At 45.3% G+C, this 277792-nt stretch overlaps 4 protein-coding genes across 6 annotated transcripts in view; 1 reads left to right on the top strand and 3 right to left on the bottom strand.

The window, feature by feature from the left end:
• The window catches only part of LOC144597930 (potassium channel subfamily T member 2-like), a 475868-nt gene extending 387898 nt beyond the window's left edge, over window positions 1–87970 (bottom strand). Inside the window, exon 1 of the mRNA XM_078407745.1 lies at window positions 87876–87970. Within this exon, the coding sequence (XP_078263871.1) occupies window positions 87876–87970 (95 nt within the window). The remainder of the gene's footprint in view (window positions 1–87875) is intronic.
• Window positions 87971–108969: 20999 nt separating this feature from the next.
• LOC144597929 (complement factor H-like) lies at window positions 108970–162251 on the top strand. Of its 2 annotated transcripts, XM_078407743.1 has the most exons (17): window positions 108970–109117; window positions 116512–116688; window positions 121570–121675; window positions 124301–124377; window positions 131659–131856; window positions 132955–133125; window positions 133940–134107; window positions 135826–135984; window positions 137918–138094; window positions 140689–140862; window positions 141907–142083; window positions 142588–142773; window positions 146012–146200; window positions 149256–149363; window positions 151668–151882; window positions 156649–156731; window positions 161719–162251. In XM_078407743.1, exons 1-16 carry the CDS (start codon window positions 109036–109038, stop codon window positions 156712–156714), a joined length of 2430 nt encoding a protein of 809 aa, XP_078263869.1. In that variant the 5' UTR covers window positions 108970–109035; the 3' UTR covers window positions 156715–156731; window positions 161719–162251. The 2 variants fall into 2 exon arrangements, with proteins under 2 accessions (XP_078263869.1, XP_078263870.1); XM_078407744.1 differs by lacking the exons at window positions 151668–151882; window positions 156649–156731; window positions 161719–162251 and adding an exon at window positions 150535–151048.
• Window positions 162252–172998: 10747 nt separating this feature from the next.
• LOC144597928 (coagulation factor XIII B chain-like) lies at window positions 172999–210454 on the bottom strand. 2 transcript variants are annotated; one of them, XM_078407740.1, is made up of 14 exons: window positions 210297–210454; window positions 197265–197441; window positions 196225–196395; window positions 195244–195414; window positions 193369–193527; window positions 190494–190670; window positions 187713–187886; window positions 186492–186668; window positions 185802–185987; window positions 181189–181377; window positions 180345–180452; window positions 177793–177863; window positions 176542–176631; window positions 172999–173750 (listed from the first exon to the last, which is right to left on the bottom strand). In XM_078407740.1, exons 1-13 carry the CDS (start codon window positions 210352–210354, stop codon window positions 176545–176547), a joined length of 1905 nt encoding a protein of 634 aa, XP_078263866.1. In that variant the 5' UTR covers window positions 210355–210454; the 3' UTR covers window positions 172999–173750; window positions 176542–176544. The 2 variants fall into 2 exon arrangements, with proteins under 2 accessions (XP_078263866.1, XP_078263868.1); XM_078407742.1 differs by lacking the exon at window positions 197265–197441 and having other exon boundaries at window positions 210297–210452.
• A 13825-nt stretch (window positions 210455–224279) lies between these two features.
• On the bottom strand, window positions 224280–275419 carry LOC144597927 (complement factor H-like). Its single transcript, XM_078407739.1, has 22 exons — window positions 275283–275419; window positions 262876–263052; window positions 260094–260267; window positions 258873–259049; window positions 257765–257935; window positions 256784–256954; window positions 254908–255066; window positions 252053–252229; window positions 249272–249445; window positions 248051–248227; window positions 246948–247118; window positions 245967–246137; window positions 244091–244249; window positions 241237–241413; window positions 238456–238629; window positions 237235–237411; window positions 236546–236731; window positions 231945–232133; window positions 231101–231208; window positions 228549–228619; window positions 227320–227409; window positions 224280–224526 (listed from the first exon to the last, which is right to left on the bottom strand). Exons 1-21 carry the CDS (start codon window positions 275338–275340, stop codon window positions 227323–227325), a joined length of 3285 nt encoding a protein of 1094 aa, XP_078263865.1. The 5' UTR covers window positions 275341–275419; the 3' UTR covers window positions 224280–224526; window positions 227320–227322.
• Between the last annotated feature and the right edge of the window lie 2373 nt (window positions 275420–277792).

Raw genomic sequence — 277792 nt, 5'->3', positions numbered from 1 at the left:
GTTGTCTCGTCTGTATAAATTAGGCCACCTCAGGAGCAACAAATGTGGTGGATGATGTTGAAAGAGGTGCACGTGAGCTCCCTTCCATTGACCCCCATCTACACTTGACGCTGCCTCAGCAAGGCCACCAGTATAATCAAGGTCCGGTCTCAACCCAGTCACTCCCTCTTCCCCCATCAGGCAAGAGGCATAGAAGTGTGAAAACACGCACTTCCAGATTTAGGGACAGTTTCTTGCCAGGTGTTAGCAGGCAACTGAACCATCTAATCACCAATCAGAGAGCAGTCCTGAACTAATATCTACCTCATTGAAGACCCTCAGACTATTTTTAATCGGTCTATTTACTTACCTTGTGCTAAACGTTGTTCCCTTCATCCTGTATCTGTACACTGTGGACGGCTCCATTGTAATCATGTATAGTCTTTCCACTGACTGGTTAGCACGCAACAAAAACCTTTCCACTGTACTTCGGCACATGTGGCAATAGACTACACTAAACTAAACCCAGAGGATCCGGGGCGAGAGGCTCATGTCCGAGACCACAGGCCGAGCTGAGGAGTTAAATCAGTGAGCTGAATCATCGCCCTGAAGCCGATGAAGTAAATGCAGACACAAGGAATTGCAGATGCTGGTTTACAACAACAAAAAAGACAAAGTACTAGAGTAACTCCACCAGTCAGATAGCATCTCAGTTTTTAGTTTAGTTTAGAGATACAGCGTGGAAACAGGCCCTTCGGCCCACCGAGGCCCCACCGACCATCGATCACCCCGAACACAAGCGCCATCCTACACACTGCAAGTCTCTGGAAGGTGGGAGGAAACCGGAGCACCTGGAGAAAACCCACGCGGGGTCACTGGAAGAACATGCAAACTCCACACAGACAGCAGCCGGAGTCAGAATCAAACTCGGGTCTCTGACGCTGTGAGGCAGCAATTCTGACTTGGTGGGCCGAAAGGCTTGTTAAACTAAAGTAATCAGGAGGAGAAGGAGGGTAGAGGTCCTTCCCAGCCTTGCGCAATGCCTTACCATTTTGCCTGGGATAATGCCTCGCCTATCCTTGTCCATGAGACTTGTCTAAGACCCAGTTTAATTCATTTGAAGGACAAAGTCTTTCGAGACAAAGCGAAAGGCAATGTGCTATTTTCAGGGTATTTTACTTCACTTTCATGTTATTATTTGTGGTTCTATTTAGTTATTTTTAAAAAATCATTAACATTTGTCACTGGTTTTTAAATGTCTCTGAATGTCACAGGCTTTCAAAGATCGTGAAAATCAATGAGTGCTTCTCCAGCATGCATCGACCTCCGCCAGCTCTGGAACTACTAACTGCAGTGTTTCGTTTCGTTTCGTTTATTGTCACGTGCACCGAGGTACAGTGAAAAGCTTTTGTTCAGTAGCATGACAGATCAGCACGGAGTACCCCTTGCACTACCACGGACAGGTTTCATTTTTCTCCTTGTATTTTGCAAAAAATGTGTTGTTTTGTGGTTCAATTTGGAGTCAGAGTCAGACAGCGTGGAAGCAGGCCCTTCGGCCCAGCTTGCCGACATCCTCGTAAATCTCTGCACCCTTTCCCGCTTGACAACATCGTTCATATAACATGGTGCCCAAAACTGAACACAATGCTCTAAATGTAGCCTCACCAACATCTTATATCTCTACCTCGCAACTTCTATACTCAATACCAATTGTTTTTTAATGCTGACTTGCAGAATCTATGTGCAATTTATGTATTTTTTTATTTTTTTTTGTGTGTGAAGAACCAGACCACATAGGTTTAAGGTGAGAGGGGAAAGATTAAACAGGAACCTGAGGCGCAACTGAGTGAGGGTGGCGGGTGTATGGAACGAGCTGCCAGAGGAGGTAGTTGAGGCAGGTACTATGACAGCACTTTAAAAGATTTCTGGACAGGTAAATGGATAGGGAAGGTTTTGGGGAATATCGGCCAAATGCAGGCAGGTAGGACTAGTGTCGATGGGGCATCTTGGTTGGCGTGGGCGAGTAGAACTGACGGGCCTGCTTCCTTGTTATATGACTCTGTGGTGCATGGATGAAATGCATCCTGTGTTGAGGCAATTTACAAGCTACAAGTTGTCAATAGACAATAGACAATAGGTGCAGGAGGAGGCCATTCGGCCCTTCGAGCCAGCACCGCCATTCAATGTGATCATGGCTGATCATTCTCAATCAGTACCCCGTTCCTGCCTTCTCCCCATACCCCCTGACTCCGCTATCCTTGAGAGCTCTATCTAGCTCTCTCTTGAAAGCAAGGAAAGGCAAGAGTCAAGAGTAATCTATTGTCACATATGTCCCGAAACAGAACAACGGAATGCTTACTTGCGGCAGCACAGCAGGTACAGAAAAACAATACTCTGTAAAACCCGTAGTAAACAAAAAAGGTTCAGCATACATGAAAGAAAACAAACAGAAACATAATACTGGAAAATGGGCGGTAAATGTGGAATTCCCTGGATAACAGAACATAGAACAGTACAGCACAGGAACAGGCTCTTCGGCCCACAATGTCCATGCCGAATATGATGCCAAGGTTAACTAATCTCTGCTGCCTGCCCGTGATACATATCCCAACATTCCCTCTATATCCACGTGCTTATCTAAAAGCCCCTAAAACACCATTTAATGTATCTGCTTCCAGCAGCTCATTCCAGGCACCCACCACTCTGTGTAAAAAGCTTTCCCTTTACATCTTGTTTAAACATCGCCCCTCTCACCTTAAAGCTGAGCCCTGTAGTCTGACACTTCCACTCAGGGAAGAAGGTTCTGACTGCCTGCTCTATCTATGTCTGTCATCATTTTATATTCCCCTCTTCAGGGTTCCTTTCACCCTTCATCCCTCTTACTTTGAACCTTGGCAGAAATGTTGCTTGAGGAATTATAGGCAATAATCAATGGGACATTCTGTTCTGCCAAAGCTAGTTAAAGCTGCATAGGAATAAAATACAGAGTTTGTAAAACAGTCACGGCAAAGAGACCTCGTTCACTACTGTGTATATCGAAATATAATCCAGTGAGGGTGGAGGGAGAAGAATGCAGTAAACAATCATTGCACTTCAAAGTTAGACCTTCTAAACCTTTCCCCTTGCCCAAATGGCCTAATTTTGCTCTTATGTCTTAGGATTCTCCAGAGATGCTGCCTGATCCGCTGAGTTACTTCGGCATTTAGGGTTGTACGCAAGATTCCTCTGGCAGTCGTGCCTCATATCCACATCTTACGAGGATGTTACCAGGCCTGGAAGGTCTGAATGATAAGGAGAGGCTTATAAAAAAAGAATGTATCTTTAGTAAGGAGAAGAATTTCTTTAGTCAGAGGTTGGAGAATCTGCGGAATTCGTTGCCACGGAAGCCTGTGGAGGCCGTCATTGGGTCATTTTAAAGCAGGGATTGACAGGTTCTTGATGAGTAAAGGTTACAGGGCAGGAGAATGGGGTTGAGAAGGAAAGGTAGGTGTGCCATGATTGAAGGGCAGAGTGGTATCGTTGGGCTGAATGGCCTCTTTCTACTCCTATGACATATGAACTAATGAAGGCTGGATGGACTGGGACTTTTTTCTCTGGAGCCTAGAAGGCCGAGGGTGATCTCAGTGGTGTATAAAATGACTAATGACTAATATGAATATTCACCTACTTTTTCCAGGCGTAGGGAAGTCTGAAGCCCCTGTCCCACTTAGGAGATTATTTAGGTGACTACAGGCGACTAGGCTGTCACCACATGGTCGTCTGTACGGTCGTGAGTAGCCTCCAAAGAGTCGTAGCGTTTTTCTGGTCGCCGCTGAATTTTCAAATGTTTAAAATTTTTTGGCGACTATTGGTTTGGCGCCAATGATCGTAGCTTGACGTCTCCTGACGTGGGCGCTGTCGTAGATTGTCGCCAGGTTGTCACCAGGTGACGTAGGTTGTCGCCGGTGCTGACTTCAATGAATTCCTTTGGCGACTACCTACGTCAATTTACGTCAACCGGCGACAGGTACTAGCGACAAAACCGGAGGCCAAAATGACATGAATTGTCTTCAGTTGTCACCCACAGGGTCGTAGCTTGCCGCGGGTAGACATAGGTTCACTTCAGTTGTCGCAGGCTGTCGTAGGCGCGGTCGTAGGTGGACGTCCTAAGTCGCGACGATTGGGTCGCCGGTTGTCGGTAGCTTGACGTCGACTAGGTGGTAGGTTGTTGTAGCTTGTCATAGACATTGTCGTGGGGGGGGGGTCCAGTCGCCGGTTTTTCGGCAACCTGCCACGACTATGACAGTCGGCGGCAGTCGCCTAAAAAAATCGCCTAAGTGGGACAGGCCCTTGAAACTAAGGGGCACAGGTTTCAGGTGAGAGGAGAAAGATTTAACTTGAAGTGCAGGGATTGTTTGCTGTTTTTTTCACCCTCTCCCCTCACCAGATTAGTTTGAGTTTGAGTTTAGTTTATTGTCACATGTGCTGGGGTACAGTGAAAAACTTTTGTTGAGTGCTAACCAGTCAGCGGAAAGACAATTGATGATTACAATCAAGCCATCCACAGTGTACAGATACAGGATAAAGCTCAATACAATTACCTTGGATCCATGTTCTCCAGAGATGCTGCCTGACCCGTTGAGTTACTCCAGCACTTTGTGACCACGTCCGCCATTCCCCGGCCCATTTGCCCGATTGATCAATGGGCGGCACGGTGGCGCAGCGGTAGAGTTGCTGCCTTACAGCGAATGCAGCGCCGGAGACTCAGGTTCGATCCTGACTACAGGCGCCGTCTGTATGGAGTTGGTACGTTCTCCCCTGCGTGGGTTTTCTCAGAGATCTTCGGTTTCCTCCCACACTCCAAAGACGTACAGGTATGTAGGTTAATTGACTGGGTAATATGTAAAAATTGTCCCTAGTATGTGTAGGATAGTGTTAATGTGCGGGGATCGCTGGGCGGAGCAGACTCGGTGGGCCGAAGGGCCTGTTTCCGCGCTGTATCTCTAAATCTAAAATCTAAATCAAGATCATGTTATACTCGTAGATGATCCTCTTCACTGTCAGCCATATCACCAATTTTAGTGTCATCTGCAACCTTACTAATCATACTATCTCCATCCTCATTAAAAGGATACAAAGTGCTGGATAACTCAGCGGGTCAAGCAGCATCTCTGGAGAACATGAAATAGCTGACGTTTTTGATGGGGACCCTTCTTAACACAGATTGTAGTGGGAGGGAGAAAGCTGGAAAAGAGGTGCTTTAATTTAATGTTTAATTTTTTCTCTCTGTCCTCTCTTAAGAAGGAGAGTTATGTTTGCTATCAAAACCCCCCTCACCTGTACCTACCTATTACTTGCCAGGCTCAGCCCCCACTTCTCTTGCAGCTTTCTCTTCCCCCCCCCCCCCTACCTAATTAATCTAAAGAAGGGCCCCAACCCAAATCCTCACCTATCTAAGCTCTCCAGAGATGCTGGCTGACCAGCTGAGTTACTCCAGCACTTTGTATCCTTTTGCGTAAACTAACATCTGCAGTTCCTTGTTTCTACATTCTCATCAAAATGGTTTACAGAAGTAATGAACAGCAGGCCAAGGCACGTTTTGCTCTTTTACTCAATAAATTGAAGTTGGGAAGTTAGCAAAAACTGGACATTTACTTCAGAGAAAACATTGTAATCATTGAGTGAAGTCTTGCCGCTGAAGAGAGATAATGGAAATTCTCAGTCTGACTGCGTGACTTGTCATTCATTGAGTGCAATAGTTTCCACTGCGTTCCCAACTTCCAAAGTGTTCCTCGATTCAGATGCTTGGGCATCAGATGCTCCTGATGAATGGTGCATGGAAACTGAGAGAATCTTCTACAGTTTGATGAAGCTCACAGACACTTAGCAGACACTACTTCCACAGAAGGCTTAGGAAGTTCGGCATAACCCCAACACCTCTCACCAACTTCTGCAGATAGAAAGCATTTTATTGGGATGGATCACAGCATGGTTTGGGAACAGCTCCATCCAAGACCGCAAGAAGTTGCACTTGAGCTTGACGATTGCATTTATGTACAGTATTATCTGATCGGTTTGGATAGCACGCAAAACAAAGTTACTCACAGTACCCCCGGTACATGTGACAATAATAAAACTAAACTTAAATGTAAAGCCAAGATAAATTTCATTACTATTTGCAACATATATCATTTTTGAGGACATTGTGGACGCAGCCCAGACCATCTCACAAACCAACCTCCCTTCCATTGATAGGCACAAAATGTTGGAGTAACTCAGCAGGACAGGCAACATCTCTGGAGAGAATGGGTGACATTTTGGGTCGAGACCCTTCTTCAGACTGGTCTCAACACGAAACATCACCCATTCCTTCTCTCCAGAGATGCTTCCTGTCCCGTTGAGCTACTCCGGCATTTTGTGTCTATCTTCGGTGTAAACCAGCATCTGCAGTTCCTTCCTACACCCTTCTGTTGACACTTTTTACAGTTTACGCTGCCCCAGCAAGGTCAATCAAGGACGAGTTGCACCCCGGTCAATCCCTCTTCTCCCCTCTCCCATCAGGCAAGAGGTACAGAAGTGTGAAAACGCACACCCCCAGATTCAGGGAGAGTTTCTTCCTAGTTGTTATCAGGCAACTGAACCGTCCTATCAACAACTAGGGAGTACCCCATTGGAGACCCTCACACTATCTTTAATCAGACTTTACCTGACTTTATATTGCACTAAACATTATTCCCTTTACTTGTACACTGTGGATACCTTGATTGTAATGTATTGTCTTTCCACTGACTGGATAGCACGCAACAAAGGCTTTTCACTGTATCTTGTTTTGCATGACAATAAACTAAACTGGACTGAACTAAACGTAATTGAATATTGTTGGTGGCCCCACAATAGCAATGCAAGGTGGGATGTAAATCTAACCCACCTAGCTTTCTTAATCAGGTAAATAAAAACAAAACTGCTAAACTTACTCAACAGGTCAGGCAGCATTGACAGAGAGAGAAACAGAAAATATTTCATATTGATGACCCGTGTTATTATCGTGATGGCGTTTACAAAGTGCTATGTTTACATATCTGTTGTGCTGCTGTAAGTAAGAATTTTATTGTTCCATTTCAGGACAAATGACAATAAAACACTCTTGACTTGTGACTCTTGTACGCCCCGGCACCTTCAAAGGGTTAAACATCATGACTTTGTTTCCTAGCACGTGATACATAACTTTATTAAAAGTGCACATCAGCACCTTTTCATCTATAAAAGCAGCACAGCCAATAGTTACCGAGTCTACACTGACCATCATCGATCGATCACCCCTTCACACCAGTCTTATGTTATCCTACTTTCCCATCCACTCCCCACACACTTGGTGAAATTTACAGAGAGCCAATTAAACTACATACCCGAACGTCTTTGGGGATGTGGGAGGAAACCGGAGCGCTCGGAGGAAACCCACGCGATCACAGGGAGAACGAACGAACTCCGTACAGACAGCACCCGTGGTCAGGATCGAACCCGGGTCTCTGGTGCTGTGAGGCGGCAAATCTACCAGCTGCGTCACCATGCTGCCCTTTATCACCCTGTCCGCAGGAGATGCCTGACTAAGTGAGTAATGCAGTAATTTCTGCTTCTATTTCAGTTCCAGTTCCATTGTTCAATGTCTTTTAGCAGGGGTCATTTCCTACTTAATGACGCTGTGCAATGCTTGCTACTGCTCTCTGCTAGCTGAGTTAGAGCTTGATTTATGCAAAGGCAGATGGAGCTTCCTGCTCCCCATGCAGTTTAGGTTTGAAAAGCACTGCTGCGTTCTATTCATTCTCCACTGAGATTCAAATTAAGCTCCAAATTAAATTGTTAACTACGCTTCATGCTGGAACAACATTACAAAATGGCTCTTGAAAGAAAGGAGGGGAGATAATTTCAAATGAAGCTTTGTCCGTGCAGGTTTATATCATCTGTTTGTATCAGCTCTGGCCCACTGAGTTCCTCCAGCACTTTGTGTTTTGCTCAAGATACCCCAGCATCTGTAGTCACCTGTCTCTCTGTGATCATAATCTCTGTTTAGTTTGGAGATACAGCATGGAAATAGGCCCTTGTCTCAAGGGGTATCGCCATGAGGCGATGTTGGAGTGGCATATCATCAGGGGCGGCATCGTGGCGCAGCGGTAGAGTTAGTGCCTTACACCACAAGGGACCCAGGTTCAATGCTGACTGTGGGTGCTCTCTGTACGGAATTTGTGTGTTCTCCCTGTGACTGAGTGGGTTTTCTCCAGGTGCTCTGGTTTCCTCCAAGAATCCAAAGACGTGCACACTGTATCTCTAAAGTCTAAAGTCTAAAATCATAGATTGGGCTGGATAGTAGAGAGCCTTTGGGTTGTAGCTGTTTAGCAGAAGAAGCATCCTCTCTACGATGGCTTGGAGCTCATCTCATTACCCATTTGTTACAGCCAGCCAATTCAACAATGATTCCCAGAATAAAATGTCCCACAACAAGGTCAGTGTAGACTATTGCACCTCCTCCTCTGTGATAAAGTATTTCCCGACTTACATATCTTACAATTTCTTTTGACAACCTTCCATTCATGTCTGTTGAGAGTTTGCACGTTCTCCCTGTGACCACGTGGGTTTTCTCCGGGTACTCCGGTTTCCTCCCGCATCCCAAAGACGTGCAGGTTTGTAGGTCAATTGTCCCTCTGTAAATTGCCCCGAGTGCGCAGGGAGTGGACGAGAAAGTGGGATAACATAAAACCAGCGCGAATGGGTGATCAATGGTTGGCATCTTGGTGGGCTGAAAGGCTTATCTCTAAACTATAACAGTAACAATTTGGCTTCCAACTCAGTCAAACGGAAATCATCACCTTTTACATATTAATGTCACATGTACCGAGTTGTGTGCTAACCAGTCAGCAAAAAGACGGCACATGATTACAATCAAGCCGTGTATAGATACAGGGTAAAGGGAATAGATTTTTAGATTTTGATACAGCACGGAAACAGGCCCTTCGGCCCACCGGGTCCGTGCCGCCCAGCGATCCCCGCACACTAACACTATCCTACACACACTAGGGACAATTTTTACATATTACCCAGTCAATTAACCTACATACCTGTACGTCTTTGGAGTGTGGGAGGAAACCGAAGATCTCGGAGAAAACCCACGCAGGTCACGGGGAGAACGTACAAACTCCGTACAGTACAGTACCCGTAGTCAGGATCGAACCTGAGTCTCTGGCGCTGCATTCGCTGTAAGGCAGCAACTCTACCGCTACGCCACCGTGCCGTTTAATGTTTAATGCAAGATAAAGTCCAGTAAAGTCTGATCAAAGATATTTCAAAAATCTCCAATGAGGTAGAAGGGAGGTCAGGACCACTATCTAGTTGGTGATGGAATGGTTGCCTGATCACATCTGGGAACAAACTCTCCCTGAATCTGGAGTCATGCATTTTCAATTTTTCGCACCTCTTGCCTGATGGGAGTGGGGAGAAGAAAGAGTGACTGGGGTGAAATTGTTCCAAGATAATACTGGTGGCATTGCTGTGGCAATGTGAAGTGTAGATGGAGTCAATGGAAGGGAGGTTGGTTTGTATGATGGTCTGGGCTGCGTCCACAAAAAATATATCTGTTACAAATGGTACTATATAATTTATCTGTAAGAAAATAACTGCAGATGCTGGTACAAATCGAAGGTATTTATTCACAAAATGCTGGAGTAACTCAGCAGGTCAGGCAGCATCTCAGGAGAGAAGGAATGGGTGACGTTTTGGGAAGGGTCTGAAGAAGGGTCTCGACCCGAAACGTCACCCATTCCTTCTCTCCTGAGATGCTGCCTGACCTGCTGAGTTACTCCAGCATTTTGTGAATATAATTTATTTGAATGGCTTAAATATAGATTTGAGTTTAGATTTATTATTGTTATGAGTACCGAGGTACAGTGAGCAACTTGGTTTTGCATGCTATCCCAACAGATCAGATATACCTTTCATAGATACAATCAGGTCAAACTCAAGTGCAATAGATAGAGCAAAGGAGACGATACTGGCTCACATGTGCTTTACACTTGCTCGTTTTAATTAATTAAAAACATTAACACTTGCACAACACTGCCCGCTATTTCACAGCATACTCTGCAGAAACATTTTACGATCGCCATGTATTCCACATCTGTGCTGGTCCTTTCAAGTTCGATCATTCACAGATTGAAGCCTGCGTTTGTTGTCGGCAGTGAAAATGATCTGCGATGAGTTTGATGATTTTTGACACTCAAAGCCATTCTCAAGAGTCTCTTAAAAAGATGGAACATTTGTTTTTTTTCTTTGTTTTTTTTACACACACACACACACACACACACACACACACACACACACACAGTGTAATCACTCTGTTCCACAGAATAACATATTCTGTGTGGCAAATAAAATTCCACTAAAGAATCATAATTTCACTGCCACGATCGATGCCTTTATTGTGGCATCAAATAAAATTGATGAGGTTCCCCCCCCCCTCCACGTATAATCAAGTGAACACAATTAACCCCCTTGGGCTCACATCAAAAATCCTTAGTGTACCTCCCAAAATCTAGAAGGTATCTGACAAATTGTATCCTCATTGCCAAAAGAATCTGAAACTGCTAGAAATGCACATTGATACTTCAGCCAAAAAGTTTTGTTTTTTTCCCCCCACAGAGAAATTACAATTCTACAATTATTTGCATCTTATTTGGAGCAAGTTTGAAATACGTGAGATTTGGCCAAATGACTGGGGAATATTCACAGTACCAGGTGCAAATCAGGGATGGATAATTAGATCTCAAAGGAAGCGAATGAATGGACAGTGATATCAAGTGGGACCGAGTCCCATTCTCCCCCACAGGATAATCATCATTCAGATATTGCTGCCTGTGACTTACATGACAGAATAATGCCCGACAACTCTTCTGCTTTCAATCAGGCAATGCAGCAAAAAAGCAAAGCGGTGAATTGTTGAATGCACTGAAAGTGGAAATCTGACCACTTTGAAGCTTCGAGTCATGGAGTGATACAGTGTGGAGACAGGCCCTTATGCCCAATTTATCCACACTGGCCAATATGTCCCAGCTGCACTAGTCCCACCTGCTCGTGCTTGGGACTAGTGCCAAACCTGTCCTATCCCTCCAAACCTGTCCTATCCATGTACCTGTCTAACTGTTTCTTAAACGTTGGGATGGTCCCAGCCTCAACTACAATAGACAATAGACAATAGACAATAGGTGCAGGAGTACCTCCTCTGGCAGCTTGTTCCATACACCCACCACCCTTTGTGTGGAAAAAGATACCCCTCAGATTACAACTAAATCTTTTCCCCTTCACCTGAAACATATGTCTTCTGGTCCTCGATTCACCTACTCTGGGCAGGAGACTATGTGCATCTATCCGATCTATTCCCCTCATGATTTTATACACCTTGCGGTTATACTTTTGCAGAAAAAAATAAGAAAGCTTATATATTCTTGATAATTGGCAAGACTGGGGAATGTTGGAATGTCAGGGAATCTGGGAAGATAGACAGACAATCTGCAAACATTCGAGACTCAAGAGTGTTTTATTGTCACATGTTCCGACAATGGAACAATTAAATTCTTAACCTGCAGCAGCATATCAGGCCAGTAAACACACAGATAAATATAATAATCACAAATTCAATAAATGACGACACAAAGCGTTGGAGTTACTCAACAGGTCCAGCAGCATCGCTGGAGAACATGAACAGGTGTTGGGACTCTTCTTCACCAAGAGGTGATATTTTGGGACGGGACCCTTCTTCAAACAGAAGAAGTGTTTCTGATCCGCCGAGTTACTCCAGCACCTTGTGTCTTTTTTTGTAAAGCACCATCTGCAATTCCTTGTGGTTCCATTCAATAGATTAATGGGTTTGGTTTGATATCTTTTGGCTTATTATTGTCACGTGCACCGAGGTACAGTGAAAAGCTTTTGCGTTCATGCTATTCCATCCAATCAGATAATTGTCTACCTGAACACAATCAAACCATACACAGGGAACATCGAGAGGGACATTTTGGGTCAGCATCCTTCTTCAGACTGATATAAAAAGCATGAACCATGAGCACATGCTTTCATTTCTATCATTCCTGCGTGTCCATAGAGAGTAATAGAATCATACAGCACATAAACAGTGCCCAACCCGCCCATGCCCATCTAATGTAGTCCCACTTGCCCAGATTTGGGCCAAAGCCATCTGAACCTATCCTATCCATGTACCTGGCCAAGTGGTAGGTTCACACGTAGAAACAAGCAACTGCAGATCTTGGAATCCTGAGCAAAATACAAGGAACTCAGTGGGTCAGATCGCATCCGCGGAGAGAATGGACAGACGGAACCCTTCTTCAGACTCCAGCCAGAAGAAGGGTCCCATCTTAAAGCGTCACCTGTCAATGTTCTCCAGAGATGCTGCCTGACCCCCTGAGTTACTCCAGCACTCCGTGAAACGTCACCATTCCATGTCCTCCAGAGATGCTGCCTGACCCCCTGAGTTACTCCAGCACTATGTGAAACGTCACCTATCCATGTTCTCCAGAGGTGCTGCCTGACCCGCTGAGTTACTCCAGCACTGCATGTTTTCTTCTTGGTATGTTAACACCTTAGGTCTTAAAACTATGAGATACCCCTTTTAAAAAAAGAATTGCATGCTTACTCACTTCACCAAAAGCAAAGTGGTCTCAGTCCTACATCTATACAAACTACCCTGACAAGGAACCACAATCTGAAATATTAGCTGGTTCCTCTTTGCACACGCACTGCTCAACGGGTTGAGCTCTTCCAGCATTATCTGTTTTTATAGACAATAGTCAACAGGTGCAGGAGGAGGCCATTCAGCCCTTTGAGCCAGCACCGCCATTCACCGTGATCATGGCTGATCATCCACAATCAGTAATCTGTTCCTGCCTTCTCCCCATATCCTTTGACTCTGCTATCTTTAAGAGCTCTATCTAAATCTCTCTTGAAAGCATCCAGAGAATTGGCCTCCACTGCCTTCTGAGGCAGAGAATTCCACAGGTTCACCCCTCTCAACTTTGTTTCATTCAGAGTGCGTTTCTAAGTATCAAGCACAACTGATCGTTCCTCGTTTGTGGCGCACTTTCGGTAGTTGTTCCCAGTTTCTGGGAGAGACTGCCCTGACCACATATGTGCAGGTTCGGTAAAGGTACTTGATTACAAGTTGCAAGAGAAGCAACTGCAATCTTTTGCTTTTATCCCATTGGATTCAGTCTATTCAAATACACCACAAATACCTTGAATGTCGATACCCTGACGATAATTAGACAGCGCAGAGTGGAACCATTGGAAGACAGTCCCACCTAGCAAGCCAGCACACAGCTTGGGTCAGAGTATGATGGCGTAGTCGTAGAGCCATACAGCACCGAAACAGGCCCTTTGGCCCAAATCATCCATGCTGGCAAAGATGCCCCATCCAAGCCAGTCCATTTGCCCACATTTGGCCTATATCCTAACCTTTACTAACCATGTATCTGTCCAAGTGTCTTTTAGATGTGATTTTTTTTTACACAATGTTAAAAGAGGAGTCATGAAAGGAGATGCACTTTCACGTTGTGAGAAAACAATGACCAGTAAATAATTCACAACATTGTTTTTCATATATTGGGTGGCACGGTGGTGCAGCGGTAGAGTGCAGCACCAGAGACCCGGGTTCGACCCTGACCACGGGTGCTGTCTGTACGGAGTTTGTACGTTCTCCCCGTAACCTCCCACAGGTTTCCTCTCACGCACCAAAAGGCATACGGGTTTATAGGTTAATTAGCTTTGGTTAAAAAATTGTAAATTGTCCCTAGTGTGTGTAGGATAGTGTTAGTGTGTGAGGATCGTTGGTCAGTGTGGACTCGGTAGGCCGAAGGGTCTGTTTCCGCGCTGTATCTCTAAACTAACAAAAGACGAAACGAAACTATAACATCTGCTGTAACTCTTACTCTATCTGCAAGATGCAAAACATGCCTTTTGTTTCCCAATGACTCCATAGAGGTGGCAATCTATTCACCATGAGGATCAGAGAGAAGAGTAACAAACCAGAAACATAATTTACATAGTGCAATGTGTGGCTTAAAATTATGGTTTTTCTATTTTTAGTCAGGACATTTCCACTCTTTTCCCCAGCGTCAAATACATCCCAATTAAAGCTGCCAGAGGGAGGTAACCAGATTATCTTTAATTGAACATTATTCCCATTATCCTGTATCAATACACTGCGGACAGCTCGATTGCAATCATGTATAGTCTTTCCACAGACTAGATAGCATGCAACAAAAAAGTTGTTCACTGCCCCTCGCTCGATGTGGCAATAAACTAAACTAAACTAACTAATAGCATTTAAAAGACACTTGGACAGGTCTATAGAAAAGAAAGGTTTAGAGGGATTTGGGCCAAACATAGATATTAGTATAGATGAGGCATCTTGGTTGGCACGGACCAGTTTGGCCAAAGGGCCTGTTTCTGTGCTGTATGATTTTATGACTCTGAAGCAGATTTTGTATCCTAATATTCATTTACCTTTTATCTTCTCCTCTAAACAGCTTGCACCTTCTCTTAAATTTGCACTAAATCTACTATTTAATCTGAACTATTTAATTTCAGCCAATGGAAATTTTTTACCCAACACCAACCAAGTGTTATTATTACTACAAAATGATTTCGCTCAGTCCGCCTTAACCAACCTGATCTCCCGGTGGCTGAGCACTTCAACTCCCCCTCCCACTCCCAGTCTGACCTTTCTGTCATGGGCCTCCTCCAGTGCCATAGTGAGTGAAGTGTGCGCCTGTGGAATCAGTGATAATTTACAGGCGTTTCGAAGAGATGTATTAATGAAATGAGTTACTTAAAGCTTAAATAAAGTTTAAGTAAATCGGAATTCTCATTTGTCTCACAACAGTGAGGCCCACCGGAAATTGGAGGAACATCACCTCATATTCCGCTTGGGCAGCTTGCAGCCCAGCGGTATGAACATCGACCTCCAACTTTAGATAGTTCCTCTGTCCCTCTCTTCCCCTCCCCCTTCCCAGTTTTCCCTCTATCTTCCTGTCTCCACCTATATCCTTCCTTTGTCCCGCCCCCCTGACATCAGTCTGAAGAAGGGTCTCGACCCGAAACGTCACCCATTCCTTCTCTCCTGAGATGCTGCCTGACCTGCTGAGTTACTCCAGCATTTTGTGAATAAATACCTTCGATTTGTACCAGCATCTGCAGTTATTTTCTTACACAAGATAAAAAACAGATGTTCCTTCCATCTCCGCTGGACACAAGTCATTAAGTGATAGAGTTACGCAGCATGGAAACCGGCTCTTCAGCTAAAGTGGTTCATGCTGACCAAATTGTCCAACCAAAATAGTCCCACTATAATAGTCCCACTATTTTGGTGGGTACGCCTGAAACCATTCCCTCCAAACCTGTTCTATCCATGAACCTGTCCAATGGCAGGTTTCAATGGAAGACATGAAGTGCTAAAGTAACTCAGCGAGTCAGGCAACATCTCTGGTGAACATGGATAGGTGATGTTTCGGGTCAGGACCCTTCATGGGTTGCACTAATTAACTGAGAGTTTGTTTGTTTTGGGAGGCAAAGTCCAAACACCCAGGAATGAAAGAGGTTACAGAGAGTGGTGGACACTGCCCAGTCCATCACAGATACTGACCTCCCCACCATCAAATGGATCTATATGAGGTGCTGAAACAAAATAGGGGCCAAATTAATCATCAAACCACCCTGGCCACCCACTCATCTCACTGCTACCATTGGGAAGAAGGTACAGGAGTCTGTAAACCATGACTACCAGGTTCAAGAACAGCTTCTTCCCAACAACCATCATGTTCTTGAACACCGCACAACACTAACCTTGACTATGAATTTCTATGGACTGTCTTTGGTTGCACTAAGGACTGGGATTTCTTTGGCACTAGTATTATAGCTATTAACGTGCTTTTTTGTTTATTATATATTATCTGTGTGTATTGTGTTTGCAGGTCTGTTATGCTGCTGCAAGAATGAGTGCGCAATTGTTACATTGAAGGAGTATTTACTCTACGATTAACTGTACACTATTGCAACATTTAAGAAGCTTTTAGACAGGTGCACAGATAGGACAGCTTTGGAGGGATATGGGCTGAACACGGACAGGTGGGACTAGTGTAGATGGGGCATGTAGGTTGGCGTGGGCAAGTTGGCCTGAAAGGCCGGTTTCTGTGCTGTATGACTCTAAGACTGTACAGCAATTGAACATTCTTGACTCTCCTGCTGGAAAAAGTCAAGTCAAGTCAAGTCAATTTTATTTGTATAGCACATTTAAAAACAACCCACGTGGACCAAAGTGCTGTACATCAGTTCAGGTACTAAGAACAAACATACAATGGCACACAAACATAACAGCACATACATAAACAGTTCACAGCGCCCCCTCAGAGGGCCTCAAACGCTAGGGAGTAGAAATAGGTTTTGAGCCTGGACTTAAAGGAGTCGATGGAGGGGGCAGTTCTGATGGGGAGAGGGATGGTGTTCCACAGTCTCGGAGCTGCAACCGCAAAAGCGCGGTCACCCCTGAGCTTAAGCCTAGACCACGGGATAGTCAGTAGCCCCAAATCGGCCGACCTGAGGGACCTGGAGATAGAGTGGTGGGTTAGAAGATTTTTGATATGGGGGGGTAAGCCCGTTTAGGGCTTTGTATGTGAATAGGAGGAGCTTGAAGTTGATTCTGTACCGTACTGGGAGCCAGTGGAGAGAGGCCAGAATCGGGGTGATGTGGTCCCTTTTACAGGTACCCGTCAGGAGTCTCGCTGCGGCGTTTTGGACCAATTGCAGGCGGGACAGGGATGATTGGCTGATCCCAGTGTATGGGGAGTTGCAGTAGTCTAGGCGGGAGGAAATGAATGCGTGGATGATTTTTTCAATGTCGTCAAATTGGAGGAATGGTTTGATTTTAGCTATGGTACGAAGCTGGAAGAAGCTGGCTTTTACCACAGCGTTGACTTGCTTGTCAAACTTTAATGCAGAGTCAAATATCAGACTCTGCAGACTTGAGCTGGGAAGCTTCCACTTGGATTTGACCCCATGAGATCATTACCCTCATCCACATCTAATTACAGTTCGCCCTCAGATCTCTTCTTTGTCTTGGCTTTTGTTCTCATGGAGATTTTGTTCTGGGTTTGGAGCCATGCTTACTGCAGGACTCGATGGGTTAGCATTTCTTCAATTATTTGGTCACGGTTCTTACAATTCAGATTTACGTCTTGAGACATCAGACTTCGGAGATACAGTTTGGAAACAGGCCCTTCGGCCCACAATGTCCGGGTCGACCAGCAATCACCCCATTTGCTGGCACTAGTGCCACTAGGGATAATTTACATTTGCCAATTAACCTACAAGCCTGTGCAATGAAATCATTGGAAATAGTGGCTGGAGTACTAATAGCATCCATCAATTTATCTGAAAAAATTCCATGAAATCTCACCAACCTTCCTGAGAAAGAAGTCAGGCCAGAGGCATCATCTGTTGCAGAATAAAGGGAATAATGTTTAGTGCAAGATAAAGTCTGGTAAAGTCTGATTAAAGATAGTCCAAGTTTCTCCAGTGAAGTAGATGGGAGGTCAGGACCGCTCTCTAGTTGGTGATAGGATGGGTCAGTTGCGTGATAGCAGCTGGGAAGAAACAGTCCCTGAATCTGGAGGTGTGCGTTTTCACACTTCTGTACCTCTTGCCTGGTAGGAGAGGGGAGAAGAGGGAGTGACCGGAGTGAGACTGGTCCTTGATTATGCTGCTGGCCTTGCCAAGGCAGTGTGAAGTGTAGATCTTCATCTCCATCCTCATCGATATGTCCAATATTAGTGTAAGAAACTAATTGCAGATGCTGGTACAAATCGAAGGTATTTATTTCGCAAAATGTAATTCAGCAGGTCAGGCAGCATCTCAGGAGAGAAGGAATGGGTGACGTTTCGGGTCGAGACCCTTCTTCAGACTGATGTCAGGGGGGGCGGGACAAAGGAAGGATATAGGTGGAGACAGGAAGATAGAGGGAGAACTGGGAAGTAGGAGGGGACGGGAGGGACAGAGGAACTATCTAAAGTTGGAGAAGTCGATGTTCATACCGCTGGGCTGCAAGCTGCCCAAGCGAAATTTGAGGTGCTGTTCCTCCAATTTCCGGTGGGCCCCTCACTATGGCACTGGAGGAGGCCCATGACAGAAAGGTCAGACTGGGAGTGGGAGAGGGAGTTGAAGTGCTCAGCCACTGGGAAATCGCGTTGGTTAAGGCGGACTGAGTGAAGATGTTGATACTCCAATATTAATAGACATATACTGTGGATGTGATGATCCAAAGAGTCACATTTCAAAGTTTGCATTACCAGGATGTCTATCTATCTCAATGTGCACTTGCTCACAAAGCAGCTAGCTGGTATTTAGCAGCTTCTCAAAGCAATATTATTACCCGTGTATGTGCAAGTGCTCCCAACTTCCCTTGATTATATCTGTAGCCACTCACTATGAAGCAGAATCCATTGTCAAAGCTGACTGACGGTTGATAATCTCTTTTGCAAATATCACAGACTCCACTGGGTTCCTCCACATGGGGAGAAGGCAGGAGAATGGGGTTGGGGGGGAGAAATTGATCAGTCATGATTGAATGGCAGAGTAGACTTGATGGGCCAAATAGTCTAATTCCACTGCGATCATTTATGACCTTGTGAAAACGCCCAATCAGTAAAGAGAATAATTGGACACACAAACATGACTGCAAACAAATACAAAATTTGAGATTAGTCATTTTTATTCCCTGCAGAGTACGAGGTCATAAAATACGAACTCTTGCCATATTGATGAAATACTTCTGAGAAACGCTGGATAAATATTTGATAGTAATGCAACTGGCCATAGTGGAGTTGACCCAGGCTTAAATAATAGCACATTGATAGCGTTCAGTGCAAAGGGGAATTTTGTTTGAGTCAAAAGTGTTTAATTGTCAAATGTACCAACATTGGAACAATAAAACTCTTACTTGCTGCAGCTTAACATACCCATAAGCACAATAACACACAGATAAATATATGTTGTATGTCAACAATACAATAAATTACTTACAGTAATACTAGGTAACCTCATTGCAGACATTGGAGTTTTTTTCCCTGGAACTGTTCAGCTACAAAAGCTGGGGAACTATATTCTGCATTTTGGTATTTCTACCTGGCTGGGCTACATGCTAACCTCTCTCAGTCTCTGCAGATCTAAACGCTGAATCAGCAACTTCAGTTTTGTTGTACGCACTACACTCCCCTTAAAAGTAATCCTCATGGAATGAAGTGCAACAAGACTTGAAGAACCAAATTACTCATAAATAAATAACCACTGTCTTCATGGTAGAGTGTTGGCCCTTCCAATCATGATACAACTTCAATGGCTTTACTGTTTTAATCATAAGTGGTGCAATGGGTAGAGCTCACAATGCCAGAGATCTGGGTTTAATCGTGTCCACAGGTGTGGAGTCTGCATGTTCTCCCTGTGACTGCGTGGGTTTCCACCAGCTGCTTCGGTTTCCACCCACATCTCAAAGATGTGTAGGTTTTTTTTTAGATTTAGAGATACAGCGCGGAAACAGGCCCTTCGGTCCACCGAGTCCGCGCCGCCCAGCGATCCCCGCACACTAACACTATCCTACACACACTAGGGACATTTTTTACATCTACCCAGTCCATTAACCTACATACCTGTACGTCTTTGGAGTGTGGGAGGAAACCGAAGATCTCGGAGAAAACCCACACAGGTCACGGGGAGAACGTACAAACTCCGTACAGACGGCGCCCGTAGTCGGGATCGAACCTGAGTCTCCGGCGCTGCATTCGCTGTAAGGCAGCAACTCTACCGCTGCGCCACCGTGCCGCCCTCAATATTGGTCTCAATAAATGGCCCCTGGTGGAGTGCAGGGAGTGGATAGAAAAAGTGGGATAATATGGAACTATTATGGAACAGGCGATCGATGGCCGGTGCGGACTCAGTGGACCAAAGGGCCTGTGTCCATGTTGAATCGTTAAATCAATCAATTGAGACATGGAACAGGGCAGCACAGGAACAGACCCTTCAGCCTACATTGTCTTACCTAACATGATGCCAAGTTAAATTAATCTCCTTTGCCCGCACATGCTGAGTATGATTCTAATTTGCAATAACATTAAGAAAATATACATTTATATTTTAATTTTATCTTTCACCTTGATCTTGTGTGCATATCCAAGCCTTTATTTTGTTTCCTATGAAATGATTAAAAAGTGAAATACAATCCTACTTCCTGGCTGGAATCTTTCAATCGGACTCAGAATTCAGCCTTTGTGTCGCTACATAGCTCTTTTGATGGCACCAAAGTTAATTTATTAAAAATCATAATGCAGCTGAAAATAAACATAATGCTCTGGCGCCTTTGCTGAAGCCAGTATCTGGTGCCATTTCTTCACCACTGATCACAATATCAGCTTAATGTCATTACTAATGTTTCTTGTTACATCTACATTATTAAAGCTCACTGAAAATTGAGCCTGGAAGTCGTGGAAAAACAATGGCTGAGAACATGGATTTCATTGCAGAGCTTCAATGGATAAAACCTGGCAAAGAACATGAAATAATCCACAAAGATTAACTTTGTGTGCAGAAAGGAACTGCAGGTGCAGGTTGAGATCGAAGATAGACACAAAAGGCTGGAGTAACCCAGAGTGTTAGGCAGTATCTAGAGTGAAAGGATGGGCGATTTTTCGGGTCGGAACACTTCTTCAGACTGAAAGTCGGGCAGTGTCCCATCCCCATCCCCCCCCCCCCCCCCCCCCTCTACTTTCAGAGTCAAGAAGGGTTCCGACCCAAAATATCCCACCCATCCTTTTTCTCCAGATACTGCCTGACCAATCTTCAGATCCGTGTCTATCTTCAGAATACTTTGTGTGGTGTCCATGTCCCATCCATTATAATAATACCGGTATAAGTGGCATTTCGGGTTAGGGACCCTTCTTCGGACTGCACAAGTGTCCCGATCTGAAATATCACCTGTCCATGTTCTCAAGGCCCGCTGAGTTACTCCGGCACTTTGTGTCCTGTCCAGTCCTATGCTTTCTACAACTGCTAAACGTTACGCCACACCAAGTGAGTTAACACAATCCTGAAGCAGTCTATCCAATGGGCAGCTGTTCATCCAAGAAAACATTTCCAAAAATAAACCAATGTTAAACATAATTAAGATGTTTAGTGGGGAAGCGCAGATGAGCAATACAAGTACACCATGATACTGTGCTGATCGGCCCAGGAAAGAGGACCTTATAATTACCACACGAGCTGATTACATTCTCAACGGTTCAAAGCCAATGACTCTTCAAACATAATTATTATTATCTGACCAAGAACTGCAGTTAATTTGCGCACCAGAAAATTCTACAAAGTTCACGTTAGATGAATGACTAAATCTGCCTGATTTGGAACTATGTGCATCCATTCAACACATGAAGGAAGACGCAAAGTGCTGGAGTAACTCAGCAGGTCAGGCAGCATCACTGGAGAACGTGAATAGGTGACATTTCAGGTCGGGCCCTTCTTCCAAGTTAAACACCTCCTATCCATGTCCTCCAGAGATGCTGCCTGACCTGCTGACATACTCTAGAACTTTGTGTCTTTCTTTTATAAACCAGTATTTGCTGTTGCTGGTGTAAAGTTTCAGGTTTAGATTTATTATTGTCACGTGTTCCGTGGTACAATGTAAAGCTTTGTTTTGCATGCTATACAAACAGATCAGATATACCATACATGAATACAATCAAATCAAACTCAAGGACAAAAGGTAGAGCAGAAGGGAAGATGCAGAGTGCAGAATAGAGTTCTCAGCTTTGTAGACAATAGACAATAGGTGCAGGAGGAGGCCATTCGGCCCTTCGAGCCAGCACCGCCATTCAATGTGATCATGGCTGATCATTCTCAATCAGTACCCCGTTCCTGCCCTCTCCCCATACCCCCTGACTCCGCTATCCTTAAGAGCTCTATCTAGCTCACTCTTGAATGCATTCAGAGAATTGGCCTCCACTGCCTTCTGAGGCAGAGAATTCCACAGATTCACAACTCTCTGACTGAAAAGGTTTTTCCTCATCTCAGTTCTAAATGGCCTACCTCTTATTCTTAAACTGTGGCCCCTGGTCCTGGACTCCCCCAACATTGGGAACATGTTTCCTGCCTCTAACGTGTCCAACCCCTTAATAATCTTATACGTTTCGATAAGATCCCCTCTCATCCTTCTAAATTCTAAATTTGTAGTGCATCAGTTCCACAGACAAAGTCCGATATCTGCAATGGGGTAGAGGTGAATTGGACAGTACCCTAGCTTATGGAAGGACTGTTCAAAAGCTTGATAACAGACGGGAAGAAGCTTTTCCTGAGACAGGTGGTGCGTGCTTTCAAGCTTCTGTACCTTCAGCCCGACGGGAGAAAAAGGAAAGACCGACTGCTTTTCTCAGGCAGAGTGAAGTGTGGATGGAGTCGATGGGTGGGAAGTCTGGTCTGTGTGATGGACTGAGGTACATCCACAACTCTCTGCAATTTCTTGGGGTGTTGGGCAGAGCTGTTTCCAAACCGAGCTTTGATGCAACCCGACAGTATGCTTTCTATGGTGCTTCTGTAGAAGTTTCTAAGAGTCACTGAAGACATGCCCGAATTCCTCTGTCTCCCCAGGAAGTAAACTGAGGCTTTGCATTCTTTTTGAAAACCAGCATCTGCATAGTTATTGAGCGTGGAAACTGGCCCCTCAACCTAACTTCAGCCGACCAACATGCCCCATCTACACTAGTCCCACCTGCCTGTGTTTGGCCCAGATCCCTCTAAACCTATCCTATCCATGTACCTGTCCACATCCTACCTGCCATAAATACCTCCTCTGGTAGCTGGTTCCACACATCCACCACCCTTTGTGTAAAAAGGTTGCCCCTGAGGTTCCTATTAAATCTTCCCCCCCCCTTCCCCCTCCAGTTCCTTGTGTCAACAATTAAAGCAGACCTGTATTTAACATGAAGATAGACACAAAATGCTGGAGTAACTCAGCGGGTCAGACAGCATTTCTGGAGAGAAGGAATGGGTGATGTTTCGGGTCGAGACCCTTCCTCAGACCCGAAATGTCCCTTTTCTCCAGAGATGCTGTCTGACCCGCTGAGTTGCTCTAGCTTTTTGTGTCGATCTTTGTGTCGATCTTTTTGTGTCGATCTTGGAAAAGGGATAGGTGACATTTGTAAGAATACAAATTCTTACACTTGTATTTAATATGTTTGTTGAAGCACCTTCAAAAATTCAGCACACTTGTGACCACTCAACGGAAAAATCACCCTAGGTCATGTGCACAATATCTGCAGGGAACTTTGCAATCACCATCTTCTGGCTGAAGAAGGGTCACGACCCGAAACGCCACCCATTCCTTCTCTCCCGAGATGCTGCCTGACCCGCTGAGTTACTCCAGCATTTTGTGCCTGCCTTCTTCTGTCGCAGGGAAAGACAAATTCTAACCGCAGCAAATAGCTTTTTATCTGTTTCAAGATTACCTCGACTTGACTTCAGCGAGAGAAAAAAAAACGATCTGAAATTTAATGCACAATTGACAACCAGGCTACTTTGGTTATGTGGGAACGAGATTGACGTTAATGTTTGCCATATTAAACAGCAATGACTAGATTAATGGTTCAATGGTTATTTATTATCACATGTACAGTGAAATATTTTTCCTGCGTGCATTTCAGTAAAATTATTGCCATGCGTGGGTACAATCAAATATAGAGCGTATGACCCAATTAAGTATAGAGCGTATGAGAACAGCCCACTAAGTCTCTCTACAAGAGTCTCTGGGTTTTGGCGCCATTTTACAGTCCTAGCTGCAGCTGACTACAAAGGCCCATTGCAGCCTTCGACTCCATTTGGATCGTCCACCGAACAGTCGTCCCTCTCCTCGCCCAGCACCTTCAGCTTTGGTGCCCAGGGACGTCTCCCACAGCTATTTTAGCATTTTAAAGTATAAGGTCTTAAGTGATAGGAGCAGAATTAGGCCATTCGGCCCATCAAGTCCACTCCGCCATTCAATCATTCATGGCTGATCTATCTCTCCCTCCTGACCCCATTCTCCTGGCCTTCTCCCCATAACCCCTGACACCCGAACTAATCAAGAATCTATCTATCTCTGCCTTAACAATATCCACTGACTTGGCCTCCGCAGCCTTCTGTGGCAAAGAATTCCACAGATTCACCACCCTCTGACTAAATAGATTTCTCCTCATCTCCTTCCCAAAAAGGAACGTCCTTTAATTCTAATTAACGGTTTAATTCTCATGCCTGATTGATGTTGACATTCTGGTCCCTATCCCAGCCATTGTCGCTGTCCCTGGGAAGGCAGAAGGAGCGGGAATGGAAGAAACGTGCGTATTCCCAATCGTTTGAAGTACACAATGCTTCTCCGGGAAGCATCGCAGCTGAAATGACAGCTTTTGTCTTAAGCATTGTTCACAAAGTAATCTCCTGTTGTTTGTGCAGTAATTAACACAATTACCCTATCACTCCAACAGGGAAACAATATCAATTTGTGATGAGATAAGAAAAATAAATCTTAAATAACACACTGACCCTCGTCAATGCTTAAATAAGATTGGCAAGGTTCAGAAGGAAAATCAAATAACTGCAGATGCTGCTTAATTACATAAAAGGACACAAGGTGCTGGAGTAACTCTGCCGGTCAGACAGCATCTCTGGAGAACATGGATAGGTGATGTTTTGGGTCTCGTTAGTATAGTGTGCATAGCGAGAAAGGCTCATATAGGATGCATTAGGATAAAGATCGATTGGAAAGTTCAATGATAATTATACACTCTTGACTTGTGACGCACTTTCGACAATCACACTTAATGTGAAACCAGTCAAAATCCAGTCATAATCATTCTAGTTATAATCACACTGGTGATCATCACACACTTTTATTGTGACACCGATGACAATTACTGACACTTGCCACCCACCTATGACAATGACACACTCCTGACCTGATCCTTGACCATTGCATATCTAGAGTGGTTTGGAAAAGCACTGAGGCAGTGCTGGAAACTTAGCATTGGTTCTTTCTTCCCTGAGCAGGCTGAATAATGGACGCTTTTCTTTAAATTAACAGGAACAAGGGTGTTAGAGGCCTACATGGTCATTCCTTCTTCATCCTGATCCTGTCCGGCAAAAAATACAGAAACTTGAAAGCGTGCACCACCAGACTCAGGAACAGCTACTTCCCCTCTGTTGTCATACTTCTGAACGGTCCTTCCACAAGCTAGGGTGCTGTCCGATTCACCTCTAACCCATTTCAGACATTGGACTTTGTCTATGGAACTGGTGCGCTACAATGCTGAGAACTGTATTCTGCACTCTGTATCTTCCCCTTCGCTCAACCTATCGAGTTTGGCTTTATTTCATTTATGTGTTGGCTTGTCCGATCTGATTGGATACCATGCAAAACAAATCTTTTCACTGTACCTCAGTATACGCGACATTCATAAACCTAAAGCTAACCTTTATGTGGAGTAGTAGCTTCACATTGGAAATAAGTACTCCTGTTTAAGTACTGTTGGGGGGAACAGCCTACCTGGGGGCAGCGACGGTGCCCGGGCCTCTGGCAAGGAGTCCGGCCCTGTTGCTCAGAAGGGTAGGGGAAAGGAAGAGGAGAGCGATAGTAATAGGGGACTCTATAGTGAGGGGGTCAGATAGGCGATTCTGTGGACGCAGTCGGGAGACCCGGATGGTGGTTTGCCTCCCAGGTGCCGGTGTCCAGGATGTGTCTGAGCGTGTCCAGGATATCCTGAAAGGGGAGGGAGAGGAGCCAGAGGTCGTGCTACATATAGGTACCAACAATATAGGTAGGATAAGGGAAGAGGTCCTGAAAGGAGAATTTAGGGGGCTAGGAAGAGAGTTAAAAAAAAGGACTTCCAAAGCAATAATCTCAGGCTTACTGCCTGTGCCACGCGATAGTGAGAATAGGAATGGAGTGAGGTGGAGGATAAATACGTGGCTGAGGAACTGGTGCAGGGAGCAGGGATTCAAGTTTCTGGATCATTGGGACCTCTTCTGGGGGAAGTATGACCTGTACAAAAAGGACGGGTTGCATCTGAACCTGAGAGGAACCAATATCCTGGCGGGGAGATTTGCTAAGGTAATTGCGGAGACTTTAAACTAGTACGGTTGGGGGGAGGGACTCAAACACAGATAGCTAATGGGCAGTGTGTGAGGCAGGAGGCAGAAAAGGGAAACACTCAGACCCAATATGTAGGAGAGAAAGAAGTGAAAAGAAATAAACTGAGAATAAGAAATGATGGGTCCCTTAAATGTGTATATTTTAATGCTAGGAGCATTGTAAGAAAGGTGGATGAGCTTAGAGCCTGGATTGACATCTGGAAGTATGATGTTGTGGCGATCAGTGAAACGTGGTTGCAGGAGGGTTGCGATTGGCAATTAAATATTCCAGGATTTCATTGTTTCAGATGTGATAGAATAGGAGGGGCAAGAGGTGGGGGTGTTGCATTGCTTGTCAGGGAGGATATCACAGCAGTGCTTTGGCAGGACAGATTAGAAGGCTCGATTAGGGAGGCTGTTTGGGTGGAACTCAGAAATGAGAAAGGTTTAGCAACACTTATAGGGGTGTATTATAGACCGCCAAATAGGGAACGAGAATTGGAAGAGCAAATATGTAAGGAGATAGCAGATATTAGTAGTAAGCACAGAGTAGTGATTGTGGGTGATTTCAATTTTCCATATATAGACTGGGAATCACATTCTGTTAAAGGGCTGGATGGTTTGGAGTTTGTAAAATGTGTGCAGGATAGTTTTTTGCAGCAATACGTAGAGGTGCCTACCAGAGAAGGGGCAGTGTTAGACCTCCTGTTAGGAAATGAGACGGGTCAGGTGACGGAGGAGGTATGTGTTGAGGAGCACTTTGGGTCTAGTGATCACAATGCCATTAGTTTCAATATAATTATGGAGAAGGTCAAATCTGGACCAAGGGTTGAGATTTTGGATTGGAGAAAGGCTAATTTTGAGGAGATGAGAAAGGATTTAAAAGGAGTGAAATGGAACTTTTTGTTTTATGAAAAGGATATAATAGAGAAATGGAGGATATTTAAAGGTGAAATTTTGAGAGTACAGAGTCTTTATGTCCCCGTTCGGTGGAAAGGAAAGAATAATAATTTGAAAGAGCCGTGGATTTCCAGGGAAATTGGACACGGTTCGGAAAAAGAGGGAGATATACAATAAAAATATAAGCAGCAGGGAGTAAATGAGGTTCTTGAGGAATATAAAGAATGTAAAAGGAATCTTAAGAAGGAAATTAGAAAAGCGAAAAAAAGATATGAGGCTGCTTTGGCAAGTAATGTAAAAGTAAACCCCAAGGGGTTCTATAGATATGTCAATAGCAAAAGGATAGCGAGGGATAAAATTGGTCCATTAGAGAGTCAGAGTGGACAGCTATGTGCTGAGCCGGAAGAAATGGGGGAGATATTAAACAATTTCTTTTCTTCGGTATTCACCGAGGAGAAGGATATTGGATTATGTGAGGTAAGCGAAACAAGTAGAGTAGTGATGGAAATTATGAGGATTAAAGAAGAGGAGGTACGGACACTTTTGAAAAATATAAAAGTGGATAAGTCTCCAGGTCCTGATAGGATATTCCCAAGGACATTGAGGGAAGTTAATGCAGAAATAGCAGGGGCTATGACGGAAATATTTCAAACGTCATTAGAAACGGGGATGGTGCCGGAAGATTGGCGCATTGCGCATGTTGTGCCTTTGTTTAAAAAAGGTTCTAAAAGTAAACCTAGCAATTATAGACCTGTTAGTTTGACGTCTGTGGTGGGGAAATTAATGGAAAAGATACTTAGGGACAATATATATAATTATTTGGATAAACAAGGCCTGATTAGAAACAGTCAACATGGATTTGTGCCTGGAAGGTCATGTTTGACTAATCTTCTTGAATTTTTTGAAGAGGTTACTAGGGAAATTGATAAGGGCAAGGCTGTGGATGTTGTCTATATGGACTTCAGTAAGGCATTTGACAAGGTTCCACATGGAAGGTTGATTAAGAAGGTTAAATCGTTGGGTATTAATAGTGAGGTTGCAAGATGGATTCAACAGTGGCTGAATGGGAGATACCAGAGGGTAATGGTTGACAATTGTATGTCAGGTTGGAGGCCAGTGTCTAGTGGAGTACCCCAAGGATCTGTGTTGGGTCCACTGTTGTTTGTCATTTACATTAATGATCTGGATGATGGTGTGGCAAATTGGATTAGTAAATATGCAGATGATACTAAGATAGGTGGTGTAGTTAATAATGAAGTAGAGTTTCAAAGTCTACAGAGAGACTTGGGCCTTTTGGAAGGGTGGGCTGAAAGATGGCAGATGGAGTTTAATGCTGATAAGTGTGAGGTGCATTTTGGTAGGACAAATCAAAATAGGACGTACAGGGTAAATGGTAGGGAATTGAGGAATGCAGTGGAACAGAGGGATCTGGGAATAACTGTGCATTGTTCCCTGAAGGTGGAATCTCATGTGGATAGGGTGGTGAAGAAGGCGTTTGGTATGCTTGCCTTTATAAATCAGAGCATCGAGTATAGAAGTTGGGATGTAATGTTAAAATTGTACAGGGCATTGGTGAGGCCGAATCTAGAGTATGGTGTGCAGTTCTGGTCGCCAAATTATAGGAAGGATGTCGACAAAATGGAGAGGGTACAGAGGAGATTTACTAGAATGTTGCCTGGGTTTCAGCACTTAAGCTACAGAGAGAGGTTGAGCAGGTTGGGTCTTTATTCTTTGGAGCGTAGAAGGTTGAGGGGGGACTTGATAGAGGTTTTTTAAATTTTGAGAGGGACGGACAGAGTTGACGTGGGTAGGCTTTTCCCTTTGAGAGTGGGGAAGATTCCAACAAGGGGACATAGCTTCAGAATTGAGGGACAAAAGTTTAGGGGTAACATGAGGGGTAACTTCTTTACTCAGAGGGTGGTGGCTGTATGGAATGGGCTTCCGGTGGAAGTGGTGGAGGCAGGCTTGATTTTATTATTTAAGAGTAAATTGGATAGGTATATGGATAAGAGGGGATTAGAGGGTTATGGTCTGAGTGCAGGTAGATGAGACTAGGTCAGGGAGAGTGGTCGGCGTGGACTGGTAGGGCCGAACGGGCCTGTTTCCGTGCTGTAGTTGTTATATGGTTATATGGTTATTAATCCTGTTTAATCCAGGTGCTGCATTTTTGGCGATCAAATGCAAGGGGAAAGCATACAGTAAATGGCAGAAGCCTTCGGGGCATTCTGGTACAGAGAGATTTTGGGGTGCATGTCCAAAGTGGAGAGGGTGATACAGAATCCGTACTGCAGGCTTGCCTTTATCGGTTGAGGCATTGAGTATAAAGGCCTGGTCGTCATATTACAGCTGTATAACACTTTAGTTAGGCCACATTTGGAGTTATGGAGTACAACCCTGTGGTACATCCCAACTCGACCCAACAAAATTTCCAACTTGTTTAAACACTACTCCCTGTTGCTGTTGTCAGAAGGCATGATTTCACTTGATTAACACTTAATGTGAATTAGATTGGTGATAACAAGGGAAAGTGGAAGTAGCAACTGAAATTAAATTCATTTTTCATGGGATGCGATTTACAGCTGATTGGTTTTAGTGCTACACGGTCCCAGCTGCTCTGCAATTAGCACAGAGAGGAAATCAAATCCAATTCCTACATATGCTTCAAAAGAAATTGAGGAACATTACATGGAAACAATTAGACTGGAGTCTGATCAACAGTGGAATATAACAAAGTGAGACTTTATCGAGGAGAACACTCCATATCATCAGGCCATCTACACTTGTCCTGACCAACTTGTAATGGGACTAAATTTGAACTGTCAATGCGCTGTAAACTAAAATGCGCGGATAAGATATATTCTGATGGGTCAGTCAATGTTTGAGATTTTCCACCGCTTTGCGCTGATCTAGATTGTTGCTCTTTGAAGTTCAATGCACAAGTTGAAGCTTCATATATAGATGGGTTGAAACATGATGTATATAGAATTCCAATTCAGTTGAATCCACCTTGCATTCAGTATTGTCCATAAGTCCCCATATATGAACCATAGGGATAACCCATATAATAACTGTAGCTTCGTGTCACCTGCAAGAAGTCCCCAATAACCATCTGTTTGATCTTCCACCCACTGCACAATTTGTGGCAGGCGTTGGTCCAGTTTTTAAGCATGTCATTCTTGTTTGCTACATTAGTGTATTTATTACAAAGGCATTCATTCACTTGGAAAATGCCTCATGTTGGCTCACAAAAGGTCCGACGAACTACATCCCATCAGATCCTTTCCCTCGGCTCTGATCCCACCCACAACAGATGATGACTAATCAAGAACCAGTCTCACCCTGGTCACTCCCTCTTCTCCCCTCTGCCATCGGGCAAGAGGTACAGAAGTGTGAAAACCCACACCTCCAGATTCAGGGACAGTTTCTTCCCAGCTGCTATCATGCAACTGAATCATCCTATCGCCAACTAGAGAGCGGTCCTGACCTCCCATGTAATCATGTATAGTCTTTCCACTGACGAGATAGCAGGTGACAAAAAGCTTTGCACTTTACCTCGGTGCACATAACAGCAATAATCTAAGCTAAACTAGACTTGACCAACCCACCCTCATTGCTTGCTGACGCTTGATATTTAAAGATAAGCTGCTGATAAACAGGCGAGCTGCAACCATTGTGCTTTTATTTATTCCAGGCAATTTGCTTTTGCATTCATATTTGTAGCTGAAATATGCACATATTTGACTCGACTGTAAACAAGGATTTCAACTACAAGCAAATTGTTGAGAAAATACATTTTACGAGCTCTAATAGAATTGCATAAAGATATCAGTCAGTGTGCAGAAAGGAACTGCAGATGCTGGTTTAGACTGAAGGTAGATACAAAGTGCTGCAGTAACTCAGCAAGTCAGGCAGCATCTCTAGAGAGAAAGGACGGGTGACATTTCGGGCCGGACCTGTTCTTCAGTCTGAAGAAGGGTTCCCACCCGAAACGTCACCCCCATCCTATTTCTTCAGAGATGCCGCCTGACCCGCTGAGTTACTCCAGCATTTTATGTCTATCAGGGGTCAACACCCTGACTCGAACAGGTCACAAGAACAGAGAGAACCACAGACACATCTGCCAATCACCCCCACCCCTGCTCTCTTTTACAGCTTTATCCAGCCACCCCTCCTCCATGCCATCGGTCTGAAGAAGGGTCCCCACCCAAGATGTTGCCTATCCATTCCCTCCGTAGATGCTGCCTGTCCCGCTGAGTTCCTCCAGCACATATTGTGGTCAGGACTGTTTGTATTTAGAAAAACAGATTTTTTTTTTTAACTTGTTACGGCAAAACCTACCAAGAAAATCTTGCATCGGAATTGCATTGTTTAACATTTATAGTCAGAACAGGCCCACGAAGAGTAAATCTTCCTAGAAATCGTAATGATTTCCAGCAGTGATTCTCCATCAGCACAGGAAACACTTTATAAAAAAGGCGGTTCATGAATGCTCATAGTCATCTATGATTAACAGCCATTTATAGAACTCAGAACAGTAAAGCACTGGAGGAGGCCCTTCGGCCCTCAATGTCCATGCCAGACATGATGCCAAGTTCAATTCATTTTGTCTGTTCTCACGTGATCCATTCCCCTCCATTCCCTGCTTCTCCATGTGCCTATCCAAAAGCCTCTTAAACGCCACAATCGGATCTACTCCAACACCTCCTGGCAGCGCGTTCCAGGCACCCACCGCCTCAGGGTATTCATTCAATATCAAACATTTAAAATCGACCACCACGCCACGATTAATTCAGATAAAAAGGTGAATTTCAAGTATTTATTGCCCGACAATGAGGAAGCGGTAACATTTCTGCATCGTACTACATTAATCCTCACCTTGCTTCATTTCTCCCACGATCCAGCTTTCGACTTTTGATTTTATCTCCCAAGAGGCTAAAATGCTGCTATTGTACAAGAGCCTGGGAGCTCTTTAACTCAACCATCCATCACTAAAATACAAGATAATAAGCGGTTCAGAAAATCGTCCCTCACCTTAAACTCGATTCCAAATCGAGTTAGCACTTCCAGGAAACAGGGAACAAGATGACACTTTAAAATTAGCGTAGGAAGAAGTAGAATTCTAAGGATGGTTGCTGTGTCAAAACCAGTCGTAATTTTGTAAATTAAATCTCATTTTAGCACAGGGGGTGAGGAGGTGATATTATAGAGGTGTATAAGATCATGAGTGGAATGGATAGGGAGAATGCACAGTCTTTTACCCAGAGTTATGGAATCAGTTTAGTTTAGATTAGTTTATTTATACATATACTGAGGTACAGTGAAAAGCTTTTGTTGCGTGCTATCCAGTCGGCAGAAAGACAATGCATGATTACAATCTATCCATTTACTGTGTACAGATGCCAATCAAAAACCAGAGGACAATTTAAGGCGAGAGGGGGAAAGATTTAATGGGATCTTGAGGGGCTACTTTCTCACACATAGGGTGGTGGGTATATGGAAAGGACCTCTTCGGATCGTTCACCTTGTTGTGGTGAAGAGGCTTGCGTGCTCCAATGATTCCGAGAGCGATGCCGTCGGAAGCACTAGCTTCTGGTAGGGCCGCCCATGGCGGTAAGGTCGAGGATGAGGGTCCAGACTAAGAACGATCCAACGTACAAGACCTCAACGGCAGACCAGGCGGACAAAGATTAGATTTTTTTTTTTTTTAGATTTAGAGATACAGCGCAGAAACAGGCCCTTCGGCCCACCGAGTCCGTGCCGCCCAGCGATCCCCGCACATTAACACTATCCTACACACACTAGGGACAATTTTTACATTTACCCAGTCCCTACAAACCTGTACGTCTTTGGAGTGTGGGAGGAAACCGAAGATCTCGGAGAAAACCCACGAAGGTCACGGGGAGAACGTACAAACTCTGTACAGACGGCGCCCGTAGTCAGGATCGAATCCGAGTCTCCGGCGCTGCATTCGCCGTAAGGCAGCAACTCTAGAATTATCTAGAACTCAACGGCTGTGAAGGCGGATGAAGGCGGCAACCGATCTATCAGCTCCAATCGTCTTGGTTCCCTTGCCATTGGAATTAGTTGATTGATTTGTGAAGGACCGTGTGCCTCTTGGAGTGCAACATCAAGTACACGTTAAACAAACGCACGCACAGGCGGCTTCGTTCTGACATCGCAACGTAGACCATCATCCTCGACCTCGAGGGATAGCCTCGACAACGACGGCGATATGGAACGAGCTGTCAGAGGAGGTAGTTGAGGCAGGGACTATAACAGCATTTAAAAGACATTTGGACAGGTATTGGATAGGAAAGGTTTAGGGGGGTATTGCCCAAAGGTGGGCAGGTGGGACAAGTGTAGATGGAGCATCATGCTTGGCACAGACATTGTGGGCCGAAGGGCCTGATCTTGTGCTGTACTGTTGCACCTGCTATGTTCTAAAAGTAGCCCTTTAAACAAAGAGATTGCTTGAAGTTTATAATGAAGAGTAAAATGAAAAGGATTGCAAGAAAGTCACGATTTTTTTCCTTAATTAAAACTGATGCAAAATGATGGCAAATCATTTTGATTGCAATCAAGAACCGCCTTCTAATAACAATGGTACAAGCTTCACTCTGCATTAAACATGGAATCGATATGAAAATTATTACCTTGAAATGAGCAAATTCACATGCTGATTAGAAAAAGTTATACTTCACCTGTTTAATAATTCCCCTTCCGCCGATCTGTAACCTTCTTGAAAGTATTTTATTGATAAAAAGAAGAACATTTTATTTGCCTGTCAGATTGCAGTGATTTTTTTAAAATGTACAGGTGAAAACTTGATAAAATAAATTATCCATAAAGTTTTAGGTTATTTTGCGCCCTAATAGGTTTTACAGAATGACAATTCCCATAAAATGAAAAGCAAGGAAATCAAAGTAATTAATTTGTCCTGTACTCCAGGAGCAATTGTTGCACTGGAGAACCAATTGGAAGGAATAATTGAACTACTGTTCCCAGTTAAAAATCGATAGTTCAAGCTCCTTAATTAATCAAATAAATAAATTAAATGCATTAAATATTCAAGATCGAGGGGCAGGCGAAACAAGATTTATGGATAATGGTGGCTGCAAAGCAAAGATATGGGTTGACAGTCTCCCAGAATGGAAATAGCAAACACGAGAGGGCATAGCTTTAAGGTGAGAGGGGCAAAGTTTAAAGGATCAAGTGAACCCGTTGGGCCCAAACCTCTCCTGCATTGGTGCAGCACCCTCTCCTCCCCCCCTCTCCTCCTCCCCCCCAACCCCCTTCCCCTCCCCCCAACTCCATCCCTCCCAACCCCCCTTATCCTCCCTCCTCCCCCCTCCCCCCTCCTCCTCCTCCCATCCTCTCCCTCCCATCCTCCCCCCCAACCCCCTTCCCCTCCCCCCCACCATCCCTCCCAACCCCCCTTATCCTCCCCCCTCCCCCCTCTCTCCCCCCCTCTCAACCCCCTCCCTTAAGGTTAGAAGATTAGATTAGCTTGGCATCATGTTCGGCAGAGATATTGTGGGCCAAAGGGCATGTTCCTGTGCTGAACAGTTCTTCGTTTTATGAAAGTCAATAAATATTTAGACTGGAGTAGAAAAAGAGAGGGAATAATTGCCACAGTTGGGAGTTAACCCAAACTTACTGCCACACAAGTGTAAATGTCAGCAGCTGCCTGCAAGAAAACCCACTGGAATCCATGGCATTCGAGTCTGGAACTGAAGTGCATCTCTCCGATATTGATGCATAGCCACTCAATGTGGACATTCAACAAATACACATGTGGAATCCATTCAGTATGAATGGGTCTAAAGATAAATCAGTGTTAAAATAGGTATGCCAAGACGATTGCTATCAGTGAGCTTCCTGTGAACGCAAATATTATATTATCAGCACTTTACCTGTGATACGGTACAATCTAATGATTCTTAGGTTTGCATCATTGCCCAGACTAAACTAGAATTAAGATTATTTGCTCATGGATATGCAGGAAATGGAGGGAAAAGGATCCCACGAAGGGAGAGATTAGTTTATCGTGGCATCATGTTCAGCACGGACATTATGGGCCAAAGGGCCTGTTCTATGTTTTATGAAATTTTAAAATTATTTAGACTGAAGTAAAAATGAGGAGGGAATATGATTTACTTTCATCTGGTCAAATGTTTCCACTGTAGAATACAGTATACACAGTGTACGCTATGTAAAAATCTGCTTTGAGCTGGCAATGTGGTCTACCAGGACACACTATAAATAATTGAGCAGTCAGTATTTCCTGCCCATTGCCACAAGAGTCGGTGGAGGAAGGCGCATTTGCTTAATTTTGAATTCTGCAGTCAATAACAGGGAGTGCAATAAGTTTGAGGTTTCACCCCCCTGGCAGAACTCAACACCATACCGACCCGAGACGTCACCTATCCATGTTCTCCAAGGGATGCTGCCTGACCCATGGAATTACTCCAGCACTTTGTGTCTTTTCTTGGTAATTATTATTTTTAAAAATAGATTTAGAGATACAGCGCGGAAACAGGCCCTTCGGCCCACCGAGTCCGCGCCGCTCAGCGATCCCCGCACATTAACACTATCCTACACACACTAGGGACAATTTTTACATTTACCCAGTCAATTAACCTACAAACCTGTACGTCTTTGGAGTGTGGGAGGAAACCGAAGATCTCAGCGAAAACCCACGCAGGTCACGGGGAGAACGTACAAACTCCGTACAGACGGTGCCCTTAGTCAGGACCGAACCTGAGTCTCCGGCGCTGCATTCGCTGTAAGGCAGCAACTCTACCGCTGCGCCACCGTGCCGCCGCGCATCTGCAGTTCCTCGTTGGTAACATCCAAGACAGAGCAGGCCTCTTGATTGGTTTCACATTCACCATCATTGCCATTTATTCACAAAACCACTGAGAATACTTGGCTGTGGAGGCCAACTCATTGGGTAATTTTACCACGCACATTGACAGATTCTTGATTAGTAAAGGTGTCAAGGATTATTGAGAGAAGGCAGGAGAATGGGGTTGAGAGGGATAGATAGATCAGCCATGATTGAATGGCGGAGTAGACTTGATGGGCCGAATGGCCTAATTCTGCTCCTTTGACTTACTAATTTATGAAAGTCAGTAACTTTAAATTAATGATATATTGAAGCTCCACTGAAATTGTTAATAACATACTCTAACTAAACCCATAGCCACGTTAAAAAGTTCAAGTAAAATGAATCTTCCTTTGATAAACATCACTGCAAAATGAGCCACTGTCAAAATATAACATCATTGACATTCATGCATAGAGATACATTACAGAAGAGAACATTTCAATTTCTCGACAGCTCACCCGCGTTCAAAATAGCAGCCCCAAACAAGTCAAAACTGCATCATTTTCTCTCCTTTAAAATGGTAAAAATAAGGTTCACAATCGTGACTGAATAAACCTTATTTTTAATGCATGAGGGAAACAAGTGAGAAAAGAGACATTGCTTCCATTGACAGGGTCGTGCCTAATGTAAATTCCATCTCTTCCAAATGTTCTTTCAATAAAAATGGTGTCGGAGAGGAACAGTGCTATAATCAAGAAATAATTGAGATTAGAAAACACTCCAACGTTTTTCACTGCGACAAATAAGCAACTAATATTTAGCCATTGAACAATCATTTCGACTGAAATGATAAGAATAGTTTGTTCTGCTGAGCAGTCATGTTAATACATTCCAAAAATGTTACCCATGCATGTCCACAAAATGGCTTCTTGTGAAATATTCACCAGATTTATTCCTTTTGAAATTGTCAGTGTGAACTTTTCTCCCTGTCTGATTCAGCTGCAGATCAAATGAGAGCTAAAGTGAATTTTTGAACATGCCATCATGCAGCTGCAGAGAAAGCCAACTAAGGCAAGCAGGGGGGCGTTCTGAGCCCTGCCGTTTCCCGACAGGACTGATGGCACAATTTAGAAAGTCAAAATTCTTAAGGAGTTGGACAGGCTAGATGCAGGAAGATCGTTCCCGATGTTGGGGAAGTCCAGAACAAGGGGTCACAGTTTAAGGATAAGGGGGAAATCTTTTAGGACCGAGATGAGAAAGTTTTTTTTCACACAGAGAGTGGTGAATCTGTGGAATTCTCTGCCACAGAAGGTAGTTGAGGCCAGTTCATTAGCTATATTTAAGAGGGAGTTAGATGTGGCCCTCGTGGCTAAAGGGATCAGGGGGTATGGAGAGAAGGCAGATACGGGATACTGAGTTGGATGATCAGCCATGATCATATTGAATGGCGGTGCAGGCTCGAAGGGCCAAATGGCCTACTCCTGCACCTATTTTCTATGTTTCTACTATGTTTCTATGTCAACGAGAACGAATCCTATTTTTAAAAACAATTATCATATCATATCATCATATCATATATATACAGCCGGAAACAGGCCTTTTCGGCCCTCCAAGTCTGTGCCGCCCAGCGATCCCCGCACATTAACACTATCCTACACCCACTAGGGACAATTTTTACATTTACCCAGCCAATTAACCTACATACCTGTACGTCTTTGGAGTGTGGGAGGAAACCGAAGATCTCGGAGAAAACCCACGCAGGTCACGGGGAGAACGTACAAACTCCTTACAGTGCAGCACCCGTAGTCAGGATCGAACCTGAGTCTCCGGCGCTGCATTCGCTGTAAAGCAGCAACTCTACCGCTGCGCTACCGTACCGTATCCTCAGGACATCTCACCTCTGGATATCAATAATGAGCAACTTATGAATGGAGGTCAAAATGGGTAAGTATACAACTCCCCCAAATAGTCTCTCTTAATGATGACACCTCGTTACGGCCAGAATGTACCGAAAAGACGTTTCTGAATTTCTACACCACATTTGCCTGGATTTCTTCTGCTGGGAAATAAATGCTACACTGATGCAACGTTGTGTGGCTGCAAGGCTCCATCCACATCATTGTACAAAATTGCCAAAATGAAAAGCCCTAACTGGTGTGCTTGTTTATGAGATTGACAGTTCCAAACTACATTCCCCCTCCCCCAGTTGTCATTGCCCTTTCCAAAGAGCGACACAGTGGCGCAGCGGGTAAAGCTGCTGCCTCACAGGGCCTGACACCCAGGTTTAATCCTGACCTCAGCTGCTGTCTGTGCGTGTGTGTGTGTCTGGAGTTCGCACGTTCTCCCTGTGACTGTGTGGGTTACCCCCGGGTGCTCCAGTTTTCTCCCACACCCCAAAGACGTGTGGATTTCTAGGCTAATCGTCCTCTGTAAATTGCCCCTAGTGTGTCGGAAGTGGATGAGAAAGTGGGAAAACATAGAACTAGTGTGAACTGGTGATCGGAGGTTGGCATGGACTCGGTGGGCCGAAGGGCCTGTTTCCATGCTGTATCTCCAAACTAAACTAAACCTAAATGGGATCATTTTCTCTTTACACTGACAAAACAAAAAAGCTATCTATACAGAGAAAATGCTTTTAAGATAAAATTATAGATATTTCATAAAGGACTTTAATGTTTCTGCCGGTGAATATCCATCCATTTCTCAGTTCCTAACTCCCATTTGTTCCATTAGATTCTATCAATGGAAATTAACATAAAGAGTAATATTGCAGGAATCAAACTGCATGCACATTTATTAACAGATTCTGTTCACCTCTGAGTAACAGAGATCATAGAAATAACATAGAACACAGGACCTGGCCGTTCAGCCCACAATGTTTGTGCTAAACATGATGCCGTTAATCTGATCTCATCTGCCTGCACATGATTCGTGTCCTTCTATTCCCTGCACTTGCATGTGCCCATTAAACACCACTATTGTATCTGCCTCCACCACCATCCCTTTGTATAAAAACCAGCCCAACACATCTACTTTAAAACTTGCCCCTCTCACCATTTTCCAACTTTGATCATCAAAACCACACATAACGGTATCTGCAGTCAAACCAAAATAAAATTAGGAGCACTGCATTACCATTTAGATTTAGATTTTTAGATTTAGAGATACAGCGCGGAAACAGGCCCTTCGGCCCACCGGGTCCGCGCCGCCCAGCGATCCCCGCACATTAACACTATCCTACACACACTAGGGACAATTTTTACATTTACCCAGTCAATTAACCTACATACCTGTACGTCTTTGGAGTGTGGGAGGAAACCGAAGATCTCGGAGAAAACCCACGCAGGTCACGGGGAGAACGTACAAACTCCGCCCAGACGGCGCCCGTAGTCAGGATCGAACCCGAGTCTCCGGCGCTACATTCGCTGTAAGGCAGCAACTCTACCGCTGCGCCACCGTGCCACCCATTATATTATCTTATAATTGGCCTAGGTTGGCAATGAGGAGGAATTTCTTTAGCCGGAGGGTGATGAATCTGCGGAATACATTGCCACAGGTGGCTGTGGAGGCCAAGACATGGGGTATTTTTAAATGGGGAGATTGACAAGTTCTTGATTACGAAGGGTGTCACAGGTTATGGGGCGAAGGCAGGAGAATGGAGGGAAAAATAGATTTGCCATGATCAAATGACAGAGTAGACTCAATGGGCCAAATGGCCGAATTCTGCCCCGATGTCTTATGATCTTATTCGGTTGGTATTTTGCATTCCAGAGAAATTTTGCAATCATTTCAATTGATTGTCCACCAGAGCATCTAACTCGCTTTCATCTTCTCCAAACACTTTATGTAAAGTATTTGATGTTTTTTTGTCTCCACATGAAACACTGTGCATTTCTCTACATTTCATTTGCCATCTGTCAACTCACAGTAAGATTAATATCCTCTTGCAGCTTAGCCCGTTCAGCACTAGTCACCCCTTTCATCATTTCACTTGGCATCTGCAAGTTTGCTTCTATAGTGTACAAAGATATTCAACAAGATCTCAAACAAAGGGTTGAAGATGCTGGTATCTGGAACCAGAAACCACCTGCTGGTGCAATTCATAAAAGTCAAGAGTCCACAGTGTTCAAATGTCACACGTGCCGACGAGGGAACAATGAGATTCTTCAATGAAATTCTCAACAGGCCGAGCAGCATCTGTGGGGGGAAATGGGCAGTTGACGTTTTAGCTCTGGACCCTTCGCATGGACTGAAAGAATAGAATGAAGATAGCCGGTGTTAAGAGATGAGTGGGGAGGGAGGAAGAAATGGCCAAAAAGCTGATGTGATAGGTGGACACATATGAGGAAGGATTGGTTGGCAGAATAAATCTGTGCAAAAGAAGCAGGTGGAGGGTGGTAGACAATGGGTGGGCACAGGAAGGAGAGATTTAAATTACCTATTGCATTCCATCCCCTTATCTCTCTCCCCTCCCCACCCTAGTCATCCTACCAGTTCTATTGATGCATCCTTGTATCCCTCGTTGTCACACCTTCCCAAGCCAACAGTGGACCATTGTGGGCTCCACTCTTCCGGAGGTCATCCATGGCTGGCCCTAATTTGTTCTGGCCTTTTCTTGCCTCCAGTTTGTTACATCCCCCCCCCCCCCCATCCATCTTCAGTATAAGCCAGCATCTGCAGTTCCTTCCTACATAGGGGAGTATTGTAGCAGGGCTGCCTGGGTGAATGAATTGAGATGAGCCTAAATGGTTTGGCTCACCTGTAAGCAACTTGTGATTGTAAGGAGGTTAGACAAAAGAAGCTTTGCAGGCTTATATGCAGAGGGAGACCCGAAGTGCTAATGCAATTGCACTAGCAATAGAAGTTAAAGTTAAGTACATTTGGAATAAAAAGCTAGCTTTAGTAATAGTGACTACTGAACCTCTGAATTGACATTAATAACAAATTATTTCTCAAATCTCCTTTACTTCAAGACCTCATTGAAACATACAGAATAGTGAAAGGCTTAGATAGAGTGGATGTGGAGAGGATGTTTCCACAAGTGGGAGAGTCTAGGACTAGTCATAGCCTCAGAATTAGAGGACGTTCTTTAAGGAAGGAGATGAGGAGAAATTTATTTAGTCAGGTGGTGGTGAATCTGCGGATTTCTTTGCCACAGAAGGCTGCAAAGAGCAAGTCAGTGGATATTTTTAAGGTGGAGTTAGAGAGATTTTTCATTAGTATAGGTGTTAGAGGTTGTGGGGAGAAGGCAGGAGAATGGGGTTAGGATGGTGAGATAGATCATCCATGATTGATTGGCGGAGTAGATTTGATAGGCCAAATGGCCTAATTCTACTCCTATCCTTAATGACCTTACACAACCTGCCATTCGAAGTGCGAGGTATGATCGACCCGCTCGCAGGCCCTTCATCGCCCTGCGTGGCTCGGCCGCAGCACTTTCCATCGCCCGGTGGGGGCTCAGGACCTTCATCGGCCTGCTTGGCTCGGCCCTGGGACTTTCCATCGCCCGGTGGGGGCTCAGGACTTTCATCGGCCTGCTTGGCTCGGCCCTGGGACTTTCCATCGCCCGGTGGGGGCTCAGGACCTTCATCGGCCTGCTCGGCTCGGCCCTGGGACTTTCCATCTCCCAGTGGGGGCTCAGGACTTTCATCGGCCTGCTCGGCTCGGCCCTGGGACTTTCCATCGCCCGGTGGGGGCTTCAAAAAGTTGGGAGCCTCGATCACCTCGTGGCACCACGGGAGAAGAAATCAGGAGGAGATAAGACTTTGCCTTCCATCACAGTGAGGGTGTGCCTAGAGCAATCACTGTGATGGCTGTTTGTGTAAAAATTGTGTAAAACTTGTGTAAAAATTGTATCTGTGTGTCCTGTGCTTTTTGCTGTCTACTGCCGGACCCTGACGTGAGAGGACGCTGGCGTTGTTTATTCGCCGCTTCTCCGTTAGGATAGTTTGTCTGTTTGTTTTTATGTTTGATTGTTTATGTAAAGCGCTTTGAGCACCTGATAAGGCGCTATATAAAATAAATGCTTATTATTATTATTATTATTATTGTTACCCAAAGATAGACACAGAGTGCTGGAGTAACTCAGCACGTCAGGCAACATCTTTGGAGAAAAAGGATGCGTGACGTTTCGGGTTGGGACCCTTCTTCAGACTCATTGTCCCCCATCCTTTTTCTCCAGAGCAGTCTGAAGAAAGGTCCCAACCTGAAACATCACCAATCCTTTTACTCCAAAATCTCAACAAGAGTCCTGACCCAAAACGTCACCCATCCTTTTTCTCCAAGAGACGCTGCACGACCCGCTGAGTTACCCCAGGACTCTGTGTCTATCTTCAGTATACTCCAGCATCTGCAGACAATCTGCCATTGTTCCCCACCCTGATTGAAGAGGAACCCAAGGCACATGGATGTGTCAACTCTATCTGCCATTACCCTCATTACCCAGTTTTGGAGTCAATAAAGAATCAATAATAAATGTCCTGCAAGCAAATAAATCCAGAAATTGCTGTATGTTATGTTTTATCCACCAAAAGCTTTGTTAATATTACCTATTAACGTATAAAAGCTTCCATATACCCACCACCCTCTTTGTGAAAAATTTGTCCCCAATGTTCCCATTAAATCTACCCCCCCTTCACCATAACCCGATGTCCTCTGGTTCTTGATTCCCCTACTCTGGGTAAACGACTATGCATTCACCCTATCTATTCTCTGATCTTCTCCATATACAGCATAAATGTCAATATTGTATAAATATCCTCTTAGACCGAACATTAAATTAATCTTCTGTGATATATTTGTAATTAGATCAAGTTCATCCTGTTTTGTACAAAGTATTCTGTCCCTTAAATATTTCCCCTCTCTCCTTAAACCTCTCCGCTGTAGTTCGTGGCCTCGTCTCTAATTTAACACTGTGTTTAATTCCAACTACGATTTCATGCTCCAGACTTTGCTTGGTCATTAAAAGCTCTTTCATCTAATCAGTTTAGGAAACAGTTTGTTCCTCAGCTTCCTTGTACAGAGAGGATCCAGCTGCCCTGTTGAAATTAGCGTAGATTTTATTGCTGCCTACTTTACTGGCAGGGACTTGCCGTACAAAAGTCCACAGACAGGTGACATTTTAGCAGTGGGCGCTGTCCACTGATTTTAGTTCAGTTTAGTTTAAAGATGCAGTGCAAAAGCAGGCCTCCCCCCCCACCGAGTCCACGTCGACCAGCGATCACCCGTGCACTAGTTCTATCCTAGACACTAGGATAACAATTTACAGAAGCCAGTTAATCTACAAGCCTGGATGTCTTTGGGAAGCGGGAGGAAACCGGAGCACCCGGGCAAATCCCACGTGGTCACAGGGAGTACGCACAAACTTCGTACGGACAGCACCGTGGTCAGGATCGAACCCGGGTCTCTCACGCTGTGATGCAGCAACTTTACCGCTGCGCCACCGTGCTGGCCCCTGGTTTTTGAACATTAAACCCGGTCTTTGGAACACGGTGCAAGAATAGAGACTCATGTCTGTCTCATGCACAGACAGACATGAATGATCTGGAATCCAACCCCAGTTAAATGAACTCGGGCCATTTTTAACAGTTACAGCACGCTCCTTTTTTTTAATATATAACAAAAACGATTGCAGAATTAAACCATCAGTACTGCAGGACATCATTTGATTACATCAATCGCTCTTCACATCATCATTTACTGACTGGCAAGCAACTGGTGGCAGAATCGACAGTGAGAAAAATAAAGCGTAGAACATAGTAACAGCATTGCACAAGAACAGGCCCTTTGGCCCACAATGTCTGTGCTGAACATGATGCCATTACGTATCTACCTGCACGTAACCCATAGCCCTCCATGTCCATGTGCCAATCCCAAAGCCTCTTAAACACCACTTCCATCACCACCCCCGGCAGCTCCTTCCCGGCACTCACCACCCTGTGTAAAAAAAACTCCGTCCGTCCGTCCGTCCGTCCGTCCGTCCGTCCGTCCGTCCGTCCGTCCGTCCGTCCGTCCGTCCGTCCATCCATCCATCCATCCATCCATCCATCCATCCATCCATCTCTCTCTCTATCTCTCTATCTATCTCTCTATCTCTATAGCTATCTATCTCTATATCTATCTATCTATCTATTTATCTATTTATCTATTTATCTATTTATCTATTTATCTATTTATCTATTTATCTATTTATCTATTTATCTATTTATCTATCTATCTATCTATCTCTATATCTATCTATCTCTATATCTATCTCTATATCTATCTATCTCTATATCTATCTATCTCTATATCTATCTCTATATCTATCTATCTCTATATCTATCTATCTATCTCTATATCTATCTCTATATCTATCTATCTCTATATCTATCTATCTCTATATCTATCTATCTATCTATCTATCTATTACTAAAACTCTCATCTTGTTTGTTTGTTTGTCAGTTTGTTAGTTTGATTGTACGTACCCGAAATACAGCCAAAAGGGTACATGATAGTGCATCAATTTTAGGCCCACCCTACTCACCATTCGCCTGCGGTCTCGATTGATCAAGTTTTCTTACATTTTAAAAGCAATTAACTTAATAAACTTTAATAAATGCGCTCCCCCCCCCCCGCCGCCGGGAGGACCGGCGCCCATTCCAACGTGCCCCGTGCCTGACCTTCCTCCGTTCCTCCCATGGCGCAACGCGGCGGCAGAAGGTCAAACAAGATGGCCGTCGCCGCCGAGCTGCAGGAGAGGTTTGCACCCAACGGGTCCGCGGCTCGCTCTGGCTGCAGCACTGGCCACCCGGGGCCGGGGTGAGTGGCTCCCTCTTCCCTTTCCTCTCCCCCCTCGCCCCCCCACAGCCCCGGGGGAGACTCCCTGGCCAGCAACGGATTCACGGGTCGTCAGTTGGGGCAGGGTTGCCGGGCCCACAGGAGAGGTTTGCACCCAATGGGTCCACGCCAGTCTAGTCCCCTTTAAACTTTTCCCCTCTCACCTTAAAGCTATGCCCACTAGTATTTGTCTTTTCCATCCTGGTTAAAAAGGCACTGACTGTCTGCCCTATTATAATTTTATAATGTAAAATGTTTCCTCTCCCAAATAAACACAAGAACAGAAAAATTACAAGAGAAAATCTCTTAGTTTCAGATTGGTTGAGCCATTTAATAATTTAAAACCATATTAACAGTAAACAACATCTGTAACCCTCTGAGCCAAACTGCTGCTGGGAACAGAATATTTTGTATAAACAGATGAACTTGATCTAATTATTAATATACAGCAAAGGCGTGTATTTAATGTTCAGTGCAAGAGGATATTTGGCTGTACAATAATGGGATTGACAATAGACAATAGACAATAGACAATAGGTGCAGGAGTAGGCCATTCAGCCCTTCGAGCCAGCACCGCCATTCAATGCGATCATGGCTGATCACTATCAATCAGTACCCCGTTCCTGCTTTCTCCCCATACCCCCTCACTCCGCTATCCTTAAGAGCTCTATCCAGCTCTCTCTTGAAAGCATCCAACGAACTGGCCTCCACTGCCTTCTGAGGCAGAGAATTCCACACCTTCACCACCCTCTGACTGAAAAAGTTCTTCCTCATCTCCGTTCTAAATGGCCTACCCCTTATTCTCAAACTGTGGCCCCTTGTTCTGGACTCCCCCAACATTGGGAACATGTTATCTGCCTCTAATGTGTCCAATCCCCTAATTATCTTATATGTTTCAATAAGATCCCCCCTCATCCTTCTAAATTCCAGTGTATACAAGCCCAATCGCTCCAGCCTTTCAACATACGACAGTCCCGCCATTCCGGGAATTAATCTAGTGAACCTACGCTGCACGCCCTCCATAGCAAGAATATCCTTCCTCAAATTTGGAGACCAAAACTGCACACAGTACTCCAGGTGCGGTCTCACCAGGGCCCGGTACAACTGTAGAAGGACCTCTTTGCTCCTATACTCAACTCCTCTTGTTACGAAGGCCAACATTCCATTGGCTTTCTTCACTGCCTGCTGAACCTGCATGCTTCCTTTCATTGACTGATGCACTAGGACACCCAGATCTCGTTGAACTCCCCCTCCTCCTAACTTGACACCATTCAGATAATAATCTGCCTTTCTATTCTTACTTCCAAAGTGAATAACCTCACACTTATCTACATTAAACTGCATCTGCCATGTATCCGCCCACTCACACAACCTGTCCAGGTCACCCTGCAGCCTTATTGCATCTTCCTCACAATTCACACTACCCCCCAACTTAGTATCATCTGCAAATTTGCTAATGGTACTTTTAATCCCTTCGTCTAAGTCATTAATGTATATCGTAAATAGCTGGGGTCCCAGCACCGAACCTTGCGGTACCCCACTGGTCACTGCCTGCCATTCCGAAAGGGACCCATTTATCCCCACTCTTTGCTTTCTGTCTGTTAACCAATTTTCTATCCATGTCAGTACCCTACCCCCAATACCATGTGCCCTAATTTTGCCCACTAATCTCCTATGTGGGACCTTGTCGAAGGCTTTCTGAAAGTCGAGGTACACCACATCCACTGACTCTCCCTTGTCAATTTTCCTAGTTACATCCTCAAAAAATTCCAGTAGATTTGTCAAGCATGATTTCCCCTTCGTAAATCCATGCTGACTCGGAACGATCCCGTTACTGCTATCCAAATGCTCAGCAATTTCGTCTTTTATAATTGACTCCAGCATTTTCCCCACCACTGATGTCAGACTAACTGGTCTATAATTACCCGTTTTCTCTCTCCCTCCTTTCTTAAAAAGTGGGATAACATTTGCTATTCTCCAATCCACAGGAACTGATCCTGAATCTATAGAACATTGAAAAATGATCTCCAATGCTTCCACTATTTCTAGAGCCACCTCCTTAAGTACTCTGGGATGCAGACCATCAGGCCCTGGGGATTTATCAGCCTTCAGTCCCATCAGTCTACCCAAAACCATTTCCTGCCTAATGTGGATTTCCTTCAGTTCCTCCATCACCCTAGGTTCTCCAGCCCCTAGAACATTTGGGAGATTGTGTGTATCTTCCTCAGTGAAGACAGATCCAAAGTAACGGTTTAACTCGTCTGCCATTTCTTTGTTCCCCATAATAAATTCCCCTGCTTCTGTCTTCAAGGGACCCACATTTGCCTTGACTATTTTTTTCCTCTTCACGTACCTAAAAAAACTTTTGCTATCCTCCTTTATATTATTGGCTAGTTTACCCTCGTACCTCATCTTTTCTCCCCGTATTGCCTTTTTAGTTAACTTTTGTTGCTCTTTAAAAGAGTCCCAATCCTCTGTCTTCCCACTCTTCTTTGCTATGTTATACTTCCTCTCCTTAATTTTTATGCTGTCCCTGACTTCCCTTGTCAGCCACAGGTGTCTCTTACTCCCCTTAGAGTCTTTCCACCTCTTTGGAATAAATTGATCCTGCAACCTCTGCATTATTCCCAGGAATACCTGCCATTGCTGTTCTACCGTCTTCCCTGCTAGGGCCTCCTTCCAATCAATTTTGGCCAGCTCCCGCCTCATGCCTCTGTAATCCCCTTTGCTATACTGCAATACCGACACTTCCGATTTTCCCTTCTGCCTTTCCATTTGCAGAGTAAAACTTATCATGTTGTGATCACTGCCTCCTAATGGCTCTTTTACCTCTAGTCCCCTTACCAGATCAGGATCATTACACAACACTAAATCCAGAATTGCCTTCTCCCTGGTAGGCTCCAGTACAAGCTGTTCTAAGAATCCATCTCGAAGGCACTCTACAAACTCTCTTTCCTGGGGTCCATTTCCAACCTGATTTTCCCAGTCTACCTGCATGTTGAAATCTCCCATAACCACCGTAGCATTACATTTTTGACACGCCAATTTTATCTCCTGATTTAACTTGCACCCTAAGTCGAGGCTACTGTTTGGGGGCCTATAGATAACTCCCATTAGGGTCTTTTTACCCTTACAATTTCTCATTTCTATCCATACTGATTCAACATCTCCTGATTCTATGTCACCCCTTGCAAGGGAATGAATATCATTCCTTACCATCAGAGCAACCCCACCCCCTCTGCCCACCTGTCTGTCTTTTCTATACGTTGTGTACCCCTGAATATTCAGTTCCCAGCCCTGGTCCTCTTGTAGCCATGTCTCAGTGATCCCTACAACATCATACTTGCCCATGACTAACTGAGCCTCAAGCTCATCCACTTTATTTTTTATACTACGCGCATTTAAGTACAACACTTTAACTTCTGTATTTACCTCCCCTCTCACATCGTTCACAATTGGCCCTGCCCTTAATTTCTTTTCCGCTCTGGAACTTCTGTTCCCATTCTTCCTAGAGTCTTTTGCAATATCTCCTGTATTCCCTTTTACCTCATCTTCATATTCACAATTTGTTAACCCCTCCCCCCCACTACTTAGTTTAAAGCCACAGGTGTCACACTAGCAAACCTGCCTGCCAGAATGTTTGTCCCCCTGCTGTTAAGATGCAACCCGTCCCTTTTGTACAAGTCACCCCTTACTATATACAGGGAGCATCAAAGAATGGATAGGAGTGAATGTACTATCTTTTACCCAGGGTAAGGGAATCAAGAACCAGAGGACATAGGTTTAAGTTGAGAGGGGAAATATTTAATAGGAACAAAAAAGGCCAACTTTTTCACACAGGATGGTGGGTATATGGAACAAGCTGCCAGTGGAGATAGTTGAGGCAGATACTATAACAATGTTTAAAAGACTCTTGGATAGGTACATGAATAGGAAAGGTTTAGAGAGATTGCAGCCAAATATGGGCAAATGGGGACTAGCTTAGATAGTTGGCATCTTGGTTGGCATGGACAAGTTGGGCTGAAGGGCCTATTTCCTCTATGACTTTGTGACTCTATGACTCTGCAATACAAGGTCCAAATAACTAATTCTATTTATTTTAAATCCATATTTCTGTACATTATATAAAAAAGAATGCTTTCTTCCCTTAAAGTAAATATAACCAAATATGCATCAGCTGTAAAGAGAAATCAAAGATTCAAGAGCCTTCGGGACTTGGGGAGGTGGAGGGGTTTCCTGTTCTGGGCCCACCATGACTTAGATTCATGCATAGTAGAGTCCAGAGTCAATGGTCAAGGAACAAGAGTCAACAGTGTTTAATTATCATATGTATTGAGTTGAACAGGTACTTCGGATCTGTCTTCACTAAGGAAGACACAAACAATCTCCCAGATGTACTGGAGGACAAAGGATCTAGGGGGGTAGAGGAACTGAAAGAAATTTTCATTCGGTGAGAAATAGTATTGGGTAGACTAATGGGACTGAAGGATGATAAATCCCCTGGGCCTGATGGTCTGCATCCCAGGGTCCTCAGGGAGGTGGCTCTAGAAACAGTGGATGCATTGGTGATCATTTTCCAATGTTCAATAGATTCAGGATCAGTTCCTGTGGATTGGAGGATAGCTAATGTTATCCCACTTTTCAAGAAAGGAGCGAGAGAGAAAATGGAGAATTACGGACCAGTTAGCCTGACTTCGGTGGTGGGGAAGATGCTGGAGTCAATTATTAAAAAGGTAATAACAGTGCATTTGGATAGCAGTAAAAGAATAAGTCCAAGTCAGCATGGATTTATGAAAGGGAAATCATGCTTGACTAATCTTCTGGAATTTTGAGAGGACGTGACAAGTAAAATGGATGAAGGGGAGCCAGTGGATGCAGTGTATCTAGACTTCCAGAAAGCCTTGATAAGGTCCCGCACGGGAGATTGGTGACTAAAATTAGAGCACATGGTATTGGGGGTAGGGTGTTGACATGGATAGAAAATTGGTTGGCAGACAGGAAGCAACGAGTAGGAGTAAACGGGTCCTTTTCAGAATGGCAGGCAATGGCGAGTGGAGTGCTGCAAGGCTCGGTGTTGGGGCCGCAACTGTTTACCATATATATTAATGATTTGAAAGAGGGAATTAGAAGCAACACTAGCAAGCTGGGTGGCAGTGTAAACTATGAAGAGGATGTAAGGAGGTTGCAGGGTGACCTTGACAGGTTGAGTGAGCGGGCAGATGCGTGGCAGATGCAGTATAAAATAGATAAATGTGAGGTTATCCACTTTGGCGGCAGAAACAAGGAGGCAGATTATTATCTCAATGGAGTTAGGTTAGGTAAGGGGGAGGTGCAGCGAGACCTAGGTGTCCTTGTACACCAGTCACTGAAAGTTGGCGTGCAGATACAGCAGGCAGTGAAGAAAGCTAATGGAATGTTGGCCTTCATAACAAGAGGATTTCAGTATAGGAGTAAAGAGGTTCTTCTGCAGTTGTATAGGGCCCTGGTAAGACCACATCTGGAGTATTGTGTGCAGTTTTGGTCTCCTAATTTGAGGAAGGACATCCTTGTAATTGAGGCAGTGCAGCGTACGTTCACGAGATTGATCCCTGGGATGGCGGGACTGTCATATGAGGAAAGATTGAAAAGACTAGGCTTGCGTTCACTGAGTTTAGAAGGATGAGAGGGGATCTTATAGAAACATATAAAATTATAAAAGGACTGGACCAGCTTGATGCAGGAAACATTTTCCCAATGTTGGGCGAGTCCAGAACCAGGGGCCACAGTCATAGAATAAAGGGGAGGCCATTTAAAACTGAGGAGAGAAGAAACTTTTTCATGCAGAGAGTTGTGAATTTGTGGAATTCTCTGCCACAGAGGGCAGTGGAAGCCAAATCACTGGATGGATTTAAGAGAGAGTTAGATAGAGCTCTAGGGGCTAGTGGAATCAAGGGATATGGGGAGAAGGCAGGCACGGGATATTGATTGGGGACGATCAGTCATGATCACAATGAATGGCAGTGCTGGCTCGAAGGGCCGAATGGCCTCCTCCTGCACCTATTTTCTATGTTTCTATGTATTGGCAATGGAAACATAAAATCCTTACATTTTCCAGCTTTGCAGGCCCATTACAGCAACAACACACCATAAATAAACAATAATCAATAATCAATCAATCAAAAATAAACAATAATCAATGACACAATAAATTAATAATCTGTAAGTCGAAGACAGTCGAAGACAGTGAGATCAAAAGTCGAAGACAGTGAGATCAAAGCTTGCAAACATCACTGGTGGTTCAATGACGAATGAATGCTTTTCTTTGCAGGATTGCAAACATTATAACTTTATTAAATTCACGAGAATCTTCAATGTTCTCATGAGCAGAAAGGCTTTCCTTTCTACAAGGTTCTACAAATGGTGGAAGAAAACCCTGTACGTCAAAGTTGCCTTCCCAGGGAGTTGCCATGACGCATTCCCTCTGCAGCAGTCACCAAGACACAACTGTGCAGGTCAAAAGGTTTGTCTTTTCATCAGATCATAGCCATTGGAGGCCTGCGGCAAGACAGCTCACATCAGGAAAGAAAAAACAGAAAGCGAGTCCTGATGCAGTGAGATATACAGTCCATGGGCAGGTGCATGGATAGGAAAGGTTTAGAGAGATATGGACCGAATCCAGGCCGGTGGGACTAGCGTAGACGGTGCATCTTGGTCGGCATGGATGAGTTGGACAGAAGGGCCTGTTTCTGTGCTGAATGACTCTCTGACTATACAACACAATGGGAATTAATGCTGGCCACATTAATGCCAGGCTACAGAACTGTATCTAAGTGACGGTAGTGAACAACACTATCCGTAGGGGATGGCTCTGTCTCCCTCCCTGTTCACCATCTACACCTCGGAATTCAGATACAACTCGGACTCCTGCCACCTGCAGAAGTTCTCAGATGACTCTGCAATTGTGGACCGCATCAGTGAGGGGAGGGAAAAGGTGTAGTCAACGACTTTGTTGCGTGGCGGGGGCTGAATCACCTGCAGCTCAACACCGACAAGACTAAGGAGTTGGTGGTGGACTTTGGGAGGAGAGGAACACCCCTGTCCCCTGTCTCCATCAATGGTGTGGATGTGCAGTTTACCAGCGAGTACAAATACCTTGTAGTGTAACTGGACAGTAAACTGGACTGGCCCAGGAATGCTGAGGCCCTGTACAAGAAGGGACAGAGCCAGCTGTACTTTCTGAGGAGGCTCCGCTCCTTCAACGTCTGCAGTGAGATGCTACAGATGTTCCACCAATCTGTGGTAGCCAGTGCCATCTACTTCCGCTGTCGTGTGCTGGGGCAGGAGGGCAAAGGCTGCGGACTTCAACAGAATTAACAAACTGATCAGGAAGGCTGGCTCCGTCCTGGGGGTAGAGTGGGATTCATGGGAGGTGGTCTTGGAGGGGAGGATGCTCCTCAAACTGCGGAGCATCCTGGACAATACCCCTTCCATGACACACTGGGCAACCTGAGGAGCACCTTCAGCAACAGACTGGTTCCACCAAGATGCAGCACAGAACGCCACAGGAGATCCTTCTTCTCTGTGGCTGTCAAAGTGCACAGTTCCTCCCCCTTCTGTACAGTTCCTCCCCCTTATGACTCCCCTTCTAACCCCCCCCCCCCCCACCCCCAATCTTTGCACATCTCCAATCCTAGACTTTCCACTTGTTACTTTAATTTCATGTTTCACGTATCTTGTTGTTTTTTTAATGACTGTTGGCAGACCAATTTCCCTCCTGGGATAAATAAAGTTCTGTCATATCATATTGTATTGTACGGAGTTGATTGAGTGAGCCAGACAGCATGTAAACAGGCCCTTCAGCCCACCGGGTCCACACTGACCATCGATCACCTGTTCACACTAGTTCTATGTTATTCCGCTTACTCACTCACCCACACCCTACAAACTCGGGGCAATTTGCAGAGAGCCAATTAACCTACAAGCCAACACACCAGTGGAATGTGGGAGTAAACCGGAGCACCCGGAGGAAACCTATGCCATCATAAGGAGAATGTGCAAACTCACACACAGATACGGTGGCACGGTAGCGCAGCGGTAGAGTTGCTGCTTTACAGCGAATGCAGCGCCGGAGACTCAGGTTCGATCCTGACTACGGGTGCTGCACTGTAAGGAGTTTGTACGTTCTCCCCGTGACCTGCGTGGGTTTTCTCCGAGATCTTCGGTTTCCTCCCACACTCCAAAGACGTACAGGTATGTAGGTTAATTGGCTGGGTAAAGGTAAAAATTCTCCCTAGTGGGTGTAGGATAGTGTGAATGTGCGGGGATCGCTGGGCGGCACGGACTTGGTGGGCCGAAAAGGCCTGTTTCCGGCTGTATATATATGATATGATATGATGATAACACTCGAGGTCACGATCGAAAAAGGCCCCTGAGAGGCAACGGCTCTACCCACTGCGCTGCCTTTTATATCCCAGCTGCCTGATCCAATGTTTCTATGGGCCATCAGGAATAAGGGAAAGGTGCGTTCCCATTGCCTCTTTCACGATTCAGAGCGACAGGCAGCCAATACATTTTAGACACGGCCAATAACGTAACGTAAGAAGCATGGCACCAAAATTGCCCGCCATGTGATAGCTTTGACAATAACCAGATAATCTGTCCAGGTGACCTTTATTGAGAGACAATCATTAACACATTCACAAGAGGATTTCCCAATTGCCTCTCTCAAATATTTCCTTCGGAATGTCTATATCCACCTGAAAGGCCGTAACATTTTAGTTAAAAGGATGAGCCTTCAACAGAGAAGGTAGAACAGTACAATGTCCATGCTGAACATGATGCCACGATAAACTAATCTCCTCTGCCGAAATGTGACCCATCCCTTCACCCATTTGCTCATCCATGTGCCCATCTAAAAGCCTCTTAAAACACCACCATCGTATATCTCCCTCCACCACCACACCTGGCAGCACGTTCCAGGCCCCCACCCTGTGTAAAATATACTTGCCCGCACATCTCCATTAAAATTTGCCCCTCTCACCTGTTGACAATGGTCCTGTCACGTGAACTGGGCAGAACAGTGAAAGATTCATTCTCCAAGTACCCATTTGGTCCGGATTCAAGATGATTCGGACTCTTGGTGTGCTTGTTTGAAACACTCTGTCATAACATTAAGTAACTCAAAGTTTGAGATACAGCATGGAAACCGGTCCTTTGACCCACTGAGTCCACGCTGACCGTCAATCACCCGTTCACACTAGTTCTATGTTATCCCCATGCCTCATCCACTCCCTCCACACTGGAGGCAATTTGCAAAGGCGGATTAACCTTCAAACCCCACACGTCTTGGGATGTGGGAGGAAACCGAAGTGCCCGGAGGAAACCCACGCAGTCACAGGGAGAACCAGTAAACCCTCAGTCTAGACAGCACCCGAGGTCAGGATCGAACTTGGGTCTCTGGCGCTGTGGGGAAGCAGCTCTGCCAGCTGTGACAATAGACAATAGGTGCAGGAGGAGGCCATTCGGCCCTTCGAGCCAGCACCGCCATTCAATGTGATCATGGCTGATCATTCTCAATCAGCACCCCGTTCCTGCCTTCTCCCCATACCCCCTGACTCCACTATCCTTAAGAGCTCTATCTAGCTCCCTCTTGAATGCATTCAGAGAATTGGCCTCCACTGCCTTCTGAGGCAGAGAATTCCACAGATTCTGTAGCTTGTGTAGATTGTGCATCTGTATGGCCTTTTTTATAGAATACTAGACCAAGTGGACCCGTTGGGCCCAAACCTCTCCTGCATTGGTGCAGCACCCTGTCCTCCCCCCCTCCCCTCTTCCCCCCCATCCCCCCCTCCCTCCACCCTCCCTCCCTCCACCCTCCCCTTCCCCCCCCTCCACTCCATCCCCCTCAACCTCCCTTATCCTCCCTCCCTCCCCCCTCCCTCCCTAGGAGATAGATTTAAACTCTAAAATGTGAATAACTTTAAAAATACAACACCGATTTCAATGAAACTTCTCCCATTAGCACCAAAGGGACGACAGTCAGTAAGGTGGGCCTAAAATTGTCGCGATATCGAGTACCGTTTTGGCTGTAGTTCAGGAACAAACAAACAAACAAGAGTTTTAGTATATAGATATTATCCTTGAAGAATATTTATCATTGGTCCTAAATTAAGACTCTCCCAATTTGAGCCAGAATCATTAACAATTCATTAGTCACCAATTAGTCAAACATTTGAAAGAGGCCAAAAGGCAACCATTAAAAGTCTGAAGGAGGGTCTCGACTCGAAACGTCACCCATTCCTTCTCTCCAGAGATGCTGCCTGACCCGCTGAGTTACTCCAGCTTTTTGTGTCTTCCATTAAAACTCCTGTTTACTGATGGAAGCCAACTGGTGTGTGTTTGATGGGAGCGGTGGTTGGGATGAACCAGTGTTAGCATCTCGATATTTCTCATACAGGCTCCCTGGTAATATTCCCTGGGTGGAGGGGGGGGGGGGGGGGGATATCAGGCAACCCCCATTAAGTGACCTCAATGGAGCAGTGCTGAGATCTGAGTGCGGCACAGTGACGGAGCAGCAGAGTTGCTTCCTTACAACGCCAGAGACCCGGGTTCAATCATGACTAAGGGTGCTGTCTGCGCGGAGTTTGTACGTTCTCCGTCTGACAGCATGGGATTTCCCTGGGTTCCACCAACACTCCAAAGGCCACAGGCTTGTAGGTTAATTGGCTTCTGCAAAAAATTGTAAATTGTCCCTGGTGTGTAGGATACAGGGTAATCACTAGTCACTGTGGTGTTCGTGGGTCGATTTCTAAAGCCCAGAAGTCTATATTCTGCACTTTGCTCGACCTATTGCACCAGCGATTGACTTGATTGTATTTATGTGTGGTATATGATAAATGATATACTCCATATTCTTAAGCCTGGGCTACTTGTTCTAGATTATCCCACAAGGAGAAATAGCCTCTCCACAACCATCCTTCAAGGCACCTTATGGCCTTTAAGTTTCAATTAAATCCCCTTTCAGAAAAGAAGACTTCCAACATAATCAAAGATTTGTCCCACCCTGGTCATTCCTGCTTCTCCCTGCTCAGGCAGAAGTTACAGAAGCTTGAAATCGCCCTCCACCAGACTCAGGAACAGTTTCTTCCCCTTTGCTATCAGGCTTCTGAACGGTCCTTCCATAAGCTAGGGTACTGTCCGATTCACCTCTACCTCATTGCGGACATTGGACGTTGTCTTTGGAACTGATGCGCTACGATGCTGAGAACTATATTCTGCACTCTGTATCTTCCCCTTTTGCTGTATCTATTGTACTTGAGTTTGACTTGACTGTATTTATGTATAGTATACCTGATCTGAAGAAGGGTCTCGACCTGAAACGTCACCCATTCCTTCTCTCCTGAGATGCTGCCTGACCTGCTGAGTTACTCCAGCATTTTGTGAATAAATACCTTCGATTTGTACCAGCATCTGCAGTTATTTTCTTATATTATGTATAGTATACCTGATCTGTTTGGATGGCATGCAAAACAAGCACTGTCCCTCGCTACATGTGACAATAATAAACCTTACCCTAATCTAGCCCAAAGGTAGACACAAAGAGCTGGATATCCCCCCCCCCCCCCTCCCCCCACCCCCCCCCACCCCCTCCCTCCCCTCCCCCCAGGCACAGTGGGTCAGGCAGCATCTCTGGAGAACATGGATAGGTGTTTTGGGTCGGGACTAAATTAACCTAAAAAACTCGCACACATTCAAACTCAAGTCTGAGGAACTCAAGCCTGACAGGAAATGTCACCTATACATTTTCTCCAGAGATCTTTGGTATAAACAGCCCCAGCAGTTCCTTGTTATGACACAGAATCTAACCCAGGCAAATTCCAACGCTATCAGGTCTGTGGAGTCTTCCTAATCAAGACTTTTAATCGGACTTTGTCTTGCACCAAACGTTATTCCCTTTATCCTGTGTTTGTACACTGTGGACAGCTTGATTGTAATCATGTGTAGCCTTTTGACCGACTGGATAGCGCGCAACAACAAAACTTTTCACTGTAGTTGAAACTTGCACGTGAGAATATTAAACTAAACTAATCTAAGATGATGAATGGGTTTCCTTTGAGGAGCATAAAACATTTAATAAAAAAATGAAACAGAAACAGCTCATTACATCTCTACCTTCTCTCAAACGATTGTACTCAAAGCATTTTCTCAAAACCCTCAAACAAATATTTTCCAAAAATCTTTCTTTTGCACTGTTAATAGTTATTATACAATGCCGTTCCATTGTTTTGTTTGATCGGTTCCTTTCCTGGGCAAACATTTTTTTTCAAACCTTTGTTCTTTTTCCAAAAACCTTTTGCAGCTGCTTAACTTTAACAATGGCAATTACTCGTTCAAAATACCATGACTTCCGCTTGGGATGCCAAGAACAGGAGTCCCAAAGCATTCAAGACATAATTTCCTCTGCTTCTACTCTGTAAAAGTCTCAGATTCAGGTGCAGCATCAATTAATATTCCATTTAGCAAACAAACTTCTCCAGGAGTTAGACTCAAAAAAGCTGGAGTAACTCAGTGGGACGGGCAGCATCTCTGGAGAGAAGGAATTGGTGATGTTTTGGGTCCAGGCCCTTCTGAAGGATCTCGACCCGAAACGTCACCCATTCCTTCTGTTCAGAGATGCTGCCTGCCCCGCTGAGTTACTCCAGCATTTTGTGCCCATCTTCGGTTTAAACCAGCATCTGCAGTTCCTTCCTACACAAGCAGTTCTGCAGGGAAACAGGTTATAGTTTTAAAAGATAAACTGCCAACATTGCTACCAAATATATATATATATAAACTGATTCGGGTGGCACAGTGGTTGTGTTGCTGTTTCAGAGCGCCAGAGCCCCAGGTTCTCTCCTGACTACGGGTACTGTCTGTGCAGAGTTTGTACGTTCTCCCTGCGACTGTGCGGGTTTTCACATCCACAACCCAGAGATATACAGGTTTGTGGGCTAATTGGCTTTGGCTAGTGTGTAGGATAGTGTCAATGTACAGAGCGATTGCTCGTTGGCGTGGTCTTGCTGGGCCAAAGGAGCCTGTTCTACGCTCTATAACGCATGGAATTCCACACGTGGAATATATGTGAATCTTGTCACAACAAAGTGCTGGAGGAACTCAGCAGGTCAGGCAGCATCTGTGCAGGGAATGGATAGGACATTTGGTTTGGGACCCTTCTTCAGACCGATGAAGTGATATAGTAGGTGGGGAGAAAGCTGGAAGAGAGAAGGTGGATGCAGGTGTGGTGGGGGAGGTTTATTGGAGGATGGGTGGATTAAGTGACAAAGATAAGGAGAGAATGTAAAGCCAGATGGGGGAAGATGGATGGAAGGGGATGGAAGGAGGGTGGAAGAGTGGCGGGATAGTGGGAGAAATGGGTGCACACTGGGATTGGGGGGGGGGGGCACAGAAAAGAGAGAGGGCTCTTCCTTATTATCTGTTTTTGCTGCGTGCAACATTCCTTTTCACTTTCTCCCATTTCTCAGTTAATTCCTTTGTTTCTCTTTTCTGCCTATCGCTCCTCTGAATTCCCTTGCTAACTACTTGCACACAATATTTATCTTCGCATCCGGTTTTAATACTTAGGTTTTAAAAGGATTTAAAGTGTTGTACTGCAGCGTCAAATCTACATTTGGTGAAGAGTTCTCTTGGTGAGAGATAATGTGCGTAAAAAGACTCACCCATAGTCATGAACCCAGCAGGACGGACATTTACAGAATTACTGACGAGAGTATAAATTACAGAGGAAATGAACTGTGGTTTCATCAAGGTTTATCATTTATCAATTCCATTGAATATTTATTTTTAGACTGTCATCTGTCCATATTTTCTCATCTCAGCTCCCTGATCTCTGAATTCCCTCATTGTCTTCTGTAGTTTAAATCTCTTCCTGCACACAAGTGCAATTGATACTTGATGCTCCTGAACACATCGTGAGTGATTTTTTAGGTTTAGAGATACAACGCAGAAACAGGCCCTTCGGCCCACCGGGTCCGCGCCACCCAGCGATCCCCGCACATTAACACTATCCTACACACACTAGGGACAATTTTTACATTTTACCCAGCCAATTAACCTACATACCTGTACGTCTTTGGAGTGTGGGAGGAAACCGAAGATCTCGGATAAAACCCACGCAGGTCATGGGGAGAACGTACAAACTCCGTACAGACGGCTGAAACCTCATCCTTGCCCATCCAAATCAGTTCCTCCAACCCTTGCAGGCCTGTGGCCATTTGACTCAATCCTTCCCCAGAGGTCTGTTCTGAGGGACTAGTTGCAGCACTTGGGGCTTAGACAATAGACAATAGGTGCAGGAGGAGGTCATTCGGCCCTTCGAGCCAGCACCGCCATTCAATGTGATCATGGCTGATCATTCTCAATCAGTACCCCGTTCCTGCCTTCTCCCCATACCCCCTGACTCCGCTATCCTTAAGAGCTCTATCCAGCTCTCTCTTGAATGCATTCAGAGAATTGGCCTCCACTGCCTTCTGAGGCAGAGAATTCCACAGATTTATAACTCTGTGACTGAAAAAGTTTTTCCTCATCTCAGTTCGAAATGGTCTACCCCTTATTCTTAAACTGTGACCCTTTGTTCTGAACTCCCCCAACATTGGGAACATGTTTCCTGCCTTTAACGTGTCCAATCCCTTAATAATCTCATACGTTTCGATAAGATCCCCTCTCTTCCTTCTAAATTCCAGTGTATACAAGCCTAGTCGCTCCAGTCTTTCAACATATGACAGTCCCGCCATTCCGGGAATTAACCTAGTAAACCTACACTGCACACCCTCAATAGCTTCTGGCTCTATGGGGTGCTTCCAGGCCTGGCTGCTCCTGCGTCTCACCAGGTAAGGTACCTGTGCGTTGTGACGCTCCCTCTCCTCCCAAACACTTCATCCGGGCCTGGTGAATCTTCAGGCCTCAGCTGTTCTTGCAGACCTTTCCACATCTGTATTTCATACTCATGGTCGGTTGTCCTTTGCCATTAGTCATTAGGCTTTGGTCCGCAAATTGGGGTGCTCATCCTCCCCCCCCCCCCCCTCTCGGGCACCCTTGGGGGTATTTCTCCAAGAGTTGATCTGTAGCTGAGTTGGGTTTCCTCCTCACAGAGGATGCAGTTTGAGCTGCCAACCCGCCCCGCCCCGGTTGCCGTCTTTCCGAGCTGTCCACTGTCCCTCCAGTATTTATTCACAAAATGCTGGAGTAACTCAGCAGGTCAAGCAGCATCTCAGTCTCCAAGATGGCGCCGGTGGAAGATGTAGGGCAGGGGTCAGCAGCCTACGGCACGCGGGCCAAATCCGGCCCGCCGCCCGTTTTAGTACGGCCCGTGAGTTAAGAAGTGTCTTTGCAGTTTTAAAAAGGTTTAGAAAAAAAATCGAAAGAAGAATAATATATCATGAGATGTTAAAATGATATGAAATTCAAATTTCAGTGTCGATAGATATTGGAACACAGGCACGCTCATCCATTTCTGTATTGTCTACGTATCGTCTACCTATCAATAGACAATAGACAATAGGTGCAGGAGTAGGCCATTCGGCCCCTCGAGCCAGCACCACCATTCAATATGATCATGGCTGATCATTCTCAATCAGTACCCCTTTCCTGCCTTCTCCCCCGAGTCCACTATCCTTAAGAGCTCTATCTAGCTCTCTCTTGAAAGCATTAAGAGAACTGGCCTCCACTGCCCTCTGAGGCAGAGAATTCTACTATTTCAAAATCCACTATCAAAACGTATTTCTACTCCCGAGCGTTTGAGGCCTTCTGAGGGGGCGCTGTGAACTGTTTATGTATGTGCTGTTATGTTTGTGTGCCATTGTATGTTCGTTCTTAGTACCTGAACTGATGTACAGCACTTTGGTCAACGTGGGTTGTTTTTAAATGTGCTATACAAATAAAATTGACTTGATTTGACTATCGTTCACGTATTGTACATGCTGCTCAGCGCAACACAAAACCGAGACTGACATTTTCCTGAACGAGAAGAACCTCTCTCAACAATACAATACAATATCTTTTAATGTCATTGTACAAGTACAACGAGATTGAGAATGTCACCTCCATATCAATGCTATAAAATATATAAACAAATCACGGTGAAACCACTACTATCAGTCACTGGATGGCTTTGGAAATTAACTTGTGCTGCAGACTTGATAATGTATCTTAATGAGTTCAATGTAAAACTACATGGCAACATGGTGCTTATATGCGAAACCTATGCTGCAGTAAAGTAATTTCGACGACAACTAAGGTTGAATGAATCGCAAGTAATGCCAAGCTGATTTATACACTTCCCCATGCTGTCAAAAGCTATCACAAGAAGCGAGATCACATTTGCAGCAGCTATATTTTCCGAACTCAAACTACAGTTTCAGCAGTGCTTTTCGGACATCGATGCAAGACCAAATTTTTTTTCTCCATATTTCAAAATCCATTAATTGTGCCATTGGGGAGCTTCCACCGAACATTCAATTAGAGGCGATTCATCTGCAATGTAATGACATGATAAAAGGCAAATATCAAGAGAAGAATCCAATGGAATTTTATAAGTGTCTTCCAAGTGATGAATATGCTCAATTAAAATCATATTCTCGTGGACTTGTATCAGTATTTGGCAGTACATATCTGTGTGATAAGACATTTTCAAAGATGAAAAACGTAAAATCTCACTACAGATGAACATTTGAAATCGATTTTGATGATGGGGAACACAAACTTTCAACCCCAATTAAGTGAAATATTATCACAAAAAAAGGATTTCCATTCTTTTCATCAGTAGATCAATGTTACAAAAAATTGTACTCATTATCACTGTATTTTGAATTTCATCAATAAAGAATTTGAGAGAAAATGTTTTTCCTTGTTATACAAGCACCCACATAATATCTTCGATTTTGCCTCTCGACACGCAAAGCCGAAGATTATGTAATATCTGGCCCTTTACAAAGAAAGGTTGCTGGCCCCTGGGGTAAGGGAATGTCCGGTGGCTGTGAATGGTCCGTGGGTGGCGCAGTGCTGGAGACCCGGGTTCAATCCTGACCTCGGGTGCTGTCTGCGTTGCGTTTGCACGATCTCCCTGTGACCGCGTGGGTTTCCTCCAGGTGCTCTGGTTTCCCCCCACGTTCCAAAGACGTGCAGGTTTAAAGGTCGATTGGCTTCTGTAAATCCTTCCTCGTGTGCAGGATAGAACCAGGGCAGGGGGTGATCACGAGCTAGCTAGCGCGGGCTTGGTGTATCTCTACATTAAACTAAACTACCCTCCTGCACCCTCTGTAAGCACCCTAAAGTTCCGCGATCTGCTCGGGAACTAGGACGCGGTGCCCTTGGGCACAGGGGAGGGGCGTCTGCTGGAGGGTTTGCGGTGGTCGTGGGCGGTGGTGTTGGCGGGAGGGGGCCGCGGGAGGCCCTACAGCAGCTGGGCGAGCGAGCGGATCGAGCGCAGCCCGCGGCAGCTGCACGGGGCGGCGATGGAAGGAGCCGACGGCATCGCACTGGGCTGGGCCCACGCCTACTTCACCAACCCAGTGCCACCCGGACACCGGGCCTTAACGTGAGAAGGTAAGAAGCTGGTCATCTCCTTGGGCCAAGATCGGACTTTACAGAGACTTGGGAGTTGCAAGATGGCGGCAGGACTTGGCGAGTCTCCGCGTGCTGTTCCAGAAGAGGATATATTGTACTCATGTACAGTGTGATGTGACTTGATAGCGTGCATAACAAGCTTTTCACGGTATCTCTGCACATAGGACAATAAATAAACCATTGATCTGAAATGTTTCAGTTCGAGTTTTAGAGAGACAGCAGGAAAACAGCCTGAAGAAGGGTTTCGACCCAAAACGTCACCTGTTCATGTTCTCCAGAGATGCTGCCTGGCCCGTTGAGTTACTCCAGCACTTTGTGTCTTGATCAGAGGTGTTGTCAAACCAAGCGTTGGTGCATTCTGAATTTAAGTGACTTCATCTACAAGAGTGGAAAGATGTGGCCAAAACATATCAAACAATCCTGGTGCCAGGTTCCAACCAGAAACCGGCCATTTCTGTCCAGCCTTTCCACCGCCGGTGGACGTGCCGAGCTCCTCCAGCAGATTGATGGTTGGGAGTGGATCTCGTCCATCCCCCAACCAAGAACCGCCGGCTATTGAGAATTAATCAAAATGCTCAAACAGCAGTTTCCCAGGTTTGTTTTGCTGCAGAGTTTTTGTCAACGCCTGCCAAATGCAAGCTTACAAATCTGAATAAGAGTACTATAATTATAGAATGTATTCACAAAAAAAGTATTTAAACAAACGTCTCAAAATCGCACATGGTCGACGGAAAGCTTTCCATACATTGTGTTATCAGGTAACTGAGCCATCCTAACGCCAACTAGAGAGTGGTCCTGAGCTACCATCTACCTCACAGAAGACCAATGGACCATCTTTAATTGGACTTTACCTGGCACTGAACGTTATTCCCTTTATCCTGTATTTGTACACTGTGGACGGCTCGAATGTAATTGCGTACGGTATTTTCGCTGACTGGAAAGCACGACAAAAGGCTTTCCACTGTACGCGTGACAATAAACTACTAAATACCTAAACATGGTGACTCCATACATTTGCTTTCCCAGATGCTCGAGACATAACTCGGTTCTCTCCCACATTTTAGACTCACTCATGTTTCCGTACACTATAGGCAGAGGCCATTCAGCCCGTCTACGCCAGTTCTCAGAGTGATCCCGTCTACGCTTTTTTTGTGATGTACAAAAATAAGCACAGCTGCATCTCACAAATTTCCCAAACCTCATTGTTAATAGTCTGCTGCTTAAACAATTATGCACGAGGCTTAATGTATTTGACTCCATTTAACTACATCTTCATATATCTCTTCATTAGAATCATTTGCCTTAACATCTGCTGCTTCGAGCCACGATTGTGATAAAGCATGGAGAATTAGGAAGCAGTTCAGAAACAGCAATGAGCCGACTGTATATTCACTGAGTAACAACAGAGACAGAAACAGTAAACGTAACGAGTTTCTTCCCAGCTGTTATCAGGCAACAGAATGATCTTACAACAACTAGAAGGTAGACACAAAATGCTGGAGTAACTCAGCGGGTCAGGCAGCATCTCGGTAGAGAAGGAATGGGTGACGTTTCGGGTCGAGACCCTTCTTCAGACTGTTGTCAGGGGAGGTGGCAGGCCAAAGATAGGATGTAGCCAGAGACAGGAAGACTAGTGGGAGAACTGGGAAGGGGGAGGGGATAGAGAGAGGAAGCAGGAAGGAACCTGAAGTGGAAGAAGTCAATGTTCATACCGCTGGGCTGTAAGTTGCCCGTGAAATATGAGGTGCTGTTCCTCCAATTTGCACTGGGCCTCACTATGACAATGGAGGAGGCCCATGACAGAAAGGTCAGACTGGGAGTGGGAGGGGGAGTTGAAGTGTTGAGCCACTGGGAGATCAGGTTGGTTAAGGCGGACTGAGCGAAGGTGGAGCAGCTTTTTTCCTACACTTCTTACAACAACTAGAGATCGGTCCTGAACTACTAGCTACCTCATTGGTGACCCTCAGACTCTCTTTGATAGGACCTTACTGGCTTTACCTTGCACTGAACGTTATTCCCTTATGTCACGTATCTATGCACTGTAAATGGCTCAATTGTAATCATGTATTGTCTTTCCGCTGACTGGCTAGCACGCATCAAAAGCAACAAAAGCTTTTCACTGTACACATGACAATAAAATGAACTAAACTCACCACAGACTCAAAGTGCCGAAGTAACTCAGTGAAGGGTCCTGACCCGAAACGTCACCAATCCATGTCTTCCAGAGATGCTGCCTGACCCGCTGAGTTACTCCAGCACTTTGTAACTAATTTCATTTTTACAGCAAATTTAAAGTTGTTCACTCTGTTCACAAATGTCCCCAGCAGCAGAACTTTCGTTTACTATTCAACATTATGGATTCTAAAAGGCACCCTGCTAATTTTTAAAGTGTTTAATATTACAAAAAGACTATTAAGGCTAGAATTAAATCAGACGCTGAGAAGTGACAGATGGAATACAGCGTGGCAAAGTGTGCGGTCATGCAGTTTGGAAATCGGAATAAATTATTTCCAAAAGGGGATATGGTTCAGAAATCGGAGTTGCAAAGGGACTTGGGAGTGCTGGTGCGGGATTCCCACAAAGTTAATTTGCAAGTCAAATCGGTAGTAAAGAAGGCAAATTCATTGCCACAGACATCTGTGGAGGCCAAGTCATTGGGTATTTTTAATTGACAGGTACTTGATTAGTAAGAGCGTCAAAGGTTATGGGGTGAAGGCAGGAGAATGGGATTGGGGGGGAAAGATAGATTAGCCATGATTGAATGGCGGAATAGACTCGATGGGCTGAATGGCCTAATAATGTTCCCATGACCTATGAACTTGCAAACTCCACTCAGACAGCACCCACCCGAGGACACGATCGAACCCATGCCCCAGTAGTTGAGGGGCACCAGTAATTCTCGCTGTGCAGCTCATTCTCAGACCGTTTGTATCGACACCTTATCCCTTGATATATTTACAGGAATCAACACAATATGCTTTCAATCTCCAGAAATCTTGTTGGAGCTACAACAATTTCTAATCCAACGAAGAAAAATCACTTCAACTACATTCCAAATTATTACTATCCCACAATTTTCCACTTTTACCGTTCGCGGTTTACACACCGGTTAATATTTGGGTGGATTCTTGAGCGCAGCTGGAAGTTAAAGTTTGAGAAAGGAACATTACAGGTCCAGGAGTCTGAAGAAGGGTCCCGACCCAAAATGTCACCCATCCTTTTTCTCCAGAGATGTTGCCCGACTGGCAGAGTTACTCCAGTACCTTGTGTCTATCTTCAGTGTTTACCTCCATCTGCAGATCCCTTCTGCTGATTGGAGAGCACGCTGTGTGACATTAAACAAAATTGAATTTTCTACACAAAATTAAAGCCTTGTTACTTTGGAATCTGCAGAGCTCATATCTTCAGCCTCCTTGGCTGCTGTCTAATTCCTTCATGGAATGACTCAGACCAGAGCACTTTAAAGCTACCAACAACTTCACTTTGTGTGACCACATTATTATGCAGTGGTACAAACAAAGCTTTCACCACCAATTAAAATACCATTACTTGCACTGATCACGTTCCCTGCATTTCCTGGATAAGAATCTCGATCAATTAGAACTTGTTGGAGGATGTTAGGATACTATTCAAAGCACGTTGTGACGGAATCACTGCAATTAGCTGCTCTTCAATTGTTAAACAGGATTCCAGTTGTTCGAGCAAAACACAAAGTTGTTGAAGTAACTCAGCAGGCCAGCCACACCTGTCGAGAGAATAGACAGGCAACGTTTCAGGTCGAGAGCCTTCATCAGACTGAAGAAGGGTCCTGACCCAAAATGTCATCTAGATATCTTCAGTAATCTAAAATGTCTCCCGGAGAAGTACAACGCTGGAACAGGCTCTTCGGCCCACGACACCTGTGCCGAACACGATACCAAGACCATCACGTATCTACCTGCATGTAACCAATTTCCCTCGATTCCCTGCATATCCATAAGCCCCTCTAAAGGTCTTTTAAATACCACTATCATATTGGCCTCCACACAACCGCAGTTCTAGGCACTCACCACCCTCCAGGTAAAATACTCGCCTTTAAACTTGCCCCTCTCACCTTAAAACTATGCCCTCTAAAATTAGATTTTTTCCATTCTGGGAAAAGGTTTCTGAGTCTCTATCCTATCAATGTATCTCGCGATCTATGAATGGAACAGGACACAAAGTGCTGGAGTAACTCAGCATTTTATGCACCTCCATCCGGTCTCCCCACAATCTCTGGTGTTCCAGAGAAAACAATCTAAGCCTGCCCAACCTCTCCCTGCAGTCAATATCCCGTAATCCAGGCATCATTCTGGTAATTGTCACCCACACTTTCAGAGGGTCGTGGATCCTTGCTGCCATAGGATTGGCAACCAGCTCTGAGGTTTTGGTCAGAGACTTTTCCATGAGCAGTTGAAGGCTCTACATCATCAACAATATCTGCTCCCATTGAGAACTTGCTCCCAATATACAGAAAGTGACCTTTGTTTCAACAGAGATCTTCATTGTGCAGATGGGGCAAACGAGGGAGGAGTCTTGTGTACAAGGCCAGGTATTCTACGCAAGGCCCATCTTTGCGTGTGCATAACTGCAAGCATGATCTGTATACTGCAGCTCAATGGAAAAGCTTAGTAGACCTGGAAGGAGGACATCTTGTGCCAAATAGCCTCTGACTCGATGTTGTACCAAGATCACATGCCCCAGACAAAGCATGCCTTGGAATTATCAGTGGAAAACTCAGATCCACCATTAATCAAGTACCTGTCAATCTACACTTTAGAAATAACCAAATGACTTGGCCTCCACGGCCGTCTGCAGCAATGAGTTCCACAGATTCACCACCCTCTGACTACAGAAACTCCTCCTCATCTCCATTTCCCTATTAGAATCCTTAACGTTAAACCGTAAATTAAAGTTCACCTGAAGAATGTAATTTGGATTTAGGTTTAGCTTTATTATTTTCACGTGTACTGAGGTACAGTGAAAAGCTTTCTTTTGCATGCTATCTAAACAGATATTACTGTAATGGACACAAAGTGCTGGAGAAACTCAGCGGGTCAGGCAGCATCTCTGGAGAACATGGATTGGTGATGTTACAGGTTGGGACCCTTCTTCAGGTGAGAGGGAGGGAAGAGAGAAGGGTCACGACCCGATACATCACTTATCCCTGTTCCCCAGAGGTGCTGCCTGACCCGCTGAATTACTCCAGCACTCTTTAGACTTTAGAGATGCAGCATGAAAACAGGTCCTTCGGCCCATCGAGTCCATGCCAACCAGTGATCACCCCATACACGAGCACTATCTTAGAAACTAGGGACAAATTACAACCTACAAATCTGTACGTCTTTGGAGTGTGGGAGGAAACCGGAGCACCCAGAGAAAACCCAGGCGGTCACAGGTAGAATGTACAAACTCCACACAGACAGCACCCGTGGTCAGGATCGAACCTGGGACTCTCGCGCTGCAAGGCAGCAACTCTATCGCTGCCACAGTGCAACTCTGTGACTGTTGTTTTGTGAAGCAGCATCTGCAGTTCCTTGTGTCTCCAGGTAATACTTTAGTTAATTCCCTGAAATAGTGACTCTAGCCTCTCGTTCTAACACCAATGCAAGAAATAAAAATACTTGAGTGATGAGCAAATTTCCCAAACTGCATTATCAGTAGACCGCTGCTTAAACAATTATGTAGGAGACATAATGTATCTGACTCCACTTACCTCCACACTTATATCTCCCTTCACCGTAATCATTTGTTTGTATGGCTGATGCTTTGAGTTACATTGGGGATAATTGTGATAAAGGATAGAGAATTAGAAAGCAGTTAAGGAATAGCCAATGTGTCATAATAAGCCAACTATATATTCGCTAAGTAACAACGGAGGCAGAGACAGCAAATCTACAGCAAATTTAAAGTTGTTCACTCCGTTCCCAAATGTCCCCAGCTAGCTGCAGAACTTTAATTTACTATTAAACGTTAAAGAGAAATAGGGGAAAGGAGATAAGGAGGAACTTCTTCAGCCAGAGGTGAAGAATAAATCTGGAATTCATTGGCACTGACGGCTGTGGAGGCCAAGACATTGGTAATTTTAAAGCAGAGGTTGATAGGTTCTTGACGAGTAAGGGCGTGAAAGGTTATGGGGAGAAGGCAGGAGAATGGGGTTGAGAGGGAAAGATAGATCAGCCATGACTGAATGGCAGAGCAGACTAGATGGGCTGAAAGGCCTAAGTCTGCTCCTATGTCTTACATTTTTTTAAAACTAAAACTTAACAAACGATACAACTTATGATAGACTGATTTTTCCAAAACCATGCTCATAACAGAATGAGAGTGGTGAATCTGTGGAATTCTCAGCCACAGAAGGTAGTTGAGGCCAGTTCATTGGCTATATTTAAGAGGGAGTTAGATGTGGCCCTTGTGGCTAAAGGGATCAGGGGGTATGGAGAGAAGGCAGGTACAGGATACTGAGTTGGATGATCAGCCATGACCATATTGAATGGCGGTGCAGGCTCGAAGGGCCGAATGGCCTACTCCTGCACCTATTTTCTATGTTTCTACGTTTCTATGAAAGAAAATTTGCATATTTTCCAGAATGGTAAGTAACTTAAATTTGTGAGGAATGATTTTATCTTTCTATGAGCTAAAGTGGCTCAACAGGTCAGGTAGTATTTCTGGAGAACATGGATAAGTGATGTTTCGGGTCGGGGCCCATGCAGTTCAATCTCTTCTATGTATGGCCTCAATATCTCTGCCGTACATTCGTTGCTTTCTTCCACTCCTCTGGAGTACAGAACTGGACAGTTACCAGAGGACAACCCCACTGAGGGACGAGGAGGTAGAGAAGAGGGGAGTGTGGGGCCAATGGAGAGTAGGAATAGGAATAGGAATACTTTACTGTCACATGTGACTAGGCACAGTGAGATTCTTTGCTTGCATTCACAATGTATACAAATACCAGCCACCTACGGCACTGACAAAGTTACAAAGCACGCCGGCTCCTCCTTTTGCCTCCCCCCTCCAACAGTCCCCCCTCGCCAGGTCCCCATTGTTCTTCCCCTCCCCCCTCACGGTGGTCCTCCGCGCTCTCATCGACAGTCGGTCGACCTGCAAGGCATCGCTGCCACCGCGAGGCTCCGCCGCTGCCGAGGCCTCGCCGCTGTCGACGCCCCATTTAACACCTCCGCGGTGCCGACCCCGGCCCCAGTCACGGGCTCCGCCGGCTGCTTCGCCCGACCCGGTCTTCTACCCGCGAGGCCCTGACCTGGGCTGCTACGCGGCGATCCGGGAGGAGTCGAGACCGCAGCGCAGTACCTCGATAAAGGCCTCCGGCCGCGTTCCCAGTCCACAGCCGTGCCCCGTCGGGAAGCCTTCCGGCCGCGCGGCCCATCGGGAAGTTGTGACAAGGTGCGGTACATGGTGAAACGTTACAAGGAAGAGGAGAATGGAGATGCAACATGACCTAAGGGTGGCACAGTGGTGCAGCGGTAAAGCTGCTGCCTCACAGCGGATTCGACCTTGACTATGGCTGCTATCCGTACAGAGTTTGTACGTTCTCCCTGTGACCACATGGGTTTTCTCCCGGTGATCCGGATTTCTCCTGCACTCCAAATCCCAATATAGGTTTGTAGGTGAATAGGTTTTGGTAAAAATTGTAAATTATCCCTGGAGTGTAGGGCAGGACTAGAGTACGGAGATAATCACAGGACAGTGCGAACTCGGTACTTCTGCGCTGAATCTCTAAAGGCTCAAGTCTAAGGGAAGGTGGCAAAGGACAAGAGGAAGTGTACGCACGAATGGCGTCTTGATCACAACATTTCATTCACCCTCAACTAAATGTTCTTATGTCTTTTGGTCATTTTCGCCTTATTCTACCTAGTGTATAATTATGAAGTCATTCACCCTTCATGCACCCCTCTAGTTTCATTCACTCTTGGGTGAACCATTCACCAGTTTAGGAAGCGCTGCTGCAGACTATGTTTTAAGAGGTTGACTCTTGAAACAGAAGCAAGAAACCTTCATCCTCGGCAGCATCTCCACCACTGTGACTCATTCAGGAAGCTGATTGGCAACATGAATCAGGACAACTATTATCTGAATGGTGTCAAGTTAGGAAAAGGGGACGTACAACGTGATCTGGGTGTCCTAGTGCATCAGTCACTGAAAGGAAGCATGCAGGTACAGCAGGCAGTGAAGAAAGCCAATGGAATGTTGGCCTTCATAACAAGAGGAGTTGAGTATAGGAGCAAAGAGGTCCTTCTGCAGATGTACAGGGCCCTAGTGAGACCGAACCTGGAGTACTGTGTGCAGTTTTGGTCTCCAAATTTGAGGAAGGATATTCTTGCTATTGAGGGCGTGCAGCTTAGGTTTACTAGGTTAATTCCCGGAATGGCGGGACTGTCATATGTTGAAAGACTGGAGCGACTAGGCTTGTATACACTGGAATTTAGAAGGATGAGAGGGGATCTTATCGAAACGTATAAGATTATTAAGGGGTTGGACACATTAGAGGCAGGAAACATGTTCCCAATGTTGGGGGAGTCCAGAACCAGGGGCCACAGTTTAAGAATAAGGGGTAGTCTTCAGAGTACCATAGTTAACGCTTTGCTGCAAGTTTTGCCAATTCCGTAGAGCTACCCAGGGTGGACGACGAGGACGTACAGCAGCTCCCCCACCCCCACCCCCCTACCCCCACCCCCACCCCCCTCCCCTCCCCCTTGGTAGGTAACCACGTGGGTTTTTTTCCCCCGGGTGCAGCAGTTTCCTCCAACGTCCAAAAGACGTGCAGGTTTTGTAGGGTAGTTGGCCTCTACAAATTCCCCCTAGGGTGTAGGCAATAGATGGGATAACAGAGAACTAGTGCGAATCGTTGATCGATGGTCGGCAAGGGCTTAATGGGCTGAAGGGACCGTTTCCATGTTGTGTCTCTAAACTCATGATCACTGTCTCATGGAAAATATGTGCGGCCTGTATAAATTTCTGAGTATGAAAACCTTCCTTCCCAGTAAAATCACTTCCATTCAACAATTCTGCTCGCATTAAACATCATCTCTCACATTTATCTTCACAGGCCCAGCTAAATTATTGAACTGTCACTTAAGTTGCGGTATAATCACGATGAAATAACCATGTTTCATTGCCAGGGCAGCAATAATCTGGGCTGCGCTGCATTAAATGGTTTACTGGCTGCCAAATTGCAAAAGTCCCTGAGTAACTGAGAGAAGGTGGATATAAAAAAACTGAAAGCACTCTTTGATGGTTCCGCACTGTACTGTGTGGTCAGGCCAGCGCACTGTACAAAGCCACGGGCAATGGAATTCAGTCAGTTGATGTTAAATTGGAAAGCATTGATACCCCAAAACGAAGCATTTAGCACAAATGACCAGGGACAAATCTCCTGTTTGTGTCTCCGTCTGGGCGGTGCAGTGGTAGAGCTGCTGCCTTACAGCGCCAGAGGTACAGGTTCCATCTCCAACTCCAGTGCCGTCTGTGCAGAGCTTGTACATTCTCCCTAGGACCACGTGGGAATCCAGTTTCTCCAGGTCCACCAGTTTCCTCCCACATCTCAAAGACATGCGGGTTTGTAAGTTGATTGGCCCTCTGTAAATTGTTCCTAGTGTGTAGGATTGTGCTAGCGTATGGGGTGATTGCTGATGGAAAAGTCTGTCTCCTTTAGCTAGACAGGATAGATGTTGGCGGCATGATCTCAAGATAACGGGCAAGCTATTTAGGACTGGCAAAAGCAGTTTCTTTATCCAGATGGTTATCCGCTTTCAAAATTCTCTCTCTCACATAGCTATGAACGCTTGGTCACAGAGTCATACAGCACAGAAGCAGGCCCTTCAGCCAAATGGCCATCTTACAAACCTGCAGCATTGTCAGAGCATCTTCACCAGGAGAGCAGTGGTCCAAGAAGACCTTCATAACTCTAGTCCCATCTGCCCACATTTGGAACATATCCTTCTAAACCTTTCCTATCCATGTACCCATTCGATTGTCTTTTAAATTTTGTTATAGTGCCTGCCTCAACTACCTCCTCTGGCAGCTCACGGTTATTACTCCGTGAAACCAGCGCTCCAGGTTCTGAGGAGTAAATATCATCAGTAACTTGTACTGGACCACCGATATCGAAGCAATGGTCAAGAAAGCACACCGACGCCTCTACTTCCTTAGAAGGCCTGGGAAGTTCAGCATGACCCCAACAACTCTCACCAACGTCTACAGATACGCTGCAGAAAGCGTTTTAAAATCGGGATTCATCACGGCATGGTTTGGGAACATTCCATCCAAGGCCGCAAGAATGTGCAGAGTTGTGGACGTAGCCCAGACCGTCACGCAAACCGACCTCCCTTCCATTGACTCCATCTAACACCTTGCCATGCCTCGACAAGATCACCAGCATAACCAAGGGCCGTTCTCACCCCAGTCACTCCCTCGTCCCCCCTCTCCCATCAGGCAAGAGGTACAGAAGTGTGAAAACGCACACCTCTATCCAAGACCGCAACAAATTGCAAAGAATTGTGGGCGCAGCCCAGACCATTGTGCAATCCAACCTCAATTCCATTGCCTCCATCTGCACATCACACTGCCTCGGCAAGGCCACCAGCATAATCAAGGATGAGTCACACACCGGCCACTCCCTCTTCTCCCCTCTCCCATCAGGCAAGAGGTATAGAAGTGTGAAAACACACACCTCCTGATTCAGGGACAATTTCTTCCCAGCTGTTATCAACCAAGTGAACCATCCTCTCACCAACTAGAGAGCGGTCCTGATCTTCCATGTACCTCAGTGGTGACCCTCGGACTTTCTTTAACCTGCATCTGAATACTGCGGACAGCTCGATTGTAATCACGTAGAGACTTTCCGCTGACCGGCTAACACACAACAAAAAGCTTTTCACTCTACCTCAGTGCGCATGACAATAAACTAAACTGAACAAAACTAAACCTTCAAAACTTTACCCTTGTGTAGTTTAACGTGAAAATTCAGGAGTTGCAGTCAGAAATTCAACGCATCTCTAAAAGAAAACCAGGGGGGAAAAAATACACAAAACTGCTTTGATGCATCAAACTGTAAGCTATTTACAAATTGGTCCCATTGTAAATTATTCTGAAGATGCCACAAGTTGTGAAAAGGAAATTTGAATGAGTCCCTGGACAGATAATCTGCCACAACTATATTATCTATGGAATTCTGTGATTGCAAAACCATTGCATTGTTGCTGCAAGTAAGAGTTTCATTGCTCCATTTTGGGACACATGACACTAAAACACTTATTGGGCACACAATGCTGGAGTGACTCAGTGTGCCAGGCCACATTTATAGAGAGTATGGATAGGTTATGTTTTGGGTCGGACTGCTAAAGGATCCAGACCCGAAATGTCACCAATCCACGTTCTCCAGAAAATCTGTCTGATCCCCTTTGGGCCTTTTTTGGGAAACCAACATCTGGGTGGTGTCTCCGTTCCTGCTGCGGCCTACCATCGGCCCAACTCCTGGAGCTGGCAGCCTCCAGGGCTCTGGTTCGCAGAGCCCGCGGACCGGACTCACCATCAGCGGAGCCGGCCGTCCTCGGAGGCTGCGGGAGCGGCTGCGACTCGCCTTCGGAGGCTTCGGCTCGGGCTGCATGGATGCCGACATCGGGAGCTCCGGCAGCGGCAGCGTGTTCGCCCGCCCCGGATCGCGGGGGCTTGGGTCGGCCCGCTGCGGACCTTTCACCGTCCGCTGAGGCCTGGAACGTGGCAACTACAACAGCCTGACCGTGGGAGAAGACGGCCGGGGAAAAGAAAAGACATTCTGGCCTTCCATCACAGTGAGGAGGTGACTGGAGGAGACTCACTGTGATGGATGTTTCTTTTTTTTGTGTTTTGTGTTGGTTGGCGTTGTGTAATTCGCTTATTTTATTGCTCTTATTGTTGGACTGTGGGTGACGAAATCTCGTCCAAAAGACTTGTTTTTTGAATGACAAATAAAGATATCCTGAATCCTGAATCCTGAATCCAGTTTCTTGTATCCAGCTGAAAAACTAGCTTGCTGAGCAGTAACTGTATCACGCAAACTTCCTAAAGACATGTAATGTCATTTGCCCGTGTGAATAATTGAATGCAGCACAGTGGCACAGCAGTAGAGCACAGCGCCAGAGACCCGGGTGCTTTCCACATGGAGATTGCACGTTCTCCCAGTGACTGCGTGGGTTTTCTCCGGGTGCTCCGGTTTCCTTCCACATTCCAAAGACCTGCAAGTTTGTAGGTTAATTGGTTTCTGTAAATTGCTCCCTAGTGTTGTAGGATGCGAAACTGGGATAACATGGAACTGGTGTACGGGTGATCAATGGTTGGCACGGACTTGACGGGCCAAAGGGTGGGCCCGTTTCTATGCTTTATCTCTAAACTCTAAACAAAGGATTTAAAAAATAAAATCTTTACCGTATTTATAATTTTCATCTTCCACGCCAATCAAGTGTTCATGCTGAACTTATTACAAACGTTATAGACAATTAATTGACTTTGCTTCTTCCTTTCTGGTTTGGTGTTTGTGGAATTGTCGAATGTAACTGTCTGTTCAATTATCGTGTGAGCACAGTGGTGGCTGGGCAGCTCACAACCACTGAACTGTTGCCTATAACAGCAAGTGTTTGAAAAACATCTGCTCTCACAGCAGATAAGCTGGGTAAACCCAAAACGGTGCAGACTTGTAGGTACATCTAATAATTTGCACTTAAAGGCAAGAAAAACCCCCACACATTGCTCTTTTATAATCAAATTCAGGAGCTATTTCAGCATTAATTCATCACTGCACCACTATGTAACAGCATGCCTTAATGTATCTGATGAGGCTCCACATTATATCTTGGTTGTTATCTTCTTTCATCTATATACTGAAACTCTCGTTTGTTTGTTTGTTTGTTTGTTTGTTTGTTTGTTTGTTCCTGAACTACAGCCAAAACGGTACACGATAGCGCGACAATTTTGGGCCCACCTTACTCACCGTCGTCCCTTTGGTGCTATTGGAAGAAGTTTCATTGAAATCGGTGTTATATTTTTTAAGTTATTCACATTTTAAAGTTTAAATCTATCTCCTGGGGAGGGAGGGAGGGAAGATGGAGGCTAAGAGGGGTTGGGGAGAGGGGGAGAGGGGGAGAGGGGGGAGAGGGGGAGAGGGGGAGAGGGGGAGAGGGGGAGAGGGGGAGAGGGGGAGAGGGGGGGGAGGGGGGGGAGGGGGGGAGGGGGGGGAGGGGGGGGAGGGGGGGAGGGGGGGGAGGGGGGTGTGCTGCACCAATGCAGGAGATGTTTGGGCCCAATGGGTCCACTTGGTCTAGTACACTTTAATACCAGCTAACTCAAAATGGAAAATGCAAGAACATAATATAGAAAGATTTAATAGAAAGGAACTTGAAGGGCAACCTTTTCCACACAGAGGGTGGTGGGTGTGTAGAGCGAGTTGCCAGAGGCGGTAGTTGAGGCAGGTGCTATAATAACATTTCAAAGAAATTTGGACAGATACACGGATAGGATAGGATAGGATAGGATAGGATAGGAGAGGTTGAGAGGGACACACATAGAAATGCAAATGCTGGTTGTGGGTCGGGACCTTTTCATCAAACAGGGGTCTGTGCCAAACGCAGGCAAATGGGACAATGTAGATGGGGCATCTTGGTCGGCACAGACGAGTTGGGCCGAAGGGCCTTTTTCTGTGCTGCATGACTTCACAACTCCATTTTCCACCAATACTCTTTTCAGAAGGGAAGATTATAAAGTGAGCAGTATCTTGCCTCCAGGGACTCTTTTGTAATAAAACTAAATATACAAAAGCAAGCAGTAATATAGTTTGTACAAACCTAAATGAATGTTCAATTGCCACTTCAGATTTGGGTCCTGTGCTTCAGTAAAAACAATGGCAACATTATTTTCTCAGCTTATATTTCTAACATAGAAACATAGAAAATAGGTGCAGGAGGAGGCCATTCGGCCCTTCGAGCCAACACCGCCATTCATTGTGATCATGGCTGATCGTCCCAAATCAATACCCCGATTGGAGAAGCCTGCCTTTTCCCCATATCCCTTGATTCTACTAGCCCCTAGAGCTCTATCTAACTCTCTCTTAAATCCATCCAGTGATTTGGCTTCCACTGCCCTCTGTGGCAGATAATTCCACAAATTCACAACTCTCTGGGTAAAAAAGTTTTTTCTCACCTCAGTTTTAAATGGCCTCCCCTTTATTCTAAGACTGTGGCCCCTGGTTCTGGACTCGCCCAACATTGGGAACATTTTTCCTGCATCTAGCTTGCCCAGCTTTTTAAATGAAGAGATGAAAACTGCTTTATTTTGGTCAAGGTGAACGTTATTTTTCACTGGTTCAGCAAAGTTACTGCTCTTACAAAGTCATTAATATCTGTATCAGCATAAAATACCGTTGGATGTTGTAAAAAATTGTTGTATTACTGAATAGGTATTCCAGAAATCTGGATTAATGATCCAGAAACAATAGTTCAAATCTAATAAACAAGCTGTGGAATTTAAATGTGACTAATTACATATATCTGGAATAGAAATCTAGTGGCAATAATGGTAATTATAAAACTACCAGATTGACATTAAATGTCCTTTCACATTTCACTCCTATCTACTCTCCTTATCTGACACCCATTTGTCTTCTTTTCATCTCCAGCCTTTATCCACCCATCTGCTAATCACCTCCCCCCCCCCCCACTCACCTGTGTCCACCTATCACTTGCCAAGCTGTGCCCCCCCCCCTCACCTGTATCCACCTATCACTTGCCAGGCTTTGTCCTAACCCACACCCCATCAGTCTTAAGAAGAGTCACACCCCTAAATGTCATCTGTCCTTTCCCTCCACAGATACCGCCTGACCCAATGAGTTCTTCCAGCACTTTGTGCTTTGCTCAGGATTCCAGCATCTGCAGCTCCTTGGTCCAGCATTAAATCCTACCTGGTGCATTGGTCTCATTCAGGCAAAGGTCTCACCTCACCTGGTTTTGTCAATGTGCGTCTCCAGACCACCATCTTGGATCTTAAGCAAAACACAAAGTGCTGGAGGAACTCAGCGGGTCAGGCGGCATCTGTGGAGGGAATGCAGAGGCAACATTTTGGGATTGGCCCCTTCTTCTGACTGATGGAGTTGGTAAAAGAAAGCTGGAAAATTGGTTTGATTCTCACCTGCCGCTAAATTATCCCATTAGCCAGCCTATGAAAGGGACAATTCAAGATCAGTAAAAAAAATGCCAGTCATAATAAAGGTATCAATATTTTGTGAATGATTAAAAATACTCGAGTCTAAACTTCTGTTTCCACAGAATTTGGCACAATATTGTTCGTACAAAGTAGGAAAGAGTGTTATTGACATCCCAACCTGACTGTACTGGCAGTACATTTCCCACTAGGAGGTCGTTGAGCCAGGTACAATAACCACTTTGGAAAGACATTTGGACAGGTACATGAATGGGAAAGGAATTGCAGATGCTGGTTTATTTTTAAAAAGTGCTGGAGTAACTCAACAGGTCAGACAGCATCACTGGAGAACATGAATAGGTGACATTTCATGTCAGGACCCATCTTCAGACTAGAGAAGGATCTCACTCTGAGGAAGGGTCCTGACCAGAATCATCGCCTGTGCATTCCCTCCACAGATGCTACCTGACTTGCTGAGTTCCACCAGCACTTTGGGACAGTGGCGTAGCGGTAGAGCAACTGCCTTACAGCGCCAGAGACCCGGGTTCGAGACCCTGATTACGGGTGTTTGTCTGTACGGAGTTTGTACGTTCTCCAAGTGACCTGCGTAGGTTTTCTCGGAGATCTTTGGTTTCTTCCCACACTCCAAAGACGTACAAGTTTGTAGGTTAATTGGCTTAGTATAAATGTAAAATTGTCCTTGGTGTGTGTAGGGTAGTGTTAATGCTGGGCAATCGCTGGTCGGCGCGGACTCGGTGGGCCGAAGGGCCCCATTTGTGCTTGTTAATAGCAGGATACAGCACTATGATAAATCTCAACCCTCAGTCATGGCAGATTCAACCTCAGAGTATAAATAACATGACTAAAACATGTGCAATCCTCCTCAGCCAAAAGGGGACATCTCTCTCCCTCAATGGTCCCCACCTGCATGGAAACAATCTGATTAATTCTGTACACTTTCAATAGACAATAGACAATAGACAATAGGTGCAGGAGTAGGCCATTCAGCCCTTCGAGCCAGCACCGCCATTCAACGAGAGATGTGTGATGGTATGGCAACGGGTTCCAACAGCATTGTAGCTCACGACTGGACATTTATGCTTTGGATCTAACAATACCTTGAGTCAAGCTTTTCTAGACAGCAACCATGCTGTGAACGATGTACAGAGGAGATCACAAACAAAGGTCATTTTATTGTCATGCGCACAGTGATATGCGAATTACCATACAGCCATACGAAAATAAAAGCAACAAAACATACTACATAAAAGTTAATATAAACATCCACCACAGTGGATTCCCCACATTCCTCACTGTGATGGAAGGCAAAAAACTCCATCTTCTTCCTCTTTATTCTCCCGCGGTCGGGACAGTCGAACCATCCGTCGGGGCGATCGAAGCTCCTGCAGCCGGCGGTCGAAGCTACCGCGTCGGGGCGGTCGAAGCTCCTGCGGCTTGGAGCTCCCAAAGACGGTCTCTGACCAGAGACCGCGAGCTCTGTGATGTTAAGTCCGCACGCACCCATGGTTGGAGCTTCGAGGTCGATCCCTGGCAAAGGTATCGCGAGCTCCGTGATGGTAAACCCTGCAGACGACCGTGGTGTAGCTCTCAAAATCGGTCTCCAGCAAAGGCCGCCAACTCCTCAATGTTAGGCCGCAGTGCGACGGAGATACGATACAGAAAAAATATATTTAAAAAATAATAATTAATTTTTTTTAATTAAAAAAAAATCGCATCTCCGTCAAGGTAAGAGATTAGAAGAAAGTTTCCCCCAACCCCCACCCCACATAAAACAAGCTTAAGAACACTAAAAACATACATTTAACACATACTATTAATACACAAAGAAGGGACAGACAGACTGTTGGCGAGGCAGCCTTTGCTTTTCTAGGTTGCCAGAGAAAGCAGAACTAACATAATCTAGCCAATTATGATCCTGAACTACTTTTATCGACCATCAACAAATGATGGAATGGTTTGTACCAGCGCTATAATAAAACAGGAGTTACTCACCAGGTTCATTTTGATTTCTGCTAGAAATCTCCACTTTCAGACCACATAACAGCCTTTGTCAATGTTTGGATAAAGTAGCTGAATTCTAAAGATAAGATGAGAGTGATTGTTGGCCATGAACACAGCTGCCTTTCACAATGTGTGATATCGAGGAGCTCGCGTGACGCTGAAATATCAAAGGAAAGCTCCCCGCAGACCGGAGCCCATGGCACAAAAGGAAAAGGCAGTCTGAAGAAAGGTCCCGACCCAAAACCTCACCTGTCCATGTCCTCCAGAGATGCTGACTGACCCATTGTGTGTTCAACGCAAGATTCCAGCATCTGCAACTCCTTGTGTCTCTGGCACAAAAGGATGGTGGTTTTGACTATTCCCAGGCCAATAAATCACACCTGAGGGCAGTGGTGGGAACGTTAGTCAGATGCGGTGTCCTAGCCCCAACTATCTCCAGCTGCTCTTTTCTTTGTCATTCAGTTTTCACAATACAGCTGTCCATGGTAAGGCCAGCATTTAATACCTATCTTAATCGCCCTTAGACTGCCAGTGTGGACGGGGCCTCCAGACTATGGAACATCTCCTGAGCTGTGACATGCTGCATGACACACGCACTGTAAAGGATCTTGCAGAGGCTAACGACATGGCACTAAAATTTGCTCGCTTTTGGCAAACAGTTGTGTGATGACACGGATAAAAAACGCCCTTAAGAAGATGGTGTTGAGTCACCTTCTGACATCAAAGTTGCTCTCCTGTTAAAGGACCTTCGGTGCTTGGACAGAGAGCTCTCGGGCAGCTTATAACCCAGCCATATGAATATGAATTGTAGGAAAAAAACTGCAGATGCTGGTTTACATCGAAGGTAGACACAAAATGCTGGAGTAACTCAGCGAGTCAGGCAGCATCTCGGGAGAGAAGGAATGGGTGACGTTTCAGGTTGAGACCCTTCTTCAGACTCTGAAGAAGGGTCTCGACCTGAAACATCACCCATTCCTTCTCTCCCGAGATGCTGCCTGACCCACTGAGTTACTCCAGCATTTTGTGTCTACCTTCGATATGAATATTAACTTTTCTAATTTCAAGTAACCTCTGCATTCCCTCTCTCATTGTCCTTTCCCCACCCTAGTCGTTCTGCTAGTTCCACTGATCACATCCCTTCATTATAACCACTTCCACAGCAAACAATGAACCATTGTGGGCTCCAACTTTCCTTGGCCATCGGTGCCAGCTCGGATTTGTTCTGTCCCTTTTCATACCCCTAGCTTTCCTCTCCCCTGACTCTCAGTCTGAAGAAGGTTCTCAATCCGAAACGTCACCTATTCCTTTTCTCCAGAGATGGTGCCCGACTCTGATTTTGTGTTTATCTTTAGTTCTCGGATTGATGCCCACATGGAATGATTGGCAATATATTTCCACATAAGATGGTGTTTTGAATTGAAGAGGAATATGCAAACTGTGGTCAGACACAAAACGCTGGAGTAACTCAGCGAGTCGAGCATCATCTCTGGAGAAAAGGAATAGGTGACATTTCGGGTCAGGACCCTTCTTCAAACCGAAAGTTTGAGAGGGCCAGAACAAAACAGGGCCGGCAACAGATGACATCAGGAAGGCTGGGGTCCACAATGGTCCATTGTTGGCTGGGGAAGAAGTGCTAATGACAGGGATACGAACAGTGGAACTAGTAGGACATCTAGAATAGGCGATGGGGGGGGGGTGGGGGGGGGGGGGGGGGGGAAGAAATCCTGGAGTTACTTGTAATTGGAGAAATCAATGTTCATAACCCAGGGTTGTAAGCTGCCCAAACGAAACATGAGGTACTGTTTCATATCGCTGGGTTGTAAAGAGTGGTGTTCCAACTCTCCTAGTCCTTCATGGTGGTGGGGGCCTACAGGTCAGTATGTTGCAATCCAAGGAGCCTGGGCAAGAGGCAGCAGTGTACTTAAGCAATGGCACACACTGAACGTTTAAGATGATGAAGGAGCGATTCACAGGGGAATGTGGACATCATTCAACGTTCAAGGGAAAAGGTGAAATAAATTGGACAAGGGTAACCCATCACATCACACCAGGTCAGGCAGAGCCACAGAGAGCATATCAAGTTGAAAACCCTTTCATCAGAACTGGAAAAGAGAGAAAAATGAGAAAACAAGCTAGTTTTCTGTTGCTGAGGTAGTGCAGAGTGGAACAATGGATTAGACAAATATATATATATATATATATCTCCAAAGGGATCAACCATATTTGCTGTGGTCATATTTTTAGTTTACACAAGAACACAAGAACACAAGAACACAAGAAAATAGGAGCAGGAGTAGGCCAACCGGCCCCTCGAGCCCGCTCCGCCATTCAATACGATCATGGCTGATCCCACCCCAACCCCCTTCCCACTATCGCCCTACTTCCCACCCAAAAGAACCGTGTGATCTCCTGGGAGAGGCGAAAAACCGGATAAAAACCCAGGCCAATTTGGGGAAAAGATCCGGGAAATTCCTCTCCGACCCCAAGCTAGGCGATCGAAACTTGTCCAGGAGATTACTCGGGTCTTACTATACTAACAATAGCTCATGTCCACTTCCCTGTCCGCTCCCCGTAACCCCTGATTCCCTTGTCTATTAAAATACAATCTATTTCCGTTTTAAATTTATTTAACGTTCCTGCTTCCACAGCTCCCTGAGGCAGCGAATTCCACAGACTAACCACCCTCTGAGTGAAGAAGTTTCTCCTCATCTCAGTTTTAAAAGAGCCCCCTCTTATTTTAAGACTATGCCCCCTAGTTCTGGTCTCCCCATGATCATGTTTAGAGATACAGCATGGAAACGGGCCCTTCGGCCCACCGAGTCCACGCCGACCAGTGATGCCTGAACACTGGTACTATTCTACACACACACACACGAGAGATCATTTACAATTTTACTGAAGCCAATTAACCTACAAACCTGTGCGTCTTTGGAGTGTGGGAGGAAACTGGAGCACCCAGAGAAAGCCCACGCAGTCACAGGGAAAACATACAAACTCAGTACAGGCAGCAACCATAGTCAGGATCGAACCTGGGTATCTGGCACGGTATGGCAGCAACTCTACTGCTGTGTCACTGTGCCACCCCCTTGTTTACCAAGCTGCCTGGTTGATGAATTCATGAGGGCAGTTAAAGAGAGGCTACCCTCATTGATCTATCAAACAGTGCATCACCAGGGCAACCCTGGCCTCAGCTCATGAGAGATATTCCCTTTGTCCTATCCATAGGACATCTGTTCCGAAAAATAACTTGTTTTCTCAGATTTTCCACTTTGCAAGAGTTAAGAGAGTCAAGAGTGCTTAATTGCCATAGGTATAAAAATGGGACAATGAAATTTGTGCTTGTGGCAGCATAACAGGTCTGTAAATGCAGTACTCAATAAATAACATAATAAACAAACAACAAAAAAGTTCAGAAATAAAAAAACACCCCCAATATTAGCGCAAAACAAACCAAAAATCATAAGTCCTTAAGTGCAATCAAGAACATCCGTAGTTTGGAATTTAGTTGGTGTTTCTAGTGTTCAATAGCCTGATGGTTGTATGGAAGAAGCCGTTCCTGAACCTGGAGGTCATACTACTCAGACTCCTTCCATACACACTGTTGAACCTGGTAAATGGTTGTAACAATTTCATTAAAAATTTTCCAGCATCTACCGATTCTTGTTTTCCTGATCTTAAAGTCGATGAGGATTTGTTCCGCTTAGCCCTGGGCTGCAGAACCATCATTCACCGGAACGTTCTTCATCTGAACATCAGGAGCTGATTCATTGCTTTGTGACACTGCCGTCGGGAAGAAGGTGCAGGAGCCCGAAAACCATGACCAGGTTCAAGAACAGCTTCTTCCCTACCCACCATCAGGCTCTTAAGCACTACACAACACTGACCTCAGCAACAATGATCTTCTGCAGTCTGGGACTCTGATGCACTGCAGACTTCCGATTTACATTATTATCATTGCCTGGTATTAATGGATATTAATTTATGGTAGTTTTTATCATTATATATTATTGGTAAGTTAGTGCACTTATGAGCCTGTTAAGCTGCAGCAAGTAATAATTTCATTGTTTTCGTTCGTTAGAGTTTTGAGATACAGCACGGAAACAGACCCTTCGGCCCATCGAGTCCACGCTGACCATCGATCACCCATTCGCACTAGTTCTGTGTTATTTCACTTTCTCATCCACTCCCTACACACTGTGGGCAATGTTCAGAGGCCGATTAACCGGCAAGCCTGCACACCTTTGGGATGTGAGGGGAAACTGGAGCACCCGGAGGAAGCTCTTGGGGTCACAGGAAGAACATGCAAACTCCACACAGTCAGCACCCGAGGGCAGCACCTGTGATTGGACATGGGCAGACGGCCAGGTTTCGGGTCAGGATTCGTCTTCAGTCTGATGGAGTAGAGGGGTGATTGCTGGCAGAAGGAGGTGAGCGGAAGGGGTGGGACAAGTGGTAGGTGTCACCAGGTAAGGAGAAGCCAATTGCCAGATGAATCAGCTGGAGTAGAGAAGGTTGGAGATAGGTCGGAGAGATCAAATGCATCCTTTCAATATGTACAAAGTGCAAATACGTACAAAAGTGCAAATACGTACAAAGTGCAAAGTGCAAATCCTTCCTTTGTCCCGCCCCCCTGACATCAGTCTGAAGAAGGGTCTCGACCCAAAACGTCACCCATTCCTTCTCTCCTGAGATGCTGCCTGACCTGCTGAGTTACTCCAGCATTGTGTGAATAAGTGCAAATTGTGATCGGTAGATTATAATGCAATTCACAAGGCAAATTAGTTTGCAGCGATTTGCAAAAGTGTGACAAGCCTTTGAATTTCTAGAACATGATGCCTCGTGATTATCTCTTTCCCAACATTCAAAATTATAATCATTGCCAATTAACACAAGTCAGGCAAGGTTAATGTATAAAATTATTTAATTTTGTTTAACGATGGGACTTTAGTTCTATGCAATGGAAGCGGATTGCGTGTAACTGGATCACACATTGCACTTGCTCCATTTGTGCGACGTGTATTTAACCTGCGGATATGCATTTTTGGATATTTTGAAGAATCAACCACTTTGAAAGCAACACATCACTGAGCTTACACAAACATCCATATCGCATCATACAATCACAAGGCCCTTTGCCCCATCTCTTCCATGCCAACCAATGTGCCCCATCTAAGTTAGTCCTGTTTGCCCATGTTTGGTCCATTTCCTCTAACCCTTTCCTATCCATGTACCTGTCGAAATGTCTTTGAAATGTTCTTATCGTACCCGCATCAACCACCTCCTCTGGTAAAGTAGAATTTCTATGACAACACTTTATTGAATCTTTGGGGTTATAAGTAGTTGTAAAGAACATGTTGAAAAAGGTATTTCCCCCCACCCCCCACCCCCAAAACTGTTACTGTTAGTTGCACTACATCAACTACCTCCTCTGGTAAAGTAGAATTTCTATGACAACACTTTATTGAAGCCTTGGGGTTATAAGTAGTTGTAAAGAACATGTTGAAAATGGTATTACCCCCACCCCCAAAAACTGTTACTGTTAGTTGCACTAATTCCCCTGGTCTTTTAAAGAAAAATACAGGCATTTCACAGAAAGCCAAATTCAACATGGGTCCCAACAGTCGGAAATTGAAAACCGACAATATTAAAATTGTTCCAAGTAATAGGGACATATATTCAATACATATATTTATGATCACATGAGGCCAAGTTGTCAGGAGAGGTTGGTCAAGCTAGGACTTTATTTCTTGAAGCGCAGGAGGCCGAGGGGTGAAACTAGAATGTAGAACAGTACAGCACCGGAACAGGCCCTTCAGCCCAATGCCTGTATCAAACATTATGTCAAGACCAACTCTTAACTGCCTGCACATAATCAATATCTTTACATCTCTGCATATCCATGTGCCTATCCAAAGGTCTATTGTTTCTGCCTCCACCACCACCCCTGGCAGCATATTCCAGGCACCGGCCAATCTCCATGTACAAAAGTTGCCCCACACATCCCCTTTAAACTTTGCCCCCCTCACCTTAAAGCTATGCCCTCTCATATTTGATTTTTCCATCCTGAGAAAAAGGTTCTGACTGTCTACCCTCTCTACAGCTCTCGTAATTTTACATACTTCTATCAGGTCTCCACGCGACCTCCAAAGCTCCAGAGAAAACATTCATTGGATAAGAAAGGTAAAGGGATAGGGAAGTTTGAGTTTAGTTTATTGGCACTTGTGCCGAAGTACAGTGAAAAGCCTTCATTGCGTGCTAACCAGTGAACAGAAAGACAATATATGATTACAGTCGAGCCATCCACAGTGATCAGACACATGATAAAAGAAATAGCATGAATAACGTTTAGTGCAAGATAAAGCCAATCAAAGTCCAATCAAAGATAGTCCGAGGGTCTCCAATGAGGTAGATAGTAGTTCAGGATTTGTTCGTAGAATGGGTCAATTGCCTGATAACAGCTGGGAAGAAACTATCCCTGAATCTGGAGGTTTTGCGTTTTCACGCTTCTATACCTTTTGCCTCATGGGAGAGGGGAGGAGAGGGCATAGCCGGGGTGTGACTCGCTCTTGATTATGTGAGGCATGTTGGTTTGTATGATGATCTGGACTGCGTTCATAATTCTCTGCCATTTCTTGCGGTATTAGATGGAGCTGTTCAAAATATTAACATTTTACTTTCGCCTTTAGCTTGCCTCCCTCCACAACATAGCCCGTGGTGTGAGACCAAGGAAACCATAAATGAAGCAACTTCACACCAACCAGTCAACTGTTATAAAAAGACCAGTTGTAGGTCTAATTAAATTTACAACAAAATGACAAAAGATAAATTCAATGAAGCAATAAATGTACTTTTCTAGTTCATCTTAGAAATTTCTGAAAGCTTTCATGCAGACACGATTAGGTCTAGAGTTTCATTTGGTTTCTTAAGCCCTTCTAACGCCCCATCTCAGTAAGCCACCTACAATCAGCCCGTGATTTTAATGCCTTGTATTAGGCATGGAAATCAAGGGCTATTCCACACTCCCAATTGTCAATAAATAAACAACACTTAGTAAAAATAAGTTGCCACTTAGTATTGAGAAACATGGTGTCAGTAAAATTTGTCTCAACACTTCCATAAAAATGTCTCCAAATGAAATTTCATTTTGTTTTTATTGTTATACGAGACACTTAAAACTAGTTTATAAACGTTATTCTTGTACAGGCAGTTCTGCTAATGTCTATGACAGCGCTCCTAAGAAAACTCATGTTCTGAAAAAGCAGGATATAAAGACATCAGGGGAAATGGGGTTAGGGAGTTTCAAACTCACATCAACAAATTTATTTCCCCCCACCCCACAGGATATTCAAAAGTACAGGGCATTTCAACAGCAAGTTGATTTTTGTTACTGCAAGCTAAAGTACTAAAGGGTGGATGTTACATTACTTCACAAAGCATCATGACACAAGTGGCAATAGAAACCATTGATTGCCAATTTCAGTGACCACCTCTGGTTAAAGTAACAGCTGTGTTCTTATAAGGCAGCGATGTTGATTACAGCAGGGAGGTCAAGAGGAAACAGGGTTTTTTTTTTATTGTTCCTTGTACTGTTTAAATCCCAGGCAGCTTATTCTTATTTGCCAATTTTCAAAGTTACTTCCAAATTGTTCTCCAATTACCCATCCAAATGGTGTTATAATCAATTCCACCTGCTTAACACAGTGTTCCCTAATCCATCAGTTGCATTACATCCAATGTGGAAACGCACACCGCAGCAGAACTGCCTTAAGTTTGCAGATTCACTTCCAAGCATGTTACATATTGTCAATTCCAAACCAAATAAACTCAGTTGTGTGGCTGAATAGCTTGAGTTAGACCCGTGAGACCATGCTCTCCAAAGTGAGAGAGAGATACTTGACTTTAAGTCTGATAATTATGCTTGTTGCGTCCTGGAACTTGTAACTTTAAGCAGAATTTCTGAATGCAGAAATTTCCAACGTAATTGCATCACCAAACTAGGTTTCCATAATATTCCGTTTCCTTCATAGATATCATTAAATAATAAGCAGCACCTCGCACGGTCCAGGTAAACGGGCGGCGAGATGAGAAAGCTATGACCATCTGTTGACCATTCCACTAGTTCATGTCCATAATTTGCACATCGGCGCGGAGATATTTGCAACCCAAACAAAGCAAGCACCAACATATGAAAATGCTGCTTTATTTTAAACTGCATTTCACCCAAAGCAAAACTTTGCAATGCGCGTACAACAAGTTGGCATCTTTGTTTAAACCGTGCGGCTGCGGAGCAAAGCAGACCTACCTGTCATCCGCCTGCCAGCCCTGGTCGCCAAGGAAGAGGTCGCGAAAGCGGTACCTTGGAGGAAGAGGAGGCACTTCGTTTTTCAAGTCCACCATCCTTCCCACCGGCGTCGGCGTCGGCGGCTGGGGTGGGTGTGCGGCGAACGCGGCTGTGCCGGCTCTCCCTCCAGCGTGCTGTGGCGGAGGCGGTGGGGTCTGGAGCGGGAGCTGTCCGCCGCCGCTTGTGCTGATGCTGGCGCTGTCCGCCGCCGCTGGTGCTGATACTGGTGCTGATGCTGATGCCGCGCTCACTCTGCGCTGCGCTCCACGCGCCCGCTCCCAACCCCCAGCCGAACCCCGGGGATGGAACGCCGACCCGGGGATGGAACGCCGACCCGGAGCACGAGCCCAACACCGGGCACGAGTAGATCGATGCCTGCCCCCCCCCCTTTACCACTGCTGTCACCCTTGCAACAGTGACAGCAGGAAAATCCCTCCCTCGGGCTGCTCACTCATTGCCTTCCCAGACACATCGCCCAGGGAGCATCATCCTTCCACGGAGAAGCCGTCTGATTTATTCTCCCTTTCGCCCAGCGTCAAACATCTCACGCACACAATGAGGAGGGCTTCCCCCCTCGGCTGCCTGGCGTGGGGGAATACCTTCCTACAGGCGCCAGTTCACGTTTTGACTTGTACTCATGCATTTTAAAACACTGGAGACATGGCAAGCATTAAATTACAATCATGCATTTAAATTACAATCATGCATTTTAAAACACTGGAGACGTGGCAAGCTTTAAATTACAATCATGCATTTAAATTACAATCATGCATTTTAAAACACTGGAGAAGTGGCAAGCTTTAAATTGCAATTATGCATTTTTTTAAATTGGAGGTGGCAAATTTTAAATTACAGTTATGATTGAAAAATGGTGAGATGTGACAAGCTTTAATTTGTAATCATGCATTCGAAACATTGGAGACTTAGCATGTTTAAAATTGCAATTTTGCATTTAAAAACTGGAGGTGACACGTTCTAAATTGCAGTTATGCATTTTTTTAAATTGGAGATGTGACAAGCTTTAAAATATTGTAGATGTGGCATTTGAAAATTTGGAGATGCGGCAAGATTAAAATGCAATTAGGCGGTTTAAAAAAATGAGAGCCATGTGTTAAAATGAAGCTATGTATTTTAAACAATGGAGACGTGGCAAATTTTAAATTGTAGTTCTGCATTTAATACAATGGAAACCAGGCATGCTTTATGTCGCACGTATACATTTTAAAAATAGAGTTTTAAATTGCAGTTATGCATTTTTAAAAATATTGGAAAGCTTAGTCATTCAAATTATATTTCCTTTGCAAAAACAAATCTAGGAATGTAGCACACAATTGATGGTTACATTTGAGGTGGCCAGGTTCCATGCATAGAGAAGCTGCCTGTGATATATGTGTCCAAGTGTCTAGTGATTTTTACAAGCTCTCTGGACAGTGGTGGCCTTAGATTTGATAAATGTCAGTGCAGCCACCTTGCTGAGTTGCTGCAGTCCATCAACGTAACTAATGGTCTGAAGAAAGGTCTTGACCTGAAACGTCACCCATTTCTTCCCTCCAGAGATGCTGCCTGTCACGTTGAGTTACTCCAGCATTTTGTGTCTATGTGTTTAAAGTTAGACCACGATGAATATTTAGTATAAACTGGCATTTCTACAATTATACCCTCAATATTCAAACAAGGCTCAAAATAATTTAGCAACTAGCATTTATCCCTGAGCCATTATTGAGATTTCGGAGTTAATCGAAAGCTTGGTCAAAGGGACAAGCTTTGAAAAGCTTCTTATAAAATAAAGATCATAAAACAAAGTGCTGAAGGAACTTAGTGGGTCAGGCATCATCTGTGGAGGGAATGGACAGGCGACGTTTCGGGTTGGGACCTTTCTTAAAGGAGGGCAGACTGTGCACTGACGAGCCTGAAGAAAGGTCCGAACCTGAAATGTCGTGTGTCCATCTCCTTCCAGACAGTAATAAAGCTAGGCCTAAAAAAGATGATAGAGTCATAGAGTGATATTGTGTGGAAACAGGCCCTTCGGCCCAACTTGCCCACACCGGCCAACATGTCCGAGCTGCAGTAATCCTAGCTGCCCGCGCTTGGTTCATATCCCTCCAACCCCGTCCTATCCATGCACCTATCTAACTGCTTCTCACATGTCGGGATAGTCCCAGCCTCAGCTACTTCTTCTGGCAGCTCATTCCAGACACTCACCACCTTTTGTAAGAAAAAAACTACCCCTCAGATTCCAATTAAATCTTTTCCCCTTCACCTTAAACCTGTCCTCTGGTCCTCGAGTCACCTACTCAGTGCACCTACCCGATCTATTCCTCGATAGGACTGTAAGTGATTATGATTGCGACCCTGCTTCATTGAAATTGCACACCTGCACAAATCGCCCATAAATGGCAGCAATAAATTGGTATAAATAAATAAAGATGTTGTTTTTCCTAAGTCTACATTCAAAGAAGACAGAGCGATGAAATGTAATATTGCAACATACAAGAATTACATGAACAGCTTGAACCTTCTGCACATTATTACTTTTGGAACGACTGGTAACATAATGGTTTGCTTTCTCTCTCAGGACATGTGCTTGAAATCATTTGCAAACACTAATAATTGGCCCTGTAGCCTGCCTGGACTCGCACCTATTCCTCCCCTCCACCTCCAACTCCACATCAGTCCTTTCACTGGCTTTTTAAAACTGAGGTGAGAAGAAACAGAGAGTTGTGAATTTGTGGAATTCTCTGCCACAGGAGGCAGTGGAGGCCAATTCACTGGATGAATTTTTTAAAAGAGAGTTAGATAGAGCTCTAGGGGCTAGTGGAATCTAGGGAGATGGGGCGAAGGCAGGCACGGGTTACTGATTGTGGATGATCAGCCATGATCACAATGAATGGCGGTGCTGGCTCGAAGGGCCAAATGGCCTCCTCCTGCACCTAGTTTCTATGTTTCTATGTTTCACAATTCGCAACCCTCAATCCTTTTGTCTTTCCATTTCTGGCTTTTATCCAACTATCTGCCTATCAAATCCCCCTCACCTGTATCAGCCTATTTCCTGCCAGGCGTTGTCCTGCCCCTCCTCCCTTCCAGCTTTCTTCCCACCGCCCCACCATCATCACAATCAGTCTGAAAAAGGGTCCCGACCCGAAACATCACCTGTCCATGTTCTCCAGAGATGCTGCCTGACGCGCTGAGCTACTCCAGAACTCTGCATGTTCTATTGTAAGCCAGCACCCCTAGTTCGTGATTCTACTACTAATTGGCTAGTAAGCTGATAGATGCAAAACTGGTTAGCTCTGACATCACCACTGCAGGCAATTGTGCAATAGGCTTTTTGTAGATAACTTTAAAATATGGAAGGAAGAATTTGTAATGGGAAACATCCTGCAGAAGTACTGCTAGGAGGATTTGTGAAAACCCTATTCTCCTGCCTTCTCCCCATAACCTTTAACGCCTGACTTATCCAGAACCCGTTAATCTCCACTTTAAAAATACCCAATGACTTGGCCTCCACCTCCGTCTGTGTCAATGAATTCCACGGATTCACCACCCTATATCTAAACAAATTCCTCCCCATCTCCATTCTAAAGTTGCGTCCTTTTACTCTGAGGGTGTGCCCTCTAGTCCTAGACTTTCTCACTAGTACAATTCTCTTCACATCCACTCTATCTGGGCCTTTCATTATTTGGCAAGTTTTATCAATATCCAGCAAGTTTTTAAAATGCTTAGTAATTTCTTTCGACTATAAAACAGAGCAGAGTTTTTCGGTGTTGAGGCTGTCTGCATGCTGCTGTTCCATTTAACATTTGTCAGTGAACATAAAATACAAGCAACTATTCAGTTCTCCATGAGCAGAAATTGGCCAGCCAGGAGCATAAAGGCAGGACACTCAGCCACAGTTTACACACAACAACATTTGGTCTTACACTTGAGTAATAGCAACCTATAACAATCTTAAAGATGCAATCTTTCTCAGTGCAGGATTCCAAATTGAACTACATGGTAAGCTTGTTTCCCTTGGCCTGGGTATTGAGCATAAGAATAAGGAGATCACGTTGCAGCTTTATCAGACTTTGGTTCAGCCGCATTTGGAGTATTGCATGCAGTTCTGGTCGCCCCGGGACAGGAAAGATGTGAAGGCTTTGGAAAGCATGCAGAACCGATAAACCAAAATGCTGCCTGCAATAGAGGTTATTAGCTACAAAGAGAGGTTGGACAAACTTGGACTGTTGTCTCTGGTTGAGGGAAGTATATCAAATTATGAGAGGCATAGATAGAGTAGGGCAGTCAAAATCGTTGTCCCAGTGTGGAAATGTTGAAGACTGATGGCATAGCTTAAAGGTGAGAGAGGCAGATTTTAAAGGAGACTAGACCAAGAGGACCTGTTGGGCCCAAACCTCTCATGTATTGGTGCGGCACCCTCTACCCCCCACTCTTCCCCTCTTCCCCCACTCCCCCCTCAAACCCCCACCCTCCCCTCCCCTCTCCCCGCACTCTCCCCTCACTCTCCCTCCCCTCCCCCTATCCCACCCTCCCCCCTTCCCCTCCCCTCCACTCTATCCCCTTTATCCTCCCTCCTCCACCCCCCTCCCTCCACCTCCCTCCCTCCCTCCCTCCCTCCCTAGGAGATAGATTTAAACTTTAAAATGTGTATGACTTTAAAAATATAACACTGATTTCAATGAAACTTCTTCCATTAGCACCAAAGGGACGACGGTGAGTAAGGCGGGCCTAAAATTGTCATGCTATCGTGTACCGTTTTGGCTGTAGTTCAGGAACAAACAAACAAACAAATGAGAGTTTTAGTATATAGATGTGCAAAGCAAGTGATTTTTACACAAAGGTTGGTGGGGGGCCTGGAGCGTGTTGCAGGGGTGGTGGTGAGGGCAGATGTGGTGTTTAAGAGGCTTTTAGATAGGCTCAAGGATATGCAGGGATTGGGAGGAAATATGAATGATGTGCAGGCAGAAGAGGTTAGTGTACCTTGGCATCAGGCCTGGAACATGCTGCCAGAGGTGGCTATGGAGACAGACACAGTAGTAACACTTACAGTGTCCTCCATAATGTTTGGGACAAAGACCCATCATTTATTTATTTGCCTCTGCACTCCACAATTTGAGATTTGTATTAGAAAAAAATCACATGTGGTTAAAGTGCTCATTGTCAGATTTTATTAAAGGGTATTTTTAAAACATTATGTTTTCCCCGTGTAGAAATTACAGCTGTGTTTATACATAGTCCCCCCATTTCAGGGCACCATAATGTTTGGGACACGTGGCTTCATAGGTGTTTGTAATTGCTCAGGTGTGTTTAAATGCCTCCTTAATGCAGGTATAAGAGAGCTCTCAGCACCTAGTCTTTCCTCCAGTCTTTCCATCACCTTTGGAAACTTTTATTGCTGTTTATCAACATGAGGACCAAAGTTGTGTCAATGAAAGTCAAAGAAGCCATTATGAGACTGAGAATCAAGAATAAAACTGTGAGAGATATCAGCCAAACCTTCGGCTTACCAGAATCAACTGTTTGGAACATCTTTAAGAAGGGCCTGTTCCTGTGCTGTGCCACTCTTTGTTCTAAATATGTACATCAATAACAGCCACATAATGCTGAGCTCAGGTTCTGCTGTTCAGGTTCTGCGGTGGAATTTGTTTGCGTTGCACAGTTGGAACTTATAACCGTCTCAGAGAACTCTTAACATGCACGGATTGTTTCCATCTGGAAGGTGACGTTATATGTTCAGAAGTGTCTCTTTTCACTGGCACTCGAAAAGGGAGCAAAGGTTTTGGCGTTTCTTTGATGATAACGGAGTGACATTTCCCTTTGTGCGCGATGATTGACAAGGGTTTGTTCATCACTGTGAACCCTGGTTGTAGTGAGCTACTTGCTGGACTTGGGTGAGAGAGAAAGAACACAGAAATGTCGGCGCAGATACAGCTTTCTGCTTCCCTGTCTCTCATTTCTTTGACAGTCTGTTAGTTCAAAACTGAAGCAAAAGGATGGAATCTGGTGAAACAATTGTGGACATTTCATCCCTCATCAAACATAATGGCACTGTGGCGCAGGGGTAGATTTGCTGCCTCACAGCGCCACAGACCCAGGTTCAATCCTGACTCCGGGTACTGTCTGTACAGAGTTTATGCATTTTCCCTGTAACTGCGTGGATTTCCTCCGTGTGCTCCAGTTTCCCCCTGTATACCAAAGATATGCAGGTTTGTAGGTTAATTGGCTTCTGTAAATTGCACCTAGTGTGTAGGATACAACTAATGTACTGATGATCGATGGTCGGCGTGGACTTGGTGGGCTGAAGGGCATGTTTCTACTCTGTATCATTAAACTAAACAGTACCGCAGAGGAACAGACCCTTCGGCCCACAATGTCCGTGCTGCCCATGATGCCAATTGTAACTGCACATCAACTGCCTACATGTCAATATCGCTCAATTCCGCGCCTGTTCATAAATCTGTCTAGAATATATATTAAATATTGCCTTCGTTCCCTGCAGGCATATCCTGTGCATTTTTATCGGGATGCATCGCAGCATGGTTTGGGAACAGCTCCATCCAAGACAGCAAGAAATTACAGAGAGTTGTGGACGTAGCCCAGACCATTACACAAACCAACCTCCCTTCCGTTGACTCCATCTACACTTTACACTGCCTCGGCAAGGCCACCAGCATAATCAAGGACCAGTCTCACCATGGTCACTCCCTCTTTCTTCTTCCCTCTCCCTTCAGGCAAGAGGTAAAGAGGTTTGAAATTGCACACCTCGAGATTCAGAACTGTTTCTTCCCAAGCAACCAAACGGTAATAATGTTGGTATTAATGTTGTTAACGTTCTCTGGTTTGTTTTGTGTGGGGAGTGGAGGAGCAGGTCGGGGGAAACTTTTTTCAATCTCTTATCTTGCCAGAGATGCGATTGCTTTCGGATCATATCTCTGGTCGCTCTGCAGCCTATCATCGTGGAGCTGGTGGCCTTGCTCGAGACTGACTTTGAGCCCCAACGCGGGGCCATGGACTTACCATCGGAGCCTGCGATCCCTTACCTGGGATCGACGTTCCAACCACGGCCTGCGGATTTCAACATCGAGGAGCTCGCAGTTGGGTAGAGACTGATGCCGGGAAGCTCCAAGCCGCAGGAAGTTCGACCAGCCCCGACTTGGGAGTCCGATCGCCCGGCCCGGGGGAGCTGAGATCCCCCCGATGTGGGAGCTTGATCGCCCCGACTTGGAGGGCTCGACCGCCGGCTATGGGAGCCAAGATCGCCCCGACAACGGAAGGCTCGAGGCCCCCGACCGTGGGAGAACAAAGAAGGGAAGGAAATTAAACTTTTTTTGCCTTCCATCACAGTGAGGAATGTGGAGGAGTCACTGTGGTGGATGTTCGTTAAAAATCTATTTGGGCGTCTTGTTGCTCTTTACTGGTGTGACTGTATGGCAAATCAAATTCCTCGTATGTTGCAAAACATACTTGGCTAACAAAGTATGATTATGATTATGATTATGAAATTAAAGGAAATATTCAGTTCTTTTGTCTACCTTGTCGGGTGGATTGCCTGTTCCCCATCCAATAAAAGATTATTCCGTTTCTCTGTTGCATCTCCATGTCTCACTTGGTAAATAGTGTACTTTCAGATTTGTTGCTGAACCACACTGATAAGCTTCATGTACACTCTGCAGCTGGATAAACAGCGCTTTCATTATTTATATATCTGAGTGGTAAATTAGCTGATTAAAAAGCGTGAAGGGAGGTTTATTGGGCATTTCATCGTGATTGGTCCTTTCCACAAAATCAACTTCAGGATTATTCTGTGCAGGAATCACTGCACTTGGCAACAATTAAAAAGCAAACAAACGCACTGTTCAGCTTTCCCCCCCAAAAAAGGTGTTATGTAAAGCTGTTTACGCAAACATCTGCAGTTACATCTGGTTATTTTTTTATGTAAGATAAACTAATGCAAGAGGCGCAGTGGTCGGGTTTCTGCCTTACAGCGCCAGAGATCTGGGTTCGATTGTGACTACGGGTGCCATCTGTACGGAGTTTGCACGCGCTCCCTGTGACCGTGTGGGTTTTTCCCAGGAGCTCCGGTTTCCTCCCACACTCCAAAGACATACAGGTTTTGTAGGTTAATTGTCTTTGGTAAAGATTGTGAATTGTGCCTCGGGTGTAGGATAGTGCTCGAGTAGGGAGACCATTGGTCGGCATGGACTCAGTGGGCCGAAGGGCCTGTTTCCACACTGCATTGCTAAACTAAACTAAACTAAATTAAAGACATTTGTTAGGCTGCCTGATCTCCACCGAGCTCTTCAATGGAGTGTCGGCATTAAATTAGACTAAACTGAGATCTGGCTTTGATCCTGACTACAGATGCTGTCTGTACGGAGTTTATATGTTCTCTCTGTGACCGCGTGGGTTAATTTGGAAAGGGTGCAGAAGAGATTCGCCAGGATCTCAGTCTGATGAAGGATCCCACCCTGAAACATCATCTATCCACATTCTGCCTGACCCACTGATTTTCATTCAAAATATAAAACAACACCTTCAACCAATAGTCCCTGGATCAGCCTATTAGTACAACATAGATCAACATAGAAAAACGTAAAAGAGCAGACAAAGTTAGAACGGCAAAGTTTTAGTCTCAGAAAAGCACCTCGGGATGTTTTTATACATTAAAGGCACAAAATAAATCCAGGCTATTGAGGCTGCATGGAATTTGCTTTTCAAAGTCGCCCTGTGAGACTGATTGTATTGACCACTTTAATAATCCCATTTAGGAATTGCACTGCTGAATTACATTAAAGAATTTTGCTCTTGGCAAAAAACATGACTTTCACCACATTTACAAACATAGGGAATTAAAGAGAGATCAAAAAGTATCCTTCCAAACTAAATGAAACAGGCAAACATCGGTCTACTCCTGCACCTATTGTCTATTGTCTATTGTCTAAACCTCGTGGGTACTGGCAAATACTTCGCAAGTGTTTCAGAGTCCCCATGCCAACTCGAAGGGGAAGCATCTTCACCCAGTGTGTGTGCATTTTTTAAAAAAGTTGTTAAAGAGTGCAGAGAGGTTTTACAAGGATGTTACCAGATCTCGAGGGGCTGAGCTACAGGAAGAGGTTTGGCCGGCTAGGACTTTATTCCTTGGAGTGCAGGAGGATCCTATAGGGATGATCTTATAGAGATGAACAAAGTAACGAGGGGAATAGATAGGGTGAATGCACACCAGTCTTTTACCCAGCAGTGGGGATTCAAGAGGGCATAGGTTCAAGGAGAGAACGTGAGGGGAAACCTGTTCACTCAGAGAGTGGTGTGTATGTGGAACGAACTGCCAGAGGAAATGGTTGAGACAGGTCCAAAAACAATATTTAGCAGACACTTGAACAGGTACTTGGATAGGAAACTTTAGAGGGATATGGGCCAAACGAGAGCAAAATGAGACTCGCGTTGATAGTGTAAGAAAATAACTGCAGATGCTGGTACAAATCGAAGGTATTTATTCACAAAATGCTGGACTAACTCAGCAGGTCAGGCAGCATCTCAGGAGAGAAGGAATGGGTCGACCCGAAACATCACCCATTCCTTCTCTCCTGAGATGCTGCCTGACCTGTTGAGTCTCGACCCGAAACGTCACCCATTCCTTCTCTCCTGAGATGCTGCCTGACCTGCTGAGTTATTCCAGCATTTTGTGAATAAATACCCTCGCGTTGATCGGGTGTCTTGGTCGGCACGGACATGTTTGGCTAAAGGGCCTGCTTCCATGATGTATGACCCTAATACAGAGATTTCCTGAGCTGTGGATCTTTAAATAATTGAATCTTTCATAAAATGCTCAGCTCATCCATGAATGCGTGCCTCGTTCTGTGTCTCAGCTGTCTAATGGCTTCTTTACACCGATCCTCTCACCCCCAGGCTGTCTGCCATCCTTGGAGACATCAATCGCCGTGATTTTCTCAATTACAACATAACAAATACACTCACGCTGTCACAACTTACAAGGCTTCACGGGGTGCAGATTGCAAGCCACCCCAGACATACCCCGTGTTATCTCACTTTGTACATTGCAACAATTAAATCAGTTCACATTATTCTTTTCGCTGCACTTAAACGAATCATGTGAATAGCAAATCCGTGCTTATGGTCTTGAAAGAGGGCTGAGATACTAGGCAAACAAAACAATCATGGCAATTTCAACGATGCCGAAGAGGTTTACCAGTATGCTGTCAGGATTAGAGGGTCTTTGCTGTCACGTGAGGATGGACAGACTTAGGTTGTTTTCTCTGGAACGTCAGATGCTGAGGGGAGACCTGACCGAGGTGTATAAAATGATGAAGGGCATAGGTAAGTCGGAAACTTTATCCCAGGATGGACCTGTCAAAAGCGATAAGGCACAGTATTAAGGTGAGAGGTTTTTAGATTTAGATTTAGAGATACAGCGCAGAAACAGGCCCTTCGGCCCACCGGGTCCGCGCCGCCCAGCGATCCCCGCACATTAACACTATCCTACACCCACTAGGGACAATTTTTACATTTGCCCAGCCAATTAACCTACAAACCTGTACGTCTTTGGAGTGTGGGAGGAAACCGAAGATCTCGGAGAAAACCCACGCAGGTCACGGGGAGAACGTACAAACTCCGTACAGACGGCACCCGTAGTCAGGATCGAACCTGGGTCTCCGGCGCTGCGTTCGCTGTAAGGCAGCAACTCTACCGCTGCGCCACCGTGCCGAGGGGCAAAGTTTAAAGGAGATGTGTGGGGCAAACCTTTCATTCACAGAGGGTGGTGGGTGCCTGGAATGCACTGCCAGGGTTGGTGGTGGAGGCAGATTTTTGAGGCCTTTCGATAGGCACGTAGACATGCATGGAGTGGATAGATTTGGATCACATGCAGGCAGAGGAGATTAGTTAAATGTGGCATCACGTTCAGCACAGACATTCTGGGCTGAAGGGCCTGTTCCTGTACTGTACTGTTCTATGTTCTATGTTCTTAAAGGTCTGACATCCTTTGAGACATCTATTAAGATGCTTTCCTCAATTACAACATCCCAAGCACATTCACACTGCTACAAGACTTCACGCAATTGCAGACTGCAAGGCAACCCCATTCGTATTCACTCTTATCTCACTTTTTGTACGTCGCAACAATTAAATTAGTTCACATTATTCTTTTCATTGCTCATAAACGAATCGGGAAAATAGCCAGTCTGTACTTATAGTCTTGAAAGAGAGCTGGGATATCAGACTAAGAGGGTGGCAACAGTGGCACAGCTGGTAGAACTGCTGCCTCCAGGTGCCAGAGACCCAGCTTCGACCCTGATCTCCGGTGATGTCTGGGTGCAGTTTGTACGTTACTCCCCGTGACCGCGTGGAGTTCCTCCAGGTGCTCCGGCTTCACCCCACGTTTACAAGGCATTGATGGGGGCCTGGAACGTGCTGCCAGGGGTGGTGGTGGAGGCAGAAACTCTAGTGGTGTTTAAGAGGCTTTCAGACAGGCACATGGACATACAAGGAATGGAAAGATGTGGATCGCGTGCAGGCAGGTGAGATTTGTTTATCTTGGCATTGTGTTCGGCATGAACACTGTGGGCTGAAGGGCCTGTTCCTGTGCTGTACTGTGTTCGATGTTCTACGTTTTAATGGAACAAGAAATAGGGGCTATGCCTCTAATATTTGATGTAAACATTAGAGGCATAAAAGGTTCTGACTGTCCACTCTATCATCATTTTATATACTTCTATCAGGTCTCTCCTCAATCCCCGGAACCTCCAGAGAAAAGAATCCATGTCTGTCCAACCTCTCCTTGTAGCCATTGCTGTCTGATCCAGGTAACTTTCTGGTAATCCTCTTCTGCAACCTCCAAACACCTCCACATCTTCCCTGCAATGGGGCCGTCAGACCTGCACGCAATACTCCAAGTGGGGCCTGACCAAAGACCTATGGAGCAGCATCTGATTAGATACTTATGTTTAACATTCTAACGGAATACATTCAGAATGACGCAAGTAAGGTAGGCAAACACAATAAAATGACAGCAGTAAAATCAGTCCGTTAAACCAGAAATTTAAGGCTATCGTAAAACATCTAAATGTAATTACACCCCATTTATCAAGGCTTTAGCAGAGAGTGCAGAAGTGATTTGGGTGTCAGGGAAGAGGAAATGCAGGGCGTCACAGTGGAGCAGCAGTAGATTTGCTGCCTTACACTGCCAGAGATCTGGTTTCAATCCTGATTACAGGTACTGTCTTTGTGTGAAGTTTGTACGTTCTCCCTGAGACCACATGGATTTTCCTTTGGGTGCTCCGGTTTCCTCACAACTTCCAAAGATGTGCAGGTTGGTAGGTTAATCAGCTTCTGTAAATTGTCCCTAGTGTGTGGAGTAGAACTAGTCTATGTAGGAAAATAACTGTAGATGCTGGTACAAATCGAAGGTATCACAAAAAGCTGGAGTAACTCAGCGGGTCAGGCAGCATCTCAGGAGAGAAGGAAAGGGTGACGTTTCGGGTCGAGTCCCTTCTTCAGACTGATGTCAGGGGAGGGGGCGGGACAAAGAAAGGATGTAGTTGGAGACAGGAAGACAGTGGGAGAACTGGGAAAGGAGAGGGGAAAGAGAGGGACAGAGGAGCTATCTCAAGTTAAAGAAATCAATGTTCATACCGCTGGGGTGTAAGCTGCCCAAGCGAAATATGAGGTGCTGCTCCTCCAATTTGCGGTGGGCCTCACTATGACAATGGAGGAGGTCCAGGACAGAAAGGTCAGACTGGGAGTGGGAGGGGGAGTTGAAGTGCTCAGCCACTGGGAGATCAGGTTGGTTAAGGCGGACTGAGCGAAGGTGTTGAGCGAAACGATCGCCGAGCCTGCGTTTGGTCTCGCGGATACAATGGATGAAGTTGGAGGAGGTGCAGGTGAACCTCTGCCTCACCTGGAAAGACTAAGACTAACTAGTCCATGGGTGATTGTTGGACGGTATGGACTAGGTGGGCCGAAGGGCCTGTTTCCATGCTGTATCTCTAAACTAAACTAAACCTTCAGTTATACAGGTGGACTTTGGGGGGATGTGGGGGGGGGGGGGGGGGGGGGGACCGGAGCACTCAGAGGTCACAGGGAGAACATACAAACTCCACACACAGATAGTTCCCGTGGCCGGGATCGAACCCGGGTCTGGCGCTGTGCAGCAGAGGCTCTACCCGCCACGCCACTGTGCTACCTTCCGCTGACCTTTATATTGAGTCTAAATGCCACGTTAATACAGGAACAAGGAGATTATCCCTCAGAACGAGAAACGCTATAGAAGGACTAGTTGTATGCTGATTATCACTGATATTATACATCATCGGTGGCTTTTATGCTAATTATGCTGATACGTTTATTATGCATATAAAGCTGTTATGTTATTCAGGCAAAAGGTTCACTTAAGCCAATTATCTGGAGTAGCTGCAGTCCAATTCAGGATTATTTCAATGCCAGTAATGTACATTGTAAAGTCACTCAGGGATCTGGTAGCAGTTGTGGACTAAATTATTTTACTGCAGAGTGTGGTTCAATTCAATTTCCTGTGTTGCTTTAAGTGACTTTATTCCTTGGACCACAGGAGGCTGAGGGGAGATGTCATAGAGGTTTAGTTCAGTTGAGTTTAGTTTATTGTCATGTGTACTGAGGTACAGTTAAAAGCTTTCGTTGTGTGCTAACCACTCAGCGGAAAGACAGGACATGATTACAAATGAGCCGTCCACAGTGTACAGATACATGATAAAGGGAATAACTCGAATAACATTTAGTGCAGGATAAAGCCCAGTAAAGTCCGATCAAAGATAGTCCGTGGGTCTCCAACGAGGTAGATAGGAGCTCAGGACCGCTCTCTAGTTGTTGGTAGGACGGTTCAGTTGCCTGTTAAGAGCTGGAAAGAAATTGTCCCAAAATCTGGAGGTGTGCGTTTTCACACTTCTGTGTCTCTTGCCTGATGGGAGAGGGGAGAGGAGGGAGTGACCGGGGCGAGACTGGTCCTTGATTATGCTGCTGGCCTTGCCGAGGCTGCGTGTGGTGGAGATGGAATCAATGGAAGGGAGGCTGGTCTGTGTGATGGTCTGGGCTGCGTCCACAATCCCCTGCAATTTCTCGCGGTCTCGGATGGAGCTGTTCCCAAACCAAGCTGTGATGCATCCCGATAAAAGGTGTATAAAATCATGAGGAGAATAGATAGGGTGAATGCACAGAGTCCTGGAATAAGAGGAGGCGAATCGAGAACTAATGGGCAAAGGTTTACATTGAGTGGGGAAAGATTTAATAGGAGCCTGATGGCATGCAGAGAGTGATGGCTATAAAGAAAGAGATGGCACAGGAAGTGATTGAGGCCGGTACAATAACAACATTCAAAAGACATTTACTTTAGTTTAGAGATACAGCACAGAAACTGGCCCTTCAGTCCACCGACCAGCGATCACCCCGTACACTAGCACTTTCCTACACACTAGCAATAATTTACAATTTACAGGACAATTAACCAACAAACCTAGTGTCAGAAAATAACCGCAGATGCTGGTACAAATCGAAGGTATTTATTCACAAAATGCTGGAGTAACTCAGCAGGTCAGGCAGCATCTCGGGAGAGAAGGAATGGGTGACGTTTCGGTTTGAGACCCTTCTCCTCGACCCGAAATGTCACCTATTCCTTCTCGCCTGAGATGCTGCCTGACCTGCTGAGTTACTCCAGCATTTTGTGAACCAACAAACTTATACGTCTTTGGAGTGTGGGAGGAAACCGAAGCAGCCGGAGAAAACGCATGCGTCACAGGGGGAACGTACAAACTCCGTGCAGACAGCACCCGTAGTCAGGATCAAACCCTGTAGTCAGTCTCTGCTGCAGTAAAGCAGCATTTCCACTGCTGTACACTGTGCTGTCCAACCCAGTTTGCTTTTGTGTGGAAGGACTGACACCTTGTGGTTATTAAGGCACATCATCTTGTGTTGAAAAATCTTTTTTCTTCTACTTATCAAAAGGCATTTTTCATTCCGTTACGAGGTTCTACGAGCGCAGGCAATGTGCAGGAATATGACACGTGTGATCTTTGCTCAGTGTGACTCAAGGTAACAAGAAGTTTAGATGAAACCCCTTGAGAGGATAGTGATCAGCGCTTCAACTTAGTTCAGTTTGGTTTAGTTCAGTTTGGTTTAGTTTAGTTTAGTTAGGGCCAGGAAGCGAGCGGGCAAGATCATCTCTGACCCCTCTCACCCTGGCCACAAACTCTTTGAAGCGCTTCCCTCTGGAAGGCGACTCCGGACTGTCAAAGCAGCCACAGCCAGACATAAAAACAGTTTTTTTTTCCACAGCAGTAGCTCTACTCAGCAACCAAAGGTCTCCTTATGCTCTGCTATTTTATTTCATTCTTCGCATGTTTAAACAACAATGTTTTATTCTTAATTGTTTACTGTATGTCGTGTTGTTACTTGCAAGCAAAGCACCAAGGCAAATTCCTTGTAGGTATACATACTTGGCTAATAACATTTACTCAATTCAATTCAATTAAGTTTAGTTAAGGTTAGTTAAGGTTAGTTAAATTTAGTTTGGTTTGCTTTGCTTTGCTTTTTTATTGTCACGGGTACTGAGGTAGAGTGAAAGGCTTTTGGTTATGTGCTATACTGTCAAAGAAGATTAGACATGATTACAATCAAGCCATCCACAGCAAATATTTTGTTCCATTTACTTCACAGAAACTGATGGTTTGCAAGGCACGCAGCAGATATTGTTGTCATGAACACTTGGCGTGATGACCGTAGACATATAACATGGAACAGTAGAGCAGTTTAGTTCTGCCCACAATGTTAGTGCCAAACACAATGCCAAGTTCAACTAATCTCCTCTGCCTGCACATGATCTGTCTCCCTCCATTCCCTGCATATCCATGTGCCTAACTAAAAGCCTCTTAAATGGCACTATGGTATCTGCCTCCCCCAATGTCCCAGGCAATGCATTATAGACCCTCACAGTTTCTGTAAAAAAATTGCCCGACACACCTTTAAATGTTCCCCTCTCTTGCCTTATAGCTATGCCCTCTCGTGTTGGACATTTCCACCCTGGGCAAAAGATTTTCACTGTTACCCTATCCATGCCTCTCATAATTTTCTATACATCTATCAGATCTCAACCTCTAACGTTCCAGAGAAAACATTACATGTTTTGCGGTGCTGGCTCGAAGGGCCAAAATGGCCTCCTCCTGCACCTATTTTCCATGTTAAGTCTGTCCATCCTCTCCTAATTCTGGCATCATTAGATGCCCACTTTATACAACTTCATAGTTAACCATCAAATGCAGTTGATTTAACCTCGTTCTACCTGGCTGATAAGGTCATATCATAAGTGATAGCAGCAGAATTAGGCTATTTGGCCCATCAAGTCTCCACTGACATTCAAACATGGCTGACCCACCTTTCCCTCTCAACCCCATTCTCCTGCCTTCTCCCCATAACCCCTGACACCCGCACTAATCAAGAATCTATCTATCTCTGCCTTAAAAATATCCACTGACTTTGCCTTGACAGCCTTCTGTGGCAATTAATTCCACAGATTCACCACTCTGACCCACACATGTTGATGTTGGCTAATTCAATGCACACCACTTGCGATTTGTGATTGTTCTGGTTTACAAAATGTAATACCATTGTCCTGTGTGGAAAACAAAATATGCTGGAACTCCACGGAAAGTCAGGCAGCTTCTGTGGAGAGTGAACACCTTTACAGCGAATGCAGCGTCGGAGACTCAGGTTCGATCCTGACTACGGGTGCTGCACTGTAAGGAGTTTGTACGTTCTCCCCGTGACCTGCGTGGGTTTTCTCCGAGATCTTCGGTTTCCTCCCACACTCCAAAGACGTACAGGTATGTAGGTTAATTGGCTGGGTAAATGTAAAAATTGTCCCTAGTGGGTGTAGGATAGTGTTAATGTACGGGGATCGCTGGGCGGCACGGACTTGGAGGGCCGAAAAGGCCTGTTTCCGGCTGTATATATATGATGATATGATAAAGTGTCAGGCCAGTGACCTACTGAGCTGTGGATTCTGATTCTTGCACCTGGAATTTTATTTTTAACTAGACCAAGTGGACCCGTTGGGCCCAAACCTCTCCTGCATTGGTGCAGCACCCTCTCCTCCCCCTCTCCCCCTCCCCTTTCCCCCCTCCCTCCCCCCTCCCCCTTTCCCCCTCCCCCTCTCTCCCCCTCCCTCCTCCCCTCCCTCCCCTCTCCCCCTCCACCCCTCCCTCCCTCCTCCCCCTCCCCCCTTCCCCTCCCCCTTGCTCCCCCCCATTCCATCCCCCTTAACCCCCCCTTATCCTCCCTCCTCCCCCTCCCTCCCCCTCCCTCCACCCCCCTCCCTCCCTCCTTCCCCCCTCCCACTCTAGGAGATAGATTTAAACTTTAAAATGTGAATAACTTAAAAAATATAACACCGATTACAATGAAACTTCTTCCATTAGCACCAAAGGGACGACGGTGAGTAAGGTGGGCCTAAAATTGTCGCGCTATCGTGTACCGTTTTGGCTGTAGTTCAGGAACAAACAAACAAAGAAACGAGGGTTTTAGTACATAGATTGCGCTGTATTACACTTATTTAGCCAAAGGTGTTTCGAATCTAGATCATTACAATCAAACTCTCTCCTCTAATCCCAACATATTCTTTGCCCACATATGGATAAGAGCTGAAAATTAGAAAAGTTTCAGAGGAATTGCCTTTGACTCAAGACAACAATAGTCCAGGGAAAGTGAGGTCGAATCCGATCAGAGGTATAACCATTCAGTGGGTGGAATCATACCTATCTCCCTGAAAGTGGCAACTCAAGTAGATAGAGTGGTAAAGGATGCTTGCCTTCATCAGTCGGGGCATTAAGTATAAGGGATGTGGGTAGAAACCGGAGCACCCAGAGGAAACCCACATGGTCACAGAGAGAACGTGCAAACTCCAAACACAGACAGCACCCGAGGACAGGATGGATCCTTGGTCTCTGGTGCTGTGATGCAGCATCTCTACCAGCTGCACCACTGTGCTGTGCTATTTGGAGGGCTAGACTGTGCGGTCTATGGGATGAGTGGACTGACACTGGCTGCAGGGTCAAAACGTGGCAAAGACATGGACCTGGTGGGCAAGATGGCACCTGCCTACGCTGCAGCCGTTGTTACCTCGCCGACTGCAATTGGCACGGAACCAAATGAATTCCCGTCAAAGACAGCACCTTGCTCAATCAGCCCTCTTATCTCTGCAGTCAATAAATAAACCTGTCTGCACCAGCTGTCTTTCACCTCGTAACAGAATCATAGAGCTGTGCAGTATGGAAACAGGTTACTTCACCCAACGTCCATGCCGATCAAGTTGGTATGCTGGGCTAGTCCCATTTTCCTGCATTTCGCCCATACCCCTCTAAAACCCTCCTATCTGTTTCTCTGCCCAAATGTCTTATTAAAATTTATAATTGTGTCCGCTTCTCTAGTTTCCTCTGGCAGCTCAGTCCAGATAAAGACTACCCTCGGAGTGAAAAGGTTGCCCCTGAAGTCCCTTTTAATTCTCTCCGCCCTCACCTGAAGCCGAAACCCTCGAAGCTTAGAATACTCTCCCCTGTGACAAACACTGTGAGGATTCATGACCCTCATGATCTTGTACACCTCAATAAGGTCACCCCTCAGCCTCCTGTGCTCCAAAGAAAAAAGCTCCCACCTCTTCATCCCAGGCAATTGAATCTAGCTGTAGCGGGACTGCCGATGCTGGTTACAAAGGAAAGGCACAGAGTGCTGGCGTAACTCAGCAGGTCAAGTGGCGTCTCTGGAGAACATGGATTGGTGACGTTTCAGAGTGGGACCCTTCTTCAGTCTGAAATCCTGGTCAATCACTTTTGCACCTTTTCCAACTCAATGACTTTCCTCCTACACCTGGGTGGCCAGAACTGTGCTCCTAATGTGGTCTCACCAACGACTTGTGCAGTTGCATCATGATGTGCCAACTTTTGTACTAAGTACCCATCCCAATAAACACAAGCGTGCCAAATGCCTTCTTCAACATTGTGTCCAGCTGACTTGCCACTTTCACCATGCCCCCTGTACTCCCACTCTCTGCGACCATGTGGGTTTCCTCTGGGTGCTCCGGTTTCTTCCCACATCCCATATACTTATTTCCCTGACTGATGAAGGCAAGCAAACCATATGCCTCCTTTACCGCCCTACTCTATTCTGCAACACTGTCCAGGGTTCTAATATTTACTGTGTTAATCCTGTCCTTACACCAATGTGCAACACTTCACACTTGTCAGAGTTAAATTCGATTAACAATTCTTTGTCCTATCTTCCCAACTGATCTAGATTGTCATAGGTCGTAAGCTCATAAGTGATAGGAGCAGAATTATGCCATTCGGCCCATCAAGTCTACGTCATTCAATAATGGCTGATCTGTCTCTCCCTCCTAACCCCAAGCTCCTGCATTCTCCCCATAACCCTTGACACCCGTACTAATCAAGAATCTATCTATGCCTTAGAAAAATCCATTGACTTGGCCTCCACAGCCTTCTGTGGCGAATTCCTCAGATTCACCACCCTCTCACGAAATTCCTCCTCATCTTCTTCTCAAAGGAATGTCCTTTAATTCAGAGGCTGTGACCTCTGGTCCTCGACTCTCCCACTAGTGCAAACATCCTCTCCACATCCACTCTACCCATGCCTTTCACTATTCTGTATGTTTCAATTAGGTCCCCCCCCTCATCCTCCTAAACTCCAGTGAGTACAGGCCCAGTGCCGACAAACGCTCATCATAGGTTAACCTGCTCATTCCTGGGATCAGCACATCTTTCCTCAGATTTGATGCCCAAAATTGCTCACAATACTCCAAATGTGGCCTGACCAGCGCCCTATAGAGCCTCAGCATTTACATCCCTGCTTTTGTATTCTAGCCCTGTTGAAATAAATGCTAGCATTGCGTTTTGCCTTCCTTACTATCGATTCGACTTGCAAATTAACTTTTTGGGAATCCTGCACCAGCACTCCCAAGTAACCTTGTGTTGTAAACTTAAATATCCTTTCACACGGTCTATTCTACCACCAATTTTGGTGTTGTCGACATGATTTGCAATGGTCACTTGGTCATCTTACCAAGGGCACTTCAACAGGACAACATTCCGTGAAGCTTCAAACGCTGAGTAGATGAATCTTTAGAATCCCACCATCTCTCAGTCATTTTCCATCCTAACTTGATATGTGTCACTTCAATATATCCGGCACATCCTCAACCTAACACCAGTGTGCAATGACTGAGGTTCAAGGGAAAGGTTTATTGCCAACTTACAATGGGCAGTAAATATGCTCTCATCAATAACAGCAGATCCAAAGAAAAAGAGCATGTAGTTTTGTTTAAGTTTGGATATACAGCGTGGAAACAGGCCCTCAGTCCACCGAGTCCACACCAACTGCCGATCGCCCATTAACACTCGTTCTGTGTTATCCCACTTTCCCATCCACAGCAGAGTGGAGGCAGTTTCAATCTGAAGTTTCTTGGGGAACGTGGAAACAGGTCCTTCAGCCCATCAAGTCCACACCAGCCATCGATCACCAGTTCGCACTAGTTGTATCAAATCCCAATTTCGCATCCAGACCCTAACACTAGGGGACTTTTACAGAGGGCCAGTCGTTGGAATGTGCGAGGAAACCGGGGCATCCGGAGGAAACCCACGTGGTCACAGGGAGAACGTACAAACTCCACACAGACAGCAGCCGAGGTCAGGGTGGAACCCGGGTCTCCGGTGCCATGAGGCAGCAGCTCTACCCGCTGTGCCACCGTGTCGCCCACAATATTTGCAACATAACAATCCAAATGTAATAGCCAATTTGTTTTATAAATCAGGCAGTTAGAATGAACACTTCCATCGTGAAATTTATTTCATTTTAGTTTTCACTTCACTTATTTCTTTCAATTTACTTTATTTTAGTTTATCAATATTTAGAATGTATATTGTTGACATAATTTTAAGTTCATTCAACTAAAATCTCACTGTCCAAACAGTCAAGGAATTGGGTATTTACATTTGCAGTAAATCTTTAACAGGTTTGTTTCAGTCTGTCTTTCATTAGTGCACCACAAGGCTACAGTTATTAAAGTTCCAGTGAGGTGATGACCAAAATGGAGCTGGCCCGTGTTGTAATTCTCCTGGGCATACTTGACAGTTTTATTACTCTTTCCCTCAGTTCAACTGGTGAGTACGTCCAATATTTTATCATTGTTGACGAAGAAATAAGTACTCAGGAGGGTTGCTGCCTCACAGTGCCAGAGAACCGGGTTCGATCCTGACCATGGGTACTGTCTGTACGGAGTTTGTGCCTTTTTCCCCATGACCTGTGTGGGTTTTCTCCGGGTGCTCCGGTTTTCTCCCACACTCCAAAGATGTACGGGTTTGTAGATTAATTGCCTTTGGAAAAAAAAATGTAAATTGTCGCTCGTGTGTAGGGTAGTGCTAGTGTACAGGGTGATCGCTGATCGCCGTGGACTCGGTGGGCTCAGGGGCCTGTTTCCACGCTGTATCTCTAAAGTCTAAAGTCTAAATGTATCCACGTATATGCCAACTTGCTTTGTATAAATTGTGCAGGCACTTGCAATTTCTGTTCATCACAATGCCGACACTTCATTGATTTCTCTCTTCACATATTTTAAATTCAGTTGGAATAATTGAGTATATTGTGTTGAGGATATATGTGGTCAATAAAAGACATTCACTCGCGCGTCAGGGGTTCATCTTTAGGCGAAAAGGTTATAGCATGGAGAAAAATATATACGTTTTAAAACTAGGATTTGCTAGGTCTAGCACATCAGTTTTTTGCTCGGTTTCAATTACTAAGTGCTAGAGGAACTCAGCAGGGTCAGGCAGCATCGGTGGAGGGTATGGATATACCAAGTTTCAGATCAGGACTCTTCATATCATATCATATCATATATATACAGCCGGAAACAGGCCTTTTCGGCCCACCAAGTCCGTGCCGCCCAGTGATCCCCGTACATTAACACTATCCTACACCCACTAGGGACAATTTTTACATTCACCCAGCCAATTAACCTACATACCTGTACGTCTTTGGAGTGTGGGAGGAAACCGAAGATCTCGGAGAAAACCCACGCAGGTCACGGGGAGAACGTACAAACTCCTTACAGTGCAGTACCCGTAGTCAGGATCGAACCTGAGTCTCCGGTGCTGCATTCGCTGTAAAGCAGCAACTCTACCGCTGCGCTACCGTGCCGCCCTACTCTTCTTCAAGAAGACACAAAAGTTGTCTGACCATTTCCATCCACAGATGCTGAGTTCCCACCAACACTATATGGTCATTTTGCTTGATTCCAGGGTCTCTGGACCCCAGATATGAAAGTGAGCTTCCCACTTTTTAATGATCTGAACACTTAATAGTACTAAGAGGGTTGTATTCATCGGCTCCAATGCACCATTTCAGCAAAATCTCCTACAAATCTATAAGTGACGATAATTTTAAATTGGACATTGTCTTTGTAAGGTACTTTTGTGGTGTGCTGAGGTTTAATATATTCCTTTATTCATCCCACACCGGGGAATGCTCTACAAAAATCCAAGCTTTAAATGTAGTCAGGGGTGGCCAGCAAGTGTTGTGAAAAGCAGGTGTGAAATAATGTACGAAAGAGAAAAGCATTTTAAGAGCGATGTTGTTCGGGCGGCACAGTGGCTCAGCGCCGGAGAAGCTGCCTTACAGCGCCTGAGAACCGGGTTCGATCCTGACTACGGGTGCTGTCTGTAAGGAGTTTGTGCATTCTACCCGTGACTGTAGGAGCAAAGAGGTCCTTCTGCAATTGTACAGGGCCCTAGTGAGACCGCACCTGGAGTACTGTGTGCAGTTTTGGTCTCCAAATTTGAGGAAGGATATTCTTGCTATTGAGGGCATGCAGCGTAGGTTTACTAGGTTAATTCCCGGAATGGCGGGACTGTCATATGTTGAAAGACTGGAGCGACTAGGCTTGTATACACTGGAATTTAGAAGGATGAGAGGAGATCTTATCGAAACGTATAAGATTATTAAAGGGTTGGACACGTTAGAGGCAGGAAACATGTTCTCAATGTTGGGGGAGTCCGGAACAAGGGGCCACAGTTTAAGAATAAGGGGTAGGCCATTTAGAACTGGATGAGGAAAACTTTTTCAGTCAGAGAGTTGTGAATCTGTGGAATTCTCTGCCTCAGAAGGGAGTGGAGGCCAATTCTCTGAATGCATTCAAGAGAGAGCTAGATAGAGCTCTTAAGGATAGCGGAGTCAGGGGGTATGGGGAGAAGGCAGGAACGGGGTACTGATTGAGAATGATCAGCCATGATCACATTGAATGGCGGTGCTGGCTCGAAGGGCCGAATGGCCTCCTCCTGCACCTATTGTCTATTGTCTGTGAGGTTTGTCCAGGTGCTCTAGTTTCCTCCCACACCGTAAAGACGTACAGGTTTAATTGGCTTTGGTAAAATTGTAAATTGTCCCAAGTGTATACGATAGAGTAGTGTGCGGGAAGATCATTGGTTGGCATGGATTTGATGGGCCGAGGGGCCTGCTTCCACGCTGTATCTCTAAAGCCTTAAGGAAATTACACGAGGTGAGAGGAATATTCTTGAAACAACACTACCATTAGGAACAAGATATAATTTACAGACTACCCTCTGAGTGAAAAGGTTGCCCCTGAGGTCCCTCTTAAATCTCGCCCCTCTCAGCTTACACGTATGCCCTCAAGCTTTAGAATCCTCTCTCCCTGGAAAAAAGACTCTCGAGGGAGAGAGTGAAACAAGCTGGTAGCTGGCGAAAGGGTGACCGATGGTCAGCGTGGACTCGGTGGGCCTGTTTCCACGCTGTGTCTTTCAATTCAATCAAAAAATGAGGGGTTAATCTAAAGGATGGCACTTAGAGATAGAGCTCTTAATGATAGCGGAGTCAGGGGGTATGGGGAGAAGGCAGGAACGGGGTACTGATTGAGAATGATCAGCCACGATCACATTGAATGGCGGTGCTGGCTCGAAGGGCCGAATGGCCTACTCCTGCACCTATTGTCTATTGCCTGTTGTTTATAATACGATCAGACAATATAAGACCTACAGGAGAGCAGCAAACCAATGATTAAGAGGCTTGTTTTGATTTCCAGCTCTGCTCTACCATTACTGTATATAGTTTTAGCTCGAATGAGTGAGAAGTGGTTGATATTTGGCGATACATTTGGATAAATAGGAAAGCTTAGATGAGTGGCTGGAAGTTGTAAATAGTGTCTTGTACAGCAACTCCATCTGCTGGATAAATGGAGCATAGAGCAGTAGGCCACAGAAACAGGCCCTTCAGCCCACATTGTTGGTGCTGAACCTAATTTTAGTTTAGTTTAGTTTAGAGATGTAGCGAGGAAAGCCCACCAAGTCCGTGCTGACCAGCGGTCACCCAGTACACTAGCACTATCCTACACACTCAGGGACAATTTTCAATATTAACCAAAGCCAATTAACCTACAAACCTGTACGTCTTTGGAGTGTGGGAGGAAACCAGAGCTCCTGAGGAAAACCCAGGCGGTCATGGTCAGAATATACAAACTCCGTACAGACAGCACTTGTGGTTCAGGATCAAGCCCGGGTCTCTGGCGATGTAAGGCAGCATCTCTCCCACTGCACCACAATACCGCCAAGATAATGCCAAGATAACAGAGCACTGCAGGTGCTGTTTTCGTACACAAAAGGACAGAAAGAGCTGGAGTAACTCAGCAGGTCAGGTGGCATCTCTGGACAACGTGGGATCGGCGACATTTTGAGTCGAGATCCTTCTTCAGACATTGTGGAGGGCGGAGAAGAAAGCTGGAAAAGGGGGAGAGGCAGAACAAAGCCAGGCCGGTAATAGGTAAACACAGGCGAGGATGAATTTTCTGACAGGTAGATGGCCGGAACAAAAGCCAGAGATAAGAATAATAGGTGTGAGACAGACTTGAAGAGTTGCGGATTGTGAAGCCAGGAGGAGGAAAGTGTCGGGGGTGGGGGAGAGCGGTGTGGGGAGGGGGTGGATGGGATAAATAGGTGGGAGTCCAGTTGGGGCCCCGCAGAGAGAAGCGGGGGGGGGGGGGGGGGGGGGTAAGAAAGGGTGAGGTGTGGGGAAGAAAAGGGGTTAGCTAGAGGTTACCTAGAATTGGAGCATTCAACGTTCATACCGTTGGGCTGTAAGTTTCCCAAGCAGAAAGTGAGGAGCTGCCCCTCCAGATTGCGGGTGGCGTCACTGTAGCAATGGAGGAGGCCCAGGACAGAAAGGTCAGTGTGGGAAGGGGAAGGGGCGTCAACTCTCGTCTGCCTGCACATGATCCATATCGCTCCATTGCCTGTCTATCCGTGTGCCTATCTAAAAGCTTCTTAAACGCCGCAATCAAACCTGCCACTACCACAGCCCTGGCAGAGCGTTCCAGGCACCCACCGCCCATGTGTCAAAAACATGCCCTGCGCATCTCTTTTAAGCTGTTCCCCCACCCCTACCCCCCCCCCCCTCTCACTTTAAAGCTGTGCCCTGTAGTCTTTGACATTTGCACCCTGGGAAAGATGTTCTAACCGTCTACCTCTCATCACTTTATACTAAATTTTAAACAGCATTCACATCAATTAAGAAGTACTTGAGAATCAAAGAAATGCTGGAAGTCTAAATTAAATATTAAGACAACGGCGCTTTGGGGCAGTGGTGGAGGTGCTGCCTCACAGCGCCAGAGACCCGGGTTCCATCCTGACCACGGATGCCGCCTGTACGGAGTTTATACATTCTTCCTGCGACCGCATGGGTTTTCTCCGGGATCTCTGGTTTCCTCCCACACTCCATAGAAAAACAGGTTTTGTAGGTTAATTGGCCAGGCGTCGGACACTGCTAGTATGGTGTGATTGCCGGTTGCCATGGACTCGGTGGGCTGAAGTGCCTGTTTCCACACTGTATCTCTAAAGTCCAAAGTCTAAACAAAGGCTGGTATTATCTATCTGGCAGCCCAGTCTGCTCCTGCAGGAAGAGAAACACTTATAGACAATAGACAATAGGTGCAGGAGGAGGCCATTCGTCCCTTCGTGCCAGCACCGCCATTCAATGTGATCATGGCTGATCACTTGTCACCATTTCAGGTAATGGACCTTCTGTTGAGAGGTCATTGTCTTGAGATGTTGATTAGTGCTTCTCTTTCCAATGAAGCAGACTGAACAGCTGAGAATTTCAATCTCTTCGTGTTTTTTATTAAAGAAGAATGAGGAGGAGATAAGACTTTTCTTTGCCTTCCATCACAGTGAGGGTGTGCCTGGAGCAATCACTGTGATGGCTGTTTGTGTTAAAATTGTAATTGTGTGTCTTGTGTTCTTTATTGTCTACTGCCGGACCCTGACATGAGAGGACGCTGGCGCTATTTGTTCGCCGCTTCTCCGTCAGGACAGTTCGTCTGTTTGTTTTTATGTCATGACTGTTTTTGTAAAGCGTCTTTGAGCATTTGAAAAGCGCTATATAAAATAAATGTTTATTAATATTATTATTATTATAGAAGAACTATATCTGAGCCGACTAAACATTTAAAACAGGCGACGCAGCATGAAACCTACGCAAAATGTCCTGGTCTGTGCATGCCGAGGATGAAGCAATCAGATGTTCCATGAGATGTCAGGAATAGTGCCATGTGACACTTGCATATAGACTCAGTGAGCTGTTCTGCACATGCTGTACCACCGGGCGATTGTGCTAATGTATGGTGAAGCAGGCCCTTCGGCCCACCGAGTCTGTGCCGACCAGCAGTCACCCTGTACACTAGCACGATCCTACACATGAGGGACAATTTGCAATTTTACAGAAGCCAATTGACCTACAAACGTGCATGTCTTTGGAGTGCAGGAGGAAACGAGAGCACCCGGAGAAAATGCACGAGATCATGGGGAGAACGTACAAACTCCATACTGATAGAAACGGGCGGCACGGTGGCGCAGCGGTAGAGTTGCTGCCTTACAGCGACTCAGGTTCGATCCTGACTACGGGCGCCGTCTGTACGGAGTTTGTACGTTCTCCCCGTGACCTGCGTGGGTTTTCTCAGAGATCTTCGGTTTCCTCCCACACTCCAAAGACATACAGGTATGTAGGTTAATTGACTGGGTAAAATGTAAAAATTGTCCCTAGTGTGTGTAGGATAGTGTTAATGTGCGGGGTTCGCTGGGCGGCGCGGACTCGGTGGGCCGAAGGGCCTGTTTCCGCGCTGTACCTCTACATCTAAAAAATCCAAACCGTAGTCAGGATTACACCTGGGACTCCAGCACTGTAAGGCAGCAACTCTACCGCTGCACCACAGTGCCACTGTGCTGCCCTGCCAGTTTTACCCATGGAAGTCAGGCCAGGGGTGGTGCATGTTTGGAATATATTGGGGTAGACTTTTTACAAAGAGAATGGTTGATGTCTGGAACTTGCTGCCAGAGGAAGTGAAGGAATTCGAAACAAGACTACACTCAGAAGGTATTCAGGCAGGCTCCCTCAATGCATGGAAGGGGAAAAAAAGACACAGAGTGCTGGGGTAACTCAGCGGGTCAGGCAGCATCTCTGCAGAACATGGATAAGTGACGTTTCACAGAGTGCTGGAGTAACTCAGCGGGTCAGGCGGCATCTCTGCAGAACATGGATAAGTGACGTTTCACAGAGTGCTGGAGTAACTCACTGGGTCAGGCAGCATCTCTCGAGGACATGGATAGGTGACGTTTCGGGTTGGGACCCTTCTTCAGGCTGATTGTAGCAGGCAGGAGGAAGCAGTAGAAAAGGTAGGGACTGGTCAAAACCTGGCAAGTGATCGATGGATACAGGTGAGGAGGAACATATGTGTGGACAAAGACTAGAGATTGAAAGGAGATAAAAGGATGACAAACCTACACGCAAAGGTAGACACAAAGTGCTGGAGTAGCTCAGCGTGTCAGGCAGCTTCTCTGACGACATTGAGGCATTGGAATTGGTGGGATCCAAGCAAGACTGGAGCATCATAGTATCAAACCCAATGATCTTTTAGAATTACACAAAGTGCTGGAGTAACTCAGCAGGTCAGGAAGCATCGCTGGAGAAAAAGGATGGGTGATGCTTCAGGTCAGGAGCCTACCTCAGACTGATTGTATGATGGGGGTGGGGGGGTGGGAAGAGAACTGAAAGGCAGGCAGGGGCAGGACAAGGACTAAGGGGTCATTTGCGGATACAGGCGAGGGATTTTCTTGATAGGCAGATGATTGGCCAAAGGCCAGTGATGAAGAAAGAGGGTGTGTCTTTCTTTCCCCCCACCCCTGACCCAAAACGTCACCCATCCTTTTTCAACAGAGCGGCTGCCTGACCCGCTGAGTTACTCCTGTGCGTTGTGTCTTATCCTAGGTATAAACAGGCACCTGCAGTTCCTTGTTCCTAGATCTTTTAGAATTGTTTGAGATGACTAAAAATATTTAGCTATAGACAATAGACAATAGACAATAGGTGCAGGAGTAGGCCATTCAGCCCTTCGAGCCAGCACCGCCATTCAATGCGATCATGGCTATTACCCAGTCAATTCTATATCGGCTTTCGAAAATCTGCCATAGTGTTGAACTTGTCTCTTCTCTTACAACAGATTGCGGCTCGCCTAAACACGTTGAAAATTCTACGCCTATACTTGAAACCAGGAGTGATACTTATCCCCTTGGCACAGAGATAACGTACCGCTGTAATGTAGGGTATGTGGGATTCGTACGCTATTGGTGTAGAAGTGGAAGATGGCAGGAAGAAGTATCAAGTGCTAAATGTAGATGTAAGTGTGTCTACAGTAATTGCCTTAAGAGTCAGAGAGCGTGGAAACAGGCCCTTTGGCCCAACTTGTCCGTCCTGACCAACATGCCTCATCTACATTAGTCACACCTATCGGTATTTGGCTCATACCCCTCCAAACCTTTCCTAGTCACGTACCTGTCCAAATGTCTTTTAAATGTTGTGATTGTACCTGCTTCAACTGGCAGCATGTTCCATATACCCACCATCCTCCGTGTGAAAACATTGTCCCCAAGGTTCCTATTAAATCTTTCCCTTCTCGCCTTAAACCTATATCCCTTGGTTCTTGATTCCCATAATACTCCGTGTAAAAGCGCCATACAGTCGTACAGCGTAGAAACAGGCCCTTTGGCCCAACTTACCCAAGCCGACCAATATGCTCCATCTACACTAGTCCCACTGCCTGCATTTGGCCCTTATCCCTCTGAACCTATCCTATCCATGTACCTGTCTAAATGTTTCTTAAACAATGCAATAGTACCTGTCCCAACTAACTCCTCCGGCAGCTTGTTCCATACACCCACCACCGCTGGTGTAAAACTGTTACCCCACTGTTTCTTATTAAATCTTTCCCCATCATCTTAAACTTGTCTCCTGGTTCTTGATTCCGCTGCTCTGGGTAAAAGACACTGTGCATTCACCCTTTCTATTCCCCTCATGATATTATACACAACTACAAGATCACCCCTCAGCCTCCTGCGCTCCGAGGAATAGAGTCCTAGCCTGCCCAACCTCTCCCTGTAGCTCAGGCCCTCGAGGTCTGGCAACATCCTTTCTTTCTTTCTTTCTTTCTATCATTTTATTTCGTACATGTTAAAAGACATCAATTAAAAAACAAAATAAACAAAAAAACAGAAGAAATACAAAGAATTTCATCCATTACTTAACGTCTTTACATGTGCGAAAAGGAGTAGGAAGAAGTGTGAACTTATTTAATCCTACCCCCATTCCCTAATCAATATTTATCGTACTATCTATACAGAATACAGAGAATACAGAGCTTTATTTGTCATTCGGTACCGAGGTACTGAACAAAATTACATTGCAGTCACACACACAAAAAAAAAAAAGAACACAAGACACATGACCCCAACACAAACATCCATCACAGTGACTCCAAACACCCCTTCACTGTGATGGAGGCAACAAAACTTCCACTCTCTTCCCCATGCCCACGGACAGACAGCTCGACCCCGACCGACCCGCATAGTCCCCGCGGCCGAGCCGCACAGGGCGCTGAAAAGTCCCGCGGCCAAGCCGGGCGATGCTAAGTCCCGCGGCCGAGCTGGGCGCTGCTAAGTCCCACGGCCGAGCCGCGCCGGGTGATGTTAGGTCCCGCGGCCGAGTCGCACCAGCGATGTAAAGTCCCGCGGCCGAGCCGCACCGGGCGATGTTAGGTCCCGCGGCCGAGCCGCACCAGCGATGTAAAGTCCCGTGGCCGAGCCATACCGTGCGCTGAACGGTCCCGCGGCCGCGCCGGGCGATGTTAGGTTCCGCGGCCGAGCCGCCCCAGCGATGTAAAGTCCCGCGGCCTAGCCGCACCGGGCGATGTTAGGCCCCGCGGCCGAGCCGCACCAGCGGTGTAAAGTCCAGCGGCCGAGCCGCACCGGGCGATGGAAGGCCCCGCGGGCGATGGAAGGCCCGCGGCCGAGCCGTACCCCGCGCCGTGAGGAAGAGACCTAAAAAGGAAAGGTTTCCCCCACCACCCCGACCCCACCCCCCCACACATACACAGCCAAAAAACAAAAACAAAAACCATCCCAACACCGACACACAACAAAAAAAAGGAAAAAAGACGAACAGACTGCCAGCGAGCCGCAGCCGTTAGGCGCCGCCACACGTGAGAAGTGTGGCGGCGCCTGTGTGGCGGCGCTATAATAACTAATATCTAAAATACATGTATAACTACATATATACTCACTCACTCCTACAATCATATGAATATACCTATTTACACAATAATGTCTATATTAACTACATCTGATATATATACATACATTAGACCACCATACTTGGCAAGCAAATCTCATAAATCTTCTCTGCACCTTTTCCAGCTTGACATCTTTCCGATAACACGGTGACTAAAACTGAACAGAAATTGACTTTACTTCATTATTCCACTTAAAAATAACCTTTGAATACAACAGGCATAATACAATTTTAGGAGACACAGCTTGTACGTTCGGCCTCACAGTGAGTGACCTCATGGGTTTTCTCCAGGGTGCGCCAGTTTCCTCCCACTTCCAAAGACGTGCATGTTTGTAGGTTAATTGGCCTTTGTATATTGTCCATTGTGTGTAGGATAGAACTAGCGTACGGGGTGATTATTACGGTCAGCACGGACTTGGCGGGCCGAAGGGCCTGTTTCTACGCTGTATCTCTAACGTAATATAAATGAAACAAGATGCTGGACAATGTTACATGGTGCAATGCATTTTCAGGTAGTTTGCTTGAGCAACTAACTGTAAGGTGATACTTGGAAACTTGGAAATAGTAAAGACCCTTGATCCTATGAATAAGCTCGACATTTAATGAGATCACAGCCAATCCAAATGCAACCTCAACTCTGGATATTTTTAAAGTGGAGATTGACATCCGTACTAGCCAAGAATCTGTCAAGGGTTATGGGGAGAAGGGAGAAGAATGGGAAAGATAGATCAGCCATAAATGAATGGTGGAGTAGACTTGATGGGCCGAATGATCTGATCCTATGGTTTATGAACTCTGAACTCTCTGCTTCCCCCCCCCCCCCAAAATGTCATCCCTTGCTTGCCAAGTATTTATCTACCTCTGACTTTAAAGTTTTTTTTAAATCAAAAAATACTTTATTCAAGAAATAAATATCGACAAACCATGTTCCTTCCAAAACTCCATCCGAAACTCCAAAACTCGGAAGCTATACACTCATTCAATACATACATTCTATTCACCAATTACATAAAAGTACCCCCCACCCTTGCCACTCATGTGGCCCACTGGTGTGGAATCCCTTCCCTTATTTGGAGGGGTGTCTCCACCACACCCTGCCCCCCATGTCCAGCAGCGGAAGGACCCTAGACTGTGGTCCTCCCCCACAGAGCCTTGGCGTTGGCTGCACCGAGCTTCAGTGCGTCCCTCAGCACGTACTCCTGCAGTCTGCAGCGGGCCAGTCGGCAACATTCCCCCACGGACAGCTCCCTCCGCTGGGAGGTCAACAAAGCTCGGGCAGACCAAAGAGCGTCTTTCACCGAGTTGATGACCTTCCAGCAGCACTCGATGTCAGTCTCTGAATGCGTCCCTGGGAACAGTCCGTAAATCAGAGTCCTCTGAGACGGAGCTGTTCGGAATAAATCGTGACAGGGACCCTTGCAAACCTCTCCAGACTCTCTTTGCAAATCCACAGTCTGCGAAGAGGTGGGCCACCGTCTCCTCTCCATAGCAGCCGTCCCACAGTCCTTTGGAAAAAAGAGCGTTCCAAAGACTAAAAGAAAAATGACACCTCAGCTCAATCGTAAATGATATACTCCTTACTTTTAAGCCAGGGCTACCTGTTCTAGAGTATCCTATTAGGATAATCAGCCTCTCCACAACCATCCACTCAAGACCCTTTATGCTCTTTGTGTTTCGATTCAATCCCCTTTTGGAAAAGCAGCCATTATAATCAAAGACTTGATTGTACTCAAGTACAGTAGAATTTGATTGGGCAGCACACAAACAACGCGTTCGACTGTAACTACACATTACAATAATAAGCCAATAGGTAAAGATCCAGTAATGACGAGCCTATATTTCTTTTTAACCAGTCATAGAACACAGAACAGTACAGCATGGGAACAGGCCCTTCGGCCCACAATGTCTGTACCGAACGTGATGCCATGTTAAATTAATCTCCTCTGCCTGCACATGATCCTTATCCCTTCATATCTATATGCCTATCTAAAAGACTCTTAAACGCCACTATCATATTTGCCACCACCACCACCACCATGGGCAGTGCATTCTAAGCACTCACCGCACTCTGTTAAAAAAAAAAAGATGTACCCTTCATATTTTGTCCTCTCACTTTAAAACGTTGCCCTCTCGTCTTGCACATTTCCATGAAGGGAAATAGGTTCTGACTGTCTACCATATCTACGTCTCTCATAATTTTATATACTTCTAACAGGTCTCCCCTCAGCCACTGATGTGCCAGAGAAAACAATCCAAGTTTGTCCAACCTGTCCTTATAGCTAATACCCTCTAATCCAGGCAGTGTTCTAGTACACTTCTTCTGCACCCTCTCCAAAGCCTTCACGCCTTTACGATAATGGGGCAACCAGAACTGCACTGGGTAGTCTAAATGCGGCCTAACCAAAGTCCTATAGTACTGCAACATGCCTTTCCTACACAATGCCCTGACTGTTGAACTTTGCCTACTTTACGCTTCCTTTACCATTCTATCTTCTTGTGTTGCCACATTCAGGGAAGTATGGACTTGAAGGCAGTTGTGGCAGAAACTATAGGAGCATTGAAAAGACACTCAGACAGTTGCCTAGATAGGAAAGGTTTAGAGGGATATGGGTCAAACATGGGCAAATGGGACTAGATGGGGCATCTGAGGGGGCATGGGCAGATTGGTTCCATGCTCTATGACATTATCAGGGAAGTGAAAGCTATGGAAAACTGGCTCAGAAGAAGCTGTTGAGGTGTGAGACAAATCAACCATAATCTTACAGAATAAGAGCCATGCTTCAGAAGTGGGGGAAGCCATCTTATGTCCTTTAGTAACTGCAATGTTGAGAAATGCAAGATATTAGCTCATAAATGGTAAACCCTATTAATTATTCTTAACCGATAAGACTATCAACTAATGTTCACTCTTTCTTGAACCCAATGTCAACATCAGTGAAGTCTTGTGGAAGTCCTGGAGATATTTTACATGGATCTTTCCATCTGGTACGAGGTGTTGATCTGGTCTTTGGGTCACGCATTGAATACGAATGTGCTGAGGGGTAAGGATTATATTTCAATAATCCAATTTTATTGCTTACAAGGAGATGGAATAAGATAAACATGACAGCTCGTAATCTCTCTCATCATTTTGTAACGTATCCTGATCAAATAATATAATATTGGCCATTCTGTAAACCAGCTTAATTTTTCAAACAGCATGTTCATCCCATTTCTTTTGTACATTTTAGTCAATCAAAAATAATTGTTATTAACTATATTACTTAACAGTGCTCTGTCCACATCACAATTCTGAGTCTTCCCACGTGAAAATAGCTGATGTAAATATTTGTCAGAACACTGCTGTGTAAAATAAATTAAAAGCAAAATTAATGCTGATGTTTACATAGTGGGTCTTTATATATATATATATATATATATATATATTATTGTCTTTATAATTCATTCTGGAATATTCAATTTTATATCATGCTTTTTGAAAGGAAGATTTACTAACTATAATTTCTATTCCAGGAATAAACTTGAAATGGAGACACAAGAAATTGCAACGACTGGAATCTTGAGCAAAAGGCAAAATGCTAGAGAAACTCAGTGGGTCAGGTAGCATATTTAGAGTGAACTGGACCAAGTGGACCCCTTTGGGCCCAAACCTGTATTGGTGCAGCACCCTCTCCTTCCTCCCCCTCCCCCTCCCCTCCCCCTCCCCTCCCCCTCCCCCTTCCCCCTCCCCCTCCCCTCCTCTCCCCCTCCCCTCCTCTCCCCCTCCCCTCCTCCCTTCTCCCCTCCCCTCCTCTCCCCTTCTCCCCTCCTCTCCCCTCCTCCCTCCTCCCCTCTCCCCCCCTCCCCTCCTCCCCTCCCCTCCTCCCCCTCCTCCCCTCCTCCCCCTCCTCCCCCTCCCCCCCCTCCCCCCACTCCCTCCCTAGGAGATAGATTTAAACTTTAAAATGTGAATAACTTTAAATATATAACCGATTTCATAGAAAATTCTTCCATTAGCACCAAAGGGACGACGGTGAGTAAGGTGGGCCTAAAATTGTCGTGCTTTGGCTGTAGTTCAGGAACAAACAAACAAACAAGAGTTTTAGTATATAGATGGAAAGTGGACAGATGATGTCTGAAGAAGGGTCCTGACCCAAAACATCAATTCTCCATTTCCTCTATTGAGTTCCTCCAGCACTTTGCATTTTCCTCAATAAACCTTAAATGTGTTCTTGAAAAAGGCATATATATTTTGTGGTAAACTATCTTCTGTTTTTGCAAACCCTTCAGTAAAGTTTTCTTTTACGCCTCTGATCTCTTATTGTCTATGTTTGCGTTTGATGTTTCTACCCAGAGCATTGACCTTCAGCAGAGACACATCCTGGAATGGAGAATATGCTATAAAAAAAAAGTTTGTTGCCATCTATGTTCGTTCGATGTAGTGTTGGTGGTGTGATGGTGAGTCTTCTCCGTGGATTGTCACCTTGTCGTGGTGGAGAAGCTTGTGTGGTCCTGAGATCCTGAGAGTGATGCCGTCTGGAGCTACGCTCCTGGTAGGGTCACCCATGGCGGTAAGGCCGAGGGAGGGGGGGGGGAAGTCCCTGACAATGAGCAATCGAACCAAGACCTCAACGGTGGAACAGGCGGTGGATGATGGTTGACTTTAGTGGAGCGTCACAACGGATGGGAAGGCGGATGAAGGCTGCAGCAGAAAAGGGTTCCCGTTCTCCATGCCACTGGATCCTGACCCAGATGTGTCAAGGACCGTGTGGTGGCTGTCTGTGCACCAGTCTCCCCACGTTAAACATAGTCACGCACAGGCGTCCTAAAAGGACAGTCATACTCTCTCCGAGTGACCGCCGATGATGAGTGGTGAGTGTGGCTGCCCTGGAGGCAGTTGTTCCTGGTAGAATCCCGGCCATCGCAATGTAAAGAATTGGGAGGCACAGTGCCACAGCGCCAGAGACCCGGGTTCGATCCTGACCTTGGGTGCTGTCTGTGTGTGGAGTTCTCACGTTCTCCCTGCGACCCGCATGGGTTTCCTCCGGGTGCTCCGGTTTCTTCCCATATCTCAAAGGTGTGTCGTTTGTGCGTCCAGTTCAACCTGCTCAACCTCTCCCCGTAACTCATGCTTTCAATTCCTGGCAACATCCATGTAAATATTCACTGTACACCTTTCCAGCTTAATGGCATCTTCCCTGTAGCAGGGCGACCAAAACTGAACGCAACACTACAAGTGCAGTTCCACCAATGTACACGTTTGTGGTAAGTTTAATTTTTACCCACCTCTGCTCATTGTGGGGCAGCATCTGTGGAGGGTATGGATGGATGACCATTCAGGTCGGGACCCTTCTTCAGACTCGAATTGTCCCGGCCCGAAACGTCGACGGTCCATTCCCTCCACGGATGCTGCCTGACCTGCCGAGTTCCTCCAGCACCTTGTGTTTTGTTCCAGATCCCAACGTCTGCAGTTCCTTGTGTCTCCATTGCTTGTTGTTACTTCTCAAAATGATAAATTCTGCAGAAAATGAGTGAGATGATTTCTAAGTCATGGTGACTTTGTGTTGTAAGCTGAATCGGGCAGCCGAATTGTGACCTTTCTGTACTTCTTTCCAGTGGTTCCATCAGGTCCCATCCACCGTTTAAAAATGAAATATACTCACAATTCATATTCTGTGCTTTTTAAGATATCAGCTGGTGGGCAGACGAAATTACAGCAACTGTGAAGTCTCTGGCTGGAGTGGGATTGTTCCTTTTTGTGAAGGTAAAAGAAAGAAAATAAAAAATTAACTTTGTCACCAAGGTTCAATGATACTTCATTGTCACCTGTACCTAGGAACAGTAAAACTATTTTGTTCCTGCACGCAATTCAGTCAAACTTTACTAAACACAGGCACAATTATACCTAAGCACAAGAGTGTAAGAATAGTAGATTACACCGAGTCAGTAAACAAGAGTTGCCACCTTTTCGGCGCCATCTTGTATCCTTCGTTTCAAAGTTTTATAGATACAAAGTCGTAACTTGGCCACGAAGGCCCGTTGTCCAGACGGCTGCTCTGGGTCAGAGTTGCAGGGGTCGGCCTGGCCAGGCGACGTTGTCAGCGTCCTCCACCGCCGAACCGTGCCGCTGCAGGCCACGGTCGATCCGCATGCCGGCCCGTCCTCTGTGGGGCCGGAATCCAAGTGGTGCCCAGTCCATGCGACTCACCCAGCTGCTGCAGGGACTCCAGCAGCCCACTCCTTAGTTACGTGAGATCATACAACTGAAAGGAAGTAGGAACCCAGAGGCTCTTTCTCAGAGCACGCATCGAATCATTGCGGAGTGGAGTATGAGCATTCCGTTGTCAAATAATCCCACTGTTGACGTTGGACTGGGTGTGTTCAGTGATAAATCACGCAAAGGGGGAATAGATCGGGTAAATGCGCAGAGTGCTTGACAAAAATTGCAGTTTTCCCTCGGTCGGTTGGGCAGATGGCCTGAGGAATGGATTATGGAATTTAATACAGAGAAATGCGAGGCTCTCAATACATTGCGGAAGTCTAAAAAGGGCAGGACCAACACAGTGAATGGCAGGGCTCGGGGGGTTGCGGGGCAGAGGGATCAAGGGGTGCAGGTGCATAGTCCCTTGAAGGTGGTGTCACAGGTAGATAGTAGTGGAGCAGATCATGAGAGGAATAGATCGCGTAAATGAACAGTCTTCGTAATCATGTGTACAGTAGTCTTTGTGCTGACTGCTGAGCGCACAATAAAAAAGCATTTGACGGTACCTTTTGACTGTGCCAAAAGCCTTTTTGACCATCCTATCTACCTGCGACACCACCTTCAACGAACCATCTAAACTAAACTAAACCCAGACACCTTGGCTCAGCTCGTGCTCTGTGCCCAGAGACTCTGGAGAGAACCTCAATATTGTCTCCTCAATACCCTTTGGTGATCTGTGAGGATAAATCGACCGCATCAGTGTTCTCTCTCAGGCCAATGCCCCGGCAGTGAGATTCTAATTCTTCTCGGCCAGCTATGCTGGACGATCCACTGTACCATTATCACTCAAAGTGCTGAAGGTGCATTTGGTATGATGCTCAGGACCGCAGTGACACAGAGCAGGGAAACAGATCCTGCAACCCAACTTGTCCATGCTAACTGAGATACCATCGAAGCCGGTCCTCGGCATGGTCGGCAAGCTCGGGTTGGGCATTAATTGTTCTAGTCTGTTTGTTAGTTTATCATTTTATTAGTTATTTCTCAGGTTGTTCAGGTACAAAAGATGTTGTACATTGATTCCCGGAATGGCGGGACTGTCATATGTTGAAAGACTGGAACGACTAGGCTTGTATACACTGGAATTTAGACGCGTGAGAGGAGATCTTATCGAAACGTATAAGATTATTAAGGGGTTGGACACGTTAGAGGCAGGAAACATGTTCCCAATGTTGGGGGAGTCCAGAACAAGGGGCCACAGTTTAAGAATAAGGGGTAGACCATTTAGAACTGAGATGAGGAAAAGCTTTTTCAGTCAGAGAGTTGTGAATCTGTGGAATTCTCTGCCTCAGAAGGCAGTGGAGGCCAATTCTCTGAATGCATTCAAGAGAGAGCTAGATAGAGCTCTTAAGGATAGCGAAGTCAGGGGGTATGGGGAGAAGGCGGGAACGAGGTACTGATTGAGAATGATCAGCCATGATCACATTGAATGGCGGTGCTGGCTCGAAGGGCCGAATGGCCTCCTCCTGCACCTATTGTCTATTGTATCTCTTGTATATTGAGGAAGGCACAGTGGCACACCAGCAGAGTTGTTGACTTACAGCACCTGAGACCCGGTTTGAGACAGTCATAGAGTGATACAGCCTGGAAACAGGCCCTTCAGCACATCCTGCCCACATCGGCCAACATGTCCCAGCTACACTAGTCCCACCTGCCCGCGTTTGGCCCATATCCCTCTAAACCTGCTCTATCCATGTACTTGTCTAACTGTTTCTCAAACGTTGGGATAGTCCCAGCCTCAACTACCTCCTCTGGCAGCTTGTTCCATACACCCACCACCCTTTTTGTGAAAAAGTTACCCCTCAGATTCCTATTAAATCTTTTCCCCTTCACCTTAAACCTATGTCTTCTGGTCCTAGATTCACAAACTCTGGACAAGAGACTCTGTGCATCTACCCGATCTATTCCGCTCATGATTTTATACACCTCTATAAGATCACCCCTCATCCTCCTGCACTCCAAGGAATAGAGACCCAGCCCTCTCAACCTCTCCCTATAGCTCACTCCCTCTAGTCCTGGCAACATCCTCGTAAATCTTCTCTATACCCCCCATGTAGGAAGGAACTGCAGATGCTGGTTTAAACTGAAGATAGACACAAAAAGCCGGAGTAACTCAGCGGTTCAGAGAGCATCTCTGGACACCCATTCCTTCTGTCCAGAGATGCTGCCTGACCCGTTAAGTTACTCCAGCTTTTTGTGCCCATTCTGTAGTAGGGGATTTTAACTTTTGGGATTTTAACATGTTATCAGAAAGATAACATGTTGACAACATCTTTCCTATAACAAGGTTCCCAGAACTGAACACAATACTCTAAATGTGGCCTCACTAATGTCTTATTGCAACATGACATCCCAGCGTCTATACTCAATACTCTGACTGATGAAGGCCAATGTGCCAAAAGCCTTTTTGACCATCCTATCTACCTGCGACACCACCTTCAAAGAACCATGCAGCTGCACTCCTGGATCTCTCTGCTCTACAGCACTCCCCAGAGCCCTACTATTCACTGTGTAGGCCCTGCCCATGTTAGACTTCCCAAAATCCAACACCTCACATTTCTCTGCATTAAATTCCATCAACCATTCCTTAGCCCACCTGGCCAATTGATCAAGATCCTGCCACAATTTTTCACAAACTTCTTCATAATCTGCAAAACCACCCACTTTTGTATTAATCTTGCTAATCTTGCCATGTTGCAATAAGACATTAGTGAGGCCACATTTAGAGTATTGTGTTCAACATTGAGCTGCCAGTCCTGCCCCTCTCTTAACCAGGTTTCAGTCATGGCTACAACGTCCCAGTCGCAAGTACCTATCCGTGTCCTAAGCTCATCTGCCTTACCCGTCAGGCCCCTTGCATTAAAATACATGCAGTTTAAATCAAACCTCCTTCTCCACTCTCCACCTTTCTCCTGCCTAGTCTGTCCTCTAAACTTTTGCTCACCGCCCTCCATACCAACTTCAAGCCTCTTACATGCCTCTGTCCTGTATGAGATCCCACCCCTCTGCCAATCTAATTTAAATCCTCCCGTGTAGCATTAGCAAACCTGACCGCTAGGATGTTGGTCCCCCTCCAGTTAAGGTGCAACCCGTCCCTTTTGTACAGGTCACCCCTGCCCCAGAAGAGATCCCAATGATCCAGAAATGTAAAACCCTGCACCCCTGCACCAACTCCTCAGCCACACATTCATCTCCCCTATCTTCCTGTTCTTACCCTCACTGGCACGAGGTACTGGAAGCAAACTAGAGATCACTGGTCATGGAGGTCCTGCTTTCCAGCCTTTTACCCAATTCCCTATACTCGTGTTGCACAACCTCCTTCCTGTTCCTACCTATATCGTTTGTGCCAACATGCACAACAACTTCCAACTACTCCCCCTCCTGCCTTAGGATGTCGTGCAGCCACTCCGAGACGTCCTGGATCCTGGCACCAGGAGAGGCAACACACCATCCCGGAGTCTCTCCTGCTGCCACAGAATCTCCTGTCTGCACCCCTATCGGGTCACCCGCCACTGCGGATCTGCCTGACGTCGCCCTTCCCTGTTGAGCCTCAGCGCCAGGGTTGGAATCACAGCCCTTGCTGCTACTCAAACGAGGTTTTGTTCTTGTCCGCCCCGACAGCTCCCGAGAGGGTGTACCCGTTTTGAAGAGGTACGGCCACTGGGGTTTCCTGCACTCCTTGTTTAATTCCCTCTCTCGTCGTCACCCACCTTCTCTCTCCCTGTATCCTCGGTGTGATGACCTCACTGTAGGTCCTGTCCAGGAAGCTCGTGTTTTCCCAGATGTTCCCGAGGTCATCCAGCTGCTGTTCCAGTTCCCCAACGTTGTCCTTCACGACCTGCACCTGGACACAATTGCCACAGGTGCAGTGGTCAGAGGCACCAGCAGCAAAAATACTAAAGGAACAAGATAGACCACTCCACCCTAAAAACCGTAGTATGACAAGACACCATGTTAGTAGGCAGAAACTTGCAGAAACATTTTTAAAAAAAACTGACAAAAGTTTGTGAATTGCTAGATGAGATATATTCTGCATTTTAATGGTATAATCACACATACTGTTCCCCCAAAACACTGATTACACTGCGAGAGGCATAACGAGCGGCAGAGTCCGTGACATCCCACATCCTGCAAGAAACACACTCCAAAAACTTGCCTGCCATTACTACTGTGGCCAAATCACTAATTAAATAACGAGACACTCTCACAGAGCTGATTGAAACTTACTCCCTAATATCTGCTGCAAATGGCCTCATCGTTTATGGCTCTTGAGCCAAATATTCACACTTTACCTCTCCACAGCACTTCTCCTCAACACGGCCATTCTGCAGACTCTGCCTTATCCTTAATTGCTATTCAATTTACCAGTTTTAAGTTGTAACTAGTCCAATTGTTACCTTTAAATTGCCTTTACCTTAAATTTGTTGTGCCTCTTACCCTCACTGCCTTTGCTGTGGTTTTCTCTGGGTTTATTTATTTATTCGTGTCATCGTAACAACTGTTTGCCAATAGTGAGCAAATTTGAGTGCCACGCCGTTGGCCTCTGCAAGATCCTTTACAGTGCATGTGTCGTGCAGCATGTCACAGCTCAGAAGATGTTCCGTAGTCTGGAGGCCCCGTCCTCACTCGCAGTCTGCCGCATCTTCAGTGTATCCCCACTTCAGCATGTTCCATTTGCTCCTCCCCACGCCTGTCTGCAGTCTGTTGAGACTGTGCGCCAGGTTCTCCACGGTTGGTCGGGACCTGGTGGTAGTTTCTCAGAGGGATCGATTGCCATGCCAATGTCTTCCGGAGATTTCTCTAGTCTCTCTTCCCAGAGTTTGAGCCTTCTGGACGATGCACTGCAGTCCAGGGGATGGACAGAAGAGAGGAAACCTGCCTGATTTCAAACACTGAGGTAGCAAAGGGTGGTCATGTAGGGGGTGTCTTTCATCCCCTGATTGTCTGAGGCGTTGTCTGAGGGGCCTCCCTGGGATATACAGGGATATATGGGCCAGAGCAGGAACGTTCTCGTCACGGTCTCTATCAGATTCTACAAGTATCTGCGAATCCTGCTACCACACCACACACTGTATCCATTGTTTACTCCGGGTGATCCGGTTTCATTCCACATTCCAAAAACGTGCAGGATTCCAGGTTAATTGACCTCTAAAATCGCCCTTCATGTGTAGTGAATGGGTGGTCATTGGACGGTGTGGACTGAGTGGGCCCAAGTATCCACACCCTCTCACTAAACTAAACGACAGGTCATGAGGGGAATAGATAAAATAGATTAAGGGACAGCACGGTGGCGCAGCGGTAGAGTTGCTGCCTTACAGCGCTAGAGCAAGGTTTGATCCTGACTACAGGTGCTGTCTGTACAGAGTTTGTACCTTCTCCCCGTGACCTGCGTGGGTTTTATCCGTGATCTACGGTTTCCTCCCACACTCCAAAGATGTAACAGGTTTGTAGGTTAATTGGCTTGGTGTAAATGTAAAAACAATTGTCCCTAGTCTGTGTAGGGTTGTGTTAATGAGCATGCAAGGTCAGTGTGGACTCGATGGGCCGAAGGGCCTGTTTCTGCGCTGTATCTCTAAACTAAGCTAAAATAAAACAGAATGCAGAGTATACTCTTTTACCCAGAGTAGGGGAATGAAGAACCAGAGGACATAGGTTTAATGCGAGACACAAAATGCTGGAGTAACTCAACGGGTCAGGCAGCATCCCTGTAGATCATCGATAGGTGACTCAAAATGTCACTTCTCCACGATCTCCAGTGATGCTGCCTGACCAAGTGACTTACTCCAGCATTTTACACCTTGTATTGGTAAACCAGCATCTGCAGTTCCTTGTTTCTAGGTTTAAGGTGTGAGGGGAATGATTAATAATAATAATTAATGATAATGATTATTAATTATGTATTAATTGTTACTTAATTATGATTTTTGGTTCATTGGTTGAATTATTCATTAATTTGTTAGTATATGAATTGATTTATAATCATAAATTCGTAATCACTCAATTAACTAATTAATTATGCGATTGATTAATTGATTAGTAATTATATGCATAAATAATTGATAATAATGAATGAACAATAGAAACCTGAGGGGCAACTTTTTCACACAGAGGGTGAAGGGTATATGGAACGAGCTGGCAGAGGAGGTAGTTGAGGCAGGTACTATAACAACATCTAAAAGATATTTGGGCAGCTACATGGATGGGAAAGGTTTGGAGGGAGAGGGATATGGGCCAAACTTGGGTGGGAGGGATTAGTGGAGATGGGGTATTTTGGTCGTCATGAGCAAGTTGGGCCGAAGGGCCTGTTTCTGTGCTGTTTCAATCTATGACTCTATGACCAGAAATTAGCTGGCAGTTCAACACTGCAAATGAAAAAGGCAATCTACAGAGACACTGGTTTGCAATGATTTTTCATATTATTTTTTCATATTTCAGATACAGCGCGGAAACAGGCCCTCCGGCCGACCAAGTCCGCGCTGCCCAGCGATCCCCGCACATTAACACCATCCTACACACACTAGGGACAATTTTTACATTTACCCAGTCAATTAACCTACAAACCTGCACGTCTTTGGAGTGTAGGAGGAAACCGAAGATCTCGGAGAAAACCCACGCAGGTCACGGGGAGAACGTACAAACTCCGTACAGACGGCACCCGTAGCCAGGATCAAACCTGAGTCTCCGGCGCTGCATTCGCTGTAAAGCAGCAACTCTACCGTTGCGTCACCGTGCCACCCATTTGTATTATTCAACGCTGGAATAATTGCAATATTACATGTTTTACAGTGAATAAATGCCCCTCTGTGCGAAAACCTGAAAATGGAAAGATTGTAGGGTTCAATGTGTTTGAATTGAACCAGGATTTCCCTTTTGGCTCCATGTTAAATTTTGAGTGCAACAATCCTGAACTGATAATTGATGGTGCCAGAGAAATTTATTGCATGAAAAACAAAAGCTGGAGTCATGCAGTGCCAAAATGCAAAGGTAAGATTATGCGTCTATATCTACACAAAATTTCACAAAAACCTCTTATCTGGAATTCACAGAAAAGCTGAAGAACCTCTAAAAGGTAGGAAGGATAAGTTCATAAGGTTCCTCAAGCCCTGTCTATCATTGCATGCGATCACTGTTGTTTGTCTTTCATGTCCACCTTCCTTCATTTTACTTTGGTTTAGAGATGCAGCTGGGAAATAGGCTCTTCAGCCCACCGAGACCACGCTTCCAATGAACCTCCAAACCCACACGTCTTTGGGAAATGTGAGGAACCTGGAGTTCCTGTCTATATCATAGAAACAAGCAATTGCAGATGCTGGTTAATACACAAAAGGGCATAAAGTCATCCCACCTGCCCATATTTGGCCCATATCCCTCTAAACCTTTCCTATCCGTGTACCTGTCCAAATATCTTTTAAATATTGTTATAGTACCTGCCGCAACTCCCTGCTCTGGCATGAGTCTGTAGAAGGGTCCCGACCGCAAACATCACCCATCCATGTTCTCCAGGGATGTTCCTTGACCCGCTGTGTTACTCCAGCACTTTGTGTTGATCTCCAGCATCTGTAGCTCCTTGATTCGACAACCTTCTTCATGTTATCATCCTGATGTTGGGACCCTCGTTTCCCAAGTGTCCCGTGCACATCCTTTAGCATCCCGCGTGGAGATAGCAACCTGATTATGGGGGAGTGAGCAGTGGGATCACAAGGAAAGCTTCCCATCCAAACGCCAAAGGCCCAGTTTCAGATGAGACTTGAACCTCATGGTTGGTGCTCTGTGTGTCTGCTTGATATTGAATGGACAAGATCAAATGTTCGTCCTTTGTCTTTCTCTATGGATAGGCCTATCGCAGATTTTTATATTTTAAACATTTTATTCGGCTTTATACAACTCATACTGTTAAGTTTATCTAAAATCCATCATATTTTTGACGGTGAGTAATACAATATGGGTAAGATTAATACATTCAGCACCAATAGACACTGCCCTGTTTTTCTACAGTAACTATTTTGATTATAATGTTTTAAAGAATTTTCAATGAAAGTCAGAACAAAGTAGTTTCATTAATTTATATTTTATTTTTTATAGAATTGCAATGTAACAAACCGAATTTAGAAAATGGGAAAGTGCAAACCCACAAGGAGATTTTCAAGGCTTTTGACCAATTGAACTACAGGTGCAATGATGGTTTTAAACCTGGAGGTGACCTAGTCACGACATGTGACCGATTCGGATGGAGTCCAGTACCATCATGTACACGTAAGCAGATTAGTTTATGTGACAGTAATGCTTGCTTACAGTATTAGTTATATGCGTTTGATTAATTGAAAGACGGAAACAGGCCCTTCGGCCCACCAAGGTCACGCTAACCATCGATCATCCTTACACACTAGTTCCATGTTTAGTTTTAGAGACACAGCGAGGAAACAGGCCCTTCGGCCTATCGAGTTCGCACCGACCAGCCATCCCTGCATATTAACACGATCCTACACACACACTAGGGACAATTGTTTTTTTTACATTTACCAAGCCAATTAACCTACAATCCTGGAGTGTGGGAGTAAACCAAAGGTCTCGGAGAAAACCCACACAGGTCATGGGGAGAACGTACAAACTCCGTACAGACAGCACCCATGGTCGGGATTGAACCCTGATCTCCAGCGCTGCATTCGCTGTAAGGCAGCAACTCTACTGCTGCGCCACCGTGCCACCCTCTTGGGATGTTATCCCAGTTTCTCATCCACTCCCCGTACACTAAGGACAAATTACAGAGGATAATTAACCTACAAACACGCATGTCTTTGGGATGTGGGAGGAAACCTGGAGTGCCTGGAGGAAATGTGCAAACTCAACACTGACAACGCCAGAGGTCAGGATCAAACCCAGGTCTCTGGTGCTGTGAGACAATGGTTCTAACAGCTGCACCACTGTGCCACACCAAATTATTTTAGATGTTGTTCTCATTGACCTGAGCAATTGTAATCTTCATTCAACAAGGTGATGATAACAAAAGCAAATGTTCGGTTACCAACTTTCAGTCACCAGTTCAAAACCGAACACTCTTCCTTTTCAGCAATAATCTGCAGGAAAGCAACGATAGAACATGGTGAATTTAAAGGCGAGAACCGGATGTATTCTCATCAGGAGTCAGTGGAATACACTTGTGATAATTACGAACGCACGGGAGGTGGTAGAATTCGCTGTACAGCTCAAGGCTGGCACCCAATTCCAGCCTGTCCAGGTAAATGGTTTGTCTTTATTAATGTATTGGAAATGAGTGGGATACTAACATAGGTAACTTGGCTTATCCCCATTCCATGAAATTCATTGTGTTATCAAATCAATATTACATTCAATTAATTAAAAGAGAAATACTGTCCACTATTAACAATGAAATATTGTTTCCAATATGATGGAGGTTTGTTCAATGTAGGATGGTAACATCAGAATAGTTGTTACCATATGTAGGAAAGAACTGCAGATGCTGGTTTAAATCGAAGGTAGTCACAAAATGCTGTCTGAAGAAGGGTCTTGACCTGAAACCTAAGCCATTCCTTCTCTCCAGAGATGCTGCCTGTCCCGCTGAGTTGTTACCATTATCCACACTGTTCCATTGCACAGCAATTCCTGTTTCCAGCAGTCAATATACTTTAATTTATTTTGGATTTTCCAATTGGCTAGAAAACTGATCTGTCAGGATGTTGTAATCTGTATGAAGGAACTGCAGATGCTGGTTTAAACGAAAGGTCAACTTAAAATGCTGGAGTAACTCAGCGGGACAGCTAGCATCTCTGGAGAAGGAATTGGCGACGTTTCGGGTCAAGACCCTTCTTCAGCTTGATGTTAGGGAGGAGGGAGATGCATGGATAAGGAAGTGTGAAGGTGTGAAAACATGACAAGGGGAATGGAGATCAAAGAAAATGTATAGATCATTGTTTAGCTGGGAGAAGGTAACAACAAAGCAAACAGAGGTAAAATGTAGTCAGAGACAGTGACTGATCGGAGAACTGGGAAGGGGGAGACCATTTCAGATTTCATCACTTCTGGCTGTCTGTCCTCCAAAGCCTTCAACCTTATGGTTCCCCAGCCCTGCACGGCCTTGTTTTATCTTCTCCTCAATATCCACAAACAGAACTGCCCTGGCAGACCCAGTATTTCTGCTTGTTCCTGTCCCACTGAATTAATTTCCACATACCTCGACTCCATCCTATCCCCCCCTGGTTCAAAACCTCCCTACCTACGTCCAAGACACCTTACACGCCCTTCCGTCTCTTCAATTACTTCCGTTTTCCAGGCTCCCACTCCCCCATCTTTACTATGGATGTTCAGTCACTCTACAACTCCATCCACCACCTGGGAGGTCACAAAGCCCTCCATTTCTTCCTTGGCCCATTAAACTACAAACCCACACGTCTTTGGGATGTGGGAGGAAACCGGAGCACAGGCAGAACATGCAAACTCCATTCAGACAGCACCCGAGGCCAGGATCGTACCCCGGTCTCCAGCGCTGTGAGGCAGTGGCTCTACCAGCTATGCCACCTTTTGTTAATCCTTCACATTTCATAAAGAGAATGGAAGTACTGTTTACAATAGTGAGAGCATCATTCAATGGTCACGTCAAGTTTATGGTCAGGTGCACAAGCAGGTGGGGTGCAGGTGTAATGAAAACCTCGCTTGCAGCGGTATCTCAAGCGCACATACTCAGTCAAACACACATAAACAAATGATACATTAATAATACATAAATCACACTGTCCGAAATGAAAGGAGACTGCATAAAAACACGACAACGGTGCAAAAACATCATTAGAAAATAAATGAAGCCCATGAGACTGCGAGAGATGGACACTAGTGTCCCATTGTCAGGGTAGGATCAGGGTTGTGATTATTCAGAGATTTGTTCTGAGACTTGTTCAATGCCAACAATAACGTTTGAAAACATCATTTTACTGCTCGTAGAAATCACTTGTACCCGACCGGGAGGGAGAATACAACTTACACCATATCAATGGAGGTACCGGCTTCAACAGGATGTTCAATACAGATGCGCACGTCGTGGATCGCGTCATAGGTCAAGATGTACAGTAAATGGTTGGCACCCTGCCATAGTATGCCCTGGTAAGTGTCTTCTATTTTTATTAGTCTCAGGGAGACCAGCAATTAAAACTGACAATTTATCTTTTATATCGTACAAACAAACTTTGACCGATATTTCCCAACTAGAATCTTAGTCGGGCCACTTACTGTTGATCTTCTTACAAGTATAGGAGTAATAATCAGTGACATAAATGATAGAAAAGCTCTTTGTAGTACTTGTGCGGGAAATTAAAAAAGGCAGCAGAGTTGATTTTAAATTATACTAGACTGACGTGGACTCGTTGGGTCCAGATCTCTCCTGTGGGTCGGGCAACCCGCCCACAACTGACGATCTTGCGGGCCCGGCAACCCATGGTCCCGGTGCCAGACAGGGAGTGTCCCCCGGGGCCGTGGGCAAGCGAGGGGGGACAGCGAAAAGCCACTGGCCTTGGCCCCGTGCGTCCAGCGCTGCAGCCAGAGCGAGCCGTGGACCCGAAGCCTCTCCTGCAGTTCGGCTACGAACGGCGGCGAGCGTCGGGGAACGGCGATGAAGGGTAGCGAATAGCGGCGTCGGCCATCTTGTTTGACCCTCTGCCGCCGCGCTGCACCATGGGAGGAAGGTCAGGCGCGGGGTACGCCGGGACGGGCACCGGTCCTCCAGGCGGTGTGAGGCGGGGGAGCACATTTATTAAAGTTTATTAAGTAAATTGGTTTTAAAAAGTAACAAAAGTTGATTTGTTGAGACCGCGGGGGAATGATGAGTAGGGTGGACCTAAAACTGTTTGTGGTCGCTCTCTTTTTATAAAATGATGATGTTCTGGTAATTTGGAAAAGGTTCTCAGTGTGTTAGAAACAGTGACAACACTTGGACTGGATGCAAGCCCATTTGGCAAGAGATGCCGCTGGGCCAGCTGTCAAAGTTGCCTCAGTATTTTTCCTGGGCGGGGCTCATTTACAGTCCTATCACAGTGCAAAGCCTTGTCGGTGTGCTGCACCTTGCATTTTCCAGCAAATGCTCAGTGGGGTTTGAATAATTTTTACTCAGGACATTGACATTAGCTAACCCAGGTATAAGTTTGTATATGATGTGTATATGACCAAACACTTGCACTCAGTCCACCAAGGTCGATTGGATCTTCCGGTTTCAAAACCATTTTAATTCCCCTTCCTGGTCCTATTTGGACCTTTCAGTCCTGGGCCTCCATTGCCAGAGTAGGCCACAGGCTTATAACCCAACGGTATGAACATTGAATTCTCCAATTTTAGGTGCCCTCTAACTAACACCCTCCCCCCCCCTCTACATCCCCACCCTTCCCTCCCCTGTACCGTACCTATTTCTCCCCCCCACCTGGCTTCACAATTAATAACTCTTCATACCTAACTTACGCTTTCTGTTCTTATCGCTAAGATTTGATCCAACCATCTGGTTATCAAAAAAAAAACTCACCTATGTTGACCTATTCCCTATCATGCTTTATTCTACCTCTTCCCATTTTCTGGCTTTCTTCCCACCTTCAATCAGTCTGAAGAAGGGTCTGAACCTGAAATGTTACCTCCCCATGTTCTCCAGAGATGCTGCATCACCTGCTTCCCTCCCCTTCCACACATATTCCTTCCTCTGGCTTCACAATTCATACCTCTTTCTATCCTCGTCTCTTCCTACCATTACCTTTTATCTTTTCATCTTTCGCCATTGTTCAACCATCTGTTTATCAAAAATCCCTCTCACCTGTATCCACCAATCACTCCCTAGAATTTGTCGTGCCCCCTCCTTTCCTCCAGTTTTCACTTCCCTCCCCCCCCCCCCCCCCCCCCCACCAACCACAATCAGTCTGAGGAAGGGTCCCGAGCCGAAACGTCACCCATCCATGTTTCCCAGAGGTGCTGCCTGACCCCCTGAGTTACTCCAACACTTTGCGTCTTTTTTAATGTTTGTAAACCTGCCTACTGATTGTTGAAACAATCACTTTTTCAGATGATCCATGTCAACGTCCAGAAATCAACAATGCTGTATCCTTCTATAGAAGACAATACCGCCACGGGGAATCATTGCAGGTTAACTGTGCTCATGGGTTTAAATTGCAAGGAGATGCAACAATTCAGTGCAGAGATGCGGAATGGACTTTTGACCGATCTTTCCCAGCCTGTAATGGTAACTTCTTTGCAATATTACTTGAATCAAAGGAAAATAAAAGAAATGCGGCAATTATCACAATTACCAACATTTAATTGTCGTAACTGTTATAAAGTCATGGGGTCATACAGAATGGAAACAGGCCCTTTGGGCCAATTAGTCCATGCTGACCAAGACGCCCTGTCTATGCTAACCCAGTTTGCCTTTGTTTGAAGATAGACACAAAATGCTGGAGTAACTCAGCGGGTCAGACAGCATCTCTGGAGAGAAGGAATGGGTGACGTTTCGGGTCGAGACCCTTCTTCAGACTGTTTGACCACTATAGCTCGAAACCTTTCCTATCCATGTATCTATCCAAATGTTTCTTAAATGTTGTTATTGTACCTGCCTCAACTACCTCCTGTGGCAGCTAGTTCCATGTACGCACCATCTTCTGAATGAAAAGTTGCCCCTCAGGTTCCTAATACATTTTTCCCTCCTCACCTTCGACCTACGTCCTCTGGTTGTTGATTCCCCTACTCTGAGTAAAAGACTCTGTGCATCTACCCTGTCTATCCCCTTCATGATTTTATACACCTCTATAAGATCACTTGTCAGCCTCCTGTGCTCCAAGGAATAAAGTCCTAGCCTGCCCAATCTTGATAGGAAGATGGCTGGCCAAAGGCTAGAGATGAGTGGCATGGCAGCACAGTGGTAGAGTTGCTGTCTCTCAGCGCTAGAGACCCGGGTTCAATCCTGTCTGTATGGAGTTTGTACGTTCTCCCTGTGACTGCGTGGGTTTTCCCCAGGTCCTCCTGTTTCCTCCCACACTCCAGAGACGTGCAAGTTTGTGGGATATTTGGCTTTGGTAAATATTGTAAATTTTCCCTCGCGCGTAGGATCGTGCTAGTGTGTGGGGTGATCGCTGGTCATCGCAGACTCAGTCGGCTGAAGGACCTGTTTCCTCCCCTTCTCGAAACTAAATTAAAGATGAAAAGACAGAGGGTGTGTCTTTCTCTCCCCCCCCTCCTCCACCATCAGTCTGAGGAAACATCTAAAACATCACCTGTCCATGTTCTCCACACATGGTGCCTACCCCACTGACTTACTCCAGCAATTTGTCTCTTTTTTAACCACTTGCCTGGCTTTGTCCCAGCCACCACCTCTTTTTACCAGCTTTCTCCACCACCCCCCCCCCCCGCCCCAACAATCTGTCTGAAGAATGGTTCTTCCCCGAAACATCACCTACTAATGTCTATGAGATGCTGCCGAACCTGCTGAGTTATCTGCTGCACTACTGTGAATATTTTCCAATCTTTCGGCTTTCATTTCAGTTTGTTGAACATCAGTCGGCTGCTACAGATATATTTACTGAGAACACACATTTGGAGGTTGCTCATGATCAGAATAAAAAGTGGAATAACAAATATGTTGGGGTGGGCAAGAAGGCTTTCGGCCCATTGGCTTCATCAGTCAGAATATTGAGTATAGAAAGTTTTGTAGGAAGAAACAGCAGATGCTAGTTTACACCGAAGATAGACACAAAGTGCTGGAGTAACTCAGCGGGACAGGCAGCATCTCCATGGGGAAGGTCACAATGTGGCATACAAACAGTAAAATTAATCAGGACAGTGAAACTAGTTGGAGAAATAGGCTGGGGGAGGGACTGAGAGAGGGAGAGCAAGGGTCATCTCCCCCTCAGCCGACAATGAAACATTCTACATTTCCTTGAGCATAATCTGCTTTGATCTGTCATTTTCACACCTTGCATTCTCTTTGAAACTCTTCCGTATCTCGAGTTTCCCTCTCCCCTGACTCTCAGTCTGAAGAAGGGTCTCGACGTGAAACATTACCCATTCCTTCCCTCCAGAGATACTGCCTGTCGTGTTGAGTTACTCCAGTATTTTGTGTCTATCTATTAAGTTTAGAAGTTGGGAGGTCATGTCATAGTTATGTAAGTCCACGTTATGTGAGGCCACATTTAATGTACTGTGTTCAGTTTTGGTCACCATGTAAAAGGAACATGTTGTCAAGCTGGAAAGAGTGCAGAGAAGATTTACGAGGATGTTGCCAGGACTCGATGGCCTGAGGCTAACCTTACTAGGACTTTATTCCTTGGAGCGCAGGAGGATAACGGGTGATCTTTTAGAGATGCACAATATCACGAGGGGTATAGATAGGATGAATGCACAGAGTCTCTTGCCCAGCATAGGAGAATTGAGAACAAGAGGACATAGGTTTAAGGTGAGGACAGAAAGATTTAATAGGAAGCTGATGGGTAACGTTTTCACACAAAGATTGGTGGGTATATGGAACGAACCTCCGGAGAGGGTAGTTGAGGCAGGTACTATCATAACGTTTAAGAGACATTTGAAAAAGTACATGGATAGGACATTTTAGCGGGTTATGGGCCAAATGCAGGTGAGTGGCATGAGTGTAGATGGGGCATGTTGGCTGCCGTGGGCAAGATGGGCCAAAGGGCCTGTTTTCATGCTGTATGTCTCTCCCTATTACTCTATGTGAACAGGGGTGCAAAGAGGAAAGCATTGTCATTTGCTGAGTCCTTATGTTGTAGCGGTTTTCTGCGTATAAATACTTTAATGATCTCCAGGCTCTGAACAATTACTTTACAGAACTCGGATGTGTTGAACCACCAACAATAGATAATGGGGATTTTAATCCTAAAAAAACAAGATATGATCAGAATGAAGTTGTGAGTTACGCTTGCCTTGAAGGGTATTATCTTTCCGGAGAAAGTTCCTTGCGATGTGATTCCAATGGATGGCCGGACACACCAAAGTGCATCAGTAAGCAATGTTTTATTCTCCAGATACAATCCAGTATCCTTGGCCAAATTACAACTGAAAAACAATCGCATGTGCATTTCACAATTAATTTTTCATTAGCATATTTGCACAGCACCCCTCAATGTTCAAAGGTAAAGTAATCTTTCATGAGGATCATGATATTGATAGCAAGCATTGAACAGTACAGCACAAAAACAGGCCCTTCTTCCCACAATGTCTATGCCAAACATGATTCCAGGACCATCACTCATCTCCCTGCACATAACCCATATCCCTCCATTCCCTGCATATCCATGTGCCCATCCAAAAGTGTTTGAAATGCCACTATTGTATCTGCCTCCACCACCACCCCTGGCAGCACGTTCCAGGCCCCCACCACCCTCTGTGTACATGGCCATACTTCTTGCAGAGAATGGTGAACCTTGGAACATTCTGCCCTGGACCGCTGTGGAGGCTTCATCATGGAAGGGATTTAAAGAGGAGGTGGATAGATTGTTGAAAGATTGGGAAATGCAGGAAACTGACACAGAAGCGAGACTGAAGGCTGGCCCGATCAGCCGTGATCATAATCTATGAGGAGCCAGGAGCTTACTCTTCCTCCACTCCTACCCCACACACGCAGTCCTGTGGAAGGAAAGTATTTCAGGAGCTCGACTCACAGCAACTTAAAGGCAACTGGGAATTGGCCACGAATGATGATCTGTTCTGGCTGCAGAAGCACACAATGTGCAAAGCAAATAAACAAAGCTTAGAAACAAAGAACAGCACATGCTGGTTTATACCGAAGGTAGACACGAAATGCTGGAGGAACTCAGCAGGTCAGGCAGCATCCCTGGAGAAAAAGGATAGGTTTTGTTTCGGGTCGGGACCCTTCTTCAGACTTCAACAAAGTTGGTGGATAACATTACTTTAAGTCATAATGTTTCCAGTACCATGTCAAGTGAAACCTAACATGATTATTTACTTCAAGAAAACTCTAAAAATCCAAATGTAGGTTAATATATTATCATGGAGAAGAACTTCAAACAGTTTTCCTTTTTCCAGATATGCAAAGTAGATGCAGTGATCCACATCCAACGGTGGAACATGGAATTACCACCAATAAGGCCAGCTACAAAGTAAGCTACAAATGTCGTCATGGATATATTATCGACGGATCAGAAGTGGTAATATGTGATGGTGGGAAGTGGTCACAACCACCAACTTGCAGTTTTCCTCCAGGTGAGATGAATGATGTGATGGTGACACTGTGGAGACATTGTGTGAGGTTAAAACACGAGAGCAGAGGGGCAGTGTAGAGTCTACCAGAGCTCCCTGCACTGGTGCAGAAATAAAGCAGACCACTCCAATATTGTTTAAAGTATCTGCCGAGATGCTGATTATTGATATCTGACCATAAAGCAGGTCAACTGTTTCTCTCTGACCGCTCATTTGACTTGTCCTCAGGGTCGACACTTTTTTGCCATTGTTAATTTTGGGGACTTTGCAATGGATAAGAATAAACCTGATTAATTGATAACAGCCACGGTCTTATGTCCATGATATATCTACTATTTAGCACGTACATGTAAGAAGCCTTGTAACTTGTCACCTGCTGATTACTTGAGAAGTTACTGCCAAGCTCATAAGATGAGAACTGATTTTTGAATTTGATAACGTTTTACTACTTTATTTAGTGGTAGTGTAGATTATAGAATAAAGTTATTTTTGTAACCCATTCAATAGATCCAGAACTAGGGTGTGATGAAATGCCACCTCCATTAAAGGATGGAGACATATTGGACTTTCTTGTGCCGCCAATTCTTCCTGGTCAAGTTGTAACGTATCAGTGTCAGGATTACTACGTCTTGAAAGGAAATAAAAAAGTTACCTGTTCTGGTGGGAAATGGTCAAAACCTCCACAGTGCCTTGGTAAGTAATATTTAATGTCAGTTCTAATCCTTAATAATTATTACAGCTAGTCAGCCAGTAACACATAATAAAACTGGAAATTGCCCCATTAGTGTGGTTAATTTTACCATGTAGCTTCCCTATAATGAGTTTCAATTGCGTTTGAAAGGTCATTTAACGTACACATCCTTTAACTTTAAAAGCAAGTCCCCCAGGAGGTCTTTGCAATTGACTGGCCATGATTTGTCTGCAGAAAGTATTTGAATCAGGTGGAGGCCTTGGATTCTACATTAAACTGCAGTTGAACTTATTCGGCAGCTTTGGAATGTGACGTTATGAAAAGATAGGGCAAATCTCTACGAAATCTGTCAAATAACCTTTGAACAATGAAACGTAATTTCTGTCCGAGTGAGGCCACATGCAAATTGGAGGAACAGCACCTCCTATTTGCTTGTGCGGCTACCAACCCAGCAGTTTGAACTTTGATTTATCGAGTTTCAAGTGACTCCTGCATTTCTCCCTCCCTCCCCCACCCTAGTTGTCCTCCTAGTTCCACTGTTCGCATCCTTGTGTCCCTGTTGATAGCATATCTTCTCCATCCAACAATGGGCTATTATGGACTGCACTCTTCCTGACGTCTTCTGTTGCCGGCCCTGTTTCATTCTGTCCTTCTCTGTCCTTCAGTCTGAAGAAGGGCTCCATACCGAAACATCACCTATTCCTTTTGTCCAAAAATGCTGCCTGACCCACTAAGTTACTCCTGGATTTTGTGTCCATCAAATGTAATTTCTCTTTGCAGTGAAACTCCAATAATCCGGCATCCATGGCACTTTGGTGCTGGACTGGTGGATTTTCTGGAATATTGGACATTGGTCCTATTCAGACCCAAACACTGGTGCTCTAATAAATTGTCCAGTGAGAACTGGTGAGTGTAAAGACAGCGGGGAAATATGCAGCCACAAACTGGCCATGTTGCTGATCCCTGGTGTCCAAGGCTTTGACCACACAGCCCACAGTCCAGCCCCTGACCCAGCCATATTCTGGACCCTGGTGCGGCTACACACTCCCCTGACCCTCTGGAAACCCGCTTCATATCTCATGATTGAACCACATGTGGGACCCTCAGGACATCTAAACAATCAATGTCAGATGATGAAAATTTGACTTTCGTTGTTGTCATAAATCCACAGTCAGGTGACCTCGTGCTCTTGCACAGTACACAATCAGAAACCAGAATCTCTTCACGAGCATCACAGCAAGTTGCACAACTCTTGAAATTACGTTGTTGCATCTCCAAAATCCACCTGCCCACAGCTTGTGCACAAAGTGCTGCTCGATGAACAGTTCTCTCGGTTGGAAATCAAGGAGCATCAACGGGATCTTGCTTTCTGTAAACCATTCACAGTGGCCTATCAATCCTGGGCAGATTGTGACATCTTGATTACAAGTTGTCTTCCAGCATCTATTTTGCCAAGTTTTGATCGTGTGGATGTGTGCTGACCCCCTTGTATTACACACAGCTGTGGAATCATATAACCTACTGGAGATTGTCTTCTGTGGGAATCAGGAGTTTGTGGAGATGACTCCTGGCGATTTGCTGTGTGACCGTCACACAGGAGTTGTGAGGACACGACAGTGATTAATTGACGCAAATGACCTGGCATTGAAACCTTCTCCAAAGGTGCACGGAGATATAATGACGCAGAGCTGTGCATCAGAAAATCCTTTATCTGGCAAGTCCAAGTTGTACAAAGTTAAATAATCGAGGGTTCGTTGTGAAATGTCTGCCACGTGCATTTCCTTTCAGCGACAGGTAACCATTGCAATCTGTAAAATTGTAAATGCCTGCACCATCCAGCAAGGTCGGCAGTATCTCCAGAGAACAAAATGGAGCAATGTTTCAAACCAGTGACCTTTCATCAGAACTGGCAATAATTGAAGAGAAAGCAGGTGAAGAGCGAGAGGGAAAATAGAAGCACTGAGAGACTGTAACTCCCAGGTTTCTGTGCAAAAGCTTTGTGTTTTTTCGCTGTGGCCATTACTACACTAGATTTGGCAGCATATCCCAAAATGTTTAAGCAGTTCATTGCCTGTTGTTTGACAATCTGAATGGGCGTAATGTCTAGAAGCCTGCCCAAGTAGGGAAAAATTATTTGGCTGCCACCTCACCCAGGCACTCCTGAAATGGATCTTTATTGGTATCTGAAGGAACTTCCAGAATGTGGAAGTTGGCAAAAACAATGAGGTAAATCCTCATTGAGGCACACAAAGTGCTGGAGGAACTCAGCGGGTCAGGCAGCATCTGGAGATGGATTGTGCAGACTACATTTTGGGTTCGGATTCTCTTTCAGACCATCAGTCTCAAGAGTAGTCACCCCTACGCAAAAAAAGCAAGAGTGTTGGGAGCAGGACAAAGCCAGGCAAATGATAGGTGGTACTTGTGAAGGGAGGGTTGCTTGACAGGTGGATGGATAAGTGACCATGGACAAAGGGAAGTCAGATAGTGAGAAGATTAGTGAAATACAAAGCTCAAAGGGGAGGTGTGGGTGGAAGGGTGCGAGGTAAAGAGGGGGGAGATGAAAGGGAAACGTGGAACTCGGGGATGAGCTGAGTATACGATGGAGGAGCCAGAAGTAATGTGAACGGGAGGGGTGGGAACTGGTGGAAGAAATAGGAGCTCACCAGGGTGGTGTGGGGCAGAGAGGGTGTAGGGGGATGCATATCCTTTAGATCTTTACACTGCATGGAAACCCCCATGTTGTATGAATGCTCATGAGAGTGTGAATGGTTGGCTATTTCTGCAGCTCTTTTTGGAAATACATGCACTGCTCTGTCCCATACTGCCACCTGCCCAGTAAAGGTGGTGATGGGCATGGGTCATTGTAGTGCCCAGCTCCTTCAGGTGCCTTTGGACACGTCAGCTGGACAAAACATCCCAATTTCTAGGAAGGAAATGGCTCTGTACAACCAGTGGGAGGTTGATTCCACCAGACTGAGCCATGATTCGACAGTCCACATCTGGTCTCATGAAGCCTATGGTATATTTTCGTTTATGTTCATTGAAATTTGATTACATGATCTGCTGATGATCTGTGAGGGATACGTTGCAAAAGCAAGAAATGGTATTTCACTCATGGAAATAAAGTATTGTAACCAGGGTGTTATCTATGTAAATTGATTTGATTTGAAAAAATACTATGTATTTAAAAATTGTTCATCCCAAGTGTAAATACTTAAATAATATTTTCCTGTGATTTAGTACCTTGTATATTGACACAAGAAGATTTCAACAAGAATTCGTTATCCTTGATGTGGAGAATTGAGAAGGGGATAGATGTGAAACACGGTGGTGTCTTAGAATTTAAGTGCTCTCAGGGTTTTCAAGTGGAACCTCCTGCAAGGCGATATTGCCAGAATGGAACAATGGAAATTCCCAAATGTATCAGTGGTAAGTTAAACTGGTCACTGAATGTGAATGCGATTAATGTTTGACTCGATAAGAGAGCTGATTTATTGTGAAATATTTGTTGAAATGAAGACAAAATTACCACGGGAATTTTGTGGGCAGTAAAGCCTGCAAAAGTGATCTTGTGAATAAGGGACCATCAGACAAACCGCCATCTCATCACACCATGGTTGGATTTCCATTCTGGTGATAGATGTTTGGTAGAAACAAGTAGAAAGTGAATATTCATTCCACCTCGTCTTACTTGTAAAATGTTGTGAAATCTCCATCATTGAATTGATGGTGAATGCATTGCGAGCTTTTCTAATGGAGTCCTCGACAATGATCCACACCAGCTTTCCCCTCACAGGAGAAACTGACTTTGTGGGCTATTCTGTTTCATCAAATATCTGTTAGCTACTCTGTCAACGATAGCTTGGATGCAGATCATACACAAAAGGACAACAATTGAATAGAGGATCACAAAATGCTAAGTAGTAGAATCTATTTATTAGTTGTAGGAGTAGAATTAGGCCATTTGGCCCATCAAGTCTACTCTGCCATTCAATCGTGGCTGATCTATCTTTCCCTCTCAATCCCATTCTCCTGCCTTCTCCCCATAATTCCTGACACCCGTACTAATAAAGAATCTGTCAATTTCCGCCTTATAAATATTCATTGACGACTTCCACAGCCGTCTGTGGCAATGAATTCCACAGATTTACTCCCCGCTGGCTAAAGACATTCCTCCTCGTCTCCTTTCTGTGATCTATCTTTCCCTCTCAATCCCATTCTCCTGCCTTCTCCCCATAACCTCATCTCCATTTAACAAAGCGAAGGTATTTATTCACAAAATGCTGGAGCAACTCAGCGGGTCAGGCAGCATCTCAGGAGAGACCCTTCTTCAGACTGATGTACATAAGCGATGTACTTTGGGAATATCTCCTTGCCTCTGCATTAAACGATACAATCTTCCTGCAGAATATTTCATTGTCTCCTGGTGCAGTCAATTAGAAATGGATAGTATTTATTTTTGATTGCGTTGATTAGGAGTATCAGTGCAGTAAGTGCTGATGGACACATCATTAGCACTAGATTAATTAAGTGTGCTGCTGCATATTTAAAGGTTGAATTTTAATTAATGCTATGCACTCTCAGGCCCAAAACATACACCGTGAGAACGAGACCATGTAGTTCGTGAAAATCCCTGACACGTCCTCAGAATTTTTATTTTAAATTCTTTTTTAAGGAGCATAAGTGACGAAGCAGTAGGGACCCTCCCCCATCTTGACCAAGTCTTGCTACGTTAATCTCATTTGCCTACATGAAGCCTGTGTACTTTTCTTATCGGAGTATCATATCATCATATCATATATATACAGCCGGAAACAAGCCTTTTCGGCCCTCCAAGTCCGTGCCGCCCAGCGATCCCCGTACATTAACACTATCCTACACCCACTAGGGACAATTTTTACATTTACCCAGCCAATTAACCTACATACCTGTACGTCTTTGGAGTGTGGGAGGAAACCGAAGATCTCGGAGAAAACCCACGCAGGTCACGGGGAGAACGTACAAACTCCTTACAGTGCAGCACCCGTAGTCAGGATCGAACCTGAGTCTCCGGCGCTGCATTCGCTGTAAAGCAGCAACTCTACCGCTGCGCTATCTGTCCAAATGCCTTTGAAACATGCCACCTCCAATGGCAGCTCACTTCAGATATTCACCACCCTCCGTGTAGAAAAACCTACCCCTTAATCTCCTTTCATTTTTTTCCCCTCTGACCTTAAACCCGTGCCCCCTAATTCTAGATTCTCCTGCCCTGAATGAATGACCCTGACCACTGAACCTATCTATCCTGTCCAGGCCCCTCATAATTTTACAAATCTTTGTAAGGTTGCCCCTCAGCCTTCTGTGTTTTGGTGTGAATGAACCCGGTTTATACAATCTCTTCCTCAAACTAAGGCCTTCCATTCCGGGCAACATCCTGGTGAATCGTTCTCCTGCACCCTCTCTATTGCTACCACAGCGTACCTGTCGTGCGGGGACCAGGACTGCACACAACACTGTGAGTGTGGTCCAACCAACTCTTACACTCAATGTCTCAACCTCTGAAGGCAAACATGCCAAATGCCTTCTTGACTACCCTATCTACCTAGACTGCCAAGTTTAGAGAGCTATGGACCTGTTCCCTTAGGGCTCTCAGGGTACATCAACATTCCTAAGATCCCTGCCATTTACTATGTGTGTGCTACCAGAATTTAATTTCCCTAAATGTCCTACCAGAATTTGTCAAATAGACTTCTTGGAACTAAGAACAGCACAGGAATTGGCCCTCAATGTCTGTGCCCAACATGATACCAAGATGAACTAATCTCATCAGCCTGCATCAGATGCTTTGCTTTGCTTATATATTTGGATTTCTCTGTCACCTTTGACTCCAAGCTAAAACACCAAGGATGTAATAAAATGGTAACTAGGTTGTTAAACATAAAACAGAGAATATATTTTTGAATTGAGAAATTCACAAGTAAACTGTCATATTTAGTAGATGATAGCAAATTGGCACTAAAGTTTAAATGTAGGTTGTACATTGTGTACGCAAGGAGAATGCTCTTGGCCATGCCGACCAAGTTGCCATATTGTGCTAGTCCCATTTGGCTCAAATCCTTCAAACCCTTTCAATCCATGCATCTGCCCAAATCTCTTTCAAAGGTCAAAGAAAAGTCTCAGCCGTTGCAACCTCTCTGTGTGGTATCTGAGGTGTAACTCTGAAATATTCACACCTTTTGAATGCAAGCATTATGTTGATTGTAATAAATTGCATAATCAAAACTATGATATTGTATTTGCTTATATTAAGAAAATGCCTGTTCAGTTATAAATGGAAATAATGACAGAAAGCAGAAGTTTCTTTTTCAAACAGTTTGTGCCATATTGGTTTTCGAGTTTCCGACATTATCTGAAACTTGTGGATTTGATGTTTAATGATCATTCTTTTAAATCTCTTTTAATATTTAGTTATGGTACCATCTCAAAGTTGTCTTGTTTCCTGCAGATGAAAAGAAATTGTGCTTCAATGTGGCCAATTCTTACTGCTCGATGCGTGCAATCCGTGAAATCTGTTTTCAATATAATATACGACACATGATCGTTGACCAACAAGGTAAAATTCTTTCCAACCTACCGCCTGGAAAATTATCTTGCAAATGATTCAAATGTACAATTTTAATGCTTGATTACCGAGTGACCGAATTGAGGATCTTGTCTGGTCTGGAGAGACCTGGCAGACAGCAAGGCAGGACAAGCAGGGCAGCCTCCAGTTGCTAATCTGTATGTCTGCAGCCATGAGTAAAACAGATGTTCCTGCCCTGTCTCAATGGGTGTCTCTCAGTGACTTCAGCTAATTCATCAGAGAGGTTCCCTATGATCTGTGCATCTTTGCAAATACTGTATATGGCAGCTGAAAATAGACACAAGCACAGAACAGTAGAGCACAGGAACAGGCATTTTGGCCCATAATATCTGTGCCAAACGTGATGCTAAATTAAACTACTATCCTCTGCCTGCACGTGATCCATACCCCTCCTTTACTTACATATCCATATGCCTACCCAAAACCCTCTTAAATTTCACAATTGTATCTGCCTCCACCTCTACCTCTACCCCTGGCAGTGCATTCCAGGCACCCACTACCCTTTAAGTGTAAAAAAAACACCTTGTCCCACAGATCTACTTTAAACTTTGTCCCTCTCATCTTAATGCTATACCCTCTAGTTAGGGTTGCCAACTGTCCAGTATTAGCCGGGACATCCCGTATTTTGGGCTAAATTGGATTGTCCCGTACGGGACCACCCTTGTCCCGTACGGGACCACCCTTGTCCCGTATTAGGCCCAGGGGGCACTGTAGGCCCGGACAGTGCGGGCCCGGACAGTGTAGGCCCGGACACTGTAGGCTCGAGGGCTGCTGTAGGCCCGGACAGTGTAGGCCAGGAGGCCTGAGCGCCGCATAACGGAGGTTGCATGGCAACCCGCCTCCCGTCCCGCCTTTGATGGAGCGGGAGCACGTGGCTGCTGGCTGGGTGAGGTCATGTGGAACGCGGGTGGCGACGTCACCTTGTCCCTTATTTGGAAGTGAGAAAGTTGGCAACCCTACCTCTAGTCTAGGAAAAAGGGTTCTGACCGTCTATCCTGATGATTTTATATACTTCTACCAGCTCTCCCGGCAGCTTCCTGAGAAAACATTGCAAACGTAGCTAATATCCTCAAATCCAGGAAAGTTTCTGGTAAATATCTTCTGCATTCTCTCACAAGTCTTCGCATTCTTCCTTTAATAGGGTGACCAGAACTGACGCAACACTCCAAATGCATCCTAACCAAAGTCCTATAAAGTTGACTTAATGACTCTTGTACTCAATGCCCGGACCGATGAAGGCAACCGTATCATATGCAATCTTTACCACTCGATCTACTTGTGTTTCCACTTTCAGGGAAGTAAAAGACTTGGAACCCATGATCCCTCTGTGCATTAATACTGTTAAGAGTCTTACCATTAACTATATATTTTCCCCTTATATGCAACCTCCCAAAGAGCAACACCTCACACTTACTCAGATTAACTTCAATCAGCCATTTCTTTACCCATTTCTGTTGCTGATCCATATCCCACTGAACACTTTGACAACCTCCCTCACTGTCTGCAAGTCTTTCAATTTTGGGGTCATCTGCAAACTTACCGAACAAATCATCTACATTTATACATATATAACAATTTTAGGCCCGCCTTACTCACCGTCGGCCCTTTGGTGCTATTGAAATCGGTGTTATATTTTTAGTTATTCACATTTTAAAGTTTAAATCTATCTCCTAGGGAGGGAGGGGGGAGGGAGGGAGGAGGTGGAGGGAGGGAGGGGGGTTGAGGGGGATGGAGTGGGGGAGGGGCAGGGGAGGAGGAGGGGAGGAGAGGGGGAGGGAGGAGGGAGGGGATGGAGGAGGGAGAGGGAGGGAGAGGGGGAGGGGAGGGGAGGGGGAGGGGGGTAGGATAGGGGGCTGCACCAATGCAGATTTGGGCCCAACGGGTCCACTTGGTCTAGTGTTTTCCTAAAATCCATGTGGACAGCATCCACTGCCCTACCCTAATCAATCACCTCCTCAGATAAACCCAATCAAATTTGTAAGACAAAAATATGACTTATAACTTACCAGTGACAACACATTTCAATTTACTGCAAGAAACCATTTTCCAAGTTTATGCAGAGAAGTTCCATAAATATTTGGCCATTCCACCTTCAGTCTCGTAAGAGAAGCTTTGCTTGGATCTGCCAACAATGTTCCTTATTGCTTATGAGGTATTTGTTGATGTTGTTAAAACAAAATGTTATGATTTATTGTTAAAACAAAATGTTATGATTTTATTGAACGTTTTGTGGTTTCTATGATTAATCTGTTAATGTTATTTTTTTGTACAAAGGTCGCAGCACGGTGTCATTCAATGCTGAAAGAACGGCCACTGCTTTGTTCACACTGAAAGTGAACAATTCAGAAAGGGAAAACACTTTTTGGTTCTCTATAGTGCAATTGAAACATGCAACAATGAGTGTAACATTTGACAGCAACCCAGAAAGTATAAAATACGAACCACTTGTAAAGGGAGATTATCAGTTTGCATACCCCAGGAATAATACGGTAAGTATACAGACCTGTTTCTCTCTCTACTTAATATCACAGTCTTTGAGAAAATTATAACTTGAGAATTGGGAGGCACAATAGCAGAGGTAGAATTGCTGCCTTAACCCGGAGCCAGACACCCGGGGTTGATCATGAATATGGAGTGCTGTCCATACAAGTTTATATGTTCTCCTTGTGGCAGCACGAGTTTCCTCCCACATCCCAAAGATGTGCAGGTTTGTAAATTAATTAGCTTCTGTAAATTGTCCCTAATGTGTAGGACAGAACACGTTTTTGGGCATGTTTCCACGGTGTATCTCTAAACTAAACTAAACGGAAAGTAGTCCTACTATATTTCACAGGACAGTGAGCAATTAGAAAGCTCTTTCTTGATGACCAATATTCCAGTGATCGATGTAACCTGCTTCAAGGAAATAAAATTCAGATCCATGCAAGCAGGATGTAATTCATGGCATATGTGAAAGGTATTGAAAGTTAATGTTAAACTAGTGGGGGAAACTATTACTGCTCGTGGCGTATTATTGTCACATGTACTGAGGTGCAGTCAGACGCTTTTGTTCACTTGCTATCCAATTAAATCATATCACACCAGAGGTTTACAAGAATGATCCCAGTAATGAGTGGGTTAACATATGCTGAGCGTTTGCCGGCACTGGGCCTGCACTCGCTGGAATTTAGAAGAGTGAGGAGGGACCTCATTGAAATGTACCGAACAGTGAAAGGCATGGATAGAGTGGATGTGGAGAGGATGTTTCCACTAGTGGGAGAGTCTAGGACCAAAGGAATTAAAGGACGTTCCTTTAGGAAGGAGATGAGGAGGAATTTCTTTAGTCAGAGGGTGGTAAATCTGTGGAATTCTTTGCCACAGAAGGCTGTGGAGGCTGTCCATGGATATTTTTAAGGCAGAGATGGATAGATCCTTGATTAGTACGGGTGTCAGGGGTTATGTGGAGAAGGCAGGAGAATGGGGTTAGGCGTGAGAGATAGATCAGCCATGATTGAATGGCGGAGTAGACTTGATGGGCCGAATGGCCTAATTCTGCTCCTATCACTAATGACATGGCCTATACTATACACGAGTACAATCAAGTCATACAAAACAGGTAGAACAGGTCGAGACCCTTCTGTCTGAAGCAGGGTCTCGACCCGAAACGTCGCCCATTCCTTCTCTCCTGAGATGCTGCCTGACCTGCTGAGTTACTCCAGCATTTTGTGAATAAATACCTTCGATTTGTATCAGCATCTGCAGTTAATTTCTTACACAGGTACAACAGGTGGTGCACTGAGAGAAATATCCAATCAAATAAGATAATACTATATATGAATACAATGAAGCCAAACACAAGTATAAAAGCTAAATGAAAGAGAACGATACCAGAGAGTAGAATATATTTTTACAGGATTATTGTATTACAGTAATAGAAAAAAAGTGAAATGTCCACAATGAGGTAGATTGGAAGATCACAACTATACCCTAACTTATGGGAGTTAGTAGGATTCAGTAGTTTAATAACAATGGGGAAGAAACTGCTTCTGAATCTGGTGATATAGAATTTCAAGCTTTTGTATCTTCTGCCAAAGGGAGACGAAGGAAAATGTAATGAACTTATGGAGATCGTGGTGCTTCATAATGGTTCCATAATGATCTCTAAACACTGTCTGACCGGTCCATATCTCTGCATGCCACAGCAGCTAATCTCTGGCAATGGCTTCACCATTTATAATCCATTGAATTTAACTTTTAACAATTCCCTCTTCTGCATGTCACAATAGTTGTGCACTAAGAAATCTCGTGTAGTAGAAAATTGTGTTGTTATAAAGACAATCGTGTCAGTGGTGGAAAGGTGGCTCGGGACTAGACAGTTTCAGACTTGTGATAGCATAGAGTCATAGAGTGATACAGTGTGGAAACAGGCCCTTCAGCCCAACTCGCCCACACCGGCCAACAATGTCCCAGCTACACTAGTCCCACCTACCTGCACTTGGTCCATATCCCTCCAAACCTGTCCTATCCATGTACTTGTCTAACTGTTTCTTAAACGATGGGATAGTCCCAGCCTCAACAACCTCCTCTGGCAGCTTGTTCCATACACCCACCACCCTTTGTGTGAAAAAGTTACCCCTCGGATTCCTATTAAATCTTTTCACCTTCACCTTGAACCAATGTCCTCTGATCCCCGATTCCCTTACTCTGGGCAAGAGACTCTGTGCATCTACCCGATCTATTCCTTGCATGATTTTGTATACCTCTACAAGATCTCCCTTACTCTGGGCAAGAGACTCTGTGCATCTACCCAATTACTCCGTCTACTCGAATTACTCCCAATTCCTCCGTCTATGCCGCATCTGCGCCCGGGATGAGGTGTTTCAGACTAGGGCTTCCGAGATGTCCTCGTTTTTCAGAAAACGGGGCTTCCCCTCCTCCATTATAGATGAGGCTCTCACTAGGGTTTCTTCTACATCCCGCAGCTCCGCTCTTGCTCCCCCTCCCCCCACTCGCAACAAGGACAGAATCCCCCTCGTTCTCACCTTCCACCCCACCAGCCAGCGGATCCAACATATCATCCACCAACATTTCCGTCACCTACAACAGGACCCCACCACTGGCCATATCTTCCCATCCCCTCCCCTCTCTGCGTTCCGCAGAGACCGTTCCCTCCGCAACTCCCTGGTCCACTCGTCCCTTCCTACCCAAACCACCCTAACCCCGGGCACTTTCCCTTGCAACCGCACGAGATGCAACACCTGTCCCTTTACCTCCCCCCTCAACTCCATCAAAGGACCCAAACAGTCTTTCCAGGTGAGACAGAGGTTCACCTGCACCTCCTCCAACCTCATCTATTGCATCCGCTGCTCTAGATGTCAACTTATTTATATCGGCGAAACCAAGCGCAGGCTCGGCGATCGCTTCGCTGAACACCTGCGCTCGGTCCGCATTAACGCAACTGATCTCCCGGTGGCCCAGCACTTTAACTCCCCCTCCCATTCCCAGTCTGACCTCTCTGTCATGGGCCTCCTCCAGTGCCATAGTGAGGCCCGCCGGAAATTGGAGGAGCAGCACCTCATATTTCGCCTGGGCAGTTTGCGGCCCGGTGGTATGAACGTCGACTTCTCCAACTTCAGATAGCTCCTCTGTCCCTCCCTTCCCCTCCTCCTTCCCAGATCTCCCTCTATCTTCCTGTCTCCACCTATATCCTTCCTTTGTCCCACCCCCGACATCAGTCTGAAGAAGGGTCTCGACCCGAAACGTCACCCATTCCTTCTCTCCCGAGATGCTGCCTGACCTGCTGAGTTACTCCAGCATTTTGTGAATAAATCGATCTGTGCATCTACCCGATCTATTCCTCGCATGATTTTGTACACCTCTATAAGATCTCCCCTCATCCTCCTACGCTCCATGGAATAGAGACCCAGCCTACTCAACCTCTCCCGATAGCTCACACCCTCTAGTCCTGGCAACATCTTTGTAATTTTTTTCTGAATCCTTTTAAGCTTGACAATATCTTTCCTATAACATGGTGCCCAGAACTGAACACAATATTCTAAATGAGGTCTCACCAACGTCTTATACAACTGCAACATGACCTCCCAACTTCTATACTCAATACTCTGACTGATGAAGGCCAAAGTGCCAAAAGACTTTTTGACCACCTTATTTACCTGCGACCTTCAAGGAACCATGCACCTGGACTCTTCCAGGAGAGAAGATCCCTCTTCTCTACAACACTACCCAGAGGCCTACCATTTACTGTGCAGATCCTGCCCTTGTTTGACATCCCAAAATGCAATACCTCACACTTCCCTGTATTAAATTCCATCAACGACTCCTCTGCCCACCTGGCCAATCGATCCAGATCCTGCTGCAATCTTTCACAACCATTTTCACTATCTGCAAAACCACTAATCTTTGTACCATCACCAAACTTGCCAATCTTGCCCTGCATGTTCTCATCCAAATGATTGATGTAGATGACAAACAGTAACGGGCCCAGCACCGAACCCTGAGGCACATCCTCCGGTCCAAGAAGCAACCTTCAACCGTCATACTCTGCTTCCTTCCATGGAGCCTATTTGCTATCCATTCAGCTATCTCTCCTTGGATCTAACCTTCCAGAGCAGCCTACCGTGCAGAACCTTGTCGAAAGCCTTACTGATTTTTTTTTCCCCACAGAAGTTTCAAACATTAGTATTTTCAAATGCATCCTTTACTTCAGTTACTGCAGGCCACAATACTAAAAGCTGTAGGTTACATTGTTTAATTGAGTATCACAGCCAACCATCAATCACCTGTTCAAGCTAGTTCGATGTTGTCGCACTTTTACATCTCACACTCTCGAGCAATTTACAGACGCCAATTAACCTACAAACCTGCACAACTTTGGAATGTGGGAGGAAACCGGAGCACCCAGAGGAAACCCACGTGGTCACAGAGTGCATAAACTTCACACACAGATAGTTCTCGAGGTCAGGATCGAACCTGGGTCTCTGGCGCTGTGAGGCAGCAGCTTTACCACTGTGCCAATATGCTGCCGAAAGCAGATTATTTTGTTGGTCATTTGTTGAGGTTTGTGGGCCTTGGCTAATTGGAAATCAGTTGCCACGTCTGCCTCTATTTGTTTGGTAACTGATTGCGCAGCTGTCTGGTTTATCTCATGGGCACAAATGGCAGCATAAAACCAGACAAACCCATCTCTCTCTGATGTGCATTTCGTATACACTTAGGAAGAATCGTCGTTCTATATATTTATATCTGTGTCTTGTAGATCACTATCAAAGTTACATTCAGTGGAAAGTTCATCATTAGATTTGAGAAGACTAAACAGTGCTAAAACCTTAAAGTCGAAAGGTAAGTAAGCATTTTGGCACAAAGATATTTCCCTGCTGCGAACGATCCTCCCTCCCTCCCTCCCTCCCTCCCTCCCTCAAACTCTCCGTTTGTTTGTGTGTATGTGTGCACCATAACTTTGTGGTTCCGCACAGCACAAACAGCACACCATAGCGCCACAATTTTTGGCCCAATTTACTCACCATTATCCTGGGCACAATTTGAAACAACTCCCATTCAAATTGAAGTTATATTTTTAAAGCTAGAGAGATTTTAAAGTTTAAAAATTCCCATTTCTTGAAAGTGCGCAGCGTATGACATCACAATGGGGCACGTACGACTTCAATTGCGCTTCCCTCCTCACTCGCCAAACAAGATGGCCGCCGGCAGCAGGGCTCTCCCCTCGCCCTTCTCCTCTCGCCGCTCACCCCGCGCCTGCTGGTTGCGCAGTTTAGGCTGAAGGGCCTGTTTCTATGCTGTCTGGCTATTTTGTAGCCAATACCTGCTACAGCCACCATATTCTGCTGGTGAGGAGGTAGATGTTTCAGTAAATGGGTGGAGTGTCAGTGTTCTGGAGCTACTAAGGTTCTTGGGTGTTCCTGGAGCTCCACTCTGCAGCCCAATGGAACGTGTACAAGGGGGCTTGAACCAGTTACCGCAGCTTTGCTCCTGCAAAGTAGGCCACAGCATTGATGCACCTGGTCCATGGTCAGTGTGAGTCCAACCCCCAGGATATTGATGAGGATGATCAGTGTGGGAATTCAAGTGAGTGCGAAGGGAGATGGCAATTCCTTCCCTCAATGATGCTGGAAAGTGCTCAACTAAAGCTGGTGTGGGGAGCATCTGACTGCTACTGATGCAGAAATTGTTATCATTATTTTCTGGCCTCTAAAGACTTTAACTTTCCCTCCCATTCCCGTATTGAACTTTTTGGCCTGGGCCCCCTTGACTGTCAGAGTGAGGCCAAATGCAAATTGGAGGAACAGTACCTCATATTTCACCTGGGCAGTTTATAACCCAGCGCTATGAATATTGATTTCTCTAACTTCAAGTAACCCTTGCTTTGCCTCTCTTTCCATCCCTCCCCCACCCTAGTTCTCCTACTAGTTTCACGGTCCACCTGATTAACTTTACTTTGTACACCTCGTTGTCACCGTCCCCTTTCCCAACAATGAAACATTGTACATTTCCCTGAACGTCTGCTTTGATCTGTCCTTTTCACACCCTGCGTGCTCTTTGCACCCTTCCATATCTCTAGCTTCCCTCTCCACTGACTCTCCGTCTGAAGAAGGGTCTCAACCTGAAACGTCGCCCATTTCCTTCTCTCCGGAGATGCTGGCTGTCCCACTGAGTTACTCCAGCATTTTGTGTGCATCTTCGGTGTAAACCAGCGTCTGCAGTTTCTTCCCACATTATTCAAAAGATTTGTTTGGTTTGTTTACCTGATAAAGCTGCTACCCATATCTTGGAAGAACTGATTTCAAGTTGCTGCTCATGCCCCTTACTTTTCTGTTTACACAGTTCATTACTAAAGCAGGCACTGCAATTCATATCCCAAACAAACTGGCAGAAAACTGGATTGCCCTTTTCCCATTCCGATTAATTCCAAGTACATTACAGCTGCTGAACCTGTGGTTCAACGTACTTATTTCTTCGTTGTGTGTGGAACAGTTTCCCGCTGAGCATTTCCCTCACTTGCTCATAAATGCCATGATGGTCGCCGTCCAGAAGCCTTTTCCTGGCTGTTGTCCTCCTATTGCAGCCACCCGGGATCTCCTGGCAAAAGCTAGCTGTGGTCAGGACAGTGGTGGGAATGGTCCGTGTTTAGTGGAGTGAAGGAGTGGGTCAAGTGAGGGCCACATCACCCTGAATGTGGCACACTCTTAATGGTTACAATCTTGTCACACAACAATGTCGCAATAGTGTCTTCACAACAGTGTCTTCTTCAATGGCGTTGGGTAAATGGAACGAACTGCCACAGGACATAGTTGAGTCTGGTGCAGTAACCTGCATTTAAAGGGCACTTAGACATGTACTTGGATAGGAAAGGTTCAAAGGATATGGGCCATATGCAGGAAAGTGGGACAAGCTAAGATGGGGCAATTTGGTCAGCATGGACAAGTTGAGCCAGAGGGCCTATGGGATACATAGATCAATAGACAATAGGTGCAGAAGTAGGCAATTTGGCCCTTCGAGCCAGCACTGCCATTCAATGTGATCATGGCTGATCATCCACAATCAGTACCCTGTTCCTGCCTTCTCCCCATATCCCTTGATTCCGCTATCCCAAAGAGCTCTATCTAATTCTTTTGAATGCATCCAGTGAATCGGCCTCCACTGCATTTGAGGCAGAGAATTCCACAAATTCTCTGTGTGAATTTTTTTTTCCTCATCTCAGTTCTAAATGGCCTACCCCTTATTCTTAAACTGTGGCCCCTGGTTCTGGAATCCCCCAATATTGGGAACATATTTCCTGCATCTAGCGTGTCCAATCCCTTAATAATTTTATATGTTTCTATAAGATCCCCTCTCATCCTTCTAAATTCCAGTGAATACAAGCCCAGTCGCTCCAGTCTTTTATCATATGACAGTCCCGCCATCCCGGGAATTAACCTCGTGAACCTATGCTGCACTCCCTCAATAGCAAGAATGTCTTTCCTCAAATTAGGAGACCAAAACTGCACACAATACTCCAGGTGTGTTCTCACCAGGGCCCTGTACAACTGCAGAAGGACCTCTTTGCTCCTATACTCAACTCCTCTCATTATGAAGGCCAACATGCCATTAGCTTTCTCCACTGCCTGCTGTACCTGCATGTTTACTATCAGTGACTGATGTACAAGAACACCCAGGTCTCGTTGTACTTCCCCTTTTCCTAACCTGACACCATTCAGATAATAATCTGTCTTCCTTTCTTGCCACCAAAGTGGATAACCTCACATTTATCGACATTAAACTGCATCTGCCATGCATCTGCCCACTCACCCGACCTGTCCAAGTCACCCTGCATCCTCATCGCATCCTCTTCACAGTTCACACTGCCACCCAGCTTTGTATCATCTGCAAATTTGATAATGGTACTTTTAATTCCTTCATCTAAATCATTAATGTATATTGTAAATAGCTGCGGTCCCAGCACCAAGCCTTGCGGCGGCACCCCACTAGTCACTGCCTGCCATTCTGAAAGGGACAGTTAATCCCTACTCTTTGTTTCCTGTCTGCAAACCAATTTTCTATCCATGTCAATACCGGCCCCCCAATACCATGTGCTCTAATTTTGCCCAGTATTCTCCTGTGTGGGACCTTATCAAAGGCTTTCTGAAAGTCCAGGTACATTACATCCACTGGCTCTCCCTTGTCCATTTTACCTGTTACATCCTCAAAAAATTCCAGAAGATTTGTCAAGCATGATTTCCCCATCGTAAATCCATGTTGACTTGGACCGATCCTGCTACTGCTATCCAAATGCGCCTTTAATAATCGACTCCAGCATCTTCTCACCACTGATGTCAGGCTAACTAGTCTATAATTCTCTGCTTTCTCCCTCCCTCCTTTCATAAAAGATGGGATAGCATTAGCTGCCCTCCAATCCACAGGAACTGATCCTGAATCTACAGAACATTGGAAAATGATCACCGATGCGTCCGCAATTTCTAGAGCCACCTCCTTGAGTACCCTGGGATGCAGACCGTCAGGCCCTGGGGATTTATCAGCCTTCAGTCCCATCAGTCTACCCAACACCATTTCTTGACTAATGTGAATTTCCTTCAGTTCCACCGTCACCCTAGGACCTCTGTCCACTAGTACATCTGGGAGATTGTTTGTGTCTTCCTTAGTGACGACAGATCCAAAGTACCTGTTCAACTCGTCTTCCATTTGCTTGTTCCCCATAATAAATTCACCTGTTTCTGTCTTCAAGGGACCCATGTTTGTTTTAACTATTTTTTTCCTCTTCATGTACCTAAAGAAGCTTTTACTATCCTCCTTTATATTCTTGGCTAGCTTACCTTCGTACTTCATCTTTTCTCCCCGTATTGCCTTTTTATTCACCTTCTGTTGATCTTTAAAGGTTTCTCAATCTTCTGGCTTCCAGCACATCTTTGCTATGTTATACATCTTCTCTTTTATTTTTATACAGTCCTTGACTTCCCTTGTCAGCCACAGTCGCCTCTTACTCCCCTTCGAATCTTTCTTCTTCTTTGGAATGAAATGATCCAGCATCTTCTGGCTTATTCCCAGAAATACCTGCCATTGCTGTTCCACCATCATTGCTGCTAGGGTCCCTTTCCAGTCGACTTTGACCAGCTCCTCCCTCATGCCTCCATAGTCCCCTTTGTTCAACTGCAATACTGATACTTCCGATTTTACCTTCTCCGTCTCAAATTGCAGATTAAAACTTATTATGGTTCCTTTACTTTGAGTTGCCTTATCAAATCCGGTTCATTACACAACACTAAATCCAGAAATGCCTTCTCCCTGGTAGGCTCCAGTACAAGCTGCTCTAATAATTCATCTCAGAGGCACTCCACAAACTCCCTTTCTTGGGGCCCAGTACCAACCTGGTCCAATCCTGTATTACTCTAATTCAACAATTTCCCTCACTTGCACCAAAATGCCAGTGGCGATTACCAGTGAGAACATTGTGTACATTACTCTCCGTCTTCACCTTTTTCACCTTCATTATCTTCAAGTGGTCTTTTAATTCTCGTGAAACCATCCTGTCAAATGGAAAGTAATTGGAGTTGTGGTATTCTCAACGATGCAGACTTACATTCTGCAAACATAGGGACTCCCTATCCAGCAAAGGACCCAGCATCACTCAGAAGATTCAGTAAGCACCGAGAATAAGATGCACATTGCACCTTTCAGATTCTCCTCCGTTCTTGCGAATAAGAGATAATGAGATCATTATTAAAAGTTTAGAAATTCTGCTGAAACTACTGTTCGGTTTGGATATTGGATAAATGTGGTATACATATTTATGATTCTCTCTTTGCATTAATAACAGATGCAAGATGTAGAGTTACAAGTTGAAAAAAAGACAATAAACAACTATCAAGAATTAAAGATCCAAGAACTGATTGAAGGGCATTCATAGAACACTTTTTTCATTCTAAAACTAAAGTAATGATTTATTGGAACAATAATTAGCTCGTTCGATTATATTGCATCATCTAGAAGCTATTTCCAGAATAATAATTTATTCTGCATAGTTTTAGTTAGTTAAAGCAGTCAAAGCAGTAGAAGACTTTTAAATGTATGAAACTTCTTTTGGTTAATGCTTCCAATCTCTTCACCTGAAATATTATTCATTTACTGTTCACAAATGATCACCATATGATATTATGTAATTATACATAATGAATAATAAATCAGTGTTCCTTGTGTGCTATTACCTTGGATAATCATTGTATGAAGAGGAGTATTGGACATCCAATGAAGCCTCACTCACGACATGAGAATGTTGATGAGGACATCATCCACAGCAGGAAAATTCGATCAACGTTGTCAACGTTTAATAAATGCAATATTATAGTGTGATGTCGTTTATGTCAGGGCTGTTATTCATGGTAATGAAAATTTCTGCATGGTTTGATCCTCTACAAGAAATATATTGAAATGCAGCAACGTATGTTTTTTAGTTTAGTGTAGAGATACAGCATGGAAACAGGCCCTTCGGCCCACCGACTACACGCCAAACTTCAACCACCCCGCTCGTACTCGTTCTATACTATCCCACTTTCTCATCCACTCCCGACGCAATGGGGGACATTTACAAACCTACAACCACAGGCATGGCTTTGGGATGTGGGAGGAAACCGGAAACCAAAGAAACCCAGATTCGAACCCGGGTCTCTGGCGCTGTGAGGCAGCGGCTTTAACAGTTTTAATACGAATTATAATCATATCAAGTTTGGAGCCTTGTACTTTTTAATTGCTACCTTGACGTCTGTGGCTTTGATAATAATTTTTCAGAAGAGCTTTATGTGTACAAGCATTTACTAAAAATAAAGCTTCCATTTCAGAAACATTATTAAACAAAAGTTAAGATGAAACCACACATTTACCAATGTCATTAACATGGTCTAATGCAATTCCATGCATCTCAGAGCAGTCAAACCACAAGCTAGGAGACTGTTCAATTCACCTCCACCCCACTAAGCACAATGGACTTTGTCTATGGAATGTGTATGCTACAATGCTGAGAACTATATTCTCAACTCTGCATCTTCCCTTTTGCTCTGTCTTGATTGACTTGATTGTATTAATGCATGGTGTATCTGATTTATTTGGCGAGCATTCAAAACCAAGCCTTTCACTGTACCTCGGTACACGTGACAATTATAAACATAAACCTGCCCAACGAAACCTGCCTCTCCCGCTGAGTTACTACAGCATTATGTGTCTACCTACCCAATCTTACTGGCAAATGTTCAATTGGAGGAGCAGCACCTCATATTGCACATGGGTGGCTTAGGACCCAGTGGTAATGAACGTTGAATTCTCCAATCTTTGGTATCTAACCTAACAATAGTGTGTCCCTCCCCCTTTATTTCCCGTCTCACTTCCTTACGGAAGCCTGTTAAGGCACAGGTTTCTCACTTTTCCCTTTTCCTCCCCATCCCTTTCCATCTTTAATCCTTCCTTTGGTTTCACAACTCACACCTTCTTTCCTTATCTAACCTTTTGTCTTTTCTTCCCTGGACTATGCCCAACTATCTGCCTGTCAAGACCGTCACCAACATCCATCTTTCACTTGCCAAACCTGTCCTGCCCCCACCTCCCTTCCAGCTTTCTCCCCTTATTTACAATCAGTCTGAAGAAAGACCCTGACCTCAAATGTCACATTGATGGTTGCTGGGAAGAGGGAAACAGCTCTCGAACCTGCAGGTGACAGTGCCCAGGCTCCAGTACCTTTATCTCTATGGTCGCAGCGAGATGGGGGCATAGCCAGTGTTGCGTGGATCTTTGATGACATTGGCTGTCTTCTTGAGGCAGTGCTTCCTGTTGACCCCTTCAAAAGTGGGGAGGTTGGTATCATCAAAGACCCATGCCAGGGGGATATGGTCTCATCTCGCTGTTACCAGCAGGAAGGTGGTACAGGAGCCCGAGAAGGAATATGAAGAGATTGGGAAGAGGGGATTAAATTTCCTTGGTGTTATTTCATTTGTCTACTATTTCCTCAGCAGCAAACATCTGCATGTGGTGGTGGCAACATTTCACCGTAGTCCCTGCAGATTTTTCCATTCAGATTATTGCAAATGACTGGATCTAATTGTTAAAATATTAACTGGACGATTTGCTTCTATACTGGGTCTACGTGCAGTGTGCAAGTCGAGTTTATCTGCACAGGTTTGGTGTGGTACAGGTGCAATTGAAAATCTTCCTTTCAGCAGCAACACAGGCACACAGACAAAACGCAAAAGCAAATTTTGCATAAATTGTACAAAATTCCTGAAAGAAAGACAACTGTGCAGAAAACAAGGCATCGGTGCAAAAATACAATTAGAAAAAATAGTCCATGGTCATGCAAAAGGTTGTCGGCAGTGTTCCATTGTCTAGGTAGGGTTAGGGTTGTGCTGGTCAGTTCAAGAACCTGATGGTTGTGGGAAAGCTGTTCCTGGACATGGTGGTGTGGTGTTTCAGGCTTATGTACCTCCTGCCTGCAGTTGCAGTGAGAAGTGACCTGTAGGAGCCATTTACGCTTAAATTAGTTACTGTCTGTTGGCGTTTGCATCTCAAGGGCAGGATAGTCGGTATCATGCTTTTATTCTTCGGAGGAATAAACACACATGCTCTCATACGTCGGTGTTGCTTTAACCGGCAGAGAAGACTTTTATTTTGTTTTCATATGCATTTTATATCTGGTACACCGGTAGTGACGTCAGTATAAGAGCACATCTAAACAGTTTCGGTTTAACATCCAACACCCCCACTTGCTCTTATGCTGTGCATTACATTTAACAACATATACAACATAACTTAATCTGATTACATTCTCTGTATCACCACATTTTACACATTTAGTGTTCAACCTTTCAAAAAAAAAAAAAAATGTTGTTGTTATGATTTTACACTCCAAACATATAATCCCTGAATTTCTCAGTTTTAAACTTTATTGCAGGCTTAGTTAAGATATCTGCAACCATGTCTGCTGTTGGACAATACTCAATGATTACTTTCTTATCACTGAGAGCAGACCGAATGAAATGATACCTAATGTCAATATGTTTGCATCTTTGTCGGTTCACTGGGTTCTTTGATAATGCAATCGCACCTTGATTGTCCTCAAAGATTTTCACTGGCTCGTACTGGCAATCTTTGTCCATTCCTTTCAATAGCTGCACAAGATACAAGCTCTCTTGTGTAGTAGCCGCCATTGCCATATATTCGGCTTCACCTGTGGATAAGGCCACTGTCTGCTGTTTCTTGGATTTCCATGAAATAACAGGCCCATTTTCAGACAAACTAAAACAAAATCCTGTTGTGCTTCGCCTGTCATTTTGATCTGCCGCCCAGTCAGCGTCACTGTATGCAACAAGTTTGAGTTTTTCCTCTCTTTTCTTGTAACACAGCTCCTGGTTTATAGTACCCTTTAAGTACCTCAACACATGTTTGGTAATTATCCTATGTTGTTCTTTAAGCTCTGCTAGATATTGTGACAGTTTACTGACAATCCAACTTAAATCAGGCTTTGTACATGTCATCACATATATCAACCTGCCTACCACTTCCCTGTATTGTGTTGGATTAACAGGCTCATCATCATCATAAACGTTTTGTTTCTGTTCACATGGAGTTGACCTTGTTTTACAGTCAGACATTCCAAACTTCTCCAGTATTTTTGCTATGTACCTCTTTTGGTTCATTTTTATTTCTCCCTCTGTCTGTGAAAAATCAATGCCTAGAAAATGTCTAAGTTTCCCAAGATCTTTCATCTTAAACTTTGCACTTAGCATTTCTTTCACACCATTGAGAGATTCTTTATCACTGGCAGCAATAATTAGGTCGTCAACCCACATGATCAGAATTATTCTCTCATTTTCAGTCTCTTTACTGTACACGCAGTGATCTGCTGGATTTTGTGCGAAACCATTTTTACTGAGATGATCATGCAGCATCTTGTTCCAGTTCCGTCCTGACTGTTTCAGTCCATACAGTGATTTGTTAAGTTTGCAGACCAGCTTTTTACCTGTGTCTGTTTTCACTTCAAATCCTTCAGGTTGTTCAATATACAGCTCACAATCAATTGGAGCATGTAGATAAGCTGTTTTCACATCCATCTGGTGTAATTCCAAATCGTACTGAGCTGCTAGCTGCATCAGACTGCGCACTGATGTCATGTTAACTGTTGGGGAAAACGTCTCTTTGTAATCTATTCCTACTACTTGATTATACCCCTTTGCAACATACCTGGCTTTGTAGGTCTCAGTCTTATCTGAAGATTCTTTTACTGCAAACACCCACTTCCCCCCCACTGCATTTTTGCCCTGTGGTATTGTGGTTAGAGTGTATGTGTCATTTTCTTTGAGAGATTTGATTTCCTCCTTCATGGCTTTAGCCCAAATGTCAGATTTTGATGAGCTCATAGCTTCTTTGAAGGTTTGTGGAACATTATACATCACTCTGTAGCAGTAGTCTACATTTACATTTATCTGGTCATCCTCTTTTACTTTACACTCATAGTCTCGTAAGTACTGTGGGCTTTTCCTGTCTCTCTTAGGATAGCGTGTGCTCTGACTATTTTTACCCTGTCCAATTTGAGTGTTGCTATCACTCTCAGTAGTATCTGTGTGTGACTTCAGTGTCACTTCTGGACTCTGATCAGTCACCTCTGCGTTTGGTCTGGGGGATGTTAATCTCTTCCCAGGATGGTCATCATCACTCATCTCCATATCTGTCTGAGTTTGGCATTCAGTTACACTTTTTGTTATGAACTTCACTAGTCTGTTTTTGAGAACTCGCCCTGTCTCTGGGTAGTAGACTAAGTATGCAGGGCTGTTTTTGTCATAACCTACAAAAATCCCTTTTTCACATCTTGAGTCCAACTTCTTTTTGACTTGTTTGTATGAGAAACAGACTGATCCAAACTTCTTCATTTTTGAAAGATTAGGCTTTCTGCCTGTCACCATGTAGTGTGGAGTCTGACCAACACGTTTGTTGTAGCATCTGTTGCGGATTACTGCGGCAGTCATTACAGCATATGTCCACAATTCTTTCGGTAGGTTACTCTCGAGTAGCATGCACCTTGCCATTTCAAATAGCGTTGTCCAGTTTCTCACAGCTGTCCCATTTTGATGGGGGGAGTAAGGTGCGGAGGTTTCATGCCTTATGGCATTTCTACTGAGCAATGATTGGAAATCTGCTGCTGTGAACTCTGTGCCATTATCAGATCTTATGCACTTAATTTTTCCATAGGGGGCCGCGTCCGTTATGAACTTTTCTGTAGCTTTTATAGTGTCACGTTTTGTTTTCAAGAAGTAAACAAACACTTCTCCTGAGTAGTCATCCGTGAAAGCTTGTATGTATTTGTATCCATCTTTTGCTTCTGGCTCTATAGGGCCAGCCAAATCAGTATGCACTAACTCAAGTGCTTCTTTAGCCCTTACATCTGGCTCTCTGTTCCTGCTCTGTGCAAATTTGCCTTTCATACAGACCTCACAGTTGAGTTTGGACTTATCAACTTTACCTTAAATTTTCATGCCCTCTGTTACCCTCTCTAACTGTGATACATCATCATAGTTACAGCGACCAAGTATCTCGTGCCATGTTTGAATATCATAACACCCGTGACATCCGTCATTAGTTTTATGACTTACAGTGTTTAGATAGTATAGTCTGTCGTACTCCTTAATGTCGAACTTGGTACCGTTCTTGTGGATGAGCTCGTTGCTGCCTTGGAGAAAGATCACTGAAGCTCCGGTGGTCGTTGCTGCCTTGACAGAGAAGATGTCCTGTGGGAATGATAGGATGTACAACGCCTTTCTCAGCGTCGTCCTCACACGACGGCCCTCGCTGTCTCTCAGGTACACCTCTGCTTCGCCTTTCCTCTGTGCGACACCGCTCGTCCTTGTCCCGTCAGCCAACTGAAGTGTTTGGCGGGCTGGAAAGTCTCATCAAAGTTCTTAAACTTTTCAATGTCTGTGATTATGTGTGACGTTGCGCCCGTGTCGACCATAAGCCCTTTACGAGTCTCTTCACTTGCCTGGCAGTCATTTATTTTGAATGCAAATGTGTGGTCGTTGGAGTCGGATGCTTGTTTCACGTTGTCTCGCTTTTTCTTTCTGCAGTTTGCCTCCTTATGAGTGGGGCTCTTGCAAAAACTGCACCACTGTCTCTGTTCTTTACCGCTGCACTCTCCGCTGCATTCCCACGCTTTGTGTCCCGTCTGACCGCAGTTGTAGCAGGTGAATGTCTTCTCTGAGCCTTTAGTCCTTTCTTTCACCCGGCCTCTTGCTTTCATTACATTGTCGTCACTCATATGGCCGCTAAATCTTTCAGTGCTCTCGTAGCTTCTCAACTTGGTCTTAAACTCACCAAAAGTTGTCTTCTCATCACCCTGTGTTATGTGGAATGGCAAATGGCTTAAATGTCTCTGGCAAGCCTTTCAGAATCATGGCAATCAGCAGCCTGTCACTAAGAGTCTCTCCGGCTTTTCTTAGTGCTGTAATCGCCGTTTCTGCACGAATAATGTATTCTGTTACACTTTCGTTTATGGCCTTTTTCAGCGACGTCAGCTCGGTGTAGAGGCCGATCACTCGCGGCTTCCCTGTGTCCGCATAATGGCTCCTCAGTAGCTGCAACGCTTTTCTCCCGTCGTCCGCCGCTTCTCTCATAATGAGCGACAAACTTTTGTCGTCTAGCACTTGTATCAGCTCGGCGTAGGCTTTTTCGTTTTTCTCGGCTTCCCCGTCGTCTTCTTCGTCGGTAGCCGGCTCGTTCAGAATTGTTGACTTTAAGCCTTGTAGCCGCAGGTGGCCTAAAAACGTTGTTTCCCATAATTCGTAATTCTTTCCATCTCTGTCGAAGCATAATCTGTTCCATCGGCTTCCACCATCCCTCCTGGGCCCATAACCTGTTGACGTTTGCATCTCAAAGGCAGGATAGTTGGTATTATGCTTTTATTCTTCGGAGGAATAAACACACATGCTCTCATACGTCGGTGTTGCTTTAACCGGAAGAGAAGACTTTTATTTTGTTTTCATATGCATTTTATATCTGGTACACCGGTAGTGACGTCAGTATAAGAGCACATCTAAACAGTTTCGGTTTAACATCCAACACTGTCATTGTATTATGGCCATGCATGATATTGCTAGTCTCTGTCTTTTTGCATGCTTGTGGTGTGATTTGATACGTAATGGGGAGTGTCTACATCTGGGGAGTTAGCGTAGCCATGGACATTGGGGGGGGGGGGGGGGGGGGGGTTCATTTTTAGTCTCCGAGGACGGAGAGAAAAGATTTGACTACCACACCACACACCACCCACAATGCAACACACAGTAACGACCACATGGTAACAACTCTGCTATTTGAAGGGGAAGCAGTTGATTACAACAAAAAGTTATGAATTACTCTTTTGATTTGTGCTACTTTAATATAGACAAATTAATTAAGAAACAGCGTTTGGAAGACTCGTTTTTGCCATCTGAAGTGTACGGAGTGTGCGTAAGCTATATCTCCACCCCATCTCCGAGCAGTAATGGCTATCGAGGTTGGACTTTGAGAAAGTATAGAAACTGCCATTACATGACCATTGCCCAGATGGTGGGGATCCTTGATGATAGATGCCACCTTCTTGAGGCAGCACTTCATGCTTACAATGTTGGGGAAATCTGTGCCTGTGATGGACTGGTATTTATTTCACAAAATGCTGGAGTAACTCAGCAGGTCAGGCAGCATCTCAGGAGAGAAGGAATTGGTGACGTTTCGGGTCGAGACCCTTCTTCAGACGGATGTCAGGGGGGCGGGACAAAGGAAGGATATAGGTGGAGACAGGATGATAGAGAACTGGGAAGGGGGAGGGAAAGAGAGGGACAGAGAACTATCTAAATTTAGAGAAGTCAATGTTCATACCGCTGGGCTGCAAGTTGCCTAAGCGAAATATGAGGTGCTGTTCCTCCAGTTTCCGGTGGGCCTCACTCTGACAATGGAGGAGGAACTGCAGTTTAAATACCTTCGATTTGTATCAGCATCTGCAGTTATTTTCTTACACTGTGATGGACTAGGCTAAGTCCCACCACCTCTTTTCGCTAGTGCAAACAGTCTAAAGAAAGATCCCAACCTGAAACATCACTTTCCAATGTTCTCCAGAGATATTGCCTGACCTGCTGCGTTAATCCAGCATTTTGTGTAAATTTAATCTCTGCATCTTGCATTGGAATTGACATGTCAGGCCATGATAAACCAGACTGGATAGATTCTACAGTACATCTGTGGAAGACACACTGAATCTCCTAAAACCTCTTAGAAAGTTGGGGCCCTGGACCACCTTCCTTGTGATAACATTGGAGTGCTAAGCCCATGACAGATCATCAGAGATGTTAAGGCCAAGGTAGTTGGAGCTCTGTCTATCCCTTGGTGGAAATTGGTGCGTTGTCACCTAACTTCCCTTTCTGAAGTCAACGATTATTTCCTGGGTCTTGTTGGTGTTGAACAAGAGGTTGCTTTTGCAGCACCATGCAACAAGATGTTCTGTCTCTCTTCCGTACGCCAACTCATCACCACCCCTCATTCAGCCTACAACAGCCATGAAATGCCATTACCTATTCATGAAACAATTCAACCTAAAGGGCCTGTCCCACAGACGATTTTTTAGGCCACTGCCGGCGACTGTCAATGTCGTAGCAGACCGGCAAACTTTTCTTTTACCCGACGACAATGCCGAATCAGGCCGAGATTACAACGTCTTCAGAAACATCGCAAAATTCCCACGCTGTCAATGCTTCTCCGGCATCCTATTTTCGCTGAAATCACTGACAAGTCGGTAAGTACTTGAGCGTAATGGACCGCAGGTAGACCCAAATGCAGCACACGGAACCAAGGAAGTAGTTTTAGAATGAGCTTTATTTCTACCTGCTCGTGGTCGGGGACAGAAGACGGAGGCGTTCACCAGGGCTACGAAGAGGCATGAAGGTCGGGAGCAGGCAGGGTCGGCAACGGGAAATCAGTCCAAGAGAGAATGCTGGAGAGTCTTGCATGAGGGCTAAGAACAATCTGGCAAAGAGTATGTGTGCAGGAAGGGTTTATATGCTGGCTTGATTGGTGATCTGGAGCAGGTGAGTGAACAGGTGAGGGGAGTTGGCTTAACGTGGTGGGCGTGGCTGGCAGGTGAGTGAACAGGACAGACTGTGACATTGAGAGTTTTGAACTATAACATCTTGTATGGGTTACTTAAAAACCAAGTATCACTGTAACAAGGCATAAACTGGATTTACTTCCAGTTTACTAATAGCTGTATTAAAAATAACAATTTTAAAAGTGGTTAAGTGGATTTTTGTGAAAAGTGTGTGGACATTCTTTGAAAATGTACAACAGATGCATATCTGGTTTCTGGGTTGCATATCTAGGTTGGGAGCCCACTTTAAATGTAATGGCTGATGGCCACAAACATCGCGAAATTCCCACGTTTACCTGACCGTCAAACTGTCGCCTCCAATCTACCTGTCAAATGTCCGGACGGTAAATAAATTGGTTAAACACAAGCATTCTATGGTATTTTGAAATGACTACTTATTTTAATATTATGTGCTTCTAAATGCATCTAAGAGAACCTGGCAAACCTGGGGACAGCATGCGGCAGTGCCCGCAATAAGCAACGATACCTGGCGACAAGCCAACTGTCGCCGAGAAATTTCAATCCGGTTGATTTCTCAGCGACGCGCTGAGATCCACTACGATTCTTGGAAGACTCCTCACGATCATGCCCGCGACACCCGGCGAACTGTCGGCGACAGCCTAGTCACCGGCAGTCGCCTTAAAATCGCCTAAAGTGGGACAGGCCCTTTAGACTATTTCACAAACTCTTGGCTGATCTTCCACCTCTTACTCTCCAAAACACGAGCTCAGACAAAACCACGCTGGTCTTCCTGACTTGAATCAAATCCAATGCACCCATCACCACCACTGGAGTTGACCTATGATGGGACTTGGTTTGTTAACACATCAGTTTTTAAATTCTCCCACTATTTTCAAACCCCTCTGTGCATTCATCCGTTTGAGTCCATGAACATTAATTCTGGTTATGTGCTCAGCTTAGATTTTTATCCACACTCGTGCATGGACCAACCACATTGAAACTCTAGCCAAGAAGGCACATCAATGCCCTTACTTCCTGACACTCTGGGAATTCCGAATGTCTCCAATGATTCTTACTAACCTCTACAGATGCACCATAAAAAGCACACTGTCGGGTTGTATCTCAGCTTGGTTTGGGAACAGTACTGCTAATGGCAGCAAGAAATTGCTGGGAATTGGAGCTGTATCCCAGTCCATCAGACAGTTCAGACTCCCCACCACTGACTCCATCAATACTTCATGTTGCCTTGGAAAAGCAGCCAACTTAATCAAAGACTTATGTCACTCCGGTCATTCCTCCATCTCCCTACTCCTGTTGGGCAGAAGGTACAGAAGCTTGAAAGTGCGCACCACCAGACTCAGGAACAGTTTCTTCCCCTCTGTTATCAGGGTTCTGAATGGACCTTCCATAAGCTACCATTCTATCCAATTCACCTCTACCCCATTGTGGAGATTGGACTTTGTCTCCGGAACTGATGCACTACAACGCTGAGAACTATATTCTGCACTCTGTATCTTCCCCTTTGCTTTATCTATTGTATTGGAGTTTGACTTGATTGTATGTAAATTATGTATAGTATGTCTGATCTGATCGGATAGCACGCAAAATAAAGCTTTTCACTGCACACGTGACAGTAATAAACCTAAACCTTCAGACACAAAGTTCCTCAATCCCATTAAATTAAACTCTCCCAAAATTTATCCGCCATGGTAACATTCTCTCCGCTCCTGTGATGTTCCTAAAATCTTCCAATGTTACATAGCCCTCAACCAACTACGGTAAATGTGGTATGATTTAATCATGTTCCTGTTCATATGAAGGTTCGTGTATATTCCTTGGTCACCACTTGAGTGAATTTTAGTAAACGTTTGTACCCATAACATCTTTTCACAGACATTAATTTCAAAGCTATACACCGCAAGATAGCAATTGCAAAATACAAGGCTCCAAATTTGTTGAGACTTTAGTTTTTGTTAAAACATGCATCGCTGAATTTTGCAATATTTATTTATTTAGTTGCTGCAGTGCAACCAAAGTATTCGAGTTTCATTGCAATGAACTGAAATGTAGCAAAGCAGCAGCAGCGTGAGATAAATTGCATCTATTAAATGTGAACAAGTTTGGGATTAGATCTACTACTGTGTTTGTCATCCGTACTTTCACACATTAAAACTGAAGTTTCAATGGACATGAAATGAACCTGTTCATCCATTGTTAATGCAAAATAAAGGCAAAATGTGCACTACCTGCTTCTACATTGTTCTGCAATATCAACAGAGAAATAGTTTTAAAAGCATCTTGACTAATTGAAGCATTTCCTCACGCTTTGAATAATGATGTTTCCATGAAAAAACAATTAAAGCAATCTGTAAAATCATCTAAACATTCAGAAATTTAGTGGATACAATATGCAGATTCATTTTTCAGAAATTCAGTACCCAAATTGAGAATGATCGAGAAAAGAGAGAATGAGTGCAATTTGTGTGTTGCAGCAATACTTTAATTTAAAATTCACATTTGGCTTTTAATGCATATCCACTGAGTGAATTACCTCACTCGGTGCTGATTGGATCACATGGGAATTTGCAGTGCTGGATTCTTTGATTTAGGAATCATTGTGTGGCAGAAGAAGGGTCTCGACCCGAAACGTCACTCATTCCTTCTCTCCAGAGATGCTGCCTGTCCCGCTGATTTACTCCAGAATTTTGTGATACATTGTGTGGCAGAACCTCTGCTTGCAACTGTGAGAAAGCACAACGCCAACTCATTAGCCTCGGGAGCTTTTACATTTGTGACAGGATGCTCTTCACGTGAATGGGAACAAGAGTTGAAGTTAATGAAGATGAAAGAGGAGGAGGAGGAGGAGGAGAGCATGACGTACACAGTGCACTCACTCGGTAACCGCCACTGGCATTTAGGTGCAGTGGTGGGAGATACTCAGATTAATTAAAGCCAATACCTGACGTTGTTTGACTGCAGATTGTAGCCATTAAGAGTGTGCCAAGTTCAGGGCGATGTAGCCCTCGCTTGACCCACTCCTTCACCACACTAAACACGGACCATTCTCACCGCTGTCCAGCTAGCTTTTGTAGGAGATCCCGGGTGGCTGCCACCGCACAAGGCTTCTGGACTCGGCGACCATCATGGCATTTATGAGCAAGTTGTAATGTCCTCTGTAAGACCCTGTTGTGGCTAGCACAATGAATATACGCCCGACAACTTGTAAGAAGATTTTAATTACAGATCCTTCACCAGGAAACTTCTAGAAGGTCACCTGACCTCAGTCACAAGGCACAAGCCCATTGGCCCTAGAAGGTCACCTGACCTCAGTCACAAGGCACAAGCCCATTGGCCAGCTTCTGCTCTTGGTCTCAAGGGGGCACTGGCATTTACATTACATATACATCACACAAGTGAAGGAAATGCTCAGCGGGGAACTGTTCCACACACAACGAAGAAATAGGTACGTGGAACCGGAGTTTCAGCAGCTGTAATGTACTTGGAATTAATAGGAATGGGAACGGGCAATCCAGTTATAATGCCAGTTTGTTTGGATGTTGTTTTTGTGAATTGCAGTAATGAACTGTGTAAACATAAAAGTAAGGCCGATGAACAAAAAACTTGACCTCAGTTCTTAAAAAGACATGGGCAGCAACTTTATCATAGATAATAGACAATAGGTGCAGGAGGAGGCCATTCGGCCCTTCGAGCCAGCACCGCCATTCAATGTGATCATGGCTGATCATTCTCAATCAGTACCCCGTTCCTGCCTTCTCCCCATACCCCCTGACTCCGCTATCCTTAAGAGCTCTATCTAGCTCTCTCTTGAATGCATTCAGAGAATTGGCCTCCACTGCCTTCTGAGGCAGAGAATTCCACAGATTCAAAACTCTCTGACTGAAAAAGCTTCTCCTCATCTCAGTTCTAAATGGCCTACCCCTTATTCTTAAACTGTGGCTCCTTGTTCTGGACTCCCCCAACATTGGGAACATGTTTCCTGCCTCTAACGTGTCCAACCCCTTAATAATCTTATACGTTTCGATAAGATCATGTAAACAAAACAATCATATCTTTTGAATCGCCTGCACTGATTGAACGATAGCTATTTCTGCATCAGTTGCAGTCAGTCTCCCCACAGCTGCTTTAGTCAAGCACCATCCATCGTTAATGAGAGGGGGAATTACCATCTCCCTTCACACTCACTGGAATTCCCAATGATGACTCTCCTCATCAATATCCTGGGGGGGGGGGGGGTTCAAACAGTGAGTGGGCCCACATTGACCAGAAACACATGGACCAAGTGCATAAATGCAGTGGCCTACTCACAGGATGGTAGAGTTGCTGCCTTACAGCGAAGGCAGCGCTGGAGACCCGGGTTCAATCTTGTCTACGGTGCTGTCTGTATGGAGTTTGTACGTTCACCCCATGACCTGCGTGGGTTGTCTCCGAGATCTTCGGTTTCCTCCCACACTCCTAAACCTACAGGTTTGTTGGTTAATTAGCTTGATGTAAATGAAAATATTGTCCCTAGTGGGTGCAGGATAGGGTTAATGTGCGGGGATCGCTGGTCGGAGCGGACCCGGTGGGCCGAAGGGCCTGTTTTCGCACTGTAGCTCTAAACTAAAAACTAAAGCTGCAGTAACTGGTTCAAGCCTCCTTGAACACGTTCCATTGGGCTGCAGAGTGGAGCTCCAAGAACACCCAAGAACCTCAGTAGCTCCAGAACACTGACACTCCACTGAAACATCTATCTCCTCACCAGCAGAGTAGGGTGGCTGTAGCAGGTATTGGCCGCAAAATAGTCGCACAGCATAGAAACAGGTCCTTCAGCCTAAATTGCCCTTGTCGAGCAAGATGCTCCATCCATGCCATCCTTGCTATTGCCCCATATCCCTCTTGTCCATGTACCTGTTTAAATGTCTTTAAAATGTTGTTATAGTACCTGCCCGAACTACTTCTTCTGACAGCTCATTCCATATACCCACCACCCTCTGTGTGAAAATGTTTTCCCCAAGGTTCCAATTCAATCTTTCCCCTCTCACGTTAAACCTACAACTTCTGGTTCCTGATTCCCCAACTCTGGGTAAAAGACTGTACATTCACCCTATCTATCCCCTCATGATCTTATACATGATCACCCATTAGCCTCCTGCGCTCCAAGAAGCGAAGCAAAAAAGTGGAAACTATAGCGTGACTTCAGTGGTTATTAAGCAGGGTGACCGTAACTGAACACAACACTCCAAGTGCATCCTCACCAACATCTTGTACAACTGCACAATGGCATCCCATCCTCTATATTCAATTCAAATGTAGGTCAATATAACAAAAGCCTTCTTGACCGCCCAAAGCATCAGTGATTCCACTTTCAGGGAACTAGATACCTGCACTCCTACATCCGTCTACTAAGTAACACTCCCCAGGGCCCTTCCAGTTACTGTGATGGTCCTGCCTTTAACCATTTTGCATCCAATTTAACCTTTATAGATAGTGACTTGCATCAGAAAATATGCTGAAGTCAATATGCTCACTTACCTTTCAAGCTTCTAAACTCTTAGTCTGGATTAAAGTTGTCTTTCCAAACCGAATGGTGAAATTTCCACTGAATGTAACGTTGAATGTGATCTAGGAGACACATATAAATATATAGAAAGCAGACTCTTCCTAAACATATACGAGATAAGAGGGAGAGATATGGTTTGTAACTAAAATAAACTCACTGCCATTGAAAAGACTTGCATTGGAAAATAGTGCCATAATTTTCTGTATTCTCGATTTATTATTTCCCAAAAGGCTGCAATGTTAAGTAGAGAGAAGGGCGGCACAGTGGCACAGCTGGAAGAGCTGCTGCCTCACAGCGCCCGTGACCCATGTTCAATTCTGACTTTGGTTGCTCTCTGTGTGAAGTTTGCTTGCTCTCCATGTGACCACAAGGGTTTCCTCCGGTTTCTTCCCACATCACAAAGATGTGCATGTTTGTGGATTAATTGGCTTCTGTAAAATGTATCGAGTGTGTGGATAACATATATATATATATATATATATATATATATATATATATATATATATATTCCTTTATTCGTCCCGCACCGGGGACATTTACAGTGTTGCAGCAGCAAAGTGGATAGCAAGAGAGCAAGAGATCATTCATTATAAATAAAAGATACAAACATTGTCATTTGTTTCAGTGTATTCTTAACTGTTATTGTTGGCTCGTCTGCTGGGAGCAGTGCTGGTTGTGCAGTCTCACAGCAGCAGGAAGGAAGGTCCTCCTGTATCTCTCCTTCACGCACTTGGGGTGAAGGAGTCTGTCACTGAAGGAGCTACTCAGTGCAGTGACAGTGTCCTGCATGGGGTGGGAGTCGTTGTCCAGCAGCGATGTTAGCTTTGCCATCATCCTCCTCTCTCCCACCACCTGCACTGAGTCGAGGGGGCAACCCAGGACAGAGCTGGCCTTGCTGACCAGTTTGTCGAGTCTCTTCCCTTCCGCCGCTGAGATGCTGCTGCTCCAGCAGACCACTCCATAGAAGATGACCCATACAACCACCGTGTTGAACGAGTGTGAACAAGTAGTCAATGATCAGCGTGGACTCGGAGTGCCCAAGTCTAAATTAAACTTAGTAGCGCAGATCTGTATATTTACAGCATTAATCATGGGGAATGTAAAATGGTAATCTCCACTTACAGAAGGTTTTATATACCTGCGGTCACGTTGCCAAATCTTACATTCATGATTGCATGGTTGGATTCTTTGAGAAAGATCTTTAAAGTATTTGTGTGTCTTACCCCGTTACTTTTCACTGAGAATGATGCATCGTGCTCTCCATGGTGAGCAACTAACGACACTGTGCTTTGATCTATGTTTCAAAGGATGTTTACAGTTTAAATCAGAGAAACAAAAAAAAACATTAAAAAAAAATCAAAACTTTATTTTCACCAACAAAAGTTTGCAATTAATACCTTGCAAGTACTAATATTCCCCTTATCCTGTATCTGTACATTGTGGATGGCTCGATTGTAAACATGCATAGTCTTTCCGCCGACTGGATAGCACGCAACAAAAAGGTTTTTCACTGTACCTCGCTCGGTACATGCAATAAACTAAACGAAAATGAGAACTTTGTTGCCAGGTCCAAGGAATGTTTCTCATATGACAAGTCAAGGTGCAAACTTTAAGAAGTGTCCTTCAACCAAATGGGTTTAGTGGATGGATGCTGCAAAGACCAAAATCCAGGTTCTACTCCAGAACTGAGATTAGGTTGGCTTGAATGTGACAGAAGCTATATACCGAGGGGAATATTCTTAGCATCCATTGTGTTGCAGCAAAAATGTCAGAGGAAAATGCAAGGATTAACACACACACATGGTCATTCACAACACGAGGTTGAGAGTGAATCAATATGTTGTAACATTTAGAAAGGATAATTGAATATATGCAGAGACATTGTTTCTGCTGAGGGCAAGTCAGTCTAGTTATTCAGAAGCAAAATTGAGACGCACATTCTAACAGAAGGGATGGGAATAAACCTGTTGGAATCTAATTTTCCAGAATGTTCCAGGTAATTGAGCTCTTCTCACTGAGTTAGTCTCGAGGGAAGTGGAGCAGCACTGGGTAGCTGGGGCTGTCATTTACTCAACATTCGGGGACTCTCCAATTTAGTTTAGTTTAGAGATAAAGCGCGGAAACAGGCCCTTTGGCCCACCGAGTCCGCACCGACCAGCGATCCCTACACATTAACACGATCCTACACAGACTAGGGACAATTTACATTTTTATAGCAAGCCAATTAACCTACATACCTGTATGTCTTTGGAGTGTGGGAAGAAACTAAAGATCTCGGAGAAAACCCACGTGGGTCACGGGGAAAACGTACAATCTCCGTATGTTCAGCACCCGTAGTGAGGATCAAACCCAGGCAGCAACTCTACCGCTGCACCACCTTGCCGCACGAATTTACCAACATTCTACCTATTTGCTCAGATGCCAACGATGCTGTGCTTTACGTACCTTTGATTTACCAGCTATTCTCACTGTAACAAATAACACCTGCTGTGCCCATAAAAAACTCTGTGATATATTTTGCCGCTTTTTTTGAGTTACATAATTTTATTTCATGAAACATTTGTTCCAGAACTCAACCCTTGCATAAACTGAAAAATAGGGTGGCCCAGTGCCCCAGGTAGTAGAGCTGCTGCCTCACAGCACCAGGCACCCAGTTTGATCCTGACCTTGGACCTGGTGTGGAGTTTGCTCGTTCTCCCTATGATCGCGTGTGTTTCTTCAGGATGCTCCAGATCTCCTCCAACATGCCAGACATGTGGATTTATAAGTTAATTGTAATCTAAATTGCCCCCAATGTTTAGGTAGTGCACGAGAGAGTGGGATTAGATAGAACTTGTGTGAATGGCTAATTGTTGGTCGGCATGGATTCGATGGGATGAAGGTCCTGTTTCCTTGCTGTACTTTTCACTCAATCAATACCTGTACAAGTACAAAGCTTGTACAGGTATTGAACATACATCAAACCACTATTGAAAATGAGTACAAGATCCATGGTAGCGCAGCGGTAGAGTTGCTGCTTTACAGCGAATGCAGCGCCGGAGACTCAGGTTCGATCCTGACTACGGGTGCTGCACTGTAAGGAGTTTGTACGTTCTCCCCGTGACCTGCGTGGGTTTTCTCCGAGATCTTCGGTTTCCTCCCACACTCCAAAGACGTACAGGTATGTAGGTTAATTGGCTGGGTAAATGTAAAAATTGTCCACACTAGTGGGTGTAGGATAGTGTACGGGGATCGCTGGGCGGCATGGACTTGGAGGGCCGAAAAGGCCTGTTTCCGGCTGTATATATATGAAAGCTATCAAGAACCTGCGCAGATTTTCAAACCATGGCCAGCAAATGCCTGAAGTTGATGGATCGTCCCTGTACATCCTAGGAAGATAACTTCTTGTGATCAATTGAAACGTGTTCTCACTGGCATGTTATAATTGAAAGTCATTTTTTTCTGGACTACCACATACTTGGAAGCATGCACAGATCGGAGAGATGTCCCTGCTGAATTAGCTGAAGTCACTGAGCCACACCGATTTTTAACATTGAGGCAGAGCAGGTTTTACATCTGTTTTAACTATGGCTACAGACACATAGATTAGCAACTAGAGGTTAAGATGGGAGATGCTGGACTATGGGTGTCTGGTTTGGCCTGCCTTGTTGAATGCCAGTTTGCTCCAGACGAGACAAGTTCTATAATTCAGTCATTCAGTTATTGTGCATTAATACCGTACATCTGAATCATTTGCAAGCTATGTTTCCAGGTGATAGCTTGGAAATAATTTTACCTGGTCTTGTCATTGATATGCTTCGAATATTATAATGAATACAGATCTCATCCCTTGTGCATGTTGGGCAGTCAAAATAGTCTAAAGCACTGCACGATCTGGTGTCATCTGCAGGAAACAGGACAATTGAGATGATATTACAAAAAAGATTTTAAAAGTATGATCTTTAAACATACTTCATTATCCAAGTCTGCAATGGATTCAGAATCAATGCACAGATGAAATGTCTTTGGCAAAATCATTTAAACAAATTACTACATACATCAAACCACTATTGAAAATGAGTACAAGGTCCATTGTACGTTCTGCCAAATGCAATCTACCACTGAAATGGAAATCCAACCATGGGGAAGTTGCTTCTTTGCCCGTCCCTTCACAGAAACATAGAAACATAGAAAATAGGTGCAGGAGGACGCCATTCGGCCCTTTGAGCCAGCACCGCCATTCATTGTGATCATGGCTGATCATCCACAATCAATTAACCGTACTTGATTTCTCCCCATATCCCTTGATTCCGCTAGCCCCTCGAGCTCTATCTAACTCTCTCTTAAATCCATCCAGTGATTTGGCTTCCACCGCCCTCTGTGGCAGAGAATTCCACAAATTCACAACTCTGGGTGAAAAGGTTTCTTCTCACCTCAGTTTTAAATGACCTTCATGCGTCTTTGATTAACTTCATGCCAAATTATTCCCCGAGACCTTTCTGCATGCATACTCCTGCTGAAATTTTCTTTATTTTAGCAAATGTCACACAATAGATTAAGCTGTTTTTCAAATCAAGATAGAGGTTTAATAAATCGATAAATAGCATTCAGATTTGCTTAGATTGACCAGTTTAACTTACCACTGATACATTTGGGAATTTCTATTGTTCCATTCTGGCAATATCGCCTTGCAGGAGGTTCCACTTGAAGACCCTGAGAGCACTCAAATTCTAAGGCATCACCGTGTTTCACATCTGCTCCCTTCTCAATTTTCCACCTCAAGGATAACGAATTCTTGTTGAAATCTTCTTGTGTCAATATACAAGGTACTAAATCACAGGAAAATATTATTTAAGTATTTACACTTGGGATGAACAATTTTTAAATACATAGTATTTTTTCAAATCAAATCAATTTACATAGATAACACCCTGGTTACAATACTTTATTTCCATGAGTGAAATACCATTTCTTGCTTTTGCAACGTATCCCTCACAGATCATCAGCAGATCATGTAATCAAATTTCAATGAACATAAACGAAAATATACCATAGGCTTCATGAGACCAGATGTGGACTGTCGAATCACGGCTCAGTCTGGTGGAATCAACCTCCCACTGGTTGTACAGAAACCATTTCCTTCCTAGAAAGTGGGATGTTTTGTCCAACTGACGTGTGCAAAGGCACCTGAAGGAGCTGGGCACTACAATGACCCATGCCCATCACCACCTTTACTGGGCAGGTGGCAGTATGGGACAGAGCAGTGAATGTATTTCCAAAAAGAGCTGCAGAAATAGCCAACCATTCACACTCTCCTGAGCATTGATACAACATGGGGGTTTCCATGCAGTGTAAAGATCTAAAGGATATGCACCACCCCCCCCCCCCCCCCACACACCCCCACACCCTCTCTGCCCCACACCACCCTGAATGGGCTCCTATTTCTCCCACCAGTTCCCGCCCCTCCCATCCCATTCACACTACTTCTGGCACCTCCATCACATACTCAGCTCATCAGCGAGTCCCACGTTTCCCTTTCATCTCCCCCCTCTTTACCTCGCACCCTTCCACCCACTCCTCCCCTTTGAGATTTGTATTTCACTAATGACACCCCTTTGTCTCCTTTCACCTCTGTCCATGGTCAGTTATCCATCCACCTTCCAATCAACCCTCCCTTCACAAGTATCCACCTATCATTTGCCTGGCTTTGTCCTGCTCCCACCTCTCTTGCTTTCTTGCGTAGGGGTGACTACTCCTGAGAATTCACACAGACAGATGGTCTGAAAGAGGATCCTAACCCAAAATGTTGTCTGTGCAATCCATCTCCAGATGCTGCCTGACCCGCTGAGTTCCTCCAGCACTTTGTGTTTCGCAAAGGATTTGCCTCATTGTTTTTGCCAACTTCCACATTATTCAAAGGTTTCAAAGGTCTTTTATTGTATCATAAGGTACAGCGATATGCGAATAACCACACAGCAACAGGATAAAAAATCAACAACTACATAAACGTTAACATAAACATCCACCACAGCGGATTCTCCACATTCCTCACTGTGATGGAAGGCAAAAAAGTCCAAACTTCTTCCTCTTAATTCTCCCGTGGTCTGGGCAGTTGAACCATCCGTCAGGGCGATTGAAGCTCTTGCAGCCCGGCGATCGAAGCTCCCGCGTCGGGGCGATTGAAACCCCTGTATCGGGGCGGTCGAAGCTCCTGCAGCTTGGAGTTCTGGACGTCAGTCTCTAACCAGAGACCATGAGCTCCGTGTTAGTAAGTCTGCAAGCAGCCACGGTTGGAGCTCCCAAAGTTGATCCCTGGCAAAGGGATGGCGGGCTCCGCGATGTTAAAGTCCCGTAGGCTCCCCGCGGTGGAGCTCTCAAATGTCGGTCTCCAGCAAAGGCCGCCAACTCCACGATGTTAGGCCGCAGTGCGTACGGAGAGACAATAAGGAAAAAAAACAAAATCGCATCTCTGTCGAGGAAAAAGATTCCCCCAACGCTACCCCCCCCCCCCCACCCCCCCACCCCCCCACATAAAACAAACTAAAGAACATTAAAAACATACATTTAACAAATACTACTGAAACACAAAGAAGGAAGAAACAGACAGACAGATGGTGAGGCAGCCATTGCTGGCGCCACCCGGTGGATACCAATAAAGATCCATTTTAGGAGTGCCTGGGTGAGGTGGCAGCCAAATCATTTTTCCCTACTTGGGCAGGCTTCTAGACATTACGCCCATTCAGATTGCCAACCAACAGGCAATGAACTACTTAAACATTTTGGGATATGCTGCCAAATCTAGTGTAGTAATGGCCATAGCGAAAAAACACAAAGCTTTTGCACAGAAACCTGGGAGTTACAGTCTCTCAGTGCTTCTATTTTCCCTCTCGCTCTTCACCTGCTTTCTCTTCAATTATTGCCAGTTCTGATGAAAGGTCACTGGTTTGCAACATTGCTCCATTTTGTTCTCTGGAGATACTGCCGACCTTGCTGGATGGTGCAGGCATTTACAATTTTACAGATTGCAATGGTTGCCTGTCGCTGAAAGGAAATGCACGTGGCAGACATTTCACAACGAACCCTCGATTATTTAACTTTGTACAACTTGGACTTGCCAGATAAAGGATTTTCTGATGCACAGCTCTGCATCATTATATCTCCATGCACCTTTGGAGAAGGTTTCAATGCCAGGTCATTTGTGTCAATGAATCACTGTCGTGTCCTCACAACTCCTGTGTGACGGTCACACAGCAAATCGCCAGGAGTCATCTCCACAAACTCCTGATTCCCACTGAAGACAATCTCCAGTAGGTTATATGATTCCACAGCTGTGTGTAATACAAGGGGGTCAGCACACATCCACACGATCAAAACCTGTCATCAACGAGCACCACAAACTATCAGCAGCGGCAGAAGTGTACGTCACCTCTTGCCTTCCTTATCTCCTACCTCTTTTCCCACAGTCGAGCAAGGTGAACAAGGTGTTCAATGGGAAATGCCAAAGGACAAGAGAGGGGAACCTCAGGTTGGGAATGAGTTTCCAACTGACCAATCTGTACTACAGGAGTACATGTGGGAAATGACAGAGGTCGCATGGAATAAATGAAGCAAAGGACGAGTGTTTTAGCCTGACAAGAAATATCTGTGCACAGGATCGCGAGACAGAGCGACAGATATATTACATTGGAACCGGATGACAACAGGTATCATTCCACAAGTGCCCTGCAAGGTTCACATCAAAACAATGAAGGCAGATGTCAGTGTGGTGCTGAGCAGACTCTGAGACCTGACACTTGGCAAAATAGATGCTGGAAGACAACTTGTAATCAAGATGTCACAATCTGCCCAGGATTGATAGGCCACTGTCAATGGTTTACAGAAAGCAAGATCCCGTTGATGCTCCTTGATTTCCAACCGAGAGAACTGTTCATCGAGCAGCACTTTGTGCACAAGCTGTGGGCAGGTGGATTTTGGAGATGCAACAACGTAATTTCAAGAGTTGTGCAACTTGCTGTGACGCTCGTGAAGAGATTCTGGTTTCTGATTGTGTACTGTGCAAGAGCACGAGGTCACCTATCTGCGGATTTATGTCAACAACGAAAGTCAATTTTTCATCATCTGACATTGAATTGTTTAGATGTCCTGAGGGTCCCACATGTGGTTCAATCATGAGATATGAAGGTGAAGCGGGTTTCCAGAGGGTCAGGGGAGTGTGTAGCCGCACCAGGGTCCAGAATACGGCTGGGTTAGGGGCTGGACTGTGGGCTGTGTGGTCAAATCCTTGGACACCAGGGTTCAGCAACATGGCCAGTTTGTGGCTGCATATTTCCCCGCTGTCTTTACACTCACCAGTTCTCACTGGACAATTTATTAGAGCACCAGTGTTTGGGTCTGAATAGGACCAATGTCCAATATTCCAGAAAATCCACCAGTCCAGCACCAAAGTGCCATGGATGCCGGATTATTGGAGTTTCACTGCAGAGAGAAATTACATTTGATGGACACAAAATCCAGGAGTAACTTAGTGGGTCAGGCAGCATCTTTGGACAAAAGGAATAGGTGATGTTTCGGTATGGAGCCCTTCTTCAGACTGAAGGACAGAGAAGGACAGAATGAAACAGGGCCGGCAACAGAAGACGTCAGGAAGAGTGGAGTCCATAATGGCCCATTGTTGGATGGAGAAGATATGCTATCAACAGGGACACCAGGATGCGAACAGTGGAACTAGGAGGACAACTACGGTGGGGGAGGGAGGGAGAAATGCAGGAGTCACTTGAAACTCGATAAATCAAAGTTCAAACTGCTGGGTTGGTAGCCGCACAAGCAAATAGGAGGTGCTGTTCCTCCAATTTGAATGTGGCCTCACTCGGACAGAAATTACGTTTCATTGTTCAAAGGTTATTTGACAGATTTCGTAGAGATTTGCCCTATCTTTTCATAACGTCACATTCCAAAGCTGCCGAATAAGTTCAACTGCAGTTTAATGTAGAATCCAAGGCCTCCACCTGATTCAAATACTTTCTGCAGACAGATCATGGCCAGTCAATTGCAAAGACCTCCTGGGGGACTTGCTTTTAAAGTTAAAGGATGTGTACGTTAAATGACCTTTCAAACGCAATTGAAACTCATTATAGGGAAGCTACATGGTAAAATTAACCACACTAATGGGGCAATTTCCAGTTTTATTACGTGTTACTGGCTGACTAGCTGTAATAATTATTGAGGATTAGAACTGACATTAAATATTACTTACCAAGGCACTGTGGAGGTTTTGACCATTTCCCACCAGAACAGGTAACTTTTTTATTTCCTTTCAAGACGTAGTAATCCTGACACTGATACGTTACAACTTGGTCGGGAAGAAATGGCGGCACAAGAAAGTCCAATATGTCTCCATCCTTTAATGGAGGTGGCATTTCCTCACACCCTAGTTCTGGATCTATTGAATGGGTTACAAAAATAACTTTATTCTATAATCTACACTACCACTAAATAAAGTAGTAAAACGTTATCAAATTCAAAAATCAGTTCTCATCTTATGAGCTTGGCAGTAACTTCTCAAGTAATCAGCAGGTGACAAGTTACAAGGCTTCTTACACGTACGTGCTAAATAGTAGATATATCATGGACAGAAGACCGTGGCTGTTATCAATTAATCAGGTTTATTCTTATCCATTGCAAAGTCCCCAAAATTAACAATGGCAAAAAAGTGTCGACCCTGAGGACAAGTCAAATGAGCGGTCAGAGAGAAACAGTTGACCTGCTTTATGGTCAGATCTCAATAATCAGCATCTCGGCAGATACTTTAAACAATATTGGAGTGGTCTGCTTTATTTCTGCACCAGTGCAGGGAGCTCTGGTAGACTCTACACTGCCCCTCTGCTCTCGTGTTTTAACCACACACAATGTCTCCACAGTGTCACCATCACATCATTCATCTCACCTGGAGGAAAACTGCAAGTTGGTGGATGTGACCACTTCCCACCATCACATATTACCACTTCTGATCCTTCCATAATATATCCATCACGACATTGATAGCTTACTTTGTAGCTGGCCTTAGTGGTGGTAATTCCATGTTCCACCGTTGGATGTGGATCACTGCATCTACTTTGCATATCTGGAAAAAGGAAAACTGTTTGAAGTTCTTCTCCATGATAATATATTAACCTACATTTGGATTTTTAGAGTTTTCTTGAAGTAAATAATCACGTTAGGTTTCACTTGACATGGTACTGGAAACATTATGACTTAAAGTAATGTTATCCACCAACTTTGTTGAAGTCTGAAGAAGGGTCCCGACCCGAAACAAAACCTATCCTTTTTCTCCAGGGATGCTGCCTGACCTGCTGAGTTCCTCCAGCATTTCGTGTCTACCTTCGGTATAAACCAGCATGTGCTGTTCTTTGTTTCTAAGCTTTGTTTATTTGCTTTGCACATTGTGTGCTTCTGCAGCCAGAACAGATCATCATTCGTGGCCAATTCCCAGTTGCCTTTAAGTTGCTGTGAGTCGAGCTCCTGAAATACTTTCCTTCCACAGGACTGCGTGTGTGGGGTAGGAGTGGAGGAAGAGTAAGCTCCTGGCTCCTCATAGATTATGATCACGGCTGATCGGGCCAGCCTTCAGTTTCGTTTCTGTGTCAGTTTCCTGCATTTCCCAATCTTTCAACAATCTATCCACCTCCTCTTTAAATCCCTTCCATGATGAAGCCTCCACAGCGGTCCAGGGCAGAAAGTTCCAAGGTTCACCATTCTCTGCAAGAAGTATGGCCATGTACACAGAGGGTGGTGGGGGCCTGGAACGTGCTGCCAGGGGTGGTGGTGGAGGCAGATACAATAGTGGCATTTCAAACACTTTTGGATGGGCACATGGATATGCAGGGAATGGAGGGATATGGGTTATGTGCAGGGAGATGAGTGATGGTCCTGGAATCATGTTTGGCATAGACATTGTGGGAAGAAGGGCCTGTTTTTGTGCTGTACTGTTCAATGCTTGCTATCAATATCATGATCCTCATGAAAGATTACTTTACCTTTGCACATTGAGGGGTGCTGTGCAAATATGCTAATGAAAAATTAATTGTGAAATGCACATGCGATTGTTTTTCATTTGTAATTTGGCCAAGGATACTGGATTGTATCTGGAGAATAAAACATTGCTTACTGATGCACTTTGGTGTGTCCGGCCATCCAATGGAACCACATCGCAAGGAACTTTCTCCGAAAAGATAATATCCTTCAAGGCAAGCGTAACTCACCACTTCATTCTGATCATATCTTGTTTTTTTAGGATTAAAATCCCCATTATCTATTGTTGGTGGTTCAACACATCCGAGTTCTGTAAAGTAATTGTTCAGAGCCTGGAGATCATTAAAGTATTTATACGCAGAAAACCGCTACAACATAAGGACTCAGCAAATGACAATGCTTTCCTCTTTGCACCCCTGTTCACATAGAGTAATAGGGAGTCAGAGAGACATACAGCATGAAAACAGGCCCTTTGGCCCATCTTGCCCACGGCAGCCAACATGCCCCATCTACACTCATGCCACTCACCTGCATTTGGCCCATAACCCGCTAAAATGTCCTATCCATGTACTTTTTCAAATGTCTCTTAAACGTTATGATAGTACCTGCCTCAACTACCCTCTCCGGAGGTTCGTTCCATATACCCACCAATCTTTGTGTGAAAACGTTACCCATCAGCTTCCTATTAAATCTTTCTGTCCTCACCTTAAACCTATGTCCTCTTGTTCTCAATTCTCCTATGCTGGGCAAGAGACTCTGTGCATTCATCCTATCTATACCCCTCGTGATATTGTGCATCTCTAAAAGATCACCCGTTATCCTCCTGCGCTCCAAGGAATAAAGTCCTAGTAAGGTTAGCCTCAGGCCATCGAGTCCTGGCAACATCCTCGTAAATCTTCTCTGCACTCTTTCCAGCTTGACAACATGTTCCTTTTACATGGTGACCAAAACTGAACACAGTACATTAAATGTGGCCTCACATAACGTGGACTTACATAACTATGACATGACCTCCCAACTTCTAAACTTAATAGATAGACACAAAATACTGGAGTAACTCAACACGACAGGCAGTATCTCTGGAGGGAAGGAATGGGTGATGTTTCACGTCGAGACCCTTCTTCAGACTGAGAGTCAGGGGAGAGGGAAACTCGAGATACGGAAGAGTTTCAAAGAGAATGTAAGGTGTGAAAATGACAGATCAAAGCAGATTATGCTCAAGGAAATGTAGAATGTTTCATTGTCGGCTGAGGGGGAGATGACCCTTGCTCTCCCTCTCTCAGTCCCTCCCCCAGCCTATTTCTCCAACTAGTTTCACTGTCCTGATTAATTTTACTGTTTGTATGCCACATTGTGACCTTCCCCATGGAGATGCTGCCTGTCCCGCTGAGTTACTCCAGCACTTTGTGTCTATCTTCGGTGTAAACTAGCATCTGCTGTTTCTTCCTACAAAACTTTCTATACTCAATATTCTGACTGATGAAGCCAATGGGCCGAAAGCCTTCTTGCCCACCCCAACATATTTGTTATTCCACTTTTTATTCTGATCATGAGCAACCTCCAATTGTGTGTTCTCAGTAAATATATCTGTAGCAGCCGACTGATGTTCAACAAACTGAAATGAAAGCCGAAAGATTGGAAAATATTCACAGTAGTGCAGCAGATAACTCAGCAGGTTCGGCAGCATCTCATAGACATTAGTAGGTGATGTTTCGGGGAAGAACCATTCTTCAGACGGATTGTTGGGGGGGGGGGGTGGTGGAGAAAGCTGGAAAAAAGAGGTGGTGGCTGGGACAAAGCCAGGCAAGTGGTTAAAATAGAGACAAATTGCTGGAGTAAGTCAGTGGGGTAGGCACCATGTGTGGAGAACATGGACAGGTGATGTTTTAGACCTTTCCTCAGACTGATGGTGGAGGAGGGGGGGAGAGAAAGACACACCCTCTGTCTTTTCATCTTTAATTTAGTTTCGAGAAGGGGCGGAAACAGGCCCTTCAGCCGACTGAGTCTGCGATGACCAGCGATCACCCCACACACTAGCATTATCCTACGTGCGAGGGAAAATTTACAATATTTACCAAAGCCAAATATCCCACAAACTTGCACGTCTCTGGAGTGTGGGAGGAAACAGGAGGACCTGGGGAAAACCCACGCAGTCACGGGGAGAACGTACAAACTCCATACAGACAGCACCCGTTGTCAGGATTGAACCTGGGTTTCTAGCGCTGAGAGACAGCAACTCTACCACTGTGCTGCCATGCCACTCATCTCTAGCCTTTGGCCAGCCATCTTCCTATCAAGATTGGGCAGGCTAGGACTTTATTCCTTGGAGCACAGGAGGCTGACAAGTGATCTTATAGAGGTGTACAAAATCATGAAGGGGATAGACAGAGTAAATGCACAGAGTCTTTTACTCAGAGTAGGGGAATCAACAACCAGAGGACATAGGTCGAAGGTGAGGAGGGAAAAATGTAATAGGAACCTGAGGGGCATCTTTTCATTCAGAAGGTGGTGCGTACATGGAACTAGCTGCCAGAGGAGGTAGTTGAGGCAGGTACAATAACAACATTTAAGAAACATTTGGATAGATACATGGATAGGAAAGGTTTCGAGCTATAGCGGTCAAACAGTCTGAAGAAGGGTCTCGACCCGAAACGTCACTCATTCCTTCTCTCCAGAGATGCTGTCTGACCCGCTGAAATACTCCAGCATTTTGTGTCTATCTTCAAACAAAGGCAAACTGGGTTAGCATAGACAGGGCATCTTGGTCGGCATGGACTAATTGGCCCAAAGGGCCTGTTTCCATTCTGTATGACCCCATGACTTTATAACAGTTACGACAATTAAATGTTGGTAATTGTGATAATTGCCGCATTTCTTTTATTTTCCTTTGATTCAAGTAATATTGCAAAGAAGTTACCATTACAGGCTGGGAAAGATCGGTCAAAAGTCCATTCCGCATCTCTGCACTGAATTGTTGCATCTCCTTGCAATTTAAACCCATGAGCACAGTTAACCTGCAATGATTCCCCGTGGCGGTATTGTCTTCCATGGAAGGATACAGCATTGTTGATTTCTGGATGTTGACATGGATCATCTGAAAAAGTGATTGTTTCAACAATCAGTAGGCAGGTTTACAAACATTAAAAAAGACGCAAAGTGTTGGAGTAACTCAGGGGGTCAGGCAGCACCTCTGGGAAACATGGATGGGTGACGTTTCGGCTTGGGACCCTTCCTCAGACTGATTGTGGTTGGTGGGGGGGGGGGGAGGGAAGTGAAAACTGGAGGAAAGGAGGGGGCACGACAAATTCTAGGGAGTGATTGGTGGATAAAGGTGAGAGGGATTTTTGATAAACAGATGGTTGAACAATGGCGAAAGATGAAAAGATAAAAGGTAATGGTAGGAAGAGACGAGGATAGAAAGAGGTATGAATTGTGAAGCCAGAGGAAGGAATATGTGTGGAAGGGGAGGGAAGCAGGTGATGCAGCATCTCTGGAGAACATGGGGAGGTAACATTTCAGGTTCAGACCCTTCTTCAGACTGATTGAAGGTGGGAAGAAAGCCAGAAAATGGGAAGAGGTAGAATAAAGCATGATAGGGAATAGGTCAACATAGGTGAGTTTTTTTTTTGATAACCAGATGGTTGGATCAAATCTTAGCGATAAGAACAGAAAGCGTAAGTTAGGTATGAAGAGTTATTAATTGTGAAGCCAGGTGGGGGGGGGGGGAAGAAATAGGTACGGTACAGGGGAGGGAAGGGTGGGGATGTAGAGGGGGGGGAGGGTGTTAGTTAGAGGGCACCTAAAATTGGAGAATTCAATGTTCATACCGTTGGGTTATAAGCCTGTGGCCTACTCTGGCAATGGAGGCCCAGGACTGAAAGGTCCAAATAGGACCAGGAAGGGGAGTTAAAATGGTTTTGAAACCGGAAGATCCAATCGACCTTGGTGGACTGAGTGCAAGTGTTTGGTCATATACACATCATATACAAACTTATACCTGGGTTAGCTAATGTCAATGTCCTGGGTAAAAATTATTCAAACCCCACTGAGCATTTGCTGGAAAATGCAAGGTGCAGCACACCGACAAGGCTTTGCACTGTGATAGGACTGTAAATGAGCCCCGCCCAGGAAAAATACTGAGGCAACTTTGACAGCTGGCCCAGCGGCATCTCTTGCCAAATGGGCTTGCATCCAGTCCAAGTGTTGTCACTGTTTCTAACACACTGAGAACCTTTTCCAAATTACCAGAACATCATAATTTTATAAAAAGAGAGCGATCACAATTAAACCCCAAAAGGAGAACATAGTTTAAAATTATTCATATCAAACACTATTCAAAAAAGCTCAAACAAGATCAAAAAGATTTAAAAACATCAAATACATTTGGACCTTCTCTGACATCTTGCTACACTTTCTTGATCTCTCTGTCTCTGTCTTGTACCAATTTACCTTCATTCCCAACTGGCACTGATGCACTTGGGAAGTGCCCAGAAATTGATTCAATTCATACAATTTTTTGTTTGCAATTTCTTAGACATTGCATGGATGAACTTGCAACCCAGTTACACATTAGGGTCATGATTATGTGAGCTGGAGTCATGAAGGAAACACCTCCGGCTGATTTCTTATTAAGGATATCAAAACAATCTTGAATTTATAGGAGTCACCTGCAAGTGGGGGTGGGGTAGGGTGATGGAGTGGATCAGTGGGGGGAGGAGGGTGGATTTAAGTGGGGGGGGCGGAATTGAGGGTGCTACACCAATAAAGGAGGACTCACTCAGTCACACCCTCTCCCCTTCTCTGTTCCCCCTCTACGAGGAATGGGCCCAACAGGTCCACTTGGTCTAGTATATTACTAAAACCCTCATCTTATTTGTTCCCGTATGTTTGTTCCCGTATGTTTGTTCCAGTATGTTTGTCCCGCATGTTTGTTCCAGTATGTTTGTCCCGTATGTTTGTTCCCATATGTTTGTCCTGTATGTTTGTTCCCCTGTATGTTTGTTTGTGCCAGTTTCATCTGGAAATACAGCGAAAACGGTACACGATAGCGCAACAGTTTTAGGTCCACCCTACTCATCATTCCCCCGCGGTCTCAACAAATCAACTTTTGTTACTTTTTAAAACCAATTTACTTAATAAACTTTAATAAATGTGCTCCCCCGCCTCACACCGCCTGGAGGACCGGTGCCCGTCCCGGCGTACCCCGCGCCTGACCTTCCTCCCATGGTGCAGCGCGGCGGCAGAGGGTCAAACAAGATGGCCGACGCCGCTATTCGCTACCCTTCATCGCCGTTCCCCGACGCTCGCCGCCGTTCGTAGCCGAACTGCAGGAGAGGCTTCGGGTCCACGGCTCGCTCTGGCTGCAGCGCTGGACGCACGGGGCCAAGGCCAGTGGCTTTTCCCTGTCCCCCCTCGCTTGCCCACGGCCCCGGGGGACACTCCCTGTCTGGCACCGGGACCATGGGTTGCCGGGCCCGCAAGATCGTCAGTTGTGGGCAGGTTGCCCAACCCACAGGAGAGATCTGGACCCAACGGGTCCACGTCAGTCTAGTATAATTTAAAATCAACTCTGCTGCCTTTTTTAATTTCCCGCACAAGTACTACAAAGAGCTTTTCTATCATTTATGTCACTGATTATTACTCCTATACTTGTAAGAAGATCAACAGTAAGTGGCCCGACTAAGATTCTAGTTGGGAAATATCGGTCAAAGTTTGTTTGTACGATATAAAAGATAAATTGTCAGTTTTAATTGCTGGTCTCCCTGAGACTAATAAAAATAGAAGACACTTACTATGGCATACTATGGCAGGGTGCCAACCATTTACTGTACATCTTGACCTATGACGCGATCCACGACTTGCGCATCTGTATTGAACATCCTGTTGAAGCCGGTACCTCCATTCATATGGTGAAAGTTGTATTCTCCCTCCCGGTCGGGTACAAGTGATTTCTACGAGCAGTAAAATGATGTTTTCAAACGTTATTGTTGGCATTGAACAAGTCTCAGAACAAATCTCTGAATAATCACAACCCTGATCCTACCCTGACAATGGGACACTAGTGTCCATCTCTCGCAGTCTCATGGGCTTCATTTATTTTCTAATGATGTTTTTGCACCGTTGTCGTGTTTTTATGCTGTCTCCTTTCATTTCGGACAGTGTGATTTATGTATTATTAATGTATCATTTGTTTATGTGTGTTTGCCCGAGTATGTGCGCTTGAGATACCGCTGCAAGCGAGGTTTTCATTACACCTGCACCCCACCTGCTTGTGCACCTGACCATAAACTTGACGTGACCATTGAATGATGCTCTCACTATTGTAAACAGTACTTCCATTCTCTTTATGAAATGTGAAGGATTAACAAAAGGTGGCATAGCTGGTAGAGCCACTGCCTCACAGCGCTGGAGACCGGGGTACGATCCTGGCCTCGGGTGCTGTCTGAATGGAGTTTGCATGTTCTGCCTGTGCTCCGGTTTCCTCCCACATCCCAAAGACGTGTGGGTTTGTAGTTTAATGGGCCAAGGAAGAAATGGAGGGCTTTGTGACCTCCCAGGTGGTGGATGGAGTTGTAGAGTGACTGAACATCCATAGTAAAGATGGGGGAGTGGGAGCCTGGAAAACGGAAGTAATTGAAGAGACGGAAGGGCGTGTAAGGTGTCTTGGACGTAGGTAGGGAGGTTTTGAACCAGGGGGGGATAGGATGGAGTCGAGGTATGTGGAAATTAATTCAGTGGGACAGGAACAAGCAGAAATACTGGGTCTGCCAGGGCAGTTCTGTTTGTGGATATTGAGGAGAAGATAAAACAAGGCCGTGCAGGGCTGGGGAACCATAAGGTTGAAGGCTTTGGAGGACAGACAGCCAGAAGTGATGAAATCTGAAATGGTCTCCCCCTTCCCAGTTCTCCGATCAGTCACTGTCTCTGACTACATTTTACCTCTGTTTGCTTTGTTGTTACCTTCTCCCAGCTAAACAATGATCTATACATTTTCTTTGATGTCCATTCCCCTTGTCATGTTTTCACACCTTCACACTTCCTTATCCATGCATCTCCCTCCTCCCTAACATCAGGCTGAAGAAGGGTCTCGACCCGAAACGTCGCCAATTCCTTCTCCAGAGATGCTAGCTGTCCCGCTGAGTTACTCCAGCATTTTAAGTTGACCTTTCGTTTAAACCAGCATCTGCAGTTCCTTCATACAGATTACAACATCCTGACATCAGTTTTCTAGCCAATTGGAAAATCCAAAATAAATTAAAGTATATTGACTGCTGGAAACAGGAATTGCTGTGCAATGGAACAGTGTGGATAATGGTAACAACTCAGCGGGACAGGCAGCATCTCTGGAGAGAAGGAATGACTTAGGTTTCAGGTCAAGACCCTTCTTCAGACAGCATTTTGTGACTACCTTCGATTTAAATCAGCATCTGCAGTTCTTTCCTACATATGGTAACAACTATTCTGATGTTACCATCCTACATTGAACAAACCTCCATCATATTGGAAACAATATTTCATTGTTAATAGTGGACAGTATTTCTCTTTTAATTAATTGAATGTAATATTGATTTGATAACACAATGAATTTCATGGAATGGGGATAAGCCAAGTTACCTATGTTAGTATCCCACTCATTTCCAATACATTAATAAAGACAAACCATTTACCTGGACAGGCTGGAATTGGGTGCCAGCCTTGAGCTGTACAGCGAATTCTACCATCTCCCGTGCGTTCGTAATTGACATCACAAGTGTATTCCACTGACTCCTGATGAAAATACATCCGGTTCTCGCCTTTAAATTCACCATGTTCTATCGTTGCTTTCCTGCAGATTATTGCTGAAAAGGAAGTGTTCGGTTTTGAACTGGTGACTGAAAGTTGGTAACTGAACATTTGCTTTTGTTATCATCACCTTGTTGAATGAAGATTACAATTGCTCAGGTCAATGAGAACAACATCTAAAATAATTTGGTGTGGCACAGTGGTGCAGCTGTTAGAACCATTGTCTCACAGCACCAGAGACCTGGGTTTGATCCTGACCTCTGGCGTTGTCAGTGTTGAGTTTGCACATTTCCTCCAGGCGCTCCAGGTTTCCTCCCACATCCCAAAGACATGCGTGTTTGTAGGTTAATCAGCCTCTGTAATTTGTCCTTAGTGTACGGGGAGTGGATGAGAAAGTGGGATAACATCCCAAGAGGGTGGCACGGTGGCGCAGCGGTAGAGTTGCTGCCTTACAGCGAATGCAACGCTGGAGATCAGGGTTCAATCCCGACCATGGGTGCTGTCTGTACGGAGTTTGTACGTTCTCCCCATGACCTGTGTGGGTTTTCTCCGAGACCTTTGGTTTACTCCCACACTCCAGGATTGTAGGTTAATTGGCTTGGTAAATGTAAAAAAAACAATTGTCCCTAGTGTGTGTAGGATCGTGTTAATATGCAGGGATGGCTGGTCGGTGCGAACTCGATAGGCCGAAGGGCCTGTTTCCTCGCAGTGTCTCTAAAACTAAACATGGAACTAGTGTGTAAGGATGATCGATGGTTAGCGTGACCTTGGTGGGCCGAAGGGCCTGTTTCCGTCTTTCAATTAATCAAACGCATATAACTAATACTGTAAGCAAGCATTACTGTCACATAAACTAATCTGCTTACGTGTACATGATGGTACTGGACTCCATCCGAATCGGTCACATGTCGTGACTAGGTCACCTCCAGGTTTAAAACCATCATTGCACCTGTAGTTCAATTGGTCAAAAGCCTTGAAAATCTCCTTGTGGGTTTGCACTTTCCCATTTTCTAAATTCGGTTTGTTACATTGCAATTCTATAAAAAATAAAATATAAATTAATGAAACTACTTTGTTCTGACTTTCATTGAAAATTCTTTAAAATATTATAATCAAAATAGTTACTGTAGAAAAACAGGGCAGTGTCTATTGGTGCTGAATGTATTAATCTTACCCATATTGTATTACTCACCGTCAAAAATATGATGGATTTTAGATAAACTTAACAGTATGAGTTGTATAAAGCCGAATAAAATGTTTAAAATATAAAAATCTGCGATAGGCCTATCCATAGAGAAAGACAAAGGACGAACGTTTGATCTTGTCCATTCAATATCAAGCAGACACACAGAGCACCAACCATGAGGTTCAAGTCTCATCTGAAACTGGGCCTTTGGCGTTTGGATGGGAAGCTTTCCTTGTGATCCCACTGCTCACTCCCCCATAATCAGGTTGCTATCTCCACGCGGGATGCTACAGGATGTGCACGGGACACTTGGGAAACGAGGGTCCCAACATCAGGATGATAACATGAAGAAGGTTGTCGAATCAAGGAGCTACAGATGCTGGAGATTAACACAAAGTGCTGGAGTAACTCAGCGGGTCAAGGAACATCCCTGGAGAACATGGATGGGTGATGTTTGCGGTCGGGACCCTTCTACAGACTCATGCCAGAGCAGGGAGTTGCGGCAGGTACTATAACAATATTTAAAAGGCAAACTGGGTTAGCATAGACAGGGCATCTTGGTCAGCATGGACTAATTGGCCCAAAGGGCCTGTTTCCATTCTGTATGACTCCATGACTTTATAACAGTTACAACAATTAAATGTTGGTAATTTTGATAATTGATAATTGCCGCATTTCTTTTATTTTCCTTTGATTCAAGTAATATTGCAAAGAAGTTACCAATACAGGCTGGGAAAGATCGTCCAAAAGTCCATTCCCCATCGCTGCACCTAATTGTTGCATCTCCTTGCAATTTAAACCGAAGAGCGCATTGAACCTGGATTGATTCCCCGTGGCGGTATTGTCTTCTATGGAAGGATACAGCATTGTTGATTTCTGGAGGTTGACATGGATCATCTGAAAAAGTGATTGATTCAACAATCAGTAGGCAGGTTTACAAACATTAAAAAAGACGCAAATTCTAGGGAGTGATTGGTGGATAAGGTGAGAGGGATTTTTGATAAACAGATGGTTGAACAATGGCCAAAGATGAAAAGATAAAAGGTAATGGTAGGAAGAGACGAGGATAGAAAGAGGCATGAATTGTGAAGCCAGAGGAAGGAATATGTGTGGAAGGGGAGGGAAGCAGGTGATGCAGCATCTCTGGAGAACATGGGGAGGTAACATTTCAGGTTCAGACCCTTCTTCAGACTGATTGAAGGTGGGAAGAAAGTCGGAAATGGGAAGAGGTAGAATAAAGCATGATAGGGAATAGGTCAACATAGGTGAGGGGGAAGGAGGGAGGATAAAGGGGGTTGACGGTGATGGAGGGTAAGCGGGATGGGGAGGGGGAGGGGAGGGGAGAGGGATTGGGAGGGGGAGGGGAGGAGGGAGGGGAGGGGGAAGAGGGGAGGAGAGGGCGCTGCACGCATGCAGGAGAGGTTGAGGCCCAATGGGTGGGTCTGTCTGTCTGTCTGTCTGTCTGTCTGTCTGTCTGTCTGTCTGTCTGTCTGTCTGTCTGTCTGTCTGTCTGTCTGTCTGTCTGTCTGTCCCGTCCCATAACTTTGAGGTTTCGCACAGCACAAACGGTATACCATAGCGCCACAATTTTTGGCCCACTTTACTCACCATTGTCCTAGGGAAGGGAGGGAGGGAAGGAGGGAAGGAAGGAAGAAAGAAAGAAAGCTGGAGTCATGAAGGAAACACTTCCGGCTAATTTCTTATTAATTTCTTATTAAGGGTATCAAAACAATCTTGAATTTATATATTTCCAATTCTTAATCCTAATTTTAAAATGAATGGGTTCCAAACTTTCAAAAAGAAATCATCTATTTCTCAGATTATAAGTAGCTTTTTCTAATGGGATACAACTACGCATTTCTGCGTACCATCTTTCAATTCTTATTTCATTGTGATCTTTCCAAGTGACCACTTCACATTTTTTTGCTATTGCTATTGCTATTTTGAGAAATCTTTCCTGATATTTATCAAAAATGAACCTTGGTAATATTCCTTTAATATCTCCCAATAAAAACAACCTTGAATCCAATGATATGGTCTTATTCAACAATTGTTCCAAAAATCTTTTTAGGTCTTTCCAAAAAGGAGTTACCTGCGGACATGCCCATGTAGAATGTAAAAAAGTACCCACATCTTGGTTGCATCTAAAACAAATTTCAGATAAATTTGGTTTTAAAATTTCCTTTCTAACCCATTTCTTGAAAGTGCTCAGCGTATGACATCACAATGGGGCACGTAAGACTTCAATTGCACTTCCCTCCTCACTCGCCAAACAAGATGGCCGCCGGCAGCGGGGCCGCCCGCCCGGGCTCAGTGGCTCCCTCTCCTCTCGCCTCTCGCCCCTCTCCCCTCGCCCCTCACCCTTGCATCTCACCCCTCGCCTCACTACCCTCGCCTCTCGCCTCTCTCCCCTTGTCCGTACCCGGCCCCGGGGGAGACTCGCACGCCGGCAGTCAGCGAGGCATGCACGGGCACTGGTAAGTGGCTTACGCCGCCAAAGGGTCCACGGAGGGGAGTGGGCGTGGGAGCCGAGTGGGTGGAGGGGAGGGTGTGGGAAGGGGGGAGTGGGGGAGGAGAGAGTGGGGCTGGGGGCAAGAGGGGGAGAGCGGGGTTAGGAGGGGAGGAAGTTGGGGGAGAGTGGGGGCGGGGAGGAGGGAGTGGGGGGAAGGGGGAGGAGAGAATGGAGGTGGGGGAAGGAGGGGTGGGGAGAGTGAGGGTGGAGAGGAGGGAAGATTGTGGGTGGGGGGAGAGTTGGGTGTGGGCAGGGAGAGTGGGGGTGGGGGATGGGAGGGAGGTGGGGGCACTGGGGGTGAGGGGCGGGGGGGGAATAGTGGTGGGGAGGGGGCAGGGGAGGGGCAAGTGGGGGTGGGGTAGGGTGATGGAGTGGATCAGTGGGGGGAGGAGGGGGGATAAGGGGGATTAAGTGGGGGGCGGAATTGAGGGTGCTACACCAATACAGGAGAGGCTTTGTGTTAGGGCTCACTCAGTCACATCCTCTCACCTTCTCTGTTCCTCCTCTACGAGGAATGGGCCCAACAGGTCCACTTAGTCTAGTATATTACTAAAACCCTCATCTTATTTGTTCCCGTATGTTTGTTCCTGTATGTTTGTCCTGTATGTTGTTCCCGTATGTTTGTCCCGTATGTTTGTTCCCCTGTATGTTTGTCCCATATGTTGTCCCATTGTTGAGGTGGATAGAAAATTGGTTGGCGGACAGGAAGCAAATAGTAGGAATAAACGGGTCCTTTTCGGAATGGCAGGCAGTGACTAGTGGGGTACCGCAAGGCTCAGTACTGGGACCCCAGTTATTTACAGTGTATATACATTGATTTGGACGAGGGAATTGAATGCAACATCTCTAAGTTTGCGGATGACACGAAGCTGGGTGGCAGTGTTAGCTGCGAGGAGGATGCTAGGAGGCTGCAGAGTGACTTGGATAGATTAGGCGAGTGGGCAAATGCATGGCAGATGCAATATAATGTGGATAAATGTGAGGTTATCCACTTTGGCGGCAAGAACAGGAAAGCAGAGTATTACCTGAATGGTGACTGATTGGGAGAAGGGGAGATGCAACGTGACCTGGGTGTCGTGGTGCACCAGTCATTGAAAGCAAGCATGCAGGTGCAGCAGGCAGTGAAGAAAGCGAATGGTATGTTGGCATTCATAGCAAGAGGATTTGAGTTTAGGAGCAGGGAGGTTCTGCTGCAGTTGTACAGGGCCTTGGTGAGACCGCACCTGGAGTATTGTGTGCAGTTTTGGTCTCCTAACCTGAGGAAAGACGTTCTTGCCTTAGAGGGAGTACAGAGAAGGTTCACCAGATTGATCCCTGGGATGGCGGGACTTTCATATGAGGAAAGACTTGATAGACTGGGCTTGTACTCGCTGGAATTTAGAAGACTGAGGGGGGATCTTATAGAAACATATAAAATTCTTAAGGGGTTGGAGAGGCTAGATGCGGGAAGATTGTTCCCGATGTTGGGGGAGTCCAGAACCAGGGGTCACAGCTTAAGGATAAGGGGGAAGTCTTTTAGGACCGAGATGAGAAAACATTTCTTCACACAGAGAGTGGTGAGTCTGTGGAATTCTCTGCCACAGAAGGTAGTTGAGGCCAGTTCATTGGCTATATTTAAGAGGGAGTTAGATGTGGCCCTTTTTGCTAAAGGGATTAGGGGGTATGGAGAGAAGGCAGGTACAGGCTACAGAGCTGGATGATCAGCCATGATCATATTGAATGGCGGTGCAGGCTCGAAGGGCTGAATGGCCTACTCCTGCACCTATTTTCTATGTTTCTATGTTCTATGTTTCTATGTTTGTTTGTGCCAGTTTCATCTGGAAATACAGCGAAAACGGTACACGATAGCGCAACAATTTTAGGTCCACCCTACTCATCATTAGTTGTATCCCATTAGCGGTCTCAACAAATCATCTTTTGTTACTTTTTAAAACCAATTTACTTAATAAACTTTAATAAATGTGCTCCCCCGCCTCACACCGAGGGAGGACCAGCGCCCGACCCGGCATACCCCGCGCCTGACCTTCCTCCCATGTTGCAGCGCGGTGGCAGAGGCGGCGGTAGAGGGTCAAACAAGATGGCCGATGCCGCTATTCGCTACCATTCATCGCCGTTCCCCGACGCTCGCCGCCGTTCGTAGCTGAACTGCAGGAGAGGCTTCGGGTCCACGGCTCGCTCTGGCTGCAGCGCTGGAGGCACGGGGCCAAGGTCAGTGGCTTTTCCCTGTCCCCCCTCGCTTGCCCACGGCCCCGGTGGACATTCCCTGTCTGGCACCGGGACCATGGGTTGCCGGGCCCGCAGGATCGTCAGTTGTGGGCGGGTTGCCCGACCCACAGTAGAGATCCACGTCAGTCTAGTTTAATTTAAAACCAACTCTGCTGCCTTTTTTAATTTCCCGCACAAGTACCACAAAGAGCTTTTCTATCATTTATGTCACTGATTTTTACTCCTATACTTGTAAGAAGATCAACAGTAAGTGGCCCGACTAAGATTCTAGTTACCAATACAAGGTGTAAAATGCTGGAGTAAGTCACTGGGTCAGGCAGCATCACTGGAGATCGTGGAGAAGTGACATTTTGAGTCACCTTTCGGTGCGTTTTATGTGTGTTATCTGTGTTATGTCTGTTAGTCAAATTTAGTCAGGAAAATCAGGAAAATCAGGCAAATCCTACCTACAACCGAAAGGATCTTCTGTTCATAGGATTCCAGTGCAATCGGGACCTTGTGCGCGAATTTCCACACCCGCGAAATATACCGGAAGAGATAGCCAGGACACCGGGCGCTCCGTGGATAGTTGTCGGCACGAACAGGCGTCGCAGGCGGAGGAGAAACAGGAAGCAAAAGCGAGGATGCCGGTCCGGTATACTTGCCAAGCTAAAGAGACAGCCACACAAACCACCGCTACCCAGCATGTTTCTCACCAACGCCAGATCCATCATCAACAAAATGGACGAACTAAAACTACAGATATCAGCAAACAAACTCGTGGAGGACTGTTGCATTCTCTTAGTAACAGAGACATGGCTTCATCCACTTATCCCAGACGGAGCCATTGAGCTAGCCGGGCGTACAGCGTTTCGTTGGGACAGAAACATCGACTCCGGTAAGAGCAAGGGGGGGGGGGTTATGCATTTACGTGCACAACAGCTGGTGCACTAACATCCAAATCATAGATAGCCACTGTTCTCCTGATCTGGAGTCCCTAACAGTTAAATGCAGGTCTTTTTACCTTCCTCGCGAATTTACAGGGGTTATAGTAACAGCAGTCTACATCCCACCGAATGCTAACGCTAGCACAGCTTTAGGCTACCTGCTCGGTGCAATAAACTCACAACAGAGCACATATCCAGAAGCAGCCCACATCATAGCCGGGGACTTCAACCATGCAGACCTAAAGTCAGTTCTCCCGAAACTTGAACAACACATAAGATGTGCTACCAGGGGGAAAAACACACTAGACAAGGTTTACTCAAATATTAAGAAGGGTTTCAGGTCAGCACCACTACCACACCTGGGGCAGTCAGATCACCTGTCCATATTCCTAACTCCAGCATACACCCCACTCAGGAGGAAAGCTCCAGTCACCATAAAGACTGTTAAGACATGGCATGAAGGAGCTTCCTCGCAGCTGCAGGATTGCTTCGAAAGGACCAACTGGGATATTTTTGAGGATCATGACTTGGAGGAGTACACATCAACTGTACTTTGCTACATCAAAAACTGTGTTGACAATGTCACCGTCGACAAACGCATCCGGTTGTATCCCAATCAAAAACCCTGGATGACAAAGGATGTCAGGTCTCTCCTCAAGGACCGTAACACCGCCTTCAGGTCTAGTGATAGAGCTCTATACAGTGCTGCTAGAACCAACCTGAAGAGAGGCATCAAGGATGCCAAAGCGTCCTACAAGAGGAAGATTGAGGACCACTTTTCCAACAATGACCCACGGCGGGTATGGCAAGGCATCCAGCACATCACCAACTACAAGACCAGCAACCGCACGACTGCCGACGGCGACGCCTCGCTGGCAGAGGAACTTAACTGTTTCTTTGCTCGTTTCGAGGTGAAAGCTACAGTGGCAGACATAACACCCTCTCCAGCACCTGACAGCAACACCTTCATTGTGCAGGAGTATGATGTTAAGCGCGTGCTCAGAGCAGTGAATCCCAGGAAAGCTGCAGGCCCCGATGGTGTGACGGGCAGAGTGCTGAGGGAATGTGCAGACCAATTATCTGAGGTCTTCACAAAAATCTTCAACCTGTCCCTTTTAAAATCCACCATCCCTCCCTGCCTGAAGTCCGCCACAATCATCCCACTGCCGAAAAAGTCTGTCATCAGCGGTCTTAACGACTACCGTCCGGTAGCACTCACACCGGTCATCACAAAGTGCTTCGAGAGACTGGTCCTGCAGCACATCAAAGCCAGCCTCCCACCCACCTTCGACCCACACCAGTTTGCCTACAGAGCAAATAGGTCTACAGGGGATGCCATCGACACTGCTCTTCACACTGCACTGACCCACCTTGAACACCAGGGGAGCTATGTGAGGATGCTCTTCCTCGACTTCAGCTCTGCCTTTAACACGGTCATCCCGAGCAGACTGGTCACCAAACTTTCCGACCTTGGATTTTCCCAAACCATCTGCCAATGGATCAAGGACTTCCTGACCAACCGCCCCCAGACCGTCAAAATAGGCCCTCACCTCTCCTCCACCATTACACTGAGCACCGGCTCACCACAGGGCTGTGTGTTGAGCCCCATCCTTTACTCCCTCTACACTCACGACTGCGCCCCCACCCATCCCACCAACACCATCATCAAGTTCGCGGATGACACGACTGTGGTTGGACTCATCTCAGAAGGTGATGAGACAGCCTATAGGGATGAAATCCAAAGGCTGGCAGTATGGTGTTCAGTGAACAATCTGGTCCTGAACTCCTCCAAAACAAAGGAACTTATAATTGACTTTAGAAAAACCAGTGGAGATTACGACCCACTCTACATCAATGGGGTCTGTGTGGAAAGGGTACCAGCTTTCAGGTTCCTGGGTACGCACATCGCAGAGGATCTTACCTGGTCTACCAACACCATCACCACAGTAAAGAAGGCACAGCAGAGACTCCACTTCCTGAGGATCCTCAGGAAAACCAACCTGCAGGAGAAGCTCATGTTGTCCTTCTATCGCTGCTCCATCGAGAGTGTGCTGGCATACTGTATAACCACATGGTATGCCAGCTGCTCAGAAAAGGACAGGAAGGCCCTTCAGAGGGTCATCACGACGGCCCAGAAGATCATCGGCTGCTCACTGCCCTCCCTGGAGCACCTGTTCAGACTACGCTGCCTCAGTAGAGCAGGCAAAATAATAAAAGATCCATCCCACCCCGGCCACCGTCTGTTTGTTCATCTGCCCTCTGGTCGACGTTTCAGGTCGATCAAATCCCGAACAAACAGACTTAAGAACAGTTTTTACCCCAGGGCCATACGAGAACTGAACACTACCTTTGCACTAGGCAACACCGTTAAAAAATCTTGTACTTAATATAATTGTATTTAATTGTATTTATGTATTTATTTGTTTTTGCATTTATTGCATATATGTTTGTACGCACCGTCAGGATTGGCTATTTTTTAATTTCGTTGTACTCGTTGCAATGACAATAAATGAATATTATTATTATTATTATTATCTACAGGGATGCTGCCTGATCCGTTGAGTTACTCCAGCATTTTGTGTCTCACATTAAACCTATGTCCTCTGGTTCTTCATTCCCCTACTCTGGGTAAAAGAGTATACTCTGCATTCAGTTTTATTTTAGCTTAGTTTAGAGATACAGCGCAGAAACAGGCACTTTGGCCCATCAAGTCCACACTGACCTTGCTCATTAACAACCCTACACAGACTAGGGACAATTATTTTTACATTTACACCAAGCCAATTAACCTACAAACCTGTTACATTTTTGGAGTGTGGGAGGAAACCGAAGATCACGAATAAAAACCACGCAGGTCACGGGGAGAACGTACAAACTTTGTACAGACAGCACCTGTAGTCAGGATCAAACCTGGCTCTCTAGCGCTGTAAGGCTGCAACTCTACCGCTGCGCCACCGTGCTGTCCTTTAATCTATTTTATCTATTCCCCTCATGATCTGTCGTTTAGTTTAGTGAGAGGGTATGGATACTTGAGCCCACTGAGTCCACACCATCCAATGACCACCCATTCACTACACATGAAATAGTGAACAATTTTAAAGGTCAATTAACCTAGAAACCTGCACGTTTTTAGAATGTGGAATGAAACCGGATCACCCGGAGTAAACAATGGATACAGTGTGTGGTGTGGTAGCAGGATTCGCAGATACTTGTAGAATCTGACAGAGACCGTGACAAGAACGTTCCTGCTCTGGCCCCTATATCCCTGGATATCCCAGCCAGTCAAAAAGAACGCCAAAGACAATCAGGGGATGAAAGACACCCCCTACATCACCACCCTTTGCTACCTCAGCGTTTGAAATCACGCAGAAGTTTCCTCTCTTCTGTCCATCCCCTGGACTGCAGTGCATCGTCCAGAAGGCTCAAACTCTGGGAAGAGAGACTAGAGAAATCTCCGGAAGACATTCACATGGCAATCGATCCCTCTGAGAAACTCCCACCAGGTTCCGACCAACCATGGAGAACCTGGCGCAGTCTGAACAGACTGCAGACAGGCACGGTGAGGAACAAATGGAACATGCTGAAGTGGGGATACACTGAAGATGCGACAGACTGTGAGTGAGGATGGGACCTCCAGACTATGGAACATCTTCTGAGCTGTGACATGCTGCACGACACATGCACTGCTGGCCTTTGGCCAGCCATCTTCCTATCAAGATTGGGCAGGCTAGGACTTTAATCCTTGGAGCGCAGGAGGCTGACAAGTGATCTTATAGAGGTGTATAAAATCATTCAGAAGATGGTGCGTACATGGAACTAGCTGCCACAGGAGGTAGTTGAGGCAGGTACAATAACAACATTTAAGAAACATTTGGATAGATACATGGATAGGAAAGGTTTTGAGCTATAGCGGTCAAACAGTCTGAAGAAGGGTCTCGACCTGAAACGTCACCCATTCCTTCTCTCCAGAGATGCTGTCTGACCTGCTGAGTTACATTTTGTGTCTATCTTCAAACAAAGGCAAACTGGGTCAGCATAGACAGGTAGGCATGGACTAATTGGCCCAAAGGGCCTGTTTCCATTCTGTGTGACTCCATGACTTTATAACAGTTACTACAATTAAATTAAACATTAAAAAAGACGCAAAGTGTTGGAGTAACTCAGTGGGTCAGGCAGCATCTCTGAAGAACATGGATAGGTAACATTTCAGGTTGAGACCCGCCTTCAGACTGATTGATGGCGGGGAGAAGAAAGCTGGAAAAGGGGAAGAGGTAGAATAAAGCATGACAGGGAATAGGTCAACATTTTTGCAGGATGTGGGACGTCACGGACTCTGCTGGTCAAAGATACTAGAGGGACAAGATGGACCACTCCGTTGAAATCGCCTATACTGAAGTGTAGTACGCAAAGGAACCATTTTAGTAGGGAAAACCCGCCATTGGTTATGCCTCTTGCAGTGTAATCAGTGTTGTGGGGGAAAAGTATGTGTGATTATACCATTAAAATGCAGAATATATCTCATCTAGCAATTCAGACTTTTGTTATTCTTCTTTTTAAATGTTTCTGCAAGTTTCTGCCTACTAAAATGGCGCCTTGTCGTACTACGGTTTTTAGGGTGGAGTGGTCTATTTTGTTCCTCTAGTATCTTTGCTGCTGGTGCCTCTGACCACTGCACCTGTGGCAATTGTGTCCAGGTGCAGGTCGTGAAGGACCGCGTTGGGGAACTGGAACAGCAGCTGGATGACCTCAGGACCATCTGGGAAAACACGAGCTTCCTGGACAGGACCTACAGTGAGGTCATCACACCGAGGATACAGGGAGAGAGAAGGTGGGTAACGAGAAAAACTTTATTCTATAATCTACACTACAACCAAATAAAGTAGTAAAACTTTATCAAAATCAGAAATCAGTTCTCATCTTCCGAGCTTGGCAGTAACTTCTCAAGTAATCAGCAGGCGACAAGTTACAAGACATCTTACATGTATGTGCTAAATATTTGATATTTCATGGCCATACTGGAACACTGCCTGGATTAGAGGGTATTAGCTAGAAGGGCAGGTTGGACAAACTTGGATTGTTTTCACGGGCACATCAGAGGCTGAGGGGAGACCTGTTAGAAGTATATTAAATTATGAGAGACAGTCAGAACCTATTTCCCATCGTGGAAATGTGAAAGACGAGAGGGCAGTCTTAAAGTGAGAGGACAAAGTTTGAAGAAGATATGAAGGGCAAGTTTTTTTCAACACAGAGGGTCATGAGTGCTTAGAATGCACTGCCGAGGGAGGTGGTGGATAGTAGCGTTTAAGAGGCTTTTAGATATACTGGGAATGAAGGGATAGGGATCGCGTGCAGGCAGAGGAGATTAATTTAACATGGCATCATGTTTCTCACAGGCATTGTGGGCGGAAGGGCCTGTTCCCATGCACCTTGATGTATAACGGCCAGAAGGAACTTTTCCAAGGAATGGACACAGATGTGGAGTTCGGCTGCAGGATATCAATATCATGACCTCCCATGACCGATGACGACTTTTGCTTTGAACATTGCGGGGAGCTGGTTAAACACTCTTCCAAAAAGATTAAATGTCATAACGTCATGCAGCAGGGAAACAGACCATTCGGCCCAACTTGCTCATGCTGATCAAGGTGCTTCATCAAATTACAATACTTTCCTCTTTGCCCTTCCACCTGTTCACATTTGCTACCATGCCATCTACCAAATCACCAGCTGCCCCCAGCAGTATGTTCCCAGTAAATGCACCTGTAGCAGGCAAACGTTGTACTTTTCAACTGAAGGTATCAGCAACACCATAGTAACTTTGTCCAGGTGGGTGAGCGCAGTATGTATTGCCATGGTGATGGCATCATCCGTGGCCCTGTTTGGTCTATATGCAAACTGAAGAGGGTCCAAGGTGTCAGGGAGAGAGGAGCAGATGTGAGTTTTGACTAGTCGCTCGAAGCACTTCATGATGACTGATGTCAGTGCCACAGGACGGTGGTCATTTAAACAGGAGGTTACTGGTTTCCTTGGAACAGGAACGATGATGGATGCTTTGAAGGAGGTTATATTCCTAACAGTAAAGAAAGAGGGCTTTTTGGCTCATTGCATCCACGCTGGCTCATCAGCAGAATTTCCTCACTGACTTTCCCTGTATCCTTTTCTCCCCACATTCCCATCAAATCCCCCCTCCAACTCAATCCTATCCTTCATCATATTCACTGAGGGCAATTATGACTTGGTAGCTTATAAATTGTCAAATAGTTTAAACTCTTAAAAGGAGGCACAAAAATATCCAGGATAAGAAAGAATTTTAGCCCATTGAGCATTTCCAACAGGCAATTCAGCTAAGTCAGGCAAGTTTCCAACAGCATTTCAAATTCTCCAGTATTTCTATTGCAAGATTGTTGCAAAACATTTTTAAAACTAGATTTTCTTTTAAGTTTGGTCTTCATTCCTCTGGTCAAATTTATATTGATGTGTTTTGTCATATTAAGAATCCCTAACTTGCTTTCCCCCCTCATAAAATTAAGTTAATCTTCACCCCTCGTCATTTAAAACAGGAAAATTTCCAGCAATTTCATTATTAATGATGCCTCTGATTATTTTCAGAGACAATTGAGACTATTTTATGCAGACTGTTAACACCAAGTCAGTGGAACCAGATATCAGTACTGAGGACTGAGTTTGTCCAAACGCACACACAAACGAGCTAATGCATTCCAATTTCATTGCCCGATTCATTTGGCTAAAGCGGCAGATCAAATATTTAGTAACATCACCCATTTTGAAAATTAAAACAGTCTGAGTATTATTATAGATGCTTCTCTTTGGATGGATTCAAGGGCGGCACAGTGGCGTAGCGGTAGAGCTACTGCCTTACAGCGCTAGAGAGCCAGGTTTGATTCTGACTACAGCTGCTGACTGTACAGAGTTTGTACATTCTCCCTGTGACCTGCGTGGGTTTTCCCCTATATCCCTGGGATGGCAGGACTGTCATATGAGGAAAGATTGAAAAGACTAGGTTTGGATTCACTGGAGTTTAGAAGGATGAGAGGGGATCTTATAGAAACATATAAAATTATAAAATGACTGGACAAAATAGATGCAGCAAAAATGTTCCCAATGTTGGGGGAGTCCAGAACCAGGGGCCACAGTCTTAGAATAAAGGGGAGCCATTTAAAAGTGAGGTGAGAAAAAACTTTTTCAGCCAGAGAGTTGTGAATTTTTGGAATTCATTGCCACAGATGGCATTGGAAGTCAAATCACTGGATGGATTTAAGAGAGTTAGATAGAGCTCTAAGGACTAGTGGAATCAAGGGATATAGGGAGAAGGCAGGCACGGGGTATTGATTGGGGACGATCAGCCATGATCACAATGAATGGCGGTGCTGGCTCGAAGGGCCGAATGGCCTCCTCCTGCACCTATTTTCTATATTTCTATGTTTCTATGTTTTCAGCTTCCTTCCACACTCCAAAGACAGATAGGTTTGTTGGTTAATTGGCTTGGTATTAACTTAAACTGTCCCTCATGTATGTAGAGTAGTGTTAATGTGCTGGGATAGCTGGGTGGTGCGGACTTGATGGGCCAAACGGCCTGTTTCCGTGCTGTATCTGCAAACTAAACTAAACTCACCTTCATCTGATCACTATCGGACATTGCCAAACAGGTATACCTAATAAAAAGTCATGTTTATTATCATAGGCACAAGTACGGCAAGGTGCAGGCACAATGGAAAATCTTGCTTGCAGCAGAATTACAGGCACAAAGAGTCAGATCAACACATGAATTACATTAAATCTATACATATATTACACAAAATCTGCATGAAAATAAAAATAAAAATCTGTGCAAAGACAAGCATGCAAGACATAATTAGGAAAAAAAAAGACAAGTCCATGGTATGCAAGATTTTGTTGTGATAGGATTAAGGTCATGTCGATGGATTCAAGACCCTGATAGTTGCAGGAAGGCAGCTGTTCCTGAACCTGATTGTTGCCGCACAGCTTTAAGCCATCTGCAAAGGCCATTAAAATAACTTAATACAGTAACTGATGTTTCATGAAATATTCTCCCAATGCTCTACTCACCTTGACATTTTGCACAACTTAGAATGATGGATACAGAAATTATTGAAGCAAGTTTCATTTCTTCAGAATAATTCAGCTGATTTCACTTTTTAGGAATTCACTCTTCTCTCTGGAGGATCAAAATGAATGAAACGTACACTTTGCTGTTAGTTTGCATTTAATGAATAATTCTTTGCAAAATCGATTTCATATTGACACACCGATTGCACATTCACATATTTTGGTAAGAAGAACCGTTTCCCGTACTTGTGTTATGTGAAAGATAACAAAGTTATACAATCAAACTGATGAAATCACTGACAACTTAGTTAAATGTTTACAGTATAGGCATATTCCAGAAAGGCACGATATCAAATTGGACTCTGAACTCTGCTTACAAGTGCAGAGATGAATGTTGACATAAACCCTTTAGATCAGGAGATCGAAATGTTCCTGTGTTTCTTTTGCAGTTATCCAACAATTCATGTGTTGAGGTACAAATTCATTGTAAAAACAGGTAGCTTCAATTAGAAAGCAAGAGGATGGGCATATAAGATATTTGATAGAACAGGAAAACAGGGTGAATGGCAAGTTTTAAAAATATTGTAGGCTTTGTTGATGAAAGCACATTTACTTTCAACAAGTCAGTCACATCTCGGATGGTGTGATGCCTCCCTGGTGCCAGGGCACAGGACATCTTGGAGTAGCTGCATGACATCCTCAAAGGGGAAAGCGAGCATCCAGAATCATTGTGAATGCTGGCACAAATTACATAGGTAAGAAAAAGGAGGGTTCTGAATATAGGAATCAGGTAAAAGGCTGAAAAGTAGGACCTCCAGGGTAAGGATCGCTGGATTGCTTCCAGTGACACGTGCTCGTGAGGCCATGGTACGGGAGATAAATGCGTGGTTGGGGAGTTGGTGGAGGGGGGCAGGGATTCAGGTTTCAAGACCATTGGAATCACGTCTGGGGCAGGGGTGATTCGTACAAAAGGGACAGGTAACACCTTAACTGGAGGGAGACCAATACCTGGCAGGCAGGTTCGCTAATGCGACATGGGTGAGTTTGGCTGGGGGTGGGATCTCATACAGGACAGAGACAGATGAGAGGTTAGAAGTTGGTATGGAGGGTGGTGAGGGAAAGTATAGAGGACACAATAGGCAGGAGAAAGGTGGAGAGCGCAGAAGGTTAGGTTGGTTTAAAGTGCACGGATTTTAATGCAAGGGGCCTGACGGGTAAGGCAGATGAGTTTAGGACACGGATAGGTACTTGTGACTGGGACGTTGTAGCCATTACTGAAGCCTGGTTAAAAGAGGGGCAGGACTGGCAGCTCAATGTTCCAGGGTACAGGTGCTTCAAGAGAGACAGTCGAGGGTAAAAGAGCAGGGGGGGTTGCGTTATTGATTAAAGAGAATGTCGGTTTAGTGGTCAGAGGTGACATTACGGACAGTTAATCTAGTGAGGCTATATGGGTGGAGCTAAGGAACAAGAAAGGGATGATCACCTTGTTGGGCGTGGGCTACAGACCACGAATAGTTAACGGAAATAGGAACAAATATGCCAGGAGATTGCAGATAGCTGCAGGTCAAATAAGGTGATTGTAGTAAAGGATTTTAACTTTCCCAATATTGACTGGGAAAATCCATGTGTGAAATGTTTAAATGGGGTGCAATTCCTCAAGTGTTCAGGAGAGTTTTCTCCAGCAATATGTAGAGGCTCCCACACGTGAAATGTCAACACTTCATCTAGTCTTGGGAAATGGGGGCGGGCAAGTGAATGAAGTGTTCTTAGAGGAGCCTTTTGGGACCTGTGAGCACTGTTCAATTAGATTTAAGATGGTTATGGATAGCGACAGAGAGGACACGTGTTAAAATGCTAAATTAGGCAAGGCCAACTTTGAGGGTATGAGAGAAGGTCTCACTCAAGTTGATTGGAGCAGGTTGTTCGAGGGGAAAGGAAGATCAGCCAAGGGGAATGTTTTTAAAGGTGTTATGGCGAGTCCGAAACTTGCTAGTTGTAGACGAAGTTTATTGCAGCCGCAATACACGAATACAGAATCAAAACAACAAGTTACAGGACAACCAATATAAACTTACTGTCTTCCTTGAAGACTTCGCCGAACTGGCTAAATCGGGCGCCAAACGCGCACCTGACATCGCTGGCCAATCAGCGATGTCGTTTGCTGGACCAATCCTCATGGTCGCGTTCCCACGTGACCTCGCTGGCCAATCCGAGGGTTCGACGACCTGGACCATTCTCTATGGTCGCTACATGACCCCCCCCAGAACCCGAGGTGCGGAACCTAGCAGGGAGCCGGATTTCGCGACCATAACGAGTACGGAGAGGGACAGCCTGAACCACAGGAGCCGGAGGTTCCGGACTTGGTGGAACAGCCGGAACGGGAGGTTCTGGAGGAACTACCGGAACGGGGGGTCCTGGAGGAACTACCGAAACGGGGGGTCCTAGGGGAACTGCCGAAACTGGAGGTCCCGGAGGAACTGTCGGAATGGGGGTTTGTGGACTGGGCGGAACTAACGGAGGTCGGCCTCTTCTAGGGGTTTGACCGACCAGGACTGGTTGATCTGGGTCCAAATGGGCAGGTTTGAGCCGGGACACCGAGACGAGTTCACTCTTGCCGCCCATGTCTAAGGTGAAAGTAGCCGTTCCCTTACGTAAAACCCGAAACGGCCCTTGATAGACCCTCTGCAACGGGGCGCGATGGGCATCTTTACGCAAAAAAACAAACTCACAGTCCTTCAGGGAAGACGGTTCATGTACCATGGGACACCCATGACGTGAAGTCGGCACTGGAGCCAGGGAGCCCACCCGTTCCCGGAGAGCTGCTAACGCTGATGGGACTGTAGGGAGCAGGGCTGAAGTGTCCGGAAACAGATCTCCAGGTACTCGAAGGGTCGAGCCATATACCAGCTCTGCGGACGACGCACCGAGATCTGGCTTAGGAGCCGTCCGGATGCCCAACAGAACCCAAGGGAGTTGGTCTACCCAGTCTGGGCCTTCAAGCCTTGCACAGAGGGACGCCTTAAGTTGGCGGTGGAACCTTTCTACGAGTCCATTTGCCTGCGGGTGATATGCAGTTGTGGGTTGTAATTTGGACCCGTACAGTTCCGCCAGCGCGGCCCAGAGGGACGAAGTGAACTGTGGTCCTCTGTCAGTTGTAATAACTGCCGGGACCCCGAAACGAGCTACCCAGTGAAGGGCCAAAGTCCTAGCACAAGACGCTGACGAGATATCACACAATGGGAAAGTCTCTGGCCACCGGGTGAACCGATCCACCACCGTGAGGAGGTGGGTGTAGCCCCGGGAGGAAGGCAAAGGCCCGACCAAATCCACGTGGATGTGGAAAAAACGAAAAGCCGGGACTTCGAAATCCTGTACGGGGGGCTGGACGTGGCGCTGGACCTTAGCGGTCTGACAGGGCACGCAGGAACGTGCCCATCCCGCTACCTGTTTCCGCAGGCCATGCCAGACAAACCTCGCTGCCACCAAGGCAGAGGTGGAGCGGATGGACGGGTGTGCCAGCCCATGAATGGCATCGAAAACCCGGCGCTGAAGGGAGGGCGGTACTACCGGCCTGGGGCGAGGAAGAGAAACATCGCACCAGACTTTCGTGCCCTCCGACCCACAAGCTACCTGGGCCAACTTCAATCCCGAAGTGGTGGACTGGTACGTCGAAACGGTATCCGCCAGGAGCTGTGCCTCCGCGAGCTCCTGGGGATCCACTTCGCAGTCCACCGCCGAAATAGGGGGAAAAGCAGGTCTAGACAGGGCGTCAGCAACGGCATTCAGCTTACCCGCGATATGACGGACATCTGTGGTAAATTCTGAGATAGCAGTCAGGTGCCGCTGCTGGCGGGCCGACCATGGGTCAGACAATTTCAAAAAAGCAAATGTTAATGGCTTGTGGTCCGTAAATGCCACAAATGGGCGGCCCTCGAGGAAATACCTGAAATGACGGACAGCTAAATGGAGAGCTAGAAGCTCTCGGTCAAATGCGCTATATTTCAGTTCGGCCGAATTTAGTTGCCGGCTGAAAAACGCCAAAGGCTGCCAACGGCCACCAACCTGCTGCTCCAGAACCCCGCCCACCGCCACGTCAGAGGCGTCAACCATCAGGGCCGTGGGGGCGGAGGGGCTCGGATGGACCAGCATGGTGGCGTCTGCCAAGGCTGCCTTAGCTGCCGTAAAAGCCGACTCTGCGGTCGGGGACCACAACAACTCCACCGGATTACCTGCAAGGCATTGGAAAAGTGGGCGCAGGACTCGCGCCGCTGCCGGAACGAATCTATGGTAGAAATTAACCATGCCTACGAACTCCTGCAGCCCTTTTACTGTGGTAGGCCTGGGGAAAGCCCGGATAGCCTCCACCTTCTCTGGCAAAGGGACAGCGCCGGCAGGGGTAATTCTGTGACCTAGAAAATCGAGAGCAGGCAGGCCGAATTGACATTTGGAGGGTTGAATAATGAGCCCGTGGTCTTGGAGCCGCTGGAACACGGTCCGCAAATGGGCCTGGTGTTCTTGCACTGAGGGGCTGGCTACCAGGATATCGTCTAAATAAATAAACACAAAGGGTAAACCCCTGCCCACGCGGTCCATCAGTCGCTGGAAAGCCTGTGCCGCGTTCTTTAAACCGAAAGGCATACGCAACCATTCAAACAACCCGAACGGAGTAATAGTTGCAGTTTTTTGTATGTCCTCCGGTCGCACCGGAATCTGATGGTATCCTCGCACCAAATCGATTTTGGAAAACACCACCGCTCCTTCCAGTCCAGATGAAAAGTCCTGTAGGTGCGGTATGGGGTAGCGATCAGCCTTGGTGACAGCATTGAGACGCCGATAATCGCCACATGGCCTCCACCCCCCAGATGCCTTGGAGACCATGTGTAACGGCGAGGCCCACGGGCTGTCAGACTGACGAACAATTCCCATTTCCTCCATCTTCCTGAACTCCGCCCGTGCCACCACCAGTTTGTCTGGCGGTAGTCTCCTGGCCCGAGCGAAAACGGGAGGGCCTTCAGTGCGGATGTGATGGACCACACCGTGCTTAGCTGAAGGTGCGTCAAAACGTTGGACGAGCAGCTCTGGGAACTCTGCCAGAATCGCAGCATACGAGTCGGGGGCCGCGACGACGGCCTGGACAGTAGGGCTGGGCGAGGAGGCGATTGCCGGAGCGACGTGCTCGTCTTCAGCAGCGGGTCGGAGGTCGTTACCGCGGACATCAGGAACCAGTGAAAAAGCCCAGAGAAAATCTGCGCCCAGGATCGCTTGTTTGACGTCGGCTATGATGAATGGCCATTCGTACGTGCGGAGGCCTAAAGCAAGGGACATCTTCCGTGTGCCGAAAGTGCGAATTGGGCTGCCGTTAACCGCGATGAGGGTGGGACTTGTCTTACCCGATCTGGTTTCGAGGTCGGTCGGCGGCACTATGCTGACGATGGCTCCGGTGTCTACCAAAAATTCTGTGTCCGTGAATCGATCATGGACATAGAGGCGCCGGTTCTGGCCAATCGTAACTGCCCCTATGTACGATCGGCCGAGGCATTTCCCGCGAAGGTACAAGGCAAACGACAGTTGCGGGATTCGTTACCCCATCGTAGGTGATAATAGCACCAGCCGCGCTTGTGCGGATCTTTTTGGCGGGCTTTCGGGGAATTGGCGGGAGACGTGGCGCCATCTTTCCGTCGCTGTGGCGTGGTCACCGATGTCGAGACTTTGTTGATGGAATCACTTGCCTTGTTTTTTCCCGCTATGAGCGCGTCCGCTTTCGCTGCATATGCTTCGGGGTCCTTAAAAGAACAATCCGTAAGCAGCAGTCGGACATCCTCGGGAAGTTTCTCGCGGAATGCCTGTTCAAACATCGGGCAATCCGTATGCTCACCGGCTAGCACCATCATTTCAGCCATGCGGACGGAAGGCAGTTGGTCTCCAAGCTCCGGTAGGTGCAGAAGTTTTGCCGCACCACCATGCTTATTTAACCCGAAGGTTCGCAGTAATGCCTTCTTCATGGTTTCGTATTTGTCTTCCGCAGGTGAATTTATGATAAACCGCATCATGTGCTTGGTTGTGTCCGGCGATAGAGCGCTGACGAGGTAGAAGTACTTCGTGGAATCGTCCGACACCTTCTTTATGTGGAATTGAGCCTCGGCGTGGATAAACCAAGCTTGCGGTGCGTACGTCCAAAATAACGGAAGATGAACGCCTGCCGCGCTTGACTCCGGTGTGCCCTGCTCGGTCATCGTCAACGAGGCGTCGGGTTCCTGCTCAGTTGGTGATCGTCCAGATCACGTTCGGGGTCACCAATATGGCGAGTCCGAAACTTGCTAGTTGTAGACGAAGTTTATTGCAGCCGCAATACACGAATACAGAATCAAAACAACAAGTTACAGGACAACCAATATAAACTTACTGTCTTCCTTGAAGACTTCGCCGAACTCGCTAAATCGGGCGCCAAACGCGCACCTGACATCGCTGGCCAATCAGCGATGTCGTTTGCTGGACCAATCCTCATGGTCGCGTTCCCACGTGACCTCGCTGGCCAATCCGAGGGTTCGACGACCTGGACCATTCTCTATGGTCGCTACAGTGTGCTAATAAGAGCTCAGGATGTGCAGTCTCTGCTAAAGTGAAGGGCAAGGCAGGCAAACGTAAAGAAGCTTGGATGAAGAGGTAAATTGGGGCATTGGTCAATACTAAGAAGGACGCATGGGACAGGTATATGCAGCTGGGATCAAGTTTATCCCTTGAAGTGTTTCTGGAACAAAGGAGCAAACTAAAAAAGGAAATCAGAAGGGCAAAGAGGGGCCAGGAGATACAGTAGCTCTGACAGATAGCATTAAGGACAGTCCCAAGAGATTCTATAAACACATGAAGAAAAAATGTAACCAGAGAGAGAGTGGAACCCCTCAGGAATCAAAATGGTCAACTCTGTGTGGAGCCACAGGAGAAGGGCAAGGTCCTCAATGAGTATTTCTCCTGTTTTTACCAAGGAGAAAGACAGGAGGACGGAGGAACTTGGGGCAGTCAATGGAAGTGTCTTGAAAGCGTCAGTATTACGGTCAAAGAGGTGCTGAAGGTATTATCATATATGAAGGTAGACAAATCTCCAGGGCCTGATCAGATATATCCAAGGACATTGCGGGAAACTAGAGAGGAAATTGCAGGAGCCCTGGTTCAATATTGTGGCAAATATTGTGCCTCGTTTCGAGAAGAGCTGCAGGGAAAATACTGGGAACTATAGGGCAGTGAGCTTAACATCTGTAATTGGAAAATTACTAGAGTATTCTGAGAGATGGGAAATTCATGCATTTAGATGGACAAAGGCTGATCAGGGATGGTCAGCATGGTTTTGTACATGGGAAATTATGTCTCATGAATCTGAGCGGTTTGAAGATGTGACCAAAAAGGTCGATGAGGACAGAGCTGTAGATGTTGTACTTCATGGACTTCATGGACATGGACTTCAGCAAAGCATTCGACAAGGTTCCACATTCCAAGGATAGCTGAATGGAAAGCAAGTTGGCTTCATGAAAGGAAGCAGAGGGCGATGGTTGCTTCTCAGACTAGAGCCCTGTCACTGAGTAGATCCTTCAGTAACAGACTCCTTCACCCCAAGTGCGTGGAAGGAGAGATATAGGTCCTTCCTTCCCGCTGCTGTGAGACTGCACAACCAGCACTGCTCCCAGCAGACGAGTCAACAGTAACAGCTAAGAGCACACAGAAAACTGATGAAAATTTATGTATCTTTTATTTATAATGAATGATCTCTTGCTATCCACTTTGCTGCTGTACCACTGTAAATTTCCCCGGTGTGGGATGAATAAAGGAATATTATTATAATTAGTGATGTGCCTCCGGGTTTGGTGTTGGGGCCGTTACTGTTTGTCATCCATATCAATGATTTGAATGAGAATGTAGATGGCAAGATTAGCAAGTTTGCACATTGATACAAAAGTGGGTGGCATTGCAGATAGAGAAGATGGTTGTGAAAAATTACAGCAGGATCTTGATTGGTTGGCCAGATAGACTGACGAATGGTTGATGGTATTGAATGGAGAAATGTGAGGTGTTGCATTTTGGGAAATCTAACATGGGCAGGACGTACACAGTGAACGGTAGGGCTCTGGAGAATGCTATTGAGCAGAGGGTGATAGGAGTGCAGGAACATAGTTCCTTGAAGGTGGAGTTGCAGATAGATTGGGTGGTCAAACAGGCTGGCGAGGGGTGATCTTATGGAGTGTATAAAGTCTAGATCGGCCAGCTGCACAGACTCTTGCCAGAGCAGGGGAAATTAAGGACCAGAGGACATAGGTTAAAGTTGAAGGAAAAAAGATTTTAAAGGAATTTGAGAGGTAACATTTTCACTCATAGGGGTGGTGGGTGCATGCAACAAACTACCAGAGAAGGTAGTTGAGGCAGGGACTATTGCAATGTTTAAGAAACAGTTAGACAGGTACATGGATAGGGCTGTTTTGGAGGGATGTGGGACTAGTGTAGTTAGGACACATTGGCTGGTTTGGGTATGTTGGGCCGAAGGGCCTGTTTCCATAGTATATCACTCCATAACCAACATTTGCTCAAGATATCTCTGCAGAGCTTCCTTCTTATCACATTTGTAAGTTTCATCTGGCTCCTTGATGTCAAAGACGGTTATAATAACTTTCTCTGGCATTTGGTATTTTAACCTTGTTTTGTGGCACAACAGAAACTTTGCAACAGTGGGTAGATTAAGATTCACTCTATATCCCCATTGATATCTCCTTCCATTATATGGCCCATTAATCTACTCTGACGTTACACTGCTGAGGAGGCACTTTCACCAGATTAGACTCGTCTTTGCTTACGTGCAAATTGTTAGGTCAATATTGTGGCCGCATCGGAAATTTCTATGCAGAGGCACTGCGTGTACTGAAGCACCTCTTCAACACTATAAATGAGGTCAAGACTCAACCTTTGTGGTCCAAGGCAACAGTTCATTCCTTTCTCGGAGGGAGTTCATCAAATTCGCTGAAAAGCAGATATATCCCTTGATAAAGGAGGGATGCTGGTAAAAGTATCATCAAATCTGCACCGAAGGTGTTTGCAAGCTGCCTGGCTGCTCAGATTGGTACTGTGCTTTATTAATGTAACACATTTGCCAAGAAATTGTCCATTTGTTTCTTCATTGGCCATCACCAATTACAATGACTGGACCCACTTGACAATATGTTGGTCTGACATCTGTAGAAAGATGAACAGTTTGAAGGGGCCTGGACTTGAAATTTCAGTTTCTCTTTCCAGAGATGTTGTCAAACCTACTAAACATTGCTTCCAGTTTTTGTATTTACTTTTGTTCTTCAGTAACTACAGATTTTTTTCTTTGCTTTTGGTAGTCTGTCGCTTTGAATCAGCCTGTAAAAGATGTTGAAGCTTCAAAAGATAAGGTTAGACTCGTGTTCATACTCATATTCCACCATTCACTGGAGTTGAACTAGTCAACTGGATTAAAAAATATTGGAGAGGTTAGGAATATAGTGATTTGGAGGTTAAATTGCAGATACAGTGCCCTCCATAATGTTTGGGACAAAGACCCATCAATTATTTATTTGCTTCTGTACTCCACAATTTGAGATTTGTAATAGAAAAAATATCACATGCGGTTAGACTGCACATTGTCAGATTTAAAGAAAGGCCATTTTTACTGTCATTGGCCATTAGTTACTGTCATTGGCCATTAGTTACTGTCATTGGCCATTAGTTACTGTCATTGGCCAAAGGCCGTTAGTTACTGTCATTGTATTATGGCCATGTTTGATATTGCTAGTCTCTGTCTTTTTACATGCTTGTGGGTGTGATTTGATACGTAATGGGGAGTGTCTACATCTGGGGAGTTAGCGTAACCATGGACATTGGGGGGGGGGGTTCATTTTTAGTCTCCGAGGATGGAGAGAAAAGATTTGTTTACCACACCACACGCCACCCACAATGCAACACACAGTAACGACCACACGGTAACAACTGTGTTGTTTGAAGGGGAAGCAGTTGATTACAACAAAAAGTTATGAATTACTCTTTTGATTTGTGCTACTTTCATAAAGACAAATTAATCAAGAAACTGCGTTTGGAAGACTCGTTTTTGCTATCTGAAATGTACGGAGTGTGCGTAAGCTATATCTCCACCCCATCTCCGAGCAGTAATGGCTATCGAGGTTGGACCTTGAGAAAGTATAGAAACTGCCATTACATGACCATTGCCCAGATGGTGGGGATCCTTGATGATAGATGCCACCTTCTTGAGGCAGCACTTCATGCTTACAATGTAGGGGAAATCTGTGCCTGTGATGGACTGGTATTTATTTCACAAAATGCCGGAGTAACTCAGCAGGTCAGGCAGCATCTCAGGAGAGAAGGAATTGGTGACGTTTCGGGTCGAGACCCTTCTTCAAACTGATGTCAGGGGGGCGGGACAAAGGAAGGATATAGGTGGAGACAGGATGATAGAGAACTGGGAGGGGGAGGGGGAGGGGAAGAGAGGGACAGAGGAACTATCTAAAGTTAGAGAAGTCAATGTTCATACCGCTGGGCTGCAAGTTGCCCAAGCGAAATATGAGGTGCTGTTCCTCCAGTTTCCGGTGGGCCTCACTCTGACAATGGAGGAGGAACTGCAGTTTAAATACCTTCGATTTGTACCAGCATCTGCAGTTATTTTCTTACACTGTGATGGACTAGGCTAAGTCCCACCACCTCTCTTCCCTAGTGCAAACAGTCTAAAGAAAGATCCCAACCTGAAACATCACTTTCCCATGTTCTCCAGATATATTGCCTCACCTGCTGCGTTAATCCTGCATTTTGTGTAAATTTAATCTCTGCATCTTGCATTGGAATTGACATGTCAGGCCATGATAAACCAGACTGGATAGATTCTACAGTACATCTGTGGAAGACACACTGAATCTCCTAAAACCTCTTAGAAAGTTGGGGCCCTGGACCACCTTCCTTGTGATAACATTGGAGTGCTAAGCCCACGACAGATCATCAGAGATGTTAAGGCCAAGGTAGTTGGGGATGTTAACTCTGTCTATCCCTTGGTGCTTCTCCGGCAACCTAATTTTCGCTGAAATCACTGACAAGTCGGTAAGTACTTGAGTGTAACGGACCGCAGGTTGACCCAAATGCAGCACACGGAACGAAGGAAGTAGTTTTAGAATGAGCTTTATTTCTACCTGCTCGTGGTCGGGGACAGAAGACGGAGGCGTTCACCAGGGCTACGACGAGGCATGAAGGTCGGGAGCAGGCAGGGTCGGCAACGGGACATCAGTCCGAGAGAGAATGCTGGAGAGTCTTGCATGAGGGCTAAGAACAATCTGGCAAAGAGTGTGTGTGCGGGAAGGGTTTATATGCTGGCTTGATTGGTGATCTGGAGCAGGTGAGTGAACAGGTGAGGGGAGTTGGCTTAACGTGATGGGCGTGGCTGGCAGGTGAGTGAACAGGACAGACTGTGATATTGAGAGTTTTGAACTATAACATCTTGTATGGGTTACTTAAAAACCAAGCATCACTGTAACAAGGCATAAACTGGATTTACTTCCAGTTTACTAATAGCTGTATTAAAAAAAAGAAAAAAAAAAGTGGTTAAATGGATTTTTGTGAAAAGTGTGTGGACATTCTTTGAAAATGTACAGCAGATGCATATCTGGTTTCTGGGTTGCATATCTGGGTTGGGTGCCCACTTTAAATGTAATGGCTGATGGCCATAAACATCGCAAAATTCCCACGTTTACCTGACCGTCAAACTGTCGCCTCCAATCTACCTGTCAAATGTCCCGACGGTAAATAAATTGGTTAAACACAAGCATTCTATGGTATTTTGAAATGACTACTTATTTTAATATTATGTGCTTCTAAATGCATCTAAGAGAACCTAGCAAACCTGGGGACAGCATGCGGCAGCGCCTGCAATAAGCAACGATACCTGGCGACAAGCCAGCTTTCGCAGAGAAATTTCACTCCGGATGATTTTCTCAGCGACGCACTGAGATCCACTACGATTCTTGGAAGACTCCTCACGATCATGCCCGCGACACCCGGCGAACTGTCGGCGACAGCCTAGTCACCGGCAGTCGCCTTAAAATCGCCTAAAGTGGGACAGGCCCTTCAGACTATTTCACAAACTCTTGGCTGATCTTCCACCTCTTACTCTCCCAAACCCGAGCTCAGACAAAACCACGCTGGTCTTCCTGACTTGAATCGAATCCAATGCACCCATCACCACCACTAGGGTTGACCTATGATGGGACTTGGTTTGTTAACACATCAGTTTTTAAATTCTCCCACTATTTTCAAACCCCTCTGTGCATTCATCCGTTTGAGTCCGTGAACATTAATTCTGGTTATGTGCTCAGCTTAGATTTTTATCCCCACTCGTGCATGGACCAACCACATTGAAGCTCTAGCCAAGAAGGCACATCAATGCCCTTACTTCCTGACACTCTGGGAATTCCAAATGTCTCCAATGATTCTTACTAACCTCTACAGATGCACCATAAAAAGCACACTGTCGGGTTGTATCTCAGCTTGGTTTGGGAACAGTACTGCTAATGGCAGCAAGAAATTGCTGGGAATTGGAGCTGTATCCCAGTCCATCAGACAGTTCAGACTCCCCACCACTGACTCCATCAATACTTCATGTTGCCTTGGAAAAGCAGCCAACTTAATCAAAGACTTATGTCACTCCGGTCATTCCTCCATCTCCCTACTCCTGTTGGGCAGAAGGTACAGAAGCTTGAAAGTGCGCACCACCAGACTCAGGAACAGTTTCTTCCCCTCTGTTATCAGGGTTCTGAATGGACCTTCCATAAGCTACCATTCTATCCAATTCACCTCTACCCCATTGTGAACATTGGACTTTGTCTCCGGAACTGATGCACTACAACGCTGAGAACTATATTCTGCACTCTGTATCTTCCCCTTTGCTTTATCTATTGTATTGGAGTTTGACTTGATTGTATGTAAATTATGTATAGTATGTCTGATCTGATCGGATAGCACGCAAAATAAAGCTTTTCACTGCACACGTGACAGTAATAAACCTAAACCTTCAGACACAAAGTTCCTCAATCCCATTAAATTAAACTCTCCCAAAATTTCTCCGCCATGGTAACATTCTCTCCGCTCCTGTGATGTTCCTAAAATCTTCTAATGTTACATAGCCCTCAAACAACTACGGTAAATGTGGTTGGATTTATTCATGTTCCTGTTCATATGAAGGTTCGTGTATATTATGGTCACCACTTGAGTGAATTTTAGTAAACGTTTGTACCCATAACATCTTTTCACAGACATTAATTTCAAAGCTATACACCGCAAGATAGCAATTGCAAAATACAAGGCTCCAAATTTGTTGAGACTTTAGTTTTTGTTAAAACATGCATCGCTGAATTTTGCAATATTTATTTATTTAGTTGCTGCAGTGCAACCAAAGTATTCGAGTTTCATTGCAATGAACTGAAATGTAGCAAAGCAGCAGCAGCATGAGATAAATTGCATCTATTAAATGTGAACAAGTTTGGGATTAGATCTACTACTGTGTTTGTCATCCGTACTTTCACACATTAAAACTGAAGTTTCAATGGACATGAAATGAACCTGTTCATCCATTGTTAATGCAAAATAAAGGCAAAATGTGCACTACCTGCTTCTACATTGTTCTGCAATATCAACAGAGAAATAGTCTTAAAAGCATCTTGACTAATTGAAGCATTTCCTCACGCTTTGAATAATGATGTTTCCATGAAAAAAACAATTAAAGCAATCTGTAAAATCATCTAAACATTCAGAAATTTAGTGGATACAATATGCAGATTCATTTTTCAGAAATTCTCAAAATATTCAATGACAAATTATACCTTCCAATTAATTGTTGTAGGAGGAACCATAACTGTCCCTCATTCAGTACCCAAATTGAGAATGATCGAGAAAAGAGAGAATGAGTGCAATTTGTGTGTTGCAGCAATACTTTAATTTAAAATTCACATTTGGCTTTTAATGCATATCCACTGAGTGAATTACCTCACTCGGTGCTGACTGGATCACATGGGAATTTGCAGTGCTGGATTCTTTGATTTAGGAATCATTGTGTGGCAGAAGAAGGGTCTCGACCCGAAACGTCACTCATTCCTTCTCTCCAGAGATGCTGCCTGTCCCGCTGAGTTACTCCAGAATTTTGTGATACATTGTGTGGCAGAACCTCTGCTTGCAACTGTGAGAAAGCACAACGCCAACTCATTAGCCTCGGGAGCTTTTACATTTGTGACAGGATGCTCTTCACGTGAATGGGAACAAGAGTTGAAGTTAATGAAGATGAAAGAGGAGGAGGAGGAGGAGGAGAGCATGACGTACACAGTGCACTCACTCGGTAACCGCCACTGGCATTTAGGTGCAGTGGTGGGAGATACTCAGATTAATTAAAGCCAATACCTGACGTTGTTTGACTGCAGATTGTAGCCATTAAGAGTGTGCCAAGTTCAGGGCGATGTAGCCCTCGCTTGACCCACTCCTTCACCACACTAAACACGGACCATTCTCACCGCTGTCCAGCTAGCTTTTGTAGGAGATCCCGGGTGGCTGCCACCGCACAAGGCTTCTGGACTCGGCGACCATCATGGCATTTATGAGCAAGTTGTAATGTCCTCTGTAAGACCCTGTTGTGGCTAGCACAATGAATATACGCCCGACAACTTGTAAGAAGATTTTAATTACAGATCCTTCACCAGGAAACTTCTAGAAGGTCACCTGACCTCAGTCACAAGGCACAAGCCCATTGGCCCTAGAAGGTCACCTGACCTCAGTCACAAGGCACAAGCCCATTGGCCAGCTTCTGCTCTTGGTCTCAAGGGGGCACTGGCATTTACATTACATATACATCACACAAGTGAAGGAAATGCTCAGCGGGGAACTGTTCCACACACAACGAAGAAATAGGTACGTGGAACCGGAGTTTCAGCAGCTGTAATGTACTTGGAATTAATAGGAATGGGAACGGGCAATCCAGTTATAATGCCAGTTTGTTTGGATGTTGTTTTTGTGAATTGCAGTAATGAACTGTGTAAACATAAAAGTAAGGCCGATGAACAAAAAACTTGACCTCAGTTCTTAAAAAGACATGGGCAGCAACTTTATCATAGATAATAGACAATAGGTGCAGGAGGAGGCCATTCGGCCCTTCGAGCCAGCACCGCCATTCAATGTGATCATGGCTGATCATTCTCAATCAGTACCCCGTTCCTGCCTTCTCCCCATACCCCCTGACTCCGCTATCCTTAAGAGCTCTATCTAGCTCTCTCTTGAATGCATTCAGAGAATTGGCCTCCACTGCCTTCTGAGGCAGAGAATTCCACAGATTCAAAACTCTCTGACTGAAAAAGCTTCTCCTCATCTCAGTTCTAAATGGCCTACCCCTTATTCTTAAACTGTGGCTCCTTGTTCTGGACTCCCCCAACATTGGGAACATGTTTCCTGCCTCTAACGTGTCCAACCCCTTAATAATCTTATACGTTTCGATAAGATCATGTAAACAAAACAATCATATCTTTTGAATCGCCTGCACTGATTGAACGATAGCTATTTCTGCATCAGTTGCAGTCAGTCTCCCCACAGCTGCTTTAGTCAAGCACCATCCATCGTTAATGAGAGGGGGAATTACCATCTCCCTTCACACTCACTGGAATTCCCAATGATGACTCTCCTCATCAATATCCTGGGGGGGGGGGGGGGGGTTCAAACAGTGAGTGGGCCCACATTGACCAGAAACACATGGACCAAGTGCATAAATGCAGTGGCCTACTCACAGGATGGTAGAGTTGCTGCCTTACAGCGAAGGCAGCGCTGGAGACCCGGGTTCAATCTTGTCTACGGTGCTGTCTGTATGGAGTTTGTACGTTCACCCCATGACCTGCGTGGGTTGTCTCCGAGATCTTCGGTTTCCTCCCACACTCCTAAACCTACAGGTTTGTTGGTTAATTAGCTTGATGTAAATGAAAATATTGTCCCTAGTGGGTGCAGGATAGGGTTAATGTGCGGGGATCGCTGGTCGGAGCGGACCCGGTGGGCCGAAGGGCCTGTTTTCGCACTGTAGCTCTAAACTAAAAACTAAAGCTGCAGTAACTGGTTCAAGCCTCCTTGAACACGTTCCATTGGGCTGCAGAGTGGAGCTCCAAGAACACCCAAGAACCTCAGTAGCTCCAGAACACTGACACTCCACTGAAACATCTATCTCCTCACCAGCAGAGTAGGGTGGCTGTAGCAGGTATTGGCCGCAAAATAGTCGCACAGCATAGAAACAGGTCCTTCAGCCTAAATTGCCCTAAATTGCAAGATGCTCCATCCATGCCATCCTTGCTATTGCCCCATATCCCTCTTGTCCATGTACCTGTTTAAATGTCTTTAAAATGTTGTTATAGTACCTGCCCGAACTACTTCTTCTGACAGCTCATTCCATATACCCACCACCCTCTGTGTGAAAATGTTTTCCCCAAGGTTCCAATTCAATCTTTCCCCTCTCACGTTAAACCTACAACTTCTGGTTCCTGATTCCCCAACTCTGGGTAAAAGACTGTACATTCACCCTATCTATCCCCTCATGATCTTATACATGATCACCCATTAGCCTCCTGCGCTCCAAGAAGCGAAGCAAAAAAGTGGAAACTATAGCGTGACTTCAGTGGTTATTAAGCAGGGTGACCGTAACTGAACACAACACTCCAAGTGCATCCTCACCAACATCTTGTACAACTGCACAATGGCATCCCATCCTCTATATTCAATTCAAATGTAGGTCAATATAACAAAAGCCTTCTTGACCGCCCAAAGCATCAGCGATTCCACTTTCAGGGAACTAGATACCTGCACTCCTACATCCGTCTACTAAGTAACACTCCCCAGGGCCCTTCCAGTTACTGTGATGGTCCTGCCTTTAACCATTTTGCATCCAGTTTAACCTTTATAGATAGTGACTTGCATCAGAAAATATGCTGAAGTCAATATGCTCACTTACCTTTCAAGCTTCTAAACTCTTAGTCTGGATTAAAGTTGTCTTTCCAAACCGAATGATGAAATTTCCACTGAATGTAACGTTGAATGTGATCTAGGAGACACATATAAATATATAGAAAGCAGACTCTTCCTAAACATATACGAGATAAGAGGGAGAGATATGGTTTGTAACTAAAATAAACTCACTGCCATTGAAAAGACTTGCATTAGAAAATAGTGTCATAATTTTCTGTATTCTCAATTTATTATTTCCCAAAAGGCTGCAATGTTAAGTAGAGAGAAGGGCGGCACAGTGGCACAGCTGGAAGAGCTGCTGCCTCACAGCGCCCGTGACCCATGTTCAATTCTGACTTTGGTTGCTCTCTGTGTGAAGTTTGCTTGCTCTCCATGTGACCACAAGGGTTTCCTCCGGTTTCTTCCCACATCACAAAGATGTGCATGTTTGTGGATTAATTGGCTTCTGTAAAATGTATCGAGTGTGTGGATAACATATATATATATATATATATATATATTCCTTTATTCGTCCCGCACCGGGGACATTTACAGTGTTGCAGCAGCAAAGTGGATAGCAAGAGAGCAAGAGATCATTCATTATAAATAAAAGATACAAACATTGTCATTTGTTTCAGTGTATTCTTAACTGTTATTGTTGGCTCGTCTGCTGGGAGCAGTGCTGGTTGTGCAGTCTCACAGCAGCGGGAAGGAAGGACCTCCTATATCTCTCCTTCACGCACTTGGGGTGAAGGAGTCTGTCACTGAAGGAGCTACTCAGTGCAGTGACAGTGTCCTGCATGGGGTGGGAGTCGTTGTCCAGCAGCGATGTTAGCTTTGCCATCATCCTCCTCTCCCCCACCACCTGCACTGAGTCGAGGGGGCAACCCTGGACAGAGCTGGCCTTGCTGACCAGTTTGTCGAGTCTCTTCCCTTCCGCCGCTGAGATGCTGCTGCTCCAGCAGACCACTCCATAGAAGATGACCCATACAACCACCGTGTTGAACGAGTGTGAACAAGTAGTCAATGATCAGCGTGGACTCGGAGTGCCCAAGTCTAAACTAAACTTAGTAGCGCAGATCTGTATATTTACAGCATTAATCATGGGGAATGTAAAATGGTAATCTCCACTTACAGAAGGTTTTATATACCTGCGGTCACGTTGCCAAATCTTACATTCATGATTGCATGGTTGGATTCTTTGAGAAAGATCTTTAAAGTATTTGTGTGTCTTACCCCGTTACTTTTCACTGAGAATGATGCATCGTGCTCTCCATGGTGAGCAACTAACGACACTGTGCTTTGATCTATGTTTCAAAAGATGTTTACAGTTTAAATCAGAGAAACAAAAAAAAACATTAAAAAAAAATCAAAACTTTATTTTCACCAACAAAAGTTTGCAATGAATACCTTGCAAGTACTAATATTCCCCTTATCCTGTATCTGTACATTGTGGATGGCTCGATTGTAAACATGCATAGTCTTTCCGCCGACTGGATAGCACGCAACAAAAAGGTTTTTCACTGTACCTCGCTCGGTACATGCAATAAACTAAACGAAAATGAGAACTTTGTTGCCAGGTCCAAGGAATGTTTCTCATATGACAAGTCAAGGTGCAAACTTTAAGAAGTGTCCTTCAACCAAATGGGTTTAGTGGATGGATGCTGCAAAGACCAAAATCCAGGTTCTACTCCAGAACTGAGATTAGGTTGGCTTGAATGTGACAGAAGCTATATACCGAGGGGAATATTCTTAGCATCCATTGTGTTGCAGCAAAAATGTCAGAGGAAAATGCAAGGATTAACACACACACATGGTCATTCACAACACGAGGTTGAGAGTGAATCAATATGTTGTAACATTTAGAAAGGATAATTGAATATATGCAGAGACATTGTTTCTGCTGAGGGCAAGTCAGTCTAGTTATTCAGAAGCAAAATTGAGACGCACATTCTAACAGAAGGGATGGGAATAAACCTGTTGGAATCTAATTTTCCAGAATGTTCCAGGTAATTGAGCTCTTCTCACTGAGTTAGTCTCGAGGGAAGTGGAGCAGCACTGGGTAGCTGGGGCTGTCATTTACTCAACATTCGGGGACTCTCCAATTTAGTTTAGTTTAGAGATAAAGCGCGGAAACAGGCCCTTTGGCCCACCGAGTCCGCACCGACCAGCGATCCCTACACATTAACACGATCCTACACAGACTAGGGACAATTTACATTTTTATAGCAAGCCAATTAACCTACATACCTGTATGTCTTTGGAGTGTGGGAAGAAACTAAAGATCTCGGAGAAAACCCACGTGGGTCACGGGGAAAACGTACAATCTCCGTATGTTCAGCACCCGTAGTGAGGATCAAACCCAGGCAGCAACTCTACCGCTGCACCACCTTGCCGCACGAATTTACCAACATTCTACCTATTTGCTCAGATGCCAACGATGCTGTCCTTTACGTACCTTTGATTTACCAGCTATTCTCACTGTAACAAATAACACCTGCTGTGCCCATAAAAAACTCTGTGATATATTTTGCCGCTTTTTTTGAGTTACATAATTTTATTTCATGAAACATTTGTTCCAGAACTCAACCCTTGCATAAACTGAAAAATAGGGTGGCCCAGTGCCCCAGGTAGTAGAGCTGCTGCCTCACAGCACCAGGCACCCAGTTTGATCCTGACCTTGGACCTGGTGTGGAGTTTGCTCGTTCTCCCTATGATCGCGTGTGTTTCTTCAGGATGCTCCAGATCTCCTCCAACATGCCAGACATGTGGATTTGTAAGTTAATTGTAATCTAAATTGCCCCCAATGTTTAGGTAGTGCACGAGAGAGTGGGATTAGATAGAACTTGTGTGAATGGCTAATTGTTGGTCGGCATGGATTCGATGGGATGAAGGTCCTGTTTCCTTGCTGTACTTTTCACTCAATCAATACCTGTACAAGTACAAAGCTTGTACAGGTATTGAACATACATCAAACCACTATTGAAAATGAGTACAAGATCCATGGTAGCGCAGCGGTAGAGTTGCTGCTTTACAGCGAATGCAGCGCCGGAGACTCAGGTTCGATCCTGACTACGGGTGCTGCACTGTAAGGAGTTTGTACGTTCTCCCCGTGACCTGCGTGGGTTTTCTCCGAGATCTTCGGTTTCCTCCCACACTCCAAAGACGTACAGGTATGTAGGTTAATTGGCTGGGTAAATGTAAAAATTGTCCACACTAGTGGGTGTAGGATAGTGTACGGGGATCGCTGGGCGGCATGGACTTGGAGGGCCGAAAAGGCCTGTTTCCGGCTGTATATATATGAAAGCTATCAAGAACCTGCGCAGATTTTCAAACCATGGCCAGCAAATGCCTGAAGTTGATGGATCGTCCCTGTACATCCTAGGAAGATAACTTCTTGTGATCAATTGAAACGTGTTCTCACTGGCATGTTATAATTGAAAGTCATTTTTTTCTGGACTACCACATACTTGGAAGCATGCACAGATCGGAGAGATGTCCCTGCTGAATTAGCTGAAGTCACTGAGCCACACCGATTTTTAACATTGAGGCAGAGCAGGTTTTACATCTGTTTTAACTATGGCTACAGACACATAGATTAGCAACTAGAGGTTAAGATGGGAGATGCTGGACTATGGGTGTCTGGTTTGGCCTGCCTTGTTGAATGCCAGTTTGCTCCAGACGAGACAAGTTCTATAATTCAGTCATTCAGTTATTGTGCATTAATACCGTACATCTGAATCATTTGCAAGCTATGTTTCCAGGTGATAGCTTGGAAATAATTTTACCTGGTCTTGTCATTGATATGCTTCGAATATTATAATGAATACAGATCTCATCCCTTGTGCATGTTGGGCAGTCAAAATAGTCTAAAGCACTGCACGATCTGGTGTCATCTGCAGGAAACAGGACAATTGAGATGATATTACAAAAAAGATTTTAAAAGTATGATCTTTAAACATACTTCATTATCCAAGTCTGCAATGGATTCAGAATCAATGCACAGATGAAATGTCTTTGGCAAAATCATTTAAACAAATTACTACATACATCAAACCACTATTGAAAATGAGTACAAGGTCCATTGTACGTTCTGCCAAATGCAATCTACCACTGAAATGGAAATCCAACCATGGGGAAGTTGCTTCTTTGCCCGTCCCTTCACAGAAACATAGAAACATAGAAAATAGGTGCAGGAGGACGCCATTCGGCCCTTTGAGCCAGCACCGCCATTCATTGTGATCATGGCTGATCATCCACAATCAATTAACCGTACTTGATTTCTCCCCATATCCCTTGATTCCGCTAGCCCCTCGAGCTCTATCTAACTCTCTCTTAAATCCATCCAGTGATTTGGCTTCCACCGCCCTCTGTGGCAGAGAATTCCACAAATTCACAACTCTGGGTGAAAAGGTTTCTTCTCACCTCAGTTTTAAATGACCTTCATGCGTCTTTGATTAACTTCATGCCAAATTATTCCCCGAGACCTTTCTGCATGCATACTCCTGCTGAAATTTTCTTTATTTTAGCAAATGTCACACAATAGATTAAGCTGTTTTTCAAATCAAGATAGAGGTTTAATAAATCGATAAATAGCATTCAGATTTGCTTAGATTGACCAGTTTAACTTACCACTGATACATTTGGGAATTTCTATTGTTCCATTCTGGCAATATCGCCTTGCAGGAGGTTCCACTTGAAGACCCTGAGAGCACTCAAATTCTAAGGCATCACCGTGTTTCACATCTGCTCCCTTCTCAATTTTCCACCTCAAGGATAACGAATTCTTGTTGAAATCTTCTTGTGTCAATATACAAGGTACTAAATCACAGGAAAATATTATTTAAGTATTTACACTTGGGATGAACAATTTTTAAATACATAGTATTTTTTCAAATCAAATCAATTTACATAGATAACACCCTGGTTACAATACTTTATTTCCATGAGTGAAATACCATTTCTTGCTTTTGCAACGTATCCCTCACAGATCATCAGCAGATCATGTAATCAAATTTCAATGAACATAAACGAAAATATACCATAGGCTTCATGAGACCAGATGTGGACTGTCGAATCACGGCTCAGTCTGGTGGAATCAACCTCCCACTGGTTGTACAGAAACCATTTCCTTCCTAGAAAGTGGGATGTTTTGTCCAACTGACGTGTGCAAAGGCACCTGAAGGAGCTGGGCACTACAATGACCCATGCCCATCACCACCTTTACTGGGCAGGTGGCAGTATGGGACAGAGCAGTGAATGTATTTCCAAAAAGAGCTGCAGAAATAGCCAACCATTCACACTCTCCTGAGCATTGATACAACATGGGGGTTTCCATGCAGTGTAAAGATCTAAAGGATATGCACCACCCCCCCCCCCCCCCCCCCACACACCCCCACACCCTCTCTGCCCCACACCACCCTGAATGGGCTCCTATTTCTCCCACCAGTTCCCGCCCCTCCCATCCCATTCACACTACTTCTGGCACCTCCATCACATACTCAGCTCATCAGCGAGTCCCACGTTTCCCTTTCATCTCCCCCCTCTTTACCTCGCACCCTTCCACCCACTCCTCCCCTTTGAGATTTGTATTTCACTAATGACACCTTTGTCTCCTTTCACCTCTGTCCATGGTCAGTTATCCATCCACCTTCCAATCAACCCTCCCTTCACAAGTATCCACCTATCATTTGCCTGGCTTTGTCCTGCTCCCACCTCTCTTGCTTTCTTGCGTAGGGGTGACTACTCCTGAGAATTCACACAGACAGATGGTCTGAAAGAGGATCCTAACCCAAAATGTTGTCTGTGCAATCCATCTCCAGATGCTGCCTGACCCGCTGAGTTCCTCCAGCACTTTGTGTTTCGCAAAGGATTTGCCTCATTGTTTTTGCCAACTTCCACATTATTCAAAGGTTTCAAAGGTCTTTTATTGTATCATAAGGTACAGCGATATGCGAATAACCACACAGCAACAGGATAAAAAATCAACAACTACATAAACATCCACCACAGCGGATTCTCCACATTCCTCACTGTGATGGAAGGCAAAAAAGTCCAAACTTCTTCCTCTTAATTCTCCCGTGGTCTGGGCAGTTGAACCATCCGTCAGGGCGATTGAAGCTCTTGCAGCCCGGCGATCGAAGCTCCCGCGTCGGGGCGATTGAAACCCCTGTATCGGGGCGGTCGAAGCTCCTGCAGCTTGGAGTTCTGGACGTCAGTCTCTAACCAGAGACCATGAGCTCCGTGTTAGTAAGTCTGCAAGCAGCCACGGTTGGAGCTCCCAAAGTTGATCCCTGGCAAAGGGATGGCGGGCTCCGCGATGTTAAAGTCCCGTAGGCTCCCCGCGGTGGAGCTCTCAAATGTCGGTCTCCAGCAAAGGCCGCCAACTCCACGATGTTAGGCCGCAGTGCGTACGGAGAGACAATAAGGAAAAAAAACAAAATCGCATCTCTGTCGAGGAAAAAGATTCCCCCAACGCTACCCCCCCCCCCCACCCCCCCACCCCCCCACATAAAACAAACTAAAGAACATTAAAAACATACATTTAACAAATACTACTGAAACACAAAGAAGGAAGAAACAGACAGACAGATGGTGAGGCAGCCATTGCTGGCGCCACCCGGTGGATACCAATAAAGATCCATTTTAGGAGTGCCTGGGTGAGGTGGCAGCCAAATCATTTTTCCCTACTTGGGCAGGCTTCTAGACATTACGCCCATTCAGATTGCCAACCAACAGGCAATGAACTACTTAAACATTTTGGGATATGCTGCCAAATCTAGTGTAGTAATGGCCATAGCGAAAAAACACAAAGCTTTTGCACAGAAACCTGGGAGTTACAGTCTCTCAGTGCTTCTATTTTCCCTCTCGCTCTTCACCTGCTTTCTCTTCAATTATTGCCAGTTCTGATGAAAGGTCACTGGTTTGAAACATTGCTCCATTTTGTTCTCTGGAGATACTGCCGACCTTGCTGGATGGTGCAGGCATTTACAATTTTACAGATTGCAATGGTTGCCTGTCGCTGAAAGGAAATGCACGTGGCAGACATTTCACAACGAACCCTCGATTATTTAACTTTGTACAACTTGGACTTGCCAGATAAAGGATTTTCTGATGCACAGCTCTGCATCATTATATCTCCATGCACCTTTGGAGAAGGTTTCAATGCCAGGTCATTTGTGTCAATGAATCACTGTCGTGTCCTCACAACTCCTGTGTGACGGTCACACAGCAAATCGCCAGGAGTCATCTCCACAAACTCCTGATTCCCACTGAAGACAATCTCCAGTAGGTTATATGATTCCACAGCTGTGTGTAATACAAGGGGGTCAGCACACATCCACACGATCAAAACCTGTCATCAACGAGCACCACAAACTATCAGCAGCGGCAGAAGTGTACGTCACCTCTTGCCTTCCTTATCTCCTACCTCTTTTCCCACAGTCGAGCAAGGTGAACAAGGTGTTCAATGGGAAATGCCAAAGGACAAGAGAGAGGAACCTCAGGTTGGGAATGAGTTTCCAACTGACCAATCTGTACTACAGGAGTACATGTGGGAAATGACAGAGGTCGCATGGAATAAATGAAGCAAAGGACGAGTGTTTTAGCCTGACAAGAAATATCTGTGCACAGGATCGCGAGACAGAGCGACAGATATATTACATTGGAACCGGATGACAACAGGTATCATTCCACAAGTGCCCTGCAAGGTTCACATCAAAACAATGAAGGCAGATGTCAGTGTGGTGCTGAGCAGACTCTGAGACCTGACACTTGGCAAAATAGATGCTGGAAGACAACTTGTAATCAAGATGTCACAATCTGCCCAGGATTGATAGGCCACTGTCAATGGTTTACAGAAAGCAAGATCCCGTTGATGCTCCTTGATTTCCAACCGAGAGAACTGTTCATCGAGCAGCACTTTGTGCACAAGCTGTGGGCAGGTGGATTTTGGAGATGCAACAACGTAATTTCAAGAGTTGTGCAACTTGCTGTGACGCTCGTGAAGAGATTCTGGTTTCTGATTGTGTACTGTGCAAGAGCACGAGGTCACCTATCTGCGGATTTATGTCAACAACGAAAGTCAATTTTTCATCATCTGACATTGAATTGTTTAGATGTCCTGAGGGTCCCACATGTGGTTCAATCATGAGATATGAAGGTGAAGCGGGTTTCCAGAGGGTCAGGGGAGTGTGTAGCCGCACCAGGGTCCAGAATACGGCTGGGTTAGGGGCTGGACTGTGGGCTGTGTGGTCAAATCCTTGGACACCAGGGTTCAGCAACATGGCCAGTTTGTGGCTGCATATTTCCCCGCTGTCTTTACACTCACCAGTTCTCACTGGACAATTTATTAGAGCACCAGTGTTTGGGTCTGAATAGGACCAATGTCCAATATTCCAGAAAATCCACCAGTCCAGCACCAAAGTGCCATGGATGCCGGATTATTGGAGTTTCACTGCAGAGAGAAATTACATTTGATGGACACAAAATCCAGGAGTAACTTAGTGGGTCAGGCAGCATCTTTGGACAAAAGGAATAGGTGATGTTTCGGTATGGAGCCCTTCTTCAGACTGAAGGACAGAGAAGGACAGAATGAAACAGGGCCGGCAACAGAAGACGTCAGGAAGAGTGGAGTCCATAATGGCCCATTGTTGGATGGAGAAGATATGCTATCAACAGGGACACCAGGATGCGAACAGTGGAACTAGGAGGACAACTACGGTGGGGGAGGGAGGGAGAAATGCAGGAGTCACTTGAAACTCGATAAATCAAAGTTCAAACTGCTGGGTTGGTAGCCGCACAAGCAAATAGGAGGTGCTGTTCCTCCAATTTGAATGTGGCCTCACTCGGACAGAAATTACGTTTCATTGTTCAAAGGTTATTTGACAGATTTCGTAGAGATTTGCCCTATCTTTTCATAACGTCACATTCCAAAGCTGCCGAATAAGTTCAACTGCAGTTTAATGTAGAATCCAAGGCCTCCACCTGATTCAAATACTTTCTGCAGACAGATCATGGCCAGTCAATTGCAAAGACCTCCTGGGGGACTTGCTTTTAAAGTTAAAGGATGTGTACGTTAAATGACCTTTCAAACGCAATTGAAACTCATTATAGGGAAGCTACATGGTAAAATTAACCACACTAATGGGGCAATTTCCAGTTTTATTACGTGTTACTGGCTGACTAGCTGTAATAATTATTGAGGATTAGAACTGACATTAAATATTACTTACCAAGGCACTGTGGAGGTTTTGACCATTTCCCACCAGAACAGGTAACTTTTTTATTTCCTTTCAAGACGTAGTAATCCTGACACTGATACGTTACAACTTGGTCGGGAAGAAATGGCGGCACAAGAAAGTCCAATATGTCTCCATCCTTTAATGGAGGTGGCATTTCCTCACACCCTAGTTCTGGATCTATTGAATGGGTTACAAAAATAACTTTATTCTATAATCTACACTACCACTAAATAAAGTAGTAAAACGTTATCAAATTCAAAAATCAGTTCTCATCTTATGAGCTTGGCAGTAACTTCTCAAGTAATCAGCAGGTGACAAGTTACAAGGCTTCTTACATGTACGTGCTAAATAGTAGATATATCATGGACAGAAGACCGTGGCTGTTATCAATTAATCAGGTTTATTCTTATCCATTGCAAAGTCCCCAAAATTAACAATGGCAAAAAAGTGTCGACCCTGAGGACAAGTCAAATGAGCGGTCAGAGAGAAACAGTTGACCTGCTTTATGGTCAGATCTCAATAATCAGCATCTTGGCAGATACTTTAACAATATTGGAGTGGTCTGCTTTATTTCTGCACCAGTGCAGGGAGCTCTGGTAGACTCTACACTGCCCCTCTGCTCTCGTGTTTTAACCACACACAATGTCTCCACAGTGTCACCATCACATCATTCATCTCACCTGGAGGAAAACTGCAAGTTGGTGGATGTGACCACTTCCCACCATCACATATTACCACTTCTGATCCTTCCATAATATATCCATCACGACATTGATAGCTTACTTTGTAGCTGGCCTTAGTGGTGGTAATTCCATGTTCCACCGTTGGATGTGGATCACTGCATCTACTTTGCATATCTGGAAAAAGGAAAACTGTTTGAAGTTCTTCTCCATGAAAATATATTAACCTACATTTGGATTTTTAGAGTTTTCTTGAAGTAAATAATCACGTTAGGTTTCATTTGACATGGTACTGGAAACATTATGACTTAAAGTAATGTTATCCACCAACTTTGTTGAAGTCTGAAGAAGGGTCCCGACCCGAAACAAAACCTATCCTTTTTCTCCAGGGATGCTGCCTGACCTGCTGAGTTCCTCCAGCATTTCGTGTCTACCTTCGGTATAAACCAGCATGTGCTGTTCTTTGTTTCTAAGCTTTGTTTATTTGCTTTGCACATTGTGTGCTTCTGCAGCCAGAACAGATCATCATTCGTGGCCAATTCCCAGTTGCCTTTAAGTTGCTGTGAGTCGAGCTCCTGAAATACTTTCCTTCCACAGGACTGCGTGTGTGGGGTAGGAGTGGAGGAAGAGTAAGCTCCTGGCTCCTCATAGATTATGATCACGGCTGATCGGGCCAGCCTTCAGTCTCGCTTCTGTGTCAGTTTCCTGCATTTCCCAATCTTTCAACAATCTATCCACCTCCTCTTTAAATCCCTTCCATGATGAAGCCTCCACAGCGGTCCAGGGCAGAAAGTTCCAAGGTTCACCATTCTCTGCAAGAAGTATGGCCATGTACACAGAGGGTGGTGGGGGCCTGGAACGTGCTGCCAGGGGTGGTGGTGGAGGCAGATACAATAGTGGCATTTCAAACACTTTTGGATGGGCACATGGATATGCAGGGAATGGAGGGATATGGGTTATGTGCAGGGAGATGAGTGATGGTCCTGGAATCATGTTTGGCATAGACATTGTGGGAAGAAGGGCCTGTTTTTGTGCTGTACTGTTCAATGCTTGCTATCAATATCATGATCCTCATGAAAGATTACTTTACCTTTGAACATTGAGGGGTGCTGTGCAAATATGCTAATGAAAAATTAATTGTGAAATGCACATGCGATTGTTTTTCAGTTGTAATTTGGCCAAGGATACTGGATTGTATCTGGAGAATAAAACATTGCTTACTGATGCACTTTGGTGTGTCCGGCCATCCATTGGAACCACATCGCAAGGAACTTTCTCCGGAAAGATAATATCCTTCAAGGCAAGCGTAACTCACCACTTCATTCTGATCATATCTTGTTTTTTTAGGATTAAAATCCCCATTATCTATTGTTGGTGGTTCAACACATCCGAGTTCTGTAAAGTAATTGTTCAGAGCCTGGAGATCATTAAAGTATTTATACGCAGAAAACCACTACAACATAAGGACTCAGCAAATGACAATGCTTTCCTCTTTGCACCCCTGTTCACATAGAGTAATAGGGAGTCAGAGAGACATACAGCATGAAAACAGGCCCTTTGGCCCATCTTGCCCACGGCAGCCAACATGCCCCATCTACACTCATGCCACTCACCTGCATTTGGCCCATAACCCGCTAAAATGTCCTATCCATGTACTTTTTCAAATGTCTCTTAAACGTTATGATAGTACCTGCCTCAACTACCCTCTCCGGAGGTTCGTTCCATATACCCACCAATCTTTGTGTGAAAACGTTACCCATCAGCTTCCTATTAAATCTTTCTGTCCTCACCTTAAACCTATGTCCTCTTGTTCTCAATTCTCCTATGCTGGGCAAGAGACTCTGTGCATTCATCCTATCTATACCCCTCGTGATATTGTGCATCTCTAAAAGATCACCCGTTATCCTCCTGCGCTCCAAGGAATAAAGTCCTAGTAAGGTTAGCCTCAGGCCATCGAGTCCTGGCAACATCCTCGTAAATCTTCTCTGCACTCTTTCCAGCTTGACAACATGTTCCTTTTACATGGTGACCAAAACTGAACACAGTACATTAAATGTGGCCTCACATAACGTGGACTTACATAACTATGACATGACCTCCCAACTTCTAAACTTAATAGATAGACACAAAATACTGGAGTAACTCAACACGACAGGCAGTATCTCTGGAGGGAAGGAATGGGTGATGTTTCACGTCGAGACCCTTCTTCAGACTGAGAGTCAGGGGAGAGGGAAACTCGAGATACGGAAGAGTTTCAAAGAGAATGTAAGGTGTGAAAATGACAGATCAAAGCAGATTATGCTCAAGGAAATGTAGAATGTTTCATTGTCGGCTGAGGGGGAGATGACCCTTGCTCTCCCTCTCTCAGTCCCTCCCCCAGCCTATTTCTCCAACTAGTTTCACTGTCCTGATTAATTTTACTGTTTGTATGCCACATTGTGACCTTCCCCATGGAGATGCTGCCTGTCCCGCTGAGTTACTCCAGCACTTTGTGTCTATCTTCGGTGTAAACTAGCATCTGCTGTTTCTTCCTACAAAACTTTCTATACTCAATATTCTGACTGATGAAGCCAATGGGCCGAAAGCCTTCTTGCCCACCCCAACATATTTGTTATTCCACTTTTTATTCTGATCATGAGCAACCTCCAATTGTGTGTTCTCAGTAAATATATCTGTAGCAGCCGACTGATGTTCAACAAACTGAAATGAAAGCCGAAAGATTGGAAAATATTCACAGTAGTGCAGCAGATAACTCAGCAGGTTCGGCAGCATCTCATAGACATTAGTAGGTGATGTTTCGGGGAAGAACCATTCTTCAGACGGATTGTTGGGGGGGGGGGGTGGTGGAGAAAGCTGGAAAAAAGAGGTGGTGGCTGGGACAAAGCCAGGCAAGTGGTTAAAAAAGAGACAAATTGCTGGAGTAAGTCAGTGGGGTAGGCACCATGTGTGGAGAACATGGACAGGTGATGTTTTAGACCTTTCCTCAGACTGATGGTGGAGGAGGGGGGGAGAGAAAGACACACCCTCTGTCTTTTCATCTTTAATTTAGTTTCGAGAAGGGGCGGAAACAGGCCCTTCAGCCGACTGAGTCTGCGATGACCAGCGATCACCCCACACACTAGCATTATCCTACGTGCGAGGGAAAATTTACAATATTTACCAAAGCCAAATATCCCACAAACTTGCACGTCTCTGGAGTGTGGGAGGAAACAGGAGGACCTGGGGAAAACCCACGCAGTCACGGGGAGAACGTACAAACTCCATACAGACAGCACCCGTTGTCAGGATTGAACCTGGGTTTCTAGCGCTGAGAGACAGCAACTCTACCACTGTGCTGCCATGCCACTCATCTCTAGCCTTTGGCCAGCCATCTTCCTATCAAGATTGGGCAGGCTAGGACTTTATTCCTTGGAGCACAGGAGGCTGACAAGTGATCTTATAGAGGTGTACAAAATCATGAAGGGGATAGACAGAGTAAATGCACAGAGTCTTTTACTCAGAGTAGGGGAATCAACAACCAGAGGACATAGGTCGAAGGTGAGGAGGGAAAAATGTAATAGGAACCTGAGGGGCATCTTTTCATTCAGAAGGTGGTGCGTACATGGAACTAGCTGCCAGAGGAGGTAGTTGAGGCAGGTACAATAACAACATTTAAGAAACATTTGGATAGATACATGGATAGGAAAGGTTTCGAGCTATAGCGGTCAAACAGTCTGAAGAAGGGTCTCGACCCGAAACGTCACTCATTCCTTCTCTCCAGAGATGCTGTCTGACCCGCTGAAATACTCCAGCATTTTGTGTCTATCTTCAAACAAAGGCAAACTGGGTTAGCATAGACAGGGCATCTTGGTCGGCATGGACTAATTGGCCCAAAGGGTCTGTTTCCATTCTGTATGACCCCATGACTTTATAACAGTTACGACAATTAAATGTTGGTAATTGTGATAATTGCCGCATTTCTTTTATTTTCCTTTGATTCAAGTAATATTGCAAAGAAGTTACCATTACAGGCTGGGAAAGATCGGTCAAAAGTCCATTCCGCATCTCTGCACTGAATTGTTGCATCTCCTTGCAATTTAAACCCATGAGCACAGTTAACCTGCAATGATTCCCCGTGGCGGTATTGTCTTCTATGGAAGGATACAGCATTGTTGATTTCTGGACGTTGACATGGATCATCTGAAAAAGTGATTGTTTCAACAATCAGTAGGCAGGTTTACAAACATTAAAAAAGACGCAAAGTGTTGGAGTAACTCAGGGGGTCAGGCAGCACCTCTTGGAAACATGGATGGGTGACGTTTCGGCTCGGGACCCTTCCTCAGACTGATTGTGGTGGGTGGAGGGGGGGGAGGGAAGTGAAAACTGGAGGAAACGAAGGGGCATGACAAATTCTAGGGAGTGATTGGATTTTTGATAAACAGATGGTTGAACAATGGCGAAAGATGAAAAGATAAAAGGTAATGGTAGGAAGAGACGAGGATAGAAAGAGGTATGAATTGTGAAGCCAGAGGAAGGAATATGTGTGGAAGGGGAGGGAAGCAGGTGATGCAGCATCTCTGGAGAACATGGGGAGGTAACATTTCAGGTTCAGACCCTTCTTCAGACTGATTGAAGGTGGGAAGAAAGCCAGAAAATGGGAAGAGGTAGAATAAAGCATGATAGGGAATAGGTCGACATAGGTGAGTTTTTTTTTTGATAACCAGATGGTTGGATCAAATCTTAGCGATAAGAACAGAAAGCGTAAGTTAGGTATGAAGAGTTATTAATTGTGAAGCCAGGTGGGGGGGGAGGGGAGAAATAGGTACGGTACAGGGGAGGGAAGGGTGGGGATGTAGAGGGGGGGAGGGTGTTAGTTAGAGGGCACCTAAAATTGGAGAATTCAATGTTCATACCGTTGGGTTATAAGCCTGTGGCCTACTCTGGCAATGGAGGCCCAGGACTGAAAGGTCCAAATAGGACCAGGAAGGGGAGTTAAAATGGTTTTGAAACCGGAAGATCCAATCGACCTTGGTGGACTGAGTGCAAGTGTTTGGTCATATACACATCATATACAAACTTATACCTGGGTTAGCTAATGTCAATGTCCTGGGTAAAAATTATTCAAACCCCACTGAGCATTTGCTGGAAAATGCAAGGTGCAGCACACCGACAAGGCTTTGCACTGTGATAGGACTGTAAATGAGCCCCGCCCAGGAAAAATACTGAGGCAACTTTGACAGCTGGCCCAGCGGCATCTCTTGCCAAATGGGCTTGCATCCAGTCCAAGTGTTGTCACTGTTTCTAACACACTGAGAACCTTTTCCAAATTACCAGAACATCATAATTTTATAAAAAGAGAGCGATCACAATTAAACCCCAAAAGGAGAACATAGTTTAAAATTATTCATATCAAACACTATTCAAAAAAGCTCAAACAAGATCAAAAAGATTTAAAAACATCAAATACATTTGGACCTTCTCTGACATCTTGCTACACTTTCTTGATCTCTCTGTCTCTGTCTTGTACCAATTTACCTTCATTCCCAACTGGCACTGATGCACTTGGGAAGTGCCCAGAAATTGATTCAATTCATACAATTTTTTGTTTGCAATTTCTTAGACATTGCATGGATGAACTTGCAACCCAGTTACACATTAGGGTCATGATTATGTGAGCTGGAGTCATGAAGGAAACACCTCCGGCTGATTTCTTATTAAGGATATCAAAACAATCTTGAATTTATAGGAGTCACCTGCAAGTGGGGGTGGGGTAGGGTGATGGAGTGGATCAGTGGGGGGAGGAGGGTGGATTTAAGTGGGGGGGCGGAATTGAGGGTGCTACACCAATAAAGGAGGACTCACTCAGTCACACCCTCTCCCCTTCTCTGTTCCCCCTCTACGAGGAATGGGCCCAACAGGTCCACTTGGTCTAGTATATTACTAAAACCCTCATCTTATTTGTTCCCGTATGTTTGTTCCCGTATGTTTGTTCCAGTATGTTTGTCCCGCATGTTTGTTCCAGTATGTTTGTCCCGTATGTTTGTTCCCGTATGTTTGTCCTGTATGTTTGTTCCCCTGTATGTTTGTTTGTGCCAGTTTCATCTGGAAATACAGCGAAAACGGTACACGATAGCGCAACAGTTTTAGGTCCACCCTACTCATCATTCCCCCGCGGTCTCAACAAATCAACTTTTGTTACTTTTTAAAACCAATTTACTTAATAAACTTTAATAAATGTGCTCCCCCGCCTCACACCGCCTGGAGGACCGGTGCCCGTCCCGGCGTACCCCGCGCCTGACCTTCCTCCCATGGTGCAGCGCGGCGGCAGAGGGTCAAACAAGATGGCCGACGCCCCTATTCGCTACCCTTCATCGCCGTTCCCCGACGCTCGCCGCCGTTCGTAGCCGAACTGCAGGAGAGGCTTCGGGTCCACGGCTCGCTCTGGCTGCAGCGCTGGACGCACGGGGCCAAGGCCAGTGGCTTTTCCCTGTCCCCCCTCGCTTGCCCACGGCCCCGGGGGACACTCCCTGTCTGGCACCGGGACCATGGGTTGCCGGGCCCGCAAGATCGTCAGTTGTGGGCGGGTTGCCCGACCCACAGGAGAGATCTGGACCCAACGAGTCCACGTCAGTCTAGTATAATTTTAAATCAACTCTGCTGCCTTTTTTAATTTCCCGCACAAGTACTACAAAGAGCTTTTCTATCATTTATGTCACTGATTATTACTCCTATACTTGTAAGAAGATCAACAGTAAGTGGCCCGACTAAGATTCTAGTTGGGAAATATCGGTCAAAGTTTGTTTGTACGATATAAAAGATAAATTGTCAGTTTTAATTGCTGGTCTCCCTGAGACTAATAAAAATAGAAGACACTTACTATGGCATACTATGGCAGGGTGCCAACCATTTACTGTACATCTTGACCTATGACGCGATCCACGACTTGCGCATCTGTATTGAACATCCTGTTGAAGCCGGTACCTCCATTCATATGGTGAAAGTTGTATTCTCCCTCCCGGTCGGGTACAAGTGATTTCTACGAGCAGTAAAATGATGTTTTCAAACGTTATTGTTGGCATTGAACAAGTCTCAGAACAAATCTCTGAATAATCACAACCCTGATCCTACCCTGACAATGGGACACTAGTGTCCATCTCTCGCAGTCTCATGGGCTTCATTTATTTTCTAATGATGTTTTTGCACCGTTGTCGTGTTTTTATGCAGTCTCCTTTCATTTCGGACAGTGTGATTTATGTATTATTAATGTATCATTTGTTTATGTGTGTTTGCCCGAGTATGTGCGCTTGAGATACCGCTGCAAGCGAGGTTTTCATTACACCTGCACCCCACCTGCTTGTGCACCTGACCATAAACTTGACGTGACCATTGAATGATGCTCTCACTATTGTAAACAGTACTTCCATTCTCTTTATGAAATGTGAAGGATTAACAAAAGGTGGCATAGCTGGTAGAGCCACTGCCTCACAGCGCTGGAGACCGGGGTACGATCCTGGCCTCGGGTGCTGTCTGAATGGAGTTTGCATGTTCTGCCTGTGCTCCGGTTTCCTCCCACATCCCAAAGACGTGTGGGTTTGTAGTTTAATGGGCCAAGGAAGAAATGGAGGGCTTTGTGACCTCCCAGGTGGTGGATGGAGTTGTAGAGTGACTGAACATCCATAGTAAAGATGGGGGAGTGGGAGCCTGGAAAACGGAAGTAATTGAAGAGACGGAAGGGCGTGTAAGGTGTCTTGGACGTAGGTAGGGAGGTTTTGAACCAGGGGGGGATAGGATGGAGTCGAGGTATGTGGAAATTAATTCAGTGGGACAGGAACAAGCAGAAATACTGGGTCTGCCAGGGCAGTTCTGTTTGTGGATATTGAGGAGAAGATAAAACAAGGCCGTGCAGGGTTGGGGAACCATAAGGTTGAAGGCTTTGGAGGACAGACAGCCAGAAGTGATGAAATCTGAAATGGTCTCCCCCTTCCCAGTTCTCCGATCAGTCACTGTCTCTGACTACATTTTACCTCTGTTTGCTTTGTTGTTACCTTCTCCCAGCTAAACAATGATCTATACATTTTCTTTGATCTCCATTCCCCTTGTCATGTTTTCACACCTTCACACTTCCTTATCCATGCATCTCCCTCCTCCCTAACATCAGGCTGAAGAAGGGTCTCGACCCGAAACGTCGCCAATTCCTTCTCCAGAGATGCTAGCTGTCCCGCTGAGTTACTCCAGCATTTTAAGTTGACCTTTCGTTTAAACCAGCATCTGCAGTTCCTTCATACAGATTACAACATCCTGACATCAGTTTTCTAGCCAATTGGAAAATCCAAAATAAATTAAAGTATATTGACTGCTGGAAACAGGAATTGCTGTGCAATGGAACAGTGTGGATAATGGTAACAACTCAGCGGGACAGGCAGCATCTCTGGAGAGAAGGAATGACTTAGGTTTCAGGTCAAGACCCTTCTTCAGACAGCATTTTGTGACTACCTTCGATTTAAATCAGCATCTGCAGTTCTTTCCTACATATGGTAACAACTATTCTGATGTTACCATCCTACATTGAACAAACCTCCATCATATTGGAAACAATATTTCATTGTTAATAGTGGACAGTATTTCTCTTTTAATTAATTGAATGTAATATTGGATTTGATAACACAATGAATTTCATGGAATGGGGATAAGCCAAGTTACCTATGTTAGTATCCCACTCATTTCCAATACATTAATAAAGACAAACCATTTACCTGGACAGGCTGGAATTGGGTGCCAGCCTTGAGCTGTACAGTGAATTCTACCACCTCCCGTGCGTTCGTAATTGACATCACAAGTGTATTCCACTGACTCCTGATGAGAATACATCCGGTTCTCGCCTTTAAATTCACCATGTTCTATCGTTGCTTTCCTGCAGATTATTGCTGAAAAGGAAGTGTTCGGTTTTGAACTGGTGACTGAAAGTTGGTAACTGAACATTTGCTTTTGTTATCATCACCTTGTTGAATGAAGATTACAATTGCTCAGGTCAATGAGAACAACATCTAAAATAATTTGGTGTGGCACAGTGGTGCAGCTGTTAGAACCATTGTCTCACAGCACCAGAGACCTGGGTTTGATCCTGACCTCTGGCGTTGTCAGTGTTGAGTTTGCACATTTCCTCCAGGCACTCCAGGTTTCCTCCCTCATCCCAAAGACATGCGTGTTTGTAGGTTAATTATCCTCTGTAATTTGTCCTTAGTGTACGGGGAGTGGATGAGAAAGTGGGATAACATCCCAAGAGGGTGGCACGGTGGCGCAGCAGTAGAGTTGCTGCCTTACAGCGAATGCAGCGCTGGAGATCAGGGTTCAATCCCGACCATGGGTGCTGTCTGTACGGAGTTTGTACGTTCTCCCCATGACCTGTGTGGGTTTTCTCCGAGACCTTTGGTTTACTCCCACACTCCAGGATTGTAGGTTAATTGGCTTGGTAAATGTAAAAAAAACAATTGTCCCTAGTGTGTGTAGGATCGTGTTAATATGCAGGGATGGCTGGTCGGTGCGAACTCGATAGGCCGAAGGGCCTGTTTCCTCGCTGTGTCTCTAAAACTAAACATGGAACTAGTGTGTAAGGATGATCGATGGTTAGCGTGACCTTGGTGGGCCGAAGGGCCTGTTTCCGTCTTTCAATTAATCAAACGCATATAACTAATACTGTAAGCAAGCATTACTGTCACATAAACTAATCTGCTTACGTGTACATGATGGTACTGGACTCCATCCGAATCGGTCACATGTCGTGACTAGGTCACCTCCAGGTTTAAAACCATCATTGCACCTGTAGTTCAATTGGTCAAAAGCCTTGAAAATCTCCTTGTGGGTTTGCACTTTCCCATTTTCTAAATTCGGTTTGTTACATTGCAATTCTATAAAAAATAAAATATAAATTAATGAAACTACTTTGTTCTGACTTTCATTGAAAATTCTTTAAAACATTATAATCAAAATAGTTACTGTAGAAAAACAGGGCAGTGTCTATTGGTGCTGAATGTATTAATCTTACCCATATTGTATTACTCACCGTCAAAAATATGATGGATTTTAGATAAACTTAACAGTACGAGTTGTATAAAGCCGAATAAAATGTTTAAAATATAAAAATCTGCGATAGGCCTATCCATAGAGAAAGACAAAGGACGAACATTTGATCTTGTCCATTCAATATCAAGCAGACACACAGAGCACCAACCATGAGGTTCAAGTCTCATCTGAAACTGGGCCTTTGGCGTTTGGATGGGAAGCTTTCCTTGTGATCCCACTGCTCACTCCCCCATAATCAGGTTGCTATCTCCACGCGGGATGCTACAGGATGTGCACGGGACACTTTATTCTATAATCTACACTACCACTAAATAAAGTAGTAAAACGTTATCAAATTCAAAAATCAGTTCTCATCTTATGAGCTTGGCAGTAACTTCTCAAGTAATCAGCAGGTGACAAGTTACAAGGCTTCTTACATGTACGTGCTAAATAGTAGATATATCATGGACAGAAGACCGTGGCTGTTATCAATTAATCAGGTTTATTCTTATCCATTGCAAAGTCCCCAAAATTAACAATGGCAAAAAAGTGTCGACCCTGAGGACAAGTCAAATGAGCGGTCAGAGAGAAACAGTTGACCTGCTTTATGGTCAGATCTCAATAATCAGCATCTTGGCAGATACTTTAAACAATATTGGAGTGGTCTGCTTTATTTCTGCACCAGTGCAGGGAGCTCTGGTAGACTCTACACTGCCCCTCTGCTCTCGTGTTTTAACCACACACAATGTCTCCACAGTGTCACCATCATTCATCTCACCTGGAGGAAAACTGCAAGTTGGTGGATGTGACCACTTCCCACCATCACATATTACCACTTCTGATCCTTCCATAATATATCCATCACGACATTGATAGCTTACTTTGTAGCTGGCCTTAGTGGTGGTAATTCCATGTTCCACCGTTGGATGTGGATCACTGCATCTACTTTGCATATCTGGAAAAAGGAAAACTGTTTGAAGTTCTTCTCCATGAAAATATATTAACCTACATTTGGATTTTTAGAGTTTTCTTGAAGTAAATAATCACGTTAGGTTTCATTTGACATGGTACTGGAAACATTATGACTTAAAGTAATGTTATCCACCAACTTTGTTGAAGTCTGAAGAAGGGTCCCGACCCGAAACAAAACCTATCCTTTTTCTCCAGGGATGCTGCCTGACCTGCTGAGTTCCTCCAGCATTTCGTGTCTACCTTCGGTATAAACCAGCATGTGCTGTTCTTTGTTTCTAAGCTTTGTTTATTTGCTTTGCACATTGTGTGCTTCTGCAGCCAGAACAGATCATCATTCGTGGCCAATTCCCAGTTGCCTTTAAGTTGCTGTGAGTCGAGCTCCTGAAATACTTTCCTTCCACAGGACTGCGTGTGTGGGGTAGGAGTGGAGGAAGAGTAAGCTCCTGGCTCCTCATAGATTATGATCACGGCTGATCGGGCCAGCCTTCAGTCTCGCTTCTGTGTCAGTTTCCTGCATTTCCCAATCTTTCAACAATCTATCCACCTCCTCTTTAAATCCCTTCCATGATGAAGCCTCCACAGCGGTCCAGGGCAGAAAGTTCCAAGGTTCACCATTCTCTGCAAGAAGTATGGCCATGTACACAGAGGGTGGTGGGGGCCTGGAACGTGCTGCCAGGGGTGGTGGTGGAGGCAGATACAATAGTGGCATTTCAAACACTTTTGGATGGGCACATGGATATGCAGGGAATGGAGGGATATGGGTTATGTGCAGGGAGATGAGTGATGGTCCTGGAATCATGTTTGGCATAGACATTGTGGGAAGAAGGGCCTGTTTTTGTGCTGTACTGTTCAATGCTTGCTATCAATATCATGATCCTCATGAAAGATTACTTTACCTTTGAACATTGAGGGGTGCTGTGCAAATATGCTAATGAAAAATTAATTGTGAAATGCACATGCGATTGTTTTTCAGTTGTAATTTGGCCAAGGATACTGGATTGTATCTGGAGAATAAAACATTGCTTACTGATGCACTTTGGTGTGTCCGGCCATCCATTGGAACCACATCGCAAGGAACTTTCTCCGGAAAGATAATATCCTTCAAGGCAAGCGTAACTCACCACTTCATTCTGATCATATCTTGTTTTTTTAGGATTAAAATCCCCATTATCTATTGTTGGTGGTTCAACACATCCGAGTTCTGTAAAGTAATTGTTCAGAGCCTGGAGATCATTAAAGTATTTATACGCAGAAAACCACTACAACATAAGGACTCAGCAAATGACAATGCTTTCCTCTTTGCACCCCTGTTCACATAGAGTAATAGGGAGTCAGAGAGACATACAGCATGAAAACAGGCCCTTTGGCCCATCTTGCCCACGACAGCCAACATGCCCCATCTACACTCATGCCAATCACCTGCATTTGGCCCATAACCCGCTAAAATGTCCTATCCATGTACTTTTTCAAATGTCTCTTAAACGTTATGATAGTACCTGCCTCAACTACCCTCTCCGGAGGTTCGTTCCATATACCCACCAATCTTTGTGTGAAAACGTTACCCATCAGCTTCCTATTAAATCTTTCTGTCCTCACCTTAAACCTATGTCCTCTTGTTCTCAATTCTCCTATGCTGGGCAAGAGACTCTGTGCATTCATCCTATCTATACCCCTCGTGATATTGTGCATCTCTAAAAGATCACCCGTTATCCTCCTGCGCTCCAAGGAATAAAGTCCTAGTAAGGTTAGCCTCAGGCCATCGAGTCCTGGCAACATCCTCGTAAATCTTCTCTGCACTCTTTCCAGCTTGACAACATGTTCCTTTTACATGGTGACCAAAACTGAACACAGTACATTAAATGTGGCCTCACATAACGTGGACTTACATAACTATGACATGACCTCCCAACTTCTAAACTTAATAGATAGACACAAAATACTGGAGTAACTCAACACGACAGGCAGTATCTCTGGAGGGAAGGAATGGGTGATGTTTCACGTCGAGACCCTTCTTCAGACTGAGAGTCAGGGGAGAGGGAAACTCGAGATACGGAAGAGTTTCAAAGAGAATGTAAGGTGTGAAAATGACAGATCAAAGCAGATTATGCTCAAGGAAATGTAGAATGTTTCATTGTCGGCTGAGGGGGAGATGACCCTTGCTCTCCCTCTCTCAGTCCCTCCCCCAGCCTATTTCTCCAACTAGTTTCACTGTCCTGATTAATTTTACTGTTTGTATGCCACATTGTGACCTTCCCCATGGAGATGCTGCCTGTCCCGCTGAGTTACTCCAGCACTTTGTGTCTATCTTCGGTGTAAACTAGCATCTGCTGTTCCTTCCTACAAAACTTTCTATACTCAATATTCTGACTGATGAAGCCAATGGGCCGAAAGCCTTCTTGCCCACCCCAACATATTTGTTATTCCACTTTTTATTCTGATCATGAGCAACCTCCAATTGTGTGTTCTCAGTAAATATATCTGTAGCAGCCGACTGATGTTCAACAAACTGAAATGAAAGCCGAAAGATTGGAAAATATTCACAGTAGTGCAGCAGATAACTCAGCAGGTTCGGCAGCATCTCATAGACATTAGTAGGTGATGTTTCGGGGAAGAACCATTCTTCAGACGGATTGTTGGGGGGGGGGGGTGGTGGAGAAAGCTGGAAAAAAGAGGTGGTGGCTGGGACAAAGCCAGGCAAGTGGTTAAAAAAGAGACAAATTGCTGGAGTAAGTCAGTGGGGTAGGCACCATGTGTGGAGAACATGGACAGGTGATGTTTTAGACCTTTCCTCAGACTGATGGTGGAGGAGGGGGGGAGAGAAAGACACACCCTCTGTCTTTTCATCTTTAATTTAGTTTCGAGAAGGGGCGGAAACAGGCCCTTCAGCCGACTGAGTCTGCGATGACCAGCGATCACCCCACACACTAGCATTATCCTACGTGCGAGGGAAAATTTACAATATTTACCAAAGCCAAATATCCCACAAACTTGCACGTCTCTGGAGTGTGGGAGGAAACAGGAGGACCTGGGGAAAACCCACGCAGTCACGGGGAGAACGTACAAACTCCATACAGACAGCACCCGTTGTCAGGATTGAACCTGGGTTTCTAGCGCTGAGAGACAGCAACTCTACCACTGTGCTGCCATGCCACTCATCTCTAGCCTTTGGCCAGCCATCTTCCTATCAAGATTGGGCAGGCTAGGACTTTATTCCTTGGAGCACAGGAGGCTGACAAGTGATCTTATAGAGGTGTACAAAATCATGAAGGGGATAGACAGAGTAAATGCACAGAGTCTTTTACTCAGAGTAGGGGAATCAACAACCAGAGGACATAGGTCGAAGGTGAGGAGGGAAAAATGTAATAGGAACCTGAGGGGCATCTTTTCATTCAGAAGGTGGTGCGTACATGGAACTAGCTGCCAGAGGAGGTAGTTGAGGCAGGTACAATAACAACATTTAAGAAACATTTGGATAGATACATGGATAGGAAAGGTTTCGAGCTATAGCGGTCAAACAGTCTGAAGAAGGGTCTCGACCCGAAACGTCACTCATTCCTTCTCTCCAGAGATGCTGTCTGACCCGCTGAAATACTCCAGCATTTTGTGTCTATCTTCAAACAAAGGCAAACTGGGTTAGCATAGACAGGGCATCTTGGTCGGCATGGACTAATTGGCCCAAAGGGTCTGTTTCCATTCTGTATGACCCCATGACTTTATAACAGTTACGACAATTAAATGTTGGTAATTGTGATAATTGCCGCATTTCTTTTATTTTCCTTTGATTCAAGTAATATTGCAAAGAAGTTACCATTACAGGCTGGGAAAGATCGGTCAAAAGTCCATTCCGCATCTCTGCACTGAATTGTTGCATCTCCTTGCAATTTAAACCCATGAGCACAGTTAACCTGCAATGATTCCCCGTGGCGGTATTGTCTTCTATGGAAGGATACAGCATTGTTGATTTCTGGACGTTGACATGGATCATCTGAAAAAGTGATTGTTTCAACAATCAGTAGGCAGGTTTACAAACATTAAAAAAGACGCAAAGTGTTGGAGTAACTCAGGGGGTCAGGCAGCACCTCTTGGAAACATGGATGGGTGACGTTTCGGCTCGGGACCCTTCCTCAGACTGATTGTGGTGGGTGGAGGGGGGGGAGGGAAGTGAAAACTGGAGGAAACGAAGGGGCATGACAAATTCTAGGGAGTGATTGGATTTTTGATAAACAGATGGTTGAACAATGGCGAAAGATGAAAAGATAAAAGGTAATGGTAGGAAGAGACGAGGATAGAAAGAGGTATGAATTGTGAAGCCAGAGGAAGGAATATGTGTGGAAGGGGAGGGAAGCAGGTGATGCAGCATCTCTGGAGAACATGGGGAGGTAACATTTCAGGTTCAGACCCTTCTTCAGACTGATTGAAGGTGGGAAGAAAGCCAGAAAATGGGAAGAGGTAGAATAAAGCATGATAGGGAATAGGTCGACATAGGTGAGTTTTTTTTTTGATAACCAGATGGTTGGATCAAATCCTAGCGATAAGAACAGAAAGCGTAAGTTAGGTATGAAGAGTTATTAATTGTGAAGCCAGGTGGGGGGGGGAGGGGAGAAATAGGTACGGTACAGGGGAGGGAAGGGTGGGGATGTAGAGGGGGGGAGGGTGTTAGTTAGAGGGCACCTAAAATTGGAGAATTCAATGTTCATACCGTTGGGTTATAAGCCTGTGGCCTACTCTGGCAATGGAGGCCCAGGACTGAAAGGTCCAAATAGGACCAGGAAGGGGAGTTAAAATGGTTTTGAAACCGGAAGATCCAATCGACCTTGGTGGACTGAGTGCAAGTGTTTGGTCATATACACATCATATACAAACTTATACCTGGGTTAGCTAATGTCAATGTCCTGGGTAAAAATTATTCAAACCCCACTGAGCATTTGCTGGAAAATGCAAGGTGCAGCACACCGACAAGGCTTTGCACTGTGATAGGACTGTAAATGAGCCCCGCCCAGGAAAAATACTGAGGCAACTTTGACAGCTGGCCCAGCGGCATCTCTTGCCAAATGGGCTTGCATCCAGTCCAAGTGTTGTCACTGTTTCTAACACACTGAGAACCTTTTCCAAATTACCAGAACATCATAATTTTATAAAAAGAGAGCGATCACAATTAAACCCCAAAAGGAGAACATAGTTTAAAATTATTCATATCAAACACTATTCAAAAAAGCTCAAACAAGATCAAAAAGATTTAAAAACATCAAATACATTTGGACCTTCTCTGACATCTTGCTACACTTTCTTGATCTCTCTGTCTCTGTCTTGTACCAATTTACCTTCATTCCCAACTGGCACTGATGCACTTGGGAAGTGCCCAGAAATTGATTCAATTCATACAATTTTTTGTTTGCAATTTCTTAGACATTGCATGGATGAACTTGCAACCCAGTTACACATTAGGGTCATGATTATGTGAGCTGGAGTCATGAAGGAAACACCTCCGGCTGATTTCTTATTAAGGATATCAAAACAATCTTGAATTTATAGGAGTCACCTGCAAGTGGGGGTGGGGTAGGGTGATGGAGTGGATCAGTGGGGGGAGGAGGGTGGATTTAAGTGGGGGGGCGGAATTGAGGGTGCTACACCAATAAAGGAGGACTCACTCAGTCACACCCTCTCCCCTTCTCTGTTCCCCCTCTACGAGGAATGGGCCCAACAGGTCCACTTGGTCTAGTATATTACTAAAACCCTCATCTTATTTGTTCCCGTATGTTTGTTCCCGTATGTTTGTTCCAGTATGTTTGTCCCGCATGTTTGTTCCAGTATGTTTGTCCCGTATGTTTGTTCCCGTATGTTTGTCCTGTATGTTTGTTCCCCTGTATGTTTGTTTGTGCCAGTTTCATCTGGAAATACAGCGAAAACGGTACACGATAGCGCAACAGTTTTAGGTCCACCCTACTCATCATTCCCCCGCGGTCTCAACAAATCAACTTTTGTTACTTTTTAAAACCAATTTACTTAATAAACTTTAATAAATGTGCTCCCCCGCCTCACACCGCCTGGAGGACCGGTGCCCGTCCCGGCGTACCCCGCGCCTGACCTTCCTCCCATGGTGCAGCGCGGCGGCAGAGGGTCAAACAAGATGGCCGACGCCCCTATTCGCTACCCTTCATCGCCGTTCCCCGACGCTCGCCGCCGTTCGTAGCCGAACTGCAGGAGAGGCTTCGGGTCCACGGCTCGCTCTGGCTGCAGCGCTGGACGCACGGGGCCAAGGCCAGTGGCTTTTCCCTGTCCCCCCTCGCTTGCCCACGGCCCCGGGGGACACTCCCTGTCTGGCACCGGGACCATGGGTTGCCGGGCCCGCAAGATCGTCAGTTGTGGGCGGGTTGCCCGACCCACAGGAGAGATCTGGACCCAACGAGTCCACGTCAGTCTAGTATAATTTTAAATCAACTCTGCTGCCTTTTTTAATTTCCCGCACAAGTACTACAAAGAGCTTTTCTATCATTTATGTCACTGATTATTACTCCTATACTTGTAAGAAGATCAACAGTAAGTGGCCCGACTAAGATTCTAGTTGGGAAATATCGGTCAAAGTTTGTTTGTACGATATAAAAGATAAATTGTCAGTTTTAATTGCTGGTCTCCCTGAGACTAATAAAAATAGAAGACACTTACTATGGCATACTATGGCAGGGTGCCAACCATTTACTGTACATCTTGACCTATGACGCGATCCACGACTTGCGCATCTGTATTGAACATCCTGTTGAAGCCGGTACCTCCATTCATATGGTGAAAGTTGTATTCTCCCTCCCGGTCGGGTACAAGTGATTTCTACGAGCAGTAAAATGATGTTTTCAAACGTTATTGTTGGCATTGAACAAGTCTCAGAACAAATCTCTGAATAATCACAACCCTGATCCTACCCTGACAATGGGACACTAGTGTCCATCTCTCGCAGTCTCATGGGCTTCATTTATTTTCTAATGATGTTTTTGCACCGTTGTCGTGTTTTTATGCAGTCTCCTTTCATTTCGGACAGTGTGATTTATGTATTATTAATGTATCATTTGTTTATGTGTGTTTGCCCGAGTATGTGCGCTTGAGATACCGCTGCAAGCGAGGTTTTCATTACACCTGCACCCCACCTGCTTGTGCACCTGACCATAAACTTGACGTGACCATTGAATGATGCTCTCACTATTGTAAACAGTACTTCCATTCTCTTTATGAAATGTGAAGGATTAACAAAAGGTGGCATAGCTGGTAGAGCCACTGCCTCACAGCGCTGGAGACCGGGGTACGATCCTGGCCTCGGGTGCTGTCTGAATGGAGTTTGCATGTTCTGCCTGTGCTCCGGTTTCCTCCCACATCCCAAAGACGTGTGGGTTTGTAGTTTAATGGGCCAAGGAAGAAATGGAGGGCTTTGTGACCTCCCAGGTGGTGGATGGAGTTGTAGAGTGACTGAACATCCATAGTAAAGATGGGGGAGTGGGAGCCTGGAAAACGGAAGTAATTGAAGAGACGGAAGGGCGTGTAAGGTGTCTTGGACGTAGGTAGGGAGGTTTTGAACCAGGGGGGGATAGGATGGAGTCGAGGTATGTGGAAATTAATTCAGTGGGACAGGAACAAGCAGAAATACTGGGTCTGCCAGGGCAGTTCTGTTTGTGGATATTGAGGAGAAGATAAAACAAGGCCGTGCAGGGTTGGGGAACCATAAGGTTGAAGGCTTTGGAGGACAGACAGCCAGAAGTGATGAAATCTGAAATGGTCTCCCCCTTCCCAGTTCTCCGATCAGTCACTGTCTCTGACTACATTTTACCTCTGTTTGCTTTGTTGTTACCTTCTCCCAGCTAAACAATGATCTATACATTTTCTTTGATCTCCATTCCCCTTGTCATGTTTTCACACCTTCACACTTCCTTATCCATGCATCTCCCTCCTCCCTAACATCAGGCTGAAGAAGGGTCTCGACCCGAAACGTCGCCAATTCCTTCTCCAGAGATGCTAGCTGTCCCGCTGAGTTACTCCAGCATTTTAAGTTGACCTTTCGTTTAAACCAGCATCTGCAGTTCCTTCATACAGATTACAACATCCTGACATCAGTTTTCTAGCCAATTGGAAAATCCAAAATAAATTAAAGTATATTGACTGCTGGAAACAGGAATTGCTGTGCAATGGAACAGTGTGGATAATGGTAACAACTCAGCGGGACAGGCAGCATCTCTGGAGAGAAGGAATGACTTAGGTTTCAGGTCAAGACCCTTCTTCAGACAGCATTTTGTGACTACCTTCGATTTAAATCAGCATCTGCAGTTCTTTCCTACATATGGTAACAACTATTCTGATGTTACCATCCTACATTGAACAAACCTCCATCATATTGGAAACAATATTTCATTGTTAATAGTGGACAGTATTTCTCTTTTAATTAATTGAATGTAATATTGGATTTGATAACACAATGAATTTCATGGAATGGGGATAAGCCAAGTTACCTATGTTAGTATCCCACTCATTTCCAATACATTAATAAAGACAAACCATTTACCTGGACAGGCTGGAATTGGGTGCCAGCCTTGAGCTGTACAGTGAATTCTACCACCTCCCGTGCGTTCGTAATTGACATCACAAGTGTATTCCACTGACTCCTGATGAGAATACATCCGGTTCTCGCCTTTAAATTCACCATGTTCTATCGTTGCTTTCCTGCAGATTATTGCTGAAAAGGAAGTGTTCGGTTTTGAACTGGTGACTGAAAGTTGGTAACTGAACATTTGCTTTTGTTATCATCACCTTGTTGAATGAAGATTACAATTGCTCAGGTCAATGAGAACAACATCTAAAATAATTTGGTGTGGCACAGTGGTGCAGCTGTTAGAACCATTGTCTCACAGCACCAGAGACCTGGGTTTGATCCTGACCTCTGGCGTTGTCAGTGTTGAGTTTGCACATTTCCTCCAGGCACTCCAGGTTTCCTCCCTCATCCCAAAGACATGCGTGTTTGTAGGTTAATTATCCTCTGTAATTTGTCCTTAGTGTACGGGGAGTGGATGAGAAAGTGGGATAACATCCCAAGAGGGTGGCACAGTGGCGCAGCAGTAGAGTTGCTGCCTTACAGCGAATGCAGCGCTGGAGATCAGGGTTCAATCCCGACCATGGGTGCTGTCTGTACGGAGTTTGTACGTTCTCCCCATGACCTGTGTGGGTTTTCTCCGAGACCTTTGGTTTACTCCCACACTCCAGGATTGTAGGTTAATTGGCTTGGTAAATGTAAAAAAAACAATTGTCCCTAGTGTGTGTAGGATCGTGTTAATATGCAGGGATGGCTGGTCGGTGCGAACTCGATAGGCCGAAGGGCCTGTTTCCTCGCTGTGTCTCTAAAACTAAACATGGAACTAGTGTGTAAGGATGATCGATGGTTAGCGTGACCTTGGTGGGCCGAAGGGCCTGTTTCCGTCTTTCAATTAATCAAACGCATATAACTAATACTGTAAGCAAGCATTACTGTCACATAAACTAATCTGCTTACGTGTACATGATGGTACTGGACTCCATCCGAATCGGTCACATGTCGTGACTAGGTCACCTCCAGGTTTAAAACCATCATTGCACCTGTAGTTCAATTGGTCAAAAGCCTTGAAAATCTCCTTGTGGGTTTGCACTTTCCCATTTTCTAAATTCGGTTTGTTACATTGCAATTCTATAAAAAATAAAATATAAATTAATGAAACTACTTTGTTCTGACTTTCATTGAAAATTCTTTAAAACATTATAATCAAAATAGTTACTGTAGAAAAACAGGGCAGTGTCTATTGGTGCTGAATGTATTAATCTTACCCATATTGTATTACTCACCGTCAAAAATATGATGGATTTTAGATAAACTTAACAGTACGAGTTGTATAAAGCCGAATAAAATGTTTAAAATATAAAAATCTGCGATAGGCCTATCCATAGAGAAAGACAAAGGACGAACATTTGATCTTGTCCATTCAATATCAAGCAGACACACAGAGCACCAACCATGAGGTTCAAGTCTCATCTGAAACTGGGCCTTTGGCGTTTGGATGGGAAGCTTTCCTTGTGATCCCACTGCTCACTCCCCCATAATCAGGTTGCTATCTCCACGCGGGATGCTACAGGATGTGCACGGGACACTTTATTCTATAATCTACACTACCACTAAATAAAGTAGTAAAACGTTATCAAATTCAAAAATCAGTTCTCATCTTATGAGCTTGGCAGTAACTTCTCAAGTAATCAGCAGGTGACAAGTTACAAGGCTTCTTACATGTACGTGCTAAATAGTAGATATATCATGGACAGAAGACCGTGGCTGTTATCAATTAATCAGGTTTATTCTTATCCATTGCAAAGTCCCCAAAATTAACAATGGCAAAAAAGTGTCGACCCTGAGGACAAGTCAAATGAGCGGTCAGAGAGAAACAGTTGACCTGCTTTATGGTCAGATCTCAATAATCAGCATCTTGGCAGATACTTTAAACAATATTGGAGTGGTCTGCTTTATTTCTGCACCAGTGCAGGGAGCTCTGGTAGACTCTACACTGCCCCTCTGCTCTCGTGTTTTAACCACACACAATGTCTCCACAGTGTCACCATCACATCATTCATCTCACCTGGAGGAAAACTGCAAGTTGGTGGATGTGACCACTTCCCACCATCACATATTACCACTTCTGATCCTTCCATAATATATCCATCACGACATTGATAGCTTACTTTGTAGCTGGCCTTAGTGGTGGTAATTCCATGTTCCACCGTTGGATGTGGATCACTGCATCTACTTTGCATATCTGGAAAAAGGAAAACTGTTTGAAGTTCTTCTCCATGAAAATATATTAACCTACATTTGGATTTTTAGAGTTTTCTTGAAGTAAATAATCACGTTAGGTTTCATTTGACATGGTACTGGAAACATTATGACTTAAAGTAATGTTATCCACCAACTTTGTTGAAGTCTGAAGAAGGGTCCCGACCCGAAACAAAACCTATCCTTTTTCTCCAGGGATGCTGCCTGACCTGCTGAGTTCCTCCAGCATTTCGTGTCTACCTTCGGTATAAACCAGCATGTGCTGTTCTTTGTTTCTAAGCTTTGTTTATTTGCTTTGCACATTGTGTGCTTCTGCAGCCAGAACAGATCATCATTCGTGGCCAATTCCCAGTTGCCTTTAAGTTGCTGTGAGTCGAGCTCCTGAAATACTTTCCTTCCACAGGACTGCGTGTGTGGGGTAGGAGTGGAGGAAGAGTAAGCTCCTGGCTCCTCATAGATTATGATCACGGCTGATCGGGCCAGCCTTCAGTCTCGCTTCTGTGTCAGTTTCCTGCATTTCCCAATCTTTCAACAATCTATCCACCTCCTCTTTAAATCCCTTCCATGATGAAGCCTCCACAGCGGTCCAGGGCAGAAAGTTCCAAGGTTCACCATTCTCTGCAAGAAGTATGGCCATGTACACAGAGGGTGGTGGGGGCCTGGAACGTGCTGCCAGGGGTGGTGGTGGAGGCAGATACAATAGTGGCATTTCAAACACTTTTGGATGGGCACATGGATATGCAGGGAATGGAGGGATATGGGTTATGTGCAGGGAGATGAGTGATGGTCCTGGAATCATGTTTGGCATAGACATTGTGGGAAGAAGGGCCTGTTTTTGTGCTGTACTGTTCAATGCTTGCTATCAATATCATGATCCTCATGAAAGATTACTTTACCTTTGAACATTGAGGGGTGCTGTGCAAATATGCTAATGAAAAATTAATTGTGAAATGCACATGCGATTGTTTTTCAGTTGTAATTTGGCCAAGGATACTGGATTGTATCTGGAGAATAAAACATTGCTTACTGATGCACTTTGGTGTGTCCGGCCATCCATTGGAACCACATCGCAAGGAACTTTCTCCGGAAAGATAATATCCTTCAAGGCAAGCGTAACTCACCACTTCATTCTGATCATATCTTGTTTTTTTAGGATTAAAATCCCCATTATCTATTGTTGGTGGTTCAACACATCCGAGTTCTGTAAAGTAATTGTTCAGAGCCTGGAGATCATTAAAGTATTTATACGCAGAAAACCACTACAACATAAGGACTCAGCAAATGACAATGCTTTCCTCTTTGCACCCCTGTTCACATAGAGTAATAGGGAGTCAGAGAGACATACAGCATGAAAACAGGCCCTTTGGCCCATCTTGCCCACGACAGCCAACATGCCCCATCTACACTCATGCCAATCACCTGCATTTGGCCCATAACCCGCTAAAATGTCCTATCCATGTACTTTTTCAAATGTCTCTTAAACGTTATGATAGTACCTGCCTCAACTACCCTCTCCGGAGGTTCGTTCCATATACCCACCAATCTTTGTGTGAAAACGTTACCCATCAGCTTCCTATTAAATCTTTCTGTCCTCACCTTAAACCTATGTCCTCTTGTTCTCAATTCTCCTATGCTGGGCAAGAGACTCTGTGCATTCATCCTATCTATACCCCTCGTGATATTGTGCATCTCTAAAAGATCACCCGTTATCCTCCTGCGCTCCAAGGAATAAAGTCCTAGTAAGGTTAGCCTCAGGCCATCGAGTCCTGGCAACATCCTCGTAAATCTTCTCTGCACTCTTTCCAGCTTGACAACATGTTCCTTTTACATGGTGACCAAAACTGAACACAGTACATTAAATGTGGCCTCACATAACGTGGACTTACATAACTATGACATGACCTCCCAACTTCTAAACTTAATAGATAGACACAAAATACTGGAGTAACTCAACACGACAGGCAGTATCTCTGGAGGGAAGGAATGGGTGATGTTTCACGTCGAGACCCTTCTTCAGACTGAGAGTCAGGGGAGAGGGAAACTCGAGATACGGAAGAGTTTCAAAGAGAATGTAAGGTGTGAAAATGACAGATCAAAGCAGATTATGCTCAAGGAAATGTAGAATGTTTCATTGTCGGCTGAGGGGGAGATGACCCTTGCTCTCCCTCTCTCAGTCCCTCCCCCAGCCTATTTCTCCAACTAGTTTCACTGTCCTGATTAATTTTACTGTTTGTATGCCACATTGTGACCTTCCCCATGGAGATGCTGCCTGTCCCGCTGAGTTACTCCAGCACTTTGTGTCTATCTTCGGTGTAAACTAGCATCTGCTGTTCCTTCCTACAAAACTTTCTATACTCAATATTCTGACTGATGAAGCCAATGGGCCGAAAGCCTTCTTGCCCACCCCAACATATTTGTTATTCCACTTTTTATTCTGATCATGAGCAACCTCCAATTGTGTGTTCTCAGTAAATATATCTGTAGCAGCCGACTGATGTTCAACAAACTGAAATGAAAGCCGAAAGATTGGAAAATATTCACAGTAGTGCAGCAGATAACTCAGCAGGTTCGGCAGCATCTCATAGACATTAGTAGGTGATGTTTCGGGGAAGAACCATTCTTCAGACGGATTGTTGGGGGGGGGGGGGTGGTGGAGAAAGCTGGAAAAAAGAGGTGGTGGCTGGGACAAAGCCAGGCAAGTGGTTAAAAAAGAGACAAATTGCTGGAGTAAGTCAGTGGGGTAGGCACCATGTGTGGAGAACATGGACAGGTGATGTTTTAGACCTTTCCTCAGACTGATGGTGGAGGAGGGGGGGAGAGAAAGACACACCCTCTGTCTTTTCATCTTTAATTTAGTTTCGAGAAGGGGCGGAAACAGGCCCTTCAGTCGACTGAGTCTGCGATGACCAGCGATCACCCCACACACTAGCATTATCCTACGTGCGAGGGAAAATTTACAATATTTACCAAAGCCAAATATCCCACAAACTTGCACGTCTCTGGAGTGTGGGAGGAAACAGGAGGACCTGGGGAAAACCCACGCAGTCACGGGGAGAACGTACAAACTCCATACAGACAGCACCCGTTGTCAGGATTGAACCTGGGTTTCTAGCGCTGAGAGACAGCAACTCTACCACTGTGCTGCCATGCCACTCATCTCTAGCCTTTGGCCAGCCATCTTCCTATCAAGATTGGGCAGGCTAGGACTTTATTCCTTGGAGCACAGGAGGCTGACAAGTGATCTTATAGAGGTGTACAAAATCATGAAGGGGATAGACAGAGTAAATGCACAGAGTCTTTTACTCAGAGTAGGGGAATCAACAACCAGAGGACATAGGTCGAAGGTGAGGAGGGAAAAATGTAATAGGAACCTGAGGGGCATCTTTTCATTCAGAAGGTGGTGCGTACATGGAACTAGCTGCCAGAGGAGGTAGTTGAGGCAGGTACAATAACAACATTTAAGAAACATTTGGATAGATACATGGATAGGAAAGGTTTCGAGCTATAGCGGTCAAACAGTCTGAAGAAGGGTCTCGACCCGAAACGTCACTCATTCCTTCTCTCCAGAGATGCTGTCTGACCCGCTGAAATACTCCAGCATTTTGTGTCTATCTTCAAACAAAGGCAAACTGGGTTAGCATAGACAGGGCATCTTGGTCGGCATGGACTAATTGGCCCAAAGGGTCTGTTTCCATTCTGTATGACCCCATGACTTTATAACAGTTACGACAATTAAATGTTGGTAATTGTGATAATTGCCGCATTTCTTTTATTTTCCTTTGATTCAAGTAATATTGCAAAGAAGTTACCATTACAGGCTGGGAAAGATCGGTCAAAAGTCCATTCCGCATCTCTGCACTGAATTGTTGCATCTCCTTGCAATTTAAACCCATGAGCACAGTTAACCTGCAATGATTCCCCGTGGCGGTATTGTCTTCTATGGAAGGATACAGCATTGTTGATTTCTGGACGTTGACATGGATCATCTGAAAAAGTGATTGTTTCAACAATCAGTAGGCAGGTTTACAAACATTAAAAAAGACGCAAAGTGTTGGAGTAACTCAGGGGGTCAGGCAGCACCTCTTGGAAACATGGATGGGTGACGTTTCGGCTCGGGACCCTTCCTCAGACTGATTGTGGTGGGTGGAGGGGGGGGAGGGAAGTGAAAACTGGAGGAAACGAAGGGGCATGACAAATTCTAGGGAGTGATTGGATTTTTGATAAACAGATGGTTGAACAATGGCGAAAGATGAAAAGATAAAAGGTAATGGTAGGAAGAGACGAGGATAGAAAGAGGTATGAATTGTGAAGCCAGAGGAAGGAATATGTGTGGAAGGGGAGGGAAGCAGGTGATGCAGCATCTCTGGAGAACATGGGGAGGTAACATTTCAGGTTCAGACCCTTCTTCAGACTGATTGAAGGTGGGAAGAAAGCCAGAAAATGGGAAGAGGTAGAATAAAGCATGATAGGGAATAGGTCGACATAGGTGAGTTTTTTTTTTGATAACCAGATGGTTGGATCAAATCTTAGCGATAAGAACAGAAAGCGTAAGTTAGGTATGAAGAGTTATTAATTGTGAAGCCAGGTGGGGGGGGGAGGGGAGAAATAGGTACGGTACAGGGGAGGGAAGGGTGGGGATGTAGAGGGGGGGAGGGTGTTAGTTAGAGGGCACCTAAAATTGGAGAATTCAATGTTCATACCGTTGGGTTATAAGCCTGTGGCCTACTCTGGCAATGGAGGCCCAGGACTGAAAGGTCCAAATAGGACCAGGAAGGGGAGTTAAAATGGTTTTGAAACCGGAAGATCCAATCGACCTTGGTGGACTGAGTGCAAGTGTTTGGTCTGTCTGTCTGTCTGTCTGTCTGTCTGTCTGTCTGTCTGTCTGTCTGTCTGTCTGTCTGTCTGTCTGTCTGTCTGTCTGTCTGTCTGTCTGTCTGTCTGTCTGTCTGTCTGTCTGTCTGTCTGTCTGTCTGTCTGTCTGTCTGTCTGTCTGTCTGTCTGTCTGTCTGTCTGTCTGTCTGTCTGTCTGTCTGTCTGTCTGTCTGTCTGTCTGTCTGTCTGTCTGTCTGTCTGTCTGTCTGTCTGTCTGTCTGTCTGTCTGTCTGTCTGTCTGTCTGTCTGTCTGTCTGTCTGTCTGTCTGTCTGTCTGTCTGTCTGTCTGTCTGTCTGTCTGTCTGTCTGTCTGTCTGTCTGTCTGTCTGTCTGTCTGTCTGTCTGTCTGTCTGTCTGTCTGTCTGTCTGTCTGTCTGTCTGTCTGTCTGTCTGTCTGTCTGTCTGTCTGTCTGTCTGTCTGTCTGTCTGTCTGTCTGTCTGTCTGTCTGTCTGTCTGTCTGTCTGTCTGTCTGTCTGTCTGTCTGTCTGTCTGTCTGTCTGTCTGTCTGTCTGTCTGTCTGTCTGTCTGTCTGTCTGTCTGTCTGTCTGTCTGTCTGTCTGTCTGTCTGTCTGTCTGTCTGTCTGTCTGTCTGTCTGTCTGTCTGTCTGTCTGTCTGTCTGTCTGTCTGTCTGTCTGTCTGTCTGTCTGTCTGTCTGTCTGTCTGTCTGTCTGTCTGTCTGTCTGTCTGTCTGTCTGTCTGTCTGTCTGTCTGTCTGTCTGTCTGTCTGTCTGTCTGTCTGTCTGTCTGTCTGTCTGTCTGTCTGTCTGTCTGTCTGTCTGTCTGTCTGTCTGTCTGTCTGTCTGTCTGTCTGTCTGTCTGTCTGTCTGTCTGTCTGTCTGTCTGTCTGTCTGTCTGTCTGTCTGTCTGTCTGTCTGTCTGTCTGTCTGTCTGTCTGTCTGTCTGTCTGTCTGTCTGTCTGTCTGTCTGTCTGTCTGTCTGTCTGTCTGTCTGTCTGTCTGTCTGTCTGTCTGTCTGTCTGTCTGTCTGTCTGTCTGTCTGTCTGTCCGTCCCGTCCCGTCCCGTCCCGTCCCGTCCCGTCCCGTCCCGTCCCGTCCCGTCCCGTCCCGTCCCGTCCCGTCCCGTCCCGTCCCGTCCCGTCCCGTCCCGTCCCGTCCCGTCCCGTCCCGTCCCGTCCCGTCCCGTCCCGTCCCGTCCCGTCCCGTCCCGTCCCGTCCCGTCCCGTCCCGTCCCGTCCCGTCCCGTCCCGTCCCGTCCCGTCCCGTCCCGTCCCATGACTTTGTGGTTTCGCACAGCACAAACGGTATACCATAGCGCCACAATTTTTGGCCCACTTTACTCACCATTGTCCTAGGGAAGGGACAATTTTTGGCCCACTTTACTCACCATTGTCCTAGGGAAGGGTGGGAAGGAGGGAAGGAGGGAAGGAGGGAAGGAAGAAAGAAAGAAAGCTGGAGTCATGAAGGAAACACTTCCGGCTAGGAGTCATGAAGGAAACACTTCCGGCTAATTTCTTATTAATTTCTTATTAAGGGTATCAAAACAATCTTGAATTTATATATTTCCAATTCTTAATCCTAATTTTAAAATGAATGGGTTCCAAACTTTCAAAAAGAAATCATATCTATTTCTCAGATTATAAGTAGCTTTTTCTAATGGGATACAACTCCGCATTTCTGCGTACCATCTTTCAATTCTTATTTCATTGTGATCTTTCCAAGTGACCACTTCACATTTTTTTGCTATTGCTATTGCTATTTTGAGAAATCTTTCCTGATATTTATCTAAAATGAACCTTGGTAATATTCCTTTAATATCTCCCAATAAAAACAACCTTGAATCCAATGATATGGTCTTATTCAACAATTGTTCCAAAAATCTTTTTAGGTCTTTCCAAAAAGGAGTTACCTGCGGACATGCCCATGTAGAATGTAAAAAAGTACCCACATCTTGGTTGCATTTCAGATAAATTTCAGATAAATTTGGTTTTAAAATTTCCTTTCTAACCCATTTCTTGAAAGTGCTCAGCGTATGACATCACAATGGGGCACGTAAGACTTCAATTGCACTTCCCTCCTCACTCGCCAAACAAGATGGCCGCCGGCAGCGGGGCCGCCCGCCCGGGCTCAGTGGCTCCCTCTCCTCTCGCCTCTCGCCCCTCTCCCCTCGCCCCTCACCCTTGCATCTCACCCCTCGCCTCACTACCCTCGCCTCTCTCCCCTTGTCCGTACCCGGCCCCGGGGGAGACTCGCACGCCGGCAGTCAGCGAGGCATGCACGGGCACTGGTAAGTGGCTTACGCCGCCAAAGGGTCCACGGAGGGGAGTGGGCGTGGGAGCCGAGTGGGTGGAGGGGAGGGTGGGGGAAGGGGGAGTGGGGGAGGAGAGAGTGGGGCTGGGGGCAAGAGGGGGAGAGCGGGGTTAGGAGGGGAGGAAGTTGGGGGAGAGTGGGGGCGGGGAGGAGGGAGTGGGGGGAAGGGGGAGGAGAGAATGGAGGTGGGGGAAGGAGGGGTGGGGAGAGTGAGGGTGGAGAGGAGGGAAGATTGTGGGTGGGGGGAGAGTTGGGTGTGGGCAGGGAGAGTGGGGGTGGGGGATGGGAGGGAGGTGGGGGCACTGGGGGTGAGGGGCGGGGGGGGAATAGTGGTGGGGAGGGGGCAGGGGAGGGGCAAGTGGGGGTGGGGTAGGGTGATGGAGTGGATCAGTGGGGGGAGGAGGGGGGATAAGGGGGATTAAGTGGGGGGCGGAATTGAGGGTGCTACACCAATACAGGAGAGGCTTTGTGTTAGGGCTCACTCAGTCACATCCTCTCACCTTCTCTGTTCCTCCTCTACGAGGAATGGGCCCAACAGGTCCACTTAGTCTAGTATATTACTAAAACCCTCATCTTATTTGTTCCCGTATGTTTGTTCCTGTATGTTTGTCCTGTATGTTGTTCCCGTATGTTTGTCCCGTATGTTTGTTCCCCTGTATGTTTGTCCCATATGTTGTCCCATTGTTGAGGTGGATAGAAAATTGGTTGGCGGACAGGAAGCAAATAGTAGGAATAAACGGGTCCTTTTCGGAATGGCAGGCAGTGACTAGTGGGGTACCGCAAGGCTCAGTACTGGGACCCCAGTTATTTACAGTGTATATACATTGATTTGGACGAGGGAATTGAATGCAACATCTCTAAGTTTGCGGATGACACGAAGCTGGGTGGCAGTGTTAGCTGCGAGGAGGATGCTAGGAGGCTGCAGAGTGACTTGGATAGATTAGGCGAGTGGGCAAATGCATGGCAGATGCAATATAATGTGGATAAATGTGAGGTTATCCACTTTGGCGGCAAGAACAGGAAAGCAGAGTATTACCTGAATGGTGACTGATTGGGAGAAGGGGAGATGCAACGTGACCTGGGTGTCGTGGTGCACCAGTCATTGAAAGCAAGCATGCAGGTGCAGCAGGCAGTGAAGAAAGCGAATGGTATGTTGGCATTCATAGCAAGAGGATTTGAGTTTAGGAGCAGGGAGGTTCTGCTGCAGTTGTACAGGGCCTTGGTGAGACCGCACCTGGAGTATTGTGTGCAGTTTTGGTCTCCTAACCTGAGGAAAGACGTTCTTGCCTTAGAGGGAGTACAGAGAAGGTTCACCAGATTGATCCCTGGGATGGCGGGACTTTCATATGAGGAAAGACTTGATAGACTGGGCTTGTACTCGCTGGAATTTAGAAGACTGAGGGGGGATCTTATAGAAACATATAAAATTCTTAAGGGGTTGGAGAGGCTAGATGCGGGAAGATTGTTCCCGATGTTGGGGGAGTCCAGAACCAGGGGTCACAGCTTAAGGATAAGGGGGAAGTCTTTTAGGACCGAGATGAGAAAACATTTCTTCACACAGAGAGTGGTGAGTCTGTGGAATTCTCTGCCACAGAAGGTAGTTGAGGCCAGTTCATTGGCTATATTTAAGAGGGAGTTAGATGTGGCCCTTTTTGCTAAAGTGATTAGGGGGTATGGAGAGAAGGCAGGTACAGGCTACAGAGCTGGATGATCAGCCATGATCATATTGAATGGCGGTGCAGGCTCGAAGGGCCGAATGGCCTACTCCTGCACCTATTTTCTATGTTTCTATGTTCTATGTTTCTATGTTTGTTTGTGCCAGTTTCATCTGGAAATACAGCGAAAACGGTACACGATAGCGCAACAATTTTAGGTCCACCCTACTCATCATTAGTTGTATCCCATTAGCGGTCTCAACAAATCATCTTTTGTTACTTTTTAAAACCAATTTACTTAATAAACTTTAATAAATGTGCTCCCCCGCCTCACACCGAGGGAGGACCAGCGCCCGACCCGGCATACCCCGCGCCTGACCCGGCATACCCCGCGCCTGACCTTCCTCCCATGTTGCAGCGCGGTGGCAGAGGCGGCAGTAGAGGGTCAAACAAGATGGCCGATGCCGCTATTCGCTACCATTCATCGCCGTTCCCCGACGCTCGCCGCCGTTCGTAGCTGAACTGCAGGAGAGGCTTCGGGTCCACGGCTCGCTCTGGCTGCAGCGCTGGAGGCACGGGGCCAAGGTCAGTGGCTTTTCCCTGTCCCCCCTCGCTTGCCCACGGCCCCGGTGGACATTCCCTGTCTGGCACCGGGACCATGGGTTGCCGGGCCCGCAGGATCGTCAGTTGTGGGCGGGTTGCCCGACCCACAGGAGAGATCCACGTCAGTCTAGTTTAATTTAAAACCAACTCTGCTGCCTTTTTTAATTTCCCGCACAAGTACTACAAAGAGCTTTTCTATCATTTATGTCACTGATTTTTACTCCTATACTTGTAAGAAGATCAACAGTAAGTGGCCCGACTAAGATTCTAGTTACCAATACAAGGTGTAAAATGCTGGAGTAAGTCACTGGGTCAGGCAGCATCACTGGAGATCGTGGAGAAGTGACATTTTGAGTCACCTATCGATGATCTACAGGGATGCTGCCTGATCCGTTGAGTTACTCCAGCATTTTGTGTCTCACATTAAACCTATGTCCTCTGGTTCTTCATTCCCCTACTCTGGGTAAAAGAGTATACTCTGCATTCAGTTTTATTTTAGCTTAGTTTAGAGATACAGCGCAGAAACAGGCCCTTTGGCCCATCAAGTCCACACTGACCTTGCATGCTCATTAACAACCCTACACAGACTAGGGACAATTATTTTTACATTTACACCAAGCCAATTAACCTACAAACCTGTTACATTTTTGGAGTGTGGGAGGAAACCGAAGATCACGAATAAAAACCACGCAGGTCACGGGGAGAACGTACAAACTTTGTACAGACAGCACCTGTAGTCAGGATCAAACCTGGCTCTCTAGCGCTGTAAGGCTGCAACTCTACCGCTGCGCCACCGTGCTGTCCCTTAATCTATTTTATCTATTCCCCTCATGATCTGTCGTTTAGTTTAGTGAGAGGGTATGGATACTTGAGCCCACTGAGTCCACACCATCCAATGACCACCCATTCACTACACATGAAATAGTGAACAATTTTAAAGGTCAATTAACCTAGAAACCTGCACGTTTTTAGAATGTGGAATGAAACCGGATCACCCGGAGTAAACAATGGATACAGTGTGTGGTGTGGTAGCAGGATTCGCAGATACTTGTAGAATCTGACAGAGACCGTGACAAGAACGTTCCTGCTCTGGCCCCTATATCCCTGGATATCCCAGCCAGTCAAAAAGAACGGCAAAGACAATCAGGGGATGAAAGACACCCCCTACATCACCACCCTTTGCTACCTCAGCGTTTGAAATCACGCAGAAGTTTCCTCTCTTCTGTCCATCCCCTGGACTGCAGTGCATCGTCCAGAAGGCTCAAACTCTGGGAAGAGAGACTAGAGAAATCTCCGGAAGACATTCACATGGCAATCGATCCCTCTGAGAAACTCCCACCAGGTTCCGACCAACCATGGAGAACCTGGCGCAGTCTGAACAGACTGCAGACAGGCACGGGGAGGAACAAATGGAACATGCTGAAGTGGGGATACACTGAAGATGCGACAGACTGTGAGTGAGGATGGGACCTCCAGACTATGGAACATCTCCTGAGCTGTGACATGCTGCACGACACATGCACTGCTGGCCTTTGGCCAGCCATCTTCCTATCAAGATTGGGCAGGCTAGGACTTTAATCCTTGGAGCGCAGGAGGCTGACAAGTGATCTTATAGAGGTGTATAAAATCATTCAGAAGATGGTGCGTACATGGAACTAGCTGCCACAGGAGGTAGTTGAGGCAGGTACAATAACAACATTTAAGAAACATTTGGAAAGATACATGGATAGGAAAGGTTTTGAGCTATAGCGGTCAAACAGTCTGAAGAAGGGTCTCGACCTGAAACGTCACCCATTCCTTCTCTCCAGAGATGCTGTCTGACCTGCTGAGTTACATTTTGTGTCTATCTTCAAACAAAGGCAAACTGGGTCAGCATAGACAGGTAGGCATGGACTAATTGGCCCAAAGGGCCTGTTTCCATTCTGTGTGACTCCATGACTTTATAACAGTTACTACAATTAAATTAAACATTAAAAAAGACGCAAAGTGTTGGAGTAACTCAGTGGGTTAGGCAGCATCTCTGAAGAACATGGATAGGTAACATTTCAGGTTGAGACCCGCCTTCAGACTGATTGATGGCGGGGAGAAGAAAGCTGGAAAAGGGGAAGAGGTAGAATAAAGCATGACAGGGAATAGGTCAACATTTTTGCAGGATGTGGGACGTCACGGACTCTGCTGGTCAAAGATACTAGAGGGACAAGATGGACCACTCCGTTGAAATCGCCTATACTGAAGTGTAGTACGCAAAGGAACCATTTTAGTAGGGAAAACCCGCCATTGGTTATGCCTCTTGCAGTGTAATCAGTGTTGTGGGGGAAAAGTATGTGTGATTATACCATTAAAATGCAGAATATATCTCATCTAGCAATTCAGACTTTTGTTATTCTTCTTTTTAAATGTTTCTGCAAGTTTCTGTCTGCTAACATGGCGCCTTGTCGTACTACGGTTTTTAGGGTGGAGTGGTCTATCTTGTTCCTCTAGTATCTTTGCTGCTGGTGCCTCTGACCACTGCACCTGTGGCAATTGTGTCCAGGTGCAGGTCGTGAAGGACCGCGTTGGGGAACTGGAACAGCAGCTGGATGACCTCAGGACCATCTGGGAAAACACGAGCTTCCTGGACAGGACCTACAGTGAGGTCATCACACCGAGGGTACAGGGAGAGAGAAGGTGGGTAACGAGAAAAACTTTATTCTATAATCTACACTACAACCAAATAAAGTAGTAAAACTTTATCAAAATCAGAAATCAGTTCTCATCTTCCGAGCTTGGCAGTAACTTCTCAAGTAATCAGCAGGCGACAAGTTACAAGGCATCTTACATGTATGTGCTAAATATTTGATATTTCATGGCCATACTGGAACACTGCCTGGATTAGAGGGTATTAGCTAGAAGGGCAGGTTGGACAAACTTGGATTGTTTTCACGGGCACATCAGAGGCTGAGGGGAGACCTGTTAGAAGTATATTAAATTATGAGAGACAGTCAGAACCTATTTCCCATCGTGGAAATGTGAAAGACGAGAGGGCAGTCTTAAAGTGAGAGGACAAAGTTTGAAGAAGATATGAAGGGCAAGTTTTTTTCAACACAGAGGGTCATGAGTGCTTAGAATGCACTGCCGAGGGAGGTGGTGGATAGTAGCGTTTAAGAGGCTTTTAGATATACAGGGAATGAAGGGATAGGGATCGCGTGCAGGCAGAGGAGATTAATTTAACATGGCATCATGTTTCTCACAGGCATTGTGGGCGGAAGGGCCTGTTCCCATGCACCTTGATGTATAACGGCCAGAAGGAACTTTTCCAAGGAATGGACACAGATGTGGAGTTCGGCTGCAGGATATCAATATCATGACCTCCTTGACCGATGACGACTTTTGCTTTGAACATTGCGGGGAGCTGGTTAAACACTCTTCCAAAAAGATTAAATGTCATAACGTCATGCAGCAGGGAAACAGACCATTCGGCCCAACTTGCTCATGCTGATCAAGGTGCTTCATCAAATTACAATACTTTCCTCTTTGCCCTTCCACCTGTTCACATTTGCTACCATGCCATCTACCAAATCACCAGCTGCCCCCAGCAGTATGTTCCCAGTAAATGCACCTGTAGCAGGCAAACGTTGTACTTTTCAACTGAAGGTATCAGCAACACCATAGTAACTTTGTCCAGGTGGGTGAGCGCAGTATGTATTGCCATGGTGATGGCATCATCCGTGGCCCTGTTTGGTCTATATGCAAACTGAAGAGGGTCCAAGGTGTCAGGGAGAGAGGAGCAGATGTGAGTTTTGACTAGTCGCTCGAAGCACTTCATGATGACTGATGTCAGTGCCACAGGACGGTGGTCATTTAAACAGGAGGTTACTGGTTTCTTTGGAACAGGAACGATGATGGATGCTTTGAAGGAGGTTATATTCCTAACAGTAAAGAAAGAGGGCTTTTTGGCTCATTGCATCCACGCTGGCTCATCAGCAGAATTTCCTCACTGACTTTCCCTGTATCCTTTTCTCCCCACATTCCCATCAAATCCCCCCTCCAACTCAATCCTATCCTTCATCATATTCACTGAGGGCAATTATGACTTGGTAGCTTATAAATTGTCAAATAGTTTAAACTCTTAAAAGGAGGCACAAAAATATCCAGGATAAGAAAGAATTTTAGCCCATTGAGCATTTCCAACAGGCAATTCAGCTAAGTCAGGCAAGTTTCCAACAGCATTTCAAATTCTCCAGTATTTCTATTGCAAGATTGTTGCAAAACATTTTTAAAACTAGATTTTCTTTTAAGTTTGGTCTTCATTCCTCTGGTCAAATTTATATTGATGTGTTTTGTCAAATTAAGAATCCCTAACTTGCTTTCCCCCCTCATAAAATTAAGTTAATCTTCACCCCTCATCATTTAAAACAGGAAAAGTTCCAGCAATTTTATTATTAATGATGCCTCTGATTATTTTCAGAGACAATTGAGACTATTTTATGCAGACTGTTAACACCAAGTCAGTGAAACCAGATATCAGTACTGAGGACTGAGTTTGTCCAAACGCGCACACAAACGAGCTAATGCATTCCAATTTCATTGCCCGATTCATTTGGCTAAAGCGGCAGATCAAATATTTAGTAACATCACCCATTTTGAAAATTAAAACAGTCTGAGTATTATTATAGATGCTTCTCTTTGGATGGATTCAAGGGCGGCACAGTGGCGTAGCGGTAGAGCTACTGCCTTACAGCGCTAGAGAGCCAGGTTTGATTCTGACTACAGCTGCTGACTGTACAGAGTTTGTACATTCTCCCTGTGACCTGCGTGGGTTTTCCCCTAGATCCCTGGGATGGCAGGCCTGTCATATGAGGAAAGATTGAAAAGACTAGGCTTGGATTCACTGGAGTTTAGAAGGATGAGAGGGGATCTTATAGAAACATATAAAATTATAAAAGGACTGGACAAACTAGATGCAGCAAAAATGTTCCCAATGTTGGGGGAGTCCAGAACCAGGGGCCACAGTCTTAGAATAAAGGGGAGCCATTTAAAAGTGAGGTGAGAAAAAATAATTTCAGCCAGAGAGTTGTGAATTTGTGGAATTCTTTGCCACAGAGGGCATTGGAAGCCAAATTACTGGATGGATTTAAGAGAGTTAGATAGAGCTCTAAGGACTAGTGGAATCAAGGGATATAGGGAGAAGGCAGGCACGGGGTATTGATTGGGGACGATCAGCCATGATCACAATGAATGGCAATGCTGGCTCGAAGGGCCGAATGGCCTCCTCCTGCACCAATTTTCTATATTTCTATGTTTCTATGTTTTCAGCTTCCTTCCACACTCCAAAGACAGATAGGTTTGTTGGTTAATTGGCTTGGTATTAACGTAAAACTGTCCCTCATGTATGTAGAGTAGTGTTAATGTGCTGGGATAGCTGGGTGGTGCGGACTTGATGGGCCGAATGGCCTGTTTCCGTGCTGTATCTGCAAACTAAACTAAACTCACCTTCATCTGATCACTATCGGACATTGCCAAACAGGTATACCTAATAAAAAGTCATGTTTATTATCATAGGCACAAGTACGGCAAGGTGCAGGCACAATGGAAAATCCTGCATGCAGCAGAATTACAGGCACAAAGAGTCAGATCAACACATGAATTACATTAAATCTCTACATAAATTACACAAAATCTGCACGAAAATAAAAATAAAAATCTGTGCAAAGACAAGCATGCACGACATAATTAGGGAAAAAAAAGACAAGTCCATGGTATGCAAGATTTTGTTGTGATAGGATTAAGGTCACGTAGATGGGTTCAAGACCCTGATAGTTGCAGGAAGGCAGCTGTTCCTGAACCTGATTGTTGCTGCACAGCTTTAAGCCATCTGCAAAGGCCATTAAAATAACTTAATACAGTAACTGATGTTTCATGAAATATTCTCCCAATGCTAATAATAATAATAATAATCCATTTATTTTATATAGCGCCTTATCACATGCTCAAAGCGCTTTACAAAAACAATTAACATAGAAACAAACAGACAAACTATCCTGACGGAAAAGCGGCGAATACTCAACGCCAGCGTCCTCTCACGTCAGGGTCCGGCAGCGGACATTAAAGAGCACAAGACACACAGATAATTTTTTTAATTTTTTTTTTACATAAAACAGCCATCAGTGATTGCTCCAGGCACACCCTCACTGTGATGGAAGGCAAAGTCTTATCTCCTCCTCGTTCTTCTCCCGTTGTGCCACGAGGTGATCGAGGCTCCCAACTTTTTGAAGCCCCCACCGGGCGATGGGAAGTCCCAGGGCCGAGCCGAGCAGGCCGATGAAAGTCCTGAGCCCCCACCGGGCGATGGAAAGTGCTGCGGCCAAGCCACGCAGGGCGATGAGGGGCCTGCGGGCGGGTTGATCGTACCTCGCGCTTCGGGGCGGTCGAAGTTGCTACGGCTGGAGCTCCCGAAAGCCGGTCATCGCCAACCAGGGACCTGCGAACTCCTGATGTTGCGGTCTGCAGGGCCCATGGCCGAAGCCTCCGAGATGGTAAGTCCAGGCCCTGCGACCGGAGTCTTTGAGGTCGATCCCAGCTGGAGGCCGCCGACTCCACGGTGTTAGGCCGTAGCGCGAACGGAGATACGACACGGTAAAGGTCGCATCTCCGTTGAGATTTGAAAAAAAGGTTTCCCCCAACCCCCACACCACCCCCCTACATACACAGAATTAAAAATAAAATAAAACGTACATTTAACGACGACATTGACAAAAAAAAAAACAACAAAAAACGGAGAGACTGCCGGTGAGCCGCAGCTGCAGAACACAGCCACGCCCCTTAATGCTGTACTCACCTTGACATTTTGCACAACTTAGAATGATGGATACAGAAATGATTGAAGCAAGTTTCATTTCTTCAGAATAATTCAGCTGATTTCACTTTTTAGGAATTCACTCTTCTCTCTGGAGGATCAAAATGAATGAAACGTACACTTTGCTGTTAGTTTGCATTTAATGAATAATTCTTTGTAAAATCGATTTCATATTGACACACCGATTGCACATTCACATATTTTGGATAGAAGAACCGTTTCCCATACTATGTTATGTGAAAGATAACAAAGTTATACAATCAAACTGATGAAATCACTGATAACTTAGTTAAATGTTTACAATGTAAGCGTATTCCAGAAAGGAACGATATCAAATAAAAAATGTGGTATTGGACTCTAAACTCTGCTTACAAGTGCAGAGATGAATGTTGACACAAAACCCTTTAGATCAGGAGATCGAAATGTTCCTGTGTTTCTTTTGCAGTTATCCAACAATTCATGTGTTGAGGTACAAATTCATTGTAAAAACAGGTAACTTCAATTAGAAAGCAAGAGGATGGGCATATAAGATATTTGATAGAACAGGAAAACAGGGTGAATGGCAAGTTTGAAAAATATTGTAGGCTTTGTTGATGAAAGCACATTTACTTTCAACAAGTCAGTCACATCTTGGATGGTATGATGCCTCCCTGGTGCCAGGGCACAGGACGTCTTGGAGCAGCTGCATGACATCCTCAAAGGGGAAAGCGAGCATCCAGAATCATTGTGAATGCTGGCACAAATTACATAGGTAAGAAAAAGGAGGGTTCTGAATATAGGAATCAGGTAAAAGGCTGAAAAGTAGGACCTCCAGGGTAGTGATCGCTGGATTGCTTCCAGTGACACGTGCTCGTGAGGCCATGGTACGGGAGATAAATGTGCGGTTGGGGAGTTGGTGGAGGGGGGCAGGGATTCAGGTTTCGAGACCATTGGAATCACGTCTGGGGCAGGGGTGATTCGTACAAAAGGGACAGGTAACACCTTAACTGGAGGGGACCAATACTTGGCAGGCAGGCTCGCTAATGCGACATGGGTGAGTTTGGCTGGGGGGTGGGATCTCATACAGGACAGAGACAGGTGAGAGGTTAGAAGTTGGTATGGAGGGTGGTGAGAGAAAGTATAGAGGACACAATAGGCAGGAGAAAGGTGGAGAGCGCAGAAGGTTAGGTTGGTTTAAAGTGCACAGATTTTAATGCAAGGGGCCTGACGGGTAAGGCAGATGAGTTTAGGACACGGATAGGTACTTGCGACTGGGACGTTGTAGCCATTACTGAAGCCTGGTTAAAAGAGGGGCAGGACTGGCAGCTCAATGTTCCAGGGTACTGGTGCTTCAAGAGAGACAGAGTCGAGGGTAAAAGAGCAGGGGGGGTTGCGTTATTGATTAAAGAGAATGTCGGTTTAGTGGTCAGAGGTGACATTACGGACAGTTCGTCTAGTGAGGCTATATGGGTGGAGCTAAGGAACAAGAAAGGGATGATCACCTTGTTGGACGTGGGCTACAGACCACGAATAGTTAACGGAAATAGGAACAAATATGCCAGGAGATTGCAGATAGCTGCAGGTCAAATAAGGTGGTTGTAGTAAAGGATTTTAACTTTCCCAATATTGACGGAAAATCCATGTGTGAAATGTTTAGATGGGGTGCAATTCCTCAAGTGTTCAGGAGAGTTTTCTCCAGCAATATGTAGAGGCTCCCACACGTGAAATGTCAACACTTGATCTAGTCTTGGGAAATGGGGACGGGCAAGTGAATGAAGTGTTCTTGGAGGAGCCTTTTGGGACCTGTGAGCACTGTTCAATTAGATTTAAGATGGTTATGGATAGCGACAGAGAGGACACGTGTTAAAATGCTAAATTAGGCAAGGCCAACTTTGAGGGTATGAGAGAAGGTCTCACTCAAGTTGATTGGAGCAGGTTGTTTGAGGGGAAGGAAGATCAGCCAAGAGGAATGTTTTTAAAAGGTGTATAGACAATAGGTGCAGGAGTAGGACATTCGGCCCTTCGTGCCAGCACCACCATTCAATGTGATCATGGCTGATCATTCTCAATCAGTACCCCGCTCCTGCTTTCTCCCCATACCCCCTGACTCCGCTATCCTTAAGAGCTCTATCTAGCCCTCTCTTGAATGTATTCAGAGAATTGGCCTCCACTCCCTTCTGAGGCAGAGAATTCCACAGATTCACAACTCTCTGACTGAAAAAGTTTTTCCTCATCTCTGTTCTAAATGGCCTACCCCTTATTCTTAAACTGTGGCCCCTTGTTCTGGACTCCCCCAACATTGGGAACATGTTTCCTGCCTCTAACGTGTCCAACCCCTTAATAATCTTATACGTTTCGATAAGATCTCCTCTCATCCTTCTAAATTCCAGTGTATACAAGCCTAGTCGCTCCAGTCTTTCAACAGATGATAGTCCCGCCATTCCGGGAATTAACCTAGTAAACCGACGCTGCACGCCCTCAATAGCAAGAATATCCTTCCTCAAATTTGGAGG

This window comes from Rhinoraja longicauda, chromosome 11 (assembly GCF_053455715.1).
Source record: "Rhinoraja longicauda isolate Sanriku21f chromosome 11, sRhiLon1.1, whole genome shotgun sequence".
Classification (NCBI taxonomy): Eukaryota; Metazoa; Chordata; class Chondrichthyes; order Rajiformes; family Arhynchobatidae; genus Rhinoraja; species Rhinoraja longicauda.
This window is presented reverse-complemented; position numbering and strand designations above follow the sequence as displayed.

What these genes read in the sequence shown, in the direction of transcription:
- LOC144597929 (XM_078407743.1), top strand. Translation starts at nt 109,036, where the DNA reads ATGACCAAAATGGAGCTGGCCCGTGTTGTAATTCTCCTGGGCATACTT. An exon ending in CATGATCGTTGACCAACAAG is followed by an intron (nt 149,364 to 151,667) that starts GTAAAATTCTTT and finishes TTTTGTACAAAG; the next exon opens with GTCGCAGCACGGTGTCATTC. An exon ending in CATACCCCAGGAATAATACG is followed by an intron (nt 151,883 to 156,648) that starts GTAAGTATACAG and finishes TGTGTCTTGTAG; the next exon opens with ATCACTATCAAAGTTACATT.
- LOC144597928 (XM_078407740.1), bottom strand. Translation starts at nt 210,354, where the DNA reads ATGAAACTTGCTTCAATAATTTCTGTATCCATCATTCTAAGTTGTGCA. An exon ending in AAGTTGTGCAAAATGTCAAG is followed by an intron (nt 197,442 to 210,296) that starts GTGAGTAGAGCA and finishes TCACTTTTTCAG; the next exon opens with ATGATCCATGTCAACCTCCA. An exon ending in AAAACCTCCACAGTGCCTTG is followed by an intron (nt 181,378 to 185,801) that starts GTAAGTAATATT and finishes CCTGTGATTTAG; the next exon opens with TACCTTGTATATTGACACAA.
- LOC144597927 (XM_078407739.1), bottom strand. Translation starts at nt 275,340, where the DNA reads ATGAAACTTGCTTCAATCATTTCTGTATCCATCATTCTAAGTTGTGCA. An exon ending in ATCTTTCCCAGCCTGTAATG is followed by an intron (nt 260,268 to 262,875) that starts GTAACTTCTTTG and finishes ATTACTTTACAG; the next exon opens with AACTCGGATGTGTTGAACCA. An exon ending in GGACACACCAAAGTGCATCA is followed by an intron (nt 259,050 to 260,093) that starts GTAAGCAATGTT and finishes TCCTTTTTCCAG; the next exon opens with ATATGCAAAGTAGATGCAGT.